The sequence below is a fragment of the Nycticebus coucang genome, chromosome 13 (genome assembly GCF_027406575.1).
Source record: "Nycticebus coucang isolate mNycCou1 chromosome 13, mNycCou1.pri, whole genome shotgun sequence".
NCBI classification, from domain to species: Eukaryota; Metazoa; Chordata; class Mammalia; order Primates; family Lorisidae; genus Nycticebus; species Nycticebus coucang.
Genome location: NC_069792.1, coordinates 15,189,779 through 15,478,136, shown reverse-complemented (window position 1 = coordinate 15,478,136; position 288,358 = coordinate 15,189,779). Strand labels below are relative to the sequence as shown.

The following is a 288,358-nucleotide window of genomic DNA, read 5'->3' as shown; positions in this document are numbered from 1 at the left end:
AGCAAATGGTAATAGCAATACCTACATTTATCATATAGTATTTGTTAAATGCTTACTGTTGGCAAGAATTTTTTCTAAGCAAGGTATAGCTAATGTAATCCTCACACAACCTTTGAGTTCAACTTATTATCTTCCTTTTACATATGAGGAAACAGGTCAGAGAAGTTGCATAACTTCCTCCTGGCAAGAGCTCAGAAGCGATAAAACAAGATACACACCCAGATGATCTGATACCAAAACTCGTGCCCCTAACAACTATGTTAGGGGGAAAATGAATGAGTTAATTAAAATCCTATCCAGGTGTCCTAACCATTGAAGTCCCAGGTTTATGTTGTATCTTCTTTATCTTATTCTTTCAAATACTTATCTAAGCTTAGAAAGGAAATAGTAAGTCAAATTTCCTATAATTCAGATTCACAAGTAAGAACTTAGGCCATGCTACAGCTAAGGACAGAAAATGCTGCCAAATCCTAGCTTTTCCTTTTCTGTGGATTATAAACACCAGTAACTTCCTTATAACAGCAGTAACTTCCTTATATATTTTTTCATACATTCCTTGTTAAGAACAAAAATTGTTAATTTTTGTTCTGCCCTGCGATTACCAAGGCAAAAATTCAAAACACCTAGAATAAGTAAATCTCACCATGAACTTATTTTTAAAGGGGGATCACAGACTCTTCCAAATGGACTAACTGTCCGCAACAGAGAAATGAATGCTGTTATGAGATTTTTAAATTCCATTTTCCCTTCTCAACTGGAATTTTTACTAAGATTTGTTGCTGCCCCATTTTCCTTATTTTTAGTTCTCTATTCCATTTAAGTTCTCCCTTCCCTATGAGCTTGATGAGCTTTCTATAAAGAAAGCAGGAAAGGTGTAAAAAATAAGAGGATTTTCCAGGTGGGTTCTCCCAAACTCTCGGCTCTCTCATTAGAATAAAGATTTTACAGTCCCATCTGCATGGATCTTTAAAAAAAGAAAAAGGTATATAAAGGGGAAAGATAGGTAGAGTCCTATGTCACTGCTCTCCTCCGCCATCAACCAGATGTGCAATGCTTTAGAGAACGGTGCAAAGACCCCTTGTGAGATCAAGTGCACACGCACTAAAGTGAAACATTCCAACTCCTTGTATAAAAACATCTACAGGCCTTTCCCTTTAAAAACCAAGGACTCCCTTACCTATAAACGTGTTATGCTAAAAGCATTCATTCCATTTTTATATATGGAATTATATTTTGTTTGAGACTTAGTTAACAAGAATTAAAGAAGGCACATGCTTAGATTTATTTGTGTGATTCAACATGTCTCTGGCTGAAATAAGACAAGGAAAAAAATCCATTCCATGCCATGTTAGTAAAAAGTTGCTGTGGCAGTTATATTTTTACTAATATCCCCTTCTAATTATTATATTTGTTAATTAAGTAAATGCTGCACAATATGAATCTATCTGTAAGTAGGAGTGTCTGCATAGGATTGTGCAGTGAATGGGCAAGTAGCTAAGATGGTAACATGAACTCTACGGAGCTTCTACTTTCGGAATAATATTTCACATTATTTTTGGGCTAAGGAAAATAAATCATCTAAAGTTTCCTTATAAATTAGACAGTGGATATATGAAATTATTACTATATTCATATTGAATTAACCCAATGTGCAGTTTCAAGTCCAATAATGTGTCTGAGTCATCCTAACTTTTGAATTAATGTCATTTTATATTTGAAAAGATAACCAAATCAACATCCTGAAGAAAACAGGATGGTTTTCTATTTATTAGCTTTTCCACAGGAAGAAATTGAACCATTTAACAGAAATGTTGTGGTGTGCTTACATCACTAGGGGCATGTAACGTGTAATGTGTTTACATCACTAAGGGGCATGCTTATTGAACTAAAGAAGTCCGTCCCTAGAAGGCCCACATGTTGTTAAAAATAGAAAAAGAGTTACTTTCCCCCTCAGCAGCAAACCTATGGCAAACCCATGATATATTTATCCACCCAGAGATGATTATCAGGCGCAATCTGAGGCCAGATGCCGTCTGTGTACGGGAGAGGGACCAGGAGCAAGGCAGACAGCTCTGGTGGGGCTCAGATGCTTGGTAAACAGCAGCTCAGAGGCTGCGGGGGTGCATGGGAGGCAGGTCCCTAGATCAGCAAGGTAATTTCAACAGTGACACGTTCTACTTGGAAAATTCCACAGGGTAATGGGATAGAGGGTCTAGGGGAAATGACCTGGACTGGGACATCAGAAAAGAAACAGGATTCGAACAGGATCTACAGGGTAAGAAGGAGCCAGCACTGCAAAGCTCTGGAGGAAGAGCACTCCCAGAGCAGGTGCAGCAGTGCCCACCTTGTGAGCAGGGCGAGTGACAGATCAGGAGAGTCAGCTGGGCAGAATAAGGGCGCAAAGAGGGAATGAATACAATGAAGTCAGAAAGGGAGGCGAGACATCCAAGCAAACCCAGCCAGTCTGTCCAGGTCTTCTAACAAAGATTGTATCTGCAGGCAGCTCACGGGGAGATGACGGTGGGAGGTTAGAGGCTGGCATCAGGCCTTCCTGTCTCTATAGGACTCTTGAAGTTGAATTCATCCCACTTCACACACAGACAACCTGCCAGAAAGCCCGGAAACCATGCCCCTCATACCCACTGTCTCCTTTTCCTCCACACTGCTCCTCGGCTGTAGAAACATTTCTAGCAGGTGTCCTGAGCTCTGGGTCCTACTTCTCGGCAACTCACCCTTACACTGCTTGGCCCTGTAGCTCTAACCAACTTCTCAGGACTATTCTGTTCTGGGTCTCTGTTTCCAAACCCTACCTGCTGGAGGAAATACCTCTGCCCTCCACCTGGGCCATAAGGAACCAGGGTAGCTAGTCCTGTCCCCTCAACTCCCTGCCAAGGGAAGGCAACCGCACAAAGAGAAGACACCTCTACTCCCTACTTCAGCCGGGTGACGGCGGGACAGATGGAAGAGCTACAGACAGGAAGAGTCACCACCAAGAAAGAGAGTCCACAGCCACGTGGGCACCCAAAGGGGGACAGCAATGCTAGAGGCCAAGACCACAGCTGCAGTCAGGTACTCTGACCGGTTCCTCCTCTCTGCCTCTCAGGGGGTGACATTTTGGTTTAGTGTAGAAGGTCCCATATTTCCCCTTTTGCGTCTATTGTTGGAAGTCTCCACCACCACTAGGCTATCGCCTGCAAGAACTACGTTGTATTCGTCTTTCACCTTTGGTAAATAATATATGTAACTTTTCAAATTATATTTACTAAACAATGTTGGAGATATGCCCAACAACGTATGTTCAACAACGTCCATCACAGTATTATAATGGGAAAATCAGAAAATACTTAAACATGCCAAGATGAGGAAACGCTCAAATCAATTATGTCATGACCATAATTCGGGGTAAGTTTACATAAATAAAAATCATGTTTTGGAAAACTATGTGTTTTATAGGGAAAGATTCATGGTAGACACCAAGATTTTAAAAAAAGAATAAAATGTGTGCACTAGGATAAAATGATAGTGGGGTGTATGTGAGAGAGAGAGATAACACTTTTATCTTTTCTTTCTTTTTTTTTTTATTAAATCATAACTGTATACATTGATATGATCATGGGGCATCATACACTCGCTTCATAAACCATTTGACACTTTTATCTTTTCATTTCTCCTCCAGATTTGGTCTCAACGTTCCTCCCCAAGGTGACAAAACAGCCTGGTCCAGGTTTACATTCATTGTCCCAGGATGGTTGGCATTATTAGTAATTCACTCCTTCTTACTCTGAAAAGTATCCTTACTCTCTGAATAGATTTTAAAGTCACTCTCTAGCTCTGTGGCTGGGGCACTGAGTCCTGTGGGATGTGACAGGTGACCTCTTGCCCTCTGGCTTTGGCTGGATTAGCCCCAACAGTGCAGGTGATGAAATGTGAGGGGAGGAGAGGGAGATCCCAGCGTTTATTCCCCCAGCTCCCTGCCTGCAAAGCCATTCTGGGCCTGCCTCCTCGCTCTGAAAAGTCACCAGCTGTCTTCACTTCTCCACCTCCTGGTCCCAGAATCCTCCCTCGCCTTTGCCCCCTCAGGCTTCCAGGTACTAACAGGCTCCCTGCTGTCTGCACTGTCCCTTCTTGTGTCGCCGGCTCACATCTTTATAAACAGTCTGTCTGTGGAACTCCCCTTAAGTGGCTCCAATGTGAGTGCACTGTGCGTCTTCTCTGGGGAACCTGGTGGATTGACACAGACAGTGACACACAGAGGCACAAACAGCAAGAATGAGCAATGCCAAGACATCCCCAGGGGTTATGTCTCTGGGGCAAACATGTAGGTGGAATTTGTAAGGAGGCCTGGTGGTTTTGTTTTGCAAGGAATTTTTCCCCATTCAGCATGTATTTAGCACCACGCCTTCTGGGGGCAAGACATGATTGCAAGAGGGTCTTTACCTAACAAATGCAATCAGTGTAACCTGGCTTATTGCACCCTCAATGAATCCCCAACAATAAAAAAAAAAAAAATTAAAATGCAAATTTCAAGACTTAAAAAAAAAGAGAGAGAAATGTTACAAAGTAAGGTGCACATGTGTCGAATAAACTAATGAAGGACTGAAGTACCCTTGTCCTACTTTTGTATTTCTTTTTTTTTTTGTAGAGACAGAGTTTCACTTTATGGCCCTTGGTAGAGTGCCGTGGCATCACACAGCTCACAGCAACCTCCAACTCCTGGGCTTAAGCGATTCTCTTGCCTCAACCTCCCGAGTAGCTGGGACTACAGGCGCTGTCCACAACGCCCAGCTATTTTTTGGTTGCAGTTCAGCCAGGGCCGGGTTTGAACCCGCCACCCTCGGTATATGGGGCCGGTGCCTTACCAACTGAGCCACAGGCGCCACCCCCCTTGTCCTACTTTTGAAATCAGAGTTCGTGTTCATACTTGATTCGTGCGCAAACTAAAATTTACTGTTATTAGCCTGTGCTCAGTCTGAGGAGTATTGTTACTACCCTCGCCATTTACTAAGCCTTCACTATGACTCTGTCTTCATTATTTTATTTAATTCTTACAGCAACCAAGGGATAGTTGTTATTAATCCCATTTTATAGAAAAGAAAACGAAAGCTCAGAAAAATGATATGATCTCCCCAAGGCCACTTAGGTAAAAAGAGGCGAAGCCAGGATTCGAACCCACCCCATCAGCCCTCACATTACACTTCCTGTCATGAATAAGACAGGCATATAACTGAAGCCTGGCATCAAATGCCTTTACAACAGACTGTCCTCTTGGGCTGGGAAAAAGTTAATCAGCCTTTTGATTATGCAAATAGAAAGTAGAAAAAGATTTTTTGTTTTGTCTTTTGAGAATGGGCATTGACTAGAAAATTCATGTTCAAGGGTGTCCCTGTTGGCAGTGACTACAGAAGCTTGCAGAGTGGTGACACCTCACGGGAAGGGAGGAGAGCTGCAAGCTCCCTGTGGCCCAGTGCCCAGGACTCTGGATTCTTGGAGTTCTATCTGCAGGGTAATGACCGCGTACGTCTGTGCTGTGACACTCATTTGTTCATCCTGTTTGTTAATCTCCATTTGTTAGCATTTTTTATTTTTTAATGAACATTTATTAGACATTTTACAATATCATAGAAATGTTGATAATTTTTTAAATTTGATAAGTTTTGTGATTATGCTTTGAAGATCCCTTAAGTTGGAGAGATACATTCTGAAATATTTACAGAAGAGATAACTTGATGCCTGAATTGTGCTCAAAATAACACAGGATTGTTAATGGGCAGTTGGAGGTAAGACTCAGTGCGCTGGGTCTGTGGTGTCTGTTGTACTGCTCTGTGGACTGTGCAAGTGTTTGACGTTTGACGTTTTCGAAAGAATAAAAAGGGACTTGGCAAGGTCTGGGTTCTCACTCCCCTTCCAGTCCTGCCTAACTTCCTCCCCTAGGTGAACCCTTTGGGGATGTTCAAGGCCTTCAATAGATCTAGTTAAGCAGCAAAGTTTGTTCTCCTCTGGGCTGAGAATTCCCTGTGGTCTGTTTACAGTGGCTCTAGGGGAGCAAGGGAAAGCCAGGAAAGGTGTGGAGGCGTGGTCAGAGTGAAACCACCAGCTAGGGGCAGATGGCCACCAGAACCCACTTCGGAGCAGGTAAGCATTCCCCAGGGCTGTGAGGAGGCAACCTTGGTGAAAGACTGAATTGCCTGTAGTCAACCACGATGGGGCCTGGAGCATATTCAAATATAAAAAGCAAATATGACCTCTGTTGTGATCAGTTTTTATATGAGCATATGAATATAGAATATATGTTTTTGATCTTGGCTAAATCAAAAATTACCTATCTAGTTTTTTTGATCATCAAGGTTGCTAACGAGGCTGGACATTTATTCAGATGCTTCTTGGCAGGATGTATTCCTCTTAATGTCTTCTGCTACTTCTACCCTACCATTGGAATTTTTAAATTTCAATGTCAACACAACTGGAATTTATTTCCACGTCTTAGCAAGTTGTCTACATTCCATCTGTTGAACCCATCCATCCTTTTCCAGATAAATTGAGGCATATCCTTCACAGAACTTTAAATTATCATCCAAAGGTGTATCTGTTTCTCTTGGAACTTTCCCAAAAGTAGAAAACAGAAGAATATTTATCTTACAAGATGCACATTAAAAAGAATTCTGAGGTCAAATAAGCTGGAAAACTATTGCATATAATAATCTCTTAGAAACTCACAATGTATATTGGTAAATGAAGCATCCTGAGCAATTTCATCTTTGCTCAGCTCTTGATTCTAGGACCCTTCCGTACACACCTGTAAGCTCTGCTCTAGTTGGTTTTATACCTTTTGTCTCTCTATTAGCAATACCACTAGGAAAAAAAATCAGGTGGAATTGTTATTGCTATAGAGTAAGTAAATATAACTATCTTTTAGGGCAAATACCCATATTGCTTGGTCCTTATTTTCAAAACTGCCTTGGTGGGTGGCACCTGTGGCTCAGTGAGTAGGGCACTGGCCCCATGTACCAAGGGTGAGGGGTTCAAACCCGGCCCCGGCCAAACTGCAACAAAAAAATAGCCGGGCGTTGTGGTGGGCGCCTATAGTCCCAGCTACTCGGGAGGTTGAGGCAAGAGAATTGCCTAAGCCCAGGAGCTGGAGGTTGCTGTGAGCTGTGTGACATCACGGCACTCTACCGAGAGCGACAAAGTGAGACTCTGTCTCTACAAATAAATAAATAAATAAATAATTTTAAAAAATCGCCTCGTATTTTAGGGCATGGTTTTGTTTACCAAGAAAAAATAAAAGATAGAATAACTGCATTATTTTCTATGATTTTCCTCCTATGTATTCTTATTAAGTTTACAAAGACTTTACAACTATTTGGGGGGTAGAATTCATATATTAAAAACGCTGAATTTGTTAATTCAGAAACTGCATTTTTCTCAGTTTATCCCACTCCTTTTACTTTGCTTATTAAGAAATTTTAGTTTTCCTCTAAACATTTCTACATACCTATGTTAACTTAATCCTAATACTTGACACTTTCATGGTCATTAGGAAGAGAATTGTTCCCCATTATTTTTAAGTGACAAATGCTAGAATATAATAAATTCAGTGTTTGTGTATCACTTCATAATGTGCCACATCCATTTTATGTCTAATAGTTTCATAGTTGATTCCTTATGTTTTGCATAAAGAAAGAAGTTAGAAATATTTATTGGCTATTTACAGTAGCGATTGATACCCTTTGCATGTTTTTTCTTGTTTTATTGTATTAGATAGAATTTCCAAAACAAAATTGCATAATTGTTTTGATAGTGAATATATTTGCTTTATTTTTAATTTAAAGCAAACGACTCCAGTTCTTTTCCATGAGCAGAGAGAAACAGTGTAAGCTGACAGTGCGGGGCTGATCTGCAGGGAGTATTGTCCTCTCCCTCAGATTGCATTCTAATCAAATTTGTTTTGCAAAGCAGCAACATTGCTTTTGTTGGGCAAGAAGGACCTAATATGAAATGTGTAGAAAGGGCCTGAAGACATAAAATGTTCTGATCCCTCTAGCTACTCCCACATATCCCCGCTGAAATTAGCAAGACCCTATATATTCAATCTCTACATTAAACACAAAACAAAAACACTGGGGTTGTTTGCAACATTCCAAATTGCGCCGTAATAACGAACAGTATGCTTGTCTTTTCATGTGTGTAAGAGAGTGTATCGTTAGGATACTAATTGATTCTTGTCCTAATTCAGGCCTTTAATTTTTTCCTCACCTAAAGTCAATGCATGAAAGTCAATCCCTTTCACCACCTTATCCTCAGTATTGTTGTCACAGTCGGCTTTCTACCGATGTCTGAATGTTTTATCTTCAATGCACATCTGACTGATTTGCTACCCTGATGAAAATCTTGAAGTACTTATCCGTCTATGGGCTTAATGCAAGCTCCTTGACTTGGCAAACAGAGCCTGATGGTTCTAATTCCACATCATGCCCGTGCACCCTGCCTCATGCCTTCCCCGACCCTCACAGTGCTCCCCTGCACACACCCTGCTGCCTCACACACTGTGCCTCTGCCGGGGGCTCCGCTCGGCCTGGAGTGCCTTCATCTGCCTGTGCTCTTAGACTCAGCAGACAGACGTGGTACCCGCTCCAGCAAGCTTCTCTCAACTCCCCGGTCTCCTGTACTGCGTGAGTCAGGTTCATTTTATCCGTGGTCCTATAAGACTTAAGCCTATCACTGCCTTTAGGTTGTTTTTGTAAATAATCGTCATTGTGTTGATCAAAGTCTTGAGGTCAGTGGCTATGTCTAATTTCATACTCTGGCACAACGGCTGGCACATGGGAAGAGATCAGTCTACTTCTAAACTCGTAAGAAACAGAAACACAGGTGTTTCGGAAAGAAGTTATCCAGATTTGTTTTCTCTTTTTAAGAGTTCTGTTGCCATTTATGCACCAGGTATCTTATCTGAAGTCTTAAGATTTTATTATTTTACAATATTTTATTATATTTACAAAATATATTCCTAAATTTTTTTTCTCTAAATTAAGTCTTAACATATTTCTCTGTTGATTAAATTCCTTGGGGAAATACTAAATTTGTTCTGTTACAATCAAACTGCTTTTCATAAAATGGAAAAAAATGAAAGCCTTTATATAAAGGAAAAAAAAATCTTTTGAACTCAATATTCATAATGCTTAATGTTAACAGAATATTTAATCATTTAATTAATCACTATATGTTGATATAAAAAGGGTGAAAATCAATTTGGGCACTAATGTTGAATGGGATCTAGGAAAACGGGGGTTTATAAACATACTTTATAAAGCACTTATTATGTTTCATGTATCAGGCTTTGGACTTTACCTCCCTAAATCCCCAGAAAAACCTATATTAGTTGAGTACCATTATTCTCACTTTACAAATAAGGAAACTGAGTCTCAAAGAGGCTAGCCAATTCTCTTAATGAGGTGCTATTCTACTCCTTTTCAGAAGTCTAATTTGCCAAATGAATGCACTTGACTTAAATGTCTTCTACTTCCTCATTCTTTCCTCCAGAACCATAACATCCCACACTCTATGAACTTCCCTCTTTTTTTTTTTTCACTAGGAACCCTATTATAGAGAGGAGGAGGCTAGTTTTTCTAATCAACTCCTAAGAAATCAGACAGGAAGTAACATTTGTTCTAACAATTCCCTCTAAGTGTGACGTCATGATTGACAGGCAGACCATAATAATTCTAGAAATCTTTTGCCCTTGGTCACTCTTGGAAACGCCTTCACTGGATCTTTCCTTCAACACGTGAAAGGTATTTCTTTACTGGAAATGTTTGTTTCATCTCCCTTATTCAGAGCTCAGATATCAGCAAACTTTATTCATTTAAAACCTTGTTGAGGAACATAAATCAACCAAAAGTCCTTTGAGCAGATCTGAGACCCAGCAAACAGAAGGAGTGTTGACATTCATTCACTTTTCTACTCTGTAAATCTCCCTTCCTCACTCAGAGCACATTTACTGCACTTAGGACTTGTGCCGAGCTAGTTTGTACTAATTTCAAAGCCCCCTTCATATAAGTAGCAGAAAATCACCAGAGATAAAAGCAGGACTCTGGCCTGTAATCCCAGCAGTCTGGGGGACCCAGGTAGGTGGATCGCTTGGGCTCAGGACTTTGAGACCAGGAGACCAGCCTGAACAAGAGTGAGACTCTGTCTCTACTAAAAACAGAAAAAAAAAAAAAAAAAAAAAAACTAGTGAGGTGTTGTGACAGGTGCCTATAGTCTAAGCTACTCCAGAGGCTGAGGCAAGAGGCTCTCTTGAGCCCAAGAGTTTGAGGTTGCTGTGGGCTGTGATGATGCCACTGCCCTACCCAGGGTTATGGAGTAAGAATCTATCTCCAAAGAAAAAAAGAAAAAGAAAAGCAGTCATTCCTTTGAAATCCACTGGCATATACAAAAAACGGCAATTGAGAGCAAAGGAAGAGAACAGAAAACTACAAAGCATTTACTATGGAAAACGTTAATATCAATTAGTGAAATGTTTGAGGAGATGTTTGGTGAGGATCAACACAGGATGGTCTTTCAACTTGCAATGCTCAAATAAGGTTGTTATGAGAATAAGAATGTCTTCCCGTGCTCACTGCTTCAGCTCAAGGTCCTGTACTCCGGCTGTCACTGCTGATGACATACTGTCTGAATTGCAATTAAACTATTGAAGACCAAGAATAAAGTGGATTTGAGAGTCCTGCAGTCGGACAGGCAGGTAAAGAGTTGCAGCAGATGACAAATACGTTTTAATTAAATATGGAAGGAAATGGCCTCAAACCGAAGCTTGCAGTAAAACCAAGCTTGCTAAGCAAGGTCTCGAATGTGGTCCATTTTCCTTCTTTCTCAAATTTGTTTCAGACAGGACAGCTTTTCTCATCCATCCCTGCATGCAATCAGTGTATTTTGTGGTTTTAACATAGCTGTTTGGTAAGGTGTATGCATGTATTTGATTGTGTTTAATTCTTTTTTGTGGCAAGGAACTACTATCACTGATGAACTGATTTCATTTAGCCGAATTAACTCTGTTAGTTACATGAAAGATTAGGCTCCATTATCTTATACTGGTAGGCAGAGAGTTACACAGAGGTAAGAAAATGTACATCGAGGGCCAGTTATATGTGAAGAACTGCTGGTAATTATGAGAGCCGGTTAATATTTCTGAATTATTAAGTCTGACAGCACAATCCTGCTTTCTGTGCTGTTGTGTCTATTGATACCAGATGCTTAATGCATAGTAGAATGTGACAGTGCGGGAGAAGCTAATGCTAGTCTGCAAAATAAAGAAAGTTACTGTGTGGAACGTGAAATGCAGCACGCAGAAGCCAAAATTTAAATTGGTTTTAAACAAAAACAGTGGCTGTAAGTCTGAGAACTTGTTACACTGCATTTACCTTATTTCTGCATGAAGTGGGGTTCAGAGGGCTGCAGTTGCCTTCCGCCACGACAGCTGGTTAGAGATCGCCCCTTCTCCTATCACTGTTATTGTCTGGCAAAGGTCACGTTCTATACAGTGATATAATAATATTCCCTCCCTCAAATGCTGAAACTGCTTCAGATCTCCCTTTGGGCTATTCATGTCCAAATATTTATTGGAACTCTCCCACCCTCAAAGGCATTATTTGGGGGCCTTGGGCCATTTACCATCAAGCTGACATTCCATTGTGGGCCAGTGAGGAGAAGGATGGGCTTTTCTTTTAGGTGTTCAAAAACAATTTCCACAGAACAGCATCAGAGATAAATGAGAGAACCTTGCAATTGACTAAATGGTTTGGTTTGCTTTGATTTTTTTTTTCCATTCTAGTTATAAAATTCACTGAGTGACACAACAGAGAAAAATTCACAAGGACTTATTAATTATGCCTGATATACTATGGATGATTATAAGAGCTGTTGGACATTTCTCGATTATTAACTCTGACAGTAAAATCGTTTTTTCCCTTGTTTCTTCTGTTGATGCCAGATGTTTAATGCAGAATAAAGTGTGACTATAACATTATCTGCTATATTTGTGGGTAGAAAACCCAGACACCTACAATGTATCTGTGAATATGGACACATATGTAATATGGAAGAGAAAACAAGTGTCTTCTTAAGAATTTTTATTCTTGGGCGGCACCTGTGGCTCAGTGAGTAGGGTGCTAGCCCCATATACTGTGGGTGGCGGGTTCAAATATGGCCCCAGCCAAACTGCAACAAAAAAATAGCAGGGTGTTGTGGTGGGTGGCTGTAGTCCGAGCTACTCAGGATGCTGAGGCAGGAGAATCACCTAGGTCCAAGAGCTGGAGGTTGCTGTGAGCTGTGATGTCACAGTACTCTACCAAGGGAGACAAAGTGAGACTCTGTCTCAAAAAAAAAACAAAAAAGAATTTTTATTCTTATTTAGAATTGGTGAATCTCACGTAGTGTAAGAGGAAATTTTCTGTAGCAAAGGGGATTGCTTTTCATTTCTTAGATAATAAAATGTGTCACTTCTGTTAATTGGTATTATTAGCTGCAGAGGGAACGGGATATTATGTATCATGTAAACTGAAATTTCAGCAGGTCTCAACTCTGTTCAGTGAATTTTCTTAGTAGTTAACATTGATTTAGTGTTAAAGCATGCTAAGCGCAATGCTTAGCTAAACCTAACCTTCATGATATCCCTGGGAGGTGGGAACTATCATTATCCTTATTTTACAGATCTTTATTCCAACTGAGGCATCAGTAATTTAAGCCACTTGCTTAACATCACACAGATACAATGGCAGACTGAGATGTGACCCTGCAGGATCTGGTGTCTAAGGCTGAGCTCTTAAAACACGTGTGGACACCATCACTTCTGCCAGCCAACCCCCAACACCCTAATTCTGTCCTGTCCTTACTGCTGGCATGCTATTGACAACAAAAAGTCATGGCTTTAACCAATAGGAAGAGATAAAAAGGCGCTCTCTCTTTACTGATAGAAGATGGAGAAAAAACTGTTTAACTAGAATCACAGCCAGACATTTTCTAATGCTCTAATTCTTAAACAGTGATTTCTGTGTCCTGGTATAAATGAAATCTTTTAGGTAAAACAGAATCTCTTATTTACCAGATCACTCAATTCTCCTATCGTTTAATAGCTAGCTTACTCCATCATAGCATTTGAATTTTTAAAGAACCCAGGTAATCACAGAAACAGAAAACGCTGAGAACACAAATATCGCTATTGGGTACTAGTCCTGCAGCAATGGCAGTACTGGTTCCATAGCATTTGTTTATTTAATCTTGAGATAAAATACAACTCCAATCAATGTACATTTTTTTACATATGAAGTCTGTTGAGTTCCATGGCTTTGGGCTACTTAATGTTTTATTATCAAATCCTGGAAGATATTTTTAGACAGAAAAAATAAAATGTTTATCTTAGCAAAATATTTTATTTTATTATTTATAATATTTGTTTATTTATTTATTTTGCAGTTTGGGGCCGGGGCTGAGTTTGAACCCACCACCTCCAGTACATGGGGCTGTCACCCTACTCCTTTGAGCCACAGGTGCCTCCCTATTTTATTATTTTTTAGCAAAAAAAATTAAAAATATTTTCTTCATATTTATAAGGGGATTGTAATACCAATTATTCTTCAAAAATGTTTTAATGCAGTTTATATTATCACATCAACTGTCATCAGAATTTCTTTTAGAAAGAGAAATGTTTTGGGGCAGCACCGTGGCTCAGTCAGTAGGGCCCCATATACCGAGGGTGGTGGGTTCAAACCCGGCCCCGGCCAAACTGCAACCAAAAAAATAGCCAGGCGTTGTGGCGGGTGCCTGTAGTCCCAGCTACTCGGGAGGCTAAGGCAGGAGAATCGCTTAGGCCCAGGAGTTGGAGGTTGCTGTGAGCTGTGTGAGGCCACGGCACTCTACCGAGGGCCATAAAGTGAGACTCTGTCTCTACAAAAAAAAATTAAAAAAAAAAAAGAAAGAGAAATGTTTTTCCAAACAAGATATTCTTTGAGGTGAGGAAGGTGGAGAGAAGGGAGTGGTGAATTACTATGAGGAAGGAAGAGAGAATGTAAAATGAGGAGTAAAATTAGCAATTTTTCTCTGAATGACACTTCCCATTTCCTCCCTTTGTTGCCAAAATGATCAGTAGAGTGTAAGAAAGCTCTGGAATATTCCATGCAAGAGAGGATTTAGTGAGCCAAAGAAGGATTGGGTTTCAAGCATTCACATGTTGATAGGCAACAGAAAAAAAAGGTGAAGAGGCTAGAAGAATGTTCATCCTCTAAGGAGTTGCAGAAGTCTTAAAGATGGCTTCCTATAGGACAGAGAATTAACATGCTGGAGGCAATTTCAACTGGACCTTAAGCCGGAAGAGTGCACCCCACCACCTGATCAAATCTGGGTCCCCTTTTTACATTTATAAGATGTTGCAATTTGTAGGGAAGAGTTTTCTGATTTGAAGGTTTTAAGACAGAGAAAAAAGCAAGAAGAAAAAAATAATTATTATTAAAGTTCTAAGAAGAAAAAGGAAAAGAAGACTTGACTCAGAATATTTGAGGCCTTTATCTCTATAAGAACATTTTATTTTCGGTACATTTAATGATCTAGTACCTAGGGCAGTACTTGTTGAACTTGGAAGAGTGGTATTTAGGAATCTAATAGAGCAGCAGTACTTTCAGTCCAGTGAACACGGTTCTGGTGATGGGCACACCTATAGCCTTGACTTAGGCATTATACAAGATATTCAGGTAATAAAAATGTTTGCATTCCCTTAATATTTTAAAATTAAAAAATATTTTTAATTTTTTTCTTCTTTTCCTCTCCCTCACCCCTCCCTCCTTCTCTGTCTGGTCTCCCCTTCCCCCACGCCCCAGAAGAAAAAAAATAAAATAAAATAAATAATGAAAAGAAAATAGTGACTAATTCTCACATAAACTGGATTTAATTTTGACCAAAGTATTTTACTTAAACATTATTTTTTTTTTATTGTTAAATCATAGCTGTGTACATTTGTGCAATCAAGTGGTACAATGTGCTGGTTTCATATACAATCTGAAATATTCTCATCAAACTGTTCAACATAGCCTTCATGGCATTTTCTTAGTTATTGTATGTAGACATTTGTATTCTGCCTTTAGTAAGTTTCGCCTGTACCCATTCTAAGATACACCATAGGTGTGGCCCCACCCATTACCCTCCCTTCACTCTAACCTCCCCCCTTCCTTCCCCTTCCTTGGCCCTTTCCTCATAGTTTTGTGCTATAGTTGGGTTATAGCCTTCATGTGAAAGCTATAATTTAGATTCATAGTAGGGCTGAGTATATTGGATACTTTTTCTTCCATTCCTGAAATACTTTGCTAAGAAGAATATGTTCCAGCTCTATCCATGTAAGCGTGAAAGAGGTAAAGTCTCCATCTTTCTTTAAGGCTGCATAATATTTCATGGTATACATGTACCACAATTTGCTAGTCCATTCGTGGGTCGATAGACACTTGGGCTTCTTCCATGACTTAGCAATTATGAATTGGGCTGCAATAAACATTCTGGTACAGATGTCTTTGTTATATTGTGATTTTTGGTCTTCTGGGTATAAACCTAATAAAGGAATTATAGGATCAAATGGCTGATCTAATTAATTAAACATTAATTTTTAATTCAACTTGTTAATATGTTGTTTAGGATATTATATCCTCATTTATAAGTGAAATATGTTTGTATTTTTCCCTTTATAATAATATATTTTCTCCAATTTTAATATCAGGTGTATCCAGATTAATTAGAATGATTTTAAAGTATTTATTCTTTTTCTAATGTCTATAAGATTTGGCATGATCTGTTTTTTTGAAATTATCTTTTACTTTTATTTATGAATGTTGGTTGTCTATTTTTTGAGACTTTGGAAAAAAATAATAAGAGAAAGTTAACTGATGACTCCATACTGAACCTCAGAGTCAGAGCATTCCATAATAGACATGCTCTTGTTTGGCAATGTGAATGTTACTTTATTTGTATTATTATTATTATTATTATTATTATTGCTTAATATTTCAAGGCAGCAATCGTATGATCTCTTTTCTGAATGTATTTATCTTCGTTCATTCTTTACAAGATTTTTGTTTCTAGTCTTTATCTTAAACATTGTTATTGTTATTAAATTTTAAGCCTTTTTAATTTTGTGAAGGCAAAAAGTGGAAACCTAATAAACACATGTATATTTAAAAAATAAATAAAGTTACAAAATAATTTTAAAAACCAGTGGTACTCCACAATGCTTAAACATTATGTTCACCTACAGAGTTTCTTTAAAAATCCTGACGTGACAGTTGTATGTATTGAGAATAAGATGGAGTCAGTCAGGCCAGGGATGAGATGACGCAGTTGGTCTGACTGGTTTAGTTTCTATGTGACCTTCATCTCTTGTCTTCTATCCTTAAATTCAGCTTTACCCTAAAAGTATATGTCTTGAGTAGTTAAGGGAAATTGATTTAGATTAACTTCTGAATTAAAAATGTTGCTTTGGGTCATGGATTATACTAATTATTGTTTATTATGGGTTATGGGTTATGCTGATTATTGTTGTTTAAGATAAGGGTTAACATTGTTTTCACTTTGAACTTTTATGTATAAAACTGTGGTTTTAGAAATGGAAGAACAGAACAGTCTTGGAGAGGCTATTTTCAACTGTTCTCCAGAATTGCTGGCCTTCTGATAATAAAGATTAGCGGACCTATCCCCATCTCTGCATATTGGCTGACCATGACAGTGATCCGCTTCGTCCAGTAACAAATACATAGGCTCATTCAAAACAAGTTGAATCCAATTTCCTAGGAATAGGACCTAGACATTGGTATTTGTGTTGTATTCCAAGCGTGGAATGATCCTAGTGTCTAGTCAATGTTGAGAACCACAGCAATTAAGAAATCCCTTGGAAGGACAGCATATTAACTAGGCTTTCTAGTCCTTCTCAGACTCTGGTAGTTTGTGCTTTAATTATTCTTTATCGATTAGGTATAATTATAATCTGAAGAGCTAAAAAACTTTCACAGATTGAGGAACTAATTTAAGAAGTTCAGATACACTTTGGTTTGCTGAAATACTGTATACAACCACTAGACTACTTTAATTATCTTTGTTACATGTGTATAAAGAAGAGAAGTCCATTATATGGCATGTCTGTACATTTAATTCTTTGATAATGTAAAGATTATTCCTGATATTGTAAGCATTATCTTGTAAATTTGGATATTTGGCTCCTTGGTAAGCTTAAAGAAGGATATAATTGGAAATTCACCGTATGCAAAATGTTGTTTCAAAATGACTGCCTTTCAGAAGCAGATGCTGCAAGTAGTAAACTTTGTAAGGAGAAAATAGTGTTTTCTTTAGTTAGAAAAAAGTTAAACAACAATTTCTCCTCTTTTTATAAACTGTTATCTAGTGCACCATCTCACAGTTGACAAATTCGAGATATGGTCAAATTGTCAGATATTTAATCTTTTCCTTTATCTATGGATCTTCAAGCATGTTGTGATCTAAATACATTATTTTGAATTTTAGAATTTGGTAGGATGAGATATACTCAGTATAGTGGGTGTAAATATAAGGTCCTTCAAATACTTGCAAATAAAATTGGTCTCAGAAAAGCTAAACTTATTAGGCTAAATTATTTGCCTCACAAATGAAGCCTCCTGGCAAATCTTAACTTTAAAAACATATCTAGAACATGACTACTTCTTACCTCAGTGTCCCAAGCAAATCATCTGGCAGTCCCTATACATTCTTGGCAGGTATGCCAGGAATCCAACGCCTGGACCACCCTTCACTCCGGATATTTCCCAGGGTTGTGTTTTCAGCAAGCAACCTGAAGAGATGGGACAATGTCATCCTTCAGGATAAAGAGCAGGTTTGCTTACTGCTGATTACTATAAAAGAGATGAATTTCCTAGGCTCAGGGTTCCTCAGCTGCAGCAAGGTCCACCAATTATGTAGCATCCCTCTGAGCTTGTCCATATTGCCTCTAAGGGACTTGGCAACAGAAAGGAAACCAACACAGACATGAAGCTCATGCTGGTGGCTATGTCATGAGTAATAAAGTCCTTGTCTCTGACCCAAGAGTCTCGTGTCTTCTGCCAGAATCCATGAAACAGTTACAGCTTAACATATTAGCATACAAGTGGAGTGAAATCAAATCCCAGATCCCTGACACTCATGAATTCTACCCTAGCCAAAGACATCACTGTGTCTTACTTGAACAATTGCACTAATTTCCTCCTTGGTCTCTCAACCTGTGGTCCTTTGCCATCAAGTCTAGTCATAACACTATACTCAGAAAGATTCTGTTAAATCTAAGTCTGATTAATTATGTCACTCTTCCTTCTAAAGTACTCTGTTCTTGTCTTACTCAAAACTCAAAATGAAATTCAAAGTTCTTACTATGACCCAAAAGGCTCCACATTATCTCTGTTGGCCTCATCTGTTAGCACTTTGATTCTTTTTCTATCTGTACTGTCTCCTTTTCCACCAGGAACACTTGGAGATTTCTTAGTTATTCCCTAAGTTAGTGTTCTCATTTCCTGCAAGTATTGACTCACATTCTCAGGGAAGCCTCTCCTGGCCAGCCCCCTAAATAACATTTATTACCACTTTGCTCATTCCTCAATGTTGCATGTTTTTATTTTTTGCTTGTATTATTTTTTCTTCTTAGCCCCTGTAACTGATTTATCTTGTTTATTGTCTGTATCCCTCATTAAGATAAGATATAAGACCGTATCTGTGAAGGAAAGAAATTTGTCACTTCTAGAATAATACCTGATATATAGTAGCAATAAATATACGTTATATCAATGAAAAAAGAGGGCTTATGAAGGAACCCAAAAGATTACTGAGTAAAAAAGAATGCTTATTCAATATTCTAATCTGATGGAAGCAAAACATAGATCAAGAGGCAGAAGATGATTCTTTCTCGGATCTATTGCTAAATAACATACCATCTCAAAATTTAGTGGCTTAAAGCAATGATTTTTTATTATTACTCACAGTTCTATGGTTTGACTGCTCTCAGTTGGACAGCTCTCAGTCAAGGTCTCTCAAACATTTGTGGTCAGATGGAAGATGGGGCTACTGTCATGTGATGTGGGCTGGTTATTCTAAGTGACATACTCACAAGGCCAGAATTGATACTGGCTTTTGCTGGGAGCTCAGCTGAATCTGCAACTAGATTCACCCATGGTATCTGGGTTCTGAGAGGAGCATCCCAAAAGGAAGTGTTCTATGAGTAAGGAAGAAAACTAGCATGGTATCACTTCTGCTATGCTCCATTGGTTAGAGAAGTCACAGGGTTCACTTAGATTGAAAACCAGAGACATGGACTCTACCTCTGAATGGAGGACTGGCAAGAACAGCACGTGAGATGGAGAGATTGTTGAAGCCATCTTTAATGACCGCTACATTGATCTTTAAAGATGCATGAATTATGATGAAAAAGCATAAAACTAAGTCTTCACGTAGCTTGAGTAAGAGAGAAAGGACCTTCACTCCAGCAGGAAAGAGTACTCCATTAATTTTTTTTTTTTTTGAGACAGAGTCTAACTTAGTTGCCCTTGTTAGAGTGCATGGCATCGTAGCTCACAGCAATCTCAATCTCTTGGACTCAAGTTGATTCTGTTGCCTCAGCCTCCCAGGTAGCTGGGACTACAGCTACTATATTTTTAGAGATAAGGTTTCGCTCTTGCTCAGGCTGGTCTCAACCTCCTGAGCTCAGGCAATGCACTCTCCTGAGCCTCCTAGAGTGCTGGGATTACAGGCATGAGCCACCACACTAGGACCCTCCGTTAATTATTAATAGAAAGTCAGAATTTACTTTGTTAGAGGAAAAGTTTGTGATATTTTTTCCCTGGTGTAGGGCATATATCTCCTCAAAACCACCCATTTCCTAAGGCCTTTTCTTCTACCCTAATTCACTTGTTTGATTTACTATTGATACCCTCTGTGGAGAGTTCAAGTATTTCAGTACTTGGGGAAGGCAAATTAACACATTGGCATTTTGATTTGCATATCTATCTCTTATCACTTTATTCAGCGTGAATCTATTCTAGACAATCCAATCTATTTTCCAATCTGCATAAAATCAAATTTCTCTACTTACAAAACAAGAACCCAGTGACCTCACTAGCCAACTGCCACCTTGTGAGATGCCATTGCAGTAAACAACCGATTTTCCTCTATGTCACATTTGTCTTCCTTCTGTCTAAGACTGTGTATGTTTCAGAGTGTACATTTGTTCTTTCAAGGTAGAGAACAATGCTGTGGATAACTGTCCATTTAACCTAAAGAAAAATCTTATTGCTCTAAGTTCTTCCTCTCTTCAGTATAAGATGCATAGTCTCTTTATATTTCACACATGTGAAATTTGAACCTAATTTATTGAAAATTTACATTTATTAAGCTCCTACTACCTGCTAGACTTTGTATCACCTGCTTTATGTACATTATCTCACCATACGTGCAACCCTTTACAGGTAAAGAAATAAAGCTACAGAGAGGCTAAAGAACTTGTTAAAAGCCACTTGGCTAGTGGTAGATGCTAAACAGCCCTACTTCTTTGATCATTTCCCCACAGATTACCTCACTTTATATTTTATAGTATGATTTGCAAACCCAAAATGCAATTCTCAAGAAAATAAGAATTGCCCACAGAAAATTTACATCTGCAATACCAGTGACAGTATTTACTCTGACTTTGTTTTATGGGCATATTACGTATAAATATAGAAAATTTGGATATGTGTTTATGGATATCACACATCCTATAATGCATGATAATTTATATAATATGTATGTAATCGTAAAGTATTTTTAAAACTTAAAAATAGCCTTTAAAAATCCCAAATTATAGCTAGCGAATTAGAAACACAGCTTTATTTAGCTGATACTGTTTGTAAAGAAAGATTGAATGAAAACAATCCTGCCTTTCCTTCATCGGAGACTCTGGTCTCAGGTAAAGGTCTTCTTAATCTGTCTGATTCATACTCTGCTAATTTGGGGAGAAAAAGCAGCTACTTGACAGCATATCTTGGTTCATTTTGTCTTACTGTAACAGATTACCATAGACTGGATAATTTACAAAGAAAAGATATTTATTTCTTACGGTTCTGGAGGCTGGGAAGTTGGTATAGTGAAGCCCACACCTGGCGAGGGCCTGCGTGCTGTTTCATCCCATGGTGGACGGTGGAAGAACAAGATGGTAGGAAAGAAACAGAGATAGATCTCATCCTTTTACAGGAGCCCCCTCCCAAGAAGATAACTAACCCAATCCCCCATTAGTGGCTTTAATTCAGTTGGGTCAGCAGAGCCCTCATGCCCTAATCACCTCTCTCAGCCCCTCCCCCCCACCACTGCTGCCTTGGGGAGTAAGTTCCAACACATGGGCTTTGAGAGAGACATTCAAATCATAGCACTGCAATTTAATACAGCAAGACAGTTGATGAAACTAGTTGCTTAATAGTAGTGGTACTAGTAAAAACACAGCTAGCTAGTGTGTACCGTTAGTCCCAGCTATTCAGGAGGCTAAGACAGCAGGAAAACTTGAGGCCAGGAGTTTGAGACTGTAGTGTACTGTAACTATGAACAGCTACTGCACTCCAGCCCAGGCGACGTAGTGAGATTTCACCTGTAAAATTAAAAATTGAAATACAATAAAAGTTTAAAAAATATACACACATATATATAACTGGGCTAGATGCTCTGATGTTAGGTTGGTAATAGGTATGGGGTTTTCCTTGACATAATGTACCCAGTCATGAAAGATTCATTATTTATAATGCTATTTAGAGTTACATCCTTAACTTAAAACAACAACAACAACAATGAAAGGTTTAGTAGGTAACTAATGGCAAGGTGCAGTAACACAACTTGAATTAAAATTACCTGCATGGTGGTACATGGCTATAATCCTACTACTTGGGAGGCAGGAGGATTGCTGGAGGCCAGAAATTTGAGGCAATAGTGAGCTTTGAACTGGTCGCTGCACTCCAGCCTGGGTGACAGACTAAAATTGTCTCTAAAAAGAAAAGAAAAGAAAAGAAATTAATAAGAAAGCACTTAGAATCCTAATGTTTACTGAAGACCAAAAACAGTTGACCACACTGATGTTTCTTTATTGGAAATTTCCCTTAAACTTTTAGGAATGCTCTAAGTTGCCCATTTTACTTCTCATCTTTGAATGAGACCCATTATTTATAAGGCATTTCCATAGATACAACTGTTTGAAAAGGCACTATTTTAGTGGGGTTTCTGCTTCCATATGGCTAAGATTAAAAATACATACAATTACACATCTGTCAGATGCAACACGTTTTTTAATGAAGTCTCAGAATGCTAGGTCAAGTGTCTGTTTTCTTGTTTTGTGGTGTGGCATCACATCACTTATGAGCTCAGTACGTGGACCATTGATCTTTTTCTTTTCCATTTTCTTTATTTCCATCAAGCTGTCAAAATGTATAGGTACTTCATGCCCTGACGCATGAGGCACATATAAATCACATGCTCATTTACCACATCCTTCTCTGTGCTCCCCCAAAGTAACTAGTTTTTTTTTTTTTACAAAAACAGACCACTTTTCAGTTCCTGGGTAAAAAACCATATTCGAAGAGGCTCAGAAAACAAATAGAAGAATAACAAGACTTCTCAGAGAAATCTCATGTATATTTCATTTTATGTACAAATGCACAAAATGTGCTTAAATAACAAGTGATTCTATGAACACTTCAAATATATAGCACATCAAGGCAAGTGAAAACTGCACATTTGGTCGAATCTACAGAGAATGATTGTGATTCAAACATCACTTCAAAAATCACATTGGACAGGGTTTAAATTTCTCTTTAGAAAAGTCTCCCTCTACTAAGTATCCAGTGTTTTGTGGAAATTGGGAAAAAAATCAAAAAAGAGATACATGAAAATTAATTGCTGTTCTTGCACAAATCACATAAATCCCTTCCCCTGGGGATCAACATATAAACAGTTCTTGTATTGTCCTCTGGTCAACCATGCTTAGCAAGGATCTGCATTCCAATGGATGTAGATGACTCAGCTCTGCTGAAAAATGTGCTTATTTTATTCCCCAGTGCCCACTGCTGGAAGACCTGTGTGAGGCTGACTTTCATTACTTGCCTGATTACTAGTCATTTCCTGGAAGATTGAAAAAGAACTGTTTCCAGGAGATGCTGTGATAGATGTGCTATGTAAATGCTATAGGATTCCACCACTCAGGGCTAGACAGGGAGCCCCGCATTCTCTAAGCGTAGGTGAGCTCAGAGGTCAGACCCCCATTTCCAGGCACAAGCAGACTGCCTTTTTCAGGACACACCCTCTGGGCTCTGATAAGATCATGAACAAAGCAGCCTGTGATGGTTTTTTGGTTGGTTCTACCTTGGGTGGGAGCACACACCCTAATCCCTTCTCAGGGACAAAGATTATAAAGGACCTGATAACCTCACCCTAGTGGAGGAGGAAATACATTCATTCATTAGTTAATGCACTCACTAACTTTGAAGAGATGTTTTTCCATCTACCAACTCCTGGCCAAGTGTACTTCTCAAGACCTAAGACCCCTAGATAAAGAGCCCACTAGAGACGCCTCAGTTCAGTTCTTTCCCCCTTCCAGAAGCTCTGGTGCTTTTTACTTCTGTATTCCTTTCTAACGTCTAATAAAAATCCTATCTTACCACTGATCTGTTCTCTGTGGGTTCATTCTTCAAATCCCCAAGACCGAGGACCTACTGAAGAGCGAAATTCCAGTATCATAAAGTCGATTTAAATTTAGGTACCTTGGTCCGTCTTGCTGAGAACTGATTGTGACTTGTTACCTTTGCCATTTTAGGTTTGGGGAGAAGCCAATCCCACATCCACATCATGCCCCTCCCTTTTAATTCCTTCTCTTGCGTAATTTATAAATTTATTTCTCTACAACTAGATCATCAAAATTATTCCAGTAATTACTCTTAGTTAATATTCTTGGTTATGGTCTTTTATATACATATCAGCAAGATTTGGGACAGGGCAAGAAGATTTTAGTTGTTTTTACTGGTAGATAAGAAGCACGACCCAGACCCCGCCTTGCCTTCAATGAGTACCTGCAGTGCAGGGAGTGTGGTAAAGACAGGCTCCAGCTCTCGGTTCCTTCAAGGTCAGCCCCAGGTGCAGAGAGGGCCCCACCCAAGGGCATGCCCTTTCCACACTGCCCATCCCCCAGGGACTTTGTGCCATAGGGGTATAAAGACCTGACAAATTTGACCCAAGGACTATGATTTATTGTATGATCCAAGACTTTGTCAGTCTTACATGCTGAAATCTACTTTCTACCATGTCTTCCATGGATATTCATCTCTTTAAAACATATTGCAACCTCAGCAGTGTCTCAGTATCTGAGTCTGGATGCCTAACCTGTGACAATAACATTAGCTCTTTCTATATTCCTATAGCAGACTTTTCCAGTGACACTGAAATTGAATATTGGGAACCAAAGTTGAAGATAAAGAAGTCAACAATCCAATATCAAAGACTTGGAGCCCCTCTTCCTGGACTTTTTCAAAGTGTCTAAACTGGCCTTGTTTCACTGAGCTATCACCCAAGGCACCAGAGGGTCAGGGAGGAAGGATTTTGCAGGATTGGGGCTCTGTTGCTATCTCCTCTTCTGCCGGGGAAAGCAGAGGAGTGCTTCTGTATTCTAACCTAGCTCAGGGCCTCAAGAAAGTCACTCATGAAGATTTGGGATATCTTTAGCAAGAGAAAACTCTCAGCTCATTCTCTAACTGATCTGCCAGTGTGCTTATTTTAAAAGGAGGGGACACAAGATAGGGAGAGAACTGGAAAGTGGGCAGAATTAAGCAGCCTATGGCAAGGATGTCTGAGCTTCCACTTAGCAAAATGAGCACACGGGCTCCACCCTGGGCCATCTGTAAGTTGTCTGTTACATCTAAGAGGGCCAGTCACTTGGAAAGAGAACTATAGGAGGAAAATACGTGAGGGTAGAAGGCGGCTGAGAAGGCAAAGGTCTTCCCAGAATACATCTTCTGCTCAAGTCCAGGCAGTAGGAAGCCTGTGTCCAGCTTCCCCTGGAGGGACACATACAGAGCTCCGCAGGACAATCAGCATTTAGCCATTTTCCACACGGCGGGCACTGCTGGTGCCTGTTTGTCATCCTCAAGAGAATTTGAAAGGACAATTCCTTAGCCGGGCGTTGTGGTGGGTGCCTGTAGTCCCAGCTACTTGGGAGGCTGAGGCAAGAGAATCGCTTAAGCCCAGGAGTTGGAGGTTGCTGTGAGCTGTGTGATGCCATAGCACTCTACCGAGGGCCATAAAGTGAGACTCTGTCTCTGAAAAAAAAAAAAAAGAAAGGACAATTCCAGAGCCACACCATGCACGTGAACTTCCTACCAGCCCTGCTCCTCTTCTGTTTCAACCCTGGGGAGAACTGGGGGTGGGGGAGGAGGGAGGAAGGGGGTTTCATGTCATGTCACCACACCTTGTCCCTCCATAGGAGCACAGCGGGCCTGGGAGAGAGGGGAGAAGGGCAGCATAAAATTGAATGAAAGACCCAAGTTTTAAGTTAGATGAAATTGGATTGGAATTTTTATACCTAAAAGTGCCAGACAAGGTATAGGTTTGTGATGGATATCATAAAAAACTTGAAGGAGACATTTGCAATAACTCAGTTGAAAAAATCAAATCATTTACTGTTTGCACCTCATTGAGCTACCGTTCTTTAACAAGTGGATGTGTTGGTTTCCAAATAGCTGTTTCAGAATGTTTGCAAACAGATGGAGCTGAGTTTTCTTTGCATTGATCTACCATCAAAGGGTTGGGTTTTCCATCTTATTCTTAGTTACCCTCCTTATTACATGAAAATAGCCATTGTGGAGGAATGAAAGAAACATGTAACTTATAATGAAATTGTAGTACACCAGGGGTGTTTGGGGTCATGGAAATGATTTCATGCAACTGGCTGAAAGGTATGAGAAAGAGTCCATAGAAAAAATGGCCAAAATCCAATGTAATTGTCTTCCAGCAGGTGGACTAACTGTTCCCGGTTTATACTACTTCACGGCACCTCAAACACAGGAACTCTGGTCACCTCCATTACTCATCTGCATAAGCTGCTTCCTACATTGGCCACACTCATGACCTGGGCATCACTAGACTGTTTAATCTTCAAGACCTCAAATTTTCAAAATACCCTCCCTGCCTATCCCTTCGCCCCTCACCTCCCTGAACCTTCCTTCTTTTGCACCTGCCCTGCTTCACAAGTGTTCCAGTCTCTCAATGTCTCTCCTGCCTTTCCATCCTGCCCAGATCCCGTGTTCACACCTGGAGGGGATTACAAAACAGAAACTAAAATGGGATTGTCCTGACTGATAAATGTAAAGCTTCAGGTGAAGCCCAGCTTGTGCTTAAAGTCCACCCTTCAGATATGAGATTCCCCAAAGAAATTCAGTTATTGTGGCAAGAAGAAAAGATGGTCCAAACTGAAAAAGACATCCCTTCATGGAACATCCATTTTACTCCTAAGGGCAGGTAAAGGCAGAAAAGTATGTGACTTGACAAGATGTTTAAAACATCATTTTTATTTATGTATTTTTGAGACAGAGTCTTAAGCTGTCTCCTCAGTAGAGTGCCCTGGTGTCATAGCTGACAGCAACCTCCAACTCTTGGGCTCAAGAGATCGCTCCTCTTGCCTCAGTTTTTCCATTTTTAGTAGAGATGGTGGGGGCAGAGTCTCACTTTTGCTCAGGCTGGTCTCGAACTTGTGAGCTCAGGCGATCCACCTGCTTCTGCCTCCCAGAGTGTTAGGATTACAGGCGTGAACCACCATGAGTGGACTAAAACATCATTTTTATATGAATAGCATTAATTTTTTTCTCTGTTCTGGAGTTAAAGCACAATATTTCCAAGAAATATCCTTGTTTCATCTGGCACTTTCAGGCCAGCTACAGAGCACAAGCAAAGTAAACTTCCTTCTGTAATAGATAGAGGCGCTTTGGTAGGAAAAGGCGGAGGAAGATAAAGGAAGACTCTGGAGAAGAGAGGAGAAAAAAGAGAATTTATGCATAAGAACATCGACGGGCCCTGAAAGGCAGCGTGTGGGAAGCAGTCAGGGAATCCAGGTCTAAGGGATTTGAGTTTAAAGCAAGCAGAATCCAGATCCAGATGGAGAAGTGGATGCCTAGGATCACAAAAAAGTTTGCCTGGTGCAGATGACACAGGTCTCTCTCATAGTTTTCCTACTGTTGCCGTAACAAATTACCGCAAACTCAGTGGCTTAAAGCAATACAAACTCACTATATCACAGTCATCTCACTGGACTAAGCTCAAGATGTTGGCAGGACTGAGTTCCTTCTGGGGGCTCTTAGAGATGATCCATTCAATAAGGGATGGGGAACTTGCGGCCTCAAGGCCACATGTTGTCCTCCAGTTCCCGTGTGGCCCCTGGACCAAATCTAACTCCATTTAGAATAAATCCCCTTATTAAAATAATTTGTTCTGTAAATTTTGGATTCAGTCAAAAGGCCAGACGCAAGGATCCAGAGGGCAAATGGGCCCCAAGGCCACAGGTTCCCTGCCCTGTAGGCTGCCATATTTCAAGGCCAGCGGTCCTCTACAGTATCCAAAGCTAGTAACGGTATCATCTTGACCTGGGATCCTGTTATCACCTTCCCTCCTCGGAGCCCCTATGTCCCTCTTTTCCTTATAAGGACCTTTCACCCAACGAGATAATCCAGGATAATCCCCTTACCTCAAGATCCTTAATTTCATGTATCTACCAAGTCTTTCTATTTGTCTTTTCATGTGAGGTAACTTATTCACAGGTTCTAGGAATTAGGACATGGACATCTTGAAGCAGGGACATTTTCTGCCCACCACACACCCTGTTGGAACTCAGACTGGGAACCTGAATTTTAATATTGGAAAAGTTTAAGGCATTAACATAAGTGAGGTCTGGCAGGTCCAGAAATAGATAAATTTTGCAAGGATACCTACCTAAAGAGCCAGGTCTGGGGTTCCTTTTATCCAGACGGCATGCCACAGCAGAATGGTATTTCAAAAATCCTAGGAAATGTTTGAGATCCCTCAAAAAATATATGTGTAGTCCAATATATCAAAAAATCCCTAAAATAAAAATTAATATATTTTGATTGTATCAACAAAAGCTCATATTATATCAACATTATGTATTTGTTAAATTTTGAGTTCACAATAATATGGGAACTTTTAAAATAATTTTTAAGCTTGATGTTGTCACTTCTCAAGAATTTCTAAACGGCATGATGGCTGATAAATCATATGCAACAAAAGTTTAAATAGAGGTTCGGTGTGGTGGCTCACACCTGTGATCCTAGCATTCTGGTAGGCTGAGGCGGGTGGATTGTCTGAGCTCACAGGTTCAAACCAGCCTGAGCAAGAACAAGACTCCATCTCTAAAAGTAACCAGGTGTTGTGGTGAGTGCCTATAGTCCCAGCTACTTGGGAGGCTGAGGCAAGAGAATCGCTTGAGCGCAAGAGTTTGAGGTTGCTGTGAGCTATGATGCCACAGAACTCTACCAAGGGAGACAAAGTGAGACTCTGTCTCAAAAAAAAAAAAAAAAAATTAAATAGATTGCTTGAAGCACATAATTTCTTAAGCAAAATTAAAAATGCTTTCCAACTTTACAACAAAAAAAATGTTTTTATGGTGAGCCTTTAAGATAGATACCCCCAAAGGAAGAATGCCTAGGGCCTAGCATGGCTTTAACAGCGTACACAGTAGCTGAAACCAGGGCTCATAACTAAATTAATGGACAATGAAGATTTTCTCAGTGAGTGAACTTTCCTGATGAAATTTGTGATGCAATAGATAATAAGGAAATTCCAACTCTATCAGCTTCCTCCAACCCATGAAATTGTGAAAAAGGAAGTCACTCCAGCTGTCTAAATGAAGGAGGAATGCCCCCCCATTTGTTTCCAAATGTTTTGACTTAGAAATTAGCAAAAGGAGAAATCAAGAAAATGCACGTTTCCCCTCCAATTCAATTTGTATATTTCAGTTATTTATCATTGAACAACACTGGCCTGTTCCCAGAGGAATTTAAAATGCATGACCTCATGCAATCTTCACAATAATCCAGTAAGGTAGAAATCATTATTAGTTCCACTGCACACGTGGGAAAACAGTTTCTGGAAGGCTCCTGACTCGCCTAAGATAAAACATCTGGGAAGTATCAGAGGCAGAACTGAACACCAGGTTTCTGCACTCCTACAACTGGTTCATCCTATGAGTCTTCATAGCATCTTAAATTAGGGAAACACATTTAGAGATTTAAAATTAATGGAAATGTGCAAGAAGGCAAGAAAAGAAATCATTAAGTTTGGGGGTAAGAATTCTAGAGGAACTGTTTCTGTCACCATATAAAACATCCCCACAACACACACACACACACACACACACACACGTTTGTATACACCAAGGAATAACAGGATGTCAATTTTACGTTTTGTACTTGGATGTATAAGAAAGTAGAGAAAATCGCTTTTTCTTTGAAGACACTGCAGTTGCTGGAGAAAACCAAACATGGGGAAGCCATCGTGAAACTAGATAGGGGGAGAAAAATCAGAGAATGGCTAGTGGTTAATTTAGTGCCACTACAAGGGGACTTGCTCCAGCTCTTTAAATAACTGAGCAAAAAGGGAAATAGACCTGGTACATTTATTGGTAAAGTGCTTTTCTTTAGTAACAATTTTTTTTTTTTTTTTTTTGAGACAGAGTCTCACTATATTGCCCTGGGTAGAGTGCTGTGGAGTCACAGCTCACAACAACCTCCAACTCTTGGGCTTAAGCAATTCTTTTGCCTCAGCCTCCCAAGTAGCTGGAACTATAGGCGCCCACCACAATGCCGGCTATTTTTTGGTTGTAGTTGTCATTGTTGTTTGGCAGGCCCGGGCTGGGTTCAAACCTGCCAGCTCCAGTGTATGTGGCTGGTGCCCTTAGCTGCTGAGCTACAGGCACTAAGTCAATAGCAATGTTCTTATTTTCTTTGTTTTTGAGATAGAATCTCACCCTTTTGCCCTGGGTAGAGTGCAGTGGCGTCATAGCTCACAGCAACCTCAAACTCTTGGGCTCAAGCAATCTATCCGATCCACCTGCCTCAGTCTCCTAGAGTACAAGGATTACAGGCAGAAGCTACTGTGCTTGGCCAGTAACAAAATTATTTTTAAAAAGTTCTGGCAATTTGTACTAATGTTCAGCAAATAATGATCCCCCTTCTTTCCTGCTGTGTGCAAGGTACTTTCCGACCTCATGGCATTAGACTTGATCATGTGATTATCTTTGGACCCTGGAATGTTAGAAACTAGGTTGCAAGCAGGGGGTATGAATGTCTTGTGGGGATCAATTATGATCTACCATGGAAAGAATGTGGCCCAGACACTGTTTGCCCTTTCAGTCTGAACTTCAGAATGAGACACTTGAAGCAATTCACATGTCCCAGAAGCCGTTGGTTCAAGAAGACAGAAGACACATGTCTCTGACAGAAACCCAAATAGTGGTCAGGAGCCTGGAATCTGGAGTCCAGCTCAGCCCACCCAGCTTGCAGACATCCTGCAGCCCCATGAACATGAGAAAAGGTTTTAAGCTGCTGAGTTTTAGAATGGTTATTATGTACCAGTATTATGGGAACAGCTCAGTAAGGCAGAGATATACTCCAAATACACATCCCTGTCCAGTACGAGAATCTATTAGGATAGAAAAATCTTATTTTCCCCATTACTTTTTGTAAGTACCTCTGTAGGATTTATATGTGTGCTTGTGTGTGCACACTTCATTAAAGAACATTTCCACACATTTAACAAGGTACCATGATGTACATGTTGAAGCAAATTTAATGCACTGATATTTTTTAAAAAGTACGGAGTTGGGATTTTTTTTTTTTTTTTTTAAGACAGAATCCGATTTTGTCTCCCTCCATAGAGTGCTATGGCGTCACAGCTCACAACAACCTCCAGCTCTTGGGCTTAGGCAATTCTCTTGCCTCAGCCTCCCATGCAGCTGGGACGACAGGTGCTCCCCACAATGCCTGGCTATTTTTTTGTTGCAGTTTGGCCAGGGCCAGGCTTGAACCCTCCACCCTCGGTATAGGGAGCTGGCACCCTACTCACTGAGCACAGGCGCCGCCCAGAGTTGGGATTTTTAAGGACTTACCTTTACCAAAATAAATATGAAGAAAAGTAAATTTTTTTAAACATTTTAAATAGAAACATAGGCAAAAGCATTCCATTTTCGGAAAGATGAAATACATATACTTTTCCCTCTTGCTATCTCCATGTATACCTGAAAAACCAGGTTTTATTATATTGTATATTATTGTATATAAAACAAGTGTAAGGGTGGTGCCTGTGGTTCAAGGAGTAGGGTGCCAGCCCCATATACCGGAGGTGGTGGGTTTAAACCCGGCCCCAGCCAAAAACTGCAAACAAACAAAACAAAACAAAACAAAACAAGTGTAAGAAGACATTGGAAAAGTGGGGAAAGGAAAGTAGACTGACCAGGGACGTTGGAACCCAAAAAGCAACATAGTGATGAGTTTCCTGAGTTTTCTTTTTGTGAGCAATTTGGAAATGTCAGTAGACATAGACAAAAAATACACCAACAAAAGCCAGCTCCCCGAAGCTAAGGGACCAGGACAGGTGCGTCCACGCAAGAGAGCACTTTTATAGTACAATAACCACTCTTCTCCATTTTATACTACAATAACCACTCTTCTCCACCCAGACAACACAGATAAAACTACGGATCTGCCTCCATCCATGTTGCGGAAAGCTGAGTGGGAAGTCTGCACTTGCACCCTTGCTAGACTCTAGTGGACTGCCTTGACATTGCTACAGGGGTAGTGTCAGAACTGGCTGAGAGACAGCCAGAATTTTCCTCTCCACCACACACCAAGGGCCCTTCTCTCCCTGCCATGTCAGGGGAGACTGCATGAGGGGCCTATGCTTCTGCTCCTTGTCCACATTAAGGGGGTGTCAGAGGCGATCATGGAGAGCTCCTACCCCTCCAGGCCAGGAGGTTTTCAGTGGAGGCTGAGTGGGGAACCAGAATTCCCACCCTAGACAAGAGGTAATAAGGAGTCTTTTCTCCTTTGGGTGTAAACAGAGGGCACATGGGAAACCTGGGCTTCTACCCTTGAGTGGCAATGATGAGGCAGCACCCCCTTTTCCTTCAACTGGAAGGGAGAAAATTTTTCTTATTTAGGAAACTTCCCGTAGAGATTCTTTATCCAGCTTCTTAAATCTATAGGTTTATGTCTTTTACTAAAGTGAGAATACTGGAGGAAGGAAACAATCAAAAACAGAAAGGCTAACTGAAGTCCAGAATCTTATAATATAACATCCCAAATATCCAAGTGTTTATTGGAAACCATTGACCACATTGAGAACCAAAAATATCTCAAGTTGAATGAAAAGGACACTCGAAGAATGCCTACACAAAGATTATGGAGATGACAGGACTCTCACCCAGCGTGAAAAGACTTCACTAAGTAACTAAAGACACACCTGCAATATATTTTTTAAATAGAGTATCAGCAAAGAATAGAATATATAAAGAAGGACAAAATAAACAAATTTAGAACTTTAAAACACTATGTATATATATATTTTTTGAGACAGAGTCTCACTCAGTCGCTCTGGTGTCATTGCTCACAGCAACGTCAAACTCTTGAGTTCAAGTGATTCTCTTGCCTCAGCCTTCTGAATTAATTAACTCAACAGCAAATTGGAGGAAACTGGAAAAATCAATGAATTGGATGATAGAACAGAAATTACCCAGTCTGAGCAATATAGAGAAAACGAGAAAAGAGAAAGAGAAGAAAAAGAGTGTTGCTTACTTGGCCTGTAGGATTATAATAAAGGAGGTAAAATTCATGTTTCCAGAGTCCCAGAAAGAGAGGAGAAAGAATATGGAACCAAAACAGTACCTGAAGAAATAATGACGAAATATTCTCACTTCAGTAAAAGACATAAACCTATAGATTCAAGAAGCTGGATAAAGATCAATCACTAAAGCCAATGAAATCCGCACTAGGAATATCATAGAGATACTTCTGAGAAACTAATGATAAAGGAAAAAAATCTTCAAAGCAGGAAGGAAGTAACACCTTGTTTTATTAGAGAAAAATAATTTGAATGATATAAGATTTCTCATAAGAAACCATGAAGATCAGAAAAGAATGGCAAACATTTTTCAACTGCTGGAAAACAAATAAAAAAACAACTCTTAACCAAGAAGCCTATGTCCACTATAAATGTCTTTGAGAAATGAAGAGAAAATCAAGAACTTCTCAGGCAAACAAAAGCTAAAAAAAAAAATGTTGTCAGCAGAGGCACTGTAAAAGAATCTCTGAAGGAAGTTTTCAAAATAGAAAGAATTTTTATAAGAAGAAAATTTGGAACATCGGGAGGAAAGAATGTGAATAAACACAATCACATTTACTTCTTGAGTTTTCAAAAATCTTGGTTAATGGTTGAAGAAAAAAATTATAATACTGATGTGATTCTAAGTGTATGCAAAGGAAATATATAAGACAATAATATTGTAAACAGTGAATGGGGAAAGGGGCATAAAATGGTAACATTTTTGTACTTCACTAAAATTAGTACAATGATTATATAATGTAATGCCTACAGCAGACACTAATGAAAAAAAACTATGCAAAGAGACATAATTGAAAACACTGTAGACAAATCAAAATAGAATTCTAAAAGATGTTTAAGTTATCCATGGAAAGGCAAGAGAAAGAAAACAGAAAAACAGAACACAGAAATAAACAGAAAACAAAACTAAATAAGTAAATATAGTCTCTAACACGAATTAAATGTAAATGGTTTAACATATGAATTAAAGGTAAATGGTCCTTTCAAGGCTCAGTTAAAAGGCAGATATTGGCAGTGACCCATGCTAATATTTCACAAAAATACAGCACTCCAGCATAAAAAATTTACATGAAATATGATATAGGCAGGTTGATAAGAAAGTATAAACTAGGCACCGTGGCTCATGCCTGTAATCCTAGCACCCTGGGAGGCCCAGGTGGATGGATTACTTGAGCTCACGAGTTTGAGACCAACCTGAACAAGAGTGAGACCCCCATCTCTACTAAAAATAGAAAAAACTAGCTGGACATTGTGGCAGGCACCTGTAGTCCCAGCTGACTCAGGAAGCTGAGGCAAGAGGCTCTCTTGAGCCCAAGAGTTTAAGGTGGCTGTGAACTATGACATCACAGCACTCTACCTAGGGTGACAGAGTGAGACTCTGTCTTGAAAGAAAGAAAGTGTGGTGGGACTGCAAACTAGTACAACCTTTCTGGAAGGAAGTATGGAGAAATCTCAAAGCACTCAAGCTAGACCTCCCATTTGATCCTGCAATCCCATTACTGGGCATCTACCCAGAAGGAAAGAAATCCTTTTATCATAAGGACACTTGTACTAGACGGTTTATTGCAGCTCAATTTACAATCGCCAAAATGTGGAAACAGCCTAAATGCCCACCAACCCAGGAATGGATTAACAAGCTGTGGTATATGTATACCATGGAATACTATTCAGCCATTAAAAAAAATGGATCCTTCGTATTAATACATCCTTCGTAATAACCTGGATGGAAGTGGAAGACATTATTCTTAGTAAAGCATCACAAGAAATGGAGAAGCATGAATCCTATGTACTCAATTTTGATATGAGGACAATTAATGACAATTAAGGTTATGGGGGGGAAGCAGAAAGAGGAATGGGGGGGTGGGGCCTTGGTGTGTGTCACACTTTATGGGGGCAAGACATGATTGCAAGAGGGACTTTACCTAACAATTGGAATCAGCGTAACCTGGCTTATTGTACCCTCAATGAATCCCCAACAATAAAAAAAAAAAAAAATAGAAAGTTTGTATGTGATTGAACCTTTAAAAAAAAAAAGAAAGAAAGAAAGTGAGAAGGAGAGAAGGAAGGAAGGAAGGAAGGAAGGAGACTGAACAAACTATTCAAGCATTAATCAAAAGAAAGTAAAGTTTCTAGAGTAACAGCAGATAAATAGATTTTAAAGCAGAGAAAATTTCCAGAGACAGAGATAAAGATAAAAAGGTCAATTCACCAAGAAAACACAGCAACCTTAAATGTGTACGCATCAGGCAGCAGAGCTATAAAATACGTAGGCAAAAAACTGGAAGAACTAAAGGAAGAAATAGATTCAAACAATTACAGTTGAAGACTTCAACATCCCTCTTGGAATTGACTGACTATCTGCCAGGATGGAGAAGAATTCAGTAACGCTGCTAACAAACATGATCTAATTTATTTTTATAGACACTCCACTTTACACAAAGTAGAATATACATTGTTCATTTTTTACCAGTACTACTTTTCAGTTTATTTGTAGACAAAGACATAGTTCATGCATTTTCTTCATTTCAATATAGTATCTGTACCAAAATGAGGAACAAAGAGCTCATCACATCAATAATGGATTTCAAGCAGCCATGGGGATAAGTCTACAATTTTCTTCCCTACATAAATGAAGATCTGTGTGTTGCAGATGAATCAATTAAAAAGTTATAAAGCATTTTGGTTGCTGAGTCAGATGGACATGAGGCTATCACATGCTTCCTCTCCTCCCCTCTATACTGCAAAAGTAGAAAGATGAAATCTTTTTATGAGATATTGACTATATCCTCATATCAAAGCAGTCACAGTCGTCACAGAATCTGCAAGTATTTCTGTAAGAAACCCTATCTGGGGAGGATTTACAGAAGAATGCACATTCTTTTCAAGGCTCAATGATCATGTACTAAGATAGACCATACCCTGACCCATAAGACAAACCTCAACACATTTTCAAAGTTGAAATTACATGGAATGTGCTTTCAAACCACAATGGAATCAAGTAAGAAATCAATAACAGAATGACAAAAGAGAAATTTCAAATACTTGGAAATGAATCTCCACATTGCTAAATAATCCATGAGTCAAAGAATAAGTCTTAAGGAAAATAAAAAAATATGCTGGACTGAGAGAAAATAAAAATATGGCTTATTAAAATTGGTGGCACCCAGGTAAATGTATTGAATGCATACATTAGAAAAGAGGGAAAAATCTTAAATAAATATTCTAAATTTCCAAGTCAAAAATTTAGAAAGAAAAGAACTAGAAAAACTCAAAACAAGGAACATAAAAGAAATAATAAAGAGCAGAAATCAATAAAGTTTAATACAGGAAAACAACAAAGAAAATCAATAAAACAAAAAGCTGGTTCTTTAAAATGATCCATAAAATTCGTACACTTCTGTCAAGATTAACAAAGAAAAATCAGAGAGGACACAAATTAGCAATACCAAGAAAAAAAGTGACAATATACCTACAGACTTTGAAGACACCAAAAATGTTATAAGCAAATAGCACAAACAATTCTATACACACATATTTGACAATTTAGATGAAATGGATCAATTCCTCAAAAAATATAAACTATTGTGGCTTACCAACATACACTAGATAATTTTTTTTTTTTTTTTTTTTTTGTAGAGACAGAGTCTCACTTTATGGCCCTCTGTAAAGTGCCGTGGCCTCACACAGCTCACAGCAACCTCCAACTCCTGGGCTTAAGCGATTCTCCTGCCTCAGCCTCTCGAGCAGCTGGGACTATAGGCTCCCCCCACAACGCCCGGCTATTTTTTGGTTGCAGTTTGGCCGGGGCCAGGTTTGAACCCACCACCCTCCGTATATGGGGCCGGCGCCTTACCGACTGAGCCACAGGCGCCGCCCTACACTAGATAATTTTAAATACCCCATAACTATTAAGAAATTCAATTCATAATTTTAAAACTCTCAAAAAAGAAATCTCCGGGCCTACAAGTTTTTACTCAGTAATTCCACCAAAAATTAAAGAACGAATACCATTTCTACACAATTTCTTCCAGAAAGTAGAAACTGAATATGTAGTAATTTTCAAATCATTTTGTGAAACTAGTATTACCCTAATATGAATACCAGTCAAAGGTAGTACAAGAAAATAAAACTGCAGATCTATAATCCTCATAAAATAGACACAGAGATCCTTAATAAACTAGTAGCAAACAGAATTTAGCAATGCATAAAAAGAATTACATACCATGACCAAGTGAGATTTGTCTCAGAAATGCAGGTATAGTTCAATATTTGAAAATTGATCAATGCCATCTGCCACATTAACAGTCTAAAGAAGGAAAATATATAATCATATCATCTATGCAGAAAATACAATTAATCAAAATCAATACACATTCATGGTAATCATACAAACTCTCAAAAAACTAGCATCAGAGAGAAGCTCCCTCAACTTAATAAAGAGCATTTACAAAAATCTACATTATATCTTATGAGAAATGATTGTGTGGTTTCCCCCATAAGATCAGGATCAAGCTGAGGATATCCATTTTGCCCCTCTCATTAAACCTAGAGCCAGGAATTCTTGTCAGTATATAAGGCCAGGAAGGAAAATAAAATATACATGGCAGAAAACTTCCTCTATTTATAGATGATATGATTGTCTGGGTACCAAATACCAAGGAATCACACACACACACCAAAAAAAAAAAAAAAAATCAATCAAACAAACAGAAGAGAATTCATCAATGGCAGAGGATACAAGATTAACATATACAAGCTATAACCCAATTGTAGCACAAGAATATGGGGAAAGGGTCAAGGGAGAGGGGAGGGGGATGCTGGATGGAGGGAGGGTAATTGGTAGGACCACACCTATGGTGCATCTTAGAAGGATACAGGTGAAACTTATTGTTTATTTATTTATTTTTTTGTTGTTGCAGTTTGACCAGGGCTGGGTTCAAACCCGCCACCCTTAGTATATGGGGCCCGCGCCCTACTCACTGAGCCACAGGCGCCGCCCCAGGTGAAACTTATTAAATGCAGAATATAAATGTCTGAACACAATAACTAAGAAAATGCCATGAAGGCTATGTTAACCAGTTAGATGAAAATATTTCAAATTGTATATAAAACCAGCACATTGTACTCCATGATTGCATTAATGTACACAGCTATGATTTAATAGAAAAAAACCCATATATTTCTACATACAAGCAATACACATGTAGACCCAAGATTTAAAATGTAATGCCATGTACAATCACTAAAAGAAATTCTACTTGAGTGTAAAACTAACATAATATGTATAGGTCTTATATACTTAAAACTACAAAATATTATGAAAGGAATCAACAAAAATATAAATTAATAAAAGGACATATACAGACACATACACATATATACAGCAGGTGCCAAAAAATGTATACACATTTTAGAAAGAAAAAACTGTATTAGCATTGTAATACTCAAGTCACGTTTGACTTTTGCAATTACAAGAGGTGCTCAAATGTGACTTGTATTCCTCTTTTGTTATTGCTATATAATGAGTATTACAATGTTAATACAGTTTTTTCCTTTCTTAAAATGTCTACACATTTATTGGCACCCTCTGTATTCTTAGGTTAGAAGACTAAACATAGTAAAGATGTCGATTTTCCTCAAATACATAATATTCGTATGTATTTGTGTACATGTTAACATATAAGTTTAACACAATTCCTATACAATTTCTAGAAAAAGTTGTATATATGAACAATATTATTTTAAAATGTATGCTTAAAGTCAAAGAACTACAACAGTAAATAACATGAAGAAGAACAAGTATGAGGAATCAGTCTGATTTCAGAATTATTATAGACCTACAGTAATCTAGATGATGTGATACTGGGAGGAAAAGAGACACACTGACTGACCAGACAGTATCAGGAACACAGAAATAGGCCTACACAATATGCCCAATTGATTTCTGACAAAGTTGCAAAAGCAATTCAACAGACAAAAGATCTCTTTACAACAAATGGTCCTGGAGAAACTGGCCACCGATAGGCAAAAAAAAAAAAAAAAATTAATCTACAAAACTAACTGAAAAGGGACAAAGTACTTGCTTGTATAATGCTAAACAATAAAAAAAATTGAAAGGAACAGAAGAGTGAACCATCAGTATATACACATAGGTAAAGACATCTTAGATTCAACACCAAAAGCACAAACCATAAAAGGAAAAATTGGATTTCACCAAAATTTTTTACATGTTGGTTTGTGAAAGACCCTATGCAGGGGAGGAAAAGGCACAGTATACACTGGGAAACATTAGTTGTGAATTACTCTTTCAACAAAGTGATACAAGAAAGTGGTTCCTAAACCTGGGTTTGGCTTGACGGCCAACTGGGTTCTCAGCTTCACACAGGAAAGATCCAAGGGTCAGCAGACAGAGTAAAGCAAAGGCAACTTCATTGAAGTAACAGAGAAACAGAATAAGGCTTGTTCCGTAGGCTAAGCAGCAGTATCTCTCAGAGCCACAGAGGTAGTAGCACTTTGTGAGTTTCTGGGGTCCTATTTTATATCGTCCATTTAATCTTCTTCTTTTTTTTTTTTGAGACAGAGTCTTACTTTGTCATCCTCGGTAGAGTGCCGTGGTGGCATAGCCCACAGCAACATCAAACTCTTGGGCTGAAGCGATCGTCTTGCTTCAGCCTCCAATTAACTGGGACTACAGGGGCCCACCACAATGCCCAGCTGTTTTTAGAAACGGTGGTCTGATTCTTGCTCAGGCTGGTCTGGAACTCCTGAGCTCAAGCAATCCACCTGCCTCTATCTCCCTGAGTGCTAAGATTACAGGCATGAGCAAGATTTCTGGAAAGGGGTGGAGAGTCCCCAGAACTGAGAGTTCCTCCTCTTTTTGAACCACATGGGATAACTTCTGAGAGTTGACATGGCATTTGTAAACTATTATGGTGCTGGTGGGAGTTTTTTCTTTAGTATGTTAGTACATGATAAGTCAGTGGAGTATAATGAGCAGTGAGGAGAACCTGAGGAGGGTTTCGTAGCCATCAGGGGTTCTAAGTGGTTTTGCCTGGTTTCTCTGTATCTCTTGTTTTAACAGCAACCTTGGCTGGACTGTTAAGACTCCTCCTTATGGAATGGATCTGCTGTTTCCTTATCTCAAAAAGATTAACATCTAGAACGTGTAAAGCATTCTCAAAATTCAACAACTCCCGCCCCCCAAATAAGGAGAATCACAAAAGACACTTCACAAAAGTAGACATACATACAGATGGCAAATAAGCACATGAAAAGATGTATAATATCATTAACCATCAGGGAAATGCACACTAAAATCCAGTAAAATACCATCACACACTTATGAGAATCACTAAAAGTAAAAAATATGGACAAAATCAAATGCTGGCAAGGATGTGGAGAAACTAGATACTTGCATGTTTTCATGCCAATGTAAACTAGCATAGTACAGCCATCCTGGAAAACAGTTTGGCACTTGCTTTTAAAAAAAGTGCATTCGCTTATATCTTTGCTGATATATTTTTGCTTATTTTTATAAAGTGTAAATTTTGTTTTAATGGTGTAGGTATTAGACTGTATCCAGTGTTACAAAACCAATATTCTATGAAGAATGATAAATAAAGCACTAAATTAACCGGAAAAAAAAAAAAAAAAGTGCATTCAGGTGGCACCCAGAGCTCAGTGGGTAAGGCGCCAGCCACAAACACTGAGGCTGGAGGGTTGGAACCTGGCCCCGGTCAGCTAAACAACAATGAAAACTACAACAACAAAAAAAAGCCAGGCACTGTGGTGGGTGCCTGTAGTCTCAGCTATTTGGGAGACTGGCTTAAGCCCAAGAGTTTGGGGTTGCTGTAAGTTGTGAGGCCACAGCACTCTACTCAGGGTGACAGCTTGAGACTCTGTTTCAAAAAAAAAAAAAAAGTGCATTTCTGAGCATTTATCCCAGAGAAATTATAACTTATCCTCATATAAAAACTTGTAAATTAATGTTTATAGCAGCTTTATTCCTAATAGCTAAAAACTAGAAACAACTCAGATGTCTTCCATGGCTGAATGGTTAAATAAACTGTCTTATATCCACACCATAAAAAACCATTTAGTAGTAAAAATGAATGATTATTGATCCACCCAATTTGGAAGAATCCCTAGAGAATTATGAGGAGTATAAAAAAGCTAATACCAAGAGATTGCATGCTATGTGATTCCATTTATAAAAACCTCTTGAAATGAGAATATAATAGAAATAAATAGCAGATTAGTGGTTAAGAAAAGATAGGGGTGGGAGAGAAGTAGGTGTGATTATAAAAAACTAACATGGAGATACTTATCACCGTGGAATTATTTTTGTATGTTGATTGTATCAACATCAATATTTTGGTTGTAATATTTTACTATAGTTCACAATATATTACAACTGAGGCTAAAGAATCCAGGGGATCTTTCTATATTATTTCTTACAACCTCCTGTACATTTATAACTATCACAATATCAGTAGTTTATTTTAAACTATGCATTTATTAGGTTAGTTATTTTTAGTCATATTCAAAACTTATATTTCAGAGCCTCAAAATAGCTTCTTTCTACTTCCACTGCAGGCCATAATGAAGGAAAGAGAGAGGAAGGAAGAGACAGAAAGAGACAGAAAAAAAGAAAACGTTTAATAAATATTTATCTTAACCGTGTGCCAAGCACTGTGCTCTGCATCAAGGAATCAATGGTAGCAAAATCAGAATTCCTGTCTTTCGGTACTGTACATATACACATACCCCAATATAAACAAACCTTTATATACAGAACATATATATTCATTTAAAATGTATGCATAATTGTTTTTAGTAATAATCTTTCATTTCCTCAAATACACTAGTGTTAATAATTTACTCACATATTTTAATTATGGCTTTAAAAAAATTTTTAACAGTATATTTGCAGGGATAATTCAAAAGTTACGAGCAAATTTAATGACCTTGATAACAGATAGATATTCAGAGTCTTTAGAAAGCAGTCTAAGGAGACTGAAAAGTTATCACAAAGAACCTTAACATGTCCAGTCTTTTAGCTGCCACAGTGGTCACCAGATATTATAGGTAACATGATACAATTTTTAAGTCGTTAGTGCCTAAGGCCATTAGGTACTATATTGGTAGAGAAATTTGTGCAGAAGATCTAGACAGATGAAGTTGGAGAAAATGAATATTTAAGTTATTAAATACATACACTTTACTTAATTCGAATCCATTATTTAATCTTTGAGATGTCTGTTTTATTTTATAAAACATAAGCACGAATAAGCATATTAGTTTATAAAAATATTTGAAATCTTATGTAAGTAATAAGTGAAAAACCTCTTATTTAAACAATTACATCTTGGAGAAAATACAGTGAATTGCTCTTGGTAATTAGGTGTGAGCTTTTTTTTAAAAAAAAAGCATGGAAAAAAGCAAAAATCCTACAAGCAAAAATTTAAAGAGAGTTATAATATAACCAAATATTACAGATGATTAATTCAGAGCCTCAAAATAGCTTCTTTCTACTTCTACTGCAGGCATTAATGAAGGAAAGATAAAGAGGAAAATTACCTATAATCGGTGCCTCTCAAAAAGGACATTAGTTCTATGGAGAAATCGACAATAACAAGACAAAAAAACACATTGACATAAAAAGAGATTCCAGAGCTAAGCATACATAAATTAAGGCAAAAAAAAAGGTCTCCATTCAAAACTAAAATAGTAACAGTTAGGCTAGGTGCCGGTAGCTCAGTGAGTAGGGCGCCAGCCACATACACCAAGGCTGGAGGGTTTAAGCCCTGCCCGGGACTGCTAAACAACAATAACAACTGCAACCAAAAAATAGCCGGGCATTGTTGCAGGGGCCTGTAGTCCTAGGTACTTGGGAGGCTGAGGCAAGAGAATCACTTAAGCCTTAGAGTTTGAGGTTGCTGTGAGCTGTGACGCCACAGCACTCTATGGAGGGTGACAAAGTGAGAATCTATCTCAATAAATAAATAAATACATACATACATACATAAATGTAAAATAGTAACAATTAAATAAAACTAAAAACAACAAAAGAGAACAAAATTAATATCATAGGAGAAGACTTGGAAGAGCCTCAAGGAATCCAAGTGCAGGTGATGGTGGCAAGGGAGGCTAAGTGGGGTAGAGAACAAGAGACTAAAGGATGTAGGAGAAGATGCTGGAAATAGAAGACAGAGATAGACCTAAGAATAGCTGAGAAGATGAGAGACCAAAATATGGAAACATGAAGGGTGAACCGAATAAGGGCATGGTCTATTCCAATAGAAGTAATACGTGGAATGATGTTCAAACCCAGCCCTGGCCAAAAAAAAAAAAAATGTCTTTGAAACTTCAAGGTGATAAAAAACAAAGAGACCATTTAACAGTAGAAAAATTATCACCATCACTATTTACCATCTGACTCTTTTTATATATCTTTTTATTTTTTGAGACAGAGTTGACTCTTCATATGTAATTACAAAAGTAAGAATAAAGAGATCGTGAAAAACAGCTTTATTTGAAATTTTAATAAGAATTTAGACGCAGAAAAGCCAAATATTCCTTATTACCTTAGGATGAAAGATAAACACACACACAGATATATTCATATACCCTCCCCCCCAAATATGTATATATCGCCACATAAAAAATTGGAAGTATAATTTGAATGCAGCTAAATGCTTAGCAGAAGTCATGCATGAACATGGAATATATAAATATTACACATATAAATTTCAGATCTCAAGTTAATTTCTCATAGTCTTATCATTTTTTTCCAGTTTTTTCTCTTTGTATTTTTGGAGGATACTTGCATCATCAAAACATAATAATTTTGCAAACCTTGATCATTCATAATTTTCTCAAAGAGAAATGAGTTTCGGGCGGCGGCGCCTGTGGCTCAGTGAGTAGGGCGCCAGCCCCATATGCCGAGGGTGGCGGGTTCAAACCCAGCCCCGGCCAAACTGCAACCAAAAAATGGCCGGGCGTTGTGGCGGGCGCCTGTAGTCCCAGCTGCTCGGGAGGCTGAGGCAAGAGAATCGCGTAAGCCCAAGAGTTAGAGGTTGCTGTGAGCCGTGTGACGCCACGGCACTCTACCCGAGGGCAGTACAGTGAGACTCTGTCTCTACAAAAAAAAAAAAAAAAAAGAGAAATGAGTTTCCTTACTTCATAATTGCAAACTATTTTCAGTTTTAGATCTACAAGCACCATTTAGAATATACAATTCAGTGGATTTTTCTCATTTCTGCATCATCTGATTACTTTTGCATAAACACCTGTTTTCAGCATTTGTCCATTTACATACTTCATATTAGCTAAATACTGATGCACAAATTTTATGAAAGAGGAAAGAATTCTGATACACGTCCTCTTAGCAAAATACAATATTATGGATTAATTCCTTTCAGTTGAATAACCAAGTTGAATAAAATGTCATGTTTCCCTTTTGTCCTCCAAAATGTGTTGTTCACTCACCAATTCTTGAATCTGAGAAAATTCCTCTGGAATATAAAACTCTGGAGACTCGGTCTGAGATTCTGCTTGTGGTAAATTTCACCATCATCAGTAGACATTAGAGTGCTGCTGTTTCTTTGTATTCACCTACTGTTTCCTCTAAGGAGTGTAAGCTAACTTTTCTCTCTCAATAATTCTTTTGTCATTAAGGATAGAAAATTAACAATTCTGAATTCCCTATGGTGTTTAATGACAGCTTTAAGAAAAGACTACAAAAACACTTCTAGATTTCTTTTGTGCATTCTTGAAACTTCTGGCAATACTTCAGCAACATGATAAGACTGAAGTATGCTTTATTTTACTGCCACTTTATTTGAACTTATGTCCAAAATAACATTAAACTTGGAGGATGGGGCAAGATGGCTGACTAGAGACATCCGTGGACGGTCCTGGAGAGAAGGAAGGGTTTCATATAGGGGAGATGGGAGAGGGAATGCAACACAGGTGAATTTCAGAGATAGTAGTGCTGGAGTTCCCGGGGACCTCGGGGAGGAAAACGGTGAAACAGAGAAGGAAGGGAATAAAGGAAAAAAAGATATTGGTGAGGGCCAAACCCAGGGAGGCTCAGAGCCCAGTGAAAGGGTAAGGCGGATCTTTTCCCCCCTCTCGTCATCCTTTGGTGATCACTGGGCTGTCAAATTACTGGAAGCTTTCCCATGTCCCCAAAACCCAAGCACTGCTGCAACCACAGAGCTGTGGGGGAGAACTTGAATGATCCCAGAGCTGCCACACTCTGTGCAGGGTTCCCCTCCAAGAAGAGTGACCCGAGTCCATTCAGACTTTATCCTCCCCACCTCCCCCCACAGCAAACGGGAGAGCAGTTTAAGCAGAGAATTTGGTGAGTGGCAGCCTCTCTCCTCCTGCCCTGTCCTGCAGCCTGAAGTTTTCACAGAAACTGGGACTCACGACCTGCAGGGGACCAGGGGCACCTCCGGGAACTCCCTGTCCACTGGCATTTTGTGGAGATAGAGGCCAGTGGATCAGACACGCAGGTTGGATCCTATGCCCCCAGGACTCAGAGTGGGTTGCTGGGAGGATTAAGTGCTGGACTTGGGACGCCAGGGAGCCCACGTGGGCAGAACTGATGGGAGAAGATGAAGGGAGCCCACCCAATATGTGACAAACCGGGGAAGTGCCCTTCTCCCACCAGGAAAGCCACACGGCCAGTAGGATAGGTCCTCTGGTGGGGAGAATCACAGCTACGACCACAGTGAAGTTTGCGCTCACGCAGCAGGATCCCAGCTGGTGGCAGCACAGCTGCCAAGCGCAGCAACAGGGGTGGAGCCCAGCCCCCACAGCCAGTCTGGGAAGTGCGGCCCCTTCCTCCCTAACAGCCTTTCTGGCTTGGAGAGCCAGCCTCCACGCTGCTCCTAGCAGGTCCCCCTAGTGGCCGGGAAAACAAGCCTTCTCGGCTTGGACAACCTGATAGTGCCCAGCCTCACTCCTCCACCCATCTCTGCTGTGGTGGGGATCAAGCAACCTCCTAGGAGCTACAAGGCCTGGAGCATCCATGTGTTCCACCTGAGGGACTGGAACTTGTCACAGGCACCAAAAAACACCTCCACAGTTGGCTCTCTCCTCCAAGCATCAGCCATTGACAGGGAGAAAAACTACATAGCTCCTTACAAGATTCTACCAACTCAGTCAAACCAGATATGCCTGATTCTTACTCACAAGCATCACCCACCATTTTAGAGATTAAGCTGGAGGTCCCAAGGTAATTCACACTGCCTTCACAAGGGAAAGACAGCAGGATAGAAGCCACCAAGGAGACGTTGCTTTTTAGGAAAGAAACAAAAGGTGTAGGCAGCTTGGTCTGTGAGGGATCTCCCTTGTCCACTGCAGGGATCTTTGGGCTGGCCTGGGAGCTGCTCGGAGCCTTGCAGAGACACTCTACTGGAGAGCAGGTGCAACAGAGAGCTGGTGGCTGCCAATCTCAGAATTCTGCAGTAGACGCCATCCTGCTGATTCTGGTGCTTGTAGCCAGGTCTGTATGAGATCCAGCCTCCAGCAATAGCCTTTGGTCCCCTCCTCCAGCTGGGGAGGGAACAGACACTCCCCTGGGTAATGCCCTGTGACTGGGGTCTGAGCACACCTCCTGTATGGTGTGGGAGCAGAACAGAGTAGGAGCTCCAGACACCACCAGCACCACTTGGGAGGTCTGAGACCACTGCATCAGTGGGTTCTAGGTGTTAGGGTGAGAAGCTAAGCTGAATAACAGCCCACCTATATGGACCATAGGCTGTTAAAAATGCATGATTGGGTAAGAGCAGTTCCCACAATGGTGGAACAGGCCCCCTTAAGGGTGGCTTTGCCCCCCAAATCCACAGAGCTAGTGCTGAAGCTCTCACTGTGCCCAAGTCAAAAGCTCTGTTCCTGTTGTTCTGGGGCCTTGTTGGGGCTGCAACTCTACCCCTAGTCTCCAAAATTCTACCTGACCCCAACACCCCACTACTGAGTCCCCATCCCTCCTGCTAGGCCAGCAGAACGTCCCCGAGGTCCAACATCTCACTCAGGAAACTCCAACCTTGAGCAGCTATTGCTCCCAGACTTGATGTGAGAGAGTCCTCAGCAAAGGCAAACAGGTGCCTTGAAATCCCCTTAATCCAGAGCTGAGATAAGGGAAGCTAGATGAGAAGTAAACAGCAAAAGAACGTGAAAAAACAGAATGGTTCAACACCTGCAAGGGAATACAAAGGAGCTGCAGTAGTGGCCCCAACCACAAGGAAATTACCAAAATGACATAAATGGAGTTCAGAATATGGATGAACAATGAGATGAATGTACTTGAAGAGAAAGTTGAAAACCAACACAAAGAAGACAAAAAAATATTTTAAGAAAGCAATAAAAAGAACGTAGTAGTCACTAGAGAGCTAGACAACATTAAGAAAGGACTTTCATTTCTTTAGTAAAACTTAAAGAAATGAAAATCATTTACGGAATTCCAAAGCACAGCAAAAGCATTCACAAAAGGCTAACCCAAGGAGAAGGAAGAATCTCAAGGCTTGAAGGCAAGGCTCCTGAAATAACCTAGCTGTTCAAAGAAGCAGAGAAGAGTAGACAGTCTGAGCAATTACTGAGAGAGATGCAGGATTATGTGAAGTGAACTAATATTAAAATCATAAATATTCCTGAAGGAGAAGAAGAAAGAGCTAAAACCATGAAAAACCTATTTGAGGAACTTATTGAGGGAAACTTTCCTGGTGTCACCAAAAATTCAAACATACAGATACAAGATGGACATTGAACACCATGAAGACTTATAGCCAACAGGTTATCTCCAAGACCCATAGTAATTGACTTGGACAAAGTAAAACTGTGCCACATGTGGTTTATTTCCTATAGAACACCAACAAATCCCCTAGCACACTGAAGCTATTATGCTGGTTTGCTTTCACTTGACATGGCCAGCAATACACATTCACTGCTCTGCATATATCAAATCTGCAGCTGTCATAATCATAGCCCAGTCAACAGGGATCCTTATCATTGCTTCATTTCACAAAATAACATGCTGGTCCGCCATATTAATGTTATCATGCTAATTGGATCTTGTGAAGGAAAAATAACATTTCTTTAGACATCTTGTTAGACATACCTATGCCATCTGGATGGGGTCCAGTGGCCAGGCCCCAAGAAAAGCAAGTTGCTGCCTCTGATTCTTCTTACCTCAAGAGAGTGACACAACACCTGATGGGCCTGTTGTAGAGATAAAAAAGAAGGAGACAGATTTAAGACATATTTTAACATAGTATTTACCTGACTTAGAAGAAAGGTTGACTCTTCAGTTTGGGGGTAGGAGCAACTGGATGAATATTAGTCTCTTAGGAAAAGGAATACTTGTGGTGGGCATGACCAAGAGTTATTTGGACATGCTGAGTTCAAAGTGTTTTTGAAACAACCATGTAGGCTGTTTGAAAGACATGTGATGGGGGCTATCTCTTAGAGAAGTACAGAGGTAACATATTTAGGAGCTATGACATGGACATAAGCTTTAAAGCTTAAAGTTTACCTATTTATAATTTGTAGTGAGTTGAGAGGAGCACTTGGTCTTGAGTCTTAGTGGCCAGGTAGAGGAAGAACTGGCCAAGGAGATAAAGAAGCAAGCAGAAAAGTAAGAGGACATTCACAGAAGCTGGGGGCGAGGGTGGACATTCAAGAAAGTGAGAGTGCTGCTGAAAGGGCAAGCATAGCAGGGACTAAAAAAGGAAGCATGGACCCAGCACCACAGAACTGGGTTGTTGGAGAACAGCTGATTACACTGCAGAATTCTACACTCTCCTGCAGACTTTGCTCACCTAGGTCCAAGGCTCCTAGGCTGTTGCTTCATGAAATAGGAAACAGCTCCTACCTCCTTCTAAATTACATGTGGATACATGGGTCAGAAAGGATACTGCTTTGTGTTTTCAGTACCTTAAAGAAATTACAGCAAAGGCACTCTTTATTTTTTCCATAGCCTTCACGTTCCAAGGTTCTGTTTCAAGTTTTAAAGGAAGTGAAAGAAGAAAGAGAGGCAGAGACATGAGAAAAAGGAATAACTTCTACCCTAAAAATTATCATTTCTCTCTCCCACTGACTCTTTATCTTTTGAATGAGTTTGTGTATTTTATATCTCTTATCTGAATGCATTCATAGCAGGCCCATCACTCTGTTCCTCAAGACACTGATAAATCCTCACAGCTGACAGGGTTGAAGCTTTCAAAATGAGGCCCCTGCTAGATACAATTGAGATGATTTCTTTCTAAAACAAATACCTTACTGAACCTTAAGAAAGAGGGTTATTATTTATTTCTGTTGTATTGGTCTGTGGCTATTGAAATGTCTAACAGCCTAACCTTCTAATTAGTTAGTCTAAGGGACGACCTTCTAATTCAGATCATTTCTTTAAGAAAACTACATAAAACTCCATAAGATTATTTTCAACATTGAATTTATTGGGTTCCTACTTTTTATTCTTCATATTTTTCAGAAAGAACAATTGAAGTCTACTCTGGACCCCTTCTGAGTTAGTTCTGTACTCACGATGTTTTCTTCAAATTAAAGCTTCAATATTATATGAACACGGACCTAAAATCTAGAGCTATCTTTCAGAAATGAGATAAATTGCAAGGTAAGCTTTAATAGATGGGAGAGGCAAATCCATACAGTCGGAAAAGTACAGCTAATATTCAGGCTAATAAATAGTACATTTGCTTGTACTATCTAGTACTAGAATTTGGTCCAGTTCATGTGAATATTGTTCACATAAAATATAGAGTAAAATATTTAGCTCAGTGATCAGCACAGAGTAGGCATTCAGTAAATATCAATTTCATTTCAATTTTTAATATTTTGTTTTCATTTATTATTATTATTTTGAGACAAAGTCTCACTATGTTGCCCTTGGGAAAGTGCCGTGTTGTCACAGTTCACAGCAACCTCCAACTCCTGGGCTTAAGCCATTCTCTTGCCTTAGCCTCCCAAGTAGCTGGAACTACAGGTGCCTGCCACAGCACCTGGCTGTTTTTTGTTGCAGTTGTCTTTGTTGTTTAGCAGGCCTGGGTCAGGTATGAACCTGCCAGCCTCGGTGTATGGAGCTGGTGCCTTAACCCCTGTACATTTGATCTTAGCCAAAAGGCCGAGAAGCGATGGCGCCTTAACCACTGTACAATGGGTGCCGAGCCTGGTTTTTAATTTTTATTCATTCAGCAAGTGTTTATTGAGACTCTACTAAGTGTCCCACACTTTGCCAAGTATTGCATGTACAGTGGAGAAAAAAGAAAGACATAGTGTTTGTTGTCAGGGAAGTTATAAAGATGTGTGTAAAGTGAAGATAACACTCAGCTTGCTGGGTTGTCAAAAAGTCACATGAGACGACATTTGAAAATGCCTTATCAACTCAGAAAATCTGTGCTTGTTCATTTCCAGACTTTTATTATAAACTAATTACGTTCTGATTCTTGAATCAGAGATGCAGAGAAAAGTCGGAGGGTGGAATTCTAACACTCACCTTAATTTCTGTGTGAGCTTCAGAAGGTGTCCTAAAGCATTACATTATGATTGTCTTGGCACAAGCCAGCTAAGAGTTTTGTTGAGACTGAGAGTGTTAGGAAGAGATTTCTAGATTGCTCAAACTGATAAAGGAGAAGCATAAGCAAAGAAACATGGGAAAGGAGAAAGGAATTTTGAGGTCTTGGAACCCTCAAAGGCAGGAGGAGGAAATTGTGAGTTAGCCATGGCACCTTTCTAGACCAGGAATGCCACTTGTAAAGGGGAGAAAGATGAGAAGACGTTCCATGTCTAGACGTGCAAGTCTCTGAGTTGCAGAAGGGACACATGTTGGTGGTAGGAGTCAGAAGGCTTGTAGGCAGGGACAGGGAAATGGGGCCAAGAAAAAAAGGGAGGGTCAAAAGAGGGGGTTTGGCACAGCCAACATGCCTGAAAAATACCCAGCAGGAAGTCTCATAACTGCCACAAAGTGCCTAGGTGACCTATGCAGTCATTAGTCCATATCTGTCCCTGGGTGGGACATATCAGGAAGAAAGACACCCCCCACGAGGCCTGGGGGAAGGAAGCCAGCTGGCCCACAGGGAGCCAATAACCACGAGCCATTTTAATTTGAAAGAGCCAACCAGAAAGTGCACCACTAAGCAGGAGAACATTTAAGGCTTGCAAACCTCTAGACAAAGAGCCAAAGGCTGCAATTGGCTTGGCACTCCCCACTCTGTGCCCGAGGCTTTCTTCTTTCTTTTCTTCTCAATAAATTCTCTTGCTTTTGCTTACTTATTGTTCATGAATTCCCTCTTCGATTCCTGAGACCATGGACCCTACAGGAATATTCCCGTATCACTGATATTTGTCAGTTCATATAGCCTCTGGCTTACCAATCACCATCCTTAGGGCATCTTTAAAGATAAGCTGAAAGGGACACCATTCTCCCCCTAATTTCCTCAATGTGCATTTATATTTATAAATAAAAGTAAAAGATAATTTCAAAAAACAGATCATGCCAAATCTTATAGACAGTAGAAAAAGAAGAAATACCTCGAAATCATTCTACTTGATCTGGGTACACCTGATAATAAAATTGGAGAAAACATATTATTATAAAGGGGAAATTACAAACATATGTCACTTATAAATGAGGATGCAATATCCTAAACAAAATATTAACAAATTGAATTAAAAATTAATGTTTAAGTAATACACTTTGGTCAAAATTAAATCCAATTTATGTGAGAATTAGTCACTATTTTCTATTGTCTATAAGATTTGGCATGACCTGTTTTTTGAAATTATCTTTTACTTTTATTTATAAATGTTAGTTGTCTATTTTTTGAGACTTAAAAAAAAATAAGAAGAAGTTAAGTATGACTCCATACAGAACCTCAGAGTCAAAGCGTCCTATAATAGACATACTCTTATTTGACAATGTGAATGTTACTTTCTTAGCATTAGTATTATTGCTTAATATTTCGATGTAGCAATTGTCTGATTCTTTTTCTGAATGTATCCATGTTCATTCATTCTTTAGGAAGTTTTTGTTTCTAGTCCCTATCTTAAACACTGTTATTGTTATTAAATTTTAAGCCTTTTTAATTTCGTGAAGGCAAAAAAAAAAAAATGGGAACCTAATAAACACATGTATATGTCAAAATAAAAAAAATAAAAAAAGAAGTGTTTTTGTTCAAGTGCTAGCTGGGTCTTTAACTCTGTTTGTTAGTTAGGTTTTTGTTTGCTTTCAAATATCCTAGAGATTGTTAGCCCTGAGGTCCACTGACACAATTCAGGGTGATCTTAGACAAGAAGAATAAATTTCTGTTTACACCAAATCTCCAAATAAAATTCAGCATTTTGAAGAATAATGAGTATAAGCAATAAAGCCCAGCAGTATTAGTAGTACCTACAAGTTTCCATTCGAAGAAATCCCAGGTCTTTTCATATCACATTACAGTTGTTGCAGATACCTTGGAAATGTCATTTAAGCTACTTCAAATGTATGGTAGTTATTAGACTCAAGATCTTGTTAATTGGCGTGTAAGTAAGGAAACTTCTAGATTACTGTTTTAAAAAAATTGCTAACTGTGGCTGGGTGGGGTGGCTCACACCTGTAATCCTAGCACTCTGGGAGGCAGAGGTAGGTGGGTCTCCTGAACTCAGAAGTATGAGACCACCCTGAGCCAGAGCAAGACATGATTCTACTAAAAATGGAAAAACTGGTAGGGCGTTGTGGCAGGCAGCTGCAGTTTCAGCTACTCAGGAGACTGAGGCAGGAGAGTCTGTGAAGCCCAAGTGTTTGAGGTTGCTGTGAGCTGTGACGTCACAGCACTCTACCCAGGGCAACAGAGAAAGACTCTGTCTCAAAAAAAAAAACGTTAACTGTATTTTAATGCATTAAAAACAATAAAAAATTATATTTTATCCACTTAAAAGCATTACTCTTAGACCATGGCAGGAACAGGCTTAGGCATAGTAGGACTGAAAAGTGCCCTGGGCAGGGGGCTGTGAGGACAGTCACTGCGTTCCATTCCCTTTGTACCTGTGCTTAATGGGAACTATGCCAGTTTCAGCATCCAGCACAGCAGCAGGTCCGGGCTAGCTCCAGGGAAGCTGATTTTGACAAGAGAATTCCTCCTGCCTGTAGTTAACTTGAAAACTGACATGTAAACGCAGCTTCTCAGGATCTGCCAAAAACTCTAGATCAGAACTGCAAGGTGGCCCTTAGTGAGCCCTGACTCACTGGATTTCAGATTTTCACCCTTGAACCAAGTTTTAGAGTTATGGGACTAGCAAGAACATGCTGAACAGGGTCCCCTCCACTACCACTGCCACATTTATCCCTTAATTTGCCACTAAGTGCTCTGGAAAAAGTATCAACACAGTGGCCACCCCAAACCACAAATCAGAAGTGGAAAAAATATAGTGGCAAAGGCATGAGTTTATCAGTAAGGTCATTTCAGTGGTTGGACCAGGAGATGGGGACCAAAGCAATGGAATAAAAAGGCGATAATTTTTTTTTTTTTTTTTTGAGACAGAGTCTCACTCTGTTGCCCTGGATACAGTGTTGTGGCATCATAGCTCACAGAAACCTCTTGGGCCTAAATGATCCTCTTGCCTCAGCCTCCCACGTAGTTTGGACTGCAGGTGCCCACCACAATGCCTGGCTAGTTTTTTTCTATTTTTAGTACAGATGGAGTCTTGCTCTTGCTGAGGCTGGTCTCAAACTCCTGAACTCAAGCAATCCATCGACCTTGGCCTCCCAGAGCGTCAGGTTTACAGGCGTGAGCCACCACACCTAGCCAAAAAAAATGAAAATTTATTTGAGGAAAGCCAAGCATTTAACCCAGTGGCCCAGCTAAATCACATTTCAATTATCACTGTTTATGGCACAGAAAAAGTGATCTTGCAGGTGAAAAGTTCAGCTTGCTGTGCATTAGTTACTTCCAGGTTCATTTGGTATTTGGTGTTTTGTTTTTTTTTTCTTTTTTTTTTTTTTTTTTGTAGAGGCAGAGTCTCATTTTATGGCCCTTGGTAGAGTGCCATGGCATCACACAGCTCACAGCAACCTCCAACTCCTGGGCTTAAGCGATTCTCTTGCCTCAGCCTCCCAAGTAGCTGGGACTACAGGCGCCCGCCACAATGCCCGGCTATTTTTTTTTTTTTTTTTTGGTTGCAGTTCAGCCGGGGCCGGGTTTGAACCCTCGGTATATGGGGCTGGTGCCTTACCGACTGAGCCACAGGCGCCGCCCCATTTCTTGTTTTTTTTTTTATGTTTGTAGAATGAGAGTAAATAGGAGGAAAAAAGTTTTCACTCAAGTTGAACAGAAATACTGTGCATGAAAAACAGAGTGTGCTTGCGAGCTGGAGCTGTCTTTCTGACTAACGGCTTATTTAAATTTGGGGGTAGGTGGTAATGAGTAAAGAAGAACATTGGACAATGAAAGCCTCAGGTTCCAGCTCTGGTCCTGGCCTTGCTCAAGGCAATTATGTTCTAGTTAGAGTTCCTAAATCTTGCTGTGTTCTCATTTCTTCAACCTATGTGACATAGAAATTGTGGGAAGAAACGAAAGTGGGCAGCGAGGAAAGAACAGCTGTGGGAAGTTCTTTGAGTTTACTGGGATGTTGTGTAGACATATTGTTGCAAAATATTTTGGATAATTGATCGTAGTAATCATTTGTCTTGTAAATAGTGAGTGCTGATTGATTTGTATTTGGTTGGCAGTATTTTCCTTATGTTCAAAGCACTTTGTAATAAAGAAATAAGTAATCAATAAACTGTTAATGGGTTTTTAAATGTTAAAAAAAAAAAAAAAGAAAAGGTGGTTCAAGGCCAGGCGCGGTGGCTCATGCCTGTAATCCTAGCACCTGGGAGGCTGAGGCAGATGGATAGCTTAAGCTCACCAGTTCCAGACCAGCTTGAGCAAAAGACCATCTCTATTATAAATAGAAAAACTGAGGCAAGAGGATAGCTTGAGACCAAGAGTTGGAGGTTGTGAGCTATGACACCTCATGGCACTCTACCCAAGGTGACAGCTTGAGACTTTGTCTCAATAAAATAAAATAAAAAAGATTCATGTCACTCTTTAAAAAATGCTTAAATTGTTGTTTTCAAAGATAATAATTGTATTTTTAAAATATTATGTACTCATTGTTCAGAAAAAAAAAGTTTTTTGAGACAAGGTCTCAGTCTATCACCTAGGATAGAATGCAGTTGCATATGGCTCACTCAAACCTCAAACACTGAGCTCAAGAGATCTTCTTGCCTCTTGCCTCAGGCTAGAGTGCCATGGCTTCAGCCTAGCTCATGGAAACCTCAAATGCCTGGATTCAAGTGATCTTTCTGCCTCAGTCTCCCAAATAGCTGGGACTACAGGTGCCTGCAAGGACATCTAAGCTAAGTTTTCTATTTTTAGTAGAGACCAGGTCTTGTTCTTACTCAGGCTGGTCTTGAATTCCTGAGCTCAAGAGATCCACCCACCTTGGCCTCCCAAAGTGCTAGGATTACAGGTGTGAGCCACTATGCCCAGCCCAGAAGAAATCTTTGATAGATATTTGGCATAGGAGATACCTGTACAAAGGTAGGAAACATTTGATGTTTGAAGAGAAAAATTCTGGAGGGAGGGAGGAACCACAGAGCTGGACTCTGCCATGGGGAAGAGTAAGAAAATTTCTAACACTGTGTGGCCCAAGAGGACTGGAGGTCATAAGACGTCTAGGATTTTTTTAGTGGAATTAGTGGAATCCTGTGTTCTGTACCATGTGACCCTCCCCACCTCAAATCTTTAACAAAGACTTCAGTGCCTGCTGTGTTTGGGTTTCTCACAGAAACAAGTGAAAGTACAAAGTTCTGCCTTCTGGTTGCTGAAGGGCCAAAGCAGATCACGTACATTGTGACGTCTGGCTGATGTCTGGGGTGAGTGTGTATATACCCCTCTGCCTTCTGTTTCAACCCTGGCAAGCAGACAATTTGATTGTTTTTCAGTCATTACAAATCAATTAATTTTCTCATTCATTAGTGCTATGTTTGTTCATAATGTAGAATATTCAAAACCTCTAGCATATGTATAATTGCTATTATTAATTGCTTTTGTAAATGTCAAAATTTAGCAATCTTTGTTGGTGAAAAAATGCCAGACTTCAGAGAAGAAAGGGAAAAGAGATGGACTAACCATGGATATGTTAGTGGTCAGAAAACTGGAGGAGAAAATAAAAAGCCCAGAAAATCTGGAGCGAATTAATTTGGCCATTGTCCAATAGAGCCTTGGACAAGAAAGGAGAGGAGGGTGGGGGTAGGGAGAAAGCTGGGGACAGAATTTATACAGTGGTGAGTCAGATAGGAAAGGGGGGATAAAGAAAAATGATGTTTTTCTAGACTTTAAAGAAGGGCTGGTCATGGAAGGTGCTGCTGTACATCCAAGTTGCAACTAGCCCAGGCTGCTATCCTGGTAAGAGTGGGGCTGCTTCAGGCAAGGACACAGACAGGCTGAATGAATAAAATGTTAGTGCGAAAGAGAAATGGTCCCAAACCTCCTTTGTAGAACAAACTGCTTGCTTAACGAAATGTATGCCTACTTGAAGGAAGAGCTTAACATTCTTGAAAAAAAGCTGAAGTAGTTTTCTGATAAAATTCTAGGGGATTTAGACTTATTTGAGGGAAACTACATAGTTATTTGACTGTCATCTTTTGGCCAAGAGTTGAGTGATTTTAAATCTATCTTGTCCTTTTATTCCAACAATACTTAGTACATTCTCTTTCTACAATGTTTGTAATTGGTAAGTGTTTAAATCAACTCCCTAGAGGTTTTCCTTGTCACAATATTGTAATAAAACTGAACTCAAAAAGTTTTTTGCTTTAACATTATATTCACTATATAAAGGAGATTTTGGCATAATCTCAGAAGCAGGGAGGCTGATGTCTGTATAGGTATTCTGCTAATTAGAGAGAGGGAACAATTCCAAAATGAATGGATATAAGAACCATTGTCATCAGCAGGCTAGTTGCTCTCTGTACTTCTGTAAGTCTATAAGCATGGAAGGACCTTTGCTTTATTTCTGGGAGTGTCATCAGCTACTCAGGATATTTCCCTTCCCTTTCCTGAGGGCAGCCCTTCCTCAGTGGCTGGCTGTTTGATGCCGGGCCATTATTATGGACCTGAACCCTCCACTTTATCTTGGGACAATTCTGAAGGGCCACTGGAGTTCCAGATATCCTATCAGGCTCAGCTGAGTCTTTTGGTGAGACTGCGTCCTAGCTGACCTTTTCCCTCTGCCTGTATCCTACTTCTGTCCACCTCAGCAGGCGTGAATCTTAACAGCCTGTCCTAATCACTCTTTTTTGCTGATCACTCTCTCAGACTCTGTTTCCTGGAACCCAACCTGTAACAAGAGTCTGTGTTGCTTCTCTTACAGCTAGCCTAGCCCAATTTAGAAAAAAAAAAAAAAAAGTTTTTGAGACTTTAAAACATTCCCTTAATGAACAGAGGCAGCTGAAGAGTAGGGTGAAGCAATGGTTTTTATCAAAATGAATGCACAGGGATAGCCTTTTGCTTTGTGTCCCCAGAAATCTGGGTTCACAGGCTAATGGGGAAATGAAACATTGCAAAAGCCAGGATGAGTCAGAGAGAAAGAAAGTGTCTTGAAACCTGGCATGGGAATCAGGGTCGGATCGTGAGAATGAACTAAAGCTTAGCCCAGGATTGTGAATTTATAAATCAAGAGTATTCAAAACTCAAATGTGTATAACCAATGCCAAGACTGTTAAACAAGAAATGACAAAACTCTCCAATCTTTCCCTTCCTCTTGGAGATAATCAGAACCATCTGTTCCACCATTTTTGAAGCTGCTTCAAAATAATTAGATTCAGGTCTTACCTAAAATTATACTTTATTAAAAAAAAAAAGATTTAAATGGAGATGCACTCTCTATTGTTGGTTGTCACTTTGTTCATTCAACAGCATTTTATTTAATAAAATCTTATGTCTATATGTGTCCTGCGGCAGACTGAGCGCCTGGTCAACACTATAAACTGCCTCGCCAGGAGAAAGGAAAACTAAAGCAAAGAGAAAACAAGAGCAATTGTTTAAACTGTAAAGAAGGACAGACTAAGAGGAAGCATGTGTGATTTAAGAAATTTCAGTCAGATTTGGTGCCTGCATCTCTGATGCCTCCCTATTTACTATGTGCCAAATTAAACAATAACTTTCAGGCTTATATTAGCAGTCTCCATGTATGTGATTATTGCTGTCTCAGCTGCAATCAGAGTTTACATAGTAGCGTTAAGGAGAGAAAAAAGCAGCACAGTTTACATTTTAATCAGGCAGAAGTAATATATTAATAAGCTAACACCTTGGTGGGGCTGAATTTGTTGGATCAACTCGTTCCTACTTTTACGCTATGCCAGGGTAGCAGAAGGTGCTCTGGGGTGCAGAAAGGGAGAAGCCCCAGGCATTTCCACTGTTACATGTTTACTCCTCATGATTCACTCCTCCTAAGCCCATAGGGAAGGTAGCCATATCTCATTTTTCAGATGGAAATTTGAGACTAGCCTCAGAGCTAGACAAGAGCTAAGGAGGGCCAAGGCAAAGCAGAGGCTCAACTGTCTGCACAGGATACCTCAGTGATGGACCACTCAATGACTGGATCCATACCAATGGAGGGAAGAATGATTGAACGGGTGTATGAAAGAAAATCAAAGGAGGGCAAGTGAAAAGAGGACACAACTTCACAGTTGGACAAGGAGCTGAATAACCACAGGGGTCCTGAAACTCTTTGAGTCTTGGTTTTCCTTGGTGTAAAAGGGACTAATAATAATATCCACATCAGAGATTGATTTTGAAGATGAAATGAAACAAGGTATATAAAATATGTAGCCCATATTCCTTTTCTTCTTCCTTCTCTACTTCATAATTTTGCCCAGGGGTGGTCTTAATTCTAACGAAGGTAAGAGGAAATCAAAGTTAGTTACAATAAACAAATCAAATCAAAGTTAGTTCCTTCATGGGAAGGGGAGAGAGATGACATCATTCTTTTTAGTTATAAAAGGTTGGTCTTTGAGAATATTCAGAACTTATATTTTATTTAATGTCAGAAGTTGACAGGATCTTCAGGGTTGGGCACTAAACTCTGATTTGGGGGACTTTCTGACACTGGAAAGACAATGTATGAAATTCCACTTAGGCATTTTTCACAGTGATGCTTTCAAATGTTTCCCCCAAACTGACACATCCCACAACCGACACAAATGTTTCCCCAGCACGTCTTTTCCTTCCCAGAGAGGGACTCACCAAATTCAAGCCATATGGGTGTATGTTCTTCTTTTTTTTTTTTTTTTGTAGAGACAGAGTCTCACTTTATGGCCCTCGGTAGAGTGCCGTGGCCTCACACAGCTCACAGCAACCTCCAACTCCTGGGCTTAAGCGATTCTCTTGCCTCAGCCTCCTGAGTAGCTGGGACTACAGGCGCCGCCACAACGCCCGGCTGTTTTTTGGTTGCAGTTTGGCTGGGGCTGGGTTTGAACCCGCCACCCTCGGTATATGGGGCTGGCGCCTTACCGACTGAGCCACAGGCGCCGCCCTGGGTGTATGTTCTTAAACGCCCCTATTGTCACTCCACAATCTCCTGTTGACTAACCTTTTTTTTTTCCTTTCATCCAATATTAATGTTTTTAGTCCTCTTCATCTCAGCTTTTTGAAGGAAGTGAGTTACATTCATTTTTATAGTTCCAATAGGGCCAGATATAGTGCCATGGCCATAGTTGCACTTAACAGAAGTTGTGACTAAAAAGGTGGATTTGAGGGTTTCAGTCCAGTATTTTAAAAGTCCAGGCAGGAGAATTAAGATGTATCTGTTAAAATGCTGGGGGAAATAGTAAGATTTTTTGTTGACTTCCAAATAGGCTTTTGAGAATCAAAAGAGAAGACCTGGAGGGAAAGTCAGCAGTTTCAAGCCCTAATACTTGATTAGAATGAAAATCAGAGAGACCTGGTAGATGACAGTCACCTGCTGGAGTGAGCTGCTGGAGTGAACTGTCTCCCTCTCCTTTTACGTCCTCTGCTTTTGCTTCTACTTCTCTTTCTCAATGTATTTCACAATTAATATTTTTTGAAGAGAGATGATATGATTAGGCCAGTCATCATCTAATACTGAAGATGCTTCCGTATCTGGATGCCTCAGGGCCAGCCCAGGATTTTCTTCAAGATTTGACTCTCGAGTCTGAGCCAGTTGTGTGGCCAAGGTACATGCAACATTACTGTTGGCAATTGGTGTTGAAAAACTGGCTGATTTCTGGAACGGACCATGAGCCGCTGGAATTCTGCAGTTTCCATAACTCTATCCTGTGTACGAAATCTGTTATCGTAAATCTTTGTGTTGTAGTTAAGCCACGTTTGACAGATACAACAAATAAAAATATAGGATTTCCAGTTAAATATGAATTTCAGGTAGACAGCAAATAATACTGGATGTGATATTTAGGATGTACTCATAAGTGTTGAGATGGTGCTTGAGCAGCAGGCACTGTGTCAACATTCTAGACAGAGAAAAAGGAGACCAGGCAAGAAGGGCCTGTCCATTCCTGCTCAGCACACTTTGCTGCAGTCACACCTTACACTCAGACTACTGATAGGAACTTAGTGACACGGCCACATCTAACTAGAAAGCAGTCTGGGAAAGTAGTCTTCATGTAGTCAACCATGTGCTCAGTTAAAAATCTGAGACTCTGTTAGTGAGGAGGAAAGAGTGAGTGGACACAGAAGATCCACTAGCCATCTCTATCAGAGAGTGATGAAGGTGTATTTTGGAGATAAAAATGGAATGGAACTGGATTGACTATACTGATACTGATAATGAGTCAAAAAGTAAAAGAGGAATAAAAGATACCCTTAGATTTTTTTAACCAGGTTAGTTTATAGAATGGAAATCCCTTTTAATAAAAATAGAAAACCCAAGAGAAACATATTTAAAATGTATTGTGTATATATATAAAGAAGTGGCCTAAGTAAGGTACTGTGCAGGTACCACAGAGATATGACACTGGCTGACCAAATCTAGTAGATGACTGCAGGCTTCCTCCTTCCGCTTCCCTAAGGCAGTGTGCATTAAGTCTCTCCTGTCAATCATGAAAAAGTATGGTCAGTGTAATAACTGGCAAATAATAAATGTTCAATAAATGGAGTAAATGCTTAGTATTTTTAACTATATTTTTAAACGAAAGAGTCATCTAGGAAAGACTGAATGGAAAACTGAAGTATAAAGATTGAGAGTTCTTGTGTAAACCAGCAAGTAGCTTTATGCAGGGGTTACAGAAATACCCTGGCCTGGATACCATCCTGTGAACTGGCTCCTCTGGCTTGGCAGTGATGGGAGCCACTCCATTTTCTTTCTCTTAGAGAAGACAGAGTGGCTGTTGGTACCCTGCTCCCTTCTGGGCTTCCTAGAAAAATGGAGTGTATAACAGGAGGAAGGTGAGGTAACAGAAAGACCCAGGAATAGAACTTGAGGACAAAGATTCTCTTAAACAGTAACACAGCAGTAATTCAGTGGCGCAGCTTCCAAGTCCATCATTTCAATGTCAGGGTGGGGGATGAGGGAAGTGGGTGCAGACATGCTTGTCTTAGAGAGGATGGTTCCTGCTTTACAGTAGGAAAACCAGAGATAACTCAAGGAGTGGGGAAACATGATAGGTGGTAACCCAGTGCTCCCACTGTTACCTGTGCAGGCCCTTAGGCTCCCTAAGTTGACAAGAGGCCAAAGGGCTTGTGCTGGAGGATAAAGGAGAAAGCACAAAGGAAAGAGGCCTCAGGCTGGGTTCCTGAGAGGAGTTTAGGGAGTGTGAAACAGGCCTAGGGTGGAAAGGGGGGGCGGGGGTAGGCCCGCAGAGGTGAAGATTTTCTTGCATCTGCCAAGTTTTATTACATGTTTCTTCCTGTTTTGCTTGTGCCATGAGTCAGGTAAATCATACCTCTCTGGGTATGATTTTTGGCATTAAAATGAGATTAGAATTAGAGAAAAGTCAGTGTGGGCATCTATTCTGGCTAGAGGTGGTTGGATCCAGACACGTCTTGTTTTTTTGCAGGCAATTGTCTTGTCAGCCTGTTTTTTTTTAGTGGCTCTGAAAAACATTACTGGCAAGGTTATGCTGTCCCATGCTGCCTTCCGTGGTCAGGGGGTTAAGGCCAGGGTCTCTATTCTATCTCAGAAGTAAGGGGCAGGAAAGGTTAATTACTGCAGTAGAGTTTTCTAGAAGGAAGTGAGATTTGAGCAGGGCTTTGAGGGGTATATTGAGTTACAACATGTAGAGAAAAGAGAACATTTTTTCAGGCAGAGGTAAACAAAAGTGTGAGCAGGCTAAATGTGCAGGGACGCAGAGACTCAGACTTTACAATCTACGGAGTGGTACTAGACAAGGGAGTCGTACAGTGGAGGTAATTGTGGGAGCATCTCCCGGCAGGTGGGAGATTTCTGATTTAATCACGAAAACCACCATTAAGAGTTTTGAACATGGTTAAAGCAGATAGGTCTGTATAGGGAGGTGGCAATGGGAATGACGGACTGGAAGTGTCAAAGATGGAAGGTGTTGTGGAAGTCTGAGTGTCGTTCCCGGCCGTGAGCCCCATCACGACTTCTGAAGGTCTCTGTATCTTGGGCCTTTGCACACAGTAGGCCCTCAAGAAAAACCTGTGAACAAATAAGATGTAAGGGGAAGGGTGGGGAACCGGGCGGAGACAGCCCACCCCTCCTGTTTCTGCCGCCAGCCCAGTTCCCAGGGTCGTGCAAGTGACAATCGCGGTGCCCGAACGCAGTGGGCAGGGTCCCAGCGCTCTCCAGGGACAGCAGCGTCCCTGCTCCCGCGGAGCGCGGCTAAGGGCTGGGGAGCTAAGGGGCTCCCGTCCAACTCAGAAGTGAAAGCCCCTGTCCCGGGCCTGGTTCTCGGGAAACGCGCACCCCGTCCCTCCCCTCCCCCCTCTTCCTGCCCCGAGGGGCAAAGGCTCGGTTTCCCAGAAGCTGCCGGGCCGGGCCGGAGGCCGCGGGGGAGTGGGGCGGCGCCGGTGGGGAGAGAGAGGCGGGCACAGGGGAGGCCACAAACTTTTTGACTCAGCCTCGGGGCCCTCCGTGACATTCCCGTCTGCAGGCCCCGGAGGAGCGGACGCTGCCGAGCCACCCACCGCGCCGCCCGCAGGGAGACCCGGAGCTGCTCCGTGGCCTCGCGCGCACCGAGAGGCGAGACGCGGCGCCGACATGAGCAGCGTCTGGCTGCAGCCGCTCAGCCTGCCCGGCCTGGCCCTCGCCGCGGCCCTGCTGCTCCTGCCGCTGTGGTGCCTGCTCTCCCGGCGCACCAGGTAAGCGCCCCAGAGGGCCACGCATGCGCCCTGGAGCCGCGGGCAGCGCGACCCCGATGGCGAAGGAGTCCCCTCCATGATTCCAGAACTTGCTGCGGGGCACTGGCTGCCTCTGGGGCCGTGTGTGGTAACAAAGGCTTCTTCTGTCGCTCTCCAGACGTATGCATCCATATTAAAGCTTTGGGTCAGAATTCGATTTGCTGCTCCAGCCTAAATTGCAATAAGCCTTAGTTTTGCCCGGTGCTTTATGCATCGCGTGTGGGTCCGGCCCAGACACATTTTTGTGCCTTGTTACTGTGAGTTGATGCTTTAGAATTCATAGAACGTTTCAGAAGGGGGATTTTCTACATGTCATCAGTTCAAAGAGAAATGTTTCAAGAAAATTCCCGTGCATGGATGGTACGAACAATAAATCTGGGTGCCTCAGTTTACCTCGCTCTACCTCATATGAAATAATAATGCCTATCTCATGAGATCTTTATAACTACTAAATTAATTACTACAGAGTATTTTATGCAGTTGTTCTATTATTTTTATCAAGACAAAACACACGAGAAAATCTAGAAGTGAGTCACTGTATCTGATTTGAAATGTGGAAGTAGAAAAAAAATTCAAATAAAGTAATTCACTTTGAATTTGCTGTATTTTTCTTTTCTTTCTCGGACATTTTTTGGTGCTGCTGTCATCTTCATGGCTTTTGAAAACCAAGCAGATAAGTTTTGTTGCCTGATAATTGCTCCTTTTTTAGGTATATACACAGGCATCCAGGGTGCCAAGATACATATACACATTTTAAGAAGGGACAAAACTGTATTAAATTGTAATATTCAAGTCATGTTTGACTTTTGCAATTACAAGAGATGCTCAAATACGACTTGATTCAACTTTTGTTATCAATTGAATATTACAATTTTAATACAGTTTTGTCCTCTCTTAAAACGCGGATACATTTCTTAGCACCCCTCTATGTGTGTATGTCTATATCAACATAGACAGTAGAACCTCTGTAACTTGACCACCCAAGGGACTGTAACAAACTGGTCAACATACGGAGGTGGCCAATATAAGGGACTAGGCCTTAATACAAGTGGTGCATGTGCACTCTATGAAAATTAGGTGAACTTGAGGCTGTCAGTATAGGGAGGTGGTCAAATCTGGAGGTTCTACTGTGTGTGTGTGTGTGAGTGATACAGGTTGTATCTGAATAGCTTGTGTACTGCATATAAAGGCCGTGGATGTTTCTAGAATGCTGTGGATGAATACTCTGGCAGGGTGTGTTTGCTTTTCTACCCACCAAGTTTTCAGGGATCTTCCTGGAATGTGCACTCTCCCAGTTTGCCTTTTCCAATGGCTGTGCTTTTGCTTTTGTGGATGTAGGACACTTAAACGTCACTGTTAAGTGATTCTATGTAGCTTCTGCCTTCTCTTTTCCTAAGAGTTAAGATGTGCTTCTAGGTATGTCTTTTAAGAGAGGTGGTAGACAAGAAGGCTGTTTGTTCTGCTCCCACTTTACATGCAGGGCAGGAAGGAACAAGCTGACTAAGGGTTCTGGATCATTGAAGGTAATTGGGGTGAAAATGAGGAACTTGGGAGGATAGCCCAAAACGCAAGAGGGCAAAGCAGACTTTCTCTCCTACCATTCTGACAAGGGGATGAATTTTATATCCTTAAAAATTATTTTACTGAGGTATTCATGCTATCAGTTGACAATTTCTCATGCTGGGAAGGCTATTTAATGCTGTGAATCTACAGAGCATTGCATCTGAAAAAAAGTCGGTACTGCATTTCAGTGTGTGCAGATAGCACCATTTGTTTCAGTATAAAGAGAGTCATGTTCATTGCTCCTGTTTCTAGTGTTTCTAGTCTAGTGCTCTAAGAAAATTGTCTTTCTGATATCACCTCTCACAGGGGAAACTATGAGGGGAAAAGTCCCTTATAAATTCTTATAGATCTTTTTGTGCTTACACCAAAGTAAAATAATGCATCAAATTTTATGTTGATAAAAATAGTAGGAAAACATAGTTTTGCATTTTCTACTTTACAACACATTTTAGACACTTTTCTATGTCAGTTTGCAGAAATCATTGATAATAATTCTATAAATATATACCTTACACATGAACAAAACATGGATACCTTTGAGCTTTTGTGGAAATATTTATGTAGGATGGTGGAGTTGTTATCAAAATGTGTGTGTGCTTTACATTTAAACAGATAGTGCCAAACTACTCTACTCCCAATTTATGTTACTCCTAATGATCTATGCAAGTGCTCGTTTTCCTATATCCTGCCAATATTGGTATTTAAATCATTTTAACTTGGCCAGTCTAATAGAGAATAGAGCTTCATTTTTATCTTAATTTTTATTTACTTGTGATGAAGTTTGGATATCTTTAAAACATAATTGGCTCTTTCTTCTATAATTTGTTTATTTTTCTATTTTTGTTCTTTTCTATCTAATCATTAATGATTCTTGTATCATAGGAACATTCATGTTCCATAAAACTTGCTATGATCATTTTTACTATTGTAATTTATATTTGCACATATGTCCTTGGATATATGCCCTTTCAACATGCTGAAAATATTCAACACTGTTTTCCACCATCACCAATTTATTTTAAAGAGATTTTAAACATATATAGATTAAATTTTGATTCTCACTCCATTTTTACCTTTTCGAATAATTGTGTCTAAAAAGGTGGTGGCACCTGTAGCTCAGTGGGTATGGTGCTGGCCACATATACCCAGGCTGGCCGGTTGGAACCCAGCTTGGGCCAGTTGAACAACAACGACAACAGCAACAACAGCAAAAATAAAAAATAGCCAGGTGTTATGGCGGGTGCCTGTGGTTCCAGCTACGTGGGAGGCTGAGGCAGGAGAATCACTTAAGCCCAGGAGTTTGAGGTTGCTGTGAGCTGTGATACCATGGCACTCTACCAAGGGCAACATAGTGAGACTCTGTCTCAAAAAGACAAAGCAAAACAAAACAAAAACAAAATAAAAAGTTTATAATATCGCATATTATAGGAGTACTGGATGTCCCAAAGTAAAAATTTATATATTACCTACAACATTTGTGAAATTAGCAAAAAATAGGTAAAAATTAGCTCAGAGGTCATTTGTTGCCTTTAAAATATGTATCATTAATTCTACCTCTTTCATCTCTAGCACCTTGATTTCCTTTTGTGAAATTGTCCCTTTTCCTGTTAGGTGGAATCTGATGAGACTGTCAACCACAGAAGCTGTCGCAGTGCTCCTCAAGAGAGATGACAGTAGCTTGGCCTAGCATTGTAACTGCGAGATTGATAGAAAGTTGTTAGAATTTATTTTTAGCAATAGAATCAATAGGATTCACTGAAAGATTGAACATCAAGTATATGAAAGAGAGGAATCAGCTGAAGCTTAGGAGTTTGGAGGTGGGAGGTTGGTTGTTTTTTCTTCTTCCTTCCTTCCTTCCTTCCTTCCTTCCTTCCTTCCTTCCTTCCTTCCTTCCTTCCTTCCTTCCTTCCTTCCTTCCTTCCTTCCTTCCCTCCCTCCCTCCCTCCCTCCCTTCCCTCCCTCCCTCCCTCCCTTCCCTCCCTCCCTCCCTCCTTCTCTCCCTCCCTCCTTCCCTCCTTCCTTCCTTCCTTCATCTGGGTGGATGGTGATACTGATGACATTTCCTGACACAGGGAAGGTTTGGGGGAATGGAGGAAATTGATAATTCTGTTGGGCAAGGAAGTATGTTTCTGATGTTCAGGGGAGAAGTCTAGATAGGATACATAATTATGAAAGTTACAAATGTGAAAATGACACATACAAGCATGAGGGCCTGGACCGCTCTTCTTATAGAACATGAGTCTGGTAAAGGGAGGGGCATCAGCAAAGGAGGCTGAGATGGAGGAGCCAATGGGAGGGAGCGGACGAGAGGACCAAGTGAATGTGATGTCCTGGGAGTCAGAGAGAGACATCTTTCAACAAGTAGGGTAGTTATCCATATCAAATGCTGCTGAGCAGTCCAGCAGACTGCTGATAAAATGGAGACCCCAAACTCTGTCTCCCTGGTTGTGGGCAGCCATTGAAGTCTCAGTGAAGTCCTGCAGCAGCTCCTTTGCACTGGACTCTGGGGGTCTGCCCTGCAGATGTGCACTTGTAGGGTTGGCCAAGATTTTCAAGGGTGTTTCTATAAAAGTTTTGGGGGTGCTCCTTCATTTACTAGATTTCTCTCCCTGATTTCCAGCCACTCTAACACCTCATCCTGCATATAGGGTAGCTTTTGGCTGGGTCCCAGCTGCCCCTTCGCGCTGACAGGGAGTGCCCTCAGGGGAAATGCCATCTGCCACGGACCTCATCCATCCTGGGTCTGCTCTTCAAAGCCTGCCTCTCCTCCAGTATCTGCCTTGTTTTGCCTGTTCTTTAGTAAATACAAATGGGTTGTTTGTTAGTTATCTGTGGAAACGTGAGGTTGATTCAAACAACTTTGACATTTCTGAAATCCAAATTGTGTATCAGACGTTTAACAGTGATTGTATCTGGGTGATAAATTTTTGTGGGATGGTTTTTCTTTTCTTTTTTTTATGCTTGTATGTATTTTCAAATTGCCTTCAATAAATATGTATTTCTTTCATAAAACAAAAAGAATTTCATTTCAACATTTTATTTAAAATCAAACTTGGAGAGATTCTTTTCTAATTGTTTTAAATTCTTGTTTCCTTTGGAAGGACCTGCATTACGGGTAGTTAGTGGTTGTACACGTCTCACTTAGAAGGTATGATTTGGATGGTGCTAGGAAACTCAGTTCATTTTCAGGAACTCAGGAATAACATGTTTTGGGCCAGTAAGTATAGATACATATATTTTAAAAATCATTGTTTGCTAATAATAATAAACCTACATGTCTAATAATAAACCTAGATATCTACAAAATAAGTATAGACATCTACTTTCCAAATTTATTATTGGAGGTAACATATAAAAACCATCTATGTAAGATGCAGAAAAAGCATTTGATAAAATCCAGCATCCTTTTCTAATTAGAACACTGAAGAGTATAGGCATAGGTGGCACATTTCTAAAACTGATTGAAGCTATCTATGACAAACCCACAGCTAATATTTTACTGAATGGAGTAAAACTGAAAGCTTTTCCTCTTAGAACTGGAACCAGACAAGGTTGTCTTTTGTCACCTTTACTATTAAACATAGTGCTGGAAGTTCTAGCCAATACAATTAGGCAAGACAAGAAAATAAAGGGAATCCAAATGGGAGCAGAGGAGGTCAAACTCTCCCTCTTTGCTGAAGACATGATCTTATACTTAGAGAACCCCAAAGACTCAACCACAAGACTCCTAGAAGTCATCAAAAAATACAGTAATGTTTCAGGATATAAAATCAAGGTCTACAAGTCAGTAGCCTTTGTATACACCAATAACAGTCAAGATGAGAAGGTAATTAAGGACACAACTCCCTTCACCATAGTTTCAAAGAAAATGAAATACCTAGGAATATACCTAACAAAGGAGGTGAAGGACCTCTATAAAGAAAATTATGAAATCCTCAGAAAGGAAATAGCAGAGGATATTAATAAATTGAAGAACATACCATGTTCATGGATGGGAAGAATCAACATTGTTAAAATGTCTATACTTCCCAAAGCAATCTACCTATTCAATGCCATTCCTATCAAAATACCAACATCGTACTTTCAAGATTTGGAGAAAATGATTCTGCATTTTGTATGGAACTGGAAAAAACCCCATATAGCTAAGGCAGTTCTCAGTAACAAAAATAAAGCTGGGGGCATCAGCATACCAGATTTTAGTCTATACTACAAAGCCATAGTGCTCAAGACAGCATGGTACTGGCACAAAAACAGAGACATAGACACTTGGAATCGAATTGAAAACCAAGAAATGAAACTAACATCTTACAACCACCTAATCTTCGATAAACCAAACAAGAACATACCTTGGGGGAAAGACTCCCTATTTAATAAATGGTGTTGGGAGAACTGGATGTCTACATGTAAAAGACTGAAACTGGACCCACACCTTTCCCCACTCATAAAAATTGATTCAAGATGGATAAAGGACTTAAATTTAAGGCATGAAACAATAAAAATCCTCCAAGAAAGCATAGGAAAAACACTGGAAGATATTGGCCTGGGGGAAGACTTCATGAAGAAGACTGCCATGGCAATTGCAACAACAACAAAAATAAACAAATGGGACTTCATGAAACTGAAAAGCTTCTGTACAGCTAAGGAGACAATAACCAAAGCAAAGAGACAACCTACACAATGGGAAAGGATATTTGCATATTTTCAATCAGACAAAAGCATGATAACTAGGATCTATAGGGAACTCAAATTAATCCACATGAAAAAAGCCAACAATCCCATATATCAATGGGCAAGAGACATGAATAGAACCTTCTCTAAGATGACAGACGAATGGCTAACAAACACATGAAAAAATGTTCATCATCTCTATATATTAGAGAAATGCAAATCAAAACAACCCTGAGATATCATCTAACCCCAGTGAGAATGGCCCACATCACAAAATCTCAAAACTGCAGATGCTGGCGTGGATGTGGAGAGAAGGGAACACTTTTACACTGCTGATGGGACTGCAAACTAGTACAACCTTTTTGGAAGGAAGTGTGGAGAAACCTCAAAGCACTCAAGCTAGACCTCCCATTTGATCCTGCAATCCCATTGCTGGGCATCTACCCAGAAGGAAAAAAATCCTTTTATCATAAAGACACTTGTACTAGACGGTTTATTGCAGCTCAATTTACAATCGCCAAAATGTGGAAACAGCCTAAATGCCCACCAACCCAGGAATGGATTAACAAGCTGTGGTATATGTATACCATGGAATACTATTCAGCTATTAAAAAAAATGGTGACTTCACATCCTTCGTATTATCCTGGATGGAAGTGGAAGACATTATTCTTAGTAAAGCATCACAAGAATGGAGAAGCATGAATCCTATGTACTCAATTTTGATATGAGGACAATTAATGACAATTAAGGTTATGTGGGGGGAGGAAAAGCAGAAAGAGGGACGGAGGGAGGGGGGTCGGGCCTTGGTGTGTGTCACACTTTATGGGGGCAGGACATGATTGCAAGAGGGACTTTACCTAACAATTGCAATCAGTGTAACCTGGCTTATTGTACCCTCAATGAATCCCCAACAATAAAACAAACAAAAAAACCCCATCTATGTAGCAAAAGACAGACAGGAAAACAAACACGCCTGTATTATTTTCTGATTTGTTCATTCTATGAAAAATGACAAAAATTAATTCTTCTGAAATAATTAAAATAAATATAATATAGTTAAGTTCTTTCTGAGTAAAGGAAAAATATAATATAGTTCTTTCTGAGTAAAGGAAAAACGTGGCAGTACATAATATGTTTCTTAAATGGGAGGCTTCTATTAGAATTAAAATGTTCATATTGAAGAGAGGAAGGTATTTATAGGAAATATGATGGGGGGGGCAATAACAGCCTATATTTTTTAACTTACGGTTCTGAATGTGAGACCCAAAATAAGCCTTAAATTTAAGGTGCTGGCAGGGCTGTATTCCATCTAACCAATGTAGTTCCTTTATTTAGTTATTTATTTTTGGCTCTTCTAGTTTTTAGGGACCATCTACATTCAAATCTCTCTCTCTCTCTCCTACTCTGACTCTCCTGCCTGTCTCTTCTAAGGGCCATTATGATTACTCTGGGACCATGCAGGTAATTTAGGATATTCTCTCCACCTCAGGATCCTTAACTGAATCACACATTCTGCCTAACATAGTTCTCCTACTGACCCCTGGAAATTCAGGTCCATCTTACATGAAAAATACATTCACTCCATTCCAACCCTCCGAAAGTCTGCACTCATTCACAGCATCAAAGTCTCATTTATATCTTACCAGCTCAGAAGTCCCAGATCTCATTATCTAAATCACCTGAGTCATAAAAATCAAGTATTGGTGAGAATCTGTGTATTAGAATTTTAGGTATTTGTGAAAAAGAATCTGTGCTTGTCTCATGCCTAGTTTTGGTGATTTTCTAGCTATCTTTGGTGTTTCATAGCTTATAGGAGCATCACCTTGAACTGTATTTGTCTCATATCATGTTCTCCCTATGTTTACATTTATTTCTCTTTTTTATACAGATAGCAGTTATACTGGCTTAAAGGCCCCTCCTACTTCTGAATGACCAGATCTTAACTAGTTACACTGGCAATGACCCTATGTTTATATACAGTCACACCCTGAGGTACTGGAGATTAGGACTTTGACAAATGAACTTGGAGGGGCCATAATTTAACCCATAGCAGCATTATTTTAGAAAACAATTTATTTTAAAAACTGATTAAAAAAATGGATTCTTCTTAAGTTAGTAGAAAATTTTGAAACATCAGATATCATAAACACTACTGGGCATATTGTAGGAAGAGAAGGTGTTGGTTACTTAAAAGTTTTGATTATTTGATGATCTACATAGGATGGCCTTGCAGAAAATTGAAAATTGATAACATATGACTTAAAGCTTTAGTTTCCAGTCCTCAGGCCATGGACCCATACCAGTCGGTGGCCTGTTAGGAACTTGCCTCACAACCAGAGGTGAGTGGTAGGCGAGTGAGCAAAGCTTCATTTGTATTTACAGCTGATCCCCATCTTCACATCACCACCTGAGATTTATCTCCTGTCAGATCAAGGGCAGCATAAGATTCACATAGGAGCACAAACTCTACTATAAACTGTGCATGCAAGTTCAATGTCCCCCTCTCAAAGCCCCCTGTTGTTTGTGGAAAAATTGTCTTCCACAATTAGTGAAACTAGTCCCTGGTGCCAAAAAGGTTGGAGCCTTCCAACTTAAGGGCAAAAAAAGCATATCTCAAAGCATTCCTCTCTCATACAGCTGAGCATGACTTTCCTTTAGCTTTAGGCCTTGATTCCTAGTAAAAAACATTGATCCTAAGACCAGGAGCTTTCACATTTTCTTACCAGTCACAGCGGTCCTCAAATTATGGCCCACAGGCCACATGAGCCGGTGTGATTGTATTTGTTCCCATTTTATTTTTTTACTTCAAAATAAGATATGTGCAGTGTGCATAGGAATTTGTTCATAGTTTTTTTTTTTTTAAACTATAGTCCAGCCCTCCAACAGTCTGAGGGACAGTGAACTTCCCCCCTGTTTAAAAAGTTTGAGGACCCCTGCTTAGCCTCAGATCTTTAAGATATTTTTAGTGTAATGTCCTAAGGTGCTCTGGCTGCTTTATTCCTGTTGATTTTCTTTTCTTTTGGTATTATTTCTTTTTCTTTTTCTATTTTTTTTTTTTTTTTGTAGAGACAGAGTCTCACTGTACCGCCCTCGGGTAGAGTGCCGCACGGCTCACAGCAACTTCTAACTCTTGGGCTTATGCGATTCTCTTGCCTCAGCCTCCGGAGCAGCTGGGACTACAGGCGCCAGCCACAACGCCCGGCTATTTTTTTTTGTTGTTGTTGCAGTTTGGCCAGGGCTGGGTTTGAACCTGCCACCCTCGGCATATGGGGCCGGCGCCCTACTCACTGAACCACAGGCGCCGCCCCTTCTTTTTCTATTTTTGAGACCGAGTCTCACTCTGTCATCCTGAGTAGAGTGCCATGGCTTCATCATGGTTTGCAGCAAACTTAAACTCCTGGGTTCAAGTGATCCTCTTGCTTCGGCCTCCCAAATAGCTGGGACGCTGGGACTATAGGCATGAGCCACCATGATGGCTAGTTTTTTTTTTTTTTTTTAATTTTTAGTAGAGATGGTATCTCACTCCTATTGATTTCCAAGTTTACCTTTAGACTGAAGTAAACAATGTTATCATTTTATTCAGCTGATTCAGAAATACTGATGCTGAACATGAGGTCTGGCCTTGGCCCAGAGGGTCAAAGATCAGAATTTAGAAATGGCAGAATTGGGGGTTTTCTAGGCTTAATGCTATTCAGAGGTTTGGTGATTACATGTGTTTGTGAATAGTCTTCCCACATTACAAAATGTGTTCACATTCCTCATGTGCTTTGATTCTCACATCTACTTAGTAGCTGTCATTCCATTTTCCAGTTAAGGAAGGTGACTCAGATCAGGAATCACACAGTTCTTGTATCCTTTGAGTCATTTGGTAAAGAAGGGAATTGATTGTCTCTAAGATAGTTGGAGAAATGTGATGAAGCATCCTTCTCAGGGTTCAGTCTTGGAGATCTTTTTCTAGTTGAAGCTTTTCTTCGTCAAGTACCAGTTCAGTTGTGTTCTTGGATGGAGACACGGAATTCTTCAAACCTCTAGAAAGGTGATTCACCACCTACACATCAGTGAGTCACCATGACTCTGGGTTACATGGAAGTAGAGTTTCCTACCCTGGAGATTTGGGGCTGGATGATTCCTTATAGTAGGGGCTGTCCTTTGCGATAGAATATTTAACAGCATTCTTGGCCTCTACCCACTCGATGCTGGTAGCACCCCATAGGATAATAAAAAAGTCCTCAGATATTGTCAGATGTTCCCTTGATTGGGGCAGGGTGGAGAATCACCCACTTTTGAGAACATCTTCCTTAAAGAACTGGAGGGCCTGCTTATAGTTGTCTTCTATGTGCAAAGTCTTGCCCGCAGTTCCAACTTTGAAATAGGTGTGATTTAAAGACCAGATAGTAAAACATTGAGAATTTTATCTATTTATTAACATCTTGAATATGAATGAGCGATCTTTTACTTGTAAAGTTGAATATTCTCAAAATTTCTCTAAATTTAGGTTAAAAAGAGAAAACATAAAGGAAAAGCTTTGTGAAAAAATAAAAAAAATAAATGTCGGTTAAAAAAGTAGTCATGAGCACATAAGAATTTTGAGGTGTATAGTTATAATTTTTTTGTTTGTTTTTACATAATTTTTTTTTTTCTTAGAGAAGTTGTAGGTTTACCAAAAAATTGAGTGTCAAGTACAGAAAGTTTCCCTTATAATAAGCCCTCACTTACCTTGCATGATAAGCTTTTGTATGGAAACTGTGACTTTAAACAAAGTGCTGTGTAATGAATAAGGTAATTAATAGAAACAAGAGTTAAATTCTTGGGCATGTTTCTGGTCACAAAAACATCACTGAACTTCCAAATAAAGACTAAAGCACTTCTAACATTAAAAATTGAAATAAATGAAATAAATGTGAGCTATATATACATTTTGAAGAAAGATTGGCCAAGGCAGGAGGATCGCTTGGAGACAGGTGTTCGAGGACATTCTGAGGAAGAGTGAGACCCAGTCTGTACTAAACATAGAAAAATTAACCAGGTGCAGTGGCACACACTTGCCGTCCCCGCTACGGGGGAGGAGGATCAATTGAGCCCAGGAATTGGAGTGAGCTATGATCACACCACTGCACTCTCACCTGGATGACAAAGTGAAACTCTGTCTCAAAAAACAAAAACAGAGATGAGTAAAAGCCAGTAAGGTCATTATTTACCCAGTTTTTCCAGTTCAGAGTTGCAGGTGGCCTTAGCCTATCCCAGCAGCTTGGGTACAAGACCAGATGACCATGGACAAGACACTTTCCATCAAGGGTGCACTCACACATACTTGGAGGGGCACAGTTCAGACCTGCCAGTGAACTTAAGGTGCACACCTTTGGGATGTGATAGGAAGCCCGAGTACTTGGAGGAAGCCCAGGCAGACATGAAGAGATGGTGCACAGATTGATTCCTGCTGGGAATCAATTGTTTTTCTCATCAAAGTTATAACAAAATGTCTCTGAACAAAAATGACATTATTCCAGGACCTGCTGTACTCCGTCTGCCAGCCCCCAACACCAATTCCCCTGTCATTAACATCTCTTACTAGTGTGATACAGTGTTACGATGATGAGTCAATATTGATGCAGTATTATTAGCTAAAGTTCATAGCTTACGTGAGGGCTCACTGTGTTTTATGTTTTGTGTTTTAACAAATGTAAAATGACAGATATTCACCATTTTATTAATAGTATCATACAGACTAATTCCATGGCCCTAACATCCTCCGTCCTTCTCCTCTTTATCCCTCTCTCTCACTTAACTTGTGGGAACCACTGAACTTTTTACTACCTCCCTTGCTTGCCTTCAGCAGAATGTCATGTACCTGGAATCCTGTAGTACGTAGCCTTTCCCATTGATTCCTTCACTCAGCAGTGTGTGCATCTAAGTAAGCTTCCTCCGTGTCTTTTCATAGCTTGATAGCTATTTTTTTTGAATCACTTAGTACTTTAGTATCGTATTGATGTACTGCAGTTTGTTCATTGACCTAGTGAAGGCCATCTTGGTGGCTTCCAAGGTTTGGCAGTTACAAATAAAGCTTCTATGAACATCTATGTGCAGGTGTGTTTTTGTGAACTTAAGTTCTGAACTCATCTGGTAAATACCAAGGAGCAGTGTCCTGCTGAATCATAGGGCAAGGGTATGTGTGGTTTTGTTATAAAACTGCCAAACTGTCTGCCAAAGTGGCTGTACCAAATTTGCAGTCCTGCCAACACTAAATGAGGGTTCCTGTTTCTCTACACCTTTGCCAGAGTTTGGTGTTGTCACTATTTTGGGTTTTAGCTACACTAACAGGTATGCAGTGATACCTTATTGGTTTTTTGTGGCAGTTTTTGCAGTTTTTGACCTGGGCTGGGTTTGAACTCAACACCTCTGGCCTATGGGGCTGGCGCCCTACTCCTTTGAGCCACAGGCACCACCCATTATTGTTCTTTTAATTTGCAATTCCCTGATGATATAGGACATGTGATATCTTTGCACATGCTCTGGATATGTTTCTGTTAAGGTCTTTTGCCTGTTTTTAACATTGTTATTTTTCTATTGTTAAGTTTTAAGACTTCTTTATATATTTTTGAATACCACTCCTTTATCAGTTACATGTTTTGCAAATATTTTCTCCCAGTCTGTGGCTTGTATTTTCATTCTCCTAATGGTGTGCTTTCGGAATAAAATTTTTAATTTTAATTAGGTCCAACTTCAGGGTTTTTTTTTTTTATGGATAATGCTTTTAATATTGTAAGATGCTGTTGCCACATTTTTTTCACCTTTTTTTTCCTTCACATGTTTTTCTGCTTCCTGCTGACCTTACTGTTAGCAACTGAGATTTTATATAACTATTGAAAATAAATGTGATTCAGTGCAGAGTTGTATTTGTGTATTAGTCTGGTGAGAGGCAGTTTCATATAGTCAGGAATACCAGGCACCTCTAGTTTTGAATCCAGGCTCCATTGTTATTCAGAACAAATTATTTTATCTCTTTGGACTGTAGTACATCAAATACCTGCGATATCAGATACAACCTGGGTTATTGACATGTGGCTGTTGTTGTACTGAGACTCTTCTTAAAGAATCAAGGCATCCAAAGAACTCCACTGTTGTTATTTAATAGCCACTGCGGCTCCAGTCAACTGCTAGAGATACCACATGGCAAAAAGGTGAACTGATTAATACCAGTGTTATTCAACTAGTGGAAGTGCTGTCATTGTGGGGTATAGTAGCAGAATGTGTAAGTTTTAGAATTTTCAAAGAACTTATTTTTGCAATTTTCATGTCCACTTGCTTTAATCTGGGTCCTGCTGTCTCTGCTTACCTGCATTACCCTGCTAGTTGCATAATGAAAGTGATCTTAGGTAACAGCAAATCATTTCCACCAACCAATGTTTTTGAGGCACCTCTGTTTGCCTGTTCTATTTGCAAGGCATGATGTTCTATTGTAGTGCTTCTTAAACCAGCTGTGATGAAAGACTAGGTTTGATTTTCGTTTTAATTTATAACTATCAAGGACGGACACTTTGGTAAATTTACAAAAAAGAATTCAATTCTTAACAAAAAATGATACAAACCCAAGTATTATTAGATTCAACAGACATGAAATTATCCTGTCAAGTTGGTCTAAAAGTTTTTAAATGTTCACCCTCCAGCATAGCATTTATCTCTTTTTGCAGACTGGTGATGAGAAAACAGTTTGTGGCTTGCTCTAGTCAGGACTGCATTTTGAGAAGCACTGATTTATTTTAGCCATCATTTGCCTGAGCAAAATTTTATTCAGAAGCAGGAATGATCTTGCCATTTGTAACTGAGGGCATGATGTGAAGTTCAGAATGTGAGAATGTCATGGGCACTCTGAGTTTGAAAGCTCAGAGGACAGTCAGCTTGCACATTAGGTTTTTGTTCTTTTTTTCCCCCTTTTTTTTTGGAGAGATAGAGTCATGCTCTTATTCAGGCTGGTATTGAACCCTTGAGCTCAAAGGGTTCCACATGCTTTGGCCTCCCACAGTACTGGGATTAAAGGCGTGAGCCATCACACCTGACTCTTGCACATTAGGTTTTCTTGTCACTAGCCAGAGACTCCCTTTACCTTGTTGCTGTTAAAAAAAAAAAAAGTGATATGGGTTTCTGTCCCCCTTTCATCTCTCTTTCCCAGTACACATATCCTCATACCACCCAAATGCTTTAATTGGTAAGAAATAAGATGAAAATGCTGTTTAGATAAACTTTAGTTCAAATAAAAATTGCAAGATTTTTTTTTTGAGTTGTAAGATGTCAAGGTTATATGGATAATGAGTTGTTTTCAAATGTTGATTTGTTGACACTGCTGTATCACATTAAGTCAATTATTCCTTTTTCTAATTATTTAATTATTCCCAAACAAGACCCATGGTACTCCGAACCCCTCACATTGTCACCTCTGTCTAGGGAATGAGAAAAACCATCCATCATTAGTGGATGCTTTTCTTGTTTCTTCTCCTTTTCTCATAATAAAATATGGAGAAAGGATGTGGACAGGTGAGAGCAAAGGCAGTTTCTACTCAAGAGTACATTGAACTTAACAGGTAGATTTTTGTGCTTTTCAGAAGAGGTGACAGGGAGATCTCCAGGCATTTTGTGCCTCTTGAGTGGTGGCTCATCAGCCCAGTATGGGCTGTACTCTCCCTTACACAGCCCTGAGTTTGGACTGGTTTTGCTACCATTTGAGACAGATTTCTGGCTTGCTTCATCGTTTTATTTTGTAACTTAAAAAAAGAATGGTCCTAAGAGAATATTCTTGTTATATAATTAGAAAAAAAAGAGGACTCTGAAAAACAAACCATTTGCTGTTTATTTTATGTATCACGCAAAGTAACCATGTAATGGGTCATGGTATTTTCAGGACTGGCAATTGGATCAGCACTGAGGATTGCTCAATTCTGTAATCACATTCTACTGATAAATCCAGCCTGTCTCTTTCAATATGTCATCTGTTTGACATAGCAGAAAATCAACTCAGAAAGTATGTTGAACTAGCATAAATCTCTTACCTCTATCAGAATAAAATCTTAGAATGCTCACCTAGGAGTGGGGGGAGCTGTCTTGGTCCATCTTCAGGTCCAAATAACATGGACCTGAAGAGCTGCACCTGGACCCATGATTGGCACCCTCCCGTACCTCTGGAAGAACTGGGCAGGGACCCATGATGGGCACTCTCCTGGACCTCTGGAAGAGCTGCACCGGGACCCGTGATCAGCACCCTCCTGGACCTCCGGAAGAGCTGCGCCGGGACCAGTGATAGGCACCCTCCCGGACACCAGTAAGAGCTCTGCAGGGACCCGCTACCCTGCCCGCTGGGCCTCCCCACGCCCTAAACAGGAACTCAGGCAGCTGCGCAACCCCGCGTCCTTCCTCCTATACTCTCCCTGCCTCCACCCTGCCTCTGCACGGAGCCCTTCTCCTGGCCAGAGACTGCTGGAGCCTTGGGCTCTCTGTGCCAAAGTCACCGGGCACCAGGCACTCCCAGAACCATGTGCACCACCCCCGCCCTGTTGCTGGATCTGGGGGTGTCACACTCTGGAGCTGCTCCCACAACCAGAACTCCCTGGCTGGGGCAGCCCCAGAAGACCTACACAGGGTCACTCCCTACAAAGATCCAGCAACAAAAGAATGATCCCCCTGGGTCTAATCTTGGACAGACATCACCCCAACTCTGAGGATGGCCAGAGGCAATGGTAAAAAGCAATCATGAGATGAAATCAAAGGAAATACTCTGGCAATATGAATAATCAGAGTAGATCAACACCGCCAAGGATCAGTGGGACAGACACAGCACAAGATTCCATGCACAAACAAATAGCTGTGATGTCAGAAATCGAATTGAGAATCTGGATACCAAATAAGATCGAATTAGAATTCCAAGCAGTAACCCAAAAGATATCTCAAGAATTCAACAAATTCAAAGACCAAATGACCAAAGATTTTGACACATGGAGACAAGAACTTGCAGCCCCCAAAGATCTGAGAAACACAGTAGAATCCCCCAGCAACAGAATGGAGCAAGCAGAAGAAAGGATGTCTGACATTGGAGACAAAGCTTTCGAACGCTCCTAAACTCTCAGAGAGAAAGAGAAATGGAGGGCAAAAACAGATCACTCTCTTAGAGAGCTCAGGGATAATTTGAAGAAAACCAATATTCACCTTATAGGGATCCCCGAAAGCGACGAAGTGACTTCACAAGGCACAGAGTCTCTTCCCCATGAGATTATGAATGAGAACTTTCCAGACAGGCCAATAGATTCTGAAATTCAGATAGCAGACAGTTTCAGAACTCCAGCACGACTCAACCTGAATAAGACATCTCCCAGACACAACATAATCAATTTCATTAAAGTTAATATGAAGGAGAAAATTCTTTAAGCAGCCAGACGAAAGAAAACCATCACCTACAAGGGGAAGAATATTAGAATAACTGCAGATCTCTCTGCTAAAACCTTTCAAGCTAGAAGAGGATGGTCATTGACTTTTAATCTCCTAAAACAAAATAACTTTCAACCCAGGATCCTGTACCCAGCTAAACTGAGTTTCATTTATGATGGAGAAATTAAATACTTTAACAACATTCACATGTTGAAGAAATTTGCCACAAGTAAACCAGCTCTCCAGGATATTCTCAGACCTATCCTCCATAAGACCAGTGTAATCCTGCACCACAAAAGTAAAGCCACCCAGAAAATTTTGATCAAATTCCAACTTCCACAGTTGCAAAAGGATTAAAAATGGCCCCCGGACTCTTGAAAGGCTTATCAATATTCTCAATTAATGTGAATGGTTTAAATTGTCCTCTAAAGAGGCACAGGTTGGCTGACTGGATAAAAAAACTCAAGTCAGATATCTGCTGCATACAAGAATCTGATCTTACATTAAAAGACAAATATAGACTCAAGGTGAAGGGATGGTCATCTATATTCCAGGCAAATGGAAAGCAGAAAAAAAGCAGGCATTGCAATCCTATTCACAGATGCAATAGGCTTTAAACCAACCAAAATAAGGGAGGATAAGGATGAACACTTCATATTTGTTAAAGGTAATATTTATGCACCCAACCGGAATGCACCTCAATATATAAGAGAAACTCTAACAGACATGAGCAACTTGATTTCCTCCAGTTTCACAGTAGTTGGAGATGTTAACACCCCTTTAGCAGTGCTGGATAGATCCTCCAAAAAGAAGCTAAGCAAAAGAAATCTTAGATTTAAAATTAACCATTCAACATCTGCACTTAACAGACATCTACAGAACATTTCATCCCAACAAAACTGAATACACATTCAGATCAATAAATCCAAAAGTTGGTTTTTTTAAAAGGTCAGTAAAATAGATAAACCTTTGGTCAACCTAACCAGGAAAAAAAGAGTAAAATCTCTAATTTCATCAATCAGAAATGGTAAAGATGAAATAACAACAGACCCCTCAGAAATTCAAAAAATCCTTAACGAATATTACAAGGAACTTTACTCTCAGAAATATGAAAATCTGAAAGAAATCGACCAATACTTGGAAGTATGCCACCTACTAAGACTTAACCAGAACGAAGTGGAAATGTTGAATAGGCCTATCTCAAGTTCTGAAATAGCATCAACTATACAAAATCTCCCTAAAAAGAAAAGCCCAGGACTAGATGGCTTTACATCAGAATTCTACCAAACCTTTTAAGAGGAACTAGTACCTATATTACTAAACCTCCTCCAAAATATAGAAAAAGAAGGAATATTACCCAACACATTCTACGAAGCAAACATCACCTTGCTCCCCAAACCAGGGAAAGACCCAACAAGAAAAGAAAATTGTAGACCAATATCACTAATGAATATTGGTGCAAAAATACTCAATAAGATCCTAACAAACAGAATCCAACAACACATCAAAAAAATTATACACCACGACCAAGTGGGATTTATCCCAGGGTCTCAAGGCTGGTTCAATATACGTAAATCTACAAATGTAATTCAGCACATAAACAAACTAAAAAATGAGGACCATATGATTCTTTCAAATGATGCAGAAAAAGTTTTTGGTAATATCCAGCGTCCCTTCATAATCAGAACACTTAAGAAAATTGGTATAGAAGGCACATTTCTTAAACTAATGGAAACCATCTACAGCAAACCCACAGCCAGTATCGTATTGAATGGAGTTAAATTGAAATCATTTCCACTTAGATCAGGAACCAGGCAAGGTTGCCCATTGTCTCCATTGCTCTTTAACATTGTAATGGAAGTTTTAGCCATTGCAATTAGGGAAGAAAAGGCGATCAAGGGTATCCACATAGGGTCAGAAGAGATCAAACTTTCGTTCTTTGCAGATGATATGATCATATATCTGGAAAACACTAGGGATTCTAGTACAAAACTTTTAGAAGTGATCAATGAATACAGCAATGTCTCAGGCTACAAAATCAACACCCATAAATCTGTAGCCTTTATATATACCAATAATAGCCAAGCTGAAAAAACAGTCAAGGAGTCTATTCCTTTCACAATAGTGCCAAAGAAGATAAAATATTTGGGAGTTTATCTAACAAAGGACGTGAAACATCTCTATAAAGAGAACTATGAAACTTTAAGAAAAGAAACAGCTGAAGATGTTAACAGATGGAAAAACATACCATGCTCATGGCTGGGAAGAATCAACATTGTTAAAATGTCTATAGTACCCAAAGCAATATATAATTTTAATGCAATTCCTATCAAAGCTCCATTGTCATATTTTAAAGATCTTGAAAAAATAATACTTTGTTTTATATGGAATGAGAAAAAACCTCGAATAGCCAAAACATTATTCAGCAATAAAAACTCGGCAGGAGGAATCATGCTACCAGACCTGAGACTGTACTATAAATTGATAGTGATCAAAACAGCATGGTACTGGCACAAAAGCAGAGAAGTAGATGTCTGGAACAGAATAGAGAACCAAGAGATGAATCCAGCCACTTAGTGTTATTTGATCTTTGACAAGCCAATTAAAAACATTCAGTGGGGAAAAGATTCCCTATTTAACAAATGGTGCTGGGTGAACTGGCTGGCAATCTGTAAAAGACTGAAACTGGACCCACATCTTTCTCACCATTAACTAAGATAGACTCTCACTGGATAAAAGATTTAAACTTAAGACATGAAACTATAAAAAATACTTGTATAAAGTGCAGGGAAAACTCTTGAAGGAATCTGCCTGGGTGAATATTTTGTGAGGAGGACTCCCCAAGCAATTGAAGCAGTATCAAAAATACATTACTGGGACCTGAACAAACTGAAAAGCTTCTGCATAGCCAAGAACATAGTAAATAAAGCAAGCAGACAGCCCTCAGAATGGGAGAAAATATTTGCAGGTTATACCTCTTATAAAGGTTTAATAACCAGACTCCATAGAGAACTCAAATGTATTAGCAAGAAAATAACAAGTGATCCCATCTCAGGGTGGGCAAAGGACTTGAAAAGAAACCTCTCTAAAGAAGACAGACACGGGCGGCGCCTGTGGCTCAGTCGGTAAGGCGCCAGCCCCATATACCGAGGGTGGCGGGTTCAAACCCGGCCCCAGATGAACTGCAACCAAAAAATAGCCGGGCGTTTTGGCGGGCGCCTGTAGTCCCAGCTACTCCGGAGGCTGAGGCAAGAGAATCGCTGAAGCCCAGGAGTTGGAGGTTGCTGTGAGCTGTGTGATGCCACGGCACTCTACTGAGGGGTATAAAGTGAGACTCTGTCTCTACAAAAAAAAAAAAAAAAAAGAAGACAGACACATGATTTACAGACACATGAAAAAAAGCTCATCATCCTTAATCATCAGAGAAAGGCAAATCAAAACTACTTTGAGATATCACCTAACCCAAGTAAGAGTAGCCCACATAACAAAATCCCAAAACCAGAGATGTTGGCATGGATGTGGAGAAAAGGGCGCACTTCTACACTGCTGGTGGGAAGGCACACTAATACATTCCTTTTGGAAGGATGTTTGGAGAACACTTAGAGATCTAAAAATAGACTTGCCATTCGATCCTATAATTCCTTTACTAGGTATATACCCAGAAGACCAAAAATCACAATATAACAAAGACATCTGTACCAGAATGTTTATTGCAGCCCAATTCATAATTGCTAAGTCATGGAAGAAGCCCAAGTGCCCATTGACCCACGAATGGACTAGCAAATGGTGGTACATGTACACCATGGAATATTATGTAGCCTTAAATAAAGATGGAGACTTTACCTCTTTCATGTTTACATGGATGGAGCTGGAACATATTCTTCTTAGCAAAGTATCTCAAGAATGGAAGAAAAAGTATCCAATGTACTCAGCCCTACTATGAAGCTAATTTATAGCTTTCATATGAAGGCTATAACCCAACTATAGCACAAGAATATGGGGAAAGGGCCAAGGGAGGGCAAGGGAGGGGGGAAGTCAGTGTGGAGGGAGGGCAATGTGTGGGGCCACACCCAGGGTGCATCTTAGAATGGGTACAGGCAAAACCTAATAAATGCAGAATACAAATGTTTACATACAATAACTAAGAAAATGCCATGAAGGCTATGTTGAACAGTTTGATGAGAATATTTCAGATTGTATATGAAACCAGCACATTGTACCCCTTGATTGCACAAATGTACACAGCTATGATTTAACAATAAAAAAAAATACCATGGACCTGGTGGATTATAAACATCAAAAATTTATTTTTCATAATTATAGAGGATGGGAATTCCAATATCAAGTTGCTAGCAGATATGGCATCTGGCTAAGGCCCATTCCTCATAGATGATGCCGTCTCGCTGTGTCTTATGCGACAAAGAACCTCTCAGGCTTCTTTTATAAGGGTACTGAACTGTTTATGAGGGCTCTGTTCCAGTGATCTAATCCCCTCCAAAGAGCCTACCTTCTATTACCACCACTTTGAGGGGGAGGTTTCACGGTGCAATTTTTGAGAGGATGCAAACATCCGGACCATAGCTGGCAATTTGTTTATGTGAAGTAATCTGTGGCTCAGTCTTTCTCAGTATTGAGACCTGCAGAAAGCAGTGTGGTGCAGGGCCGAGATCCTGGCTTTGAAGCTGAAGTGAAATTGGATCAAAAATTCAGCACCAGGGCAGCGCCTGTGGCTCAAAGGAGTAGGGCGCCGGCCCCATATGTCGGAGGTGGCGGGTTCAAACCCAGCCCCGGCCAAAAACTGAAAACAAACAAACAAAAAAAATTCAGCTCCATCCCAATACAGTGGTGACTTTTGAGAGGATGGTAAGAGAAGACATAAGTGAATAATATTGAGGCCCTACTAGGTGCCAGGTTCAATGCCTAGATATTTTGCATATATTGCCTCATTTTATCCTTACTCCTTTCAAGAGATAACTAATTATTGAAATATTTTCAAAAGAAGGGACTAAAATAATAAGTGATCAATTAATTGGCCTAAGGTGCAGCGGTACTCAGGGGTAGAGCTGGGTTTCTGGTTCTAGATCCTGTAGAGCCATGGAGGACAGAATAAAACCTTCTCAACCCCAGATACCCACATTGGAATATCTGGATCCTGTATATATATTAGGTTGCATGGCAAAGAGGAATTAAAGTTGCAGAAAGAATGAGGTCTGCTAGTCAGCTAGCCCGAAAATAGAGTACCATCCTGTATTATTCGGTTGAGCTCAGTGGAATCAAAGGGGTCATAACTGAAAGTAGGAGGTGAGGGGAAGAAAAGGAGGTGAGAGTGATGTGATGTGAGAAAGACTTGACTCTTCCTGGCTTTGAAAATGTTCAGAGGAGGGAGGAGTCCTTGAGTCAAAGAATGCAGCCCCTGGGGCCTCCTGAAAGGAACAAGTCAAACCCTTCCAACACCATGATATTGTCCCAGAGAGACCCATTTTTGTCTTCTGGCCCATAGAACTGTAAGATAATACATCTGTGTTACGTAAGCCACTAAATTCATGGTCATTTGTTATAGTCTGCACAGAAAACTAGCATGATAGCGAAGTTTCCCAAGTTCTTAAACTGCACAGCTGCTTGCAAGAAGGTTCAAAGGGTGAGAATGGGAGACCGGGCCTCAGCTGACTTTGCTGGTTGCTCTTGAGGAGCAGGATGGAAGGTAAACATTCTGAATTGCACCTCTGTCATTATGCTAATACATAATAATTTGAGAATTTTGGGTCCTAACCTTCACAGGTTGTCATGGGCTGTTCATCAATGTCTCTCTCCCTTAATTCATCGATTCACAAGCAAGTTTTGAATGTTTGTTGTGTATCTAGTAATTCCATGACTTTTAAAAATGTTTTTGAAAATAAGCTGTAGGAGGGAGGCGCCTGTGGCTCAGCGAGTAGGGCGCCGGCCCCATATGCCGAGGGTGGCGGGTTCAAACCCAGCCCCGGCCAAACTGCAACAAAAAAATAGCCGGGTGCTGTGGCGGGCACCTGTAGTCCCAGCTACTTGGGAGGCTGAGGCAAGAGAATCGCTTAAGCCCAGGAGTTGGAGGTTGCTGTGAGCTGTGTGATGCCACGGCACTCTACCAAGGGGCATAAAGTGAGACTCTGTCTCTACAAAAAAAAAAAAAAAAAAAAAAAAAAGAAAATAAGCTGTAGGTTGTAGGTATTGAGACCCAGACGTGATTTGGTCTGGAGATTTCTCTTGGCACTGATTTGGTACACACCTGCTAATTGCTGCCTGCAGCCTGCAGGAAAAAGTTGGGCATGACCTTGAGGGTCTAAAGGGGTCTAAGGGAATGGGAGCTGTACGTCACTGATTCCCCAAAATAATAGAGCACAGGGAACATCAGCTGTAGAGGAAAGATTAACAGCTTCTTGCAGGAGAATGTTTTTGTGCTTTATACAAAGTAAAATCGCATTGAAACTACTCCAGGTTACTGTTCTGTGAAAGGCAAAGGACAGAATTATAGAAAGCTACTTTGCTGAATAAGGTGACGTCTATTATATCATGCATTTTTATAGCTGAATTGTTCATTTTTATGGGTTTAGTATCTTTTTTCAACATGCAAGTATTTTGGATGAGTTTTTTTTTTTCAATAGGAAAGTGGAAAGGATTAATTAAGTTTATAATTGCTTAATATAAAAATTAATAGAAATTTTAACAAAAGTGCAACCATAACAGAATTTAAATTCATTGTCATTTCTCCTCATAACTTCATCTTAAACAGTTGATATTAATGAAGAAGAAACTTTAAAACCTTTACTTTTGTTGTAGCTCCTAGCATAATATCTGGCAATGAGTAAGTTCTCAGTGAATATTTGTTAGAGGAGCGAAAGGTGAATGAATGAATGGCTTGGTGTAGTAATTATTATCTTTCTTCAGTATGAATATTTCAGATTTCTATTAGATATTGATATCAAAATATACAAAATTCATACAAAAATAGCACCTAATGTCATAAATGTCATGTTTCCTGCTGCTTCCATTGAAGATTTCATAAGCAGGTGCTTACCATCATGAATATTTATAAATGGAGAACATATTGGTGCAGTGATTATTCTTTAGTATAGACCTAACTGAAAACATGGTAACTGGAGTGCAGTCAAACCCTGAAACTCATGCTTCTGAAAATTCAGAGCTTAAAAATATGTCTTATTAAAATATGTCTTATTAAAAATATGTATTCAGGTTTATATATTGTGCTTAAGCTTTCATTCCCTGGTATATGTGGACGGTCTGCTTTATTTAACAAATCAGAACCAGTTTGTCAGAGGGCTGAGTCTATTTTTAGTAATGGTAGAGAATCATCTACATATTCGGTTCTCAGTACACTTCAACGAATAATGGTGGGATAAGTCCTCATAAACTATCAATGAAACCATATTTTCTATTAGAAAAATCAAAGCTGACCTGGTGAAAGCGTTGCTTTATATTAGTCGTACTTTAGAACTATGAACACCCAAATCACTTTATCTCAGGAAGACAAGTGGCTTAGTGTTGGGTCACATCCAGGGAGGACTTGGGGTCTTGGTATTTATTATATTTTGGTGGTGGTGTCCTTTGGGCAAGGATGTGAAGGAATCAACTTCTTTGGATGACAGGTATCACTTTAACGCTGGCTACTCCCTTAACACTGTGGACGCCTTTCTACATTTTTTGTATTTTGGGTGCATAGTACCACAGCATTGACTGTGACTTACAATAATGACAGCCAACATGTCTGAGAATTGTCTATATTCCTATTAGACGTAGAGGCAAGTGCTTTTTATTCATTATTAATTTGAATTTTATTGAATGCTTTCACATAACTTTCCTCATTTAACTATCATTTAAATAATGCTAGAATGTAGTTCAGTTAGGGATCAAACCTTGGGTGTTTGATTTCAAGCTCATACTTTTAACACTTTTTTCTTTTTTCTAACTTTTATTACAGTAATGTCTTGATGTTAGCACTTCCTCTTTACTAGAAATAAAAGATCTAATACATTTTGAGAATTTCTAGAAGATTTGAACACATTCATTTGGACTTTCAAAAAAGAATATATTAAGTCTAAGAATAAAGCAAGCAAAAAATCGTCTCCCTCTTGCAGTAAACTGTGTGAAAGGTACACTTGAGAGTCAACATGGGAGAAGAGCTCTCTTTCCTTCTCCCCTTTACTGGCTATTGCAGAAGATGTGGGGTTTACTGCAGGCCTAGCCTGCCTGATGTCAGATACAGCGAAAAGCAGGAGAAGCGATCCATTTATGAAACCCCTTGACACAAGGGAGTGGCCAGGTTGACCGTCACCCCTCAGTCTTTCTAAAAACTTGGTAAAATTTGATTCAAGATCACCGTTTTCAAAAGGTGGTTTCAAAAAACTGTGTTGAAGGAACCTGAAATCAAACGGGAAAGATAGTTTCACTCTGTGGAAGTTAATTAAAGATAGTTTAGTATGTTTCTCATCTTAACAATCCTAAATGGATTATGCAAGCTGTTGCCTGTGTCATCATGGCAGTTACTATTGCACTCAGCGCAGCGAAGCAGCGTTCAATATTGAATGAGCAGGTGTTATGGGCAGTTCAAATAATACCCGATGTAGCGAAGCCTGGTGGTTCCTGATATATCTCTTGAACGCTTTCAGGTCTATGCTGAACTTTTCATCTTGCTTTGTATTTTGCACGACCTTTTTCCCGTGGGCAAGAAAAACCTCTCGGCACTGTACACGGAAGGTGCAACTTTGTTTTTCTGTTTGCCTGCAGCCCTCCGTGCAACTTCTTTTACTGCACGTGCAGTCCATGTGCACGTATGTGTGTGTACGTATATACACATTTACATATATACACACATATGTATAAATATATACGTGTATATATTTTAAACTAGTTCTACCCTTTTTGCTTCTCAGTGTGTTGTACCATATGGTGTACAAGCATCCTGCCAAAAGATAAAAATATTTCTAGAACATATGAAATCACCAGTTAACTGAAGGAGGGTAAAGACTTTTGACCGAAGCATTTGTGACACTGGTCTATTTGCAGGCAATAGTGCGTGCCATAATACCCACACTTTTAAAAAAGAGGACATATTTTAAAGTTAAAATGACTCTTCCTTTTTAAGGGAAAGAATCCAAAAATAAAGTCTTTGGAAATTTTATTTTTCCACAGAAATTTATTCAAAACAGTGTTTTCTTTCTATATTGAAATCCTCCATATCCATTTATGGAACTTGCCCCTTTTGTTTTAATCTCTAGAATTACCAGACAGTTTGGCTCTTTAAGCTTTCAAAAGAAGAGTCCTTGGAGAGGAAACCTGCTGCAGGTGGATGGCGTCTTTGGGTCAGAGATAACATGGGTTGGGCATTTTAACCAATAGAGCCAGGTATAGAAAGTCATATTCTACAATATCCCTAGGGTCTGTGCAATAAAGTTGTGCTCACAATGTGATTCAGGCTGTTGCTTCTTCAGAGATAAGTAATACAGGGTCTGCAAGTGACCCCTGACACACCCGATTATCCTCCTTAGATCTTATTTTAGGTCTCAAGTAGGCTTGTGTTCCTTTGTGCTACGTCAGGTATTATTTTCAACTATTTAATTAACCAAAAATGGAGAAAAACTAAAGTAGTAAAGTAGTTTCCTAGCCAAGGATTGAGTCCATTTTTTACTAGAGGGATAAACTACCTTGTAGAGTAAGTGATGCTGCTGTGAAATCTCTGGGCCGCAGCTCTGTAAACAGTGCCTGTGTTATATGCCAAAGACGCAACCTTATTTTTCATGTCTCCACTAATTATGATTATTCATTCTCTTTTATATTTAATCACTGCTCATAATTGTTTTTCTTTTTTTTTTAACCACATGACCCTACCTGGGCTTAGTTTTTATAGATTGGGTCTATAATAGAAAATATTTCTTACTGCACTTATTGCTAACTTCATGGATGAGACCCCAATAACAGAAGATAAATGAACAATTGAAAAGCTCCATATATATTCAGTACAAATTTTAGGTGGCATAGGAGCCTTCAGACAGGAAGATTCCAAAAGCAACAGGAAATTCTGTATATTTTTATAAAAAGTTTGATAAAGACTGGACAAATCTGGAGAGGTATTATTGAAGCAACGGGGCATGATCGCATAGTGATAAGCTACGGGGGGGCACTTAGCAAGTCCTATTCAGATTCCTTTTGGTATCACTGTGTCTTTGAGCATAAGAATATCCTTTCCTCTAGGTACAGGGAAGGTTCCTCTGGAATGAAAGTCTTATGGCCTACTTTAGAGGAAGGCCAGTTAAGTCTTAAGAGAGAGACTTTCCTGTTTCTGCTGTTTTCTCAACTGCCAAGGTGCCACATTTGGGGGTACCCTGTCCTGACCCCCATCACTGGCTGTAGTACATCTTATTAATGACTTGTATCATTTTATCTTTATTACTGTTTTATAAAAAGGAATTCATGAATGAAGACTCTCAAGCTCTCCATTTATATAATGGGGAAAAAGGGCTTGAAGTATTTGAGGACAATATTCAAATCTGTAGGACGTCTCATGACAAATTTATAATAATGATAGATTATTTAACCCTAAAAAAATAGGTTGTTCTTTATTTGTCAACATCTTCAAGCAAAGTTTTGTAACTGAATTTAGGATATGCATAGGTTTGTTTGCTAATCCACCTCCCTCCTTAGAAGAGATAGTTTTTAGTAAAAGGAAAAACGAGAAACGTGCAGAGACACTGTTTCTATCACAGGATGACTTTAGAAAAGGACTAACACTTTGGCTGTGTCTACAGCATACTCCGTGTGGGGTCTCTGAAGTGTTGGTAAGATCAAATAAGGAAGAATCTGTGATGGTAAGTGATTTTCTTTCCAACTGCCGCTTCTAAGCCTTCGTCAGAATGCTCATAGTTACAGCCAGGTCAAGAAAATAACTAAGAATATTTCTCCTTATTGAGAGAGAAAAACTAGGACCCTGATGTTTATGAAATAAGCAATAATGGATTTTCTACAGCAGAGAGAATGGCATGATAACATTTGCCACCAACTTTCTCTGAGCCTCAATTTTGTCATCAATAAGTGAGGAACGTGGACTAGATAATCGCTTTGGAATGATAAAGATTCTATAAGGTCATTACCATTCTCAAAATGACTCCCCCAAACACATATGTCTCAGCTGTATGGAATGTACAAGTCCTCAAACACACTGTGCCTTTTTCTTACCCCATTGCAATAACCATCTTTCTGCCATTTTAGGCCCAGAACAAATACTCCATCCTTTCTTGCATTTTCTTAGGCTCTATCCCGGGAAAAATTGACTGTCTCTTCCCCTCGCACCTCCGAATTCACATCACAATGTAGTATAATTATCTGTTAGTATATATCGGTCCCCCAGCCAGTGTGTCAGCAGCTGGTCAGGGACGGCTTTTTATTCATCTCAATGTCCTTAGCACCTAGAAAAATGTGTGGCACATTGTAGGTCATCGACAAGTAATACATTAATAATTTAAAAAGAGCTATCCTTAAACAGGATTGACCAGATGGGAAACAAAGGCTGTGGACAATTTTCTTTTTAGTTAGTGGTTGATGAAATGCTGAGAAACCTGACCCCCAGAAATAGGACTCGGGGCTTCACAGGTCAGAGCTAAGTTGGTGATTGGGATTACCTTTTCGGCCACTTGTTAAACAACAAGAACAGTTTCAAGACCTCACGTATCAGGATCCCAAGACTTGAATCCCAGAGTGAGTTCAGGGTCGTGAGAAACATCTCCTTTCTGAGCACTGAGAGCAATTTTGTTTCCAAGAGCTAGAGGAAGTTGTTTTTCTTTAATTTTTAAATAGGATTGGGTAAGGATACTTGGAACTCTAAACAGAAACAAAAACTCAGAGATCAGATTGGAACTCAGCTCAGAGACAAGAAGCCCATTTATAAAAACAAATCCGATGAAACCCTTGTTATAAAAAGGAAACAGAAGAGATGAAGTATTTAACCATCCATATTTACACTTGTTTAGAATATGGCAGAGTGATTAAGAGCAAGGGATTTAGAAGCAGATAGATAAGGAAGGGTGTGAATACTAACTCACCTACTTATTTGAGGTAAGGCTTCCCCAAAGTTATCTTACCTCTGAGAATAGAAGTTTTGGAGGCAGATGTGTGATTTTGGAAGGGTTTCCTTGCCCAGACTTGAAGGAAAGCAGATATACACTATTCACTAAATACTTACTGAGCTCCTACAATATGGAAAACCCTGAGGCGAGGAGAGAGTGGCATAAGCTCCAATCTCTGCCACTAACAAGGTTATAGCTGAGTTAGGAAGACGTGTATAAATAGGTCCCCATCTTCCAGTGTTCGCACTTCCATGCTCTATTAATTCAGGATTGCTTAACACCTATATTTGTACGTGTTTTCGCAATTAGTTTGTTTCACAGGAGTCCATAAGGTTGTGACTTAACACTGGAAGAAGAGTGGAGGCTACTGGCGTCAACTGTTACTATTGACGCGACTTTTCCAACAACCATCAAACCAAAAGAAAGGGACTATTCCACCCCAATAACCATTTCTCATTTCCATTAGCTTTTCCCTGTGTGTGTTCCTTTCTGTTCAAGTCAACAAGTATTTATTGGCTACCTAGTGTGAGCATGTTATATTAGCTATCGGTTACACAGAAATGAAAGTCAGTTTCTGTTCTCGAGGAACCCAGAATCTGTAACGATGTATCAATAATCCAGCAATTCCATCATAGAGGGAAGGAGAGAAGGAAGGTGTGACAATGAATTAGGCATCTGGGCTGAGCGAATATGCTTGTTATGATAGTATCTTTGGCAATTGTATGCATGGACAACAGAAGCTGAGGATGGGCATGTGACCTAAGAGTCTTTTACTTTGGAATTTTCCAAACTGCAATAAAGAGGCAAGATCCTTTTTATCTAATGCTCTGAAGTTGTAAAGATGCAAAGCTGGACATGGCTACCAGCCAATTGCCCCATCTTGAGAGAAGTAAGTCTATATTAGAAGAAATTAAAGTTAATTGAAAAAGTAAGAAAGAGGATAGCTGAAGATCATCCTTATTCATTTATTCATTCAATAAATATTTATTGAGTATCTAATAAACAGCAGGCATTGTTTCAGATGCTTAGGGAATACCAGAGAATAAAATAAGCCAAAAAATAAATAAATAAAAAAACCCACCTCACTTTACTCATGGAGTTCATATTATAAGCAGACAGTAATTTGAAAATATAATAAGTACATTATCATATTAGCCTATGTGCTGTGGAAAAAATAAATTAGGGTAAGAAAGATCTAGAGTTTGGTAAGTGGTGCTAGTGGTAATTTTATGTAGCATGGTAAGGTTAGCTCTCATTGTTAAGATAAAATTTGAGCAAGGACCTGAGGGAGGTGAGAGAAGATGGGCCATCTGTGGACATGATGTCCCATCCAGTTAGAGGACGGTAAGGTGAGTAGGGAAGAGGTAGGAAGACCACCTCTGAAGTCCCTGAGGCCAGTGTTGAGGGAGTGAAGTGGAGGATGTGCAATGTTATTGAACATCAGGTAAGAAAAGTGTTAAGAGGCCAGATTCTGAGGGTCCTAGTAGATGATTGAGGCTTTGGCCTTTATTGCTAGTGGAAGCGGGAACCATTGAAGGAATAGAAATAGAAAGTCAGGTAATCTGATTTTTGTTCTGAAACCGTCACTGCAGCTGCTGTGTAGAGGGCAGTGTGGGAGGCAGACACCTGTAAGGTTAAGAAGTAATAGTGACTCCAGTCAGGTGGATCATGAGCAGCGGCTCTGGTGAGAAGTGGTCAGAGTATGAATACATTTTGAAGGGAATGTTTTGGGAAAATTCTGAGAGCGAATGGAAAAACCACTCCTTAAACTGAGGGGGAACTGAAAGGCCTAAGCATGACTTGGACAAGTCCAGCTTGGCGAATTAGATGATTTTATCAGAGGTTACTTACAAGGGAACTTCCTCCTGCGCATCAAAGGAAATTCTTCTAGGGGAGCCTTCTTGTGTGCAAAAACCACATCTGCCCACCCTATGCTGTTGCCTTAAATCTCTTCCCAGTGAGAGTTTTTGCATTGTTGTTCACAGTGAAACTAATCATGCAGGTACGGTACCATCATCCTACCCTGTCTTGCAGCCCGTGTTACATTAATGGTACTATGGTTTTCCTTTAGGTGGGTATTTTAGTATGACAGTTTGCTGAAAGGTGCTATAGGATTACCAAAGTACCTCTAAAGCAGTCAGAGTTGTTCTGAGCAGCTGTTTCAGGACAAAGAGTGCTGGGGCATCCAAGGAAGTGCTGGGCACTTCCCCTTCTCCTCAGTAGTTATCTTGGCTCCTGCGGAGTCTACTTTTTAACAATTTTGCCAGCCCTCCAGGCCAGCACAGTATTTCTGCTATGTGGTGGGGAACCTGAATTTTTCCCTTGGGTAGAGCCAAGAGGATTTCCTGAAAGAGAGAAGTTAAACAAGGCGAAGGTTTGTAGTTTGAGTGTATGGAGGATGAGGTTGCTCTGAGCTGATGTTGAGAACTGTAAATGGCCTGGGAGGGAGCAGAATCCTCAGTGATGGTCATGAGAGATTTGAGGTTTCCAATTGACAGCTACATGGAAACGTGATGAGGGCGGTTGGATATTTGGGTCTCTGGTTGAGGACTGAGGTCTGGATTGGAGATAGAAATTTGTGGGTCAATGGTACATGTGTAGAGAATTAAGGCAACGAGGGTAGATGAGATTAAGGGGCATGTGACGCCACAGCACTCAACCGAGGGCGACAAAGTGAGATTCTGTCTCTAAAAAAAAAAGAAATGAAAAGAAAGAAACCAGCTCCCTCTCAGCTGATTACATTCCAATAAACTTTACTTTTAAGGTTTAATAATAATATATCAAAATGGGCAATGCATTTTTTGTTTGGCTCAATTGAGTGCAAATAATGAGTATATAACTTAATGATGATTTAGGCCAGAAGTTTATTTTTAACAGAGTACCATGGTCACATGCTTAAAAGAAAATGTCAGTTTCAATACTCATAGTATTGTTGCAGAGATGTATTACGGGGTGATCTATAAAAGAATGGTATGTGGATCATAATCTGGTGCAACTACTCTCATAGGTTGTGATTAAATTGGAAGATCCACCCGGAATTAAAACTGCTGAAAGGAGGTGATTTTTTTTTTTTTTTTACTGAGAGCTTTGCTTTGTTTGGTTTGGTTTGCTGTAGTTTTATTTGGTTCTTTTAACGGTTAATTCCAACAGGTTATGTCTAAAATTAGAAAAACTTGGCTCATTGCAGTGTCTCCTAATTCTAGCTCTCTGGGAGGCTGAGGTGGGCAGATCACTTGAGCTCAGGAGTTTGAGACCAGCCTGAGCAAGAGCAAGACCCCATCTCTACCAAAATAGAAGAATTATCCAGGTGTAGTGGTGTACGCCTGTAGTCCCAGCTACTTAGGAGGCTGAGGCAAGAGGATTGCTCAGGCCCAAGAGTTTGAGGTTGCAGTGAGCTATGATGACGCCACGGCACTCTACCTAGGGTGACAGAGTAAGACTCTGTCTCAAAAAAAAAAAAATTTAGAAAAACTGTTGAATTCAAGCTTAGCCACCTGCCAACATATAATCTTAAATAAATTACTTAAGGGTCTCAGTTTTTTCATAAGCACATTGAAGGCTATAAGAAACTACCTCATAGTTCTGATATAAGGATTAAATGAAATCATACATGTGAAATGCATAGCACATTTTCAGAAAAATTTCAGAAAGCTCTCAGTGAATGTTTTGTCCGTCTGTCTGTCTCTCATTCTATGTGAATAGCTTAGGTTGGTTGTAGACCAGTCGTTACGTTAAATGTGACTGTAAAAGTAGCCTCTCTTGGAAAACTATGACCTTACAGGTGAAAATATCGATATTTTAATAAACTAAATATTGGAAATGCAACAAAAGAGTAAACTACAAAAGGAAATATAAATAATGAAATATAAATAATATAAATATAAAATATATTTGAAATATAAATAATGCCTCTTTATTCACTTCCTCTGTTTTAGATTTTTGTCCATTATTTATATGTCCCTATCTATTTCTCTATCTGCTAATGAGAAACAACTGAAAAACACACGTTATTTGCTAATAGTTATATTAGCGAATAATGAAGTGGGTAGAGAAGATATTTGGGAAGGAAAAATGCTGCAAGATATTTTGGGTAATTTTATTGATAAGATTAATGAATCAAAGTTATCTAAATGCTGATTGGAGGGATTTGAACTTTTATGGGAATAATGACCAAGAAAAATGTTTTTTCTCATGAAGAATAGGACTTTAATACTGTATCGATTTGTGCTGTAGTCAACAGCCGGTGACCTCGAGTCATTGCATCATTTAACCAAGGTTGCAAATGCATTACGAAAACAGTGAAGTAACCTATTTTCTTACTTGTTTGTGTTTTGTTTTTTCCAGCTAATTCCACCCAGGTATTGATAGTTTATTGTCTTAATTCCCTCACATATAAATTATTATAAGCATTACAAAAATGGTAGAATTTCAAGGAGCCATTTGTTTGTTTAATGTAATATTGAGCATTAAATCTATCATTGAAAATAAGTCAGAAGAGCAAACAGTATGATCACTCATGAATAGGTAGGGTTATTCTCACATCACATCAGAAATAATTTTAATCCATCTCTAATGACTCGTTTAGACTTCTGTAGATTCACGAATAATTATTTTAGATAAAAGAAAATGACAACTCTAATATGATTATTAGTGCACTAAAAGAAAAAATGGCTATAGTAGGTTTTGAACTCTAATTAGGGTAATTACCACACCGTGTGACTTTCCATAAGCTAAATGTGTATGTTCTGTGCTATCATTTATAACAGTTTTAGCAAACTAAAGAAATTTTCACATTTGCAAATTTGGAAGGCAGTTCAGAATCTCAACTTTGGAACATGCTTGTCTTTCTCATTTCCTGCCTCCCTCAGAAACCCTGCATTTCTGCTCACCGTGGAATATGCATAGGAGTGAACGGTTTGAAGAGAGTACTGTACACAGTTCACACAAGGTCTTCTTGGGAAGATGGGACTACATCTTCAACCATATGGAGTGCTGAAATTTTGGGGAACAAACCCAAATGGTAATCTGAAGTCTTATTTAGGAAACAAAACTTGTAAGACTAGAAATAGACCAACTCCTAAATACAGTATATTCTGGTTTATGTGCATTCTGGTGTAAAACACATGCCACTAAGCAGGGCTTTAGGTGGTCAGCAAAGAGAAGGCATATTTTGTGCCCAAAGAATGTGTCCGTCCTTCTACGATCTGATTAAACTCTCTTCTAGTTTGATAATTTCAAGTCTTTTCTGCCCTAGTAACAAATCTGTACTTACAAATTTTTTTTAATATTGTCAATCCCTTTTAGAAAATAAGAGTTCATTTTAAGGCATTTCCTCCCCAACCCAGCTTTATGAAGGTCTGATTGACAAATAATAACATCTATATACTTAAGGTAAGATGTATAAAACTCGGTGTTTTGATACACTTGTACTTTGTGTAATGATTCCCCCAATGAAGATAATTAACATATACATCGCTTACATGGTTAACATTTTCTTTTGTAGTGAGAACCTTCAGGATCTACTCTTTTAGCACATTTTGAGTATACAATACATTATTATTAGTATAGCAACCGAGGTCTACAGTTGACCTTTAGAACTTATCCATCTTGTAACTGAATGTTTGCACCCTTTCACTAGCATCTCCCCAATTCTCCACACTTTAGCTTCTGGCAGCCACCATTCTGTTCTATTTCTTTAAGTTAAACGTTTTTAGATTCCACATAAAAATGACATCATGCAACGTTTGTCTGTCTTTGTCTGGCTTAATTCACCTAGCACAATTTCCCCCAAGTTCATTCATGTTGTTGCATATGGCAGTATTTTCTTCTTTTTAAGGCTGAATAATATTCTATTATAATTTCTTTAACCATTCGTCCTTTGTTGGTTGTATCCATATCTTGTCTTTGGTGAACAAGGTTGCAGTGAACATTTTAGTGCAGATATCTTTTGAAGATACTGATTTCATCTCCATTGGGTATATACCCAGTTAGTGGGATTGCTAGATCATATGGTAGTTCTATTTTTAATTTTCTGAGGAGCCTCTGCACTGTTTTACATAACGGTTGTACCAATTTACATTCTCACCAACAGTGTGCAGGAGTTCCCTTTTCTCCATACCTTCACCAATACTTACTATCTTTTGTCTTTTGGTAATAGCCAGTCTAACAGGTGTGAAACGACGTGCCAGAATAGCGTTGATCTGCATTTCCCTGGTGATTGGTGATACTGAGTTCCTTTTCATCTACCTGTTGACCATTTTATGTTTTTCTATAAATATCTATTATAGTCCTTTGCCCATTTTTTAGTTGGGTTATTTGTTTTTTACTGTTGAGTTGTATGAGTTCCTTATATATTTTGGGTATTAACCCCATATATGATACGTGTGTTACAAATGTTTTCTCTCAGTCTTTAGGCCTTTTCATCTTGTGGATTGTTTCCCTTTGTTGTACAGAAGCCTTTTGGTTTTATCTACTCTCATTTGTTTATTTTCACTTTTGTTGCCTGTGCTTTTGGTGTCATATCTAAAAAACCATTGCCAAGACCAATGTCAAGGAGTTTTTCCTCTATGTTTCCTTCTTGGCGTTTTACAGTTTCAGGCCTTATGTTTGAGTCTTTAATCCATTTTAAATTGATTTTTATGTGTGGTGTTAGATACGGCTTTAATTTCATTCTTGTGCGTGTAGATATCCAGGTTTACCAACACCACTTATTGATGAGACTCTACATTTCTCATGTGTATTCTTGGCACAGTTGTCAAGGATTAGCTGATCAAAATGCTCTGTGGGAGGGTTTATTTCTGGGCTTTCTACTCTGTTCCATTGGACCATGATTCTATTTTTATGTAAGCATTTTTGATTATGAATTCAGAAATCTTATTTCCACATTTCAGTTCTAAATATTATCATATAAAAATTCTCTGAAGTATTGATTCTCAGGCTTAAAAAATTGAAATAAATTTGTGAACTCCTATTGTAATTTTTATATTTTGCCCCCAAATGATCCATGTTACCCATGATATACCGCTGGGATAGAGTGCAAAGAATATTTAAAAAGAAGTTTGGAAAATAGGGTTCCAATCTCTGGACTTCTAGAGTGATATCTTTCTCACTAGTTAGTTGCTTTATATTAATGCAAATGATTTCACAACTCTGAGCCATAGTTGTCCATAAAATAAAGAATTTTGTATTTCTTGAGCTCTAGGATCCATTCTAGGTCTAAATTTCCATTTCCATAAAAGTCTAACATCCCATACTCTTATTATATTTTTCTTATAAATAATTAATCTATTAGCTTCTTTGCTAGTTCTTATAATTTAACATGCTGCTGTGTTTTCCTGCTGGTCATTCCTTTGATTTCTGGTGCAGTTAATGGAGAGGAACACATTGAAATTCATTTTTGCAGGACAGTGTAAAAAGTACAGATATTTAGAGATGTAAGCAATCTTAAACAGCTTGCAGGCCGTCCATTAAAAGTGAGAAAAGTGATGGGCAGAATGTTCAGGGATTAGGTTTTGGTTTAGTGGAAGATTTATTAACTCAGAAATTGGCAGATTGATGACCTCTGGCCTTTTGTCATGCATGCCTCCTGGTAGCTGTGACATCCGCTATAAAATTTCTACCATTATGTAGTCACTGGTTTGCCACATTTCAGAATGCATCTTATATCCTGGTGAGCTACAGCAGATCCAGATTTATGTAGCCAGCTTCTCTCTCTGTCCTGGAGTATAAAGCTGCCCAGGCTCGGTAGGCATCCTAAGAGTTACAGACTTCCCCCTTCCTCTTCCCACATTGCATCAGAGGCCCAGGGTGCTTGGTGAGCTTCTGGGTCAACCATTGCTCATCAACAAAACCTGCCTTGGGTGTGGCATCCTGCAAATGGTGGTCAGGATTCTCTGAGGTCCCAGGTGAGAAGCAATCTGTTGGAAGGAGCAGTAACCAAAGATGTTGCCTTTTTCCAGATGAGTGACGTTGATCTCTTAGCTTCAGTAGGCCTTAGCATTTTGAAATATAGTTGTCCTGATAGTTATTAGGACAGCAGTAATCCTGTGATACCACTATTAAAAACAGTAGTGTGGTTCAAACATTATTCCATTTGATCCTCTCCACAATGAGGAGTGAGGCATGAGTTGTTGGGTCTTTTCTACAGATATGCAATTTGAACATGGAGGCTAACTTGCCAAATTTACACAGTGAGCTACTGTGTCTGCTCTTTGCCTGCTTCTTGCATTTTAAAATAAAAGAAAGGGGAAAAAGAAGTACGTTTATTGAGTATTTCCTGTGTGCCAAATACCTTGCGAGGTGCTTTGGTATATTATGTTCTTAAATATTACATAAATAAAAAAATTCAAAGAATATGAAACAATCTTGCCACAATGGGAAACAGATTATTATCCTTGTTATATAGATGGGGAAATTGAGGTTTAGAGAAGTTAGGGGAGGTGTTTCAAGGGTATATAGCCAATAACTATGTGAGACCTCAACTATGTTGTTGAACTAAGGTAACAAACGAATTTTACCTGAAGCATTAGCTTTAACCAGTTGACGGTGGTTGTCTGCAGCGGTGTAGAGGATTCTGGGGGTATATCTGGGCTCACTGGGAAGAAGCATCTCATTCAACTAGTGACCGTTTATCACAGGAGTGAGGGGGACGCAGCCCTCCAGCCATTTATTTCTCGTCCTTGAAACGGACGCTCTCTAATGTTCCTTTCAACTCCACAAGCCTCTGACTGTAGGTAAGCACAGGATTGTGTCTTAGCCTCCATTTCTCTGGAGCAGAGCCTGAGACAGAGGCTTGTGGAGAAGGAGTCTGATTGGAAAGCCACCTCAGGGAGCAGGAGCAGAGGCTGGGAAGGAGGAAAAGCCAACCCAAGGTGTGTTGTGGAGGTGGCGCTAACGTGCACGCGGTAAGCTTCACAGCCTGTGTCTGAGGACTGCCCTGTGGGAGGATCAAAGGGATCAGAGCACTGAAGCACAGGCTCCCCTGCCATGCTGGATGAAGGCAGCTCCACGCGGTTAACTCCTGCACCACAGCGTGGCATGTGTGGGAACATTCAGGGGTTTGGGGGGGTCTCCTCTGCTATATCCCGAGGAAGCTCAGAGATAGAAAAGCCAGCTATGCAGATCAGAGGTGAGGTTCTGTGGGGGCCTGGATCCCCAGGATCTGCACTGAGAGCAGTTGTCCCAAGAAAAACCTCAGACTCAGTGATCTCAGGTGAAATAACCGATGGGAGTCTGTGGGAGGCTTACGCTGTAACTAGCAGCATCTCAAGTGCAGCCAGCAAGTGCAGCCCTGGCCATTCTCCTGGTGGTCTCTTTATCCAATCAAAAATCGTAAATCATGTCGACAACATAAGACATAAACTTAATTTGAGTTATTCAAAGCAAGGTGCTCAGAGTAATCATTAACAGTCAGAAGAAGGGAAACAAAGGAAAGGAAAACCACGCAGGCACGTCCATGCAGGCCCACCACGTGATTACATTATATAGTTTACAAATGGGGGATAAACTTGCCTCATCCGCTTCAATGTTTTCTATCTATGCCTGGGCAGGACTCAGGCTATGGTAATCTTTGGTTGCTAGACGTTCTGTTCTCCCCCACCAGATAACAATCAGGCTATCTGTGGCATCTGAGGGGGCGGGGGGTGCAGGATCCTGGACTGTGGTCATCAGGACTCCCAGAATTCTAGCCCTGAGCCTGCCGGGTACCAGATGTCCTGTGTAGACCACCGGGCTATTGCTACCCTCGAGGGGTTTGAGGAACTTGCACTCTGGTCACAAGTCCTTCAGAAATGCTTGGCCTAAACTATTCTACAGACCTGATTCCCAGGAGGTGTTGCCAAGTTGCACCCAAGTGACCCTGGTAAGGGCCTGCACTGAACTTGGTTAGCCCACTGAAGGCTGGGAGGATGCTGACGCGTCCCCTCTGGGACCTGGATCATGGCTGATCTCTGTAACTCTGATAGGCCTGGGATAACTCCACGAACCTTGTAAAGGTTGTATGTATGCTAGAGAAATACCAATGGCATCAATCTCAACTACCTCCTGCACTGTCCCTCTCTATCTTTTTTCTATAAGAAAGGTAGGCTATAAATATCAATCTATAAGAGACTAAGCATGTTGGGAATTAACCCTACTTTCTGGAGTACCTACTAGGGGCCTGCCTCTGTGCTAGTCTCTTTAAGCCCATGATCTCCCTCAATCCTAACCACACTATGGTGAAGTTGCTGTTACTCCCCTGACTTGCACAAAGGAAACTGGGTTTAGGGCCTAACCGAATGGCTTCAGACTGGCCTTGCAGAGCAGGGGAGCTGAGACTCAAACATGCCCACAGCTATATCCTAAGCCCATATTCTTTTAACTCTGCTGTCTTTTTGGCTTTCTGGCAAAACAAGAAAAGTTTGGCTAGTGCTTGAGCTCTCTCTCATCCGGGGACTCTACAAGATGAACTCGCTTTTGGGACCCAGGATTGTCACCACCCTCCAAGTGAGTCAACCAGAGCCTGGCTGGGCTCCACAGCCAGTGCTGGAAATCCCCCCTGCACGTCACACACAGAGATGCCTTTCTGAGCCCACGATTCTTGAAACTGACTGAGTAAGCACAATCTGAAGTTGAAATTTCTTAGAAACTGCACATTTCTTTTTTTGTAAGGGCCAGAAGGGCGTATTTTCTCGAGTAGTCAAAACCAAAAAGATTAAACAGGATGTTCAAAGTTACAAAGAAAATGAGTGTCAACTTCACTGAGTCACAGTGGTCTCATTTATGAAATAAAGATGTGGATTTTGTGATCTCTAAGGTCCTTTCCTAGCTAACGTGTATGATGCAGAGTCTGCACTGAAACAGGCAGTGAGGTGCTAGAGGGCAGGGGCTCATTTCAGCATTTCTGTTTTCTGTGTTTACCACGGGCCAGCAGACGCAGAGCCGGCGGGTCCTTGTTCCGCTTTCCCTTCCTCTATTCCCCAACAGTTCTTCTGATTTCAGCACCTAAAAATTCTGCTTCCAAAACAAACCCCGAGTTTAAAATAATGTGTAGGTGTTCATTTCTGGTTTAGCATGAAGGACCTTAAATCAGTGTATTCTCTTCCTTAGTTTATGTGCATGGTGAGATTTAGAGCTAATTGTGAAAATAAAAGATGTGCCCTGTTCCAGACCTTTCATCAGTCAGCCACCTCCATTTTTGAAGAACAGGACTCTTCTGAAATTCTGAAATCGGCCCCTTAGACGTAAAACCCAAACTGCTTACACTTTGTAGACTAAGAATGAATGCTTTCCATTAAGGATAAGAGAAAAAAACAAGGAAGAAAAAGAATGAAAATGAATTTGTACATGAAGTAGAAATACAGGCCCCGGGCACTACCGCAGAAGCCGGACATTCCATTCCCCGGTTACTTGCTGCAAAACCATCGGTTACAAAGCGTGCAGGGTGAGCAAGGGATGGAACCCCTTAGCACAGGGGTCGGCAAACTGCTGCCTGCAGGCAAAATCTAGCCCCCCTTCTGAGCCTCAGTTTGACATGTCAGCTAGCTAGGATTTTGTTATTATATTTTAAACTCTGTGCATGAGAACTATATGGAAGTTTTGTCCCCCTCTTATTATATCCATACTTACACAATACAGGGTGGACATAAAGTTTGTGTGCAATTTACTATTCAGCTCTTTGCACAAAAAGCTTTCTGGTTCCTGGTTAAGAGGAAAAGAAACCAGACGGTAGGAGGACTTATAGGGCTGCGGGAGAGACTGAGGAAAGCGAAGTGATGTTACATACAAAATGGAAGAAGCAAAATGGTCTTTCACTGATCATTTGAAGCACATGCATCCTTTAATGATTGGCCAGCTTCCCCCTACACCAGCATGGAGTTATTGATGTTAAAACACACACCTGTACACACGCGCGTGGATACACCCACTGCACACACCTCACAGCTGGCCTGCTATGTGGGAAATGTAACTTTGAGCCCAAATCCCAAATCCCGGGTCTGCTATGAATTTACCACGTGATTTGGCAGGTTATTTCTCCCCTGGTGTCACCATAACTCTTCAGGACTCTCCATTTCCAGAAATTGCTGTGGAACATGTAATTCTTAAAACCAGTGGGTTTTCCCACTTCTTGGGCACTTTGAACTTCTTCATCCCTGGTTTCCACATTGCTGGTCACATGATCCTTCATGATTTTGGAAACCCTCTGCAAATGCATAGGCTCAGTCTTCAGCTCCCAGCTCTTTTCTTTACACTTTCCCTCAAAGATCTTCTGCCTCCTTAAATCTGAACACCTCACCCCTCTGCCCAGAACTCTGCAGGGGTTTCAGGTCACCATGACAAAGGTCAAGGTGATCATCAGAGCACAAAGGCCTTTATGTCAGGGGCGTCTCCATCCCCCCACCTGACCTTCAGGCTTCTGGTCATGCCATCTTTCCAGAGAGTGGCCTCGCTCCACTGCCAGTCTGCTCTGTCCTGGCTCCACCCACACCCCCTGCCCCCGCTTGCCTGCATCATCTCTTTGCTCACCTTTGCTGAACCAGCAACTTCTGGTTCATCAGGTCTCTGTGTGACTTGGCCCCTGCCTATTAAACAAACTATTTGAACATTGTTTAATATTTCACAGACTTATCCTTTTGAGCACTCCTGCAGGCCTTGAAAATCTTATTTTTTGGCTAGACACCATGACTCATGCCAGTAATCCTAGCACTCTGGGAGGCTGAGGTGGGAGGATTGCTTAAGGTCAAGAATTTGAGACCAATCTGAGCAAAGCAAGACCCCATCTCTACTAAAAATAGAAAAATTAGCCAGGTGCCATGGTGTGTACTTGTAGTCCCAGCTACTCTGGAGGCTGAGGAAGGAGGATCACTTGAGCCTAGGAGTTTAAGGTTGCTGTGAGCTAGGCTGAGGCTAGAGCTTCCTGACCTGGGTAACAGAGTGAGTCCCTGTCTCAAAAAAAAAATGTATTTTTTTAATGTCATGCATCCAGTTGTCACACATATTTCAATGTTAAAATCAAGGGATCCTGCACTTTGGGAAGGGGGTGCTTTTCCCTTGTTTCAGACTTCCGGTGGCTGGCTTCCTACTTGGGAGAGAAGGCACAGCCTGCCTGGGACCCGTCCCCTCACAGAAGCTTCTTCCTATTCTTTCACCACCTTTGTGCATGGGGCACCAGCCACACTGGCCCCTTTGTTCCTTGGACATACTGAGTTGGCTCCCTTTTGCCCCCTTCCTCTTTTGACTCAGGATCACCCCCCCACATTCTCACAGTGGGCTCCAGTGTGTCATCCAAAGTGAGGCGCAAGTGTCACCTTCTCAGAAAGGTCTCTCCCCCACCACCCTTTCTAAATCTATCCTATCACTCTGTGAAATGAATCCATTTCATCTTCTTTTTTGACTGCTTATCCCAGTCTGAAACTGTCTGGCCCAGTTATCTGTGTGCTGGTTCTTGTCTGTTTGCTGTGACAGAGCCTGGGAGGCCCATAATTTTTCCCACACGTGTTCACTCATTTGAGTGATGGAGCAAATGTCAGTCCAAATGGTCTGTGCAGGGAATGTGTTGCTTTTCCTTACAGTGAACATGAGTCTTTGGTGGGACAGGTTACATACGTGGCTTTCAAAGAAAGTCCGTGTATGCTTGGGTCATAAAGAGAGGAAGCCATGTTAGTGTGCAAAGCAGGAGGGGCTGGTGTGACGCTCCATTTTAGCATAATGCCTCAGCGTTCCACAAGGAAGGAGCTATTTGTAAATTTGAAATCGAAAACAAACCTAGATAGTATTTAGCATCATTCCACATTAGATATTTGGCATTCGTTTTTGTCTTTGAAAAATCACTATTAATATTTTTATAAGACTTTCCTGTCGGTCTTTCCAAATCTGAGTCTATTGTTTTCATTTTTAAAAACAATGTTAACTATTTAGAGAGAACTATTGAATTCTGGTACCTACCGAGTCCAAGTCTTCGTTTTGAATATTTCACAGAGAAGAACCTTTTAAGCAATGGGGAACCTTACTTATTAATGTTTGACATTTACTTTTTGCATACTCTTTTAGCTTTTCCAGATTGTTAATTGTGTGTGTGTGTGTGTGCACGTGCTCTCTCTAAATTTTCACAATTTTCTTCTCATCCTTTAATAGATAGCATGAGTACCATAAGCACAGTGAATTAACCTAAGTGAGGGTGTTCAGTAACGAGACCCTGATGGCTACCATGGAAGCGTAGAAGTTGCTCAGCTTGTTCTTTCTTCATACATTGCAAGAGAAATTATAATAAAAATTGTATATGAAATTTGACCCTATATATCTGTGTATAGGGTCAAAGTTTCAGTCATCTATACAGACTTACATATGTTGAAAAAGACTCACTTTTGCAGTTTCTCTTCAAATACTATAGTATGCAATTTCATACAGAGAACATTAGAAAAAAAATATTCTCTCCTTGATGCCCATTCTGTATCTCTTACCACCTACCTCAGGTCTACATAATATCCCATATGTCTTCCCTCATTACCAGCATATTTTAAAGTCATTAGAACTCCATGGGTGGCAGAGACCCATCGGAGAGCAGCTCATAATTAATATAAACCTCTCAGGGGGACTTCAGAGTTTAGCTTGATTTATACATACACATACCTACACACACACACACAACTTATTTTAACAGAAAGTTGGACAAGGCATTTAATTATGAAAAAATATTCCAAAGTATGGAGCCCTGTTTGTAAGTAAACTTCCCCTACACAGTTTTTCACCTCATTTCAGATGTGTACCACTGGGGATCTAGCTAGGTCACTGATTTGCTTCTAGAATCTGGAAACTTTTTGGGTACTTGAAGATACTTTTTCTGGTATACATCCTGGATCAGGTAGTGGCATCTGCTGGCAATGAGTGATATTGCTTTCTAATTCTATAGGTGGACTGTCTCTTCATCACAGTACATCCCTGGAAATTAGAAGCATCGTGCTATTTTTTTATTACAATAAACATATACATAAAAAGATGAATAATAAAACAGAGTGGCAATGATAATTGACATATTGGCTCGTTTGTGACATGGGAAGGAAGAAGTCGAACTTGTATTGGGAACTGCTGGGTGCCTGCCTGCTGTTCTGTCCTATCAGAGAGCTTAAAAGATTGTAGAGGAAGAGAAGCATGCCCCGGTTTACAGGCTGTGAAGGCAGGGCTCAAAGCAAAATCTGATCCTGCGGTAGATAGGATGTCCTACTTTTTAAGGCAGAAAAGAAAAAGCTATCCAGACAAGGATTTGGGTGGTAATGAGGACTCTCCTATACTGTCAATGCTGTTGTTACTGCTTCAGTTTTTCTGAAAGGCAGTTTTCCCATATGTATCAAAAGCCTTGACACATGAATGCCATTTGACGAAGCAATTTCAATTCTAGTAATTTATCCTTGGGAAATAATCATAGAGGTGTTTGAGGACTATTAACGTATATGGTTATTTTATTTATATATATGCATGTTATATATTACAGCATTCGTTATAACAGTGACAAATAAATAATCTAAATAAGAATCAGTATCAAAGGGTTGTTCGCATAGATTATAGTAAATCCCTAAAATGGAATTACAGTCATCCCTTAAAAATATATTGTACTGGACTATTTAGTGGAATGAAAAATGTTTATACCCTGTTATTAAGTAATGGAACACGTTTCTATTTCTCTATGAGTCATTTTTCTGAATAAAAGTCTGTATGTGTGTGTGTGTGAATTGTGTGGGTTTATAAGAAAGATAATATCAAAATACCAACAGTGGTTTTCTCTGGGAGATAAGACGACAATCACATTTATTTTCTTCTCTTCCTCATCTCTATTTTATAAATGATCTACAATGAAAACATGTTACTTTAAAAATTTTAAATAGCTTATATTTTAAGAAAAGATTTAAGAATCTGGTCAGAGGGAGCAAGCATGGATGCAGAATGAAGAGAGATCTGGCGAGAACAGAACTGGAGGCCGGAGAGGGAAGAGTCCCTGCAGCGGGAACTTAATGGGAAGTTGCTGTTCAACAGCAAGAAGATGCCACTGTTGGCAAGAGGACGGTGTCCTGGTCTGTGGTGAAGGGAAGTCAAGAGGCACACAGGTGGACAGGTAGCATCCTTGATGCCCGTATGGGAGGGGACCTAGCCACGGGCCTGGAGAGTGGCCCCAGGATTACATCAACTTTACTTAGATATTGGAGGACTTGGAAAAGAGCAAAACAGGCATAGGACTGATGCTGGGTAGTACCCTGTTTCCCTGAAAATAAGACAGTGTCTTATTTTAAGGTGTGCTCCCAAAGATGCGCTAGGTCTTATTTTCAGGGGACGTCTTATCGTTCCTGTAAGTAGGTCTTATTTTCGGAGGATGTCTTATTTTTAGGAAACAGGGTAGTAAGCTCAGGATAGAAGGAGAAGCAGGTTCAAGTCAAGTATGGGGTTACTGAATGACAGTCCCAGAACTTCCTACCTTCATTTCACCTTGACAGGGTGCAGACAAGCTTGGTTCTCTTCCTGCTACCACATTAAGGAATTAGAGAGTCATTTGTCTGCTGATAGCTGGAGCACAATGTACTAAGCATTGCTTGGGGGTATTAGTGTACTTGGAATAAATTGGGAAATAGACAAGTGAAACTAAACTAACAGATGGAACCAATATCTTCTTTTTTATTTAATTTTCTCCTAGGAAGCAAAGGTGATTAAATTTGTTCGACTTCAAACATGTCGTTAAATGGAGATCATTTGCAACATTCACACGTTTTAAGCCCTTGAAAGGTTAGGGGTCTAAAGTTTTGGAAAGAAAGTGACTGTTGGAATTGGGTCAGTAGATCTGGATCAAGGGTGTCCAACCTATGGCCCATGGGATGGGTGCTGATTTTGTGAGGACTTTATTTGCTTATCTGTGGTGTCAGATAACAGGAAAAGTATGCACAGACCTTTTTATTTTTGCTAATCAGCCTTCCTTAGAGGTTGTGTATTTACTGTATGGCCTAAGATAGGTGTCCTCAAACTTTTTAAACAGGGAGCCAGTTCACTGTCCCTCAGACCGTTGGAGGGCCGGACTATAGTTTTAAAAAAAACCCTATGAACAAATTCCTGTGCACACTGCACATATCTTATTTTGAAGTAAAAAAACAAAATGGGAACAAATACAATTCACACCACCTCATGTGGCCTGCAGGCCGCAGCTTGAGGACCCCTGAAGACAACTCTTATTCTTTCAATGTGTGGCATAAAAGAAAAAAGATTGGCAATTCATACAAATAAGATTGGTAATTCATACAAATATGAATTAATTGACTCTATGTTGCTGGTAAAGCTTCTGAAGGCCAACAGTAGGCTAACTGTAGTTCAGCTTTTGAGGAGTCAAAAGTTCTATGTGAATTTTGGGGAGGAAGGTGAGGGTTGGCACTCCAATCCCTTCTTTTCTCAGGGGTCAACTGTAATATATTTATGATGTATATTATGTAAATATAATATTTGTAATATGTCTGTGAAATACATTTCACAGAAAGGAGTTGCCCATAGAGTATGCCACAATATCTTTTTAATCTCTTTTGTTTCCTTGCAGACTTTGATATAAGCAGGAGAGATATTTAGAAAAATAGATCACATTGGGTAGGGTCCTTTTCCAAAATGTTATATCTTAAATAATAATAAGGGAAAAAATTAACTATAAAATTTATAACTTGTTTACTTTCCTGTTTCTAACATTTTATTTTTGAAAGTAAAATATTTCTCTTTGCTGATAGGTAAAAATTTTCTTGCTCTTCATGCTTACTCTAAATATTCAGAAATAAAATATTACTAGAAACATAGCCCATATATAACAATTATTGTTTCTATTAAATCAACAAAATACAAATGCATTTCAGATCAATACTTGAGTCTTTTACAGCTATTTCAACCAACTGAATGTAAAATGTGTTTTCATATATTCTATAAATGAGTGATGCTAACATACAGGAATGACAGTGCCTCTTGCATGAATCACCATGCAATTCCCTAGACTGATTTTTCTTGTGGTAAAACAAAACCAGGGGAAATATACTTTTCTTTTAAAGTAATCCTAAAGGGCTGCCTTTAAATAACAACAGAAGCTCAGGGATCAACTGGGAGACCTAAGCTGCACTATTACTTACCCTTTTGTGTTGCAGAATTACTATACATATCATACATGAGGGTACATCCTAACTATTTGAACAAAAGACTTGGCTATACTGATTTAAGATAGGATTTTTTTTCTCCCCTCCAAAATACCTATTCTTTCTTTTAAATTCAACTTACATCCAGCAAGAGGATTTAAATGTATTTGAAAATTTGAGTAGAGAAAAATTTCCCTTAATATCAAATAGATTAAAAAACATGCATTGAATGGTTGACTCTGGGGCTTTTGCTAAACTGGCCATGAATGCTGAAACCATCTGTTTTTCTGGACGTTGTCAGGGTGAGTGTGGCAGAGGCAGCTGTTTGCAAAGGGACGTTTTAGATGATGAACCAGCCCATTGTTTCTAAGCAATTCACTTGCATTCAGAGGCTCTACCCAAGCGTACTATAGAGCAATCAAAATCAAACTATTGTTTGTACCAATCATATTGATCTGAAAAGATCGTGGTGGGATGACCCCATTGTAGATGCAAATAGTTGTTCTGAGCAGCTGTATGCTGGCCAATATGTACCTCAGTAGGAAACAGACTTGGAAGCTAGAGGGCTCTCTGCACCCTACCGGGGGAGGAAAAAAAGATTATACCAGATTGAACTGCAGTTTAAGGGGACTGGAGGGAATGAAGGCACAGGTCTGTTGGTGTTAGTGGCAATTTTCTTTCACGATAAAATTGTTGAAATTAACTCTATGGTAGAAGAACTATTTTTATATTAAAGCTTTCTGCAAACTATAAATGTAGAGTCTCTAGAAAATTAGATAATGACTTTGCTTTAGTTTCAAATGTCAAGTCCTGACTCATTCTGCAAATTAGAAAATGCACAATCTTAGTTTATCTAGAATTATTCATACACCGAAGTTTTATAATTTATTTACAACTCAGAAAAATGTAGAAACAATCTGGATATTGTAATATTTGCATGGATATTAAAAAAAGGATGTTTTTGTTTCTTCAGAGAACAAATGGAAGCACACAAAATGGAAATTGTACTGTTTCGTTTTTTGAATAACTTGCATGTTGCATTTTATCCATTAACATTTAAGCTTTTTGGTTGTCCTTGTCACTTCATTGCTTGCATGCTAATATCTTCTCATATAAAATTTAATCTGTTGAACTAAATGAAGGAATTAGTATTTGAAAGACATCTTTCATTAAGCAATTAACGAATCTCTCCAACAAATCTACAAAAGCATATGTGTTTATATTCAATAATTATTTGTATGATCAGCCAGTTATAGCACACGCATACATTTAGTTTTAGTCATGTTATGACTACACCTAAATGTATTGTCATTATACTATAAAACCCTAATAAAAATGTGGTTTCATCTGGTTATTTGCTAAGGAATATATACATCTCTCGTGTATTGACTTTTGAAAGTGTTCTGTGGTTCAGAATTCCCCTTAGTAGAGACATTTAGTTGGGGATGGAATTTTGCTTCATATGACAGTGAATACAGAAGTAACAGAGTAAAGTTAAGATGATTCATAGATTTGTGGACTATACCTAAGAAAGGGCTCAGTACCATAAGTGCCTATTTTTATTGTCAAATGTAGGGGCTGGGGTAAGACTGTTTCTTAAGAAAATAAAAGAAAAAAATCTTATCTTAGTTTTCCACAGTTCCCATTGCTTAAATAGTTATTTCTGAGCAAGACTTACGTTAGCAAACTACTCTGCTTCACTCGAAATGTTCAGTTGTCATTGTGTTGCTGTGATTCCGCCAAGGGGCTGAGCCCATGGAGCATTCTGCTATGTCAGATTTAGTCCGTCACTAGGATGGCAGGCCTACGTAATGTGAAAGAAAAAAATTAAAACAATTTTTCTATTAAACTTCTGATTTCTACTTGAACTGATGATAGGTGTGGGCAATTTGATATCATGGAATGGTTATGAAATATCTATTATTTCAGATAACTATTATTTCAAACTTCTTAAATATTTTATTCATAAAATAGATAATAGACAATGTTTCATTCCTCTAACACTCAGTTGATTGTATTTCCCTTCTTTTAGGGAGTGAGTCCAATCACAATGAAAAAACCAAAAAAATCAATATAAAAGACTTGTTCCAAAAAGAAATTTCCAAGTTTTATTCCTGGTATATTTAAACAACTGGCCAAATTTTCCATGCCTGTCTATGCATGGTAAGTGGTATTCTGAAAAATAACCTAAGGTGCCACTATGACATATCAACCAGCAAAGAATAATTACATAATGCTCATAATACCTTACTTATAATTGGATTTTACTGTATACCCATGAGGAAGTTCAACTTCTTTGCATGGAAAGAAACCATTTTCTGCTCCAAACTGAAATGAAAAAATATGGCGGGAAGCAGTGGCTCGCTCCTATAAGCCTAGCACTCTGGCAGACAGAGGCTGGTGGATCACTTGAGCTCAGGAGTTCAAGACCAGCCTGAGCAAGAGCAAGACTCTGTGTCTACTAAAAATAGAAAATATAGCTGGGCATTGTGGTGGGTGCCTGTAGTCCTAGCTTCTGGGGATGCTGAGGCAAGAGGATTGCTTGAGCCTCGGAGTTTGAGGTTGTTGTGAGCTATGATGTCACAAGAGTGAGACTGTCTCCAAAAAAAAAAAAAAAAGTATGTTTTATGGGCTGAATTTTGCCCCCCTCTCTGAATTTATACAGTGAAGTCCTAACCCTCAGTAACTCAGAATGTGGCTATATTTGGAGATAGGGTCTTTTAAAGAGGTTATTGAAATTAAACACAGCCAAATGGGTGGGCCCTAGTCCAACTGATGGGTATCCTTATATGAAAAGGAAATTTGGACCCACAGAATGAAAGGTTACAGATCCATGCCCACAGAGGAAAGGCCCGATGAGGGCTTAGTAAGAAGATAAGCCAAGCAGAAGCAGAAAGGTCTCAGAAGAAATCAAACATGCCCATACCTTGATCGTGGACTTTAAGCCCCTACACCTGTGAGAAAATGAATTTCTATCCTGTAAGTCACCCAGACTATGGGAGTTTGTATGACAGCCCTAGCAAATTGAGACAGTGTGCAAGGCCTTGTTGTGATTTAGTTTGTTTTTTTTTTAATTCTCACAACATTTTGAGATAGGTTTTCATATTTTAGTACAGATGAGGAAACCGAGGGTTAAAGAGGCTCAATTTTGCTTGAGGGTTCCACAACTGACAACTGGGAAACTTGTTTCTGAACCCATGTGTCTGGGTCTCCAAACCCTTCTCCTCAGCTCCATGCCATCTTTTGTCTCAACTAAGGAAAGAAGCATCAGTGTCACTCAGAAAGAATTTCAACATTAAATTAAAAAAATATAAAGTCTCATTGATTTGGTGACTCCTTCCCTGCAGCTCATGACCAATAAATGTCGAAATCAGTTAGGAAATACAGAACCTCCTAAACAAACCTCATTGTTTTTAGCATTCTTCTTTTTATAAGGTGAAAGAACAAATCCTTGTGATTGTCCAGGAACCCTCTGGGAAACCCCAGAGATCGTTTAGATATTGAAAAAAATGTAAAAATGACCTTCTTATAAAAATCTGCACTTGAATGTTTAGAGCAGCACAATTCACAATCACAAAGATGTGAAAACAACCCAAGTGCCCATCAATACATGAATGGATTAATAAAATGTGGTTTATGCATGCTGTGAAGTACTACTCAGCCATCTTTTGTGACAACCTGGATACCATTTTTCTAAGTGAAATGTTGTAAGAGTGGAAAAACAAACAAATGTACTCAATACCAAGTGGAAATTAATTGATCAACACTTAGGCATATGTGGAAACCAATCTCAATGAATTCAAGCTGGGCGGAGGGGAAGGGTAAATTCACACCAGTTGGGTACAGTGCATGCTATCTGGGTGAAGGGCACACTTATTCTACATAAAAAACAAAGTATGTAAACAAAACATATACCTCCAAATATGTTTTAGCTAATATAGCTTCTGATTGGGAAGGCAAAACCAAGAGTTGTCAGTGGAAATTTGATCTTTTCGTGAAAAGAAGATCATAGATGCCTGGGAAGAAAGATGGTGCTGGCTTCCTTACTTATTACTCAAAGCAATACAGTCTTTCAAGTAAACATAGAACCCTAGCATTTGGGAATGAGAAACTTTTTAAATAATCTAAGACATGATAAAGTATATAAAAAGCATGAAAATTTTTATGACAAAGGAGAATTACTATGATTGTAAAGAAAAAAGTTCTTTGCAACTTTTGATAAAGAGTAGACTGAAATCTCTAAGACCAATTTGACATTTTAACAAAATTCAGATGTAATATTTCAGAGTAAAGCATTCTTGAGCTCTTTTTTTCCCTATGAATAACCAGTTCAGAACTGAGAAAGTTTTGCCAACATTTTAACACATTCCAATGCTTCTTTTCAATCATATTATTTGCAGTCATTATAAATCAGGCAATAAAGTTTACTTTTTACAAAATTCCTATAATTTTCTACATGCATTCAAATTATATCCTTATTATTTTATTTTAAATTTGGTAATAAATACTTTACTTAGGGCAAAACTGCTTTTACCTTCTATAAACAAAACACATCTCATACCTTGCATAAACAACCTATTTCTCTACCACTACTGCATCTAATTTATTCTTGATCATCTATATTAATTGTAATTTTTAACTAAAATAAATTTATTTCTCAGAAAGAACCAAGAGGTAAGTAGTCATGAAGGATGTATCACATGCAAGCATTTTTACAGACTAACCAAGATCATGAACAAAGACTTTCTATTAATTAACTCGGTGTAATATTTTTTCAAGGTCTCAACATTAATTAAAGATCTTAGAAAATTAGATTTAAACTAACATATTACAGATCATACTTTCTGTTTTCATAAAATGTTTTTCAGAATTATAATTCAACTTAGTTGAACACATACATAATTTTCTGTTTTGCATAATCATAGATTTTATATGAGAATAATAGTAACCTGATTAGTAAATCAGTGAAAGAAGTTTATGGAGTTTATATTAATTAGTCTCTTTGTTGAGAGACCAATTACTAAACAAACTTGCTGAGATTTTGATTGGGATTGTGTTCAATCTACATACCAAGTTGGATATGTAGATATCAATTGACATCTTGACAATAGTGAGTCTTTCAATTCACAAATATAGAATATCTCTACATTTATTCAAATCTTTAATTTTTTATCAGAGAGTTATAGTTTTCTACATATGTGCCATATATATTTTGTTAAATTTATAACATGCCTTTCTTTCTTTTTTTTGGTACTATTGTAAATGGTATTGTAGTTTTCAGTTCAAACTCTAAAAATCAGTACTGTTAAATACAGAAATAATTAGTTTTTGTGTAACATATTAACCTTATATCCTTAGCTTGCTGTAACTGATTATTTGTTAAAGGATCTTTTTTGTTGTTGTTGTTCAATTCTCTGGTATTTCTACATGGGAAATCACATCATCTACAAACAAAGATGTGTTTATTTCTTCCTTGTTCTCTGTATCTCCCCATCTACATACCTTTTATTTTATTTTCTAGCTTAGATTTCCAGCCCTATGGAATATGGGGGTATTGAGAGAGACATCCTTTCCTTCTTCTTTGTCTTAGGGGGAAAGCACCCTGGTCTTTTACCATTAAGCATTATTAAATATATGTTTTTATAGATGTTCTTTGTCAAGTTGAGGAAGTTCCCATTAGTACTAGTTTCCTGAGAGTCTTATCTTAATGGATGTTGCAAAATGCTTTTTTTTTTTTACATCAATTGATATTTTCTTTTTTTGTCTGCTGATGTCGTGAATTATATTAATTGATTTTCAAGTATTGAACCAGCCTTGAATACCTGGAATAAATCCCACTTAGTTGCGGTGTACAATTCTGTTTACACATTGTTGGATTTTATTCACAATGGATTTTGCTGAGGATCTGCCCATCCTTGTTCATGAGAGCCATTGACCTGTCACTTTCCTTTCTTCTAACATTTTTGTCTGATGTGGGTATTAGACGGAGGCTGGCCTCCTAGAATGAGGTAGGAATTGTTCTGGAAGAAATCATGGAGAATTGGTGTCATTTCTTCCTTAAATGATTGAAAAAAATCACGAGTGACATCAGGGCCTGGTGCTTTCTTTAGGAGTCCAACTTATTGATTAACTCTTTTTAATAGGTATACGTCTATTCAAATGATGTGTTTCTCCTTTTGTGAGTTTTGGTGGTTTGTGTCTTTCAAGGAATTAGTGCATTTCATCTAGATTATCAAATTCGTGGGTATAGAAGTGTTCCTAGTATTCTTATATTATCCTTTTAATGTTCATTAGGATCTATAGTGATGACCCCTCTTTATTTTCTAATATTAGTAAATTGTATCTTCTCTTTTTTTTGTTTTATGGTTAGTCTGCTAGGAAATTATCAAATTTATTGATATCTTCAGTGGATCCACTTTTAGTTCTGTTGATTTTATCTACTATTTTCCTATTTTTAATTTTATTCATTCCTACTATAAATTATATTGTTTCTTCTGCTTGTCCTACTTTTAATTTGCTCTTCCTTCTCCAATTTCTTGAGGTAGAATGTTAGATGATTGATTATAGATCATTCTTCTTTTATAATATGTATATGCATATAATGTTATAATTTTTCCTTTCAGTACTTACTACTTTTACTATATTGCACAAATTTTGGTAAGTTGTATTTTCATTTTTACTTCAAAATATTTGCAGTTTCTCTCAGGACTTCTTTCTTGACCCAGGTGTCATTTAGAAACTTGTTTAATCCTTGCATATGTAGAGATTTTCCAGCTTTCCTTTTGTTGTTGATTTTTGGCTTAATTCCACTGGGTTCTGAAAACATACTTTGTATGATTTCTTTTACATTTTTTAAAAGTGTATTTTACAACCTATGACATGCTATATCTTGGTGAACATGTTGGAGTTCAGGCAGCTGTCTGTCTGTGTTCTCTATTCTTGATGTGCTGATGGCTGAAAGAATGACCAGACCCACCAAAGCAAGGCTGATGTGAAACAAAAAGTTTATTGAGGAAGAGAAAGATAATTTACAGAGCAAGATCAAGATCAAGATAAAAGTTTAGAGAGAAAGATACATTCACCATAGATAACAAATGGGCTTCCTTTGTCCTGACAAAGGAAAAGGCTCTGGTAATGGTCTGTTTGATACTGTCTGGGTGGAGCCCTTCTCATGGTTCCACATTTGATGGACAGTTAGTGACATGGTAATTTACTCTTAAGTCTTTTTCCAAATCCTACTAAACCTAGGCTGCCTGGCCCCATTCCCTCCTTCTCCCAGGTGTGGTAGTTACTCTAAATAGGATTAAGGTGTGGTGACATGAAGACAGCTCACCCTGTCCTTCTTCTCAGATGGAGCAATTGTTCCAGGCAGCCCCAAGGCAGAGAACCCATTTTGTCGTTTGTCCCTGGGCCAGCCAGAATTCTAACTCTCTGCTTAACAAATATGTCCTGTAAGCCTAAGAAGAATACTTATTTTACTGTTGTTTCTTCTTCATGTTCTTTCTTACTTTATGTAGATCCATTTTTTAAACCTATATCATTTTTCTTCTCCCTGAAGCTTTTTTGTTTGTGTTTTTTTTTCTAACACTTCTTACAGGGAAGGTTATGAATTTCTTGTTTTTATCTGAAAAAAAATCTTTATATCTCCTTCCCTTTTGAAGGGTAGTTTTGATGGATATAAAATCCTAAGTTTGTGCTTTTCCTTTCAACACTTTAAATGCCTAAGTTCACTCTCCTTGTTGGAATGAGGAGAAATCTGCTATAATTTTTATCCTTGCTATTCCTTTTTTATTCCTTTGGTTTCTTTCAAGATTTTCTCTGTCTTTTTTCTTTTCAGTTTGAATACGATCCATTGAGATGGATATTCAAGGGAACTGCTTGGCATTCTTTGAGTTTTCTGTATAAGTGGTTTGGTGTCTGTTATTAATTTGGAAAATTCTAAGACATTATTACATCGAATATGTACATTTTTGTTTTAGTATCTCTTTTCCTCTAGCATTCCAATGATGCTTTTGGTACATAATTTGAAATTGTCCTATAGTTCTTGAATGTTCTGTTCTGTTTTTTGTCATTCTTTTTATCTTTTGCATTTGTTTGATAAGTTTCTGTTGGATTATCTTCAAGCTCCTCAATTCTTTCCTTGGCTGTGCCCAGCCTACTGATGATGCCATCAAAAGCATTCTTTATTTTTGTCACAGTATTTTTGATTTCTAGCTTTTCCTTTTGATGTTTTTTCTTAGAGTTTCCATTTCTGTGTTTGTATTATGCATCTTGCTTTTTACACGTTGCCTGCTTTTTTCATTAGATCTTTTAACATATTCATCACTGTTATTTTTAATTCTCTGTCTTGTAATTGTTGTCTGTAAACCAATAATATATTTCTTTTATTTTTAGAGACTTTATAGTGTATAATTTTAATAACTTTGGAGTTAGAAAAGTATTTCAGAATGAGAAGTGAATTCTTTTCTGAGTACTGATATGCGGAAACTTAGAGAACTTAGTTCCAGGTCAATAAACCTAGGAGAAAGAGCTATTTGTTTTTCAGTGGAAGCACTTATAAGACATACATTTGCAGATCTCTGCTCCTCCCATTTGTCAGACAGCTGCATTTTCTCGTGCAGCACCTGCCACATCCCTAGGCACCATGGCGAAACGAGCGCCTGGTCACCAGGGCTGCTTTTAACTCTGGCAAAGTGGATATTGTCACCATTACTGACCCCTTCCTTCATTGACCCCAAGTACATGGTCTACATGTTCCATATTATTCCACCCATGGCAAATTCCATGGCACAGTCAAGGCTGAGAACAGGAAGCTTGTCATGGATGGAAATCCCATAACCATCTTCCAGGAGCAAGATCCCACTGAAATCAAATGTAGTGAGGCAGGCACTGACTATGTAGTACAGTCTGCTGGCATCTTCACCACCATGGAGAAGGCTGGGGCTCACTCACAGGAGGGTGCCAAAAGGAACATCATCTCTGTTCCTTCTGCTGATGCTCCTGTGTGTGTGATGGGTGTGAACCATGAGAAGTATGAAAACGACCTCACCATTGTCAACAGTGCCTCCTGCATCACCAACTGCTTAGTTCCCTTGGCCAACCAAGGTCATCAATGACAACTTTGGCATTGTGGAGGGATTCATGAGCACAGTCCATACTGTCACTGCCACCCAGAAGACTGTGGATGGCTCCTCTGGGAAGATGTGGTGTGATGGCTGCAGGGCTCTCTGGAACATCATCCCTGCCTCAACTGGTATAGCCAAGGCTGTGGGCAAGGTCATCCCTGAGCTGAATGAGAAGCTCACTGGCATGGCCTTCTGTGTTTTCACTGTCAACAGGTTAGTCATGGACCTCACCTACTGTTTGGAGAAGGCTGCCAAATATGATAATATCAAGAAGATGGTGAAGCAGGCATCAGAGGGCCCCCTCAAGGGCATCCTGGGTTATACCAAGCACCAGATCGTCTCCTCCAACTTCAACAGTGACACCCATTCTTCTACCTTTGATGCTGGGGCTGGCATTGCCCTCAATGACCGCTTTGTCAAACTCATTACTTGGTATGACAATGTATTTGGCTACAGCAACAGGATGATGGACCTTGTAGCCCACATGGCCTCCAAAGAGTAAGAGCCGGGCCACCAGCCCCAGCCAGAGCATGATGGGAAGAGAGAGGCCCTCAGCTGCTGAGATGCCCCTGCCTGTTCAATCCCCCAACTCACTGAGAATCTCCCCTCAACCCAGTTTCCACACCAGACTCCTTAAAGAACTGGAGGGGTCTAGGGAGCCCCACCTTGTCATGTAACATCAATAAAGTTCCCTGTACTCAGCCAAAAAAAAAAAAAATATATATATATATACATTTGCATAAATAGAAAGATTAATAAATCAATATCTCTGGTGTCTCTCACCTAATAAAGAGTAATTCCTGTCTCTACACAAAAGAGATCAACAGATGATTAGAACATAAAACCAATTTTTCATTATTCTTATAACTGTTATGTACAAACCAGGTAAGAACATCTTGATTCTCCAGTGATAATTATTATTTAGTGTTGTCAGAAGCAAAAGTGGAAGATAACCTACTAAGTAGAAGATAACCTAACAGTTAACTGTTATGTACAAACCAGGTAAGAATCTTACGAATCAAGTTGGCAAAGAATGCAAAACAAAACAAAAGTAGAAGAAAACATAGGAGAATATAGTCAGCAAGGCTAAAATTTTGTTGCCTCCTGGAATTTCCCCTGTTTCAAGATCCAAGAAAAGATGGACTCAAGTTAAGAACCTAAGAGGTTTATTATCAGGCAATGCAGTTTAATTGAGTCCTCAGACATCTTAGTGGGAAGTCAGTACTTACAAAGTATAATTTTTGAAGAGATAAAAGTATGATTCTTATATGAATATGGAAATAATATGAATTAAAATTTATTTAAACTCTTTAATGAGGAAACTAACTGGATAAAAAAGATGGATTTGTGTTTTTTAGTTTTTATGGCAAGCTGAGAGTTGTGGATTTGACTTAGTAAATCTGAACACTTTTAAAGCGAGATTTTATGTGGCAAAAGTGGCCCACATCAAACAAACCTGCCAGTATAGCTATTTTTTTTTTGTTCTCTCTTTTCATTAAAAAGAAAAAGCAAATTATTATTTAGGTTTGTCTTTATATTGAGGGATAAGTTTCTCTCTTTTCATTGAAAAGAAAAAACAAGATATTATTTAAGTTTTTCTTTGTATTGAGGGTTAATATTGAAGTGGATTTTTTAAAATCAATAAGAATATTTTTTATTCACTATAGAATCACTAACTTCTAGCTCTAGAATATGTCCCCTGATTCATTAATTCATTTATTAAAGACATACTCATTTAGAGTTCAGTATTGGGCCAGGAAACAGGGTAGAAAAATGGACTGGCTTATGTCCTTAGAGATACTACAGTTCAGTGTTAAGTATTAATTACAATTTTAGAACTAGCTTATCTTTTATATTCTGTAGATGATTAGAATTAAAATATGAGATGTGGATTTGGTATGATGAAAAGTGACTGATATTAAAGAAAGAAAACAAAATTTCATGAAACTCCTAGGAATTAAAAAAAAAACAAAACCCATTCCAGATCAGATCAGACATTTGTTTGTGCCTTTTGTTTCTCTTGCCCCATGTTCCTTTTTCATTTCATCTGTTAATGTGTCTAGAGCACGTCGTGATGGGTGGGGTGGAGCACCAAATGTGGAGAAACTCTTATCAGACAATTGCAATAATTCTAATCTAACATTGATAGAATAAGCTACAGAAGTCACTGGTGTAGGATTTATATGGAGAACTTCTCACGGAAAGACAAAATCCAGATCTATCTATCTATCTGTATATATATATATATATGTGTGTGTGTTTATGTGTGTGTAACCAAGGTATGTGTTTATTTCCATAATAGGGGTGTGATCACAAAGAATTTTTGATAAATGAACTCATTTTTCTAAACATCTTGATTCTCCAGTGATAATTATTTAGTGTTGTCAGAAGCAAAGGGACGTTTACACCCCCTACCCCAAAAGTGTGTAAGATCATACTTAGGGTATAGATGAAAATATTAAAAAATTATTTCCAAAATATACCAAATAAAAATTCCTAGTTTTAAGCATGTTTTGTAACATATAGCATTATAGGGGAGGAAAAATAATTTCACTTTTCTCATTCCACCAGGCACTGTAGACAGATGCAGGAGAGCTAACTTTGGTAAGCTCTTTTAGCCTTCCCCTGTTCCTGCAGTTTTCTCCGGGATCACATCTGTGGGCTCCAGAGCAAGTGGGGTGTCCCAGATTCCATGCTTGTTGCCAGAGCTGTAGTGGGGTAACTATAATTTTCTCTCTACCATTTCTGAGTTCTTAACGGGGATCCCCTTGTAACGAAAGACAGATTAAATAAGAGAAAAACAGAAATGTATTAACCTGTACAACTCATATGTTACATGGGAGTAAATCTCAAAGAGCTAGCTTTAAATTCAGATTTAAATACCATGTTCAGCTGAAACAAAGGAAGAAGAGTGTTGGGGGGCTAGTTGTAGGGAGGTGACGAGGAAAAGGCAAAGTACAACCTACTAGGATAAGGTTTGTCTTGTGTATTTAAGTATGTGCTTTTCCCCTTGATAAGAGTCTGTAGTGATCTAGTCATCCCTCTTTTCCTGGTACAGTGTGGGCATGGGAGGAACTTTACAAATGGAGATTTCTTTAAGGGAGTTAATTTTCCTTACCCAAGAGTAATTTCTACTCTACTTTTAGAGTTTTTCTTATGTCTGTAATTTCTCAAAATAAACACCCCCAAATAACCCTGTGCTAACAGGGCATATGTTGGCAGGGCACGCTCTGGTCACCTACGGTATAGTGTATTCATTTTTAAAATAAACGTAGAAATATTGAGGGAATATTCAATTTTTATAGATAGAAAACTTGCTGAGACAAGTTTGAACACCGGTCTAGGGAACCTATTGGTTTAAACTATTAACCCTATTCCTTTTTCTTGGCAAATACCAAACGTGATGTATCATAGTAACCAACTTAATAACTTAATATTCAGGTAAAACTTACACTTCTGTTTTATTTTTAAAAATACTTACAGTGGTAAGTATTTAATGTTGTTTATATTTTGTCCTAATGAAAAATTATGTTACTGAATAAAGCAGTATGTTCAACCAGTAGGTCAGTAATATTTGGAAGAGTCCATAGAAGGCCTAAAAGTATTACTGTTATCAGATGAAGAGGGTCTGGTCATCTGTCACTGTCAGCCAATATGCATTGATGGGGGTAGGGCCACCAAACTTTGTCAGAAAGCCAGTGATTCTGAAGAACAGTGAGGATAGGCCTTTCCAAGACTATTTTGTTCTTCCATTTCCAAAATCATGGTTTTATACAAAAAAGCAAGAACCATACTAACCCTTACCATACTAACAACAGTAATTAATGTAACTCATGACTCATAATAAACAATAATTGACATAACCCTTGACCCAAAACAGTGTTTCTAATTTAAAAGTTAATTTCCTAAATCAGTTGCCCTAAACTACTCAAGAGACACACTGTTAGGTTAAAGCCGAGTTTACAAAACAACAGGCATGGGAGACATGAAATAAAGGTAGGACCTAAAGTGGCCAGACCAGCTGTGTCATGTCCATAGGACCTAAACTCCCCAACCAGCTGTGCCATGTTGGCCCTGGCCTGACTGACTCCATCTTATTCTCACTACATGTGCTCTCATTACCAGTAAAATAAACATTTGCTGAGTGCCCAGTATGTTTTGGGTACTGTACTTAGTTACCTAGGGGATATGTTATGGTTTGAATGTTTATGTCTCTTCCAATATTCATGTTAAAATTTATGATCACCAGTGCAACAAAATTAAGAGATGTGGTCTTTGGGAGGTGATCGGGTGATGAATGGATTAATGACCTTATAAAAGGGCTTGAGAACTAGCTAGGCCCTTTTTACCCTTCTGTCTCTTGTGCCAGGTTGTTGCCAGGATTTCTGTCTATACTGAGTCCTCTTTGGTCTGGGGTTCGAAGAATGAAACCATGGACCATGTTGAGCAGCAACAAGACAAGGTTTATTGATAGGGAAAGATTGATAAGCAAAAGAGGAGGAAGAAAAAGGGGAAACATAACCTGTGGTAGAGGAGGGGAGAATTCAAGTGGGAGGTCCCTCACGTCTTCAGTTTAACTGATAGGGTTTAACTGTTGCTATTCCTATCTTGCAGGCAGGGGGTCCCTACTCAAGGAAGAATCTCCAAGAACTCAGGCTACTTTGTTCATGACCTTGCTAGAGACCAAACAGCATGGCCTGGAAAGGGGCCTGTTTGTGCCAAGACTTGGGGGTCTGTGATGAGACTGATTATCTGAGTTTACCCAGGTCTAGAAAATGGGGGTACCTGTGCAGCTCTGAGTGGGAGAACCCTGTATCAATGTGAGAACACAACATTCAAGGCACTACTTGGAAGCAGAAAGCAGGCCCTCACCACATAGGAAACTTGCTGGGGCCTTGATCTTGGGAGTTCCCAGGTCCAGAATAGTGAGAAAATAAATTTATTTTTTATGAATTGCACAATCTCAGATATTCTGTTACAGAAGCATTATTGGACTAGCATCAGATCCAGTGGTAAAGACAGATAGTAGGGTCTCTGTCCTTATGCACACACACAGTCTAATGTATATGTGATACAGATGAATCTGTGATGACCATTATTATGAGGAACAAATCTGTCATTATTTGTAACGTTCTCAGTACACTGCCTGAGCACACGGTAAGTGTAAGTAGTTTTGCATTAAATGAATAAATGCACATACACCATGATGGGAAAGTGTAATGGGAGCCGTGAGCCTGAGCTTCCCTGAAGAAGTCACTTTTAATTTGAGATCTTGAAACCCTGGGGGAACTTCCAGGCACCTTCCTTTAGCGCCAGGCCTGTGACAGGCTTCAGAAGTAGCCTGGCTTTCTAGGTGTGACTAGAGTCAGTAAATAGTAGCACATAGCAGAGAAGACCTGTCCTATGCATGTGGGCCTGATTGGAGATCAAATCCTTTGCAAATCCAGCTTACTTGTTGCATTTATGTGCTGTGGGGAGGAAATTCCCATAAAGCATTATTGAATCCTCTAATAGGTGAGTCTTCATCCAATTTCCCTACTCAGACATTAGAAGCCACTTTGAGTCTGTTGGGAGGCATGGCCTGAAATGTGGCCTTAAGGAGTCAAGTCTTTAATCTCTAGCGCATCAGACCATGTTCACTCTTTGTCCTAGTCATGGGACACATCTCTTAGTGTGGATGGATTTCATTTACATTTTCTGAGTTTCTCCCTATATGTGTATATGAGTGGGTCACTGCACATCTGATTTAGTTCTGCACAGGTAGCAAAGCATGGAGTTATGTTCGTCTGCCTTGTCTCCTAGGGACAAAGCTATGTGACATTTTACAGAAATGGAAGGTGAAAAGAGAGAATTGGCCAACAAAGACGAAAGTGTAGCAAAAAACCAAAAAACAATAAAACTGGAAGTGAACTTACAATCAAATGTACACAGAGGATAGAGCTGCTTGGGGATGTTGACACCATAGTCACTCAAGAGACTCTAGATTGGCAGGAAGGGAGGCTTCGAGAAGGTGAGCAGCTTACCGACATAAAAGATAAAAATGTTTTTGACAAAAAGGATAAAAATGTCTCATAGGAAGTGACACTGATAAGAAACTTTACATTAGAGAAACTTTCAGAGAAATATCTCGTAACATTGAAAGCACAAAGTATAAAATGTTGGAATTTGATCCAAATTTAGAAAAGAATGTGATGATTCACAGGACATAGAAAAGATGCTTATCCCATATTGTAAGTTTTATGACAAATTCAAGCTTTTCTTGGATAGGATTTTTATGAAGGAAAAGAAAACCACTTTTAAAATGTTTCTTATGATTTACACTATACTAAATAGGTTTTATTATTTTTTATTTCTCTTATATTTATAATTGACATAAAAGAATTAATCTCTTGATAAATGATTTAAAGGTCACAGAACAATTGAAACTTTCCCCATTGGTTAGTAAGATTGCTTTGCATAGTTTCAGCGTAAGTGGTCATTTTTATGGACCTGTGCTACTATGTAAAGGGAAGATTGCCTCTGTGTGGGTGTGTAAGATTGTGTATGTGTGTGTGGTGAGTGTGTGTGTGAGAATGTGTGTGAGCGTGTGTATGTGCGTGTTTCCTACTGAACTGGAGTCCATTCTTTCAACACAGTAAAGCCAGACCTTGACACCGAGATTTGCAGTGGGAACAAATATCTTTTATTGTCTCACACCAAACAAGACATACAGGCAGCTAACTCTTAAGACCCAAAGTCAGGGCTATATTGGTGGCTCATGCCTATAAGCCTAGACTCCAGGAGGTTGAGATGGGCTGGTTGCTTGAGCTCAGGAGTTCAAGACCAGCCTGAGCAAGAGTGAGACCTTTTCTCTACTAAAAATAGAAAAAATAGCTGGGTGTGGTGGAGGGCAACTGTAATCCCAGCTACTTGTGAGGCTGAGGCAGGAGGATCACTTGAGTCCAAGAGTTTGAAGTTGCTGTGAGCTAGGATGTTATGGCATGCCACAGTGAACTCTGTCCCCAAAGTCCCAGCTGGCATATAGGCAAGGGATTTAAAAGACAGGAGTGCATTTTAGGAAGGCAGAATTTGTAAGCAAAATCATAAATGAATACCTGGAGGTTAGACATTAGTTTGGCCAAAAAGGGCAGGTTATCTTGAAGTGGGAGGCTATGGGTTAAAGGTGGATTCAGAGATTCTTTGATTAGCCATTGGCAAAGAAAGCAAGAAGTCAGTGGAATGGAATTTGAGGTCGGTTAACTCTCTCCATGCCCTAGTGAGAGAAATCTAGAACAAGGAACTCCAGTCAGTTTCATCTTCATTCTCCCTTATCTGTGTTTTCTATCTGGTCGGGATGTGTGAAAACAGCTCAGGAACACATGTTAAGACATCATCGTTTGGTTTCCATAGGGAACTAAAATACCTGCAGATTCTCACTTGCTTGGGGGTTATTGTTCTTGTTGGCTTCTTGCTTACTGGGTTGCTCAATTACTTTTCAAGGGTTGGAATTTCCCTTAAAGGAACTCAAGATTTTTTTGTTTGTTTCCATGTTCATGGAACGACATGTTCGTCTGGCAGGTCCCTGCTCTGTGTCATGGGTGTGAGTGAATGTGTCTGAGAGTGTGTGTATCTGAGGGTGTGTGTGTGTGTCTAGGAGTGTGTGCGTGTGTCTGAGAGAGTGTGTGTGTGTATTCTGATCAGGTCAGGAAGCCTAGTGAAAGCACATGTAGTGAGAATAAGATGGAGTCTGTCAGGCTAGGGCAGATCCACATGGTCTGGTCGGTTTAGGTCCTGCCTGACCTTCTCCCCTTGTCTCCCATTCTTATTATTTTTTTGTAAATTTAGCTCCCAACCTCAAGTAGGTGCCACATCCTGAGTAGTTAGGTGGATTGAATTAGGAGGTTAACTTTTGAATCGGAATGTTGTAATAGGTTACTGAGGTATGGCGATTATTATTTGGAATAGAGGTTGGTGTGGTCTTTACTTTGAACTTTTATGTACAAAACTGTAATTCTGAAAATACAAAAACAGAACAGTCTTGGAGAGGCCACTCTCACTATTCTCCAGAATCTCAGTCTTCTGACAAATAACATTTGGTGGACCTATCCCTGTCTCTGCATATTGGCTGACAGTGACAGACAGCCAGTCCCTCTTTGTCCCATAATACTGGGAAGTCCTGGATTAACATTTTCCATTGTGCTGGGATGTACCAAATATAAGGCCATCTGACCCTGTATCTTGAAATTAACAATTTTCTTTCAGTATCTCTTTGATTTTGGTTACAGAGCTTTGTTGCCTGGGCCTAAGACGGTGACTGAGGTAAAATTTCTTTTGTGAAATTTTCTCTTAACAGACCTCTTCCATGATTGCATTGTAAAGAATTTAAGAAATAACAAATTTGGCTCTGCGCCTGTAGCTCAGGTGGCTATGGTGCCAGCCACATACACCAGAGCTGGCAGGTTTGAATCCAGCCTGGCCAAACAACAATGATAATTACAACCAAAAAATAGCTGGGTGTTGTGGTGGGCGCCTGTAGTCCCAGCTACTTGGGAGACTGAGGCAAGAGAATCACTTGAGCCCAGGAGTTGGAGGTTACAGTGAGCTGTGAGGCCATGGCACTCTACTAAGGGTGACAGCTTGAGGCTCTGTCTTAAAAAAAAAAGAAAAAGAAGAAGAAGAAGAGAAATAACAAATTCTCTAAACATTTTGAAATTTAATTTTAGTTGTTTTTCTGATTTTTTAAAGAAGTATTGATAATTCCTTGGAGTTTTTCATGATGATAATATTTATAACAATAATCATAACAGCAGCTAACATTTGCTGAATATTGAGAATTTGTCAGCATCTTTCTTGAGAATTTCATATCTATTAGGAGGGAATAAAATGCTTTTCTGCTGCTTGACAAATATAATAACTTAAAATTTGAATGCATCCAGAGGAGAGGAGTCTTTTCCACATCAATTATTGTTGATTTAACTTACACAGAGTTTTTGTACATTTAATTTAACAAGAGTTTTTTTCCCAGATGAGGCAAAAGGCTAACAGAGTGGAGGGAAGGATCTGTTGCTGATGTGACCAAGTGGTTCCAGTGGCCTGAGACTTGCTCTCTGGAGAAGAGTTGCAAGTATCTGCTGCTAAAACCACCAAGGGGATCTAAAATGTGCTTTTCACCTTGTGTTTGGGAACAGTCTGTGTAGTAACTTGGTTGTGTGATATAAGGAACATGGAAAAGGAACCAGCCTAGTGAGTGCCTGGAAATACCAGCAGTAGTGTGTGATAATCAGAATGCTTGCAGAGAAAACTCAATGAGCTGTATTTACTTCTTTCTGGTGTTATAAAAATTATGTATCCTTCTACGTGCAGAGACAGTTCCTTAGGGATGAAGAGTTACGCATGCTCATTAGCAGAAGAACATGTATCCCAGCAGGTCCTGCATGCTAAACCCAAGACTTATGAGCCTATTGTCCACATGAGGGGCAAGCATAACTTCTCCATTGTGGTGGTGAAGGAGAGGATGAAGAGATAATTATGGTAATGAAAGAAGTTAATTTAAATGTTCTTGCTCCATACTTTGGTTAAATATTCATTTCAAATTAACCACGCTTTTCTGATGTATATGTACACCATGGAATATTATGGAGCCTTAAAGAAAGATGGAGACTTTACCTCTTTCATGTTTACATGGATGGAGCTGGGAACATGTTCTTCTTAGTAAAGTATCTCAAGAATGGAAGAAAAAATATCCAATGTACTCAGCCCTACTATGAGACTAATTTAGGGTTTTCACATGAAAGCTATAACCCAGTTACAACCTAAGAATAGGGGGAAGGGGGAAAGGGAAGGGGGGGAGGTGGGTAGAGGGAAGGGGATGGGTGGGATTACACCAGCGGTGCATCTTACAAGGGTATATGTGAAACTTGGTAAACGGTCTGTGAAGCTAGTGAATGATGCCCCATGATCATATCAATGTACACAGCTATGATTTAATAAAAGAAAAAAAAAATTAACCACGCTTCTTCAAAGGCTGGAATCAAAGTGTGATTAAAGCATTACCTTTTTAACCTGTTTTCCTGGGTTTTGAAATGGAAGATACCGTTGGAATTCTGTGTTAGAACTGGCAAAGCTCATTGCCCTGGCTGTGAACTTCAATATTGGTTTTAAGTCTTTCTGTCTAAAAAGACTTTAGATTATTCTCACAGGTCTTTCTAGACTGACTTTCCCCGACTCTGCGGACAGGTATATTAGCATAATCTTGGCCTAAAGATTTCTGCATGGTCCTCTGTTCTGTACAGTTCTTTTCAGTTTAGAAGAATGAAGTGGTGAGACAGATGCGGTCACTTTGATGCTGGAATCTTCATGATAATTATTCTTTTCTTCATGATAATTATCCTTTTGTGTCATTTACTATTATGATCAATGTATATATTGTGTGAAGACGTAATTCATGAAAATTATGAAAATTGGTTCATTCTCTATATATACATTAAAATATCTCACTTGAACAGAAAATAATCTGTGAGGAAAGGAATCATTCAATCAAAGAAACAAACGCTCAGGAGTTATCAGCAAAAGGAAATGGTGAACTATCACACTTATTTTTTTTTTTGTAGAGACAGTCTCACCTTATCGCCCTCGGTAGAGTGCCGTGGCGTCACACAGCTCACAGCAACCTCCAAATCCTTGGGCTTAGGCGATTCTCTTGCCTCAGCCTCCCAAATAGCTGGGACTACAGGCGCCTGCCACAACGCCCGGCTATTTTTTTGTTGCAATTTGGCCGGGGCTGGGTTTGACCCCGCCACCCTTGGCATATGGGGCTGGCACCCTACCTGCTGAGCCACAGGTGCCACCCAACTATCACACTTATTGCTTAAAAGAAATAAGGAGTATAAACATTTAAGTTCCCAAATTCAATAAAATAAATTAAGCAACTTCATACAAAACAATGGAAGCCTTAGACTGGCTTCCTCAGAGGCTGAGCTCCCAGGGGAAACATCAAGGGAGCAGGGAAAGTGAAACAGAGCAGAGAAAGGGAGGAAGGGTGTGACTGATCTCAGGCAAAATCTCCCAGAGGGTGGGCTTCAGCCTGACCCTACAGAGGATCTCTGGAATATGAACGACGTCTGGGTGTGCTAAAGGCTCACAGTGCTCTTGGTTGACAGTCCCTGGGGTGTGGAGGAACAGAGACCTTTAGGCCTTACCACTTTCTGCACTTGTGGCCAAGTAGCTGTAGCATCCTGGGAGTTGTCCTCCGAAGAGCCACAGGGTGGTGGAGGTGGCGGATCAAAAGTACTAAATGGCAAATTCAGGGGGTGGGGTGCATGCAGGAGTGGTAAACGGGAATAGGAGGAGAAGTCAATCAACACTGTCTGCTATCCAGATGATCCTAAGTTCCTCCGGTGATATGAAAAAAGTCTGCATTTAAATCCAGTGAGGATATTTCAAATATTTTATAATTTCTTAGATTAAATTTAAAAAAAAAATCACATGACCCATATTAGGACTTGTTGTTTATTGCTTTGTTCCTCATCACAAAACCAATGAAACCTAGTATTTTACTGAGCCCCTCCTGAAGGTCAGGAGCAGTACCAGGCACTCTGAGACCCTTAGCTCATCGATCCTCAAAGTGGTTGAGATGAGCATTATTTCCACCGTTTTGGAGATGACTGGGAGCCTGCCAAATGCAACAGTACGGAAAACAATTACTGTTGAATGAGCAAATGAACCAATGAATGAATATGCTACAATGAATTAAACATAGACTGGCTATATACGTATATTCCATTTATCTCATGAAAATACAGCTAGCTAGGAAGTGGCTAACTCAAGACTCTCAGGCCCCAGGTGCTTTAATCTGCTCCTGTATACTGCCTTGCCAAAAAGTATTTTTAAATACTTTTAATCGCTGTCCTAAATAATAGTGATGTTTCCCTGTACTTGTGCTCAGGCTAGTCTGCAACTTTTGACCTCAGGCCTCAACCTCCCAGCATGCTAGGATTACAGGTGTGAGCCACTGTGCCTGGCTTCCTTTCTTTTTTTTTTGAAATGGAGTCTCACTGTGTCACCCTGTGGCTAGAGTGCCTGCCATGACTTCAGACCTCTCAGCAACCTCAAACTCTTAGGTTCACAAGATCCTCTTGCCTCAGCCTCCTGAGTAGCTTGGAATACAGACCCGCCACAATGCCTGGCTGGTTTTTCTATTTTTAGTGGAGAAGGGGTCTTGCTCTTACTCAGTCTGCTCTCAAACTGCTGAGCTCAAGAAATCTGCCCTTTTTGGCTTCCCAGAGTGCTAGGATTGCAGGTGTGAGCCATTGCACCCAGCCTAGGAAGTTGTATTTTAATTATAGACCTTTTTTTACTTTGTGAGTTTTTATATGGGATCCAAAATGAAGGATTTTCTGATCCCTTAAGGTATATATTCCATCTGTAATTTCTCAGGGACTTGTGACTTTTTGGGGATAGCCTATGTGTCATTATCAATCACTTCTGAAACAACTTCGTTCATTAAAAAAAAGAGAGAGAGAGAGAGAGAAAAAAAAATTTTGGAAATAAGAGAAACAATGGAGAGATTTTTTGTTTGTTTGCTTTGCTTTTAAGAGTTAAGGGCTGAAAGAAGGAGGTTTCTTATTCTTCAAGCTTGTTCATAAAAGGGACCTATTTTTCTTTACTTTCATCTCAAGAAGACACCACTTTAATTAAACTCCAGTGGGCCAGATTAATTAAAAAATGTCAGTCGGATCCTCACAGGAGGACCAGATATCCATGAAACATACCGTCTGTTTCCTTTGTGATTGCTCAGAAATCTCTGGCCCTGCACCCCCTGGGACAGCAGTGGTGGCAGGCAGGCTCACTGACTTCCGCTGCTGATGGAAAGTGGCCTTTGGTGGGCTGGTGAGTGAGGGCAGGACATGATGAAGGAGAAGAGACACCAGGTAGATTAGCAGAACTTCCATTTCCAATGTCTTCTCTATCAAGACATTGACCTAAATGTCCTTTAGATCCTAAAGGATTCATGGTCATATTTTCTATTCTCATACCCAAGAAGACGTCTAAGAGGTTTGTCGACTCTTTCCCCCTGCTCCCCTTTCTTACCTCCCTTCCTCCTACCCCTCTCTCTGCATGCCTTTCTCCCATCTGGCAGACACAGGCCCTACAGTTTTGGGTATATCTGAGAGCCTTTTAGTAGCTACAGCAGCCTAGCCCTGCTATCCCTGTCAGCAAGGAAGCAGACGCTTCAAACCAGGGCAGGAGTCAGGGAGAGGGATTTAATATCACAGTGGACTCAGGGCTTGCTGGGGTCATTCTCTCCTGCAGGTGCTTTGAACGCATGGCTTCATTTAGCACTTGCTTTACTATTACCTAACTTGGCATGGAAATGGAAAATGGCGGCTTAGAGAAATTCAGTGATTCCTCCAAATTATAAAGCAAATGTAGAGGCAGAAAGGCTGTGATATATGCTCTCCTTACCGCAAGGGTGGTGGCTGACACTTCTATAACAAAGACAGGTTTTTGTTTGTTTGTTTTTAGACAGTCTCACTCTGTCCCCCTGAGTAGAGTGCCATGGCGTTATAGCTCATAGCAACCTCAACTCTTGGGCTCACGAGATCCTCTTGCCTCAGCCTCCTGAGTAGCTGGGACTACAGGCACCTGCCATAACGCGTAGTTTTTCCATATTTATTAGAGATGGCTTTCAGTTTTTCTCAGGGTGGTCTTGAACTTCTGAGCTCAGGCGATCCACCCACCTTGGCCTCCCAGAGTGCCCAGCTTACGTGCATCGGCCACCACTCCCGAGCCCAAAGACAGGTTAGCAAGAGAAAAGCATTACATATTTACTTCATCCAAGTTTTATGTGACATGGGAGATCTTGCAAGGAAGATCCAAAGCCTCAGGGAAAACTGTTTGTATGCTCAGGTTTGATGAAGCATGGACAGGCATGTAGCATTGTGATTGGACAAAAGGGTCTGATCTAATGTTTGCAGACTGAGAGAAAAAGCCCAGCCAGGGCTCTGTCTACTCAGATTCTTTTTGGCCTCCCAGGTTTGCGGCAGAACACCTCTGGAAGGAGGATCTTATGAACTACTATGGAAGAAGGGTGGGTCAGAGAATTTCCTTATGGCTCGCTCTTATGCAGAAAGGCAGGGGAGAGCTGAGTAAAATTTCCAGGTTTTATGGCTTGCTTTAGAAGGGAGGAATTCTATTTTTTTCAGTCGCTTTGGGAGAATGAGGGGTGAGAGACAGGAGAATAGAAGAGTTCTGAGGCTCTGAAGCCTTCCAATGTCACTCAGTTCAAAGCACTCAGCATGCCAAAGAGCCTCACTTGGGAGTATTGTTTCCTGAGCCCCAGAACAAGCAAATGTAGAAGCGGGGACCTGATCTGCAAAGTTCCTGTGACCTGAAAATCTTCTTACCAGACTTACTTCTCAAACATCTCTTCTTTATTTTTGAATCTATGTATAATCGGATTATTCACCTCATCTAATTATATAAATATTACATACTCATTGTAAAAATCAAATATATCAGAATAGTATGCTATTTTCGTCGAGGATCTTTGAAAAAAAATAATTCTTTTGGAAACTGTCCACCTCATTCCCTGCCTGCCCCTGCTCCTCCCCTTTCCACGGTCAAATGGACAACTTCTTTCATCGCCTCTCACGGCTTTCTCCTTGAGGACTTAAGCAGAACACACCTGCATGGGCATACATGCTTGCCCAGGGATTATACTATTGTTAGTTTTTACAAAATGTGTGCTCTGCATGTTACTTTTTATTCAGGAATACATTTTGAAAATTTTCCAAATCAACTGGTATAGCTCTAACGTATTTTTTTGAAGCTTCTGTAAGATTCATCCCACACTATGAAGGGTCCACAGTTTTTCTACTTTGTTTTCAGTTTTTTATTTTGTTGTTTTTTACTTTTTTAGCCCCAAGAGACAATTCTGCACTAAATGCCTTTTAATACATCAGAGTTCATGTTGGTACTTCAGTTCTATAAGATTGATTTCTTAGAGTTGTGATTTTGGGGTTGAAGAATGTGCATGTTTTTTTTTATTTTAATAGATCTCTCCAGATTGCCTTTGCAGTTTCTAGGATGTGTGATTATGCCTTTTATCAAAAATTCATCAGAGATAGAATGTACGTATATGATCTAAACGAAAATCTGGCTTTTACAAGACTGACTATTAGTCAAATGTGTCTATCCCTGGATTAGGTACAGAATGGAATCCACAGATCAGGTTAAAAACAAATTGCCAAAGAGCCATATGCTTACTTCAGTCCCTACTGAACTTCTGGGTTACTTAAAATTGACCAAAGTTCTAAAAATTGTATTTACTGGGCCTTTGAATAGCAACTTGTTGCATAGCAAAGCAATTTGGACATTTATTTACAGAAACTCTCATTATAGAGAGTCTTGGGAATTTAGAGTTGGAAGTGTGACAATGACCAGTAACAGATTCTGTGTAGTGGATCCTTCCTCCATTTACTGGAGGAAGGACTGCACAGAATCTCTGTGAATCTTCTCTTGATGGGATGTGTTGTTGGAGCATGCTGCAGAGTCATCTCTTGTAGTGCTTTGTCGAAAGCCTATTTCCAAAATGGTTCTCAAAATGTTCACAGTTTTAAAAAGTAGGCATTTATTTAAATTAACATCAAAGACCATTGATTCAGGGATAATGATTACATAGTTTATTAATCAAATATTTTTAGCAGGAAAAAAGCCAGCTACAATTCACCTGCAAGTGAGATTTTACTCTGTTTTAACGTTATTTTAATGAGCTGCAGATTTGAATGTGGGCTTTGTTCATCTGTTGCTTCCGCTCAATTGCAGTTTCACCCTAAGAAGACACAAGACAGATTGATCAGGCTTCCAGTCATTGTGAGGCTTAAATGAAGTGAACAGGGCCTTATGTTTCTAAACTAAATGAGAGAATTAAGGCAAAAAGACAAAGAAGGAAAAAAATAAAAAATAAAAATCCCCCCCACCCCCCACCAAATCCATTCTCCATACCCTGTAAGTCATCTGTTTGCTGTTCTTAGACTTGCTACTGCAGAATCCCAGTTTTCCTGTGAGAGCATCAGGAGGTGAAATAATAAAAGCAAAGATTGCTAATAATCTACACAACTATTAACATGTGTCCGTGTAAGGGGAAAGCTACTGCCTTATCTCATTTTTTGACACACAATAATTTTAATGCAAAATTGGAAGTATTATAATTTAGTTAGATTTTCTTTTGTAGGTAATGTTCTTATGTCCAAATTTAAGAAGGTATTTATTCTGTGATACATTGTTAAGAAGGATTTCGCATTTATATGATTTGTCTAAATTAAAATAAAATATGTTTGAATTAAAAGTGACTTTGTGGTTAATATTCAGAGCCGTATTTTCAACGTTGGCTGTGTTTGGGGAACTTCTCTGGTGGGCCCTGTAAGGTCTGGGAATCACAGAGCGGAGAAGGTTTTGGCTGCTCTGTTTTCATTTTGTAAGAACAGTCTAGAGAGGCCATGGCTTCCAGCATGTGGTTTTCCATTGTAATTGGACACTAGCTATGCTGTTTAAGATGAAAAGGAAAACTTCACACTCAGGAAGCCACATACAGACTGGTCATCTTAAAACTATGAGAAGCTAGATGGCAATGTTGGCCAACCTCATGAAACAAGAAATTTGTTGTTTAACAAGAATTTGTTAATTAATCATAGTTTCTGAACTTCTATGGCTCAACCTTCTGATAACCAGAAAAGTATTATATGCCCTCATTATGTCATTTTTTAAAACTATAAATGTTTATAAGGTTTATAAGTCAACTTTTTAGGCAAGAATAGCATTCAACTAACACTAATTACAATTTTATGAACTACTATTCTTGGTGGAGTAATCCAGATTCTGTGGACTTATTTGAATAATACAATACATGAAACATTTGCATTAAAGCCCTATATATCATACATCTCACTAGATATATTTATGATATATATTTTAATGATAAACATACCGTTATTTGTTGCAAATATTTTCATATGTGTATGTATATATAATGTGTTATTTTGCATATTACATATAGTCTCAGGAGGTTGTAAGTTATATATATTTTTAAAACTGTATATTTCAGTAGAAGTGCTCACTACTGCAAAAGTCCTATTGCCAATAGTATATATTATAAATTTTATATCTTTTCATCATTTTTCATCTACATTTATATTTTGGTTTTGCTTAAAGTGAGGCGGACCTATTTTAGTTTTCCCCGAGAGATTGTTGCTTATTTTAATTTGTTTCTTTCATATTCATATATGACCTCCAAGTAATAAATAGATGTGTCAAGATCAAAACAATATAAAATAAAATACAGAAACTAAGATGTTAAAAGTAAAAGTGGGGAAAAATCTATACGTGATCTTGCCTGAGCAAAGCCAAGAATTCACTTAACGGTCTCTAACGGCCAGAGCAGATGTTTATCTTGTACTTGAACTAGTTGTGTGACTTGGTGAACGACAGAATTGTTAGACATTTCAATGAAGATGGGTTTTGTTCCTTTGTTTGCCTTTTGGTCAAGATTAATGTAAAACAAAAATAAAGCAACCAAAAAACAAGCCAGAAAGTCGAGACTGACAGTATGGATAAAGAACAAAGCAAGAAGTTTATGTTTGACTTCACAACATTTTAGATTTCCTCTTTTTTCTTTTTTAAGCTCCATTTTTTAATACTACACATTTTAGATTTTGATCTTTTATTTGGTTTGTAAATAATATATTTTTGTTAAAGAAAAAGAATTTTATCTTTGACAGATTTTAACATAAAGAAAAATACCCTTGATTAGTAATGTACAGATAGATTAAATTCAAAATGTAATTGAGAAGATTTTGGCAAACTGCTAATTATACTGCATTTTTATTACCCAGAGACCATTGTGCTAGTTATTCATTTTGATAAAATTTAAAATGTATTCACATGTATTTTTCTAATTACATAATTTAAAAGAATATTTTTGACACAAGGGATTATATTTCTTTACTTTTTCTCTTAAGATATGCTCATACATTTTGGCTTCAAAGATATAGGAACTGATGATATATAATGACATACAGCCAATCTTAAAGAGCTTAATTTCCTTTCAATGGCATGTGTGTACAACCATTATGTGGATGTTTTTGCTTTGCTTTGAGTATTAACATTTTCTCTGAATATTCTGTGTATCTAAGTAACCATGATTGTGGTTCATTTCACTTAATGGCCATTCATATAAAATTAAAGCTGAGAATATTATTATTTGCTTCAGCTAATACCAGTTATATTGTTCTTTTATAGGTCAGCTGATATTTTCACATAACAGAGATTTTGCCTAGTCTCTGCCTTTTTTATTTTATAGTATTATTCACCGGTACTTTCACTGGGACTGCCCTCATAAGTTCAAGGCGAAGTTTTCAGGCTCAAAGTTAGAAATCAGTTTTCTTGTAAACAATGGCAGTGACAGCCATCTTTCATTTCATTCATTTCTTCACTCAGCTTTGCATTTTGTTATGTAAATGACTATACCTGTGTGTTTTTACAAATCACTCTTTCTAATTGGCACATTAAAAAATCCTTAGCTATTCAGTGCTTTTCTGCAAATAAATGTAAAGTGAGTGCATTGTGCCTTAGATTAAAGGCCAGTAAGGCAGACAAAAGGGACACCATTGCAAATTAAATCATAAAGGTCTGAAGTATTATTAAGAGGTTCACAGATACTATGTTCCAATCAGGCTCAATAAGGGCTGAATTCCTATTATGTTTCTAAAGCCTCAAAAAAGACATGGGAAGGGACTCAAAGTCGTCAAATAGAAAGCACTTAGGCCAAGAACACATGAATGTATGGCTGGGTAATGGGCCTTTCATCTTTGAAATAAAAACAGTTCAGTTCAATTGGAACTGAAGTTCTTCCTTTGAGAAAGTTTATTTTAATGAGTTTTCATTTTATGCGTGGGCTGCTCTTTAATCGAGGCTGTTCCATTGAAGTCTTTACCCAGTGAAGACGCAAGACAGATTGTCCAAGCTTGCGGCTATTGTTAGGGGTTGATGAAGTGTATGGGCCCTTATGGTTGATAACAGAAGTAGATGGTCAAAGCCGATAAATAAAACTTTAACTCTGATTGTTGGGTGCTTTATGCTGAAAAGGTTTCCATTAGCATGGATCTTTGGTTTTGAAGGACTTGTGAACCCAAAGGCAGCATGTAGCTCTGTCACACACTCTAAGTCACTTAGACAAGCAGCAATCTGTCCTAGCTGATAAACTCAGTCTGGCTTTAAAAATTTTAGCGTTCTTTTCAGAAGTCAACACTGTTAATATCTTGACAGACAATTAACTTAATAACACATGAATCCACTGCATTCAAACTATTGATTTATCATGAAAGTGTGGTTTGAGGAGGTATTTTGTGCTTTGTTTTGTGGGGATCACAATGATGTACATTTTAGAAGTAATGATTTAATTTGAGTATGTGGAGGGGAAGGAGAGACTTTACAGTTTTAGTCTCAGAACCACCTCAAGTGTCATTAATGTAAATTGCCCATCCAAGTGACAGTTCTCTCTACAAATGCCATTTAATCTAATTTGGGGGAGTGATGGATGAGGTCAGTTATGTACCCATTATTGTCCTTAAATCTATAAAAACCATTTGTTATGAGCTGACATCCCTTAAAAACCTGCTCCAGTGACCTCAAAACTAGCTGCTAACTTTAGAAGACACTGCATCTCATGATAATTTAAATCATGATTGTTCTTAAAGAACAGGTAGAGCCTTGATGACCTTGAATGGATAACCCTGACCATGACTCCTTTGCCACTAGAATGTTAGGTCCTTGAGGGACTCTACTTCATATTCATCTATCCTGGTACCATGAGGAAAATCCACCTCTGATAACTGTGGGGCACAGATACAAATGTGGCCCTTAGCTCACATATTGCATCTTCCTTTCTCCAGAGACTTTGCATGCCTGGTGCACTCTGCCCACAGGAAACTCCATCACACTTCCACTCCTAACAACACATTTCCACTCCTAACAACTGTCAGTGGCTAACCTCAGACTACAGGTGAACTTATAGCTGTAAGTTCATGTAAGTTCCATGATTGGCCATTGGAAGACAGACCCAGAAGGAGGCTCACGAATGCTCCCAGGAGCAGACAGAGAATTTTAATTTCTGAGCACCTTGATATTAGCACAGAGGTGGAGGGGCTAGGGTAGTATGCCCCCGGGGCAGCTGGACTTGTTGCCTATGGGGAGAAACATAAACGGAGGAGGACTCAGGGCAGAGGCCCTGCTGGGTGCCTAGTCCTGAGCAGGTACTCCTGAGGGGCCCTGAGATGCATCATTAACATCCACTTACTCTTGGGCTATTGGTAACAAAAGAAGTAGTTAATAACTCCTGCCTTGAATTTTCAGTAGTGAAAAGGTGCAAATACTCTGATACGGTAGTAGCATGGGAAGCTGTTTCACATATGTGAAACCATATATACCCCCAGGATAAAACATCATTGTAACTTCCTGAAGTTAATAATTTATATGTCATTTAAGCCTTTGAAATTCCATATGCAAGATATACCAATATATACGAGGTCAGACAGTTAAGTTCACAAACTCATCCTAGAGAAAGTGCTACATGCCTCATTGCTGTATATGAGTATGGTCACCTTTGAAGTCCTCCCCTTGGGAAAGTATGCACCGATGCCAGCATCTGGTCTATACTTCAAAATAATTTTGGAATTCTTTTTCTTGAATGACCATCAGAACTGTCATTATATGAGGTAGGACAATTAAGTTCACAAATTAATCCTAGAAAAAAGGGAAGTCCCTGTAATTCATTGGTTGGTGGTCTTGGGAGACATCAGGGTCTCAGGTCATTTACGGAAGTGCCCTATTTCCTTTTTCTTAGATTTGGTTGTTTGATGATTTAAATTCCCAAACAAGGAGCATGGGCAGTGTCATTCATATATAGTCAAAAAGGATTCTACGTCTTCTTACAAGACATCCCTTCTCTTTGCAACATTAGATTAACTATTTGTTTAAAATATGATCAGATGTTGAGTTTATCCCATTGGGTTTGTTTTCTTTAAAAAAACTCATCAACACTGTGTTCAGCCATTCATCCTGAGAGTAGAGTGATGGAGACATCAGTTTTCATACGGTACGTGACACAGAACCAGAAATGGGACGCCTTTGTGTGCAGACCTGTCCATCACTGGGGATTGACCTTAGACTTCCTGATCAATTCTGACAAGTCACTGACAGTTTGCAGGGGAAGCACATATGTGACAAAGGACAAGCAGGGCTACATGTGTCAGCAAGAGCCCTCCAATTCCAAGTAGAAGGAGTCAAGCTGCTGACAACTCTGGTATTTGGATGTCTCAGTTTTCTTTTTAAATGTGGCTTCAGATGCACTTTCCTCCAGACACACACGGTTTTCCTGCTGATTTAGTCTATGGCTAAATGGCAGGTCACGGTATGAATGCTGACATGCTTTTCATCTCTTTGTAATTTTCTTCATGCATTTGTGTACATATTGACATCAATCTGGATCCTAGATGATAAGGAAGCAGTTGATATTCATTATAAAACTGCAACTGAATTGAATTGTTTTGAAATCAATTAAATCAATTGTTTTAAAATCAATTAAAATTGATTGTAAACATATTAATGTAGTCTAACATGTTAATCTTATCAAGTGCCATTTTGTTGCAAATATTTTCTTTTTCAATGTCAGCGTAAAAATGGGCACACCTGGTTCAAGTTTGGGTCGTAAAGTATTAATGTCTGCCCATTACAGAGATGGTACAGAGGCCCAAAAGCAGAATGGTTAAGGGTATGGGGTGCTGAAGACATACCACGTGGGTTGGAGTCCTGACTGCACTCACCAACTGGGCTATCCTGAGTATGGAACCACCTAATCTTTCCAGGAGTCAATGTCCTTATCTGTAAAAGCAGAATACCAAGAGATCCTATCTCCCCAGGTTGTTGGGACTGTAGAAATTATTACCTGTGTGAAGCATTTATGGTAGGTGCTCACAATTATTATGTTACCTTGCTGACTTTTTTGTATATCCAGAATGCAATCTCAATGAGATAGTGTGATATAAAAAGAGATTCTCTGAGTTTATGTTGATAAAACTCTGGCCACTGTTCCTTGAAAATTTTTTGTCTCCTCTGTTCGGTTGCTTATATTGCTTAGATTGGTTTGTATGGTCCCACTGGTGATTAGCACTTGTTTATTTCTTTTAAGTCTTTTATCTTTTTGTCTTCTTTTTGGGTAGTTTCCGCTGCTATTCAAGTTGACTCATCTTTTCTATCATAGTATCTAATCTAATACGGAAACCTTATTGAGTGTCATTTTGTTGCAGATATTTTATTTTTCAACTTTTACAATTTCTACTTTTTATTCCTTCCATTTCTTTTTTAGCTTTATGTTTTCTTCTACATTCTTGAGCAAATGGGAAACATTACAAGTATTATTTTGACATCTTATTTGCCGGTGCCACCTCTTTCATTTTGGGGGGCCTTTTATTAAATTTTTCCTGCTTCCTCTACCTTATGGTTTTCTATTAAAGGCCAGATGTTGAGAATTTTATATTTTGAGGTGTCAGATTTTGTCATATTCCTTTGGATTATATTGGACTTTGTTCTGGCATGTAATTAAGTCCTGGGTATCAGGGTGATTCATTTGAAATTTGCATTTAAGCTTTATAAGGATGGATCTGAGAACAGACCGTTTGACGATTTTCATATTCTGCACTGACAATTTTTGTTTGATGGTGCTACTTTAACTTATCAACCAGTCTCTATTTATCCATTCGAACAAATAATGTTTTATTGACTTTCTCTTATATGATAGTATAAAGATGAGTAAGATTGTTGGGGAGTAACATGTACTAACAGAATTATATGCAAAGTGCTGTTTAAGATCTGTGGTATCTTACTTTTTCCGTGTATATATGGATGTTTAGCCAAAGTATACTCATACCAAATTTTCTTTTCTCTTGAATAGTCTCTCACAGCTTCACTCTGTTTAAGAAAATTACTTTTTCTGCATTGTAATACTATTTATATTATATATTATAGTGTTATATATACATGCACACAGATATATACACACGTCTATAATGATATATATACATTTAAATGAGGAGAAAATATATATGTATGTGTACATATAAAAAAGAGGAGAAAGTGTATGTGTGCATATATGCATATATACCCTGTTTCCCCGAAAATAAGACAGTGTCTTATTTTAAGGTGTGCTCCCAAAGATGCGCTAGGTCTTATTTTCAGGGGACGTCTTAGCTTTCCTGTAAGTAGGTCTTATTTTCGGAGGATGTCTTATTTTCAGGGAAACAGGGTAGTGATATATATACATATATATAAATGAGGAGAAAAAAAGTATCCACTTCTATAAAAATTCAGTCATTTTTTCAACATTATATGTTGATTGACTATGATACGCCAGTTGCACAACCGAAGCTGCAGCCATGAAAAAAATCAGTCTTCTCAACATGCAAAGTAAAGTGGTGAGCATATAGGTAATCTATTATAAAATTATGACTATATTTATCTTGCCACTTTGAAAGTGATATGATGCTTCTAGCATTGACTTAGTGGTCAAAACATTGCCCCTAGGCATGCCAGCTTGTTTCTTGTTCTGAGATCCAGATTGTAAGTGTTGATAATGGCTAGTTCCAGTTATGCTCGCTTTTAGAAGGATTGCTGATGTATCTATAGTTTTGTCTATGAAGGTGCTATTTTTGTAGGTACAAATTGAAAATTTCTTTTTTTAGAATTTTAGGGTATGGATTTCAAGATTCTTAATTGCAAAAGAAAAGTCAGGCGAGGAGCTACTACTACAAATGTTACCAGTGATGTCGCTGCTACTGCTGCAGCTAGGAGTTCCTTAATCATCATCATGTGCCAGGGCTGTGTTAGGTGGTCTGCTAAGTTCCTTACTTAACTTCATCCCTTTTAATTCTTGAAAGAACTACGTAAGGTGAAGGCTGAAAATGGTACAGAAAAGGAAGGATTGGCCATAAAGTAATTTTTTAAGTATTTATGAAAATGGGACATAGTCACTTAGACAGAAATAATTTTTAATCTGCTATATTCAAAGTGCTGTAAGACTATTAGCCCATGTTACATTGTACATTGTAAATTGCAATTAGCATTGTTGATTTGATGACTGAGTAGACGATTTTCTGAACACGACTTCTTTGGAAAATTCAAATTCTATGTTGTTTTCTAGAAGGAAGGCACATTACAAGAATATTTAGAATTTAAAATAACCCTCATAAAAGCGCCTCCTCAGGAGTTGTGCCTTGCTGAAGGGCAAATGCCTCCACTTAACTGATTTTGCAAAGAACTCTCTAAAAGTTGAGTCCAAGACAAGATTAGAAGGGCCATGGGGGATGCGCTTCTGGAGATCTGACTTCCTTTTCTAAGGCAGGGGCTCATTTCAGAGAGTGACAGATGACAAAGCCAACACCAGGCAGATGGTCTTCCCTCGGCACCTCATCCTCCTAGTAGCAACACCATGGTCTCTTCCCAGAGAGCAGAGGTGGTGGGCTGTTCTGCAGGGACTAGTCCCAAGTAGTCAGGCCACCAAGCAAGAGAGATGCCAGGAGGTTGACCAGGCAGCTGTGAAATCATTTCCACTCAGCTGTGAGTTGCATATAAACAGAGAACTGGTTGGCTGTGATCCTCTGGTCTAAGAGTTATAGCAGACCTCATGGTGCTGAGCTGATAGCAGATAGGTCCAATATTATTAGAGTTAAAGGCCCCTCATGCCTCTAATTTTATCTTCTGGTAGATTAAACTTTGAAAGATTTGGAAGAGAGAGCCCCAGGTCTCTGTTCCCCCCTTCTAAAAATACAGAACAGAAATGGGCTTACAAGGTACTTATTTCTATAGGTACAGTGTATTATAATAGTAAAGTATTTTTATGCTGAAAACGTGTAGTTTTATTCTTTAAGATCTTGCAGGCATTTTTATATTTTAAGCCACTACAAAGTAGGTAATTCCTTTTAAACTTAGGTTGCTTGAGTGTTTTATGAAATGATGAATATGAAGCCCAATTTGAAAGATAGATTTACCTATTTTTAGAAGATGGTTTATCTGTAATGCATTACATTTATAACATATAAATAAATGTAAATAACAATGTGTTTTTATGAATTTATTTATTATTTCTATTTTAGAAGGTGCTTTGTATTTATATATCCTGTTACTCAACCATTGATTCCCCCATTCAGGAAATTTATTGAAATTCTGGGTACAGTGAGCCTACAGTGATATACAAAGCAGCTTTTTGAATCTAAAAATGGGCAAATGTCCTAATTGAGGTACAAGGTGCTAGCAGAATTCACAGAAAAGAAATTGTTTTCAAGGTTGGAGAAATTGGGGATGTAAGAAAGCTTCAGGAATGTGCCTAACATAAGGCTTGGTGTAGAAAAGCAGCTTAAACAGTATTTACTCCATGGATGAGTGATAAAGGAACAAATAAAAGAGATGTGGGATTTGGCCTTGCAAAACGAGTAGCTTGGAAACAGTGCTAGACCAAAGGTGACCCTGTGAGAAAAGAAAGAGAAAATTCAAAGCATTGGGGAATGGAGAGCAATTGGTCTAACGGGATTTCAGGGCTGAGTGTTTTAATTTAGAATTATAGGCCCCACTACAGGCTGAGAATGGTGGCCAGGCTACCTTATGGTTTGCTAAGTGGAGTGTGGACATGTTGGTTTTGAGAGGTGTTCATTGTGGAAGATGGTGAAAGTGCAGCACGGGTGTCACCCAAGAGCTCAGATTCTCATGGCTGGGCAAGGATTTGACCACCATCATGTCTAGTAAAACAGTAAAGACCATGACCAGCAAGAAACACACCCTCAGCTCGCGACATCCAATGTATTTGCCCTGTTGACCCGTCACAGATTCAGGAGTTCAAAGAGGCCTTCAACATGATGGAACAGAGTAAAGATGGTTTCACTGACAAGGAAGATTTGCAGGATATGCTTGCCTCATGGGGAAGAATCCAACTGATGAGTATCTGGATGCCATGATGAATGAGGCTCCAGGTCCCATCAATTTCACTATGTTCCTCACCATGTTTGGGGAGAAGTTAAATGGCACAGACCCAGAAGATGTCATCAGAAATGCCTTTGCCTGCTTTGATGGAGAAGCAACTGGCACTATTCAGAAAGATTACCTGAGAGAGCTGCTGACAGCGGTGGGAGATGGGTTTGCCAATGAGGAAGTGGGGGAACTGTGCAGAGAAGCACCTATTGACAAAAATGGGAATTTTAATTACATTGAGTTCACACACATTCCTAAACATGGGGCAAAAGACGAAGATGACTGAAAAGAACTTCAAATTCTAGCCAAACATTTCTTTTTTTTTTGGCCGGGGCCGGGTTTGAACCTACTACCTCCAGTATATGGGGCCGGCGCCCTCTCCTTTGAGCCACAGGGACCACCCCCAGCCAAACACTCTTGTTGCCCCTTTGGGTGTTTCTGAGATTTTCTCTTAGAGCCTACTGCACACCCCTTAGCTTTACAGCTTTTGCTTTTCCAGTTGTATTTATTCTCAGCTTTGTTTGGAATATGTATCTTTATAATCAGATTGGAAATGGAACTTTTATCATTTTCCGAATAGAAAATGTAGTAATGTAACTTACCAGCCCCCCCTCCAACTGCAGTCTACAGAGTTAATATATTTTTTCAGAGAAAGTTATTCACTCAATTTTTTCTGAACTACAATTAAACTTTACAATAAAATACTTGTTTAAACTTCAGAAAAAAAAATAAAAGCAATTTAGAATCCAATAGCAGAGGGCCTCAGACTCCACTCTAAAGAATTTGGATTTTGTCTATGCTGTGGGAAACCTCTGAGAATTCCAGAGAGGGGAATCCTGATCAGATCTGTGCTTTATAAAGACTCCCCAGGCGACAGTTTATAGGCTTAGGAGGAGATGGATAGATGCCCGAATCACCAGGGCTGGTTCTAAGACTAACACTATCACTGAGATTGAATCTGCTGTGACTGTCATCTGCTTGAAGGATACTCTCAAAAAAAAGAACTGAGCACCATCATTGTTATCTGGTAGGGCTGTGCTTGATATGGCCTACAGAAAATGCCAACCAAACACTGTGGCAGGGCGCAGTCAGTCATGAAATCAAATGTAAAATGTGAGGTGAAATATAAGAAATGAAAATCAACATAGTGAAACTAACTCAGAAATTGAGTCCTTTGCAATCTGTTGTGCTAATTTTCAACAGTCTGAAGTGTTTCTGAGGAGAGTACTTCGTATGTTGATATTTCTTTTCCTCTTTTTCTTTTGAAAAGACTATACATGGTACATACTATCTATCCTTTTCCTTGTGCTTGTAACATAAATTATGGCTCCGTCCAGATTAGCCCTAAGATATCTCCCTTTTAATATCTTTGAGAAATGTTTCATTCTTTGTAAAATACACAATCAAAATTATGATTATGCAAACAAATCAGGTATTGAAGAACAGCCTTGTCTCAAGATTTTGATTTCTTAATAGTTTTCCTCATTCTGCTAATACATATGGGGTCTGACAATTAAGTTCACAAACTCATCCTAGATTAAGTGCTACGTACCTCATTGCTGAAAATTAATTACTATAGTCATCTTGGAAGTACTCCGCTTGGCCTGGCAAAGGACACTACTTTCTTCTCTGTCTACCCTTTATATTCATAACAAATGATAAAGAAGATACAAGATAGAATGAAGGAAATCAAAATATCAAATTTATTATTGATCATGCTGGTTGGAAAAAGGAGGCTCGACATTTGCAGCTAAAAAGCCTTCTATAACATTCCTTCCTAACTTCTGGCCCTTCTTTACAGCACATAGAAGTGATGATCCACACCCCAAAAAGATTGTGTCTTTAGAGCACACACAACTTGCTAGAGGCATCACTGTCCCCACTAGCCTGGAACTGATAGGAAAGAAGGAAAGATTCTCCCAATACTTAATATTAATACTTTCTGGAGATTAGCTCTATCCATTGGCCTAACATGGACCAGTGAATGTCTTGTCTTTGTTGCCCACTACTAGGTAAGGTAGAATTCCTTCTTTGAATAAAGGGAAAGGTGGAGGGAAGTGTGGGGTAGAGAGAGAGAGACCAGTTGTGTTATCTAGGGGAAATTCCTTCATCTACACAAATCCGGTGGAAACATACCTCTACAAACACCAACACTCACAACTGTCTTCAGGCTTTATTTAAAGAACAAACTTATGTAAATATTGTTGGATATTGCTAAATGTGACTGTGGTTTTAATAGCTAATACTTTCAGGGTTGAACACTGGATAGAATAAGAATGCTTGTATTACATTCACATACGTAAGTCAAGAATGTGGAATATTTTAAGGAATTATATTCCAAAAAAATTATACATTGCTAATAATTTAGGAAAGCAGTAAGTTTAATTTTAAAATCCTCAAATCCTCCATTAGTATGGAATGTGAAAATATGGAATTGTCTCAGAAACCTTAGCTAAGCGGCATCACAGGACCCGCAGCGACAAATTGAAATGTCTGGGTTTGCTAGTGATCCTGACATGGACGTTATACTTAAAACATACTTTATTCCTACCTTTGTGGGTTTTCTTGAGAAGCTAACAAAATAATGATTATTACACTTTGGAAAGGACCAAAGGAAAGTGATGGAATGTTATCTGATTGTGAGCATGTAATGAAGAGGTTGAGTTGAGCAGGGTGAGCTGGTGCAAAGGAAAGAGTAAAAGATGTCATGGAGCCTCCACACTCAGTGAATTTCAGCAAGTAAAGTAAGATTTTATTTAAACCTTTTATAATTTTAAGCAAAATATTTATATGTAGTATTAAGTAAGTTTTATACTTAAAACTGATTTCTGGTCCAACATTGCTTACTCAATACGATGACTTGGCTCTGAGGCAAACTAACATACCTCCAGACAAGGAAGAAAACAGCACATCCTTTGACTTTTTTCTTTATCTGCAGCCTGTGCTCCCAAAGGGCATTGCACATATTCTGATATTGCAAAAGATGACCAGCAAACAGTGGGGATTAGAGCTACGTGATTCGCAGTCCTGATCCCCAGGCGGCCTTCCCTGCCTGCTCCCTTCCCCCCACTGCCCATCACCTGCCAGTGCACACCTCTGTATTTCCAGATAGCGTCCTTTGATAGTAAATCATTTTTCAAAACGGCTTCATATTATTTCTTCAGTATATTTGCCAATGAAATCTTCTTCAGAATTCCTGAGTTTGTGAGCAGTCATAGTTGGGAAACTGTTAAGTTTGATTTTGGATTTTTAAGTCTTTAGAAACACAAATTAGAGTTGGAGAAAAGTGAAAAAAGAAAAAAAAAACTAAGTTAATACATTGTAAATGTTTGGATGAAATGGTTCAGTAGTATAATTTGTAGATAACTGACTCCAAAATAGCCTTTCCTGTTAGAAATTAAGGAGACTTTTCCTTTCAAAAGGCAGGTGAATTCCACTTCCAGTATTTAGCTTTTTGTTCTGAGCCATGGTTGCGGTGGAGTCCGTGGAATTTTTAAACTGCTATAGTCTTATTGGGTTTGGGAGGTCTCTTTTCACAAAAAGAAAGGAAGAGCCTACTATAATCTCTTCAGTAACAAATAAATTCCCCTAAGTAAGCTGGACCTACACTTTTGCCTGAGTTTCCTCCTGGAGAGGATGTCCCAAATCAGAAAGCTGATTACCCAGTTACCAGCCTTGAATAACAAAGATACTGAGATTGATACTAGACTCTGGAATTTAGGAAATAATTTGGCTTCAGTGTTCATTTCTTTGGCCTCTGAGGCCTTCAAAATTAAATGAAAATGAAGTCCTTTAAAGAACCAAGTATTATCTTGGAAGAACTCTGAGATTTTCCTTCTCTCTGTGGAAGCCTTGTTTGGTATACACTTATGTTGCACAGCGTGTGTATTTTGGGTTGTTCAGGTGTAAATTCTAAATGCAAACTAATGCATTATTGTTTAAAGTTGAATCAGTCAAGGTTTCTTTTTCTTTCTTTCTTTTTTTTGTTTTTGTTTTTCTTTTGAGACAGAGTCTCCCGCAGTTGCCCTGCGTAGAGTGCTGGGATGTCATAGCTTACAACAACCTCAAACTGGTGGGCTCAAGTGATCCTCTCTTGTCTTAGCCTCCCAAGTAGCTGGGACAACAGAAACCCACCACAATGCCAGGCTTGTTTTTTCTATTTTTAGCCAAGATGTGTCTCACTGTTGCTCAGCCTGGTCTCAAACTCCTGAGCTTGAGCAATCCACCTGTCTTGGCCTTCCAGAGTGCTAGGATTATAGGCATGAGCCACTGTGCCTGGCTCATTCAAGGTTTCTAATGCAAATTCTGATTCTGTGTACTACTAGGTGGTTTGAGTAAATGAATTTCTCAATTATTATATAATGACTGTTTTGCATCCTGCTTTCATTTTTATATAAATGTAAATACCTTCTTTTAAGAAAATATTTTTAAGCTGACAGTAGTTTTTGCTCTTATTTTTTGAGGGTTTACTGTGTGCCAGCGACATATTACTATTACTGTGCTACTTTAGAGATGAGATTCAAAAAGGAAAGATGCGTGCCTCATGTGAGTAGCTTAGAAGGGTTCATTCAGTCCAGGTCTTCCTGTTCTTGGTGATGATTCAAGCCAGACTCTCTATCAAGACCCATAATTTTTTTTTTTTTTTTGAGATAGTATCACTCTGTTGCCCAGGCTAGAGTGCTGTGGCATCAGCCTAGTTCACAGCAACCTCAGACCCCCACATTCAAGCTATCCTCCTGCCTCAGCCTCCCAAGCAGTGGGACAGCAGGTACCCGCTACAGTGCCCGACTACTTTTTGACCAAATCTCATTCTCGCTCAAGGTGGTCTCCAACTCCTGAGCTCAAGGAATCTTCCAGCCTCAGCCTCCCATGGTGTAAGCCATTGCACCTGGATTACAGGTGTGAGCCATTGCACCTGGTCCACAACATTTTTGTGAATACTTTATTATTTTCAATAAGGGATGAAATGTGTATGGAAAGAATGATTGTTTCTTCCTAACTTTGGAGTATAAGAAGAGCACCCCAGTTCAAACTTTTTCTCTTATACTCATTGTTAGCACATTTACTCAGGGTCTAATAGTGTTAGCATGAATTCTAACTTCAGCTTCACCTTTGTACTCTAAAATTTCCTTGTGTAATCTTTCTCTTAAATTTCTCTTTCTGGTCACTTACCGTTTTTCTATTTTGTTGTTTTGCTTTTGAGTATGATCTCTTGAAAAAAAAATAAAAAACAAAATTTCCTTGTGTTAGGATCATGTGTATAGCTCAGTAGGGTATACCTTTATTTAAAAGACAATTCTACCAAATGTTTTCAGAGGAAAATGTTGTCATAAGCTTGAAATCTGATGGCGTCTAATTAGAGGATTTCCTAATGCAGTTTTCTTTTCCCAAAAAGTATTCTTAACTAGATGTTTAATAAAAAGTAGTTCTTATATAACAACAAATTTCAGGCTCAGTGTACACTTCCTGGATTAGAGAACCTGTTGGAGTTCAGAGGACTTGCGTATATACCACAATGTTAAGCGCTCCAAATAGCAGAGTGCCCTGTTTCTGAATTTTATTGTTGTCACTGAATCACTGTATTATCATGAGACTTTCTAGCATTTTCAGTGCAATTATTAAAACAGTTATGGTGGCTCTAAAGGAAAGTAATTGGAAAAGAAAGATGGCCTGTACTGGATGAAATTCTTAATTAATCTTTCACTATTAAATTGTACCAAATTAATCAAGTATATTGCCTGTAAGAAGGCAACTATGCTTTACATACTTCAGTATTATCATCACCAACCCATATATTAAAAGTTAATTTCTGATGTAAAATTGTACTTTAACTGCAAAACCATCAATTCTAAATAATTCTATTGTTCCCCCCAATCTTATAACTCCAAAGCTCCTGATGAGAGTGCTTTGCACTTAACATTTTGAAATTTGTGTGTAGACTTTATAACATTAAATTAGGATATACGTTTTTATAAAATATATCATCTAAATTGGAGAATATCACTCATTCACTAATTGATTCATTCATTTATTCAACACATAGACACCAAGAAAAAGTGATGTTTTAGGCAGTGACAGTAATGACTATGAAATGCAATAGGAGGCAATGAACAACTTGAACTCTAATCAAACTGGAGATGAATGTCCTTGGAGTTATTTGAGAAATTAAGAAAATGTGGTGTTCTCTCTGCTCCGAAAGTGTTTTAAATTATGCAAGTAATATTCCCTACTGGTTCTTGCTTTGTTCACTACCTTCACACAACATGGATATAAGACAAACACCCCCTCACTTGTCCCTTTGCCAGAGTTTGGAATGAGTGAGGAATGGCTCTCCATCTATTCCTGGGTTGAGAATCATTACTAAACATGGTCACAATTAATTACCAAGTAGGCCACAGAGGTAAGTGTCTCAGTATGTCCAGTGCAAGATCTTATAATCCTAATAGTCAATGGAACTAGGTAAGTGTAGTTGATTTTTTTCCCCATTAAATCAACTAGTTAATTAAATGTTTCTATGTCAGACAGACATAATCTAGATGTCAACATAAAATTAATATATTGTTTGGTTAGATATCTTAAAATGTGATTGTGAGCAGGACCATTTTCAGATAAACGTGTAACAGATATTCTTAAAAGCCAGCATAGCATGAAATATTGTTTTCACTGAATGCAAGAATCAAGAGTTAAATGTAAAATACTTTGATGTTGGAGCAGTCTGGATCTTACCACCAGCCTTCCAGAGATTTTAGGAAGCTATTTCAGAGGCTAAGACATAAAAGATGTGCTGTTGTTCTTAGGATCAGCGAAATAGGTTATACCTGACTATTTTTTATCTATTTTCTGCTACATAGATTATATGTAAAACACATATAATCTATTATGTTCTTACACCTGCATGTAAAACATATACAATGGTTCACCTTGAGACTCAGGTAAGTAGTACTGTATGAATGAAATGGGGAACACACTGAGATGATTAAGACAGATCTGTGGAATTCATAGACATTGTTCATCTACCAGATATTACCTTTTGATAGGGTCTCCTGAAATTCCAGTTTTGAATGACTTGAAATTGGGTAAAAAGTTTTTCTGTACTGAGCTAGCCATATAATCACGTCTTCTGACACAGGGGTAAGTATAGACATGCTACTTAATGTCATGATCTGAAGAAGTAAAAAATATAAATTATTTATTTCTTTATGTTAAACATTATCTCTGCTTTGCCTTTATATTTCAAAATAGAAGTGCTCTCCACATACTGTTTTGAAATAATGATCATAAATAATAAAATAGAAGTGTTTCTTTGAAAGTGAACACATCGTATTTTTAACAACTTATTGCGAGTTAGGTTTGTTTTTTTTTAAATTTTTTTCTCTCATGATTAGGAATATGGAAAGAAAAGTACAGAAAACCAAAGGATAACACTGAAGAAAAACTTGAGCTATTTCTCTGGTTTGCCCAATCCCATATCAGGAACATTATTTATCACCCACAATATTAATTTGAGAAAACCAGCAAACAAAAAGCAAAAAAGAAAAAAAAAAAAGAAAAAAAAGATGAAGACCTTCTATGGTCAAAACTACTCATGTCTGTGATTTTTGAAATGTGACATTGAGCCATCAATGAAAATGCTTTGGTTGATTCTAAAGAGGGGCTTATTTTATTACTTAGTTCATGCTACCCTCCAGTTTCCAAAACATGCTCTCCTGCAGTCAAGAGGGGAGAACTATAAGAAAGAAATCAAATGTGGCAATTTGTTTTCTATTCATATATTGACTTCTCTTTTTGAATGACAGGGCTGGTTGACCAGCAGCCGTTTTTTATTATGTAGTTTGGGATATGCTACTTCCTCTTATTCACCCTGTTAACTGTTAATGCTTCATCCTGAGAAAAGGGGCTTGTCCTAATGGCCTAGATGTTACCTATATTTTCCTGTATTGTTTTGTATGATCTTAAATATTATTTAGAAATGCCATCAAATTGCATTTACATTAAAGGGGGAAAAAGCGTGCAAGAGCTCAACCGTTTTATAAGAAGACCAGGATGTCACAAGGTAGGGGGTTATTCTTTGCTTCTGTGATATAGTTAAGGGATTCAAGCAAATCAAGATAATTTGTCTTAGAAACCAGATGACTGTTTTTCTCCTTTTGAAGAGGAGCTGTCCTTTATTTTGTTCAAAAATGCATTCTTACCTTATGTTTTAGAACAAAACAGAAGCATTTAAAAAAAGATAGAATTCTGTATCATTAAGAGCAATGGCAGACAGAGCTGACAGCCCTTTCACAAGCTCCTTTCAGCCCATCTCCAGACATGGTGACATTGGTACCGACAGCGTTTGTCATCCATAAATTTACAGCTTATTCCAGTCTCTTCACGGACTAGATTTTTTTAAAAGAAAAAAATATATAGGTGTCTCAAATACCCAGTTACAGGTTGTGTTCTATTTAGCCCTTGATTGAAACGTATTGCTCCTTAGTATCTTTTAGCTATGAAAATTATAATATGGAACAGAGATTAGAATGAAATTATCATGGCTGGAAGGCATTTACTCAGTGGGGGCAGTCACATAAACCTGGGTCTTGAGAATGATGATAATACATTTAGGTTCTGCATGCCCGATATTATTGCCGCACATTATGTATGTTTCATTTATACTATTTCGCACACACCAGCAACGCTGACAGATAGGTAATTACTCTCTGCGCCAATGAACAGTTATCAGCACCACCGCTGTTTATTGCTGGAATGAAGTGCGCTTGTCAGTCAAGGTCACTTGTTTGTGTGTCCTCTTTAATAGTTCCTTCACAGTTGTTGAACTTTGCACACAGTTCATATTGCAAGGTTCCTGGAGGTTACTTTACTACATAATGTGTTTCTGGTGTTATCAAAGTCACTTGTATTTATCACTTTAATTGATAAACAAGGAAGTCGCAGGAAGCAGAGCTGAAGATGTGAAAAAACATATTTTGCTAGTCAGTTGATCCCAGTAGGTATTCTGTAATGAATGACCTCAGAAAGACACGTTTAGCACAAACCCTCTTAGGTTGTGATATGCCGCCAGCCCAACCTAGTGAAATTTCATTTTATAGCGTTCACCTTAATTTCAGGCGAGTTGGATACTGACACAATTTCATAACTACTGTAGACTTAGCCTTTGCACCCTCTAGAAGCGTTTTTCTTTGTTCATTTCTTGTGCAGTGCAGAGGTTATTTTCATGCTTAGTATATTTATATAATGGGCTAAATCCATTTGGTTTGACTTAAAACCAGTCATGTTTATTTGTTAGATATGTGCCATTAAGCCTCCCCCTCCCATAAAAAATGTTATTAGTCTAATGCTGGTTTTCTTCATTGTGTGAAAGCACCAGTCTTCTTCCAAAATGAACATTGCCTGGTGCGTTTTCGAGAGTAAAAATAAATTCAGTGCCATTGTGTCGATCCTGTGCAGCCTGTAATTTCATCTGTTATAAAATAAAGAGAATGGTTGATTTTTATATTTTTGTTTGTTAGCTACAGTGCTTTATTAGAAACTGGAATAACGTCTAGGATGTAATAATTTATCCAGTCAAGATAACTGGAGCTATTTCCTTAAGCCTGTGATCAGCTTGAGTTTGTGTGTTGGGAGATTTATACGGCCGTTGCTTATTACCAAAGAAACAGTTAAAAAGGATTTATGGTAGTGTATGTGATGTGTGTGTCTGGAATTTTTGTGTATTTAACTTCTCTCCTTGCCTATCTCTGTGTTTCCTCTCTTAACATTATTGTGTGAGAGAGAAAGAGACTATGTCTACAATTAAATGCAAATTTTATTCAAGCATTTAAGCAGAATCACATTCATTCATTAAACTAAATGATTCTTTTATTTGAAAAAATATATCAGCACATGGTAATATCACACCCAGCTTACAAGAGCCTCTAGTTCTCTGTCAGTGCGAAAGTTTGCTATTACATTATTAAAGGATTAAACTATAGCAAAAGGTGCCTGGTGACTGTGAATGTTTTAGTTAATTTGATTATGCCCATAAAAAAAGAATTTAATTCCATAGCAGCCACTAGATCTTACACCGGGCAGTGGGGTTCTGATGCGTTGCAGGTCTGATGTCGTCCTGGGAGAGACTGAAATTGCCGCCAGGGCACGGCATTCAGGACGACGTGAGGGACTTGGTTCACTGGTGAACCCAGGTTAACACCAGGCCTCGTCGTTTTCAAAACGCTTCCCTTTCTTAGTTCTTAGTTACCAGAGTGTTACAAAGAAAGGGTTTTGATCTCATGTAGATAGCACAGCATTAATTACCCTGACACTAATTAAACTGCATCAAACAAATACCACCGTGTTCCTCAGGGGGACAACAGAAGGCAGTTTAAAATAATTACTGGAGCTTCATGCATGTGTGAAGTTTTCATTACTCTTAGGACACAAGCAAAAGAGATTTGATATCATTAAAATAGCCACTCTTTAGTGATTGCAACAACAACAACAAAAAAGTGACTAAAATTTTCTTGGAGCATATTGATGTCTAAATAGTAGTGGCTTCAGTTCTTGAGAATGGTAACTTTTCCTGGAGAATTGGAAGTCTGTGAAGCAGGAACAGGTGTTCCAGTCACATTCTGGTATGATTATGTATTAGCTTATGTTTGTCAGACCATTTCATTAACCACCCACTGCTATCACATATACATATACTTTGTTCTTTCTGAACCATGAAATGAAATGCATATATCTTCACTAATGCTTGCTATCAATGTAAATGAGAAAAAGAGGCTCATTACCCATCATGGCTGCCGTGAAGCCCACACCTCTGTACACTTACAGGTAATAAACATCTTCTTGTAAGTAGAACACAAGATATATTGAGTTCTGCCTGTAACAAGAAATGGCGATCTTGTCCTACTTACGTGTTAATAGGTGGCACTTCCCATGCGTATTTAGACACGACGCGCAGTGGGACTGTTTTAAAGCAAATTTCTTCTCTCAAAACTGGAAGTGGTCATTATTTCTGAGATTGTTTGTCATCCCAGACATAAGCAGACTTTTCTGGTCATAGAAAATGGACCTTTTGGGCCACTGGACAAGTAACGAAGAACAGTGGTCACGATTTGGGGGATTATAGATGGTTTCTATCCCCTGTGGTTGTTAGAAAGGACTGATGTCAAATTGCTAAATCCCAGCTAAAGGGAAGGTCAAAGAGAAGGGATGAATGATTGACAGAGCCGGTGTTGGGGATGATTACGGTGATGGAGGAGGTTGCTGCACATGCTGGATGCCTCTCTCAGGTGTGTGTGTGTCCCTGCACACGTGCTGAAGCATGTGTGCACGTGGGGAATTGTGTGTGTTCTCCCCATGGTCTGCTCAGCAGGCACATGCACAGCACCGCCCAGGGTCTTGTCCTCACAAGGTCACTTATCCTGTTTATCTCTGTGACATATGAACAGTGGGAATCAAGTTGCCTGGGTTCTAGCACCAGGTGCCAGCCATCCTCCCTGAAAGGTGTTGGGAATTAAAATGGGAGAGTGGTCATTTCCAGATTTATGCAACTCATGTTTCATTCCCTGAATGACTCTTTGAATGTGATTATGGAGTGGTTCTGGGTACTGCATACTGCATACCATAAGCCATTTATGTTTTTACTTCCCTCTGAAAGCAATAATTTAAGGGAATTATGCATTATGAGGGTTTTCCAGTGATTTTTAAAAATTAAAATAATGCCAGATATTTTAGGAAACCAGTTTAGGAAAATAACACTGACTTGGTGCTGTAGAATTTTTACATAGGCAAAAAAAAAAAAAAAAATGATCAAAACTGATTATACTAGAAGAATAAAAAAATTAATCCAGTTGTAGAAATTTGATGTGTCCAAAAAATATGCAAAAAATAAACTTTTGTTCCTTTATAGCCAGATGGTTTGTCCTATTTTAAGCTGATAGTAAGTTCATACATCTCTCTTGAATGTCATTGGTTTTAACTGGCAGACAGTATCTACTATTAGAATTTTCCTTATTCCTGGATGATCTAAAATGTATTTTTGGAACATTTGGATGATCATACTGTACACCAAGAAAATTTTTTCATTACACTTAGCTCATACTCAAAAAAGTGTTTATGTAATTATAAAAAAAAAACCTCTAAAAATGAACAGTTCTTTTGACATAATGTTGACAGAAGTCACTTTGATGTAGTTTAGAGTCATGAATTTTCTATCTGTTCCATTTTTCCTGGGGCTCCATCAACTCAAACATCCTGATCTGTCATTTTGCAACTCTTCGTGAAGGCCTTGACAGATAGAGGTTTTGACAAGTGCTGGACATCAGCAGCAATTCAGAATAAGCAGCGTATATTTCTTCAGGTAAAGTGACAAAATGTCTAAAAGCGTCAGAAGAACTGTGTGGTCTGCAATCATATCTAATATTATAAAGCAAGCCCCTATCCACGTTGTGTGTTTCAGCATTATATGGTGGCTAAGGTTTAAAATTCTGTCAGAACCTAAGATCAGAGAGCTTTTGCTTCATTTACAGGTGTTTACATTAAGAACATTGGTATCGCTAGAAAAATCCTTCAAATTCCTGTTGAGTGAAAATGATGGGAGTAATCACATAACGTGATAGGCGTCTTTAACACTACAACACATCATTATATTTATTCTTTTTTGTTTCTGCGGTACTGATTGGATCATTTGGCTTGATTAAAAAGTCCGTTCTCATGCTACCTTCAGAGTTCCCAGTTCAAAATTCAGTTTAAGACAACTTTCATGAGGTGCTAATTGTACCTGTTCACAGGTGGGTCAGTTTTCAGACATGGCAACGTTTTTCCTGGTTCTATCCTCTATCAATGACGATATACACGTAACAGTAAACATCGTCTCACTTATGGAATGTGTTGTTCTTTTCACATAATTATTTTGAGTCTGTATTGACTTAAGAAACAGCTGTTGAGAGTTGAGAGGGATGCAAAGTGGCACAGCCTGGTGATGTCCTTATTCACACAGCCAAGTTCCTTTTGATGTGATACCTACTGGCAGGGCTGTGCAGTGAATTCAACTTCTTTGACAGCCATCAGCCCCACTGACCAGTGGTTTCGGGTTTTCTAGTGAGGAGAAAAAGTAGGAAAGAATTCCATAGTTTAGTTGATTTCCCCCTGCTGCTAGAGCTAAAGCTTCTGCCAACAACCATCTAAATCAACACCACGCCAACGTGCTCTGCAGAGCAGAGGTCACCCCAACATCTGGCCCCACTGTCTGCTTCTTTCAGGTTTGTCACTGGGCAGCATCTGCTTATGGGTTTTTAATCTCAACCTCTCTTTGATCTCTCTGACAGTAAAAAGAAGTTTCTATCACCCATCATGGGTTAGGATTTCGTTGTTTTTTTTTTTTAACTCAAAAGCATGGGACATTGGTTCAAGCGTGACATTTTATGTTGTTTACTCTTTTTATTTTTCAAGTTGATCATTCTATTTGATACAAAGGTAATGACTCTACTCGTGATTTCCAGCAATGTCACAATCAGTAAGTCAAGTGTGTGGAGACGTCTAGTTTGGGCGACACTTGTCTTGTTTCTCTCCATCATCATTTAAAGAGTGAAGTGATGAGCAGCAAATGTTTTCTGTTTGTTTTGTGTTGACTCCGGAGAAAGTCCATGTTATTTATTGTCTGTGTTTCTGACATTTCTGTCAGTGGTTGAGCTCTCATACATTTTTCATCCACAATGTGGGATGTAGAGGACAGTTTAGGGACAAGTGTCCGTGAACGTGGTCAACCTTCATCCATCCAGGTGTGTTGGTATGTCTTCAACAGCCTTCAGTCTGGGTGCAGGTTTACAGAAGCTGCGTGTCTCCCAGACAAGACACGGAAAGCAGTTCTGTATTGCTTTAGCTCAAGATCTCCTCCCTCTGGGTGGATTCTTCTTATCCCCAACTTGGAGTTCAAATTCAACCAACACATAACGAACACCAGCTCTGTGCCTGGCAATGTCCTGGGTGCTGTTACTTTTTATTGATTATTTAAGCACTTATCGAAGCAATGGTTAGCTGATATAAGTTCCTGGAAAATTCAGACAGAAGTGGACAAGCTTCTGACACGGTCCCTATTCTCTCATCCTTCGCAATATGTAGGGGGCTTAAAAATGTTCATGTCATGAAAAAGCTGAATGATTCAGAATGTGTTTGGCCTTCCCCAAGAACTGGCAACCCATTACTATATATATATGTAAGTATAGTTATGATAGTTCACAGCCATGTTTATAACAAGATTTTAATTCTACTTCAAATCAAATGCCAAAACTCTCAGGAGAAAATGATAATTCATTCTCCAGCACCTAACGTAGAACCTACCACATAATACATGTTGTCAAGAGAATTTGGGATTTTCTTCTATTTTCATTCATTCTCCAAAAAGATGGGCGCTTTCCTTCTAATTTCCTTCACCTTCCGGGAGACTAACGCAGTTGATAAAAACTTCTTTTTTTTCTATGTGATTTAATTTTGGCTAACTAAAACAAGGAGTTTTTTGTTTTGTTTTGTTTTGTTTTTTGTAGCATTTGCCACAATTTTCAAAGCACTTTTACTAATTTGGCATCATTTGTTCTTTACAAAATTTCAGAAATTTATAGAGACCCAGAGTTTAACTTTTATTTTTGAGACAGAGATTCACTTTGCCACTTGGGCTAGAGGGCCAAGACCTCAGCCTAGCTCATAACAACCTTAAACTCCTGGGCTAAAGGGATCCTCCTGCCTCAGCCTCCTTGGTAGCTGGGACTATTGGTGCCTTCACCGTCATAGCCAATTAAGTTTTCTATTTTTAGTGGAGATGGTCTCACTTTTGCTCAGGCTGGTCTCCAACTCCTGACCTCAAGTAATCTTCTGGTCTCAGCCTCCCAGAGTGCTAGGATTACAGGCATGAGTCGCTGTACCCAGTCTCAGAGTTTAACTCTTAAGTCCACAATGAATGGGAGAGCATTCAGACCCAAAATTTGCATGTATTTTGGTAATCATTAATTTTTAATTTCTTGTTTTTATTCCATAAAATAATTTTCTAGGAACTTGTTATATCAGCTAACCATTGCTTCAATAAGTGCTTAAATAATCAATAAAAAGTAAAAGAATGTACGTGATATGACAAAACAATGGGACTTCCTCATGTAAGAAGCAGTCAAAAATACTTTCTAGTCACAAGTGGATGCAGAGGTCCAGTTTAAAGGAAGAACACTAACAAAACTATTTCTGCTCAGTCATAGTCCTCCAAAACTGCAGGTCAGGGTAACTGGTCTTGATTCCTGTCCTGCTAACTAGTCCAGCAGCCTTGAAGACATCATTTGAGCTCTCTGGTTCTCAGGATTTTGTTTTTTATCTGAAAAAGGAGGTCTGAGAAATGGACAATAATTTATATCTTTTTTTTTGTTTTTTAGTTTATAGAGGGTTTGCATGTATTAATTTCCTTTAGCAGAACTTTAGGTTCTAATATTTTAGGAATCCTTAATTTCACTAGAAAGGCTAAATGTTTGCCATGATGAATAAAATATTCAGTGTAGGCACCACATTATAATGCCCCGTGTAATGGCCTTCTTCCTGCTTTGAAAATTATCTGTGGAAATCCAGTCACCTGAATGATAAGTGATAATACTGGTAAAGAATAATCAGGGCCCCGTTAATAAATCTGGCAATTGGCCTTCTTTGTTCTGAACATTAAGCATTACAAACTCAGAAGAATGAATTAGTGTCCAATAAATTATAAAAATTATAACTAAGTATTCTGTTTACCCATATATTTAGGTAAGTTAGAGACTATAGTCGACATTTTTTGTTTTTTAATTTACATATAATCACCTTATTTTAGGCACCCTAAAATACTGTACATTCAAAAAAAAAATGTATTTACTTTTAAAAACAGCCAGATGACAAAATAACCCTTTTTGTTAACGTGAGAATTTACATATATTACTTTGACCACTAGAGGGAGTCTTCATTGTCAGGAGTGCAGATGAAGCCCAAGAGATCAGGAGACACAGGCTGTGTTAAGGGTATTGGTAATGCATCCGTTGTCTGTCCATGGTATCATATGCATACAAATTGCTATCGTAATCAATTAAATTTTATTGGGTCAATTATTCCCCCCAAAGGAATTTGCCATCATATATTTTATTTTTTTCTTTAAAATATTGTATCACTTTCAAAAGGCTGCAAAAACTTAAAATGTACCTTTAAAATAATAGAGAAGTAGCCATAGTTAAGAACATGAGGGATTAAAGAACGTAAATTAATGATAACCTGATCACTTCAACTTCAGGGCTGGTTTTGTAATCCGGAAATAGAAATCTCCTTCTAGTCCCTCAGATCCCGCACACAGCAGCTGTGCTGGCTTTCTGCAGCCTGACCCGCTGCCGTCCATCACCCCTAACCTGCAGGGACTTCCTTCTAGGGTGAGAGGGTAATTATGTCTCTTGTCCGGTCAGTCCTCAGCCTCTCTTCTGAGACACCAAACAAGTGGCTGTGTGTGTGTGTGTGTGTGTGTGTATTTTCGCAGAGCCATTTTATAAATGAGGAACTGAGCTGAAATCACCTGCTCGGTTCACCTTGACTACAGAAAAGCCAAGGGAGAGCAGGGCAGCAGGCCAGCGGTCCTTCCTCAGCGAGACTGACTCTTAGACTGCAGCACATACGGGACAGTGCACATTTTTAAATTTCAGGTTTCAAAAAGGGCGCTTGGGTTTTGCCTAAATATCTTGCCTTACGCATTACTGATACCAGATTCAATTCTTGATTGTCTGCTGCTCATTACCCAGGTACCCAGAAGTCAATCAGAGGACCAGGAAACAAGGGGTAATCAAAACTACAGGGAGTTAGGACAGATGTGCATTATATTTAATTTTTGTTCTTGCATCTAGATACAGGTATCTCTGATATTCTAGGGAATCGTTATATTCCTCCCAGCTAACACCTAGCTCACAGGCTGGGTAAAGTGGCCCCGCGCAGTGCTCAAACTGTGGAGATGGACCAGTTCTTCTATTTTTTTTTTTCCCAATCTGATGTGGATCAATACGTCTGTAAAATATTATATAATAAAAATAAATGACTAGAAATGTGAAATAAAAACATTTGAAATACTACCTAATTTTCTGCTATTATCTTCAACAGACATAAAGTTACTCTGGGAAGTTGCTGTGGGAGTTTGTAAACTCTCCCGTCCGTTTGCACTTCTCACTGTGGAGCACGCTGTGCGGAGGTGGCACCGTGGGTGCGCTGGCTTCTCACTGCCCCCACAGCTCTGTTTCTTCCTGGTGATCCAATCAGAGAATAGGTGTGAGTGCCTGACCCACTCATGCACACCTCTCACTTTAACACAATCCCATCTTCTCCCTGATCTGGAGCAAGGGAGGGCTTGGAAGGTGTTTGCTTCCAGGCTGAGCATTGGACAGGAATAAAGAGAGAAACCTGCGTGACAATCACAAACCAGAATTTAATGAAAATAAAGTTTCAAATATTTGACCCTGAGCAAATAATGAGGTTTTTTACAGATGATATTTTCTAATCACCTCACATTACAGAAGGTCAATTTTAAGTTATTTTTTTCTTATGATTGGAGGCAGAAATAAAGCAATTCAAAGGGGTCTTCGTGCTCATGAAATCTGCAGAGGAATTTACCGCAGAGCTTAGTAAAACAATAGGCTGAACACCTTTTCCCTTATTTTTCTTTCTTTTTAGTCACCCTTTTGAAATAGAGCTGGTGGTAATTTTGTCTTCCAAGCCTCAGTGCATATTGAGGACAGATTAGCCAAACACACACATTGGTCTGGGAATCAGGAAACCAGGTTATCGTGTGTCACTATTCACTAGCCAGAGGCCTTCAGCAAATCACTCCAGACCTCAGTTTTCCCTTCTCAAAATGGGAAGACCATATGTCCCTGTCATCCTTATAGGGTTGGTTGCTGGGGAGACCAAGTGAACTAGTCGATAGGCCTTGGAGCCCTCCAGCATGTTACATAGACCTGCACACACATATGTATGTGTGTGTGTGTGGGGGTGCCATCGTTCTCCATTTTCCTAATCAAATATTTATTTTTTCTTGAACTTTCTTGAAATATACATTCTAAGTTGTTGTCTCTTTTAGGGCCCTTTCCCACCCTACCCCCAATCCACCCATAACTTTATTAATAATGATAAAAAATATTTTTTTATTTTTGTTTTAAAATATAGATATTAAACCCCAAATATACACACTAAAATTTATTTTTTAAAAAAATAGAGGAAAGAATCATTTAAATACCAGCTCTAAGATCGAGTCTCGCTCTCCCAGTGATATTAAGCAGAGCTGTGGTGCTGAGCTCTAAGGGTTGGTGAAAGGGGAGTCTGGCCTCTGAAGGCTCTGTACCCACTCCTTGTCAGAATGCACGTGCACACGGGTATACATACACACATGAGTGCATATGGATCACAAGGGCTTGACACTCACTGTCACCCCATAGCCATGGCCAATGCTTATTATGCTGATTATGCTCTGTAAGTGATCACACAGGGGCTTCCCTTGGAAAACAGTGATTGCAAATGAAATCACAAGGTCATTGCCCTGAAAGCCAAGAAGCAGGTGGTCTCAACACTGTGACACTTGGCAGAACCTGGTCCGGACCAGCTTCTTCAGTCTGTGAGCAAGCAAAGAACAATTTGAATCCTAATATGAAATTCTGGAGATGGGAAATGGAAAAGTACTTTATACCCTAGTGAACTGGAAAGATCTGCATTAGCCAAGTGACTGATCACTTGTGGCTCAAGAATAGTTTGGAAGAATTATGGAGATTTTCATTCATTTCTAGACACATGCATACATTCCAACATATACTGAGCATCTCTCAAGTACCAGCCCCACTGCTTGATGCTGGGGAGACAGAGGTAAGAAAAAATAATCTGGGTAGATGCGCTCATGAAAATGACAGATAATTATGACACAGAGTATGGAAATGGCACTGGGGATGCAATGATGAGCAGAAATAAGCCTATTGCATTTAGAGTTGAAAAGGACTTTAGAGGCCACCCTCGTTCCACCTCCAGCCACCACCTCCCCCAGCTGCCGTCACAGCCATGTGTTTGTGCTGGTGCCTGTTTATAGGCACTGGATGTGTGTGCCAGGGGACCCCTGCTTTTCTGGCAGTCTGTATTCTTTGACAGCAAATAGGAGTTAAGAGATGAGAGGTGGATATACATTTGGCTTCTCTTGTCCTTTATATCTGGGCTTTTGGAAAAGCTGATAAGGGATCCTTGAGCCAGCTTAACATCCCTAAACTGTATTGCCCATTTAATTGTTGAATTTATGCTGATAAATGAGAAAATTTAGACTTTGCTAAAGTATATAACTTTGGTAAATGTTCATGGGAATTTAGGCTTTTTGAAACTTTTTGGAAGAGATAATATTGTTCTGGAATCAATACTTAAATCGAAATAATACTTAAATTATCGGACTCCTCTCACTATCATTGTTAAACCCCACCCCCAACCCACTCCTGGGCAGTGTCACCTCGGGAGTTATTCCATCCCAGAGTGCACAGAATTGTCCATCAACCCAGGAGAAGGATGGCATGAATTCCATTCACAGGGACACATGTGCAGTCCCTTTGTGCCATGAGTATTTGGTTCCATTTCTTACTGGAAGGCATATAAAACTAATTGCTTATGTGCACGTTTAAGCCACAAAAATGTCCTGGCAGGAAGTGAATGCCTGGGGATATTTGTACTCACTTCCTACAGTGGAGTGAACAGAAGTAGTTCCAACTAAAGGAGGAGGACGAGCCTGCCTTGGAAACTATTTTCACTTTTCAAAATTTACTTCATATATATATATATATATATATATATATATACACATGTATATATGTTTAAATAGAACAAGTCTCACATATTTCTTCAACTACAGTTCAACGTACATAAGTATATTATGTTGAAAGATATTACATCGAAAATGCAGGTTATTTCTTCAAATTTGGGAAAGAATAACACATATTTTTGTTCTTGTTTGTTTGTTTGTCTTAAACAGGAATTTCTGAGCTGGCCCCAGAAAAAAAGGAATTAGAAATTGCAAGAGTTTTATAGTTTCCTGATTTCATTGTAGGTTGCAAATAAGACTGGCTCTGTTTCTTCCCCCAAATATACAATATCGTGGTTTGCTCATTACTTTTTTTTTTTTATCGTTAAATCTTAGCTGTGTACATTAGTGCAATCAAGGGCTACGATGTGCTGGTTTCATATACAATCTGAAACATTCCCATCAAACTGTTCAACGCAGCCTTCATGGTATTTTCCTAGTTATTGTATGTAGACATTTGTATTCTGTCTTTAGTAAGTTTAGCCTGTACCCATTCCAAGATGCACTGTAGGTGTGGGCCCACCCATCACCCTCCCTCCACCATAACCTCCGCCCTCCCTTCCCCTTCCTTGGCCCCTTCCCCATAGTCTTGTGCCATAGTTGGGCTATAACCTTCATGTGAAAGCCACAATTTAGCTTCATAGTAGGGCTGAATACATTGGATATTTTTCTTCCATTCCTGAGATACTTTGCTAAGAAGAATATATTCCAGCCCCATCCATGTAAACATGAAAGAGGTAAAGTCTCCATCTTTCTTTAAAGCTGCATAATATTCCATGGTATACATGTACCACAATTTGCTAGTCCATTTGTGGGTCGATGGGCACTTGGGCTTCTTCCATGACTTAGCGATTATGAATTGGGCTGCAATAAACATTCTGGTACAGATGTCTTTGTTATATTGTGATTTTTGGTCTTTTGGGTATAAAACTAGTAAAAGAATTATAGGATCAAATGGCAGGTCCATTTTTAGGTCTCTAAGTATTCTCCAAACATCCTTCCAGAAGGAACGTATTAGTGTGCATTCCCACCAGCAGTGTAGAAGTGTGCCCTTTTCTCCACATCCACGCCAACATCTCTGGTCTTGGGATTTTGTTATGTGGGCTACTCTTACTGGGGTCAAGTAGTTTTGATTTGCATTTCTCTGATGATTAAGGATGATGAGCTTTTTTTCATGTGTTTGTAGATTGTGCGTCCGTCTTCTTTAGAGAAATTTCTCTTCAAGTCCCTTGCCCACCCTGAGATGGGATCACGTGTTCTTTTCTTACTAATACATTTGAGTTCTCTGTGGATTCTGGTTATTAAACCTTTATTGGAGGTATAACCTGCAAGTATTTTCTCCCATTTTGAGGGCTGTCTGCTTGCTTTACTTACTATGTTCTTGGCTGTGCAAAAGCTTTTTAGTTTGATCAGGTCCCAGTAGTGTATTTTTGATACTGCTTCAATTGCCTGGGAAGTCCTCCTCATAAAATATTCACCCAGGCCGATTCCTTCTAGAGTTTTCCCTGCAGTTTCTTCAAGTATTTTAATAGTTTCATGTCTTAAGTTTAAATCTTTTATCCAGTGAGAGTCTATCTTAGTTAATGGTGAAAGGTGTGGGTCCAGTTTCAGTATTCTACAGGTTGCCAGCCAGTTCACCCAGCACCATTTGTTAAATAGGGAATCTTTACCCCACTGAATGTTTTTAATTGACTTGTTGAAGATCAAATAACGGTAAGTAGCTGGATTCATCTCTTGGTTCTCTATTCTGTTCCAGACATCTACTTCTCTGTTTTTGTGCCAATACCATGCTGTTTTGATCACTATCAATTTATAGTACAGTCTCAAGTCTGTTCCTGATTCCTCCTGCTGTGTTTTTATTGTTGAGTAATGTTTTAGCTATTCAAGGTTTTTTTCTGATTCCATATAAAACGAAGTATTATTTTTTCAAGATCTTTAAAACATGACAATGGAGCGTAAATAGGAATTGCATTGAAATTATGTATTGCTTTGGGTAGTATAAACATTTTAACAATGTTGATTCTTCCCAGCCATGAGCATGGTATGTTTTTCCGTTTATTAACATCTTCAGCTATTTCTTTTCTTAAAGTTTCATAGTTCTCTTTGTAGAGCTCTTTCACGTCCTTTGTTAGGTATACTCCCAAATATTTCATCTTCTTTGGCACTACTGTGAAAGGAATAGAGTCCTTGACTGTTTTTTCAGCTTGGTTATTGTTGGTATATATAAAGGCTACAGATTTATGGGTGTTGATTTTGTAGCCTGAGACATTGCTGTATTCCTTGATCACTTCTAAAAGTTTTGTAGTAGAATCCCTAGTATTTTCCAGATATACGATCATATCATCTGCAAAGAACGAAAGTTTGATCTCTTCTGACCCTATGTGGATACCCTTGATCGCCTTTTTCTTCCCTAATTGCAATGGCTAAAAGTTCCATTACAATGTCAAAGAGCAATGGAGACAATGGGCAACCTTGCCTGGTTCCTGATCTAAGTGGAAATGATTTCAATTTAACTCCATTCAATACGATACTGGCTGTGGGTTTGCTGTAGATGGCCTCTATTAGTTTAAGAAATGTCCCTTTTATACCAATTTTCTTAAGTGTTCTGATCATGAAGGGATGCTGGATATTATCAAAAACTTTTCTGCATCAATTGAGAGAATCATATGGTCCTCATTTTTTAGTTTGTTTATGTGCTGAATTACATTTATAGATTTATGTATATTGAACCAGCCTTGAGACCCCTGGGATAAATCCCACTTGGTTGTGGTGTATAATTTTTTTGATGTGTTGTTGGATTCTGTTTGTCAGGATCTTATTGAGTATTTTTGCATCAATATTCATTAGTGATATTGGTCTATAATTTTCTTTTCTTGTTGGGTCTTTCCCTGGTTTGGGGATCAAGGTGATGTTTGCTTCGTAGAATGTGTTGGGTAATATTCCTTCTTTTTCTATATTTTGGAGTAGGTTTAGTAATATAGGTACTAGTTCTTCTTTAAAGGTGTGGTAGAATTCTGACGTAAAGCCATCTGGTCCTGGGCTTTTCCTTTTAGGGAGATTTTGTATAGTTGATGCTATTTCAGAACTTGATATAGGCCTGTTCAACATTTCCACTTCATTCTGGCTAAGTTTTGGTAGGTGGCATACTTCCAGGTATTGGTTGATTTCTTTCAGATTTTCATATTTCTGAGAGTAGAGTTTCTTGTAGTATTTGTTAAGGATTTTTTGAATTTCTGAGGGGTCTGTTGTTATTTCATTGTTAACATTTCTGATTGATGAAATTAGAGATTTTACTCTTTTTTTCCTGGTTAGGTTGGTCAAAGGTTTATCTATTTTATTGACCTTTTCAAAAAAACCAACTTTTGGATTTATTGATCTGTTGTATAATTCTTTTGTTTTCAATTTCATTTAATTCTGCTCTGATTTTGGTTATTTCTTTTCTTCTGCTGGGTTTGGGGTTGGAGTGTTCTTCCTTCTCCAGTTGCTTGTGATGTCCCGTTAAGTTATTAACTTCCTCTCTTTCTGTTTTCTTGAGGAAGGCTTGCAGTGCTATAAATTTCCCTCTTAGGACTGCCTTTGCAGTGTCCCAGAGGTTCTGATAATTCGTGTCCTGACTTTTGTTTTGTTCCAAAAATTTGGTGATTTCCTTCTTAATCTTGTCTATAACCCATCTATCCTTCAGCATAAGGTTTTTTAGCTTCCATGGTTTTGTATGGGTATGGAGGTTCCTGTTCTTATTGAGTTCAACTTTTATTCCATGATGGTCTGAGAAGATGCAAGGAATAATTTCTATTTTTTTAAATTTGCTGTGGTTATATTTGTGGCCTAGGATGTGGTCGATTTTGGAGTATGTTCCGTGGGCCAATGAGAAGAATGCGTATTCAGTTTTGTTGGGATGAAATGTTCTGTAGATGTCTGTTAAGTCCAGATGTTGAATGTTTAAGTTTAAATCTAAAATTTCGTTGCTTATCTTCTTTTTGGAGGATCTATCCAGCACTGCTAAAGGGGTGTTAACATTTCCAACTACTATGAAACTGGAGGAAATCAAGTTGCTCATGTCTGTTAGAGTTTCTCTTATAAATTGAGGTGCGTTGTGGTTGGGATTAATAATTGAAATCTCATCATATTGAGTATTACCTTTAACAAATATGAAGTGTCCATCCTTATCCTTCCTTTTTCAGTTGGTTTAAAGCCTATTGCATCTGCGAATAGGATTGCAATGCCTGCTTTTTTCTGTTTTCGATTTGCCTGGAGTATAGATGACCATCCCTTCACCTTGAGTCTATATTTGTCTTTTAATGTAAGATGTGATTCTTGTATGCAGCAGATATCTGGCTTGAGTTTTTGTATCCAGTCAGCCAACCTGTGCCTCTTTAGAGGACAATATAAACCACATTAATTGAGAATATTGATAAGCCTTTTGAGAGTCCGGTGGACATTTTTAATCCTTTTGCAACTGTGGAAGTTGGAATTTGAGCAAAATTTTCTGGGTGGCTTTACTTTTGTGGTGGAGGATTATGGTGGTGTTTATGGAGGATAGGTCTGAGAATATCCTGGAGAGCTTGTTTAGTTATGACAAATTTCTTCAACATGTGAACGTCATTGAAGTATTTAATTTCTCCATCATAAATGAAACTCAGTTTAGCTGGGTATAGGATCCTGGGTTGAAAGTTATTTGGTTTTTGGAGATTAAAAGTCAATGACCATCTCTTCTAGCTTGAAAGGTTTCAGCAGAGAGATCTGCAGTTATTCTAATATTCTTTCCCTTGAAGGTGATGGTTTTCTTTCGTCTGGCTGCTTTCAGAATTTTCTCCTTCATATTAACTTTAGTGAAATTGATTATGATGTGTCTGGGGGATGTCTTCTTTGGGTTGAGTCATGCTGGAGTTAACTGTCTGTTATCTGAATTTCAGAATCTCTTGGCATGTCTGGAGAGTTCTTCATAATCTCAAGGAGAAGAGACTCTGTGCCTTGTGAAGCCACTTCATCGCTTTCAGGGATCACTTATATCGCTTTCAATATAAGACGAATATTGGTTTTCTTTGAATTATTCCAGAGCTCTCTGAGAGAGTGATTTGTTTTTGCCCTCCATTTCTCTTCCTCTTTGAGAGTTTGGGAGCGTTTGAAAGCTTTGTCTCCAATGTCAGACATCCTTTCTTCTGCTTGCTCCATTCTGTTGCTGGGGGATTCTACTGTGTTTCTCATATCTTTGGGGGCTGCAACTTCTTGTCTCAATGTGTCAAAATCTTTGGTCATTGGTTTTTGAATTTGTTGAATTCTTGAGATATCTTTTGGGTTACTGCTTGGAATTCTAATTCAATCTTATTTGCTATCCAGGTTCTGAATTCGATTTCTGGCATCTCAGCTATTTGTTTGTGCATAAAATCTTGTGCTGTGTCTGTCCCATTGATCCTTGGGGGAGTTGATCTACTCTGATTATTCATATTGCCGTAGTTTTTCTGTTCATTTCGCCTCATGATTGTTTTTCACCATTGCCTCTGGCCATTCTCAGAGTTGGGGAGGTGTCTCTCCAAGAGTAGACCCCAGCGGGATCACTCTATTGTTGCTGGATCTTTGTAGGGAGTGACCCTGTGTAGTTCCTCTGGGGCTGCCCCATCCAGGGAGTTCTGGTTGTGGAAGCAACTCCGGAGCGTGACACACCAGGATCCAGCAACAGGGCGGGAGGTGGTCCGCATGGTTTTGTGAGTGCCTGGCACCCAGTGACTTTGGCACAGGGAGCCCAAGTCTCCAGCAGTCTCTAGCCAGGAGAAGGGCTCTGGGCAGAGGCAGGGAGGGTTCCGGAGTGCACCTGGCTACCAGAGTCCCTGGCCAGACAAGCGGGCCAGTGTGGGGGGAGGGAGGGTACAGGAGAGTGGATGCGGTGTTGTGCAGCTTCTGCAGTTCCTGGTCAGGGCATGTGGAGGCCCAATGGGTGGGGCCGTGGGTCGGGAGTCGCGGCACATCTCTTATGGAGGTACAGGCAGCACTAAGCCCAGGAGTTTGAGGTTTCTATGAGCTTTGACGCCACAGCACTCTACCCAGGGCAACAGCCCGGTGATCCAGTGTTCTAAAACTCGTCTGACTCTACTCCTGAGGGTTAAGACTGTAAGGCAGCTCAGTCCCCGCCTTTAGGCTATTCAGTCACTAGGTTACTAGCTCCCGCCCGACCCTTGCTCTGTGACCCTGAGTGCAGTGCTTGCTGGGGCAGTTCTCTCACAATGGCTCGCTGCAGCCCACAGCCAAACACTATTAGCTCTGTCCGGCTCAGTGGCTCAGTCTGGGGCCCTAGACAATGCCTGAAGTTCTCCGCACTCCTGCTCAAGCTCTCCCAAGGCAGTTCAACTGAGTGCCAAGTCAAAAAGCACTGAAACAGTTCATAGGTAAGGCCTTTCTGGTTTGCAGTCTCACTGCTGCTTGTACTTACGGCTGCCGGCGGGACTAGGTCAATTGAACACATGCAACCACTTGCCAGTTTTCCACTGTTTTTGTCCTCTTCTTGGGGTCCAGAAGTCCTTGCTGACTCCCTGTATCCTCAAAGGGATGATTATAGGCAGATCCCACCAGCCAGAGATGCCTGGAGTCTTATCTCCCCAGACTCACCATTCCCAGTTGCAGGGAAGCTGTTACTTGGCCGCCATCTTGCTCCACCCTCTGTTCATTACTGTTTAAATTGGATTTTTTTTTTTTTGACACAGGTGTTGCTCTGTCCCCCAGGCTCTGAGAGTACAGTGGCACAATCCTTGATCTCGTGGGCTCGAGCTATCCTTCCACCTCAGACTTCCAGATGGGTATTTCATTATAAATTTGGGAACATGTTAGCATCAAATAGTTGATTTATTTTAAAGAAAATCTGGCCGTGGGATATTCTTTTAGAATTAGGAAAAAAGAGTATTACATCAAAACATAGTTCTCCTTACTTATAAGGAGAACACATAGTATATTTTATCATAGTAAGTACACAGCTGCATTTTGGTTGAGATATCTTCCAAAGAGTAGAGATGCCAACTGGAACTTAGAATCAAATAACTATTTGCTGGCCTATTAGTGAGTTAAAAGTTGTATATAAGTTGTGGGGTGGGCATAGTGGCTCATGCCTATAATCCTAGCACTCTGGGAGGCCGAAGTGGGTGGATTGCTTGAGCTCAGGAGTTCAAGATCAGCCTAAGCAAAAGTGAGACACCATCCCTAGTAAAAAAATAGAAAAACTAGCCGGGTGTTTTGGTGGGTGCCTGTGGTCTCAGCTACTCAGGAGGCTGAGGCAAGAGGATCAATTTAGCCCACAAGTTTGAGGTTGCTATGAGCCATGACCTCACAGTCTCAAAAAAAATTTATTGTGTGAACATGCTGTTGTCCTTTTGGTTTGGTTGGTTATTTCTTTTTGGGACCATGGATTACATGGGAAGTTACACTGTCCAGGAGCCAATCCCAGCCATGCGGTCTTCCTTCTTCCTGTGGAAACAAGGGGGTTTCGGTGTGGAATGATTTAATTTATGAATTACAGTGCAAAAGCAGGAATGTATTTTTTTTTACAATTGGGGAATAATATCATTTTTCATATGTGCCTGCAAGTGTGCCAGTATCTAAGAGAGGCCCTTGGAGTTCCTGTCAATAAAGTAGGACCAGTGTGTGTGGATGAATTTGTGAGCGAATGCAGTCATTAATATGTCTCTCTCCTGTTTTTAAGAAAAAAACCTAGAAATAATAAAATCTGAATTTACAATTCAGTTATGAGTGTTTTAAATTTACATAAGTATTTCCTTCATTATTCCTTTAAATAATGAGCTTCCAGAAGACATTATATTTTAAAGGTTGATGTTTATATAGATTTTAAAGAATTGAGCTCAAAAAATATGCTATATATATGGAAACAAATATTTTTGAAGATAAAAAACTTAGATACATCTGTTTCATAGAACTAACAGTAGGAAAGAAATGAAAGGAAATTTAACCTTCATGGCAGACACTTCAGAGTTTATTTTTGAATCAGCAATATTTAGCATTAGTGTCTAGAGAATCAGAACCCAAGAAATGTTCACTTCAGCCAAAGTTGGACTCATGAAAAACAAAGTGTAAACTCTTTGTAGGTGCTTCCTTTTCCATTCAATGTATCTTCAGTATTTGGAATTGTACCTGGGACAGTGGCTTCTCTCGTCCTTTATTTCAGAGCTTTTGCAACAGCTGATAAGTGATCACTAAGCCCATTTAATATCCTGTCCCTCAACTCCATTACCTATTTATATTGATAAATGAGAAAATTCAGACATTTCAGCAAAATATACAACTTTGATAAATGTTCGTGTCATTTAGGCTATTGTCAATTGTCAACTTAGTCTACATCATAGAAATGTTTATTGCCAAATATATAAGTGAAAGAAAAGAAAGAAAGGAGGGAGGAAAACGGAAGGAAGAAGGAGCTTGAAATAGAAAATCTTCTGAAGCTAGTTTTAAATGCTTTTTTGGGGCTGGGGGTGGTAACTCACACCTGAAATCCTAGCACTCTGGGATTCTGAGGTGGGTGGATTGCTTGAGCTCAAGAGTTTGAGACCAGCCTGAGACCAAGACCACACATTGTCTCTACTAAAAAATAGAAAAACTAGCAGGCATCATGGCAGGTGCCTGTAGACCAAGCCACGTGGGAGGCCGAGGCAAGAGGATCACTTGAGACCAAGAAACTGAGGTTGCTGTGAGCTATGATGATGCTATGGCATTTTTAACCCAAGGTGACAGAGTAAGACTGTCTCAAAAATAAATAAATAAATAAAAAATGCTTTTGTTTTTTTTTTTTGTAGGAGACTCTGTCTCTATGCTTTATTGCCCTCTGTAGAGTGCTGAGAGTGCTGTGGCATCACACAGCTTACAGCAACCTCTAGTTCCTGGGCTTAGGCAATTCTCTTGCCTCAGCCTCCCGAGTAGCTGGGACTATAGATGCCCGCCACAATGCCAGGCTGTTTTTTTGGTTGCAGTTCGGCTTGGGCCGGGTTCGAACCTGCCACTCTTGGTATATGGGGCTGGCACCCTACTCACTGAGCCACAGGTGCCACCCAAAACATGCTTTTTATGTATTAATTTTAGTCACCACAGCACCCGAGTCTCTACAGCTTTGCCTGGAGAGATGGTGGAGACAAAGCAGTGGAAGTGGGCTTGTAGAAGTTGCTGCGGAACCTTTGCAGGTGCAATGGCCCAGCCTGAACATTGGGTTTTACCTGCAGACATCCACATTCTCCCCAGGGCTCTTCTGAGTCAGGAAGTGAGTTTTATGCTGGCTGACTATTTACCTGATACTAAATGTGTTTATATGTATCATGATATAGAGAACCCTACAAATCTAGGAGATAGCTTGGAAAGGAAACATGACCTGAAGCTGTTGGACCTGCATTTCCACTGCCTTATGCTCATGATTTGGGTAGATCCCCTGAGTGCGAGGAATACCATGTCTACAGAAACTACCTACCATTATCGAGTCAGGCTTTTATTATCACTGCTCTTTTCACAATGCTGAAAGCAGGTGGAGTTGTTTTCCCAACTATCCAGAGTAACATATACTTGAAAAATACTTGGAAAAACTTTGAATTGCCCAAGAAGTAATTTTTTAACATACAATTAATTGTGTATATTTGAAATTGACAATGAAGGAGTAACTTTTTCAAAAAAGAAAAATGTTTACATTTCTTGAGTGCCTGTGATAGGCCACATAATTTTAGATCCCGTTCCACTTTTTGTTTGGGACATTTAAAAATTTTCTTAATTGAGATATAATTTCTACAACGTAGAATTCATTTTTTCAAGTGTAAAAATCATCAGTTTTTTGTGTATTTATGAGGCTGTGAAATCACTACCACTATCTAATTCTAGGACATTTTCATCACCCCTATAACCCTGCTAGCAGTCACTCCTCTTTCCTGCCTCCCCTCATCCTTTGCTAATCACTAATTTGCTTTCTTTCTCCATGGATTTTGCCTATTCTGGATACTTAATATATATGGAATCATACAGTCTATGCTCCTTTGTGACACACTGCTTTCCCTCAGCATAATAAAACATTTCAAATGTTATAACAAGCATGGGTAGTTCATTCCCATTTGTGGTTGAATAATACCCTATTGTGTGGATGTACAAGGTTTGTTTACATACTGTTTTTTAATGTATGTTTTGATTGCTTCCATATTTGGCTATTATGAATAATGCAAATATTAACTTTGTGGGCAAGTTTTTGTATGGATGTAGGAAGGGTGACAAATAAGTTTGCAAACTCACCTTAGAAAAGTGCTACATATGTCATTGCAAATTAAGACTATAGTCACCTTCAAGGTACTCCCCCTGGGAAGCTCTGCACCAATGTCAGTGCCTCATCAGTCCATCCTTCAAAGAAATCGTGGAGCTCTTTTTCTGGAATGCCATCAGAGCTGTTATCACATGAGTATATTTTCCTTCTCTCAGGTATATACCTAGATGTGGAATTGTTGGGCCATTTGGTAATATAGTATTTAAATTTTTGAGGACCTACCAGGCTCTTTTCCACAGTGCATGCACCATTTATATTCCGTATATGAGAACAAGGGCTCTGATTTGTGTGTCTTTGCCAATACTTGTCATGGTCTGTCTTATCGATAACAGCCAACCTAGTGGTGTGAAGTGGTATCTCTATGTGGTTTTAATCTGCCTTTCTTAATGACTCATGGAATACATTCATTCAATCTATCACCAAACACTTGTTGAACACCTGGGGTACCTTCCTGGCAAGAGCTTTCAAGGTGGCATTTGTAGGTACTTTTGAAGGAGATCATCTTTGGACTGGGAAGAAATGTTTTTGAATGCGGATTATGGCTTTACACATTTACAAATATAAATCTACTCAATATAGATTTATTGTATAAATAAATTATATTTTAGAATTATTCTGCTACTTAGAGAGTTCATTAATTTATTTAATTATTTAAAAAAACCATAGGGCTTATCATTCATGTACCAGGCATTGTTATAAGGACTTTAAAAATATGAATACTTTTTCCTTTCCTTTCCTGGTTTTCTTCTCTTTTTTTCTTTCTTTTCCTTCTTCCCTTCCCTTCTCTTCTCTTCCTTCCTCTCTCTTCTCTTTCTTTTCTTGAGACAGAGTCTGACTCTCTCTCCCCAGGTAGAATGCAGTGACATCACAACAACCTCAAACTCCTGGATTCAAACGATCCTCCTGCCTCAACCTCCTGAGTAGCTGGGACTAGAAGCTCACACCACAACACCCAGCTAATTTTTCTATCTTTGATAGATACAGAGCCTCTAAGAGGCTGCTGCTGCAAAAGGAGGGCCCTGTCTTTTCAACTTCTTTCCCCCACTGCGACTTACAGTATATGGCACATGGAAATACCCACTCAGCAAGGTTGTGGAAAGAATAACTGACGAGTGAGGGAACCTACCCAGAGAAGGTGAGGTAGTATTGACATTCTGATTCCATTCCCACTGAAAAAGGTCATGTGCAAAAGAGAGAAGGAAGAGGGTCTTTTCCTTCATAATTAGAAATGTTTTCATTGCTGATTTACTGTCTAATCATTGGTGTCCACAAACATGGTAAAACTCATATTTAAGGCATAGATTGAAACCATCACATTACTTTTCTCTAAATGTTTCAAATCATTTCCACTGAGAAAATTGGGAAAAAAAAAAAAAAAACTTTTGGAGGGTAGAGCGGGTGTTAAGTGACATCTTTCTGAATCAGGAAGAGTGGGCCCAGGTGTTTGGGGGTGCAGCAGGACAGAGGTGAAAAGCATGACCACCCGGGGGCCTGGGATTCCTTTGGAAAATGGCAATGGAGGGGTGCTGAAGGAAACATCGCTAACTGTTGTTTCAAATTTTGATTTTAAAAGCCAGGGGAAGAAAGATAAAAGCATGTTACAATCAGGATCAACTGGGTCTTTTTATTGCTATATCGTGCGCTTCATTGGAACCATATTTCTGCCTCAAATATCTGAAATTTGTATCACTGACAACTGACACCACCTTTATTTTCTGTTTTTTTTTTTGTTTGTTTGTTTTGTTTTGTTTTTTCTTTGCAGTTTATGGCCAGGGCTGGGTTTGAACCCGCCACCTCTGGCATATGGGGCCAGCGTCCTACTCCTTTGAACCACAGGCGCCGCCCTATTTTCTGTTTTTAAGTTTCAAAGTACACATTAAGTGGTTGCTTATGAATTCTTACAAGTCATGGACACCTTTATTTCTAAATGAAACAAAGCCCTGGTTGCTGCAGGACACCTAAGGCCTGATCCTTATTCTAAAAGTAGAAATTTGGGACCACTCTCCTCCAATCCCAGACCTGGGCTGGGTGGGGACTGTCACATTTCCCTTAAACAAGAAGGCAAGAGCCCAGTGGAGCTATCATCTGGGACAGCCAAAAGTGACATATCAGGAATGTGAGAGTTTTTAAAGGAAGGCTTAACTGGGGAGATGGACCAAAATAAGCATTGGAGAGAAAAACAGAAGTATGATGACAGAACATGTTAAAAGCAGATGACCACAGAGGCCTGGGAAATGATGGGCTGGTTTTCCTGATGGAGAATAAAATTTTTACTGTTATAGAGAAAACATCAAGGGGAAAGATTTTCTCTCTTCCCTTTTAAGTAAAGTTTTAAAAAGTAGAATTATAAATTAATTCTAGGCAAGAAACGATGTGGAAAAGCACATGATAATTTCTTCTTTTTTTATTAAATCATAGCTGTGTATGTTAATGCAATCACGGGGAACAATGTACAGTAATTTCTAATTAAAAAAAAAACACACACAAGGCATGTCTGCTAGGATTCACCAAGTTGAGTCTTTTGCCCCAATTTTTTAAAAGAATCATATTTAACTTATAGCAAAAAAAAGAAAAAAAAACTTTTCAAAGGCAAGAAAATATTTTTAAAGGTTATTTCCTTCTATTTTCATGACACAAATCTCGCAGAAGAAGCCTTGATTTTTATGGGGCTTGGAAGCCAGGGGAGGTGGTCAAGTTTAAGAGATGTTTGCTTATTGCCAAGTGTGTATTTATAGACTCACAAAGTCTTCCTTTCTACAAAGGGCTTCCCCACTTCCCCACTGTTTTCTGTTTATATTCCAGTGACTGGCCAATCAAGTAGTGATGATGGAAATCCCTGTCTACTGACTTCTGGGAATAAGCTGTATAAGTAGGTCTCAAAGAAGAGACTGGTTAGGGTCAACTCTGTCCTTCACGCTGACTGTTGAGTGAATGCATGAATCAATGGATGGATATATGAATGTGGAAAAAGGCTTGACTATCAAGATAGCTTACAAAGTTTGACTGTCTTAATGAACTGAATTGTAACAAAAAGGTTATGAAAGTTTCCCAAGTCTTGAATCACAAATTTTACCTCTCCTGCCCACTAGAAACTCAAAATATACAAGGAATGTCATTATGTACAACCAAATGTATTTTTAAGGATCTCTTGCCCAGTTGCCGTTTTTATGTCTTGCTTTTCAGAACCTATTTTGCTTCTTTCTGTCTCTCTCTCTCTCTCTCTACACACACACACACACACACACACACACACACACGCACAACTGCTGCTCTGGTTAACAAAAGCAGTTTTCTCAAATTCTATAAGAATTCCAATTTCTTGGGATACGAAAGGCCTATACAGTTCTCATTCCGGATGGATAGGATCACTTCTGAAACACCAGCTACCTGTGACCCCCAGACTTCGCTGTCCCTGTATAGTCTCTACCTCAAAGCAGTTATTTTCCTCTTTACTTCTGTATGGGAAGAATGATCGCTCTAGCAGCAGCCGAGTGACCGCAGACTGACTATAGATGTTGTTTTGCTCTGCTGTCAGTATCACCACATGTATCCTACCTCTTGACTGCTCAAAATATTCCAGAAGAAAAACCTCTGCTTGCTTAGCACGAGTGAGGTGCCCATCTTGGACCAATTACCCCCTTGTGCTGGTTTCTCCAGCCTGTGGCAGCTCCCATGAGGATGGAGGCACTGGTGCTCATTAGATCCCAGAGGTGTCCGTGGCGTCATGACAGAGATGAGCCAGCATTTTATTTGTAACTATTAAATTAGTTTTATTATATACAGAAAAAAGGAGGTTTTCAGTCAGGATAGTTATCTTTTGTTCTAATGACTTTTCTAGGGATCAAGAATTGATGCTACGTAAATCAGCTAGATAGACTAATGTCTACAAGGACCTATTTGTCCCTTTAAGTGGAGCATCAGTGTCTGACTCTTTTGGGGCTTAAGGCAGAGCAGTCCGTAGAGTCTCAACCCTGGTGTGGGCAGACAGCAGGCCAGGGGAAAGGATATTCACTCACAGTGTACCCAAACTCTGTTTCTCAACAAGCAGGATTTGAGCACGACTATGAGCTATGTGTGTGGCGGGGCTGGCCCATAGTCCCCATCCTGAAAGTGATACAAAAACTAGTTGGGGTGAAATGGAAAATAACAGCAAGATAGACAAGGCAGAGAGGTGAGAGCTAATTGCTCTGAAACTGCAGAGCCAAACCAGACCAAAAGCATCCAGCGAGACAGACAGAAACTAAATCCACTAGAATTGTGGTGTAAGCACCAAGAAATTTTTCTGAGGTCCTTGGGAGAGAACCATGAAAGGCCATGAGCTGATTCTGACACTGCAATAAAAGTAACAGTAATAACTGCAGCTCGCATTGTCAGTATCGTGTGCTGGACTGGCTGCTTTATGACGATGATCTCATTGGGCAGACCAGGTCTTTTAGTTTATTTTAAAATGTATTAATTGATCCTAAAATACATTTCTATATAAAGAAATCAAGGAGCCTGGTTACTTCTTATGCATTCCTTCTATCACATTACCTTTGGGAATATTTTGATGAATCCTGAATTTTCTGACATGCAATGATTTTAGATTAGATTTTTAATGGGATGGAAATAGAGCTTTTATGGGCTGTCCTCAGTTGCTTGAGAATGTTCTGGCGAGCTGTTACTCCTCCACTTGTATGTGATTCTCTGGGAATTAGCTAATGTAATCATTAGGAAATCATTGGGTTTTTTTTCCCCCCAGCTTTTAAAAATATGCTATTTGCCTCATTTCTGTGTTTATTCTGTAAGAACTTTTAGCTGTTATGTGAAGGTTGCTAATAGCTCTATGACAACTTGTATTCCAGCATAGCATTTTGGCCAGCTTTAATAAGGTTAGGTTTTTTCCTTAGGAGATTTTGATTGGTGAGCATGTGAGACTGTTTTTTTTTCTGAATTTCAATCCTAGTTAGGATAGGAAGCAGCACTTTTTGTTTTGAATACATTTTGCCACAGTGTATATTTTTTCCCTGTAACTCAAAATATTGTCTGACTATTAGGCTTATAACAAGCTTAATTCAAATTGTACATGTAAATATATTTTGTCTAGTGGGCTTTTCTGTTAACATTCCTGAGTTTTTTGTGTTAGCATCATAATGTGTTGCCTTTTACATTAGAACAAAAGCCCCCAAATGTTGGTTCATCAGCTGACAATGCCAGTTTTGTCTCTTAATTAGAAAAGAGAATAAAGCTGTTTTTAGGGGTGTCAATAAAATGACAGATGCATCATTAGCAGAGGGCTGCGGTGGATCAGTACTGTGCAAATACTTGGAATGGAATTAATAGGAATTTCTGTCAGCATATTTAAATCGAAAGCTTGGGGGGATGAAAGAAAGCAGGGTTTTAATGCTGTGAACTAGTCAAAGAAAATGGGAGCAAACGACCATTTAATACCGAATTAAGAGTGTGAGCAAAATCAAGTTGCAATCGAGAATATATTACTGAGAATTTTATATATTATTAACGTATCACAAATTACCCATTGTGGGTATTATATGTATACGATTAATTCATTTGATAAATATTTATTGAGGGTTTACGTCATGCCAGGTGGTAAATTTAAGAGTCCCAACCTAAAGCGACTGCCCCACATAATTAGTAAGACAAAATGTCAATTCAACCATGAGTCTACGAAGAGCTTTTTCAGAGCTTTTGCATCAGATGGTCTCACACTGTACAAAATGCAGGTCACTCAGTATGATTCAAAGGAGAATTCCCTTTAGTCCATATTTCGCAAGTGATCGGCCAGGCAGGTGCGCGTGGGTATGCTCATGCACGAGATGTTACATCGTGAATTTTTCAAAAGAAGAAAAATGGCTAACGAACTTTTGAAAAAATGCTCAACATCACTAATGATCAGGGAAATAAAAATTAAAAGCACTGTCAGATACCACCTTAACCCTGTCAGAATGGCCATTGTGAAAAAGACAACCAACAATAGATGTTGGCATAAATGTGGTGAAAAGGGAATCCATGTGCACTAGTGGTCAAAATGTAAACTACAGTACAGCTACGATGGAAAACAGTATGGAGATTCTTCAGAGAACTAAAATTGACCAGCCTTCTGATCCAGGAATCCCACTACAGGGTATATACCCCAAGGAAAAGAAGTCACTAAATCAAAAAGACACACGCATGCATATGTTTATTGTAGCACAGTTCACAAATATTGCGAAGATTTGGAATCAGCCTGAATGCCTATCAACTCATGAGTGAATAAAGAAAAGGTTGGGTGGGGGCATGTGTGTATGTGTACATGTATACACACACATACACTCACACACTCACATAGACACCTGGAATACTACTCAGCCATTAAAAAGGAAGAAATAATGTCTTCTGGGGCAACTTGACTGGAACAGGAGGTCATTATACTAAGTAAAATACCCCAGGGAGAAAAAATGAATACTGCATGTTCTCATCTATAAGTGGGAACTAAGTTATAGGGTACACAAGGTCACACGGAGTGGTATAATAGACACTGGAGACTCAGGGAGGCATGAGAGATGAAAAGTTACCTATCAGATTCAGTAGATACTATTTGGATAATGGGTAAACTAAAAGCCCTGATCTGATGATTATATAATTCATCCATGTAACAAAAACTCATTTGTACCCCCTAAATCTATTGAAATAAAATTTAAAAAACGTGAATAGCAAAATGAAAATCCAGTATCATATTGAAAACAAAACAGTAAATAAAATAGTTGATTAATTTTTTTTAAAAGATATTATGTCAGGCCAAGCATGGTGGCTCATGCCTGTAATCTTAGCACTCTGGGAGGCTGAGGCAGGTGGATTGCCTGAGCTCATGGATTTGAGACCAGCCTGAGTAAGAGCAAGACCCTGTCTTTAAAAGATAGTTGGTGGTTGTGACAGGTGCCTGTAGTCCCAGCTACTTGGGAGGCTAAGTATCACTTGAGCCCAAGAGTTTAAGGTTGCTATGAGCTGTGACACACTGAGGGTGATAAAGTGAGACTCTGTTTCAAAAATAGATAGTTAGATAGATAGATAGATGGATAGATAGATAGATAGATAGATAGATAGACAGACAGATAGATATTATGTCATGTTATCCAGCCATCCAAAAGGACTATTCTCATGACTAAAGCCCCTTGTCCTGTTTAATGATTGTATTCTCAATGCTTGAAATAGTACCACCATAGAGTAGGTGCCCCATAAATATGAGTGGTTCAGAAAAAATTCACATAAAACTGGAGACAAGCAATAGATTAATTGGATAAATTATTTTTTTTGAAATTCATTTATTTGTTCATTCTTTTGATGCTCTCAACACCTTAGCTGTCCCCCGCATGGAGTGAAATGTGGTGAAAAGGGAATGTATATACAATATTGGTCAGAATGTGAACTAGTACAACTCCTACGGAAAACAGTACAGAGATTCCTCCATGCACTAAAAGTCAACCTGCCATTTGGAGGGCTGAGAAATTAAACATAGAGTGCCTGCTTTCAAGAAGCCCCAAGTTTAGGCTTTAATATGCTGAGTAATTCTAATCTGGTTAGAGTTCTCCCTGTGATGTGCCATCCTCAGATGTATTGATAGAAGCACACAGAACGTCTAGGGGCTGGCCTTGGAGCCGTGTACAAAAGGAGAAATGTATCAGCCCTTAATTAGGACCTAGGTATGCAATATTGTGAGTAACCCTAAGATTAAACCTGGAATTTCGGTGGCATCCTTTAAGGAACTGCCACATTCTCACTTCTTGGTCTTACGCTCCCCATTTCAACCCTTTTGTTCTAGTGTTGAAGCTGGTATGCTGAATATCTAGAGCAGATTTTTAATACTTATATATGACAAAATCATTTAGTGACAATCATGAAACATTTAGCAATAAGTACTTTTCCTATTATTTTATTTTTGAAATTAGTAAAGAAGAAATTTCAATTTTACAGGTGTTATTCAAAATCAGTAAAATATTTCATGCATGGACTAAAATTTGCATTTACCACATAAAAATATCACTCCTTGCAATTCGTACCATTTTATTGTTTTAAATTTTAAACATAAATAAAAATTCTTGGGGATGACACAGAATGATTTATTTTGAATCTGCTGTTTAAGCAAAGGGCTGTGTGGATGGACTAAGAGAAATAAATGAATTACATTCAATGTAAGTCTGGATCTTTCCAAACATTTAAGACCTTACTCTTGAAATGAACGTATGTAGCTGAGTCTGGATATGTCAGAAGGGGCCTGCTGTGTAACTGGTGGATCTCCATATTTCACTTCTATGCAGAACACCATGGTTCATGAAAGGAAACAAGAAATATTTTCTAATTTGCAACCCTGTGAAACTTAACTTCATGACATATAACTTAATAATGGCTATTCATGGTGATTACCCAAAGTCATAAAAAAAAAATCTTTAATTGGGATGTGCAATGTTATTGAGCCAAAGAATCGTGATAAAAATTTACAAATATTACTACCCGGAACATTTTGTAATAGTGACAGTTGTACAAAGCTGAGTCATCCAAAATATTTCATTCATCTATGATCTAAAACAAAAGTATTGCTTTATTTTTCATTAAGAACACCTCAGGGATACATCGATTTTAACTGGTAGTGGGTGTGCTCAGAGCTCTGAAAAATCTTTTTGTGCACTACAGGATGTTGTAAACATCAGCTTGCTTAATTTTTTCAAGGAAAAATATGACCCATTCCCTTTGTCTTTGCCTTTTTTTCATGTAATAATCACAAGGTTGGGAAAATAAGCCAGAGCATCAATGCTACCCCTATTACAAAGCTACTACTCTATTACCATCAAGTATTCAAAGTTATCATTATCATTATTCACTCATTCCTGCATGCATTCTCTCAAGAAACATGTGTAAAACTTGCCATACGCCAGACCTCTTGCCGGGCACCAGGCAGACCAAATTCAAGGATACAGAGGCATTGACAGACAAGGTAATTCCCCTCTACAGTAGAGGGTGGTCCTGTGCCAATGGCAAAGGTACGCACTCTCAGCTCTGGGAACATAGGCTGTCTTTAAAATGAAAACACCAAATCAATGAGAGAAAAATGGAAATGAATTGAAAATATCTGTCTCTGTGCATTATAGATATAGTCGGTACTCAGCTGTTAAATCCAGCAAAAATTCCATTGCTGTAATTAATTTCTTTGTGCTGATTCTTCCTAGTAAGCCTTAATTTTAACTAAGTTAATTAGGTCGAAGATTAAAAATCCCATTAGTGTCGATCATTCACTTCTTGGCTCTGTCAACAAGGTACTAAAACCTTGCTCAGTTCCAGAGGGGCAAGCAGAGGAAAGGGGTGAAAGGGAGCAGCAGAGCTCGCCGTTCGCTCTTCTTCAAGGTCAGATATTTTAGGCTATTTTTCAGGATTTAGGAGGCTATCAGATATAATCATCATTTTAAAGCGTATTTTGTCCTTTTCCAATCATCACCTAGCTCCGTCCCTTTAGACTGTGGCTATTTACTCTGTGAGAGGTGTGTGGCGATGTTTACATTTGCTGAGAAACTCGATCCGGTCTACTTTGATTATCCAATTTGCAGGTTTGCGTGGCATAGATTTTTAATCAAGGGCCTGTTTCTACTGTCACCTTATCTGCTCATTTATTACGGTTAAAGACTCAATGGTGGCTAATATCTCACCCAGAGCAGGAAAGAATAAACAATTAATAGAATCATGAATTACCTATCGGCCATAATTTTTTTCAAAATACTGGTTTGTTTGAGTTATGTTTCTGCCTTGGCTCCCCCACCTGACTTACAATGGGAAGAATTACAAAAATTCAGACACACATTGTTATGACTAACTCCCAGGTAGTGGCTATATGTGAATGTGGCAGTCACACAGAGAGAAGGGTGACCGAGACCGGAGCAAGGGAGCACGTGCTGAAGGCCTCAGCATATTAACTGCCTGGTCCACAGAGGAAAATCTGTAAAGGAAAAGGAATCGAGAGAGGATGGAGGCGACAGGAAGCCACCTGCAGTCAAGTTCAAACAGGGATATGGCAAAGGCATTTCGCTTCCTGAACAGAGTTGAAAGCCAAGGGGAATTTGATCAAGGTCTAGGATTAGAGGCACAGAATAGTCATTGTGCACAATAAGGTTGTCCAAGCAAATCCATTTCAAAACCAGGTGACAGAGAATCAGAACAGGGTCAGGGTATGGCACCGTAACACTCGTCTGGGATAACAGCACCCGTAAAAGGTAGAGAAACTCCAAGATACTGGAGTGAAAGGGGAGGCGAGGTAGGTAGTTTGGGGCAGGGAGGAGATGTGCAGTGCTCCACAGAAGGGTCTACACAGAGGGGGTCAACAGGAGTGTTGGGTCACAGACAAGCCCTACTGACTGACCTATTACCTAATATCCTTCGCTGAGCTGCTGCCTATAAATCCCCACCACAGTGCTTAGCGTATTGTAACCCCACAATAAATGGTGGTGGCCGACACTGGCCTTATAATCATTTACATGTCTTGGATCAGTGCGAGTAGCTGGGACCACAGCAGGCTGACACATGATATGCACAGAGGCAGGGTTTCATTCATAAATGGTTTCCTGCACTATCATTGAAAAACAGGCACTGGGCAAGCTCTGTACAATGGTCTCTAACCCCTGGATGAGCTTGGGTAGCCTCCTCCTGAAGATCAGAAGTACATGCTCATGGTGGAAGAAGGGTGGGCCACCTGCAGGCGAAATGGGTTCCTCTTTGGGCCGCAAGGTCATTATTGAAATAATGAAGGGAAAGAACTAAGTTATGTCTGTGGTCCATTTTAATTCTAAAAGTCTGTAATTCTGAACTCTAAATGAGACTTATTATCTCTTCTTGACTTAGCATGGCCTTTCCTTTATTCTTTGCTCAAAAATATGTCAAGTCTCTTGCTTGGGAAGCCACCCGGACACAGAGGCCTGCTGTGGTGGAAATCCTCGTTCAAGCCTGTTGGGCAAAGTATTTTGTTTCTCAGAGCAAAGGTGTTAATTAAGTCTTTAGCACTGCCTCTTATCTCTGCACACACTCCCTGTTCTGGTCAGCCTCTACTGCCTAGCAGAGTCTGCTTGAAAAGTACCTGCTCACACTTTCTGCACCACAACTCAAGAATGGAAGGGGTCTCAGAGTGACAGCTTGGGAAAAGACTGACAGCACAGGCCTCCCTTACTCAGCTTATCTCTTCCCAAAGGTGGAATCATTGTTTTAAGACATATCTCAACCAGAAACACTTTTTTTTTTTTTTAAGAGACACAGTGAAACTCTGTTGCACTGAGAGAGTGCTGTGGCCTCAGCCCAGTTCACAGCAACCTCAGTCTGCTGGGCTCCAGGGATTCTTGCCTCAGCTTCCATCTTCTATTGGCTGACTCTTCTACCAATGTCAGAACTTAGATTGGAGCTTAATAATTTAAATTCGAGGTGAACTTTACTGTCGTTCTTCGGCTATACTTATTTCATTCTCATGACAACCTAATCAGAACCAGTTGTTGACCCTTTACGGAGGCCAGCACCTTACCCTGCCCCACTTACTAGGTAGTCTATTATGGAATGACTTTTCATGGGTTGATTTTCTCCAGGCACCTAGATTTTGAGCCGTGGGGAGCCTGGATGATTCCTGTTGAGATGTAAATTAGAGATGCCTCTGAGTCTGTCTTATATACAGGGTGGCCATAAAGTTCATGTGCAATTTAAAATAGTTGTCTATTTTCATTCACTGCACCCAGTTTACTAGCCACTTTAAAATAGTCATCTATTTTAAATTGCACACGAACTTTATGGCTACCCTGTATAGCTTCTGGAGTTGACATTCTAATTTTGCTATTATATCTCATTTGCTTTTTTATTTTCTCCCTTCACTTTGGACATGACTACTCTATTCATAATGGATACTCATGAAACTCAAATGAACAGAACAAATATGTTTTTAAGCCAAATTTAACACCAATTCTTACCTATCGCTTGAAAACCTTTGCCAGAAACACTGGCAAAGAACAAACCAAAGGGGGCTCACTAGTTTGAGACCATCCTACTTTCACCCCCACGTGGTCTTTAGCTCTAATACGCTCACGGGGTCTCACTCAGAAGTCAGCTGACAGCTTACCTGCCCCCCAGAACAGAAGCTGCAAGCATTGGTGCTCCTCGGGAGGAAGAGCTGCTTCAGCTGCCCTGTCTAAAAGGTGGCTTGGCCCACATCGTCCCTCCTTGACACGGGGTGATGGACAGGAAGGACATCTCTCAGATTCAGGGTTAGAGGGACTGCAACTTTCTCTCCTCTTTTCCCCTCACACATACACACCCCCTCGTCCAGTAATACAGATCAGTAAATGTGATTAGTCAGATCATAAGCATCACAGAAAAGAAAGATAGAATACAGTATCTTTTCTCTCTCATGAATAACCCATCAATTCTGGTGGGTGTAGGGGGTGGGTGTGTTTGTGCTTTAAAGGAAAGAAGATAAAGGGGGGACAGAATAGGTTCAGAAGGGGGTATTTGTCCTGTTTTGTGCTTCCCCTGCCCACTGTGTCAGGTCTGTATTGTTTCCCAATGAGTGCAGGTAAAGCAATCACATACCTACAGCGACTTCGTTGGTCACCTCCACTCATTAATCAAGCCAGAAATAAGAGCCTCCAGCTCCAGGTTGGTATAATTTCAGCTTGGAAGAAAGACTTTTGTCTCATTAAGGTCTTCAACTTGGCTTGTTTTTTAGTTACCTAAAATTAGAATGGCTAATCTTCCATGCGATCATATTATTAATCTATTCATTATTTATTCAAAATAACCTAGTAAGTGCATACTATGTAAATGACCGCATATAAGATCTGTGAAAGGAACAGAAAGAGTAATGAGAATGCCAACCCTGCTTAAAATGACACTGCTTCAGAGAAGCTTCCCAGACCACCCACTTCACTAGCCACATGCAATCATACTTGCCTTGTTTTATTTTCTACCATAGTTTTATCACTCTCTGTATGTCTTTTGATTAGTGACATGTCTGAGTGGTTTTTAATTTTCCCCAGAGGAATGTAAGCTCCATGATAGCAGAAGCTTACGTCTTGCCCATCTCTTATACCAGTCTGGGTTTTCCAGAGAAACAGAACCAATAAGAGGTACACACATATCGTAGTATCTATGATTCATTTTAAGGAGTTGGCTCAAAGGATTGTAGGAGCTGTCAAGTCCAAAATCTACAGGGCAGCCAGCAGGCTAGACTCTCAGGGAACAGTTGACGTTGCAGTCTTGAGGCAGATTTTCTACTTTCTCAGGGAAAACTTGGTTTTGATTTTAAGGCCTTTAAACTGATTCGATGAGGCCCACCCATATTATTAAAGGTAATTTCTCGTTTTTAGGATAGTCCTGGCGCATGGTAGATTGCCATAATATTTATTGGCTACATATTAATTAACTCACTGCACAGACCTTGTAAGGTCTCAGTAAGGTACAGCCTTGCCTTCCTTACGCTTATGATATGGATGGGAAGACACACCTCTCACAAAGAGATAGTTATGTCACAGCACTGGGCAGTGTATCGTTCAGGGCTAAAACAGGTGATACAACATCAATTTCAAAGAAAACAAAGAGTAGTAGGAATTCAGAGAAGGGAAGATCCTTGTAAGAGGGAGAATGGGAAGAGACTTATTTGAGGGTCTGTTCTGGTAGTCTATGTCAGGTAGATTTTTCATAATGAACAGTAACTAACGCCCCAGGGAGACGGCTTTCTCCTGCCCTCTCTGGGTCCGTAACTGTCTCCAGCTCAATTGTCCGTGCAGGTGGGATGGATGGACTGCTTTCTGGGGAGAAGGTGCCGCTGCGGTTTGGTGCGTGCAGAATGATGGCCTTCTACCTCCTTTGAGTCACACCCCTCTTGGATCATGTGGGTCAGCTCTTAATTGGGTGGGGGAGGTGACTCATTTAAGCTATTTTGTACTCAGTGACTTTAGTGTTATATTTTACTGACTGTAATAAATGTCATTATATTAATTAGTCTGGTAATCCTTTTATCGTGAAGATAATAGTGGAACCTACCTTTTCCTCCTTTTGTGTATTTCCTCAGATCATCGCCTATGAAAGTTATCCTTCATAAAGAAGCTGAAAGACTAAGTGATTATGCCAATATAGGTCCTAGAAAATCTATATAAACATCTCACAGGGAATGAATAAGAAAGCAGGTGGAAAGTGAGGGGCTTTCATAGCTTGGGTTCTGCTGCGTGGGAGAGGCTATGCATATGGAACCAGAGGACCTGAGGTTTTAGAGAGGCCATGTGGTACAGGCAGGTGAGAGACCTAATGTTTTCTGGATGTGGATGTGGCCTTGAGCCAATCACATGGTCATTGCAGGGACAAATTCAAAACGGGATCAGAATGATCTTGAAAAATTTTATGTTTAATTTGTGAAAGAGAGAAAGGCAAAACTGGAAACCAGAATCAGTGGGCAGGGGAGTGTGTTTGTGTATGTATGTCTGAAGCCCATCAGATGCAGTCTTTTTTTGTTTGTTTGTTTGTTTTTTTTACATTTTTTGGCCAGGGCTGGGTTTGAACCCGCCACCTCTGGCATATGGAGCTGGTGCCCTACTCCTTTGAGCCGCAGGTGCCGCCCCAGATGCAGTCTTTATTTTCTCCCTGGAGAGGACTCTAGAAACCCCTAATGCTTCAGAGTAGAGTCTGCAGACCATAAAGTTTGCAATGGCATGGAATTATGTCTTTGCCTGCCTTGGAATTCTGTGCATAGTTTTGAATGAGGTAATTCATCCAGACAAGTTTTCTTAAATCTATGTTTTCTTTTAAATAATTACTTGGGAAACAGGAGGATAATCTTGCTGTAAAAAATTTAGTCAAGATGGAGACTTTACCTCTTTCATGTTTACATGGATGGAGCTGGAACATATTCTTCTTAGTAAAATATCTCAAGAATGGAAGAAAAAGTATCCAATGTACTCAGCCCTACTATGAAACTAATTTATGGCTTTCACATGAAAGCTATAACCCAGTTACAACCTAAGAATAGGGGGAAGTGGGAAAGGAAGGGGAGGGAGGGGGGAGGATGGGCGGAGGGAGGATAATTGGTGGGATTACACCTGCAGTGCATCTTACAAGGGTACATGTGAAACTTACTAGATGTAGAATATAAATGTCTTAACACAATAACTAAGAAAATGCCAGGAAGGCTATGTTAACCAGTGTGATGAAAATATGTCAAATGGTCTATAAAACCAGAGTATGGTGCCCCATGATTGCATTAATGTACACAGCTATGATTTAATAAAAATAAATAAATAAATTTAGTCAATACAGGAGTGTCAGGCAATGGTCCAACCTTTTTTCTTTTCTGCCACACATTGGAAGAATGAGAATTGTCTTGGGCCACACCTTAAATACACCAACGCTAATGGAAGCTAAGGAGAAAACAAAAAGGTCCGGGCATACTTTTTGTGATACCTGACACCACAGATAAACAAACCAGTCTTCAAATAATCTCTGATTGCACCTTCATTGAGCACTATACATTCACAAGGCGAGTTTCCCATTATCTGCTAAATTGAAAATCATTTAAGATCTTAAAACAGGGTAAACATTTGAACGATAGTATCTGTTTAGCAGAGTTATTGACTGTTATGATTTTGGTCTCTGATAAGAAATTTAGACCCTGTAACCTATAAAACAGCTTCTTTCTAAAGATTCAAGCATATTTTTACAGACTCATAGCATTGGATAGAGAACATTTATTTATTAATGGAAACTTATAGTTTTCATGATGAAGTGGGAAGAGAATTTTAATCATAAATGCAATAATTGTCATTCTTACCTTGATTTAAATTACCAGGCCTGGCAATGATAAAGTCCCAGTATTTTCTTTTTAACCTTTTTTAAAAGTCAACTTGCTTGCCAGTTTGATACATTTTCCTTTAAAAAACAAACAAAGCAAAACTGAATATTGAGTTTCTCCAACTTCCTATTCCAAATACTAGTATGTCAAGTAAGTTGTCAGATCAATCCTTCATAAAGAGCCACAGATCTCCTAAGTAAATGCCAGTAAAAAGGAATAGATTTAGTAAGATTAATAATCATTTTAATTTATAGCACTGTTTCCCAAAGACACTTGGGAAGCTTTGTGAACATTTGAACCAAAAATGCAGTTTAAACCACTAGGAAACAGATATGTAAACTTGCTAAAAAAAATAAAATATGAGCCTCCTATAGCGGCCCTTCATATTCAGAGATGACACATTCATATTATATAGTTATCAGTTCAACAAGTTTTTGCTGCATTTTATTTGTTCCCCCCGAAGCCTTATTTTTGATAGATGATGCCAAAGATATACAGGGAGCGTCCTTTCAATATCGTGTGAGTGATGAAAGGCAAAACAAAACAATTTATCAAATCACACTGCATACATCCCTATAAATTTTGAGAGTGATGAATCTGTAGACCCATAGAATGTGGCTTGTCACGGATTCATCACAGGTGAAGCCCCAAACATCTCAAACGCTGCCGTTGACAGGGAGGCTGGTCTTGTCTGGCAAAAAGAAAAGGAAAGGAATTACCCTCTGAAAGTATCTTACGCTATAAGAATTCTTTGGGAGATTGAACAGTTGTCTGCAGCATTTGAGTTCAGAGTTGCACTGAGAATTTGATGTGGCTCTTTCATCAGAGGATGATGTCGCCATGTTTTTATTAAATAAAGTTAAGTAGGTTCACAAAACAGTCAAAGACCCCTTGTATGTTTTATGCTAATATCTTGTATTTCCACAGAACTTTGCTCTTCAGTTGTAATGCTGTATTTTTAAATTTAACTGTTAAGTTATTTAGTTTATTTATCCTCCACAGCCTGCAAACTCTGTAAGGGGACTTTATCTGACTCACTTCCGTATCCGCGATGATAAGGACAGAGAGCGGGGCGCAAATATTTGTTAAATGCATGAGCTGAGTTACTCACTCTGACTCTTTCTCTAGGACAGACCGTTTAAAGGGCTATTTTGAGTAACCTTTGTGTTTTTGACGGGATGCAGAAAAGATACGTCTTTATTACTGGAAATTTGAAAAACTCATGAAAACACAAAGAAGAAAATGGAAATTGACCACAGTCCTAATACTTAGGAACAATCACAGTTCTTTTAACATTGTGGTGTGTATTCCCTTCAAGTCCTTTTTCTTTCCATGTGTGCATTCAGAAAGTAAATCATTTTAAACAGAACGTTAAAACGTAGTTGCAGAACAAGCACATTAACTTTCCAAATACTTAAAGACAAACTTCTCTGTGCCATTGAGAGCGACGTAGGTAGTCATACAAATTTTTCAAGAGATCATATGAAAAACTTAAGATGTTCTAAAGGCGAAATAGTTTGTCTAAGGTTAAATGATTTTCCTAAGCTTGGTCTGGCTAGGCTAGTTTATACAGCTTGTTAAATACTGAATGCCTTCCTCCTCCCCTTTCATTGCCTGTAAAACAGTTCCCTCCTCCTTGAAGACATTTCAGATTAACTCAGGAGAATGTGATTGCTAATCTCCAAAATGGGAGTACTTTATACTTCAGATAGCCTTAATCTTGCCCACCCGTAATCTTCTCATTTTATCCCCCCATCCCCCACTTCCTGATAATGAATTTAGGAAAGAGCAGAATCATAGCTGTTCCTGTGGGTACTGCACACAGAACCCAACCCAGCACCTGTACACAGGAAGCATTCAATAAATGTCTGCTGAATTAATTAACAAATATTAATGAGCCTTCCGCTGGCAGTAATGGACTAGCATCCTTTTCATATACAACACGTAGAAAATAATTATATAAGTTGCCAGGGTTCAATTCACTGGTCAGCTGTGGTCTGGGTGCTTTTTTTAAAAATGATGATGCTAATGTGACTGGCAGAGACAAATTTTAATTCCATGATAACCAAGCCAAATTGTAGTTGGCTTAGATTCCTTTGGACAAACTAATTATGCCATTGCTCTGTCAGTATTTTAACTCCTGTCTCGGTGTTTCTCATGCTTCAGTGCCCCTAGGACAGACATGAATTTATGGATAAAGGACAAGTCCCGCCGAGGTAGCTCTCTCATAAAGAATGAGGCTCAGCTCACAGCCCTGTTCGGACATTTGTCTGTGCACTCAAGTCTCTGCTCTTTTCTAGAGAAAGTCAATGGAAGCAGGAGGAATGGGCTTCTGCTGAGTGGAATAACAGTTCTGGGTGCAGCATCCAGCCTGCAAGCTGGGGAGCACACTCCAGCTTCACACTCAAGAGCTGTGCAGGTTCAATTCAGATCCCGTCTGCCCTGCTGTGTGAGACACACAGGGTCTTAACCTCTCCTAGGCTTGGTTTCTTTCTCTGTCTGTAAGAGAAGATAATGATAAAATCTGCTTCAGAGGGTGGCTGTAAAGGTTAAATTAGATAATCCGTTAACACATTTAGCACCGCATCTGACATAAATGGGTTCTATAAAAAACAGTTATTATTATTAAAATTGATCTAGAAGCAGGAGGTTGTGTGTGTGTGTGCCTCAATTTTATATATATATATGTACACACATACACACACACACACGTGTATATATAATATGGTATGGACAGGAAAACAGGGAATTCTTGTTGCCTGGATTATTCAAATTGCAAATAGACAGCTCTGGTCTCAAATACTGCCGTGGAACTGGCCCCAGCACAAATAACACGTGTGTGCTCACTCATGCACACTCACATCCCCCAGCTGACCTCGGGCACGGGCAGCGGGTGCCCTGAGGGACGGCAATGAGAAACATGATGAGCAGCTTTTTTCTGTTTTCCTTTCCTGGCCTGAGTTGCTTCTGGACCTGCCCAGCTGGCATCAGTATTTCCAACCCTGCTGGATGGGGAAGAGTGGGTCTGACCAGGGGCAGGACTGTGCCAGGAGTATTGAGCAGCTTAGGGAGAAAGGTTGGGCAATGAGGGGACGGGTAAAAGAGCTGCATGGCACTAGCCAGATTGGAGTGGACAGAAGTGAAATTCTTGGTCCTCAGAGAAAGGATGAAGAGAACAGCCATCTCTGCCCCTTTTGTCACCCATGGGACACGCTTGCCTGTTACTTAGAGTTTGACTACTGGTTGGCACAAGATAGGTGAGACAGAGAGAAAACTGCCTTTGAAGGGTCACTCTGTTTGGAATGATCTGGAAAGAGTTTCCTTTTTATTTATAATTTTCAGGAGATAGAAGGGTTCAACGGCTATTTAATGCACCTTTAAAAAAATAGTGTTTAGATCAAGGAGGCTCCGTCCACAAATGAAGAGGGAAAGTGAATCATGGCAATCCATATTTCAGGAGCTTTATAGTCTGATTCAGAAATGACTGCTGTTGATTCAGCCCCTTCGTGTTCCTGAGTGAAGCCTCCATTTATTTAGACATTCATCCATAAAGCCATTTCTTTTTGAGCATTTACATGTCAAGCCCTGCGCTAAGAACTGAGAAAACAGAGATAAATATAAGATGCGTCAATAAGCATTCAAGAATAATTAGTTGAACAAAATGAATCATAGATAATTCCTCACTGCCTATTACAATTGAACATTGGTAATAAAGTCAGGTAGCAGTTTCCTCAGAGCTGTTTACAGAGTATCACTGAAAATGAAGTAGTTATCTTCCAGCAGGGCTGGGGAAGATCAAACAAAGGTTCATACGAAGAGTTCGCTTAAGCTAAGTCTTTATTCTTGGCTAAATACTATTATGGACCCCATTTTCTATATCCATTCATCAATTGTTGGACAACGTACATTGATTCCGTATCGTGGCTACTGTTTATAGTGCTGCAGTAAACACGGAGGTACAGATGTCTCTTTGATAAAATGATTTCCTTTCCATTTAATAAATGCTCAGCAGTTAGTTGTTGGATCATATGGTGGTTCTATGTGTAGCTTTTTGAAAATGGCCATACTGTTCTCCATGAATGTACTAGTTTCTATCACCTCCAGCACATAAGAGTTCCTTTTCCTCTGCACCTGAACCAGATATATATATATATTTTTTTTTTTTTTGGCCGGGGCTGGGTTTGAACCCGCCACCTCCGGCATATGGGACTGGCGCCCTACTCCTTGAGCCACAGGTGCCGCCCCAGATATTTTTTTTTTTGTCTTTTTGATATTCATCATTCTAACTTGGGTGAGATGATACCTCAATGTGGTTTTGATTTGCATTTCCATGTGATTGGTGATGCTGGACATTTTTTTATATACATATTTGTGGCCATTTGTATGTCTTCTTTTGGGAAATGTCTGTTCAGCAGACCATTTGTACATTTTTTAATTGATTTTTTTTTTTTTTTTTTTTTGAGACAGAATCTCACTCTGTTGTCCTGGGTTGAGTGCTGTGGCATCATACCTCACAGCAACCTCAAACTCTTGAACTCAGGTGGTCCGTTTGCCCTAGTCTCCAGAGTAGCTGGGACTGCAGGTGCCCACCACAACACCTGGCTGGTTTTCTTATTTGTAGAGTCGAGGTCTCACTTTGCTTAGGGTGGTCTCAAACTGCTGACTTCAGGCAATCTCTTGCCTCAGACTCCCAGAGTGCTAGGATTACAGATTTTGTTGTTGTTGTTATTGAGATGTTTGAGTTCCTTATATATTCTGAATATTAGTCCCCTGTCAGATAAATAGTTTGCAGACATTTTCTTCAATTCTTCTATTTCTACTTTGTAAATCGTTTCTTTTTTTGAAGTTTTTGGCCGGGGCTGGGTTTGAACCTGCCACCTCCGGCATATGTGGCCAGCGCCCTACTCCTTTGAGCCACTGGCACTGCCCCTGTGTAGAAACATTTTGTTTGATATAATCCCATTTGCCTATTTTTGCTTTTGTTTCTTGTGCTGTTGAGTTCTTATTTATAAAATCTTCTCCACGACTATTGTGCAGAATTGTTTCCTTTAAATTTTCTTCTGGGAGTTTTATAGTTTTGGGTCTTACATTTAGATCTTTGGTGCATTTTGAGTTGATTATTGTATAGGCTGAGAGGTAGGGGGATGGTTTCATTCTTGCCATATTGATACCCAGTTTCCCCCATACCATTTATTGAAGTAACTCTACTCTCCCCAATGAGTGTTCTTGGCTCATTTGTGGAAAATTAATTGGCTATAGATATAAATTTGTGGGTTTTCTACTCTTTCCCATTGGTCTATGTGTTCATTTTTATGTCAGTACCATGCTGTTTGGGTTACTATAACTCTGTAGTATATTTTAGAGTCTGGTAGTGTGGTGCCTCCTGCTTTGTTCTTTTTGCTCAGGATGGCTTTGGCTAGTCAGAGTCTTTTGTGATTCCATACAGATTTTGAGATTGTTCTTCCATTTCTGTGAAGAAATTATTGGCATTTTGATGGGGATTGCATTGAAACTGCAGGTTGCTTTGCATAGTACAATACTTGTGAATTTTTATTTTGATTATCTTTATAGGGGTTAGTCGGGGCAAAGCCACCAGCCAGCCAGGAGGCCTTTGTTGGTCTGGTTGTAGAGGAAGGTAGGGTCATGCTTTGTGAGATGGGCTGCAGGGCACAGATATTTAAGAATCAAAATTGACAGAGCTGAGATTCACTGAATGTGGAAGATAATTTTGCTGTTGATGTTCTTTCCTTCACTGCATGTGTTTTCCTCTATAGAATACAGTCTACAGTGGAATTTATGTGTCTAAAGTTTGCATTTCATATTTAAGGGATACACTCCCTGAGCCATGAGGTCCACATTCCCTGAATGTCCTTATAGATGAACTATTGCAGTTGAGTGTCGGAGCTTAAAGGAAGAGGTTAGTGAGAGTTCAACAAAATTGGAACCAGTGCTAGAGACCACAGTTGGATTTAATAAATGAACAGAAGTCCTACAGGAGCTGTGACTTCCAATCTGTAACATATCCACACCCTTTTACCCTCCACACAAATTTAAATATATTAAAAAGATTATTAACAACATTAAACAGTTCAACAGAAATCAGTCTAAGCAATGCAAACCATCTGGATATAGCTAGGTTAGACTGCTCTGGCTCTATTATAATAGAAAAACAGGTCCAATCATCTCTGGTTCCCTAAAAGAAAAAGAAGCAAAATAAAAACTGGTTTACTTGCAAACAAATGGCAATAAATCATACCAGAGTTCTTGAGCTATCAGAAACTAACTTTCAAGGAGAATAAATGGGCCTTATATGGAAGATTTGGCTACCTTCTTCCAAATATTTACAAAGTGCTGTTTAATTTTTATTGGAATTTTCATCCAGAGGAAACCTGTGACATTTAATCTAATCCCTCATGTTAATGAAGGGCCATTCTCATAGCACTCAACTCATAAGAATGTGTGCAAATTACAGCGACCTTCTTGTACTTAGCAATTTCCATGGAGATTTTATCCTCCAGGCTGAGGCGGTGACTCAACACCTATAATCTTAGCACTCTGGGTGGCCGGGATGGGTGAAGACCAGCCTGAGGAAGAGTGAGACCCGGGCTCTACTAAAAAGAAAAGCTAGCCAGATGTGGCTGGAAGATGCCTGTAGTCCTAGATATTTGGGAGGCTGGGGCAAGAGAATCACTTGAGTCCAAGAGTTTGAGGTTGCTGTGTGGGGGAGGGAGGGGGCACCACAGTACTCTACCCAGAGTGCAGAGTGATAGAGTAAGATTATCTCAAGAAAAAAAGAAGACTTTATCCTTTTTGTGTCTATAAAATCCTGCGTGTTGCAGTTTAAGTTCACCATGTTATTCTCATTTAAGTTGAAAAGCTACAAGTTATTATACATATTTTTTCACATTTGTAGACCTCTATTAAGTTTCTCTCTTTTCTGAAAATTCCAGAGTGTTTTTTCAACCTCTCCATGATTAGCTTTGTGAGATTTTCTTAGTATACTTTTCAGGTCAATCTCTCCCCTCATAGCAGAACCAAGAACTAAAATGATAGTCTAGATTCCACAATATTGTTGTGTAAAGTACCTAAGTACCCACTCCCAGTTCCTGAGTCCCCATAACATGGTACCTCTCAGAGGGCCATTGTGGACAATTCCCAGAGGCCTTGCCTCCTGCTGATCATGCCCTGGAATGTTCTCCTGCCCTTAAGTGTGGTCTGGGTTTATCAGTTTGCTCCTCATGAATAGAATACAACAGAAATAATAGGATATCACTTCTGATTAGGTTAAAAAGGGCTGTGGTTTCCATCGTGGGCATTCACTCATGACGGAGAAACTGGCTCTTCTGTCATGAGGCAGCCCTGTGGAGAGGCCCCTTTAGCAAGGTATTGAGGCCTGGAACAGCCCCACTCCACAGAGCCTTCCAATGAAACTGTGGTCTCAGCCAACACTCAGGGATAATTTCACTGGTCATGCAAAACTGACTCCATACAAAATGAGAGACCCTGAGCTAGGATCACCCTCCTGCACTGCAGAAATGACAAGATAATAAATGTGTGTTGTTCTAAGCCTCTTAGTTTCGGGTAATTCTTTATACAACAATAATAACCAATACAAAAGTTTAAAACTATACACATCTTGAACCATAATGTCTGCATGAAAATCCTGCCTGCAACATGTTTTAGTTAAGAGTCTATGGGCAAGTTATTTAACTTTTGTAAACTCCGTTTTCTAATCTATGAAAAAGCAACAATACCTTCCTCACAAAGATGGCTATTTGGAGATTAAGAAACAATGTATGCAAAGTGCTTGATGGACTATCCAGTTTATTCAATGAATGTTAGTTATTTTATTGTTGTTATTGTTTCTAGTGTTTATCATTTTTAAATATTAACTTTTGCCCAGGGAATCTGTACTTTAGCCTTTTCCCATTAACGCTTTCTTAGTGGAGCTAATACACTCCAAGACTTTAATTACCACCTAAATACTGATACCCACAAACCCTTCGTATTTCTTACAAAGTCAAAATGGATATTTATTGTTGCTGGTTGGATTTACTCTGCCAGGCTGTCCTGCACACAAGTATTTCAGCTCAGAAACTCAGTTTGATTTCCCACTTTTCCTTCCAAATCAGACTAGCTGGTGCTCCTATGTTCACCTATTCAACAGAAGTCACTAAGAATTTTGTGAATAGTCATGATTGTGCAAATTGTTTTTTTTTGTTGTTGTTGTTTGTTTGTTTTGTTTTTTGGAAACTGAGTCTCACTATGTTGCCCTTGTTGACATCACAGTACTCTAACGCAACCGCAAACTCTTGGGTTTAAGAGATTCTCTTGCCTCAGCCTCCCAAGTAGCTGGGACTACAGGCAGCTGCCATAATGCCCAACTATTTTTTGTTGTTGCTGCAGTTGTCATTGTTGTTTTAGCTGGCCCGGGCTGGGTTCAAACCTGCTAGCTTTGGTGTATGTGGCTGCTGATGTAACCACTGTGCTGCAGGCACCAAGCCAATTGTGCAAATCGTTTTAAACTTTACACCACGTGAGGATACAACTAAAGGAGACCAGCTATGAACTAAGTGAGTCCTTACCAAACATCTTGATCAGCCAATGTCCTGATCTTGGATTGCCAACCTCCAAAACTATAAGAAATAAAATTCTGTGTTTATAAGCCATCTAGTTTATGGTATTTTGTTATAGCAGCCCAAACAAACTAAGATCATTTTCCAGTTTCATCTTACACAGTAATTTTTATCTTACCATACTACTGTGCAAAATAAGGACTGCCTATATATTAGTAGACAAGTTTTTAAGATGTACATTAGGATATTAATGTATATTTTAGGTTGGTTAGATTATAGGTGACACTTTGTTTATGTCTGCTTTATAATGTCTCTACAATAAATATAGATTTTTAAAACCTAACCCTGTTATTTAAGCATCTCTTCCTTGAACGTAACATTTTTGAGCCTTAGTAAATGTGACAAGTATTGGAAATTTAGGAATAAAAGGACATGATTTTTTCCAATAAGGAGGTCGTGGATTAGTACTAATGTCTGCCATATAACATGGAACTTTTCCCCTGTGTGCCACGTATTATGGAAATACGAAAGAATGTCAAGAGAACCTCAAAGAAGAAATTTCCATGTCTTCTTAGGGAAGTTGGAGAGGGCCCCAAGCTTTTTATATTTCAGTTCTTACTTATTAAAGTTTTTCCTTCAGGGGAAAAAATAGATCTTCATTGGCCAGAGCATTTTATACTGGAAATTACTAAAACCTAGAGTCCTCTTTCTAGAAGACAGTTCTAGGCCTCACAAATGACAAGCGTGAAGCTTCCAAGGTCATGGGAAAATACACTGAATGTTTGGCCATAAATTATTCAGACTTGTTTTATTTGCTTCCGTCATTGATGCTTGACCTAAGGGACCTAACACTGTTCTATATTTGTTTTTGATTTTCACACTACTTTTTTTTTTTTTTTTATAAAAGCCAATTCTTTGTAATCAACATTTTTGTGAGCAATCTCCCAGTCGGCACTGAGAAACTATAGCAGTTTTCCGTGCCCTGGGCCCAGAGTGTGACTGGCAGAGACAGCTCCTAGGCCAGCAATCAGCTTTATCACTGCTTAGGCTTTGTCTGTAGGTTTGAGAGTTTTCAAATTAAAGTTTAATGTGTTTTTGGTGGTGTAGAATCTGGCGATTTCCCCAATTCCATTGCAGTTGTAATATCACTTTGTTGTGAAACTGACAGCACCAAGTAGGGAGGCTTCTTAACATCAATAAATAGAATTCAGAAAGGAAAACTCTGAGCTCCATATGAAAGGACTGGGTTTTTTGTTTGTTGGTTAGTTTGTTTCAGTCTCTTTATTGAATTCTGCTTTTTAAAATGGTTTTTATCTTTGATTGTGTGACCTTATTTTGAATACTGCCTTCCACCTAGCACATTGGGATACCGGGATGGATGAAACCTTCCCTGGTGTTGTGGCAGCTGGGCCAGCCTGCTGCCTGTCTCTGAGTCTGATGTTTGCTCTGCCGTAGTTTTACCAGGAGGCAGCACAGCACAGGCTTTTCCCAAAGGGCAGTGAGCTTTCCATGGTCAGGCAGCAGTTTGGGGTATGGCATTGACATTGAATCAGTGAACTGCCTTGTGAGAAAGTTAGTTCTTTTGCAGTTTGCTTTAAACTTCAGTAAGTCACAGACCACGTGTCCACCCCGGGCCTTCCATTAACTAAGAAAACAGGCCGAGGGCTTAGGGCTTTCAGCAGACTAGAATATCTAGCTAAAATTTAGTAACGATGCTTTGTTCTTTCTGTCTCTTTGTGTGTGTGTGGGGGGGGAGGTTAGTGATTTATTTATCTAAAAGAAATGAGCCAATTTTAAAAAGATACTCAGAAAGTACTTCCAGGTATCATAAATATAGCCAAAAATGTCTGCCAGTGGTTTATGGATAACTGAAGTTTGTAGTCAGGCACGGTGGCTTACTTCTGTAATGCTAGCACTCTGGGAGGCTGAGTTGGGGGATCCCTTGAGCTTGGGAGTTGGAGACCAGCCTGAGCAAGAAGAAGACCTCATCTCTACTTAAAAAAAAAAAAAAAAAAGGAAGGAAGGAAAGGATGATGGAAGGAAGGAAGGAAAGCCAGGTGTCATGGCAGGCTTCTGTGGTCCCAGCTATGAGGGAGTCTTAGGCAGGAGGATCCTTTGAACCCAGGAGTGTGAGGTTGTTGTGAGCTAGGCTGATGCCACAGCACTCTAGCCTGAGAAACAAAGCGAGACTCTGTCTCCAGAAACAAAAAACAAAACAAACAAAAAAAAAAATAATTTGAAAATATCCTAGGCTAGAAGTCAAGAGGCCCAGGTTTATGTTTGGAGTACTTATAATTTTAGGATATTTATATGTCATTCAATTTCTATATCTCAAAAGTTGCATCTGTTAATTTTCAGGTTAAATTTTATGTGATTCTCAACGATAGCTGTCACTGACAGAGCTTTTGCTATGAGTTTGAATGTTCCTAATAATTTTGGATGCACCATTGAATCCTTACAACCACCCAACAAAGTAAATAGTATTAATAGCCCTACTTTGCAGAAAGTGTGTTGTTTTAATTTACTTAGGCTACCATAATAGAATCCTATAGACCAGGTGGCTTAAAAATAGCAAATTTATTTTTTCTACAGTTGTGGAAGATGGGTAGTCCAAGATCAAGGTGCTAGCTGACTCAGTATCTGGTGAGGATCTACTTCCTGGTTCATACATGGTGTAGTTCATAGACAGATCTACTTCCTGGTTCTTTTCACTGTGTCCACACATGGAAGGCAGAAGAGGTGAGGGAGCCCGGTCTCATAAATTTTGTGTAAGAGGAAAATAATCCCACTCATGAGGGCTCTTCCCTCATAACCTAATAACCTCCCAAAGTTCCCCACCTACCAATACACTGGGGAATAAGTTTCAACATAGGAATTTTGTGAAGGTAAAAACATTCACTTTATAGCAGGGGCCAAGATACCCAAAGATATCCCAATGAGATAATGCGTCAAGTAGATCAATGATTTTCAATGGATGTGCTGTGAGACGATCTTAGGTGTGCAGCAAAATAAATGTTATTTTATTTTATTTTTTTTCATGTCCACATCAGAAATGTTAGACATAAGTACACATACACACTCTTTGGTGGGGGAGAAGCGTAAGATTGAAAGCCATCAACTTTCCGTGGTGCAATCCTTCCATGTGTCCTCACATAAGCAATGTCTTAAAAAAATTTTCAGGATCATTAATTAAGCAGGGCTCAGGGGCTCACCCCTCGCTTGAGCTCAAGAGTTCGAGACCAAGCTGAGCAAGAGCAAGACCCTGTCTTTGCAAGACCCAGGTGTTGTGGTGGGCACCTGTAGTCCCAGCTACTCGGGAGGCTGAGGCAAGAGAATCACTTGAGCCCAAGAGTTTGAGGTTGCTGTGAGCTGTGGGATGCCATGGCACTCTACCCAGGGTGACAAAGTGAAACTCTTGTCTCAAAAGAAAAAAAAAAAAACCATTAATTAAATTAGTTTCAAAAGAAGTTCAAAGCACAGTAAGTATATTATTTTTTTTACTGTTTTTTTTTTTTGATACACATAATTTAAGTGTGCCGTGGATAAAAAGAGTGGAAAACACTGGAGTAGATGGTAAAAGCAGGAGTCCAACCCAGAAAATCTCTCTCCAGAACCTATGTCCTTAACTGCCAAGATTACCAAGCTAGGTTGGTGAGAAGCATTTGTGACATTTATTTTAAATTCCAGAATCTCAGTATGTTGATCCACTTCTCATTATCTTCCAACTGTCCCATTTTGTTTTGTTGAAAGAGTCTGGACCTGTGTATCAGGCAGTGAAGCAGGGCAACCTTGTTTGCAGGGCTCGGCTGAGATTTGGGGAAGAATTAATTTGCCTGAGCCCATGAGTAAACACTGCTGGTTCTAGTTGCTAAGAACTTTGGTGCCACAAATCCTTTAGTCTCTTGTCACTTTGCTGCCAATAATGGAGCTCTCAGAGTTGGTAGTGAAGACTTTAAAACTTCCTGAGACTTAGTCAGATGTCCTCATCTTTCTTTGCTTTGGGTTTGGATGGCTAATTTTTTATATTATGGTTTCATCAATCAGAGGTGATTTTTAAAAATACAGATATTAAACTCCACTGAGATTCCATGTAAGATATTAAATTCCATTTAAGATATTAAACTCCACTGAAATTCCACTGAAGAGGATTCTAGGGATACCTCTAGGAATCGGACAGTGGAGAAAAGATATCAATGGGATGTAGGATTTGAAAACCCTTTAGCTACTATTCTCTGGCTGGTATCAAGTGGCTCATTTTGTTTCCAGAGAATTAATGTTGTTTCCAAAAATTAGCTCTCATATGGCTCATTCAGGTAACCAGTGTTGAATATGGAAATTAGATTTTTGTTCATACAAGTTTATTACATTATAGTTTATGAATCACAATGGCTACGTGCCAGACTTCCTTTCAAGCTAAGCAGCCTCTTTGCTATGTTATTCCAGCTGAGTCTTTTATTTGAAGTGTTTCTTCATCTTGGCTCATTTAGCCAGAAACAGAAGTTGCCCTATGGGAGATAACATCTTATGTTTATTTACTTTATAGGATTATCACCACCAGGCTCATGGCAAATGTAAAACATCTCAGAAAAGAGAAAAATATGAGTTCAGAAAGTCAGGACTCCCTTCACCACGATATTTGCCTACCTTTCCTTGGACAGTGGGGTTCAGGGGAACAAATCCTTCCTGATTCCTTTTGCTGTTTTGATTCCATATGATTTTGTGAAAACTATTTTACTTCTCTGTTTCCTTATTTGCAAAGCACACAAAGAGCAAAAATCTTCCAGTTTCAGAGCCTTGTTCAATTTGTGGAATTTTGTAGAAGTCATATAGATTGTTCAGCAAAATCATTAAAGGAGAGTGCTTTGTTTAGAAAATATAAAAGTACAAATGTATTTTTATATAAAAGGATGACATACAAATTGCCAACAATATCTAAGCTTAAATATAATAATTAGGTTTTGTAGAGTGATCCTTGGTTTTTGTTTACCTATTAAAAAGAATGCAAGTGTAATTTTTGGAATGTATTTTATTTAGAGACTTGTCTGATAATTGAAATATGAAATTAATCATAACAAATGTCTCTTTTTTTCGCACCAGGTATACTGACATATGATTTGCATACCATGAAATTTCCATTTTAAGTAGACAATTGGATGAATTTTAATTAATTGATACAATTGTGCAACCAGCACCACAATCCAGTTTCAAACACTTTCATCACCTTCCTAAATTTCCTCCTGCTTGTTTGCACAGAATTACGGCTTCTACCCTCAACCCCACGGGAACACTGGGTCAATTTTTATGTTTTTTAAAAATCGTGTGCGAATGGAATCGTGTGTCTGTTTTTTTCCTCTCACATTAATCCTGTGAGGTTTATCAGTATTATTGCATGTACGTGTATCAGTGCTTTGCTCTTCTTTTTTATTACTGAATATTATTGTACAGATATACCAGATTTTGTCTCTCCATTCACTAGTTGATAGACATTTGAATCAATCTAAGATTTTGGCTACCATGCTTAACGCTCCTATGAGCATTCACATATAAGTCTTTGTGTAGACATGTTTTGTTTCTCTTGGTTGGAGATACCCAGGAGGGAAATTGCTGGCTTCTATGTTTTGTGGATGTTGAATATTATAAGAAACAGCTGAACTCTTTTCCAAAGCGATTATACCATTCATGTTCCTACCAGCCGAGTATGAATTCCAGTTCCTTTTCATCCTTACCAACACTTGATATAGTTATCCTTTTTTTATTTTAGCCGTTCTAGTGAGTGTGAGTATACAATAGCGTCTGATCACAGTTTTTAATTTCCACGTCCTCAAAGACTAATGATTTTGAACATCATTTTTTTAAGAAATGGAGTCTTGTTCTGTCACCAGGCTGGAGTGCGGTGGCCGATCATAGCTTGTCTCAAGTGATCTTCCTGTCTCTTCCTGTTAATTGCTGGGAGTACAGGCATGAGCCATCACTCCCATATCCATTGGCATATCTTCTTGGGTGAAATGTTTGTTCATACCTTTTGCCCATTTTATTGTCTCCTTATTACAGAGTTGTAAGGCTTTTCTATATATTTACCCTCAAATTTTTTTTTTAATATTTTTTTTTTTTTTTTTTTGTAGAGACAGAATCACTTTATGGCCCTCGGTAGAGTGCCGTGGCCTCACCCAGCTCACAGCAACCTCCAGCTCTTGGGCTTAAGCGATTCTCTTGCCTCAGCCTCCTAAGTAGCTGGGACTACAGGCGCCTGCCACAACGCCCGCCTTACCCTCAAATTTTAAGAGACTTTTTCCTGCCATCAGCATCTGTATATTTTAATAGGTAGATAAACTACTTGATTCTTTCATAGCAACAATTTTGAAATAAAAACCTGTGAAACCAACAGGATGGAATTTTTAATTCAGAGAAAGAAACAGAATGACTTTTAAATGTTCATTAACAATCGTTAGCTTAGGTTTTTTTGAGGACTTAACCTTACCAAAATGGTAGCCTTTTTCTTAAACAAATCTTAACAGAGGCTTCTGTTTTTAGTTTGTATCCTACTTATAGAAGAGGAAAAAATACCTTGTGTAGATGTATAAAGAGTCTGTCAAAATCCAGCTATTTATGAGGAAAGAAGTATCTGGAAAACCAGAAAGAGACACGAGAGCCCTTGCTTTTTTATTGATATATTCTGCTTCCTGTTGTATTGTGAAGTGAGATTTCTGCCATCTGATGGGTGGTTAACGAATTACTGACACTGCCATCACTTTTACTAGGCCCCAACTTAAAACACACATACTTGTGCCTACAAGTACACACGTATCGAACAGTTGTGCATTTCTTTACCCTGGGTTTTCTCTGCCAGTTCCCCTAATCCTCCCACCCCTGAAACAAGCTAATAAGGAGTGTTGGAATAGCCAGGCATTGTGGTGGGCACCTGTAGTCTCAGCTACTTGGGAGGCTGAGGCAAGAGAATCGCCTAAGCCCAGGAGTTGGAGACTGCTGTGAGCTGTGACGCTATGGCACTCTACCGTGGGTGATAACGTGAGACTCTGTCTCTAAAAATGAAAATAAAAAATAAGTAGTGTTGGAGTAATTTGGAGAACAACACAGTAAAATATTAAAATCCCCTCCTCCACCCTGGAATTGTAGCTGACAACTTGCGCATCATCCTTCTCTCTTGCCTGACATCTAAAGCCAACACTCTGTAACATCCTCTATTTATTCTTATCTTCATAAATAGAGATAAACTCAAAAGTTTTTATTTACAAATGTTGCTCTAAATGACTTTTGTCAACAATTTCCAAAAAACTATAATTAAGAAAAATTGAAAACCTGTTACTCTGTGGGAACTATATACTATGTTATTGTATATAATGTTTTATTTCAAAGTCCCCAAAGCAAAATTAAAATATTTAATGAATAGATCCATTTAGCTAGCAAGAGAGGTGACTCATCAAAATGTCTATGTTCTCTTCCAACCACCATAAAAAGTTCACCAGCTCCGCCAACACACACACAGTCTTATTTCAAACTTGAAAGGATCATGTGATACTGAAGAAAGTTTCCATCCTGAAAGAGAGAAAATGTAAAAAAGAAATAGAAAAAAAAAAAGGAGACTTGGAGAAAATAGGCAATTCAAGGACCACACATACACCCCTACCCCCCAAAAAAAACTGTTTAATAGTCTTAGAAAACGAAAAAGAAGTCACTCATAAAACAAGAGTGGAATCCAGCTTTCATAAGGTATAATTAGACAGTATAAAAGAACTTTTGGAAATTATAAATCCAAGAGTATAAATAAAATAATTTGTTAAAAGGATAAAGTCAAAAAAAAAATCTCAGTTAATGGAGCAAGAGAAAAATCATGGAAAACAGGAGAGGAACTATATAAAAATTATGGGACTGTATGTCTGGCTATATAGAGAGTTTACTGTGGACTGAAAGGTTGATAAGAATTAGTGAGTAGTACATAGAAAACAAATGCATCAACAAAGCAGTTGAACACTACCTAAATAATGATAATGGCAAAAACACTGAAAGTTGATTTCACAAGACATGTGGGAGGGTACCGATAAGATGGAATAGCCTAGACACTGCAAGAATTCTGGTGTTTAAAGTACGTAAGAGGTCATCTGTAATAGAATTTTAGACTTTGCAAACTTTAGTGAGTTCCATGTATAAATATGATGCTGTGCCTTCTTTGTCCCATGTTCCAATATTAGTGATGATGGATTTCTTGAAGTAGTCATACACTTTGCTTGTGCAGTGACGTAAAATCACCAGGCAAAGTTAGGAATCTATCTTTGGAAAAGAACAGTATTTTCCTTTCTGTAAAGCCCTCCAAATCATGACATGATCAAAACACTCCCTTTCTCTGTATGGTGTGCTGTGTTACAGTTGTAAAGATATTCTTAGCATATACCATGTTCATAGTTTATCCAATATTAAATCTGGTTATGAATTATTGTATTATAAAGCAAGTGTGGCATATAGTCCTCTGGCTTTTTACTGACTTCCTACCTCAGCAAACCAGAGTACCCTTGAATTGTTTTTCCTACGATTCTGATAAGCTGTGTTTGATTATTTTAATGTTGATCTGCACAGTTTGGGACTTATTTCTCCATTGGTTGGGGTTGATGAATGTCATGTAATAACTTGACCATGCATTTATACAACGTTGGCATTGATCTCTATATTGCCATTACCAAGGCTTTCATGGCTAGTCCTCTGTTACAATTTAGTTTCCACAAAACCACAGGCTCTGATTTTTTATTGAACATTTCAAAATCAAATGATTTAATCAAATGTAAGAAATGATGAGTTAATGGAATTGATATCACTTCCATGGAGTCCAATCAAATCCCATCTGTAAAATAAATTAGTAACTGATCATCTCAGAAACTACAAATTCAGTTGCATGCTTTTCTATTTTAATTAAGGAGTTGAAATAACTTCAATTATGAATCGACTTCTCTCTTTTAGAATTGTCTAGGCTGTTTAAACATTTTTGACTTGCTTTCTCCTAAGATCCAGTGTGCTTCTGAGCCACTTTTGTTCCTCTCTGGGTGCGTTTAATCAGAAAATACAAAGCCTGAAAAGCTGTCATTTCTTTCCAAGTAGGTGAGTGATTCTAGTGCCTCAACCATGACCAGCAAATCATATAGAGCAGCCCTAAACTAAATTATAAATCAGCCAAATAAAGTGTTCAAGCAAATGAAAAACTATTTTAAACAAAATGTTTTTTTTTTTTTTTTTGTAGAGACAGAGTCTCACTTTATGGCCCTCTGTAGAGTGCCGTGGCCTCACACAGCTCACAGCAACCTCCAACTCCTGGGCTTAAGCGATTCTCTTGCCTCAGCCTCCCGAGCAGCTGGGACTACAGGCGCCCGCCACAATGCCCAGCTATTTTTTGGTTGCAGTTTGGCCGGGAATGGGTTTGAACCCGCCACCCTCGGTATATGGGGCCGGCGCCCTACTGACTGAGCCACAGATACTGAGTCTTCCTCTTGCTTAGTTAGGCTAGTCTCAAACTCCCAAGCTCAAGCGATTCACCCACCTCAGCCTCCCAGAGTGCTAGGATTACAGGCATGAGCCACTGCTACAGGCCTTCAAAAATGAAAAAAAAATCTTAAAAATCAGCACTCAATTGAAAGCTTTTAGGAAAAAGAGTCAGGAAAGCGGTGATTAGATTTGTGTTTAGATGCTATCGGGCAGTTTTGTGGAGATAGTAATGGCAACTAACATTTAATTGCCTTCAGTTTTTTTATATTCATCAACTTATATCTCATGTATGTAATATACAGTTGTGTATGCATTTTATAGGTGAGGAACCAGAGTGGGGAGGTGACAGAGCCAGGGATCTGAGCCATTCAGGGACATGCACCCACATTTGGGGTGGTGAGACTAACCAGGAGACTACTGAAGTAATGCCTTTGGGAAAATATAAGGGCTTGAACTCTGCCCGACCAGTCCAAGGTTAACCTCATACACAAGTGTACTTCAGTGATGTGATCAGTCATTGTTTGCAGGGCCTGCTTGAGACTCAATTAAACTTAGTTTTAAAAATACACCTTGACATTATTTCCATAGGGCTAACCTAGACAACCTCCCCAGGTGAAACAACAATAAAAACAACAAAGCTCAATCACAGACTTTTCTGAGTGAAATCCTACATTGATATGATCTGGCTTCTTATCCCAATCACTCACTTGATCAAGGCATTAGTATAAATCCGCCAATGAAATTGCGTTTACTAGGCACATTGCACAGACAAAGCTTTATTTGGATCACAAAATTACATAAATGAACTGCCAGCTAAAAATTCAGCTGGTATATGGCTTGAAGAATTATGCTGTGGTGTGAAGATAAATGCCATCATTTTCATTTTGGTTTTGCTCTGATTTCACACCAGAAATTCCATGCAGAAATTTGTGACCATTTAGCATCGCTTGGTTTTACATTGCCATTACATTAATGCTTTGATTAAAAGCACTTGAACAGTGAATATCTTTGCTATGGGGAAATTAAATCAAATTTTAGGTCAATTGCTAACCTGATAGAGCTAAAACATTCAAGATATTATACCTTCTATACCATTATAGACCTTTCTATAGTGGTAGAGAAATTACCAAAGACCAGAACATTGAATCACTGACAGCATGGAAAGTAACATTTTTATCCACTTATTTGCTATGAAGAGAGATTGTGTGAACACCACATGCCAATTACATTCCACCAGTGGATTTACAAGACCTTAGAATTGGGGAGAAAAATGAGGGTTAAGCACAGGGTACATACAATCTTTTCTAGACAGAGTTGGGTTAATGTTCATCCTGAAAAGAGATTATTGTAAGTCTCATTCTTGCAGTAAACAGATCATTTATGCTCAACAGATGACTTAAGAGTCCTATAGAATATATGATTTATCATATACAAGGGGGAAAATTAACCTCATCTCCAACTGTACACTTGAGATGCTCTGGGAGTAGAGACCGTGCTCTGGGTCACAGGTTTCATCCTCTGAATAGAACCTTGAAGAGACAATTGGGGTATCAGTGGTCACACCCCAGCAGCTGCCCCACAGCTGTGCAGAGCACTCCTATCTCCCAGGAACCGATTCTGCCTGCCTCATTCCTGTGTTACCTGGACCTTGGTGAAAGTCATGGGCATCCCCAGGCAGTATCTCGGGTTCCCACTTTGGGCAATTACAGCTTCTAACCCGCACTGTCTGCTCTTTATTTGGGGGTGACAGGTGGGGTGGGTTCTGCTTGTCCTGATGTGAATTTCAGGCTGATTCTCCACTCATCCACCTTAGCTGAACTCATTTTTAGAATCAGCCTTTGATCCGCTCATAGGGTGTACTTTTTTGCCATCAAGTACTTTGGAGAAGTCAATGTCTTCTGTATATGGATTTTATTTTTAACACCAAAAACAACACTGCACCAACAAGGACACACCAGTTCCATGTAGCTTTCTCAAAATGCTATAACCTTCATCTAGCCATGAAAAAACATCAGGCAACCCCAAACGAGGGGCATTTCTGTAAACTGAATGACCGCTACTCTTCAAAAGCAGTATGTAGGTGTCATGTGCAAATCAGAAGATATCAGTGACCAAATTCCTATAATCTCACCACCTAGAAAGAATGACCAGCAGCATCTTAAGGGAGAGTTTACTGGACATTTCTCTTTGAATTTGTATTCCCGTTTTTAGGAAAACAATTGTAGGCGGTTGCACTAGTGCATACTTAGGGTTTTGTTCACTTAAAGGTGTATTATGAACAAATTTCTCTGAAAAGTAAATATTGAGGGGCTCTGTAAATATTGAGGGAGTCTATAAGATTAGAGCCTGTGGCTGTGGACTCAGGGTGGACAGTGTTCACAGCCCTCCCGTCATGTGGCTGCTTCTGCTCATCCCTCCTCACACTGTGGTCTCTGTAGACGCCATCGGCTCCGCCCACCGGGCTCTTCATAGTCAGAGAGCGTCCCCATGCATGGATTTCAAGTTCCTTGTCCTCACGAGTTATATATATCCACGTAACTTTTAGAATTTTATCTAATGTGCCTTTCTGTTGGACTTGAGGATGAGAAATATTTAGAGCAGGTTTTGACTTTCCAGGGTAAAGTAGAAGGGAATATGGGACATTTCGCTCAGTACCACTCCCCCAACTCCTTTAAGTTCAGCTCATTAAAAGGTGGGGGGTCCCCTGCCCAGTGTCTTATACTTAAGCCTCTTATCCGTTTTTAATTGACTTTTGTATGTGCTGTAAGATAAAGGGGTTTTAGATTTTCTCAACATTTTTTTCTCTTTTCATAGGATCAGGTGATTTTTTTTTCTTTAATCTGATGCTGTAATGAATTACATTCATTGAGTTTCTATGCTGAACCAGCCTTGCATAGCTAAAATAAATTTCACTTTCTGATGGTCGTGTCAATTTTTTGTACATTGCTGGATTCAGTTGGCTACTAGTTTGTTGTAGATTCGTGCATCTATGACTATGAGAGATACTGGTCTATAATCTTCCTTTCTTGTGATAGAAAAATGTCTTTGTTTTTGGAATTAGTGTAAACTAATAGAATGAGTTAGGCCGTGCTCCCTCTACTTTATGTTCTGAATGAGATTGTAGAGAAGAGGTAACACTTTTTCCTTAAATCTTTGGTAGAATTTGCCAGTAAGACCATGTGGACCTGATGCTTTACCCATTAGTCCTATCACTACCCTCTTCACAAAGTCCCAGCTTAATATGTTGCAGCCTTGCTGTTTCTCTTTCCTTCCACTTTCTTTCTTTCTCTTTCCCCTTCATGCCCAAACCTCCGCATTCCAGTTTACTTCTTATGTGGAAGAATCTCATTATCTCTTAAACTAGGTCATACTCAAAGGACTTCTTTCCAATAAGCTAACACCCAGTGCAACTATGCGTTTGAACAATAATTATTTCCCTGAAAAAGTCAACTTTTTAGATAGCATCTTTTTGCCTACCTATTGCACTTATTGAGTTCATGTACATCTGAACATTTAATGATATTATTTAGCCAATAAGTTGAAGGACAGAGAGGTCCTTCAAGCCTTGGCAATGCCATAAAAAGTACAGATAAGCAGAGAGAGTTGACAAATGCAAGAGTTTAGACAGAGTCCTGGTGTGCAAAACCATTCATGTGCAACTGCCTACAGTGTGTAAATAGCAGGGAAAACTAACCTGCTCTGTGTACCAGCTACTGTCAAATATTCTATCTCCATCCAGATAATAAACCTGTAATGGTGATGACTATTACTCTCATTTACAGGTGAAGAAACAGAGCTTCTACAGAGATAGTGTACCAGATTTAAAATTTCCCAATATGAGTTAAATTTGCAGAAGTGTAAATTTATTTCTCCATAACTGAACTCAAATTTCTCATGAGCCTCTATTTCTGGTGATCGCTGAAAACACTGAAGATTTTCAGTGAAAGTATTTCAGTCATTTCTAGTTTAAAACTTAGTCTCTTTTGTATAAATATAGGAGTTTCTCTTCTTCCTTTCTGTTGGTCTGGGGAGTCCTGTTGTCACCTCGCTTTGGCTTCCCTGGGGTGCCTTCCTAGTTGCATTTTGGGGTATGGGCCTCCACTTTGGCATCCATTACTGATGTGTCCCTGGGTGGTTATAGCTCCCACCTCGTTTCCAGGGCAAGCAATGCATTGTGGTCTGTGCTTCTTTGGCCACATCCGGGCTCTCACCGAGGCTGCTGGAATGTCTCCACTCAGCCCTGCCACCTGTCCACTCCTCCTCCTCCGAATCTCCCATCCGTAGCCCTGCATTGAGACTCCCTTTTCCCCATATCCTGACAAGCACACCAATTGTCAATTATCAAAAGCTGTTGGAACATTTGAGGTTTCCTCTTGCCAATGTCAGAACCCAGGAAGAGTGGGGGAGGAATAAGGAATATCTCAAGAATTCAGTTCTAAGAGGCCAATTACATTTTCCAATGAAGTTGCTTTCAAAGTGAGTTAAGGAAGGTAAAATATAAGCTTCAAAAGTGCCTTGCCGCAAACAAAATTTCTTCAAAAGGCCTGTATTATAATTAGATACCATGATATACATCAGTTGTATAGTTTTGGCAATTTTAACCACACACAGAGAAAAAAAATCCTCCTTAATTAGGGAAAATAAAAAATTATTAAGGCACTGTTACAGATACTAGTCACCTAGTACAGTCATGTTGCATCTTAAAAACTTTTAATAAATACATATTTCGTTTCTGAGTTGGTGAACATGTACTAGGTGCTCTCCCCTTGGGAGGTTATGCCAGTGACCTAGAATAATTACAGGAAAAATAGAAAAGAAGAAATTGCTCTGACAAGTATGGATTGCCGTGGAAAGTACTGAGTTCTGGGCTTTAAATGTCCAGGAGAACAATGTGCAACAGATCAGCAGCTAAGTTTTTGACATTTATTTAGCTATAGGTGTAGCAAAAAGAAGAACTTCAAATATTATGAGAAATCAAGTACTCTGTATTGTTCCACTTTTTGAAATTTTACTGAATTTTACTGTGCTTTTTCTTAACGAAAAGGGAACAGCTCAATCATCTTTCATATTTTACAGTCATTCTATGTATTTAGATTCTTCTTCAATATTTGCTTCCAGATAAATTTGGACTGTACTTGACCTTTTGCACAAACTTTAAGATATGCCCTACAACTTGTATGGAAGGAATTGCGAGTGCTGACGCAATGGTATATACATAGAACTTGAGTTTAGTTATTGAGGACACTTAAAAGCTCTACTTTGTATAATTTCTTTGACATGTTCTTAAAGTCCCTTAAATAGTAGTGAGAAGATTTGAGGAGTGCATATTGTTCAAGTGAAATTATGAGGCAGGTTTGTTTTGTTTTGCTGTTAGCTACTCACATTGCTGTAGGACCAACTTCTTTCAAGCTTTGGAACTTGACCATCTCCAACAAGCATTAAGCAGCCTATACTCAGTAGGGGGCAGCAGGCATTTCATTTTCAAAGTCATGGAGTGTAAGAGGGAGCAACAGCTGTCTTTGCCTCTACCAGGTGCCAGCAGGCCTTTCTGGATCATCATGGTAATGTCTTTCCTCCCTAAATAATGTTTACAAATATACTGATGAAGACGGATTTATGTTATCTGTCTTCAATGGGTCATAAGTTGAACCAGCACTATATTTTTTCCTGAAAATATGCACAGTTGTGACATGGTGTTTAATAGTCTTAAGCTTCCTGCTGCCAAAATAAACACAGCTGTAAGCAATGATGACCCTCTCTTCTTTGGAACAATGAAATGGCTTCCTAATGGACTTGCCTAACTCTGAACGATAATACTCCCCTGGATTTCTGAGTCCCCTGTCTATCCTTTCCCTCTGCAAAAATCCTATGAAGAATACAGCTTCTGACCGAATGACGGAGCATAGAAGATGAAATTAGTTGCATTAAATTAGAATATGACAACAAGCCTTTCTAAATCTTTGTCACAATGTAACATTCAAGCAACATTAAACCAAACAGACTACAAGTGGACAAAGGAAGAGGATTAATAGTTTGAGATGAAATTTTGTGAACTAGATCACTTCAAAATTTGAAAAGGTCATTGATAGATAGCATTTGACCTATGGCAGTTTCTAACTTGGGGATCTTACTCTACAATCATTTGTACACTCTATTTAAGCATTGAATATAAAGTTAACTATTACACATGCAATGTTTTCTTCATTTTCTTATATTTCTCAGAAATGCAAGTCTCCATTGCTAAAGGCTGCATTTAAAAAAAGAGAGAGAAAAAGTATGAAGAATAAGCTTCCCATTTTTGTTCAGTGTTTCCTGTTTTCTTATTCCTAAGTATTTAAACAATAGCATGCATTTTGAAAATTAGTATTAATATAAATTGTCTTCTAAAAACAGAAGGCAGAATCTTTCCTTTATTTCTATCCCAACTCTGATTTATTTTGTTTAAATCTTTCCCTCCTCCCCCAGAAAGACCTGTTGTTTATTTTCGAAGTTTAATTCTACCATGTTGGTTGTGGGAAAATAAAATCTTCTAATAGAGTTAATCTAGTTGCATAGAAGTTCATGCTGGATATGATCATAATCTTGATTTTTTTATTAGATCTTAGCTAGTAATATCTTGTGATTAATCAAAATGGCTTGCCGTGTGTGTAGTATAAGTCATCGTCACAAATGGGCTAGAGAATCAGACTTCTTTTGAATATTTGTTTTAATCCTTTGTAGGATAAAATGGCTTTGTTTTTTTCTTATTTTTTATTTTTATTTTTTTTCTTAACTTTAAATCAGATTGACCTCACCAAAATAATGACTGGAAAGACATTTTGAAGTATGTATTTGTTGGGATTATAGATCAAGAAAGAAGAAACTGCTTCTTTAATTGATGCTATTTTAGAAGATGCTTCACATTTTAAAAACATGTCAAATTATTCTTAAAATTTAACAACTAATTCTATTCATTTGTAATTTGAATAAAAAACAGTAAAAGAATATATTTAAATACATTTCATGGAAATAATGTTGAGGATTTTATTATTCTCTACAGCATGAAAGATTCTTCAAGATTATTAACTAACTGTCTCTCTTCTGATTATGCAATTCCAGTCTAATTGACATCTGATAACAAAGAGCTTTACTTTGGCAACTAAACTAACTATCTGACATCTAACACCCAGGGCACAGCAAGAGCTCTCAGATTCACACAAGCGATGTTTACCGAGTTTGTCTGTCAGCTCAAGCAATGAGCTGCTTTGATATTTTTTTCCCTAGGTTCACAGGTTGACTGTCTAATATTCCTAGAGGGGTCAGAGGGCAGCTCCGAGGCTCCAGGGTTTACACCCTAGTGACAGTTTGTCCTTAAGTAGTTTCACGACCTTTAGGTAAATTTGTTAACCCCTCAGGTATTGAGATTCCCTTATCTGTAAAAATGAGGGATTGCATTAAAGCCTCCAAGGTGCCATCTCATTCTAAACTCTGAATCAATCAATCAACTCAGTGAAAAATTGCACAATAAACACCCTACTAGAACTCGCACATTGTAAAGAACACACTTTTATCTACTCTGTGAAGTAGCACTCTAAAGCACTACTTGAGTGCTTTTAAAAAACTTCAAATCCCATAAGGCATCATCCCTGACACCTGTAACGTAGAAAAATAGAATTGAAAATTTCTTAACATTAAATAAAAACAAAAAACTCATATTCTTTATTTACAGAAAGACCTAAATGACTATACATGAGTTGGGATTTAAAATGAAAAGGGGTTTAGTTTAGTCTGAGTGCATCTGCACATATAAAAACATTGTAAATAACAAACAAAATAATCGGTAAACCGGGAATAATGATGGTGGGCACCAAAAGTCCCTGTGCTCAGAGAGCTGAGGCAGGAGGATCACTTGCACCCAGGAGTTTAAGGCTGGAGTGAGTTGTGATCGTGCCACTGCACTCCAGCCTGGGTGACAGGGCAAGACCATGACTCTAAAAATAAATTTTAATATAAAAATCAGTAATTGAAATGGACTGTTTACAGGATCTGCACCAAGAAGCTTAACCAGGATTTAGATTTGGCCTGTCCCCACATCACCAAGCACATAGCAGGTCACAATTATTATTGAGTAAATTTATAAATGACTTGTGAAAGGCCAAAAGATTCAGGCAGCTGATCGTTAGTTGTTGTTTTTTTGTTGTTTGTTTGTTTGTTTTATCAGCGTATTTTACCAAACTGACGATGTCAAGGAATGAAGTATATCAAGCAGTTGATTTAGTTTCTTGGAGATCCCCTCAGACACAGACTCTTCAGGTCTACTTATGAAGATGGGAAATTGAACATGAAATGAAACAGATTGTGGCTTAATTGTCAAGCAGCCATTCAGGCCTTGCAAGACACAACTTCTTCAAAAAGTTGCTCACTAAAAGTTGTGAATTGGACTGTTGACCCCAAAACCATACCTACTCGGAAAGCTCAGTAAATACACATCTATGACCATATGAGAGTCATTGAATAAGAGAATTGAAAGAGGCTGTATAATTCCCACAATCCACCTCTAGACTGGATAAATACCCCATATGTGTTAAAACAACAACGATTTGACTTTTCTTTATCTTTTTTTTTTTCTTATAGGAGACCTGGTGAGCCTCCATTGATAAAAGGTTGGCTTCCTTACCTTGGAGTGGCCCTACAGTTACAGAAAAACCCCTTAAAGTACTTAAAAACCCTTCAAAAGCAACATGGTGACATTTTCACTCTTTTCCTTGGGGGTAAGAAGTTCTCTAAGTATTGTACATATATGATACTTTCTCACTTTTTAAATGTTTTATATGTATTTCTCTCTAGGCAAAATGTGGAAATACTTGCATACTTAGTTTTATTTGTGGAGCTAATGTAAAAGGAAACATGATATTGAGTACAGTAATCCTTAGATTAAAAACCAAGTTACAGGGGCGGCGCCTAAGTCTCAAAGGAGTAGGGCCTCATATGTTGGAGGTGGCAGGTTCAAACCCAGCCCTGGCCAAAAACTGCAAAACAAACAAACAAACAAAAACCAAGTTACAGGACTCTCTTTAAGGCTCTTAGGGAACTTCACTTTCCTGCCACCTCTTGTCATTTCAGTTTTGTTTGTCTTGATTTTAAGAATAGTAAAATGTATACATTAAAAAGCTAGTATGTATTTTTTAAATATTTCATAGGGCAGTTTTAGATTTACAGAAAACTAAGCAGATAGTTCAGAGAGTTCCCATATATGCCCTCTTTCCCTCATCACAATTTCCCCATTTTTAACATCTTCTATCATTGCAGTACATTTGTTAACAACTGATGTTCCAGTATTCATCCATTATTTGAAGTCCGTGATTTGCAACAGAGGCTACACTTCGTGTTGTACATTCCATGGATTCTTGACAAATATATAATGACATGTATCCATCATTACAGCCTCATACAGAGTAGTTTCAGAGCCCTGAATATCCACCTATTCCTTCTTGTTCTCTTGCCCAAGACCCTAGCAACCAATGGCCTGGAAGGCATTTTTTTTTATTTTAAAATGTTCACTATGCTTCAAATTTTAATAAAATATTTGCAAAAACTAGCAAACAAACAAAAACTCAGCAAGATTACTATAGACCTCAATGTCCTAAGGCTGGGAAAAGAAGCTGGAATGTTCTGATCACATCCTTTTTTGAGGCTCAACATATAGAACTATGTTGGTTATCTATTGCTGAATAACAAATTCCCTCAAAATGTAATGGATGAAAGCAATTGGTCTTGTCTGAGTCACTTATGTGACTTGAGTCATCCGGCTGCTGGACTGGAGTGAGATGGTCCAAATGGTCCAAGTTCTCCTCACACGCCTGGTTAGGCCTCCTCACCCACATGGTCTTTCTTCTATAAGAAAACTTCCTGACATGGCATGCTATTTTAAGAGAGTAAAGGGAAAGCTGCAAGGTTTCTAGAGGCCCAGGCTCAGGTATCGCAAAACTTCACTTTTACTCTGGGCAAAGAGTAAAAGTGCCTCTGCCTCTTTGTCAGGGGGAGACAGGGTGGCAGAGCCACATTGCACAGGAGCTTTGGTAGAAGAGACAGAAGGAATTTATGAGCCCTCTTTCCACGTAATCTCCCACATCAGCTTGTCCTCTGAGCTAGCTCTCCCCTTCCTTTGCTCTTGTGGGTCTTGTCTATGTCCTGAAGGCTGACCTCTGCAGATGAAGTTACCCACATCTCTTTGCTCTCTGACTGCAGTATGATTGCAGTGGGAGGGAAGGAGGAGGCTGCCTCCAGCTCCCCAGCTCTCACCAGGCTCTCATCAAACATTTCACTCTCCATTCCTCCTTCATGGGGTAATTGAAGGTATCAAGACCCCATGATACCCATCCCATATGCCCCGAGGTGGCGGGTTTAAACCTAGCCCCGGCCAAAATCCAAACAAACAAACAAACAAAAAGAATAGTCTTCCTTAAGTCCCCACTTATCTACCAAATGTACCTACATTTCATAATTATCCTTACCACATTTTCTTCAATTTCAAACAATGTTCAAGACAACTCATTTAATTCACTGACCTGTTCCCATGGTCCTTTCTTCCTGCCTTCTGTGGGATGGTCCATTGTGACTTATTCCTTTCACACATGCAACTTCAATTTTTCTTGCTTAGGTCCTTATCCTTGCTTATAACCATGCTTGAGCTTCTTCTGTGTTGTCTTCTAATTACTCTTCAGTTTTTCCCCTCTCTTTTGCATCCAGACTTTTTGAGAGAGCTGCTAACATTTGCTTTCTCTGGTTGATTAATTCCTTGAGCCTTCCTAACCACAACCAGCCTTCTGCCTTTCTGAGGTCCTTCCCAGGTCCACCTGACTCACTATTTGACACACTGACCTCTCATTCCTTCCTAAAACATTCTGCTCCTTCCCTTTCCTGACATTGCCCCTGCTGGATCTTTTGCTAACTCCCAGGAGTCCTTACCTAGAGCATGTCTGTGTATCCCTCTTCCTTAGTTCAACCCTATACATTCCTCTAACCAGCCTTGAACTTTTGCTTTCTACTCCAAGAGAGCCAGTCATTTTTTCTGCCTGTGATTGCATTGCTAGGGTCAGTGGTGCAGACTTTTGTACATACAGTAACTTAATTTCATTGCTACCATACTAATGATGGAATATTTGGGGGAAAAATGATCCAGCTTGATGAAATCATCAGGATGGTTGAGTTCTCCCATTAATAGGCAGTATCAGCTTCATCACAATGTGCTCCTTTGCCTGGCAGCTGGCAAGTCTCTCTCAGCAATACTTGTTTGCACTCTGATTTCAGGAAAATGGAAATAGAAAAAAAAAAAATCATGCATCTTAGGAATAGAGAACTTCTATATAACATAACCCTCACGAGGCTTCCCGAGATGGGATGCTCACTTACCTCGGCAGCCAAGTGTCTGCTGCCCAGTCTCTTGCCTTGTGTGTAGCGCACCTTTAATGCACCACATTAATCTCCTCCTCACACACCATGCCCTTCGGATACTTTTCTTTCTGCAAGAATTCTGTTCTTTACCTGATTGGCAATGGACTCATCTTTTGAGGCCGTAGTCACATGTTACTTCATCTCAGAAACATTTGCCAACCATGTCCTATGTTTGGTGCCTCTTCCCCAGGGCCCAGTTATTCTCAGTATTGCTTCTGTCAGAGAATTTAATATATTGTGAATTTATTGCTAATCCATTTGTCTGTCTCCCATTATTATCCTGTTAGCTCCTCTCTTACTAACATTTAGTGTAGAGCTCAGCATTGATCCCAAAGACTTTAGAGCTGAAAAAATCCATGTACAAAAATGCTGCCCAAATAAAGACCAGAGCTGGTGCTTCTCTTTTCTAAATCAGCCTAGGGCTTCGTGATACCAAAACTATATTCATCACTTAAAAAAAAAAGTCATTCTTACTTTAAACAATGAATGGTTGTGTTTGTAATGAGTAGATAAAACAAATGCTTGAAACATTCAGTTTTTCTTTTGGAATACATTGTACAAAAATAACATAAAAATGATTAGCCAGAAACGTGTGGCAGATTTGAATGATTTTATTCACTTTTCAAATAACAACCAATGTCTGTTGATGCTTGATGTCTTAATCTTAGATACTGAGAAAGTTGCTGAATTTATAACATCTAATAATTTGACCCTGGGCATGTTTTTGAACTCAGTGGTAGGCAGCCACAGTTGCCTATGCCTGGTCTTCCCTTTCACTTCTCACTACAATTTAGATAAGTTCCTGTCAGGAAATCCTGTTACTGTGCAGGGTTCTGATGATCATTTAGAAAATGTGAAATGGAGAACAAAGTCTTCCACTCTTGTCTCAGAATGTGGTTTCAGTGAGTGTATGTTCTTGCATGACAAGCAAATGATTGTCATCCTCAAAAGTCTCAAGGGACATGGATGTCATCTTAAGAAATTAAAAGGTACATCATTTCATGAGAAACCTCGTAAATTCGTGACCTGCCACAGAAAATAGTTCTCTAAGTGGTTTTGTGTGGTGGTGTACAGGAATCATTTTCCCTAGATGTCACCCCAGCAAAGCACCACTGTACATCATTGTCAAGGGCTAGTGAGATTCTCCCTAATAAGAGGGTGAGTCCAGAAATGCAGCCATCTTCACAAAGGACAAAGTTGATTCATAATCTACTCTCCCAACTAGTATTTCAGCTTGAGATTAAAAAAAAAAATTGGTGGAAAACCAGCTAAATATAGAGATTTAAAGCTTCTAAGTATGGAGTGGGAGGAAATTTGTTTCATATTTGTTGATTGGACATTTCTATTCTAAGCAGCTAAATAGTTGTCCTGGATTCCCATAACTGTCTTTATATAGCACCAGATATCTGAAATGAAAACATCAAAATTCAATTTATAATGACCCAGATGTTAAATTTCTTGTGTATAGGCCAGGCACAGTGGGTTGCGCCTGTAATCCTAGCACTCTGGGAGGCCAACGTAGATGGATTGCCTAAGCTCAGGAGTTCCATTCCAACCTGTCTCTAAAACTAGCCAGGCATGGTGGTGGGCACCTGTAGTCCCAGCTATTCAGGAAGCTGAGGCCAGAGGATTGCTGGAGCCCCATAGTTTGAGGTTGCTGTGAGCTATGACATCACAGCATTCTCCCCAGAGTGTCAGAGTGAGACTCTGTCTTAAAAAAAAATAAAAAATAAATTTCTTGTGTATAATCAATCAGGGTGAATGACCACATTTTTAAAGTATATTTATCAATATACATATATTTCAAATCATGTAGCTTTAGCTTCCTAAAGAAGTAACTTCAAAGGAAGTGAAGAGGTTGTTGAGTTGGTAAAGAATCATATATAGTTATATATAGGAATGCTCCAGTTAATATTGTAAGGCCCAGTCAGCACCAAAAAAAGGAAAAGAATAAAATGATTGGCAAGGAAGACATTAAAAATGTTGACCCCATTTCAAACTTCACTGCTCAAAAAGATGATTTTTATATTATATATTTTTTGCAGCCGTGGGCCCCTGTTTTGACATTTACATTTTAGACTCTGATATTCTTTAAACCAAGATACCACATCAACTTCTGACAGCATTCTCTTTTCTTTGGAAAATATGGCAAAGGATGTTGTTAGTACCTTGTGATCTGTGTGAACTAGGTAACATGCTCACTGACATCGAACACTCTATTTACATAAAATCACAATGTAGGGAAAGTTAATTTTGCTCCCCAAGAATACATGGCCTTCAGAATACATTTTCAGAAGATTTCCTTTGTTAAGAAATTTAAATTCATTTTATGAATGTATATGAGTTTTCCTAACTGTCTGATTAAAGATCACAAAAAACTCTGGTTTTGCATCTCACATTAGCAGATGGTGGACAGATGGTTTAAATTAATATTAATTTTGGAAAACTTCACTTAAATTGTTTATACTGAAGATTAAAAGTTGGAAAGCCAGCTAACATCTCCAGGGTTATTAGTACTTCCAAACCCACTTGTAAAGTAAAATCCAGGAAATCAAAACATCCACTTCTAAAGAATCCACATCTCAATGATAGAAATAAAGTAGGCAAAACACAACGCCTTGATATTGAAGAACATTAAAATATGAATGAGAAAGAGAAAATACAGATCCTAGAGTGAAAAGAGCCTTGAAAAGAGTAAAATGTTTATCTACAAATTGCTTTAAACTAATCAGTAATGATTTTTTAAAAATAATTCTATACAAACAACAGCTTATTTTAAAAAAATTATTAGTAATTAATTGCTAGCAGGGACAATTTTTCCACATTCAATTTTCATCTCTTTTATTTGAAATTCGTCTCATAGTTTCTGCCTATAACCCCACTCTAGAAGGGGCAGAGGTAGGAGAGGGAGAAGGGTTGAGGCGGAGGGAGAATATGTGTTCGTAATGAATTGTAGACAAAACAAGAACTCCAGCCTTTACCTCGGTAGGCCCAATAACAGGTATCTTATGCTGTCATGTCTGAATATATTTTTGTCCTACATTTAGATGAATGTAAAAACCTGGTGGGAATAAATTCAAAATATTCTCTAACGCTTGTATGTTTTACAAACTAAATCTTTTATACATGTCTGAATTTTAGGGAATAATCTAAAATAACCCTGTTAGCAAAATTCTTCCATTTAGTGAAAGGAGGAAAGTATGAATCACCACCTATGAAAATGCACAGCATTGCTTAAAATTATATCCTTTTTTCCCCAATTATTTGTCAGGCAGATGCTAGCAATTTTATTTAATCAAGCCGCTATGGTAAGGCAGGTGTCATAAAATATGCCCAAATCCAGTTGAGTCTTTTTTGTTCTCCCCAGAGCAAAAAAAAAAAAAAAAAAAAAATCATTTACTCTGTAGAATCCAGCTGACCAGAATGAGTAGCCACTTCTAGCACTACCCTCCTTCTTAGATTAGCTCACATTATTAAATAAATTAAGAGGAAATGGAGTGAATAAAATTCAAGTCATAGGAATCATTTTGAGAACAAAAATTATAGTACATGTATATTCATGTATATTACAAACTTAAATTTTATTTTAAAATTGTCAAACAAAGCTGAGCGCAGTGGCTCACCCCTAGCACTCTGGGAGGCCAAGGCCTGTGACTCATGTGAACTCAGGAGTTGGAGACCAGCCTGAGCAAAAGCGAGACCCCATCTCTACTAAAAAATTAGAAAAACGGAGGCAAGAGGATCTCTTGAGCCCAGGAGTTTGAGGTTGCTGTGAGTTATGATGATGCCATGGCACTCTACCCAAGATGACAGAGTAAAACTCTATCTCAAAAAAAAAAAAAAAATGTCGAATAGAAACACATTTATTTTGTTTCTAGGGTTGGATTGAACATTATTTCAAAACTTTACCCTGAATATCTTGTACCAAACTGAATTTAGTTTCTGTGGTGCCATTTGAGTTACCATAAATAACAAGTGAGAAGCATTTCTCTAAGAAAGTTACTCCCATACACACACAGGAATAAATGAAGAGATGGCAATAAATAATTAGATATTAAACTTTTCAGAACATCCGTGTGTTCTGAACAGGACTTATTGAATGCTATTATTTAATACTTCTTGATAATTGTTCTCATTAGATGGAATCTTCAAACAGCACCTCTAGTGAAAACAAACAAGCACTAAGTGAGAAAAAGAATTGTGCACAGGAGTAACTTCTTGTCCAGGCTCCGCCACTAAAAATGGCAGCATGATCTGGATCCTTCTTTTCTTTTTTCTTTATTTTTTTATTTTTTTTTATTTTTAGAGACAGAGTCTCACTTTATCGCCCTCAGTAGAGTGCTATGGTGTCACACAGCTCACAGCAACCTCCAGCTTCTGGGCCTAAGTGATTCTCTTGCCTCAGCTTCCTGAGCAGCTGGGACTACAGGCGCTCGTCACAAAGCCCAGCTATTTTATGTTGCAGTTTGGCCGGGGCTGGGTTTGAACCCACCACCCTCGGTATATGGGGCTGGTGCTCTACTCACTGAGCCACAGGCACCGCCCTGGATCCTTCTTTTCTAACTTTCTTCAGCTTTTGCAAATGATAAATGCAGGAGCTGATCTAGGAACCCTCCAAGGCCTCACCAGTTTTGAGAGGCAAACAATAGTAGGACCATGTTCCTCACAGTCTCTCTTTATAAGAATCATTTGACAGCCTTAGCAGAAACAGAGGCTGTAGGCCCCACCACCAAGCCTCAGAAATCAGAATCTTACAGAAATCTGTATTTTTAACAAGTATCCCACTTTTCTTTTGTTTTATTTATTTATTTATTTATTTATTTTTTTTTGAGACAGAGTCTCACTCTATCACCTTGGTCATCCTCTTGCTCAAGCTGGTCTCAACTCCTGAGCTTAAAGGATCCACCCACCTCAATCTCCCAGAGTGTTGGGATTATAGGTGTGAGACACCAAACTAGACACACCTCCGGTTTTTTGATCAGATAAGATTGGTCAGCACTGATAACAAAAAAGCTTCATGTCATCACCTTAAGGAACCCTTGCTGATAACTGCAGGCAGACAGAAGCAGACTCCACTTTCTGCTTCCCTTCGACTTCTGCTACTTCACCATCCATAGCGATACGATGACTTTTTACATTGCTGTATCTCAGCATAAGGGATCCAAGTGTCTAGATCTCAACAAAGATTGTAAATACATGCTTGAATGAATGGCATTGAGTTTGGAATCCTGTGACAGTCACAAGTCACTGTGACCTGGACCATGTTACTAAATCTTCCTCAACCACTATTTTCTCATCCATAAAAGTGAAAATGCTGGCATTTGTGATTTTTTTGCTCCTATTGAATTAGATGTTTATTTCTGAGTACCTGCTTCATATTGCATGGCCATTTTTCTGAGTTTAATTATTGTATTTGAGCAAAACTAAAATGTTAGGTGTAAGTACAAAAAGCTCTTCATGAAGTGTGAATAATCAGAAATGGAACATAACCTTACTGATTTGTTTTATTGTTTTTTTTTTCCCGTGGAAAAATATGTGAAGATTTAAGTCAAAGGATTATGAGAATATTTAAAGGTTATTTAAAATGTTTGATACTTTAGTTAAAATAAAAATGAGAAGAGTAATTATCTTTTTAAAGATCATTAAGAACCTCGATATTTAACTTTAAGCTCCTAGAACTTTTCCCATTATCTTCCATTTCCAAAGAAAACATGTAGAGGACCTTTAAATGAAATGGATTTTTAAAAACTTTACACCTAGTTCTTGGAGTTTTCCTAATTTTGATTAAAATATTTTTAAACTTAAATAAAATATCTTTATTTTTGTTTTTCTACCAAATGCACTCATATTGGTTTTTTCTTTTCTTTTTTTAGGGAGGTACCTAACATTTATCCTGGACCCTTTCCAGTACCAATTATTGATAAAAAATCACAACAAATTAAGCTTTCGAATGTTTTCTCATAAATTTTTAAAAGCATTTTGCATCAAGAAGTTTTTAGAAAATGATGAAATACATGTTGATATTCACACCTGCTATCAATTTTTACAAGGCAAATCTTTAGACATACTCTTGGAAGACTTAACGAAGAATGTAAAACGAGTGTTTGAACCCCTACTGTTAAAAACCACAAGCTGGGATACAGCACGAGTAGGTACTTTCTGCGCTTCAACATTATTTGAGATCACATTTACAACCATCTATGGACACCTTCTTACCGACAACAGGAAAGAATTTATTAGTGAGCTAAGAGATGATTTTTTTAAATTTAATGACAAGTTCCATTATTTATTATCCGACATACCCATGGACCTTCTAGGAAATATCAGATCTCTTCGGACGAAACTCATACAATGCTTAACATCAGAAAACTTAGCTAAGATGCAAGGACAGTCAGAAATTGCTCAAATGAGGCAAAATATCCTGGAGAAATACTACGTGCATGAGGACTCTGAAATAGGAGGTAAGAAACTTTGAATAAGTACTTGCCTAAAATAAAATAATTTACAATAGACCTTTGAAATAAAAAGACAAAATGGCGACCTTGAAAATTTTTATGCTCTTTCTAATTGGCTAATGATAAAATGTTTTACTCTCAAACAACCCTTTGTGATAATTGATTTTTTTTTTTTTTTTGCTGAGGTGGTAAAACAAGATACTTAATGGTGATAATGAGAAAGAGTATAACTGAGTTGCATTTATTCCTCTTATCTCGTCCCCCACCTCCCCGCCCCCCATACACATTACATTTTAAACTATTCTCATTAAGCAGAAAATTAGACTTCAGAAGCCTATTGGTTCTCATTAGCATGCACTGATCCTTGGCTGGGTCTGTGTCCTAACATCTTTTAATTAGCACACTGCAAATCTAATCAGTGTAATAAACGCTATTAATCTTCCTTTTCACTTATTTTTTCCTAGCACATCATTTAGCCTTTCTCTGGGCCTCTTTGACAAACACCATTCCAACTATGATCTGGGCAATGTATTATCTTCTGCGGCATCCAGAAGCTATGTCAGCATTGCGTAATGAAATTGACCATTTGCTACAGTCAACAGGTCAAAAGAAAGGGTCTGGATTTTCCATCCACCTCACCAGAGAACAATTGGACAGCCTGATCTGCCTAGGTAATTTATTTTTATCTGTTAGGAAGAAAAGAAGGTATCTCTCTGCAAACTCAGTTTATCACTCATAGCTGTTTACTGAAAGGTAGAGGACACAGCTGCCTAATTGACATAATAACACCCATTTACATCAATTATAAATTATGTAGTTTATAGCTGTAGATACTCTCATTGCATGTAAACATTAAGGCCTAGGTAATTAACTACGTAAGGTATGCAAAAGGCTAAACCAGAGCTTTGCAATTATTTGAAAAAAGTTTTATGCCTATTAAGTCATTTGATTCTGAGCATCTGTTGGTGTGCTAATGCTTTCCAAACACTGCTGCGCTATCTTGTCAAGAAAAGTATTCGGAATTGAAAAAAGAAATATTTCAGAAAGACACCTTGTGTTCAAAACGTATTTATTCCTCCTTAAATAGTGTCTATATTTTCAGGCACAGGTTAAAGTGTTTTATATAGCTTGGAGTGTGTGATTTGCAAAAATGTAGAAAAACCTGTTTTCCATTGGAAGTTTGTAATTCGAACACACTCAAGAAAAAGAAAGAAAGAAACCAAGGAAGAAATAGAAAGAAAGGAAAGAGGGAGGGAGAGAAGGAAGACAGGAGGGAAGAAAAATGAAAGAAAAAACAACTACAAACTAGTGTGAAATCTCAGTAGTGAGATAAGCATTCTTACTATTTCAAACGTGTTTGAATTTGGTAGTGACTAAGGTGTTTTCTATTTCTGTGCAGGTCTGTACCGCAGTAACTTGCGCTTTTGAGCCCAGCAGATCGTATTCCCCTTTATTAGTTTTGAGAAGGCTCCCCACTGCCACTATCTGAGTAAACTTATACTCTCAAAGTTAAATTCCATATTAATGAGTTATTCTCAACTTCTTCTGCCTTGATATTTCATCCTGTGATATTCTTTAAGATACAATATTCCAAGTCCTTTGTACAAATGCATGTTTATGTGTTTCTGTTGCTTTATCCCTTTGACAATGTAAGCAAGTATTTTAGCCTATGTTGGCCTTAATTTTTTATCTTTTAAATATGTTCCAGGTTCTTTGATGAGAACTTCTGGGAACAAAGGTCTTCTCTGTCTTAGGCAATGTTTACTACCTGTGAGCATCGAGAAATATGGCCTCAGTGTCCCTCAGTTCCCACTGGTCAGGCTAACGCCCATGGTGGGCAATGGCAAGAAGCAGGCCTTGTACTGGAAATCAATTAGGAAAAATATGTCGCCTTGTAGTTTGATGTCCTTTGCATACATTATCAAAGGAATTTTATATTTTCTTTGAGAAAGAAAAATCCCAATATTATTAAAAATAGAGTCTATTATTTTGCCTTGTAGAATTATTAGGGAACAAATAGAGAAAATTTGTGTACGATTCTGGGTAGTTGCCTTGACCTCAAAACACAGTATTGTCTGAGTTGAAGATTTGTAGTTTCTTTAAAGATCTAGGTTGCATTCCTCCATATTCAAGATGGTATTGTATTAATCAGATGACACAGACTGGGAAATAATACAAATAAACTTCAAGGAATATGTGTTTGTGTTCTGTACACAATTATTTCTCTCAAAAAATTTAGTTGAAAATCATCGGTTTTCTTTTTACTCTCAACTTCTTGGCTGTGGAAAGAAAGATCACCTTTAAATTTGAGTACTAAAGCAAAAGTGCTTAAATATATTTGACCTGAAGAAATGTCAAATACTAACTGGTCTTCGGGTCAAATACATTTGACAATAATTTGAGTCCATTGTCCAAATGGACAATAATTTGAGTCCATTTAAGCCCATAGCTCAGGGCAGCGCCTGTGGCTCAGTGAGCAGGGCACCGGCCCCATATACCAAAGGTAGCGGGTTCGAGCCCAGCCCCGGCCAAACTGCAATAAGCCCATAGCTCAAGCTAGAAACTTTCATCCTAGGATCCTTCACAAATTTACAGCTCTCCTATCATTAACAAATGAATAACAACAAAAGTCCCAAGTGAATTTTGATTCACTTGGATAAGGGCCTGGAGGTCAGAGGCCAAGAAGGTTCCTTAAGGTCCACTGTGACCTGGGTCACCAGCAGAGGCCAGTGTTGTTCATCATGAGTACTATGGAGCTGATTGTGATCTAGAAAACTGTGTTTATTTTTTTTCTTTCGCAAGATGAAAGGTTTTGTGCAGATCAGAGCAAATTTTTTATATGGACCAGTTACACACGATGGCCTCTGCAAAAGAGTCACAGTTCGATTTTGAGTATTTATGTCCAATGAGCATGAAGTGTACGGGCAACGTCAAAACTCACACAAAGAAGCATTGACAGTGTCCCACGTGGTATGAGTGTGTGTGCCTGTCCTCATCTTCTCAAGTGTTCTATGTGTTTTAAACACAATGTTTTATAAAAGATATTGGGTGGTGCCTGTGGCTCAAGGAGTAGGGTGCCCGCCCCATATGCTGGAGGTGGTGGGTTCAAACCCAGCCCCAGCCAAAAACTGCAAAAGCAAAAAAAAAGATATCTTGAATTTTTACTATTATAGGAAAAAAAATCACAATGCTAAAATGAATGCTGCATTTTTTTATCAGGAAAGAGAATTTTGATACTAGCACAGCCATGGAAAAGGAGATTCTTCTTTTTGCGGAGATCTTACATGTCAGCACACTTTGATTATAAGGATGAGAAGAAACATTAGACTGCTACATTTTGTTGCAGAACTTCAAAGCAATCATCTGTCATAAGAGGTTTTGATGGATTTGTGCTTTTTCTGAGTACTTTTGAGAATCTCTTTAAAACCATTCTATTTTTTCTTGTAGAAAAAAAACAACTTTTTAATATATATTTATGTATCTTATTAGAGATTCTGCTTATCATGATCTCACCAACATGGTTTATCTATTCATGTTTAGTAAAAATCTCTACTATTAAATTTAAATGAAAATTTTAAATAACTTTTTAGACACAATAAGTTTCAAGAATTGTAAATTGGGGGTTAAATCTCAATAGTAAAGGTAGACCATAGGAAGGAAGTTTAAGAAACTCTGAGAGAAAGAATTTTTCAGTTTTTCCAGAAAGAAAAAGAGAGGGTGGAAGTAGAATTTAGTGCTGCAGTTTTCATTTATGGGAAAAAGAAGCCGATAAAAGGATGGCACCTGTGGCTCAGTTGGTAGGGTGCCGGCCCCATATACCGAGGGTGGCAGGTTCAAACCCGGCCCCTGCCAAACTGCAGCCAAAAAATAGCTGGGTGTTGTGGCGGGCGCTTGTAGTCCCAGCTACTCGGGAGGCTGAGGCAAGAGAATCTCTTAAGCCCAGGAGTTGGAGGTTGCTGTGAGCTGTGTAAGGCCATGGCACTCTACCAAGAGCCATAAAGTGAGACTCTGTCTCTACAAAAAAAAAAAAAAGAAGCCAATAAAAGATGATTCAGAAAGATGAAGAAAAAAGTTAATGCAAGGGGAGAAAGCTCTGGACATTAGATTCATAGCAAATCTCAATGAACTCTTCCCATAATTTACCTGAATTATATATATTAATTATATAGCAGCGTTAAGACTAGATGCTCAATAAATGTCATGTATTGTTATCACCAAAATGATCCTTAAGTTCTACGACGTCCCTATGAAGTTTGTATTGTTTTCTTCATTTTCAATTATTTACAAACATCAGACTCAAGTCTAACTTACCCCACGGTAAAAAGAACAAACATGCTCTAGTAAGAACTAAGGCAAGGTGGCATGTAGCTCCTGAAATGGCTCAGGTGAATAGCAGACACCTAATTTTTTTCAGTTACATGCTGAAATTGAGAAAAGTTGCAAATATGAGGCCTGACAATTAAGTTCATGAACTTAACACTGTACACAGAACCGTCAAAACAGTGCAAAAATTCATCAAATTGTTCATCAGAATGGTTGGCTGACTGTGAGAAGCATAGCAGACCAAGTAAACGTTGATCAACAGGAAAATCATAACTGAAAATCTTGGCATGAGAAAGGTGTGGGGAAAAAGGTGCTCTTGCATCACAACAATGCACCAGCTCACACGGCACTGTCTGTGAGGGAGTTGTTAGCCAGTAAACAAACAACTGTATTGGAACAACCTTCCTACTTATTTGATCCTGCCCCCCAGTGACTTTTTTCTTTACCTGAAGATAAAGGAAATATTGAAAGGAAGATATTTTGATGGCATTCAGGACATGAAAGGTAATATGATGACAGCTTTGATGGCCATTTCAGGAAAAGAGCTCCAAAATTGCCTTGAAGGGTGGGGTAGACACTGGCTTAAGTGCTTAGCTTCCCAAGGGGAGTACTTTGAAGTGACCATAGTGCTATTCAGCGATGAGGTATGTAGCACTTTTTCTAGGATGAGTTTGGGAACTTCATTGTCAGTCCTCCTAGGTCCAATTGAGGGACATTAAGATAAAAGGAGGTATCCTAAAACTAGGTCTGGAAAAGACCTGCACTACTTTTTTGAAAGAGAATATTGTAAATGACAACAACTCTAGAAGTATGAGCTTGCAGTGATTCCCCATAAAAATTACATTAAAGATTTTGAAGCCATTGCTTGTGAATAGTTGGGGGGAACCTAGAAAAGAATGATCAGTTGGAAAAAATAAAGGTCCTTTATAGCAAATAATTATTATTAGACATACTTCATGTTAAATATTTTAATGCTTTCAATGTTTCAAAGCAATTTTATAGACATATTATTTCATGGAATCTTTATCAAAATACTCTGGAGGACTGTGGAGGACTGTGGAGAACTGTGGGGGATACTGTGGAGGAGACTGTGGAGGGGACTGTGGAGGAGACTGTGGAGGACTGTGGAGAAATGTGGGGGAGACTGTGGAGGACTGTGGAGAACTGTGGGGGAGACTGTGGAGGACTGTGGAGAACTGTGGGGGAGACTGCGGAGGAGACTGTGGAGGGGACTGTGGAGGACTATGGAGGACTGTGGGGGAGACTGTGGAGGAGACTGTGGAGGACTGTGGATGAGACTGTGGCGGACTATGGAGGACTGTGGAGGAGACTGTGGAGGACTGTGGAGAACTGTGGGGGAGACTGTGGAGGACTGTGGAGAACTGTGGGGGAGACTGCGGAGGAGACTGTGGAGGGGACTGTGGAGGACTATGGAGGACTGTGGGGGAGACTGTGGAGGAGACTGTGGCAGACTGTGGAGGAGACTGGAGGACTGTGGATGAGACTGTGGAGGGGACTGTGGAGGACTATGGAGGACTGTGGGGGAGACTGTGGAGGAGACTGTGGCAGACTGTGGATGAGACTGTGGCGGACTGTGGAGGACTGTGGAGGAGACTGTAGAGGACTGTGGAGGGGACTGTGGAGGGGACTGTGGAGGAGACTGGAGGGGACTGCGGAGGACTGTAGCAGCTGTCATTTTGCCATTATTTTCATGGATGAGAAAACACTAAGGGTGCTGAATAACTTGCCTAAGATCATAGAGATGATAAAGGAGAGGGTAGGATGTTCACTCAGGTTTTCTAACCAAACCCACATTTTCCCCATCAGACCTGTCTCATACCAGTGCCCTTGGAATTCTTTTCCATTGTCCCAGCTGAGAGGGGAAAAGAATTCTGTATGTCTCAATTCTACAAAGCCAGCCATGATATGCATGTGAGCAAGACCAGGAGATGTGGACCAGATGATTATACAGTTGGCTAAATTTTTAACTTCAGGATAAAATATGATGAGTAATTACATTAAGAATTATTGTTTGGCTAGGTGCCAGGCACTATGTTACGTGCTTTACATATATTATTTAAATCTTAGGTATTATTATTTCCATTTAATTATTGAGTAACAAGGTTCAGCAAGATTAGTTAACCAGCTCAGATCATACATCTAGATAGTGTCGGGGCCAGAAAATGATGCCAGGTCTGCCCAACTTCAATGCCGGCCTGTCACCACTACCACTTCAGATTAAAAAGGCTCTACAAATGGACCAGAGACCTTGAATACTATTTTTTTATAAGTTATATATCACTAATTCTCAAATGCAGTTGAGTTTGAGGGTTAGGGTAGGGCTAGAGGTTCACATTACAATCCTGTAATTTTTTTTAATAAAAATTAACTTTTTGTTTTCGAATAGTTTTAGATTTATGGAAAAGTTATAAAGATCATAGAGTTTTCCCCACACAATTTCCCTGATTAATATCTTGCATTAGTTTGGCTTGTTTGTCAAGATTGTAGGTGTTATTTTGAAAAAGGTCATTCAATCTTATAATTGTATATCTGAAAACTTAAAAGTTGACATAATTCAGACAATAGTGAAGTTAAACAACACCCCCTCTTTTGATTAAGGAGGTATAATTTCATGTTAGGAATTTCTTTCTTTCTTTTTTTTTTTTGGCAGTTTTTGGCCGGGGCTGGGTTTGAACCCACCACCTCCTGCATATGGGGCTGGCACCCTACTCCTTTGAGCCACAGGCACCCCCACCATGTTAGGAATTTTAACTGGAGGGGAGTGTAGGAGTTGTCCACAGAGAGGTATGCCAGAAACTCGGGAATGTAGGGAGTGAGATTTTTATATGTGATATGAGGAAACATAGGTTAAAAAGTAAAAACTACTGATTTCAATGTTCAAATTTTCAGCTGAGCACAAAGCTATGGGGGTTAGATGATGTGGTGAATGATGCAAACAGAATCTGTAAGGATTGATAGGAAACTTTAAGGAGGATGCAAATTATTGTATGTATATTTAAAAATCAGCTGGGTAAGAACTGGATGAGAAATGTGTGACTCAGGAGAAAGGATTGATGGCTCATTGGAACCATCTGGGAAGCTTTAAAAAAACTACTCATACCTGGCCCCACCCTTAGCAATTCAGATCGCATTGATCTGAAAAGCAGGCTGATGGCTGCAAAAGCTCCCCAGGTGATTTTAATGTGTGGCCAAGATTCAAAGCCACTAAATTGAACGGTTTTGGTTAATGCAGTGGCTCTGACTCCATTGGGCTAGGATAGAGCAGTTTTTGTTTTTTTTGTTGTTGTTATTTGTTTGTTTGTTTGTTTTAAACACCCCCAGGTGGTTCTAATGGCAGCTAGGGCTGCTGATAACCTCTGGGCTATCAGAAAGTTTAAAACAAGCCATTAGCGATGTTATTTGAAAAATCTGCTGCACAACTGTTCCCAGGAAACTGTAATAGAAGCATGGTTTGTAGGGCACAGGAAATGATGGTTGTTCTACTTTTCCAACTCAGATAGTGCACACTCAGCTCTGTGACATTTTAAGGAGCTCATTGACTAGTTGAATTCTTCCAGCGTGGCAAAAGCCTGAACACTGTGTCATCTCTGACACACAATCAGAAAATGGCATGAGAGTTGTCTTCATGTTTTTAAAAGGCTGTTATGTAGAAGAGGGATTAGTTGGTTTTTTTTGGCTTATGTGTTTTCTAAAGGGTGGAAATTAAAAGGAGGAAAATTCTCAATATAAAAGAGTTTTTCACTAAAATGTGCTTTCTAAATGCTATCATTGGCGTTATCCAGTCAGAAATTTTGTAATGTCAAGTCACTAAGATGATAGATTTTAAGTATTCTCCCATAAATAACTGATAAGTATGGGAGGTGATGCACACAATAATTAGGTTGATATAGACATTGCACAACGTATATTTCAAGACATCAGGTTATACACCATCAATATAAACAAGTTTAACTGTCAATTTAGGAAGTAAATAAATAAAAGAAATTGTGCAATATCTTAAATAGGATCTTGGAAATGTGCGCAATGAATTTATATATACCATTTATGTTTGCCCTCCAACTTTGAACCACCTAGATTACAGCGTCCATGAAGGCCAAATTCATTCTCTTTTCCCACTAATAGCAACGTCCCAGCACACCAGAGTAGAACCCTAATAAACATTTATCTAATATATGCATGTTTAATTTACATTTCTAATTTTAGCAATGAACCTGAGACTATGTCTGCAATGCACAGTGAAGGTAGGCATCGGTATGGATTCGGATTTATTTTTAACTTCATTTAAAACTATTCAATTCTTGAAGCAAAGATTAGTGATTTTGCCACATACTTTATGATTATCCCAATTTCTTATTTACCTTTTCACCTGTCTTGAAGACAATTATATAGACGTGCCCACACACTCCATGCAGCCCACTCCATTTCATCATCTGCTAGAGCACACCATCTCCCATATCTGTTTTTTCTCCGCGGTCTCTCTACGACCGCCCCAGTGTTCAGGCCCCGTGTCTGTGGCAGGGCCTGGCTGCTCATTTCACTCCATCCGTTGCTGCTAGCCACTGATCACCATGGCTAATCAGATGGCATGCCAGCCTGACCAATCATTAAGATGACCCAAATTAACAGCCTGGCCATGTCATAGTACATTCATTCCACAGACACAGACATGGTCTAAGTGCGAGGCAGAAACTCGGACGCGCTTATTTGTTTTTGCATTGTAACATGCACTATTGATTTCCATGAGCTGCTTTAGTGCTTTAATTCTGCAAATGAGAATCATCTGTCAATTATTATAGCCAGAATTGCGATCTGAGGGCAAAAGAGAAAATATATATGCTTTTTTTCTTTTTACTGACATTTCCTTTTCTTTGCCATCTTAGCACAAGACACTCTCCAGCTTTTTGCTAAGAAGAGATACTTAATCAGAATAGTTTTATACCCTGAAAAGAGAAACAAGTCTTCTCTAACCAGGTGAAGAAGATAGCCCAGGTGCTGAATGGTGAATTCATTGCAGGAATTTTGTCACCCAATTTCCTAGCGTATATCAGTCAGTAAAGCTCAGTTCTTAATAAATCACAGGCAGCCTTATCTTAATCACAGTTATAATTGTTGGCACCTTGCAGCGCCTGGTATAAATTTTAATCCCCCAAATATTTGCATCCTCAATAGCCATTTTTTGACAATACATTCTAATAATTAGAAGGTCCCATTACCTGCTAACTGTTAGTATAAATGAACAATCCATTATGCACAATAAGTTTTATAAAACATTTACAGATAGAGATCATCTTTAATTAAAATTAACTTCCACACGAAAGCCAAGTGCACTAATGATTCACAGTGACCTTTTATTACCTGCAGCCCCCTGTTTTGGCTGGATGATTGACAGCTTGCTGTTTGGCTACCATGTTGAATTTCAGCTGACAAGACTTTTCATTTTAACTCAATTTGCCCGCCTATCACAAGCTGGTGGCAGGCCAGACCCAAGTCACCCAGCTTTGCCTCGGCAGCTTGCTCTAGCTCTCATTAGTACGCATTTATTCAGTGGAAATTGGAAGACAAATGCTTGAAGGCATGTGAACTAAGTATAGCAAATTAGGTTTAAAGACTGAATATTTATAAGTATATGGAAAGTTTTTTTTTTTTTTTTTCAATTCTAGAGCAAATTGAGAACTGAGTGCTAGCTTTGGGATAAAAGACATGAAGATAGAAGGGGGAAGATTCTAAGAATAACAATACTATAAGCTTTTTCTTTCCATTTTAGAAATATGTAAAAATCTCTCTGACAACACCTTATCAAATAAAAACCTGGCTTCTCTGCCATGGAAGATGTACTGTACAATGCCTGTACAATGAAGTTTAGCACCTCGTGTGTGAGAAGGGGGAAAAAAATGAGGGTCATGTTCATTTGTTGCTTGGTTATCCCTTGGTATGTTTTAAATTGCCTTGTTTGTTCGGCACTAGCACAGAAACAGATGTTGCTCCACCGTGCAGGATAATTTACCGCACCTCCTGGTGCAGCGTGGAAGCCCTCCCAGGGCCCAGCTGGTCTGTCAGTGGCACTGGCTGGTGTCTGCTCGACTATGACAACTTCAAGTAGAGGCTGCAATTTTTTTGGTGTGCAGTTGTCATTCTCCTCAATGTATAGCTCTGCCTGCATTTGTGCTGGGGCTGGTGGGAAAGCTGCTGGCTTTTGTGTCTGTATATTGCACTGTGGAGTCACATAAGCTCCACTCTCCATTGTTGGTAATAACGCAACTCATTACTTCTGTCGTCGAATGATTATCGGCGTGATTGCTTGGAGCGAGAGCCAACCTCATCTTGCACACATAACTGGTACTGGAAGGTAAAACAGATTTGTCACTTACGATCTGACCGCTAAGCCACACTTTGTGCTCCATTATTGTGATTAACTTCTGCATAAGATATGCTTGCCCAATTGTCATCTGTGATACTGCGGTGGCCACAAGCTGCCATGCTTCCCGAGAGCCCATCAGCCAATCCGATGTGACCACGTTATGCGGATTATTAAATGCCTGCCCTGTCTCAGCAGCCGCCCCACAATTATTTTGCTTTTGTATTTCTTTTTCCACACCCCTACCAGACTTGTTGGGTGAACAGCACTGCTGCACATGTCAGCTACCATTTCACACCCCAAGCTAGGAGGACGCCACGCTAGTGTTGATCCAACAAAGCCAGCAGCAGTACCGGGAAGCCGACCCTTGCTTTGCACCATGGAAATGTTGGTCTTTGGTGTCTGGCCAGCTGAAATCTGTCGTGTCAGGTGCCTTGTGGCTATCTGCAGTAGAGTCCATGTTCCAAAACCAAAGTTCTTTTCTGGCCTCATCACCAACAAACCGATTTGACTCTGCCTGATTATAATAATGAAGGCAGTCCAAGGGAATATGTACAACCTTACTGTCCGTCACATTGAATCACCACACTGGCCACACAAAGCAGACCGCAGCCTCATTTCTTTAGACAAATGCATGCTTAAGGAAAAACCTCCTGGGAGAAGGCACCCAAAGCTACTTGGTATCCCTGTGCAAGCTGTGCATAGATTTCAATTTGACCGAAATAACATTTATTTTTATTTTTTGGCTGATTCAAGCCACCACTGATGGGCCTGCCTTTAATAATCTAATAATTGGGTACGCTGTGTTTCAGAGCTTTGCTGAACACTGAGAAACTGGGCTCTGTGTGTGTGTGTGTGGTGTGTGTGTGATTTCTAAATTGCAAGTCATAAACACAACCATTTGTTATGTGAAGGGAGGAAAAAACTCCATTTGGAGCCCTTTTTCACATTGCTGATTAAAAGAATCAAGCTTTATAATCCAGGACCCATTCACGCTGGTGGAAACATAGTCAGTTTTGATTATGAAGAGAGAAATGCAGACCTAGACAGGGGCTACACGCTGGTATGCATGCTATCAGAATGATTTATGCAAATTATGCATATTATTCCCAAAGGAATGCCTCCTCAAACTGCCAGGATAAATTGCCGGAAATTAGCCATAAAATCTGTCGTGCTAGGAGCAAAAGGTGAAGGCCATTGGGAAAGCAAGGACATTCGGCTTCTGGAATCTTCCAGGATATGATGGTGGGCTGTTATTCTCCCTAGATGCTGAAGAAAATATGGCTTTCCTCTGAATCCAAGAGAAGTATTTTCCTTTTGAAATTTTTCCAGCAAATGCTGACTCACATTTTATTTACAGCTAGCATAAAAGAAATTAAGTGTTAAGCTGTCTCAGAAAGCCGCTACTACAATTACCTCACTATTAACTGCCTAAGTGGTTATTAAATGGCTAAGCCTGGCTTCAAAGGCATCAGAGTTCTAAAGATTGGTAAAATTACCCACCAGTAGTGTACTTTAACTGGGACATGGTTTTTGTTTTTGTTTTTTATTTGAAACAGAGTCTCACTGTGTTGCCCTAGGTAGAGTGCTATGGCGTCGCAGCTCACAGAAATCTCCAGCTCTTGGGCTTAAGCGATTCTCTTGCCTTGGCCTCCCAAGTAGCTAGGACTGCAGGCACTCACCACCAGGCCCAGCTATTTTTTGGTTGTAGTTGTCATTGTTGTTCGGCAGGCCCAGGCTGGATTCGAACCTGCCAGCTCTGGGGTATGTGGCTGATGCCCTACCATCTGAGCTACAGACGCCAAGCCTGGGACATGGTTTTAATCTCAAATGTATAGATGCATTTCTCTTTTGCAGACCATTCTTTCCTATTGGATTCTGGTGGCTTTCTGCCTCAGCACAGCACGGCTGCCTCCTAGCTGTGAAGTGCTCCCCATGCTGTGCTGGGGTAAACCTCTGCCCCTCCTCACACTCCACGGCTCCCTCCCTCCGTCTCGGTGCTCTGTAGATGTGATGGCAATCAAGGTCATTAATAATGAGCTGTCACAGCAACCTGAGAGCACTTTTCAGGAGCAGTCATATCTTAATAAACTGTTGTTTGTTTGTTTCCTTCAGAAAGCACTATTCTTGAGGTTTTTCGACTGTGCTCCTTCTCAGGCGCCATTCGTTTTGTCCAGGAGGATTTTACACTGGATTCAGAGCTCAAGGACAGCTGTGTGCGAAAAGGAGACTTTGTAGCCTTCTTTCCTCCGATCTTACACAGTGACCCTGAAATCTTTGAAGCTCCCGAGGTAAACAACCCCCCAGCCATTCATTCCTACCTCTTGGACCCTGCACGCACATTCTTTTTCTTACTGGTGTCTGTCCTTTCCTCTCACCACTTTGTTCCAGATGGGACTGGAGACAGCTTGATGACTTTTGTTTTTCGTTCTAATGCGAAAGTTTTCCTCTTTACTGAAGTATTTCCCGAAGACCTATCTTTGAAAGTTTTCATGATCTACAAATAGAAATACAATGATGACACTAAATGCTAGTTGTTTCAAATGAAATGGACATTGAACCTTGGTCACCATTACCTTTCTACTGAAATTATGTTTTGTTTACAAAGAATATTGATAATCAGGGAGGGTAAGCTATTGCCAGGTGACTCAGGAAATAAATAATGACAACTATTTTGCTAAGTGTTTCCAAAGTGGAGTTGACTATTCCAAAGTCAAATACCATCATTGGTATAGGTAAGCCATCTACTTTTTCACCACCTCCTGAAGGTTCACCCCCTTCTTGATCAATTAGTATGGCATTATGAACTTGAGATTGTAAAGCTGCTGCTCACAGATGAAGCTCGGAGGGTAATTGTGTCATCTCCTTGTATTTTTTTCTGAAGCTGGAGTTAATGAATATCAAAGACTGGAAATTAATCCACCGTAGTTCATCCCCTAATACCACTTCTGAGATTCACCACCTGCATGCAAATTGAATACAGTCATATTGTGCCTGTGCTTCTCATAAAGCAGTGTTGCTGCAGCAGTTTTTCTATATAAAATGCTTTTTTTTTTTTTCCAAAAGCAAACTTCTGTGCTCTTTTTCAGCAGTTCATGGCTGGACCACTTTTAAATCCAGTTTCTAAGTTAGATGTTTTTCTGCTAGGCTGCAATTTTACTATTTTGTTAAATTTTGGAAATATATAAGAAGAGGGAAGCCTTAAAATACCATTAGAAAATTTACATTAATTTCATCAGCGAAGGCAAAGGATGTATGTGTACATATGGTTTCTATGGGTCTTATAAGAGGCGTTCTATGAACGATGATAGCAAATAGGTTGTAGAGTATTAGCAAGTGAAAGAACATTCCGTAGACAACAAATCTAATCTCCACATTTGTAAATATCAACAAAAATATTCCACACTTAAAATATTCCGTACTTATTGAATAAGTACGTATTCAATAAATAGGACAAAGGAATAGCTAGTATCTGAAAAATATTTTAAAATTTTAATATAGCTTTATTTATCTCTATACATTTTTATTTATTTAAATTATATTTCATATTTTCATTATAGGACTATTCTACTATTTCTTAAGTCTACTATTCCTGGTGTGATAGTAAAATCAACATTCAAACACTCGGGAAATGTTTACCAGCTTGCCACTCTTTTTATGGCATTGTTCTTATGGAACTTCCTGTTTCCCAACCCCTATCCCCAAGATTATAAAAAAGACATTGATTTAGACTTTTAGGAACTTAAAATCAAAATTAAAAATTAAGTGTCCTCATATTTTCTCTGTGGAAAACTAAATAGCAGTACCCACATTGTCCGTAATAAATTGACCAGTCTTTATCCTCTGCTTCTGAGAGTCTTTCTTTTGCATGGTCTAGTCTATTACTGATTCTTTCTTTCTTTCTTTTTTTTTTTTTTTCTGTTTTTGGCCAGGGCTGGGTTTGAACCCACCACCTTTGGCATATGGGGCCAGTGCCCTACTCCTTTTGAGCTATAGGTACCACCCATATTACTGATACTTTCCACTGCATCTTTGAGTTCCCTGATTGCTTCAATGTCTTCAGCCCTGCTAAATCCTTTCTATATTCTTCCTATCTTTCGTCTCTTATTTGATTCTGTTTTTGGATTTCCTTTTGGTTATTTTCCACTTTCTCAGCGATTTCCTGCATTGTTTTTACCATCCATATTTTAAATTCCCCTTCTGTCATTTCTAACATTTCTTCATAGGTGGAATCCTCTGCAGTAGCTACCTCATGATCCCTTGGGGGGTTGCTGTGGTCTGGTTTTTCATGTTGCCAGGATTTTTCTGCTGTTTCTTCCTCCTGAGTGTTTTCCTTTTGTCTGTTTCCTTGCCCTACTTTTTCCTTTCACTTCTTCTTGCTCTTTAAGTTACCGTGCCTCTGACCTAAGGTGTTGAAGTGTCCTTTTAGTAAAGGACTAAGACAAGAAGAGTGAGGAGCAAGAAGGGTTAAAAGATTTAAAAAAGAGAGAGAGAGAAAAGAGAAAGGAAAGGGGGTGAGTAAAAGGGAAGACTGACAAAAAGAAGAGAGGAACCGAAAGAGAGAGACAGGAATAATAGTGGTGTACAGTAGGGTACTTCGACCCACACTCACAAATCCCAACCTCTGCGGGGGCCGGGTTGTGTGGGTCCCTTGACGTCTGCAGCTCTTTGCCAGCTTGAGCAGACACAGGATCCATCTTAATAGTAACAAGAAGGGTTTGCCTCATATCAAATCAGTGGCAGAACAAAATTGTAATATTGTGAATACTGATTTAGTATCATTAGGGTAGCTTTAACTTGAGTTGATGAAGACTGTTATTTACTACATTTAACAGTAGCCAATTGTGTCTGACTAATGTTAAAATTAACTGGCTAATTTATTGCCACAGCATTGTTTTCTTGAAGTTAGTCATGGAATACTGATAATTCCTGGCATCAAAAAAGTAATATAGTTCAGAACTGCTTTTGTAGGATTTGAGAAGGCCTTATCATTGTTTCTATAAACATTTAATGAGCACCTACCTCAGTTAGGGATCTAGATTGAGTCCTCCGGTTCTTAACAACTTGAGATGGTAGTAAGTAGATAGGGTAGATGCTTGTGTAACAGATGTCCATCCAAAACCACCATTCATTGACAGTAGGGACACTTATAATTATAAGTATAAATGTTTTCCAACAAAATCTAATCTATTTATTAGCTGGGAGTGAATAGCTTTTAAAGTTTTTCTAAGGGCTTCTCCACATTTATCAGCCTGGATTCCTGCAACTAAGTCTCAAATAATCACTAGTAAGTAGTGATGATTTTTTCTTTTTTCTGCAAACATACAGTATCCAGATCTGGAATTCTATTATCAGTCAGAAAATTCTATTATCAGTCATTTGTCACTGAGAACATGGCCCAAGAGCTCTTGAGAGACTCCTATTTGTCACTCCCCGTCTTTGTATCCTACACAACTTGCCTGGGAAGACCAGATCTTATTTATAGAAAACAGACAATAGCTGTTAGGCAATAAAATCTGAGGAAGACTGACTACAAATGTAGGGATAGTTGTTCTTGGAGGACATAGAGACAAGAGCCTTAGCAAAACATAGATATTTCCCAACCCCACGGGGCATGGTTTCAGAATGTTAAAGCTTCAAGAGATTCTAGAATATTCCATTCCAAAGACAGGCTGTCATTTGCCACAAGAATCCTCCATAGCACCTCTTCTTGGCTGTTGTCACTGATTCTCATCTCACTCGTGGGAGAATTTGCCATTGCTCACTCTGTAGCCTGTAGGTACATTTGTTAAGGTGCATGCTACAGGATTTTGCAATTATTTGTTTCTTTGTCTGAGCCCCCATATGTTGTAAGCTCCTGAAGGGGAAAGACCAGGTCATCTCCATCTCTGTGTTCTCAGGGCCCTCCCAGAGGAGTTTGTCCATGTAAGTGTAATAAATAAAGGGGAAGCTTGGATGGATGAATGTACTGAAAGTGAAATATGCTTCAGTTAAAATTTTAAATCAGACATATATTGCACATTCAAATGTATATTAGTCCTAGACAGAGCAAATAAGCCAGTTCCTGGCTTATGTATAAATATAGCAATACTATTGATGTGGTAAGAACTATAGCAAAAAATAGTCCCCAGGAAGCTTCTAAATACAACCACTAGATAACTTCTGAACAAGCCCCCAGCTCTTGTAAGCATTTAGACCTGGTTTGGACAAGTCATTTTGATTTTCTTCTTAAAAATAACCTGGGAGAAAAAAAAAACCCAGATTTTTAGCTGACACTTTGAATTTTTAAATATTTGGAAGAGTAAATTTTAAAACACAGCATGAGATAAAGAAAAGGTGTTTTGAGACCTAATTGGGCCTATAAGAGCTATCAGCATATAACCACTGTGCTAAGCATTATTCTTTTTCTGGATGATGGTTGCTTAGCTTATTGTAACGTTCGCTACTCAGGTGGCTCTTGCTTATGTGGGAGAACAAATTATCAAGTGAGATTTAAAACAATGAGAGGGAGCAAAGGAAACACTTCTTAATTCTCCTTCCTCTCCATAGGTATAAATGTTTTCCAACAAAGTCTAATCTATGTATTAGCTGGGAGTGAATAGCTTTTAAAAATGTTCTTTTTTTTTTTTTGTGATTTTTGGTTGGGGCTGGGTTTAGAACCCTCCACCTCCGGCATATGGGACCAGGGCTTCCCCACATTTATCAGCCTGGATTCATGCAACTAACTCTCAAATAATCACCAGTAAGTAATGATGATTTATTTTTCTGCCAAAATGCAGTATCCAGATCTGGAGCTATAAAGAAGTCCAGATCTGTTGGTTGGTTTTCGTAGGTCCAGAGGCACTTAGCGATAAAGTGAGACTTGAGGACATTGTTGGGCTTGTAGGGAAGAAATGTAAACACTTAAGATAGCAACACGTTATTATACCCATGTTGCTTCCTAAAGTAAATAAACGCAGTGAAATAACAATGTGATTCCCAAACTTTGAAACGTTCCCCAAAAGCTCTGAAGCTGAAAGGTCCTGCTTAACCTCGTGCAATTCCACATTAGGTTATTTATTATTTATCAAATGATAAATAAGTTGAAAAGCCCTTGAAAAATCATAAATTACTATACAAATTGTGGTATCAATATTATTTTGATTTTTGCCACTGTTCTTAGAATGTACTAGTCACAATGGGTGAGGAAATACTCTCAATAGTTTTTCATCTGTTTCTCAAACTGAAATAGAGATTGTACCACTAGTGAAATTCAAGGAAACAATCATACATTGAGCAATTGCTATCGAAAATGCACTTTGATGGGCATAGTGGGTTAGTGTGTAACGCAGCAATAAAAAAGGCCCCTGCCCTTGCAAGCTTCCCATACAGGGACCTGGTTTATCACATGGCTATTTTCTCATAGGCAGATGCTTCATATGGAGAGAATTCCTCCCGCCTTATCAGTAAATTGGCACGTCATACCTACCATATTCAACTTAACGGTGTGCTGGTAAACCAGAGTTCCCTCTGAAAGGCCTTGATTTATAGTGTTTGCCAATTTTCATAGTGTAAATGCTCCCATCTTGTCCATTTTCATGGTAGCGGTAAGAAGACTGTAAACGCAGAGTTGGGAAGAGACGTGCACACTCTCACCAACTGGTACAAGCTATCTGCAGCACAATACTGATTGGAACCCAAGTTATGAAGATAAAAGGGACTTCTGTACTCAGTCTGTCATCTTGCCCCTAGGACAGCTGAAAACCAGGGACAACAGTGCAGCCTCTTAGCCATCTACTCAAAACATTGACAGTTTTTGCTTATTACTAAGTCATATCCTTTGTCTAATTTAGATTCTCATATCCCAAATTTTGAATTGATTACATCAATTCATATAGTATCAAGATACAATCCGATGGTGTGTCACCTGCTTCAGCAAGACTGTGTATTATGCCTTTGTAACTTCAATGCTTCACATACAGAAAATGCTCAAAAAAAAAATTCTGTTGAACTAACTTAAACATAGTATTGGAGAACACAAATTAGGGTGTTAAGCAGTCTTCCTTTGTCATGTACGCCAAAAATTCTTCCCCACCCCAAAGAATATGTTCTCTATCCAATCTCGATTTATAGGACTTCAGTTTTATACTATTTTCCACTGTTTGTAAATGTCGAATATTCAGTTGCTCATCATTCTCTACGTGTTTAGTTATTCATTCAGTATCCAGGTTTGCTTGCAAAGCTTGATGATTGTTTTTAAAGTATACTTTATTCTCATGCATGTATTTATTTAATTCAAAAAATATATATGGAACCTCTACTATGGCAATAGCATTGTACTAGAGGCTCTAAACAGACAGATGGTGTGTCAACTCCAATCCCTTGGGACTTCTTGGCTCTGCCATCTCCCAGGGCTTGGTTAGTACAGTCTTCAGCCTGGTGGCTGAATGGCTGCTCCAATTCTAGACACCATGATTGCACATAACTAGGTCCAGAGGAAGAATAGTAATGAGCCTTTTCATTTTGCGTACTTGCTTCACAAGATAAGAACTTCTCATAGTTGTCCCCATATACTTTTCCTCAGCAGCACTGACCAGATTGGTTCATACATCTTATCCCCAACCAGCAAGAGTCTAGAGCAGTGACTACCAGGATTGGGGCCTAGACAGATCCTACGCAGAAGAATGGCACTGGTGAATCAACTAATCAGAGAACAGGGGGGAGTCTTAGTGTATGACACCTTCTGTTGAAATTTCTCTGTTTCCTTTGCCCCGTTTTAATTGTGAAGTGCCCAGTATATTACAGTCACTGGAAAGAATGTAAACCAGCATGGTGAGCCCTGAGTCTAAGTTGCTCCAAATGAATGGATATATCTTGAGCCTCTCTTCTGTATCACTGTGACCCCAAAATCTCAGCAGCGAGATTATTATGCTCCTTCTATTTTTGACTAAAACCGAACTGTACCCCTAGCAATTGCCAAAGGCCCTTCCTAACGTTGGTTCCTGTTCAGGTTCTCCATGCCTTGACAATGGAACAAACTGAAAATAAATTTTAACGCAAAAATGTATCTATGCCCATAGGCTGTTTGAGCTTGATGGTGATCACGAAGCTAAAGACAGTGGCCATTTCCCTTTTAGTTTTATAAAATAAACAACCAAATTGGAATTTCTAAGGTATTTAATATGAAGAAATGGGGATAGAAGGTGATGGAAACTAGAAGAGTGGCCTTCCTGACTGAGGGGAAGCTTGAGGGACTTAGATGTGAACTAAATGAAGATCACCCTGGGGAGCATTCTGGCATCATATGTTAACCGACCATTGTCGAATCAGAGGTAACACATTAATTTTCACAAAGAATCTGAAAACCATCTCCATTTCAGGCTAATGTGTGGTATCAAGGCACTAAAACGTCATAACCTAAGCTAAGGTTTCCTTTTGCATTTTCTGGCTTAACCATGGGAGCTGCTATGAAACATTTCCAACATAGCAAATTTTCATAGCAAAGTCCACTTAAATAGATTGGGGGAGAGAGCAGGTCTCCTCGGAATGGTCAGTGAAAGGAGAAAGCAGCAGAGATAGGCTTTGGAAAGCATGCCCAAGGCCCAGAAATGGAAGGCAGTGCCCAGAAGAGCTCCGTATAGTAATTCCATCTTCAGTAACAGTGTATGTCAACGAAAGGTGTTTTAGTTCAGCCCTGGTTGTAGTCTGGTTATATCCCAGAACTGTAGTAACACACGTACATTTATATTCTAAAGGACTCACAGCATCCATTGTCAGGGATTAAGAAGTTATAAAAATGCACATTAATTTTACCATTATCATTGCATCAGCTTGCAAGTTGGTGGGGAATAGAAACTACTCAAAAGTTTTTATAGGCTTAAATATCTACCAAAATAAGTGTCCTAGGTGAAGAAGGATAAACCTAGTACTTTTAAAGGAAATAATTCACTGACAGTAACAAAACTGACTTTGAGTAAGAGAATTAGATCATCTGTGATTGATTCAGAATCTATCCACATTTTTTGGGTTTTTACCTCAACCTTAAATGCTTTAGCTCTGCTCCACTTTGCATTAGACTTCACGTAGGTCATGAGACAATTGTGTGCTGAGCAGTTCTAATGCTAATGAGCAGCAACTACAGGAAATGCTTGGTCGTTTACGTGCAAGCGAGGAGCGTTAATTTAATCAATGGTTTGATTGGCCATGAGCTAAAATAAAGCCACTCAATCCCCTCGAAGAAACTTATGTGAGAGGTGAGAGTTGAATCATAACCCATTGTCAGAAAAGCAAAATTAAGATGGTGAGCCAAACACCCTTGGCAAAACACTTCTGTAATTTTCTGTAACAAGTAATATAACTTATTTGTGAAAACCTCGGAAACACCTGCCACCCGAGAGAGAGTTCATTCAAATAGAACTTTCATAGGAAAAACACCGTAACTTCAAACAACAAGCAAGATTGATTTCATGCCTTAGCCCCACAAAATCTCTAGTGCTTTATCTGAATCTTATTACGTCTATGTGATTTGTCTATTTCTTCCAAATGTCTATTTCATCCAAATATAATCACTGGATCCAAAACTCATTGTTCTCATTCATCAGTAGCTGTTGGGAAGGAATAGGAAAAAAGCAAATTAGTGACCCACAGGTAATTCCTGTGGCTGGTAGGATTCATTAGTCCACTTGACAATGACAGTCCCACAGGAGCTCTTCCCTTCCACCCCACATTGCTATATCAAGTGCCCATATGTCAGGCCCATGTTATGGAGCAAAAAGAGAGAGAAAGAGAGACTGCCTCTCTAACTTAGGAAGCTCAGCATCATAGAGAAACATGAGTGAGGAAAAAAGTTCAGATTTCACTGTGATATGGGAAAAGTAACTCCCTGGTAGCAGCATCTGAGTTCTTTGAAAGCTCACACAAGTGTCAAGTTTTGCTGTCTGGTGTTTGTCTGATTAAAAAAAGGCTTTTAAGATAGACAGTGAGAGCTGGCAAATTTGTGGACCTGAACTCAAACTATTCTATTTCATTAATTTAACACTTTCTTCTTCTATTCTCTACAGGAATTTAGATATGATCGTTTTATAGAAAATGGCAAGAAGAAAACTACTTTTTATAAAAGAGGGAAAAAGCTGAAGTGTTACCTGATGCCATTTGGATCTGGAATCAACAAATGTCCAGGCCGATTTTTGGCAATTCTTGAAATAAAGCTATTGTTGGTTGTACTTTTAACTTACTTTGATTTAGAATTAATTGATGATAAGCCTATGAAACCAAACTACAACCGCGTGTTATTAGGAATTCAGCATCCAGATTCTGATGCTTTGTTTAGGTACAGGGTGAAATCTTAGCGAAGCCAAAACAACAAAAAAAAAGAAATCTATCAAAATTAACCCAGATGTCCTAACATCATCTTCGTTTTTAATTTCTGTAAATGTAATTGCTTTGTTTATTTGTTTAAAATGTGCCAATTTCTATTTGATCTGAGGTCAGTTCAGTTTGTATTTGGTCACAAAGCTTATAAAATAAAACAGGATGGTGGCATGAAAATGGATATCAAAATAAACTTATGATAAACTCAAATAGTTATTTTTTAGTTTCTATTTACTGTAATTTTCACCTGTTATAATAAATGTACCTTCCCCAAATGGATTTGGCACTGTGATTTTTTCAGAAGTCACTGAAGATTCTTCTATAATATGTAAAATTGCAATTTGTCTACTACTGGAAAATTGTGCTAGAAATGGACACAGTCTAACAAATTCCAAATTCTCAGAGAAGGAACTTAAATTTCCATGAGCTACATTGGATGAAAATATTCCTTTCAAGTATAATATCAATAATATCTATGTTGCCAGGGTACGTTTACATTAAATGCGTTTTGCAGTAGATTAAATGCTTCAACTTCACTTCAATATTTAATCATCTATAAATACTCTTTATTACTTTGTATATTATGGCTCAATAGAATACAATTTCTTGTCATACACATGTAAGACCTCTCATGTTCAAGTTAGGCACTGGTAAGGTTTAATGTCTGAGAAAACACAAAACCTATTATACATTCAACAACTGCCCTGGACAATAAAATTAGGTTTATTTTAGTAAGTGAATGTTGAAATCATTACAGCGCTGGATTGTAGCATTTGGCCTTAATGTAAACTATAAGGGTTATACCAACGTCGCAATTAACCCTTCCCTAAATGCTTCTATTTATATAAACTGAGAAACTAGGTAGCAGGATCTGTTCTTGACATCTGACCTTTTGGACATGCAGTTTATGTGTAATGTATCAGAGAACCCTTGTGTCTGTCAGTGACTCAAAGATACCAAATGATTAGCATGTGATAACAAATGATGATACAAGATGCCAATAGGCAAAGCGGGGAATAAAGCCCAGTTAATTCATGTTGCCTTAATTGAAATTTCTACTGTTTCAGAAACTTGCTACTGGGTTTAAAAAAGAAACTGATGTTTTAAAATAGCATTATAAAATAATGAATAAGTAAATAAGATATTTTAGCATTTATTTGCTCCTTCCTGAAGGATATGCTCTGAATGTTCTGTTACCTGCTTGGTTTTCTGATTGAGCTCTTGAAAAATACATTGACATTACTTTATACAACACAGTATTCTAGAATGTGTCCACCCACCATGTTTTCATGATTGCTTCACCAGCGATGGATACTGTCAGGGGGACAGTTAATATGGAAGAGAGACCGAAGCAGAGCTGAAAATTCTTTCCTCACCTGTCCTCCTACTATTGTGCCCTCAGCCCTGGGCTGCTACAGACCCTGTCCCCAATCCCTGCCCTCCCTCCCACACATGTCATCCATGAAAACCTTCACTCTCTAAGATGTTCTGAATTTGCTGTGTTCCATGCTCAGGTCCATTCAACCCTCTCTATTCTGTGAGGTCTCCAAGGTTGATTTTGAGTCAGGGTACAAGCTTCCAACTTGGCAGACCTCAGATTTTCCATTCCACTGAGTTCGTGAAATTCAAACGATTACATTTTTCAGTTTGAAAATTCCCTGTTGTTTTCCAGTCTGTGGGTCATTTTTGATACTATCTTGTTCATTCATCATACACTCAATATTTTTTTCATTTATTTATTCATATTAAGCAAACATTTTACATTCTGTACTGGATATTTCCAAATCATTAGTGTTTTGTAGACATGATTCTGGACTTTATGTGTTTATTTTTCCTTTCTCTCGTATTCGGGATGGCTTGTTTACTGAGCCCATGTTCCCTGGAACTTTATATCTAAAAATCTTTAAGGACTTGAATTTGAAGTTTATTCTTCCAAGGAGAATTTATGTTTGCTTTTGCCCTACTGCTGATGTGACTTCCCAACTCAGATCACTTTAAATTTTCCACTTGATAATCTGGGAGTGAGGAGGTCAGACTATATAGATATTGTGGTTTCTAGCCCTAAATCAGGTAGAATGCAATTCTTCATTATTGACAGGACACACTTTGGGGGGTGGGGGTGTCTTTCGTTTGTCTTTACCTAGAGCCAAGGCTGAGACAGGCTGGTAGAGCCACAGCCTTGCTCTGTAGAGCACAGTTTCTTTCTAGCTCACCTTCTAAGTATGTTGGCTCTGCAGGCTCTTGGCCTTAAGCAGAGGTCTTGGATTTCCAGCATGCATGCACACATGCATGCCCAGTTTAGGCTGCCACAAAGCATGGCCATTCATCTTTGTACTGGAGCAGTTAGTCCACCATATTGTCTGAACTAGAAACCGTCATCTTCCTTAAATTCAACTTAGGAGTACATTTTTGTGATGCTACAGCAGAGAAAACACAGGAAATTACTCCATTCTAATTTCTGTTAAATTTATACTTAGAAGTATGTACTGAAATTTAGAATAGAAAGTTAGACTAAATAAAATCATTAAGAAAAGGAATAGATAGTAAAACCAAAACAAAACATGTGACTCTTATGACAGACTTCAATCCAGTAAGTAAATTGTGCTTATGAATAGACAAAATATCACAGAGAAATCAGTTAAAAGGCATGGATTCTATCCATAACGTTGCCTCTCAGCCCTTGGGCGTCCTTATTTGCAAAATAAAACTATGGCCTTTTAGACATCAAGGTTCATTGTAAAGATTAAACACAGAAACATTTGTGAATTTATTTTGAAAAGTGTAATGCAATATAGTAATGTAAAATTTAACAGAGATACTTAGTGCCTTTTAAAAATTGCTGTTTGTGTATTTGTTAAGGGGACTAGTTTCTATAGTCATTAGTTAATTCATTATTCAATTTCAGCCAAATATTTATCAACCATTTCCTCTACTGCAGATGTGATGCCAAAGACTGAATTACCCTTTCCCTTTAAGAACATGTTAGAGAAAATAACATGTACACAACTAATTTATTATAATGCAGTTATAAGTAATAAACTCATCTCTTCAAAGTTATTTTATAATTTAGATTTATTAGTAGCTCTAGTTAAACCCCTACAAGTCATGTCCTGCAGGGAGAAATCACTGTGTATTTAATTACATGTTTTAAAGCCATATACAACCTATCGTGATAATATGATAAAATAAGCAAACGAAATGCAGTCATTGAGGCTCCACAATTTTTTTAAAACTCAAGTGTATGTTGTAAAAATTGATCTTTTAATTTTAGAGCTAAATTTTCTTTTTAGAGCTTCACCTAAATTTCAAATTCACCTAAAGCAAATAGGTAACGAATATACAAGGTATTTTTTTATATCAGCAAACAACAGTAAGGAAGCATTTGGTTAGCAGAAATTAAAGCCCCACAGGAGAAAAAGCTGTTCATCGCTAGATCAAGCAGGCTAGTCAACAACCTAGAAGAAAACTTTTATCTGATTTGTTTTGGGTTTCCTGGCATATTTCCTTGTGTCATTTCCATTTTATCAATGTTTAGGGTCACATATCTAAGGCAAAGGAGCATCCATATTCAAAATTTACATGGTAACTTATGCTTCTTTTATCATAAAAAAATAATTTGGGTATCATTTTCTGTAAGCATCTTCTAACTTAAAGGTGGAATCTTAAAAGTGTTCAAAGACTGGCTCAGCGCCTGTAGCTCAGTAGCTAGGGTGCCAGCCACATACACCAAAGCTAGAGAGTTCGAACCCAGCCTGGGCCTGCCAAACAATAACTATGACCAAAAAATAGCCCAGTGTTGTGGCAGGTGCCTGTAGTCCCACCTACTTGGGAGGCCTACACAAGAGAATCACTTAAGCCCAAGAGTTTGAGGTTGCTGTGAGCTGTGACACCACAGCACTCTGCCTAAGGCAACATAGTGAGACTCTGTCTCAAAAAAAAAAAAAAAAAAGTGTCCAAAGACCGAAGCACAAGACGTATCTAAGTTTTGATCTCAGTGGAAAAGAATGACAATAATTATATAAAAAAGAATTATATGCCCTCAGAATGTGCACTTTTTTAACCTGTTATATTCGACAATGTTGAGACTATTTTTTACTTGCACTGCATGACTGGGTATTCATATTCACATACTTAATTAAGAAAAAGTTAGCAAGCCCAGATTACATTCTCTGTTGCATTGTTTTAAATTATAATGAGCGATCACATAAAACTTTAGCGTTTATCTAAAGCAATTATTACTCTATTTCATCATGTTTATCTAAATCAGTGATCACTAATGTTTGAACTTTTTCCACTTAAATGTTTATTTTATTTATACTACTTTCTGGAGTAAGATAAATTTAATGCATGAAATACTCCACTGCACAATTCTAAGTAGGCGATAATTTGTCAATACTTCTGTCTGATGTTATTTGTTTAACATTACCCTTTGACTTTAAATGACATATATATGGATTTATGAGGATGCAAATTGTCCTAAAAGATGTTAAACAAGAAATACAAGTACTTTGCAAATCCAATAATTTATTTTACTTTAACAAAAATTCAGTAAATTAACTTTTCAAGCCAAAATGAATGATTATGTCTATTTCCCTAATAGGAATGTTTTTGGGTAACAGAAGATTTGATTGCAAATAAAAATTTTCCAAAAATAATTGGAAAATAATTTTGCCTTCTAAATATTCCCTTGCCTCCATCTCTTCTCCTCCCCCATATTCTTATTTTCTAAAAGTACATTGATTGTTATATTTAGAACATTTTAAACACATTTCAACCTTGTTATTTGTGTGTGAAATAACAGATCCAAGAAATATCACTAAGTTTTGTAATGTTTATTTTAAGCAGGGCCAACCAAGCTAGGTTACAATTGTTAATCACTATTATTCTCTGGAAAGATGTATAAGAACAGTGAGAAATGGACTGTGGGCTTTGCCTTCTGCAGAGCTCTTCAGTTTATCATAGATCAGGAATAAAACTGAGTGATATTTGGAGCGTATTCTATTTATTCATAAAATTAAGATACAAACTATAAATAAAGCATATAAGACAGAATTATGTGGATGAAAATGAATTATGGCTCCTTCCATAACTGTACATGCAGTGTTTCCCTGGGACACTTGTCTTGGGAAATCACGTTGGGCTCTGTTAGAAGTTAGTAGAAGCTCAGCTCCACTAACCAGAGCTAACCTTTCTTAGAAGATGCTTCTGCTCATTTGAACTAGACAGTTAAGTATTGTTTAACTGCCAGGTAGGGTAAAGTATGTCATTAAATGGTCAATTTGTAAAATAATTATCCTTGCTTTCAATTTTCCATAAAATACTTTTTCATATCTCTATGAAATACTTATAAAAATTTGTAGAACTTTCTAGAACAAACCATGATCCTATGAATAGTGGTGTGTATTTTCTTTTAAGGATATAACTGTATAAAAAACACTCAGTGGTTATGCTGGGTTTTTTACAGAGTGCTTGATATTGTTTACTCTTAATTATTTGAAGTATAATTTATGTTCTCAATTCCCAAATGTGTTAACTTTTATAAGGAGAGACATGATATATTACAGACTATACAGAAACTAAATGTTTAGAGCTAGACTCATGAAGAACTTTATTTCCCTCACTGTGATTTGTGCTCATAGGAGAAACTAGAGGAATGGAAATAACAGGTAAAGAAAGGTATTACCATCTAATGATTCATTGTTGAGTCAAATTTTGTCATTTACAAATATGATGCATGTATTAGTTTGAGATTTTCATTTGCGTGTAAAAGAACATTTGCTCCACATAGTTTTATTTCTAAGAAGTAGTCATGATAGTTAACACAAAATGTATGTCATTATTATCTGATAGGTAACTCAAACTTTATAATAAATGCTTTTGTCTTTTCTTTTTAAACGACTACTTAAATGAAATTACTTTGATTCCATAATTCTAAAAAGTAATGAGCGTATTTAAAGTTTTGGAAATGCTTTTATTTTATACTTTAAATAGAATATTATTAAAAGTATTTGAAATCACTTTTGAGTTTTTCAAAGCTACAACGATATATGTAGTAGGACTTTCTCCTCGTTTTTCACTTTTAAAAACTTATTATTTTGAACTAATTTTAGACATTGAGAAGAGTAATAAAAATAGCTTATGGTTTTTCAAGAAAAAAGTACCCAGACTAAACAGTGCTTGCAAAGTAAAAAAACTAAGAAGTGGTCCTAGGACTTAACCAACTGATGGTCTGGGTTAATCTTTGACCTTTGGGGACTGTTATCCACAACCACTCTGTCAGGAACATCCTACAAATAACAACTGAATAGCAGAGATCATCTGAGTTTTTGTGCTATCCAGATCCTCCATAGTCCAAACAATAGTGTTGTTTTCATTAAAAAAAAAAAAAAATTCTAAATTTCTAAAAGAACTTACTTTGCTGAATAATTACAGATTTTGCTTAATTTCACTGTCTTGAGAAACCTACACTTTTAAAGATACATGCCTGATGTTTCTTTAAAACAAACAAAATCATTAAGCCATTCAGACTCAGGTATTAACTGACTCTGCTTCCTTATACATTAGGCATTGAATAGATGTCCTTTCCTCTTCCATGGCTTTTTGTGTTTCTGTGAAGGCCTGGTTAGGAGAAAATCATTTCCTTTCTTCAAAGTCTTAGATGGGGGGCCGAGGCTTCTCTTGGCATCTGAATTTTGACCATCCTAATGAATTTGAACACTGCAGATGTAGCTGCACTTATTTGAATAGACAATGCAGGAGTTAATGTTTTAACTAGGTAGGTATATGATCTGAGTCTCTTCCATACTAAGATATTATTTATTTTCTCTGTTGAAAAAGTAGATAAGGGTATTTAACTAAGAAATCCTTGCACTAAGTTCTTTAGTAATTGCCAGAGCAGGATAAATGTATAAAAATGAGGTTAGGCCATCAAACATTTTTATGTTTAAATCTAACTCTAAACACATCTATTAGCATAGAAGATTTGAGTTGCAAACATCCTCCTAATGATAAAATGAAATCTTTAAGATTGAGAAACATTTGTAAATAATGGATCCTTTAAATATCCCTGAACTTTACTCTAAAACTTATAAGAGGCAATAATAATTACTTTATATAACCACTGATACCTCTTTATCATTTGAAGAAAATGTTAATTTATGGCTGGTTAGCAGTTTATGGCTGTCATTAGTTTTTCAGTTTGGTCCACATTAGAAATCTATTTTTCTTTTTTATTTTAATCTGAGACAATTATATAAAGATATGGTTATGTTTTATCTAAAATGTATCATTCTACTATAGCATTTCAAATTATTCACAGATCATAGTTCTTATATGTGCATATATGAATTTAAAAATACAGCAATAAAATGCTTGAAACAGACCATAAATTTGCTTCGTATTTTATTGCATCTCTGAATCAGGTTGAGAAGACAAGGGCAACTATGATCTTTGGGAAAGAATTAACTCTTTCCCAAGCTGGGAAGGAAAATGGTATCACATTGTGCACAATTAAAGCCAACTCCCCATCAAAGCAGACTAGTGACTTGTAAAGTAGCTCGTCCACCACATAAGGGTGTCGCGGACTTTGTGGGTACCCTGTACGTACAGGGTGGAGGTGGGGTGGGGATTGATAACTGCAACATCCTCTTCCCTTGCAGTCTAACCTTCCCAGCCCAGTGTTTTTTAGAGTTCTCTTATCTGCGTTTCTGTATTAGCCAAATTAGAGAAAACTGGAATAGGTAAAGGAGAAAAAAAAAGTCTCTCTCTCTCTCTCTCTCTCTCTCTCTCTCTCACACACACACACACACACACACACACACACACACACCCCTGATAAATTTGCAATAGGCTTCTGGATCGTGTTAAGAGGAGTAGTTTAGGAAAAGTGTCAGAACTTTACCTAAATCGACCCTCAGGAAAAGTGAGCAAAGAGTTTCCCGTGTGTGAGGATGCGAACAGCTCTTTGGTATTTAAAACTGGAGCCCTTTCTGGGATCACCCCCCACCCCGGGAGGGGGGTGCAACTGCGGATGCTCCTTACAAACCTAGAAACTTCTGCCTGTGGGGATGCAGAGGACAACCCCATCCTGGTGCCACCCGCGAAAGAGGGCTTGAGGCAGGTCCCTTGCAGTGCTCTTTTTGTTCCAAGCAACGTAGAGTTTGGAGGGACATTGAGCCTGTAGGATGGTCCCGGGACCCCCGTCCAGGGGAGAAGGAGCGCTTTTCAGCGGTGGGTCCCGGGTCCCTTTGGGAGCACAGCGCCAGCAAACAGCGCGGTAAGCGCTTTCGATGTTGTGAACGTGATTCGTTTTGTCTGCAACCCTGGACTGGTGGACCAGCTAGAAGTCCCTCCCCGCCTCTTGCCAGGTCCCGAGCGACAACACTCGTCCAGGCTGGGCTGACCAGGCTGCTGGTTATCCCACCTGCAGAACCCTGGGGCAAGTGAACGCACCCATTGATCAGAACAAGCAGACAACTGGCCTGCTGAAAACACTCCTTACGAGTTGTTTCCCCACTTAAACTGAAGTTACCAGCTCCTGTTTTTTCCTCCTGTTACCTTCTTTCTATCTATGGTGCCTGAAGTTCGATTTTAGAGGCCGAGTTCAAATCAACCTGCAGCTTATTGGCTTGGCGAATACAGTAACACTTAAGTTATAAATGCCAACGCAGAGCGCGCAGGAGACGGGCTCATTTACTTTACCAGAACAACAACAACAAAAAGTTAATGGATGTAAAGGTGGTTGGCACGTGGCTAACTTAGTCTAACCTGAAGTTTAAGCTTTTAAAAACCGTATTTATGTTTCTTAAGTTAATTTTGTCTAGGGGCACCGTCGTTGCCCCTCCTTCCCCGTTACTTTTCCGTGGGAAAGAATCACATTTTCAGTACAGGTTTGCTGACGCCTGACCAGGACTCATGACCTCCCGCGGTCCAAGGGCCCACCTTCGGGTCTCCACCCGCTGGCTCGCTCCTCCTGGCAGAGCTGCCACGGTGTGCCGTGAGCCAAGAAGTGAACTCTCATCATTATTTTTCAAAGTCTAGGAAGTGTATTATCCTTTTTTCCAGTGGTAATTAGTTACCATAGCATCTAATACGTAAATGTGCCCAGAGCACACCATTAACAGTTAAACGGAGGATTCAATTTAACACATGATTATATCTTTCATAAGTCATTACATTGGAAAAATCAGTGCCACTCGTGCTGGAGCCATTGCGGGTCTGAGGCGGGTAGAAAGGTTCGGTTCCGGCGTCCCAGTGGGAGGATGATTGGAGAAGGGAATTCCGCGAGCCTCCGCCCTCCCTAGTGGGCTGTTAGCTGCAAGGATAGGTGGTGGGTGCTCCAGGAGGGATAAGAATTGAAGCACAGCAGAGGGTCTTGGAGGGGTTGCCCAGCTGCGGAGAGTGGAGAGCGCGCGCGCACACGCACACAGACGCGCACACTCACGCGCACACATTCACACACCCCACGGACGAAGGAGAAGCAGGGGTGACTAGAGAGCTCTTCAGAGATGATCATTTGCAGGTCCTGTAGCAGTAGGCATAACCCTGACGCTTCCGTGGGCACAGCGTTAAGCTGGGCGATGGAACTTAAGTGGGAATTAAAAGGCAAGTGGGACTCTGAGTCTTCCCTGAGCCTCATCCGCCCACCCTTAGCTTACAGGCGCACAAGGAAGGGACTGGACACACAGGATGAGCCTTCCAGAAACGTCCCAAGCCGTGCTGTACTGGAAGGCAGGCTTAGGTTCGCTAAGATCTCCTGCCACGTGCCCCCGTTTTAGGGGCCAGGCTGGCTGCTCTGGCGCTCTGATTCCCTGATGCTCTGTCATCCAGTCCGGTTGTGGGCGCTCTATGCCAGATAGACTTCTGGGGCCCTGTGGTGTGTGGGCCAACTCTCCAGACTAGGCTGAAATTCAGAACTCAAACCTCAGAAGAAAATGGCCCCAGGGGTTTATCAGTTTGGGAAGAGTTGTACCTACATGCGGAGAGAAGGTCTCCTCCTGCCTGGGGGCTGCCCAGGTCTCTTCTCTTGAAGCTGCTGCTGAAAAAAAACTTCACAGATGTTGCACTTAGGGCAGGGAGGACCACCTAAGGAAATTACATAAACTGTCTCTCCTTGTTTTTTTCAGATGTCCCACATTATTCCTAGAACCATATATGAGCCAGCTCCTAGGTTTGGAAAGAAAGTTGATGTGTCTGAAAAGATCAAAATGAAAATAAATATCATTAACCCTAATACTTTTAACAATTATATCTATTCACCTGACATTTCCATTTCTTCTCAACATCCTCCCATCCCCATCCCCGTCCATTTCAAGTTTCTTCCAGGACTAAGGCTGGAAGCTGAGTGATCAAAGAGTGAGAAGGGAGTATTTCTTCCCCCCGCCCCCTTAAGTTCAGGATCTGTTATTCTGTGCAATTTTTAATAACAGTTGAACAGTACAGAGGTTGCAGAGGAAGTATTTCAAGAAGGCCTTCTTAATAATGAGAAATATTAAGCAGTAAATCTTGCAGGAAACGTGTTCCCTACAATGTTAATATGCAAAAGGAAAAAAAGTCCTACTGGTGGTGGCTGTGGTTAATTCCTCATCAGAATGATGGGCAGCAGGGCCAGAACAATACAAACTAATAGCTGTGTTGCTGATCACTTTACTCCTTGATTAAAGACACCCAATTATGGCGTAGAACAGTGTCGTAATTATGTTTCTTAATCACATCCAGGAGGTTTAATTGCCTTAACGATGTGTTTCATTAAATGAATTTAGGTATTATAGTCGACAGTTTTCATACACAGTTGTTTTCAAATTAACATAATATTAGACATCGTCATGGAAATTGTTTTAATAATCATAATTAGATGCACCCAGGCTTTGTCTGGTAAATGCTGAGAGACGGGTCTCTTCCTGCCTGGGGGCTGCCCTGGTCTCTTCCCTCCCTTTACCCTGGACTCCCAGCCTGGGAGGGCTCCAGCTTCAAGGCCCTTTGCTGTTATGTTTTCTGAAAAGTTACAAGTTCTGATTAATCTTTTTTGATGGCAAGTGGAGCAGAAAATATCCTCCCTCACCCCCCACCAAGTTTGATGGCATTTAGGGATATCTTTATGAGCTGAGGCTATATAGACAAAAGTGCGTGTAGCACACTGGGTACACAGAGGAGACACCTTACTTCTTTACCCCTACAACCACCACCACATCTCTACCACTCCGCCACAGTAAAAACCACACATCAAATATTTGAAGGCAACATTAAAGTCAAAATACAAACCAAGACAGTCATTCTTTAATATAATCAATACCCAAACCAATCTAAGCATAATCCCTTAAAGTCCCATTATCGAGCAATACCAGTAAGTTCTGAAAACCTCTATGGACATTGTTTTCACTTACATAGTTTAACCTAGTTGATTTTTTTGTTACCAAAAATGTAGAAAGTCACAATAAAATCTGTGCTCAGAGAAATTCAAACTCAACTCTTTTTCCTTGGCCTTAAAACATTTGGAAATAGACATTTTGATAAAGACTCTTTAAGAAATTTTACCCTCTTTGACAGGCCTGGCATGGTTAATAACACCTCACAAGTGGGAAAAGAAATACAGAGAAAGCAAGGCCTTCCAAGTTCACCATCAGCCAGGATCTCTGGCCCTTTACTGGGTCTCACCACTGGCCCCATCGTCTCTCTTCTTGTGAGCTGGCCCAGCCAACCTCCTTTTAGCAATGAAATAAGTAAACTAGGGCCACTTCTACCTGCACATTCCTGACAAAACTTTAGTTCCACCTTCTCTGAAACTCTTTTCTTTTTGGTTACCTTCCAAGCAAAGAGTAACACAGAAGAGGGGTGATTGCTCCTTCCACAAAGCACAGCATAATAAAATGTTTGATCAAAATATTTTAATAAAGATTCTTTCTGACATAGATACACATACAAATGGTCATACATAGCTGTCATAGTCTGATTGACCTATTTAATATATATATGTATGTATGTATATATATATATATCTCATTCTTTACACATCCAAAACCCGCCAACAGATCCATTACAGCTCCCAACTCACCATCCAACCTGACAAACTGAATCTGTATAATCTGCAAGGAATGGAAAATAGCAGGACTCCATTTTTTAAAAAAGGTTTTCTTGATTTTCATAGGACAGAAAAGCAGGCAACCAGCCATGCAAACTAAAACTGAAAGCTCACTTTGGGTAAATAGCTTTTTGCTCTTCCTTAGTTTTATTTTATTACTTAAAAAAAAAATTTTTTTAGAAAAATAACAAAGGATTTCACATCATAGGCAAATCAAAACAGTCTTATGTAACTTAAATAATTCTCCACAGTTAAAATAACTTATATATGTACATATATATTAAAAGCAATTAAATTAGACCTTTTAAAAATGCACAGCACAGCCTGGAAAAATATTTGTTTAGCATGTTCTTACTTATAAGATCTATTGCTGTGATGTTTTTCCCTTTTGGAATGCAAAGGAGTCCCCTTTCAAAAAAGAGATCAATTCATTCATCAATTAAGAATACACCTTTCCTGTAATTTTTGGACTGAAGCAATTTATTAAAGCTCAATTTAAATACAGGGATGATGCAACTGAAAATATCCAGGTGACCTTTCATAAACCTAAGCAGCTCAGATACATCAATATTTCTCTTCATACTTGTTGGCAAATAAACCTTTAAACACTTGGCACACAGTATAAGTTAAATCTATAAAACAGAATTTTAGAGGCATTAAAAAAAATCTGCACATAAGACCCATGACCTTAACACATGATAAATACTGTTGATGTGGAAGGGTCATTGAAGAATAACAAATAAATAGCATGAATTGTTAACACATCATTGCAGAGTCGAAAGTAACAAGGTGCACATAAATATTTTTAAATGCAATTCTTTCAGCCACAGTCAGTTTTTTATATCACTCTCGCCAAAACTTTGAGCATTTTCACAGGATTAAAGTTCAGAGACAATAAAAAATACAAGTCTTTCATAGCAACATGTCTCTCTCTGTGGTTTTTGTCCCCCACTTAAGTCTACATTTCAAGTTTTTCTCCTGGCTCAGAATCAAAATTTATTTTCAAGTGCCCTTTCTGATTTGTCTGAATGAAAATCCCATTTCACATGCCACCCAACCCCAGACTCATCTCCCCCTCAGCGTTAGCCAAATTCCAATTATTAGTAGGATTAGTATTTTGCTGTTCAATATGCTCCACGCCTAATAACCAAGCTACTTCTCAACTTAATTTTCACCTTAAAGGAAGACTCCGCTTCCTTGTGGTCTAGGCTGCCACCAAAGTTGCCACTTTTATGAGAAAAAAAGACATCCTTATACTCAATGCTGTCTCCACCGCCCTCCTCCCTCCCTCCCCACCCCGGAGACCGAGATTCTGGGGATGTCAAAGCTAAAAGTCGGGTTGGTCTATGACACTTCTCAGTTCTTGCCTCTGCTTTGTTTGCTCTGCAAGTGTTTCACAACTACGAGAGGGCCAAAGTAAGGGAGGTGGGGAGCGGCCTTTCGCTTTCCTCTAGCTGTGGGGTCGGTCTTGTGTTTTCAGGGGGGTGTTTAAGGCTTCTCCGTGCACTGTTTGCAGAGGCTGGAGGAGACGCTGTTGAACAGGGCGCACTTCTCCGGGCAGGAGGCGGCCGGGGGCAGCCCAGCGCTGAACGGGTAGCCGGCCGCCTGCTCGTAGGCGCCTAGCGCCGGGTGCAGGGCGGCGGCGGCCGCTGCCGCCGCCGCGGAGCTGGGCAGGGAGGCGGCCGAGATGGCCTGGCCTTGGTTGAGGTAGGCGACGAGGCGCCGCATTTCCTCCAGGGCCTGCGCCTGCATGAGGATGTAGTTCTTGGCGAGCAGCAGCGTGGCGATCTTGGAGAGCTTCCGCACCGAGGGGCTGTGCGCGTAGGGGATCACCGCGCGCAGCTCGTCCAGCGCGTCGTTCAGATCGTGCATCCGCCGGCGCTCTCGGGCGTTGATGTTGAGCCGCAGCGCCTTTTGCTCTTTGGATTTCTTGCTGCTGCTGCCGCCGCCGCCGCCACCGCCGCCGCCGCCGCTACTGCTGCCCCCGCCGCCGCCGGGGCCCCCCGGGGGTACGCCGGCGCCGCCGTGGAGGTGGGCGTTGGAGCAGCCCTCGGCTGCCTTCGCGCCACCGCCTCCCGCGCCCGGGGAGGCCCGGGGGTCGCCCACTCCGGGCCGCAGCACCAGCTCGCAGCGACCGTCGCTGTCGTCGTCGGGGCTCTGCTCGCCGCCGCTGCTCTCGGCCACCGAGCCCCGGCCCGCGTTTTCGCCGTATTTGAGGCACAGGGCGGCCCCAGCCGGCAGGCTGCTCAGACTGGGGTCACCCCCAACGCCGGCTGAGCCCACGAGCATCCCGGGGACACTCACCCCGCCGCCGCCGCCGCCGCCACTTCCAGTGCCGCCGCCGCCTCCCCCAGGCGGCGGCAGCAGCAGCCCTGCCCCTTCGGGGTCAGCCGGCTCAAAGCAGCCCAGGGGCGACGAGGAGGAAGACGCCGGGCGTTCTCGTGGCGGCGGCGCCAGGGACAGGTCCATGCCCGGGGGCGTGGAGCGGAAAGCCGCCTCCAAGCGCTTGGCGGTGGAGGCGCTCAGGCTCTTGTGCAGGAAGAGGTCGTCTTCGCCCGCGGCCGCCGCGCCGAGGTGCAACCCGCGCTCCATGGTCCGGCGCCGGCGCGCAGCCCGGGCCCGCCGCGCCCGCCGCCGCCGCCGCCTCGGCTCGGGAGTCAGGCGGCCCCGCAGACGCGCGCGAGCCCGGCTTTGGAGCTGGGGTGCGCGTCGGTCCCGGTGCTGCCGGCAGCCTTCTTCCCTTCTTTCTTTTTCTTTTTCGCCTTCCCCCGCGCTCGCCGCCTCCTCTTCTTCTTCTTCTTCGTCTCCAGCCGATGGTGCTGGCTGCTGGAGCTCACCATGGGCCGCGGCCCCGCATGGTGGGAGAGTGGGCGCGCAGGGAGTGGAGCTGCCGCCGCCGCCGCTGCCGCTCTGAGCCCAGCCCCGCGCCTCCTCTCCGCACCGTTTATCTTGCTTGGATTCACCTTCAAGAGATTTCCGGACCCATCAACCAGCCGCCGCCACAGACGGGGGAGTCTTTTACATCATTATCTCTGAGTAGGTTATTATGAAGAAGGCTCGCCTGTTGGGACAGCGCTTTCTACCCAATCAGGTTAACGTTTTAATTAATAGGATTAAAACGGTAACAAACAATCGCAGGCGCTATCTGGCCGCGAGTCTGAATAGTTTCATTTCCCAGGTCTGAAGACAGGCAGCAGCTAGAGCTTTATAAAAGGCGCCTGCTCCATTATTCTGCCTGCCATCTGTATACACAGCTTAGCGCATATGTTTGCAAGGCGCTGGGTCCTGTTAGTAACCCAACAACTGCCTTTAGCTTGACATGTGTGGCGACTTTCACTCATCAATGAGCACACTAAAAGCCCTACTTAGAGCCTAGGATGTTCTTTGCTCCTTCAGCAAATTGTAGATTGGTGGTTAAGCCTGGGAGTCCCGTGGAAAGCAGACGCCCCCACCAACCGCACCCCACCCCCACCGCCCTTCCCTCGCCACTGCTGTCTCAGTTTGTGCTAAATTACCCTTCCGGGCGAGAATTATACACCCCTCTTCACAGGATGACTCCAGTCTAGATTTAGAGATGGGGACTTTCCAGAGGAAGGTGGTGTCCCAGCATGGCGTGCCCAAAATTCACTCTAGATTTTCAGCAAGAGAGCAAAGCAATCGTCCCCCTTGAACACTCTGCCTTATTTCCTCACACTCCCCACTGCCCATTGCCTACTCATATGGAAAAAAAGAAAAAAGAGAGAAAGAAAAGCCATCTGATTACAGAGCCCATTTGATTAAAAAGAAGAAGAAGGTGGGATAGGGGAGTGCTATTGCAGTGGCCCCCCAATAACTATTACCATCATGGTAACTGTGAAGCAAAGGATTTCTTGAACAGGATGAAACTGGTTTCTCTACTTAAGATTAAACTCCATGTAAGAGTCAACTTCACCAGGAGTCTAAGCCTCTGGAACAACCAAAGTGGGGGTATTTGTGCATATGTATTTAACCAGAAGCTATGTAGGGACATCTGGATCTGCCCTGGTTGTAGAACTGTGAAAACCAGTGCTTCTCTGCGGATGGGAAATAGTACAGGCGGTCCTCTGGCTCCCGAGTTAGATCTCTGGGTACACTTGGTATTTAGCAGCTGGTTTTCATCCTTATGACATAAGTAAAAACAATATTTGCAACACCTCCAATAATTTTTTCAAATGTGGCAGAACTGCTGAAGACTATGCAATTTTGGGTTTCTCTGGTTTCATTAAAAACCTTTTAATTGTGGCTTTCAGAGTTGGCCCCAGGTGTTGGGCTCTTTTCATTACATTTTGCTCTAATGTGATGAAATTCTAATTCTCTCCTTACCATATGGTTAAATTTCCCCACTGAGAATTAGTTGAAAAAGGAGAAATAATCTATTAATCTCTGTAATAGATTCACAAATGAGGTTCTCCACAGAACCTGTTTTTGAATGGTAATATCAGAACAGTTGGGCTCCTTATTTTGTAAAGGAAGGGTGAAGGCGACACAGAAATATCTGCATTTTCACCTGGAAAGTATGAAAAAGAGGCCCAGCGGTATCTCTCCAAAATAATTGAGATCCAATCTTCAGGGGATGTAAACACTACATGCAGTCCCTGGCTACCTGTGTGCCTCCAGACACTGGAACCCAAAGATTGAGCAGGAACAGGCGGGCTGCGGTGGGCTCTCTAGCTTGAGACCCAAGTCGGGGGTTCTGAAGGCTGGGGCCAGCCCACTGGTCTCCCTAGGGACCCCAACGCTTGTTTTACACGCAGGGCGGCCCCTTGCTTACCGCTCCTCTTTCGCCCTCCCTCCCTGGGCGCTCACAGCTGTTAACCTCTCCCTTTAGGAAGCTAGAGACTTGCCAGGGTTATTGTTTTCTAACTAGCAGCTTTGTTTTCATAAACAAAGGTTCTCTTTAAACAGGTGGATCGAGTAAGCCTGACACCCTCTATCAAAGTCCTCAGGCCACTTACTAGCAGAGCAGGCCCGAATGGTTGTGGCTCTAGACAGGGTAGGGACCTATCTTTGGAAGTCTTAGTTTCCCAGCCAACATTTTTTTTTTCTTTTTTGTGGGCTAGCACTTTCCTCCCGGCGCCTGGATTACTGCCCACCGGGAAGTGGGCACGCCTGGGAGTGCAGCTGAACTGTGGGCGCCGAGCAGGACTGGGACCCGAAGGGCCAGGCGGGCAGATCAGAGGCGACATCGAGGAAGGCAAAGGTCTCTCCAGCTAGTCCTGGGACCCTCGCAGGACCTTGGTCTTTCTCCGCCTTCATCAGATAACAAGCACCCGAGGGCACCTGACGGACCCTCCCTGACCCTACCTCCCCGACCCAGTGCCTCCTCTCTCCTCTTCCCCGCCACCCAAACTTGCCCAACAAACTTTTGCACAACTTTACCTAGTAAGAACCAAAAGTCTCTTCGTTTTGTGAGTCAAGAAAATCCCCCCAGTCTCCTCGGAGGTGGTGGCTGCTTAACAGTTACTAGAAACTTTGGGAAACGGCCGGAGAATTTATGGAAGCTCTAAATATGGGCCTTGTAACAACCGTCGGGGAATGGTCTTTGAGGTTTATGCACTCGTAAACTTTTGCTGATTGCTTCTGGGAAGTTGTCAGGCACTTAACACTGCATTTATCTTACAGGGCAATGAAAACACATCTGCCCGGTGTCTCGTTACTTGGTTTAATCGTCGCCAGCTCTAAGTCACGGCCACTGCTCCCAGTCCTCATTTGTGTGGCCTCCCGCCGCCTGGTTTCGAGCCCCGGGGAAGGGTGGCGTCGGTCGCTCACATAGTGCCCCCTGGCCGCAGGAGCTCAGGAAATCTTGTGGGCTCCAACTTTGTTTCACAAAGGGGCTGGGAAAGGGCCCGGGCTCGTGGTGTAACTGCACGTTAGAAAAGTGGCGAAGGGCGAGCCAACAAGAGCGCTGTTTGCACAGGGGGAAAGGGTGGGAATTCAGGCCATGGCGAAATCTCACGACTCACAGATGCCCTCTTAGAATGAAGCTCCTTCTGGAGGGAAATCCTCTGACTCTGCAGTTTAAGAGAGGGTCACTGTGAATTATCAAAGCAGTTGGGAGACTGAAGAGGCAGGCGACCGTCTCCTCTGCCCGAGCAGGGTGTCGGGCAGCCGGTGCCACCCGGCAGGCCCAGACCGCAGGGAGCGCTGTCCGCCAACACCCGGCCGGGCGCCCCTGGTTCTGGGCTGATTGATTCAGCCAGACCAACGCATCAGAAATGAGAACATTCTCAGCAGAGTGTTGGATAGCAAATTTATAAATGCCAGAGCATGTTGCGTAAACTGAAAGCAGTTTTGTTACTGCAGAAGGGAACACACCTACGGCTTTGAAAGAATTCTAAAATATTCAGCAAGCAGAGCCGCATTGAAATTAGAGCATTGAACTCCAGACCAAACTAAGTTCTAGGTCATATTTAGATTTCTTAGTGGTTATCTTAATATTTACTTAACATTTGAAGTAGGAGCCCACATAAAATCAGACAGGAACACAATCTACTCTAACTTTAAAGAGCAAAGTTAAGAGTTCCTATTTGCTATTTTTTTTTTTTAATTTTTTTTTTTTTTATTGTTGGGGATTCATTGAGGGTACAATAAGCCAGGTTACACTGATTGCAATTGTTAGGTAAAGTCCCTCTTGCAATCATGTCTTGCCCCCATAAAGTGTGACTATTTTTTTTTTTACAGTCCTGATAAATGGTGTTTTACTTACCCAGATTAAAAAGTCAGAAGTCCAATTTGAGGTAGCTGTGTGTTACTATGTGTCTTTTCTGAGAGGGAGACTGGTCTATGTATGTGTTTTAATTTATTTAAGAACATTCTAAAAAGTAAAAACAAAGTTTGGCAAAAATACCAACTTTTGCTTGGGAGCAGCTCTGGAAAAGCAAATTCTCAGAGAGCCCTGGGAACCCTGTCCTGGCTGCGTTTCTCCTTCGAGGATGGACAATCGCTCTCAACCGCAGAGACCCCAGCTGGACCCTCCCCCGGAATCTTCTGGAGGGTGGGGAGTGCGGTCTCAGCGCCCTCTCCTGCCCCTTTGGCCGAGTCCAGCGCTCAGAACCGGGGCGCACTCCTAGGCTCCAGGGCCGAGCGCTCTTGGCTGGTCTCCAGGCCCTGTCGGAAGCACTTCGACCTTGATGTTATATTCGCCTTGCCCATCCCTCGCTGCCTGGTGGCACTTGGGTCAGCTTGAAACCTGAGCGGCCAAGGCGGTGTGGTGTGGGGTTCACCGTGCGCCCTGCGCCTCCGCGGGGTTTGGGTGCCTGGGATGTGCTCAGTGGTAGAGAGATTCCATCAAACCCATCAAGCTCCCCAGGTCAAGCCTTTCCGCGCGGTGTCGTCACCTGCAGTTTCTCCCTCCTTCCGCCGTGTCCTACAAAGCTCACTGCAGAGAGATTGTGCCCAGGGCCCTGCAGGGCGAGCCAGGAGGAGGGCAGTGAAAGCGCAATAGACTGGAGCCGCGCGCAGAAGCTCCGGGCAGTGCGCCAAGCGCCCCAGCATCACTATTGCTTTGGAGGTGCTCCGCAATACCAAAAACTTTGACGGGGGAGGAGGAGTTGAAACTTGTTCATAAAAGTTATTTCGAGAAAATTTCCTTTTCTCGAAGGAAAGATAGATCCTCATTCCCGTTTAGCGACAGGTTAGCCTGAACTTGAACCGAAATTGAAGAGAAAGCCTCAGACGCCAAGAAACAGCTTTTTCAGCTCAACTTGCACAAACCGGTCCCGGATCCCGCCCAGCTGGCTCGGGGGCTCTTTCCGACCTTGGTGACTTTTAAGGAGAGGGGCGGCCAGCAAGGGAATAACTTGGCCCCTATCGCTGCTGAAACCCTAGAAAACAATGTAGGGCATGCATATAAAGATGGAGAAAAACAAGAGAAAAGATTTTATGAAGAATTTATAACCGCCTCGGTTACCTGGGACGTTAGTCCTACTTAGATTTCTCCCTAGGAGTTGATATAACATATTTATTTGTGTTACCCGCGTCTCCTCATTAGAAGCTTATCTTCATAGAATGTTAAAAAACATTCAACTTTAAAAATTTAAAATTGTTAGAACAAAAAAGTGAACACTTTTAGGGCTTGCCTTGTGTGCACGAATTACAACTCAACTCAACTAAACTCTAAATTCAGGTCAGCTTTGGGGTTTTAGCTCCGCGATTTAAAACCCACAGCGCCATCTCCTGGCAGAGAAGCGAATATGGCGAAGGATGACCCGGCTTAAAGGCTGTGAAATGCTCAAATGTGTGAGACACTTTATTTCATGCCTCAAAAATTATTTCACTGATAAGCTGATTATTATTTCAAAATATTATATGTACATTTATTACCGTTAGGAGTTATCAGACACAATCCCGGAAGCTAGTTATTTGTAAATAGAAATTTGTATATCTACACACACATAGATTTTATATATTTCAGATACAGTAATGCTGAGAATTTATGATAAAATAAGATTCTTTAAGTTATCACGAGTATAAAATTTTGTGGAAAAATTAAACCACAGATTAATCAGGATCTGAACTACTCATTTTATGCAAAAGATACTGCAACCTTAATGCTCTCAAGAATTAATGAACTCCTAAAAAACAAAGCACTCAATTAGTATCCAGATACCTTAATTGCCAAAATATTTCTCTTCTAAGTATTTGTATTTTCAGTGAAAGCAATTCTCTTTGTTACTTTTTGTGGATGCTGTTTACCATATAGGATAGAAAAAATAACGGGAAATGTTGCACTGAAGCATAAATTCTTCTAGTTCCTAACTGTATTTTACTAACCAACCTAAATAACTAGTTCTAGTCCCATTTTTCTCAATAACCCTTCATTTTCATCATCTAACAATCTTCTCATCAAGCTGCCTTACAGAATGTCTTATTCAGGCTTTCTGACCCTGAAGTATCATCTGAAGGTAAATTATATTCCAAAAGTTTAATGCACACAATAGAATCATGAATATGAATACATTTGTGAATTAAAATTTTTCCTAAGTGTAAATATTTTTGTGAGATTTTCTCTTATAAGTAAGATTGCAACACAGCAAAACTTAGAGATGATATCCCTATTAAAAACATTTCTCATCTACGATTGTGTACATAGACCAGATGCTTTGAAATACAAATAAAAGTAGATATGCTTTTTGTAGTGTGCAAAATATTATGAATATCCTTCAAAAATATTGTAGATCAAACAGACAAATGTAAACTTCATTTCAGTTGAAAGATTAGTTTTATTTGATTAATTAAAGTGAAGATCTATTAAGCCAAATATTTGGACTCATTTCCTCTGTCAATGTAAGAGTTCATACTTGAAAGAAATTTGATTATATATAGGAGGAACTGGATAAACAGATGGTTAGCTAGAGAGCTTTTCACAGTTAAATTTTGAAATTTACCATGGATGAGTTTGATATCTTTTCAAACATTTTTGTTGAGGTCATCTGATCTATTCTAGCAAAGCAGTATTTTTGCATATAATCATTTTAACTTATGTTTAAGAAATATTTAGGCTGGGCGTGGTGGCTCACTCCTGTAAGCTGAGCATTCTGGGAGTCCAAGGGGGGGGGTGAATTGCCTGAGGTCAGGAGTTCCAGACCAGTCTGAGCAAGAGCAAGATCCCATCTCTAAAAATAGCTGGGTATTGTTGCAGGCGCCTATAGTCTCAACTCCTCAGGAGGCTGAAACAAGAGAATTACTTGAACCCAGGAGTTTGAGGTTGCTGTGAACTATGACTCACAGCACTCTATCAAGGGTGACAACGTGAAATGCTGTCTCAAAAAAAGAATGAAAAAGAAACATTTAACGTGGCTTTTCTGTAATGTAGTCGGCTGAGAACTCTCCTAATGAGTTGTCCACCTGGAAAAAACATATATACAATGCATATGTTTACTTGGGACATATACACACGTGTGTACACTGTATTTACACAGTGGTGAGCGATCTTGTAAAAAGGAAATCAGTGCTCCCGGACATCATAACAAGAGTATCTTAACATACAGATGACATTCCTTTGAGGAAACTTTTCATCCTTCTACCGTCCTTTGGCAAACCAGGTTGTCTGTCCACTGTAGCACAACGCCCATGTGGAGAATGGACATTACTAAGTGGGTGGCCTGGAGACATTAAAACTAATCTCAAAAGAGATTTAAGAGCTTGATGCGCCCGAGGTACTTCCAATTGTCTTCATGGATGAGACGCTGAGATTTTTCCAGAAGACTGTTCTGCAATCAAGATACTTAAATATTCTTTCTCCCTTGGGTAGTTTCCCCCTATTTTTAAGAACAACACTCATGGGACTGTGGTATTTTTGTCATAAAGATACAGTCCATTTTTCTTTTATAAATAAATTTTAGAGTTATGATTTCTTTTTTTGAGACAGAATTTCACTGTGTTTCACAGGGTAGAGTGCTATGGTGTAAGCATAGCTCACAGCAACCTCAAACTCTTGGGCTCCAGCTTCAGCCTCCCCAGTAGCTGGCATTACAGGCCCCTGCCACAGTGCTCAGCTAGTTTTTCTGCTTTAGTGCAGACATCCTTCCAAACCTGACTGCACTTCTCTGTGAATTGCTTTAAAGGTACAAGTAGGTATAGTAGAAATAACAGATCTTTTACTAAGTAGTTTTTTGGCAATTTCCTTGATCCTATTTAGCTTTAGGAGGAAAAGGGATCTATTAATCATAGGCTTCCTGACTACCTCAGGGAATTAATCAAATGAGACTAAGGGGAAGCATTTTGTAAACACAAGAATGATATGTTAATACATACTAATGTATCAATGTTAATACTTCATTATGCTTCTTTGTTTATTTCACCCTAGTCAGTTCATTGTCATGGTTAGTTTGTAATTTATTTACTTTTCCTATCATGACTCTCAGCTACTGATAGATTGTAAAGCACCTTTCACCATTTGCACTTGTTTGAGGGCCATGGGAGTGGAAACCATAGCTATTTTCACATTTTTAGTCCTCACACCCCAAGTGCTCAGCCCCCCTTCTCCTGCTGTGACTATCTCAACTGCCCTTCAGGTGGAATGATTGTTCTTCTTTTCCTCTTAAACTGAATGAATCTCCCTCTAGTTTGCTACTAAGTGGTCACCATGGTATGAATCGACTGAATTAGCTGGTATGTGGATAGAGAAATGAGCATGGAATTGACTTTCTTGTTTGGATACCTCCTGTGTTTCCATCCTACACCACCATCTTCTCTTCTGCTTCCAGATGTGTGCAGGGCGCTTTGCAGTTGAAGGACATTTGTTAAGTTCATGATTATGTCATTTTTCTTTTTTCCTTCTAGATCAATGACTAGAAAAGCTTTGTGAATTCAGATCTTCCACTGATCTCAGGGATTCTTCTTCCCTGTGTTGGATGCATCAGCGTTGTGAGCCTTTCTGCCATTTCTGGTCCATCACAGTTTTCAATTCAATTGATAGTGTTCATCTTGGAGAAGCCAATACAAATTAATTTTCCATAAAAGATTTACGGAGACAACATATGTCAAAGGTTTAAATTTATTATACATCTTGCTTTCCCTCACCCAACATTTAGTTTATTTATTTATTTTTTATTGAGAAAGGTATTCAAGTTTGTCTGAATTATTTTTTCTTTAAAAACTCACATATTTACTATACCAGGTTTCATTATGCTGTAAGTAACTGAAGATACTTTCTACCTAAATTTTGTTTTATAATTTTACTAGAATCAAAGTTAAATAAGTTTTATGTAGGTTCAGAAATACATTTAAAGTCATGAAACCATAACGTTATTGTTCTTGTAGAGACAGCCTTTATAGACTTAGAGTGGAAAGGCTTTCCAAGGTAGAACAAAATCCAAGGAAAAGGCTGATACAGTTAGGGACACACACAAAAATTAAAATTCTTCTTTCTCAAAGAGAAAGACCACAGAAACCAAGTTGAAAAACAAATGGCAGACAAATAATCACATCCAACATACAAAGAGCTTCTGTAAAACAAAAATCTGTCTAATAGAAAAGGAGAAAAAGAATTTGATCAGGCAGTTAGGAGAAATATCAATGTCCAAAAAATGATATAAAAGGATATTTAGGGTCATTAATTGAAGAAAATACAAATTAAAACAATTTTTAAAATAGGCCAAGTTAAAAGAAATAGAACATGTAGAACTTTAATGAAAATGGTTTTAGTAAAAATTGGTACAAAAATTCAAGGAAGGTAGTTTGGAGACTGACATCTAAGAAATCACCCTGCAGAAATAATGACATAGTACTTACAGCTCATGGGTAAGCATTTTGTTAAATGGCAGATAATATGAAACAACATCATGTTTTTCAGAAAGCAAATACTTAAATAATTTATGATACCCTATTTCTATAAAAAGCTGTTATAAAAAGGAAAGGTGGTCGATCTATATATACACCGACCTGAAAACACATTTCTGATACATAATGAAGTTGAAAAGCAAAATGTAGACTTTAGCCTAATCTTATTTGGTAAATATCTATATATTTCAAGTTGCGTGTCCCTTTTCAACATTCAAGATGTTGAAGCCAGGATGCTGTAGGCCTTTCAATGCAAAATTTTGATTTTCCCAGAATCGTCTGGTAGAAGCCGTGATCAGCTGTGCCACAGGAGCCACAAATCTGAATATCATCTTTGTGAATGAGGTCAAACAGGATGGCTAAATAGACTTCCTGTCACGGGTCTGGGTGCCTCGATGATGGCCACAGTCAAGGAAGGCCAAGCAGGGATCAGAAAGTTACACAGGAGAAAAGGCAACATGTGCCTATTTTGAATTTAACCTTGAGATCATAGTAAACAATAAAGAGCAGAAAAAAGGTGAAAGGCTTTGCCATCCCAGGACCTGTTGTAGAATAGACAATAAGCAAATAAGCCCATTACAAATTATTTGCCACCTTCCTTCATTTTTTATTTGTGGGTGAATACATGCAGGAAACAATCTGGAAGTTTACTGAACAGTTAACCCTGGTTCCCTCTTGAGACTGGGATTGGAGAGTCAAGGGTGGGATTTTCCATAAATTAAATGCTTCCACAAAAAGTGGAGAGATTATGGGTGACAGAGATTTACCATCTGTTTCGTGTGTAGTTTAGTCCTTTTACAATTAAAAAAGTTTAAGAATAAAAGATTAACTAAGAGTCAGTGTGAATATTTCCCCCTAGGTCCCTTGCATCGTTATTCATTCTCCTTTCTTGAAAATATTGACAATAATTTTAAATAATTGCCCTCCACAATTTCACTCCCCCTCCCCTCCAAATTTCCTTGTCCATAACCATATTCTTTCATGTTATTTGGGTCAATAATGTGTTTTAAAGTAATGACGATATTTATGAGCAATATATATTTTTTCCTTATCCACAGTATTTGCCTTTCTTTACTCATCATTAAATTTTTAAAGAAAATGTATGACATTTAAGTAGCAAGGTGAGCCTATTGCGAAATTAGTGACTTGACTGAATTTCAATGGAGTAACTCAGTTTACCTTGCAAATTAATCCGTTTTGTGTTTATTTTTGTCACAGAACTGTTTTTATTTTAATGGCAGAGGAAATACAGATTTTTGTGGTGCAAAAATTCTCACTTTCAGCTTTAACAAAACAATTTTGGCATGTGATTTTACCCTTTCGATCTTTTTTACATGTTTCTGTTATAATCTGTCCATTCTCTCTCCTGGTTCAAAAGTGAAAGAACAATGGTTTTGCCTTTGAGGTTTCTGAAATTCACACTATAATCTTTCAGGGATTGCTATTTTCCAGGCACACTCCGATGTCTGATTGTCGGCTTTATGTCTCAGGCAGCATTCCCTGCAATTCAGGTACAGTAAAGTATCCAGCTCTAGCTAGCCTCTGTGGACTATATAACTTTTATAGTCATTATAAAAAATAATTTATTGAAAAAACTTAGACCTTTTCCAACTCAGGTGACTTTTGATTTAAATGTCTGTGATCCTGGTTATGATAATCAGTAACGGTAGACTTTTTTTTCTGAATTAAGTTTGCTGTTTTTATCACAAAGTTTAGAAAATATGAAAGTAACATCATCTCGAAGATATCTGGTTAGAAAGCATCAAGAGTCTATAGTCCACATTTTAACATTACTTACTTCAGATTCACATTTAATACAGGTCTGGCACCATTTTCTATTCTTTGTGTCATATTTTTCCTCATCTATATATTTTTAGTCTATTTGGACTGCTACATAGTAAAGTCTAAAATACAGTAAGCTTCGTTCTGCTACGATTATTTATTAGAAACACATTGTTACGTGAAATTATGAGAAGCAACTTAAGCTATTAACGGGAACATTAGACATTCAGAATAACAATTAAGTATTAAAAGATTTTTAGGAGGTTATTTAAAGGTGATAGCATGGGCAACAAATCTCTGTGAATGCTTAACTGCTTCACCTCTAAAGACATAAACTCTCGATATATTGTGATCTGAATTTGAAGGAGCCGCACTGACAGTGTTATTTCCTATGCACACGAGTGTAGCTGACAAGATCAATGTGTCCCCTGCAACCCTTAGACACTCCAGTCAGGAATTGCGTCTTTTGCCAGCAAGGTGGCTTTCACTACCCATGGGTTGCTTTGTTACCTAGACTTTAGATGTTAAAATGAAATCACTCCTTGCTCAAATGCAAATGCAAACAGCACCAAGCTATTTTTGTATTTGCCAACTGAGCTATTCCGACTCGGACTGTGGTCAAAGCAATTAAGTCATCTTTCATCTGTGGGTAGTTTGATGTGCCAAGACCCAGAAATATCATTTGTGTTGATCATGCTACCATGAAAAAAAAATGCAATCTGCATACTACTTAAGCTCAGAGCAGCTCTTTATTGTTTTTGTTCTTTTGTTTTTGAGTTTTCTTTTATGTTATCAAACTTCCTATATTTTCTAGTTACCGATGCTAATGCTACATGGTCTTATGTTTTCATTAAAAAATACTATCATAAAGAAATGCACTTGAAACCATTCCAGTCTAGAGGAAGAGGAAAGCCTTTTCCCCCTTGTTCAATGAATACAGGCACTTTTTTGCAGAACCTTATGGTAATTAAAGTATGAAAACACAAGTGCTGTCTGTACCAGTTTTAAAATCAAGCCATTCTGTGTACTTTAAAGGATAATAAAAGGCAAGAGATCAAACTTCTTTAAGGAAAAGACTAGATCGGAAAACTACTAACTTACTAAACGGGATATCTTAGATGATTGTGTAGAAGAAAAGAATCTTCCATAATAAAAGAAGTTTCAAAAGAGGAAATGTGTTTCAGAGGCTTACAAATGACAATGTTTATTTAAGAAAACATTGATTCTCAGTGAGTGTGACTCATAGCAGAGGTGACAGTTTTGTACCATGGGTAGGTTTGGGAGGTAAACGAAAAGTCAGGTGCTCCAGCAAGAATTTCTTCAGTCTATTTTTGAAGATTAACAGTCTTGGAAGGTGAAACTGCTTCAGACCTCATTGTCAGGATAAAATGTGACGCTTCGTCTTGATAAGAGTAAGCAGGGAGTTTAAGACTCACCTGAAGGGGCAGAATCAGGAAAGCTCCTGCCTCTATGAAGCATGTCAGAATAATTTTATAACCTAAATTAAGGTAAGTGGTGACAAAACGTATTAAACATTCCTACGAGGCATCTATCTGGGCTAACTTGGTTCAGTTCAGCGCAGTACCGTTCAACTCAATTTAATGGAGAGCAATGCAGCTAACACTCAATGGTCATCTACAGGATCGTCTTTCTTTAAATCTTGACCCTACTATTATTTCCTTTGGAGATAGATATATAATTAATGTTTATTTGTGAATTCAATTGTTAAAAAAAAAAAGAAAGAAAATATTGAATGCTAGCTCTTAATCGTTGGAAAGCTCCAAACGCTAGGGGAAGTGGAGATGGTGTGCAATCCAGATGAAGCGATGCTGTGAGGGTCAGTACTACCCTGGATGGTGTCACTGCCACCTAGTGGTAAGCACTTGAACTTGTAGACATGGTTCTAGCTCAGGCACACAAGGACTCTATATTAACAGTTCAATAGCCAGTAATTTCAGAAGCAACTGTTATATTAGATATAAAAGAAATTTTCTACCAGTGATTGAAAGCAGCAACATTTACTTTTTTCTTCACTTCACGGAAAGGCACCTCCTTCTATCACAATTTCCCATTCTTAACTCTATCTACATTCCACTGCCCTTATAATTGCATATACAGAGTTTACTTTAGAACAGCAATAGAAAATAATCATAGGCTGCTAAGCTTGTGAATTTATTTGGAGGTTACAAAGGCACTTATTGCAAAATGGGCCATTAAGTAGACAAACAGGTACTTCTTAAAAATCTCATTTTATAATATAAAAATAGATTTTATGTATTTCCATTTGCTCAAATGCATAACGTAATTTCAACACTTCATGTCCTTGTAATTATTTAAGATTTTTATGGGTGGCTGGCGAGTGCCTCCAGATATCTTAGCTTTCTTTTGTCCACTGATTGTTATTTTTGTTTTTAACATGTCTGTAAACACATTTGAAAATTTCATACTCATTCTGGTTTCACCTTATTTTTATGGATAATCCACGATAATTTGTGACTGTGAATAATTACACACTTTGTCCTATGTCTTTTAGAGAAAAAAAAAATACTTGCAGTTATATTCTATGAACCCTGGGAGGGAACACGAATTGCTTCATTACCTGCCACTTGGTGTTCCAGAGCAGCAGGTGAAATCAGTAAGAGACAGCCATATTCAGACACAGATTCATACACGATGTTCATAGGAAACAGAAAATAAGGTACGTTGCTGGGTAAACATAGCATATTCTCGTACTTCTATTATGAACTTTTCTCTGGCTTCTGGCTCCACTTTTCTCAATAATTAAATTGTATGACTGTGGACAAGTCTTTTAAAGTCTCTGATCCTCAGTTTCTTAATCTATAAAATGAGTATAGTGAATGTTTTCCATTTGTAAAATTAATATCATCAATTGGAGAGGAAGAACAGCATCATTTGGGGGAGTGTTGTTATTGTTGTTGTTGTTTTTTAAGAGACAGAGTTTCACTTTGTCACCCTCTGTAGAGTGCTGTCGCATCACAGCTCACAGCAACCTCCAGCTCTTGGGCTTAGGTGATTCTCTTGCCTCAGCCTCCCAAGTAGCTGGGGGGCACCTGCCACAATGCCCGGCTATTTTTTGGTTGTAGTTGTCATTGTGGTTTGGCGGGTTCAGGCTGGATTCGAACCTGCCAGCTCCCGTGTATGTGGCTGATGCCTTAGCCACTTGAGCTATAGGTGCCGAGCCTTGTTATTGGTTTTTATTCCTCCCTATGGTGGATCAGAATCTGAGTGATAAGGTATTTCCCTGTGTGTTTTATCAAAACCCTACAAAATATTTCACCTCTCCTCAAACCTCTACCTCCATCATGAACACTGTTTAATATTTGTTCTTTAAAATTTTATATTTCTAATGCTTTTCTCTGTGGGCTAATGTAGATTTGAATGGAAGATGCAGAAGAATAATACATTTGTGAGGCTTTTCATGCCAACGAAGAAAGACAATAGTTATTATATTTGATTGTTTCAATATTATTCTTTTTATTGTTCTTTGCTTCACAATCCTACTTATCTCATTGCAGTTAATTGCAGGCCATCTGTTTCTTTGCAAAGAAAAAAAAAAACTTAAAGAAAATATAATGACCTATCGATCTCAGCTTTTTCAGAAACTTCAAGATGTCCTCATAATCCTAGGTAAGTTGTTTTCGAAAATAAAAAAAATTGTGTTCCTTAAAAGTTATGTTTTCTTTAAGTGACGTGAAACATGGCAGTAAAATCATTTATGGGGGCAAGACATGATTGCAAGAGGGACTTTACCTAACAATTGCAATCAGTGTAACTGGCTTATTGTACCCTCAATGAATCCCCAACAATAAAAAAAAAATATATAAAAAAAAAAAAAAAAGAAAACTCCTGTTTGAATAGTTTTTATCTAGGTTTCTGGGGGGAAGCACTGGATGTTGGGCACAGAATATTTCAGAACATAATTACCCAAAGTATTGATTAATGCCATTTAAATGATAATCAGAGTACGTCAGATCAGAAGGTTGGGAGAATGGTTTTGTTTTGTTTTTTAATATCTCTGGGTTCAGGGTGCCTAATTTCAGTTGACATTAAAAGGATATTTGAAGCATGAATTCATACTGTTAGAAACATCACAATTTTTGTTTAAAAATCACAGTATCTTTTCTTCTTTTTCTTTTTTTCTTTTTGTAACTACCTGGCTTCCGTGATCAACCCTCACTTCTTTTTCTTAGTTATGCTGGAATGCCTAACATTTTTTTTCTTTCTGAAGTCCCGGACAATACCATTGCAAAATTGAAAAACATCAAGAGCACTAAGGAACAGAAACATTACTGAAAATCAAGTTAGTAATAGGGAGAAAAATGTAAGTTCAAAGGAAAAAGCCATACATCTTATGCAGTTAGAAAAATTCATACATGGAGAAAAGAGATCTACTGTAGAAATTAATTATGGTTTCTAGATTTGAAAATCCACTAAGTAAAACATAGAAATAACTGAAATACATCAATTCAAAAATTGCTTGAAATAAACAAACAATGAATGTGCAGAGTGACATAGCCCACCATATTTCCCAGAAGGTTGATACAGAATAAATAATCCTGTTTCATGTCTTAATTAAGTTACCAAACCTTAAAATAACATTTGAGGCATTTATGCAAAAATTGGATGTCATCCATAAGGTAGAAGGAAGATCATCCTGGCCTCATATTTCTTCTTAGCAATGTTCAATGCCCAAAGACAATGGTGAAAAATAAGCTTAATTCTGAGATGAAGTGTGATCGAAGAGTATTACGCCAGTGAAAGTCCATTAAGTGTGAAGGCAAGAGATGCCCATTACCAAATATGAGCAAACTAAGCATTGTCAAGTCCCTTCCGAAAAAACTAACTGAGGCTGAGATTCAGCCAACCAATGCAGTGAATTAAAACAGAGAACTCAGGAATGGAAAAAAAAACTGGTAAAAGGAATTCAAGAGCAGTGTCGTCTCATTTCAGTGTGAAGCTAAAATGTCTATGAGAATTATTACAACAGGACAAAATGTAAATGTGGTAAGCCGTGATTGTGATAGTCCCAAAATAATAATTAACTAACAAAAAAATAAAATGAAAATCAGGAGGAAGTGAAAGTGTGAATTCCTTATCTTTCAGCAATTTTATCTGTGGTATTTAAAAGTGAAATGTGGCTTTAAAAATAGCCATACTAATTCCAACCACTGTATTTTTTTTTTCTTTGAGATTTTTATTGTTAAATTTTGGTTGTGGAGAAACATTTATCTAAAATCACATTTCACTTCTATTTTGTTGTTAAGTAAAAAATACAATTAAATAATATTTATTTACTTATTTTGAAACAGAGCCTCAGGCTGTTGCCCTTGGTAGAGTGCTGTGGCATTACAGCTCACAGCAACCTCCAACTCCTGGGCTCAAGCGATTCTCCTGCCTCCACCTCCCAAGTAGCTGGGACAACAGGTGCCCACTACCACGGCCGGTTGTTTTTTGGTTGCAGCCATCATTGTTGTCTGGCGGGCGGACTGGATTCAAACCCGCCCACTCAGGTGTATGTGGCTGGTGCCTTAGCCGCTTGAGCCACAGGCGTCTTGAACCTAGATAATTTTTTAATAAATAGAATAATCCCGATTTTATAGACATTGATGTATCTATTTGTCTTTTTATCTTCATCTGTGAATACAGAGATATTTAGGTTGATTTTTACTTATGATTAATATGAATAATTTCTAGCTGATTGAATTTGAAATCTTTTTGGGGGGCTTAGATATCATAAAATAGATACATGTTATTTTATAAAAAGCATTACATTAATTTTTAAATAAAAGACTAAAGAAAGTACTTTAATGTTAGCTCACATCATTTCCTTTTCCTGTGATTTTTGGTATTGAAGCTTTGTTGATTATGGATTTAAAAGGAAGTATCTTAAACATTTTGTTATTTTGGGGGACTGAAAAAGCTGATCCTATTTAGAGGCTGAGTGCATAACACCAAGATAGTATTCACATTAAATATTACAGCAGATGTACCCACACTGTACATGTAGTTTGCAAATGTTGCTTATTGTGTTTTATGCATATTATGATTTCCTTTGATACCTAAAACTGTGAACTTTAGTTAGAATATGCATTATTTTGGTTCCAAATTCTTAACTCCATGTGGTTAAAATCATATGTGTTAATGTTTGATTTTTGAAAGAAGGGCTCTTTGAGGTTCCCGAATGGAATCTTGAAAAGGGGTTCACATCATCTTATGCAAAAATCATTATTTTCAGTCTGAACTTGAACATGCAATTTTAAAATTTAATGTACATTTTGGGTAAAACAAAATATATTTTGAATATTAGATAGGGGCTAATTGACAGAAATAGGCCATTCAGATTTTTCTAGTGCACTCACTTAAAAATATCAGGATCTGGCATAGAGCAGAAATGTGCTATCCGTGCCCACTGACGGTGAAATAAGTTCCAGTGTCCCAAACATGTTCAAATCACTTTGCAATTACTATGCTGTGTAACACAATCTATATCACCTTAGTTATTTCTTAATTTAAGATTTTCTTTAAAATTATTGGTTTTTCTTTCCTTTGTCTTTCTTTGTAATATTTTTATTTTACCCCTCTGTGAATATTGAAGTAAGCATAAGAAATTAAACTTCATGCCACCCTCACTCACTGAAGACTGTGCTGTGCGCCTGTGACACAAAGGTGAAGATGACACAGTCCTTGTTCCCAGAAAGTTGACAATATAATAGGAAGTAAGATGTGGAAATAATTTATTGATTGTAGTTGTCTCCAAAATAAATGTTCTTTCATTGTCTAAAGCAACAGCATCTTAGAAGTATAATAAGGATATGAATTTTTAAGTTAGGCCAAAGTTTGAATCTCTTTTACTTAATAACTGTAACTTGAACTCCAGTTTACCCAAGTTTAAAAAATGGAAATTATACCTAATGGAATTGTGAGGTGAAATAAATAAGATCATGTTTATAACACTAGCCCACTATCTGGCATGTTGTATTACTTTGATAATAATTTTCTTCTCTCCCTTAACTACTTGCAAGATACATACCAAGTATATTACCAGTGGCTATGAAAAACCATCTTTTTTCTACATATTATTTGACTACATTTCACACCTGCATTTATATTTAAATCTGTATCTATCTTCATCTCTTTATTCTTACAGTTTTTTATATTTGGTTTCATATACTTTTATTTGATTGTACATTGTCTTGATACTTTTCCCATTTGTTTGTCTTGTTTTTTTTGAGACAGAGTCTCACTTTGTCGCCCTCAATAGAGTGCTATGGAGTCACAGCTCACAGCAACCTCCAGCTCCTGGGCTTAGGCAATTCTCTTGCCTCAGCGTCCTGAGTAGCTGAGACTACAGGCGCCCCACAATGTCTGGCCGGGGCTGGTTCGAACCCACTACCCTTGGTATATGGGACCGGCGCCCTACTCCCTGAGCCACAGGCGTAGCCCTGTTTCTCTTGTTTTGATTAAAACATTATTGGTCACGTTTTCTAAATTCTTTGCAGTCCCTGCAGGGAGAGAGGGTAGCCATTCCTCCCTCAATGGGAAGCTTCTTGTTAGTCTGGGGGGCAGAGCTGCCTTTCCTGCCATCTAAGACAAGTCTGCCCACAAGGCCTTCGGCCGGGCGCTCTCATTTTCTCCTTAACTCTTCCGTACCTCATAGACACCCTTTCTGCTGTAGTGTTTCCAGGAGCATTTCAGTATCCACCTGTAGCTCCAATCCAAAAACAAAACTAGACCCGCTTATGTCTTTCCCTAGTGATGCCCCTGGGTCTTTCTTCCCCTTTAATGCCAAGTGTTTTGAAAAAGCATTTTATATTTTTTCCCTCTACTTCAGTTCCCTTTCGGTCCTTAGTCCACTATCAACTGACTTACTGTAACACTCAAAGAAAATTGTTTTCACGGAGACAGTTATGACATCTTGGTTCCTAAATCCAATGCACTGTAAAGAAAATTTTCTTGCCTGATTTGACCTCTCTGTTATATGTAAAAATAGACTATTGCCTTAATTCTTTACTCCAGCCAGCCTGGCAAACTGTTCATTCTCCCACCGCTCCACTTCGCATATGTATTCTTCCAACTGGAGGTTTTTTCTTTTTTTTGAGACAAAGTCTCAAGCTGTTGCCCAGGGTAGAGTGCTGTGGCGTCACAGCTCACAGCAACCTCAGACTCTTGGGCTTAAGCGATTCTCTTGCCTCAGCCTCCCCAGTAGCTGGGACTACAGGCACCCCCTACAATGCCCGGCTGCTTTTTTCTTTTTTTGATTGCAGTTATTATTGTTGTTTAGCAGGCCTGGGCTGGGCTCAAACCCTCCGGCTTTGGTGTATGTGGCTGGTGCCGTACTCACTGAGCTACAGGCACCGAGCCCCAGCTGGAGTTTTTCTTTCTTCCCCCTTCATTCTGTCCTTTGTATTGTCTGTCATATTCATTTATTCTAGTAATGTTTAATTTAAAGTGTGGTTTTAGAAATATATAAAAAGCGTATTACTAGTGATGGTAATATATCACTAGGATATATTACCTATATACCTATGGGTGCCGAGCCGATTTTGCAGAATTTCATCACATAAACTACCATCACAAACATTTATAAGTACATACATTTTGATCTTTCATTATAAATGCAATCAGATTTAGAATATACAAGCAAAATAAGGTTAAACAATAATTTCAAATATGTAATTTAAAGCTTTAAAACCACTGAGTTCTCACCAATATATTCCTTTCCCCTTGCTTACTTGAAAATATAGAATATATCCGATCGATTTTTGACTCATTGAGTCAAGCTTTACATTCATCACAGTGTAATCTGAAAAACAAGTGGGGATGATTGGCTGTTTGAACCATTAATCACCATTAAAAATATGTAAAATCAGCTTTTTAAGGTGATTAAAATTCTTTATTATTGTGATTTGAATGGAATTGGATTATGTCAATAGAATAATTGTGGAAAGCTTGTATTCTTACAAAGTTAAATCTTCTTATTAATGAATGTATATTTCCAATAATGTAGGACTTTTTAACCTCTTTCAGACAAATCGTATTATATAAATTTTTACTTATAGTACTTAAAATTTTTTGTTGGATTTATTCCTAAGTATTTTGTTTGATAAGTAGAGAAAGTTTTAAAGGTAGGTCTTATAATTTTTAATTGTTACTGGTTAATTATCATTACTTTAACTCTTAAAACTTTCTTGTTATTTTATATAAAACCTTCATGGATTCTTTAAAAAAAATTTTTATTTCAAAATATTAAGGGGATATAAATGTTTTCATTACATGGATACCTTGTATAAGGCTTAAGGCAATAGTGTTCATTGCACCCAATATGGAAGACTTGCTCATCATTCCCTCTCACCGTTTCCCCTTCTTGGTTTCCAATGTCCTTTCAATCTCTTTGTGTCCTTGTGTGCCTATTATTTAGCTCCTAGTTGTTACAGAGAGTATATGTGGTATTTGTATTTCCATTTGTCAGATACTTCATATAGGCTAATGGTCTTCAGTTCCACCCAAGTTGTTGCCAAACACATTATTTCATTCTTTTTTATGGCAGAATAGTACTTAATGGTGTTTATGTGTGTGTCACTTTTTTTTTTTTTTTATTGTTAGGGATTCATTGACGGTACAAAGAACCAGGTTACACCGACTGCATTTGTTAGGTGAAGTCTTTCTTATAATTGTGTCCCGCCCCCCAAAGCTGTGTCACACACCATGAGCCACCCACCCCTTCCCTCCTTCCTCTCTCTGTTGTCCCTTCCCCTACCCCCACCATGTACTAGGTCACTAATTGTCCTCATATGAGAATTGAGTGTATCACATTTTTTAAATCTACTCACGAATTGATGGGCACTGAAGTTGATTCAACTTCTTGCAATTGTGAATTGCACAGCAGGTTTGAGTGCAAGTGTCTTTTTGGCAAAGTGACTTATTTTCCTTTGGGTAGATACCCAGTAGTGGGATTGCGGGGTTGAATGGTACATCTACCTTTATTTCTTTGAGAAATCTTCATGCAATTTTACACAGAGGTTGTACTCATTTGCAGTCCCATCAACAGGGTATAAGCCTTCCTTTCTCTCTGTATCCATTATTTTAGCCATTCTGACATGGGTAAGGGGGTATCTCATAGCTTTAATTTGCATTTCTCTGATGATTAGTGATACTAAGCATTTTTTCCTATGTTTATTATTTCTTTGTCTATCTTCTTTTGAAAAACCTCTGTTCGTGTCCTTTGCCTGCTTTTCGATGGTGTTGTTCATTATTTTTCTTGGCTATTTATTTGAGTTCTTTGTAGATTCCGAGTATCTGTCCTTGGTCAGACGTATAATTTGCAAATATTTTCTTTTATTCTATAGGTTGTCTCTTTATTCCGTGAATCGTTTCCTTTGTTGTGCAGAAGCTTTGAAATTTAATTAAGTCTCATTTATTTTTGTTGTAGCCGTCTTTGCCCTCAGAACCTTAGTCATGAATTGTTTGCCTAGGCCATTGTCCAAAAGACATTTTCCTGTTTCCTTCTAGAATTTTTATGGTTTCATACCTTAAATAAAACCTGGAGTTTCAGGAGTAGAGACTCAGGAGCACAGCTGCTGGCCCGGTGGTATGCTTAAGCCTTGTAGACGGGGCTTTGGGGGTCCACAGTAGTGGTGGAGCCCTGGCATTAGAGTATCAGGGTCCAGCAGCAGTGCTGGGCCTTAGAGCTGGGGCTACAGGACTCACTGGCATCACTGGAGCCTTGGACATGGGCTTGGAGGCCCTGCTGCAGTGCTGGAGTCTCAGAAGCAGAGCTTTGGGGCTTGGGGCATTGCTGGAACTATGGAACCAGGACTGTAGGATGTAGCAGCAGAGGAGCTGCATGAGTGGGGATGTGGGGAGGGACAGCAGGGCAGGAATTATGGACCTGGTGGCAGCACCGTGAGGCCAGGAGGCAGAATGGAGGAGTCAGGGACAGGGCCACCTGGCTGGGCTACTGAATGGCAGGGCTCTTCTCCTGCCTAGTTCCCTGAGAGGCAGTTGCTATAGGGATTTTCTGGTAGTGACTGTGGCATTTGCTTTGCTTAAATTGCCTGTTGAGGGAGGGGTGCTCAAATCCCAGTCCTGGGGTACAAAAGAGCATCTGCTTTGCCTGTTTTATCACTGGCCTGGTGGGGACAATGTCAGGTGGCTGCAGCAAAGCCAAGTCCTATGTAGACCTGGTGCTCTGAACCTGAGAAATGGGAGTGGCTTTAGTTCCAGCAATTGGAAGGGAAGCTACCAGGTCCCTGCTGTGGCCACACTCAGGTGCAATGTCACTGCACAGACTTCTCTGGTGATGGTGGGGACCCCTCACAGCTCAGGCTGCCATGCACACAGCGTGAGCCCTAGGGTTGTCTCCTTGTGTCTTTCCCCAGGTGTGGACGCCTCCATCAGGCACAGCCGATCTTGTTGAATTGATCAGCCTGTCACTGTGTCCTTCACTCTGAATGTTCCCCATCACTTCTGTGACAATTCACGGTGCTCTTTCCAAGAAGGCCCATTCATAGGTGGGCATTCACCTGTAACTTTCAATTCTATCTTTGAGAGTAGTGCACACTCAGGCTATTCTTATTCTGCCATCTTGCTGAATGCATCATTCCATTTTTTTGATGCCATTGTCTTCAACAGATGCACTTCAAGGTTACTGTGGGAGGCAAACAATTATGGTAAAAGCACAACTGTTAATTATCCACCTTAGTCCGGAAATGATATGCATCACTTCTGCTTATGTTCCATCAGCCAGGCTTTCCTTGAATGCAGGGCAGCTGGGAAATGTAGTTCCTGGCTGGGCAGGTTCATCCCAGCATCAACTCTGCTAGAGGAGGAGCACACGTCTTCAGTGTCAGGCAGTCACAAGTTATTACATTTTTCAACTTTTATATGACTTGAACAATTCTCAGTAATGATGGCATTTACTCTCCCAAAGGGTAATTAAGTGCTCTTTTGTATCTCAGCAATGATCACCATTAACATTCATGTTATTTAAGATGCCGATGCATTTAATGTTATAATTAGGTACAAGGGAATGCAGCAGATTGCCTAAGGAGAGACCTTATCTATAGTTTCTCTTCAGTAAAACAGCTTCCAAGTGTCTCTCTGCCTCCTTGTGTCACCATAGTTTTTCAAATCCTATCTGAAAACATGCCCTTCTCTTTTGACTATGCCTTTTAATTTGTTTCTTTTGCTTTTTATTGTTTAACTTTGTATTGTTAGAAGTCACATTGTTGTGTCCTAAAGATGCTTTTCAAAGAAAGCCATTACACGATATTTAAAATTTTCATTTCATGTAAGTTTTTAAAGCACTTTACAGTATTAATCAGTAAATTATCACACTATTTAGGGAGATGAATTAATTAATCTTAATTAATTATTTTTGTTGTTGTTGTTGTTGATAAATAGTCCAGCTCAGGGAAGGACAAAAGGAGGTATATTTTGCTTTATGAATACGTCTGTGTTAAACTCCTTTCCCCTGGTCCAATAATAATAGTTCATAACATAGAAGTATAAGTAATTATTTGATGCCCTACAATGACACCATGGTAAACACCTTACATGGGTTCAGTCATCCATCTCCATAATATCCCATTTGGGTGCCATAAGGGACTATGCCTTAGGTCCCCAACTATTACCATGTTGTTGATTATAATATTATTTAGATCAAGTAAAATTTGTTTTATAAATCTGGAAGCTCCTGAGTTGTGTGCTTAAGTATTTAGGATAGCAATGTCTTCTTCTTGAATCACTCCCTTGTTAAGTATAAAATTTCAATCTTTATTTTTCTTTACTTTTGTTTCTTTAAAGTCAGTGGTATCCACTGTGAGTACTGGAATGCCGGCTTTCTTTTCCTTTCCATTAGTGTGAAAAA

At 39.3% G+C, this 288,358-nt stretch overlaps 2 protein-coding genes and 1 pseudogene across 3 annotated transcripts; 2 read left to right on the top strand and 1 right to left on the bottom strand.

Annotated features, from left to right (window-relative positions):
- The first annotated feature begins 62,883 nt into the window (after positions 1 to 62,883).
- On the top strand, positions 62,884 to 249,590 carry LOC128563930 (cytochrome P450 7B1). 2 transcript variants are annotated; one of them, XM_053559478.1, is made up of 6 exons: positions 62,884 to 63,287; positions 217,989 to 218,125; positions 226,682 to 227,269; positions 227,728 to 227,934; positions 240,078 to 240,253; positions 249,002 to 249,590. In XM_053559478.1, exons 1-6 carry the CDS (start codon positions 63,187 to 63,189, stop codon positions 249,287 to 249,289), a joined length of 1,497 nt encoding a protein of 498 aa, XP_053415453.1. In that variant the 5' UTR covers positions 62,884 to 63,186; the 3' UTR covers positions 249,290 to 249,590. The 2 variants fall into 2 exon arrangements, with proteins under 2 accessions (XP_053415453.1, XP_053415452.1); XM_053559477.1 differs by lacking the exon at positions 62,884 to 63,287 and adding an exon at positions 96,896 to 97,095.
- Positions 136,332 to 165,494, top strand: LOC128563932 (myosin regulatory light polypeptide 9-like; annotated as a pseudogene).
- An 11,467-nt stretch (positions 249,591 to 261,057) lies between the features above and the next one.
- On the bottom strand, positions 261,058 to 264,401 carry BHLHE22 (basic helix-loop-helix family member e22). The gene has a single exon (XM_053558980.1). The coding sequence runs from the start codon at positions 263,977 to 263,979 to the stop codon at positions 262,876 to 262,878; it is 1,104 nt and encodes a 367-aa protein (XP_053414955.1). The 5' UTR covers positions 263,980 to 264,401; the 3' UTR covers positions 261,058 to 262,875.
- Positions 264,402 to 288,358: the final 23,957 nt, after the last annotated feature.

Excerpts from the sequence above, each read along its gene's own strand:
- LOC128563930 (XM_053559477.1), top strand. The coding sequence starts at position 96,911 with ATGCTTGTCTTTCTCATTTCCTGCCTCCCTCAGAAACCCTGCATTTCT. Across the intron at positions 97,096-217,988 it reads TTGGGGAACAAACCCAAATG|GAGACCTGGTGAGCCTCCAT; the intron begins GTAATCTGAAGT and ends TTTTTCTTATAG. Across the intron at positions 240,254-249,001 it reads AAATCTTTGAAGCTCCCGAG|GAATTTAGATATGATCGTTT; the intron begins GTAAACAACCCC and ends TATTCTCTACAG.
- BHLHE22 (XM_053558980.1), bottom strand. The coding sequence starts at position 263,979 with ATGGAGCGCGGGTTGCACCTCGGCGCGGCGGCCGCGGGCGAAGACGAC.